The sequence below is a fragment of the Schistocerca piceifrons genome, chromosome 1 (genome assembly GCF_021461385.2).
Source record: "Schistocerca piceifrons isolate TAMUIC-IGC-003096 chromosome 1, iqSchPice1.1, whole genome shotgun sequence".
In the NCBI taxonomy this organism is placed as follows: Eukaryota; Metazoa; Arthropoda; class Insecta; order Orthoptera; family Acrididae; genus Schistocerca; species Schistocerca piceifrons.
The window spans coordinates 43,462,585-43,722,696 of record NC_060138.1 but is presented as its reverse complement, the minus strand read 5'-3'; the positions used below and the strand labels follow the sequence as shown (position 1 = coordinate 43,722,696).

At 41.0% G+C, this 260,112-nt stretch overlaps 1 protein-coding gene across 3 annotated transcripts; it reads left to right on the top strand.

Annotated features, from left to right (window-relative positions):
• Positions 1-24,350: 24,350 nt before the first annotated feature.
• LOC124793552 (sulfite oxidase, mitochondrial-like) lies at positions 24,351-193,382 on the top strand. 3 transcript variants are annotated; one of them, XM_047258030.1, is made up of 10 exons: positions 24,351-24,498; positions 24,584-24,718; positions 55,126-55,301; positions 108,051-108,179; positions 112,540-112,827; positions 147,581-147,661; positions 176,582-176,739; positions 176,834-176,926; positions 177,689-177,881; positions 193,026-193,382. In XM_047258030.1, exons 2-10 carry the CDS (start codon positions 24,684-24,686, stop codon positions 193,064-193,066), a joined length of 1,194 nt encoding a protein of 397 aa, XP_047113986.1. In that variant the 5' UTR covers positions 24,351-24,498; positions 24,584-24,683; the 3' UTR covers positions 193,067-193,382. The 3 variants fall into 3 exon arrangements, with proteins under 3 accessions (XP_047113986.1, XP_047113985.1, XP_047113987.1); XM_047258029.1 differs by lacking the exon at positions 24,351-24,498 and having other exon boundaries at positions 24,505-24,718; XM_047258031.1 differs by lacking the exons at positions 24,351-24,498; positions 108,051-108,179 and having other exon boundaries at positions 24,505-24,718; positions 193,026-193,378.
• The last annotated feature ends 66,730 nt before the right edge of the window (positions 193,383-260,112 follow it).

Below are 260,112 nucleotides of genomic sequence, written 5' to 3'. Positions count from 1 at the left end.
GACTTCTGACATGCTTTATCTTCTTATTACTCTTATTTATAAATTGAAATTTTAAGAAATTCCCTTTACCCCATATTGAGGCCATGTGAGGATTACATTTTAATTTCACTTCTTCACATATCATGTTTTGTAATATTTTCCATCCATTATTTCTTCATCTTTTCATTGTGTTGTTTCCTCTCTTCAGTCCACTTTAAACATGTATGATTTTCATTCTTGTCTTGACTTGACACCTGTCCATCTGCAACACTTTCATTCCACAATCTACATGTACAATTACATGCATACTCCGCAAGCCACTGCGCAGTGCATGGCAGATGGTACCCTGTTCCATTATTACTAATTTCCTTCTCTGTTCCACTCACAAATAACTGTCTAAGTGCCTCTGTATGAGCCCTGATCTCTCTTATCTTATTTTCATGGTCCTTACACAAAATGCATGTTGGTGGCAGTAGAATTGTTCTGAAGTCAGCCTCAAGTGCCTGTTCTCTAAATTTCCTCAATAATGCTCCTCAAAAAGAATGTCGCCTTCCCTCCAGTGATTCCAATTTGAGTTTCCAAAGCATCCCCACAATACTTGAATGTCGTTTGAACCTACTGGTAAGTAATGAAGTAGCCCACCTCCGAATTGCTTTGATGTCTTCCTTTGATCCGGCCTGATGTGGATCCCGAACACTCAAAAAGTACTCAGCAATAGGTCACACTAGTGTCCTATATGTGGTCTCCTTAACAGATGAACCACACTTTCCTAAAATACACCCAAATAAATAAAAGTTGACCATTTGCCTTTCCTACAACAATCCTTACATGCTCATTCCACTTGATATTTCTTTGCGATGTTACATCTAGATATTTAAATCAAAATGACTGTGTCAAGCAGCACACTACTAATACTATATTCGAACATTATGGGTTTTTTTTCCTACTCATCTGCATCAACTTACATTGTTTTAATGTTTAAAGCTAGCTGCCATTCATCGCACCAACCAGAAATTTTGTCTATATCCTTTTGTTTCCTCCTACATTCACTCAATGATGACACTCCCATACACCAGAACATTTATGTACATAGAAAATGACAGTGGTCTTATCACACATTTCTGGGGCACTGCTGATGATACTCTTGTTGCCAAGGAACATGTGCTATTGAGGACAACATACTGGGTTCTGTTCCTTAGAAGTCTTTGAGCCACTTGTATACCTGGGAACCTATTCTGTGAGCTTGTACCTTCATTAACAGTCGGCAGTGTGGCACCCTGTGAAAGGCTTTCGGAAATCTATGAATATGGAATCCGCCTGTTGCCATTCATCCATGTTGTTGTTGTGGTCTTCAGTCCTGAGACTGGTTTGATGCAGCTCTCCATGCTACTCTATCCTGTGCAAGCTTCTTCATATCCCAGTACCTACTGCAACCTACATCCTTCTAAATCTGCTTAGTGTATTCATCTCTTGGTCTCCCACTACGATTTTTACCCTCCACGGTGCCCTCCAATGCTAAATTTGTGATCCCTTGATACCTCAAAACATGCCCTACCAACCGATCCCTTCTTCTAGTCAAGTTGTGCCACAAACTTCTCTTCTCCCCAATCCTATTCAATACCTCCTCATTAGTTACGTGATCTACCCACCTTATCTTCAGCATTCTTCTGTAGCACCACATTTCGAAAGCTTCTACTCTCTTCTTGTCCAAACTAGTTATCGTCCATGTTTCACTTCCATACATGGCTACACTCCATACAAATACTTTCAGAAACGACTTCCTGACACTTAAATCTATACTCGATGTTAACAAATTTCTCTTCTTCAGAAACGTTTTCCTTGCCATTGCCAGTCTACATTTCATATCCTCTCTACTTCGACCATCATCAGTTATTTTACTCCCTAAATAGCAAAACTCCTTTACTACTTTAAGTGTCTCGTTTCCTAATCTAATTTCCTAAGCATCACCCGATTTAATTTGACTACATTCCATTATCCTCGTTTTGCTTTTGTTGATGTCCATCTTATATCCTCCTTTCAAGACACTGTCCATTCCGTTCAACTGCTCTTCCAAGTCCTTTGCTGTCTCTGACAGAATTACAATGTCATCAGCAAACCTCAAAGTTTTTATTACTGCTCCATGAATTTCAATACCTACTCCGAATTTTTCTTTTGTTTCCTTTACTGCTTGCTCAATATACAGATTGAATAACATCGGGGAGAGGCTACAACCCTGTCTCACTCCTATCCCAACCACTGCTTCCCTTTCATGCCCCTTGACTCTTATAACTGCCATCTGGTTTCTGTACAAATTGTAAATAGCCTTTCGCTCCCTGTATTTTACCCCTGCCACCTTCAAAATTTGAAAGAGAGTATTCCAGTCAACATTGTCAAAAGCTTTCTCTAAGTCTACAAATGCTAGAAACGTAGGTTTGCCTTTTCTTAATCTTTCTTCTAAGATACGTCGTAAGGTTAGTATTGCCTCACATGTTCCAGTATTTCTACGGAATCCAAACTGATCTTCCCCGAGGTTGGCTTCTACCAGTTTTTCCATTCGTCTGTAAAGAATTTGCGTTAGTATTTTGCAGCTGTGACTTATTAAACTGATAGTTCGGTAATTTTCACATCTGTCAACACCTGCTTTCTTGATATAGTGGGAATTAGTGAAGTTCGGTGGCAGGAGGAACAAGACTTTTGGTCAGGTGAATACAGGGTTATAAATACAAAATCAAATAGGGGTAATGCAGGAGTAGGTTTAATAATGAATAAAAAAATAGGTGTATGGGTAAGCTACCACAAACAGCATAGTGAAGGCATTATTGTGGCCAAGATAGACACAAAGCCCATGCCTACTACAGTAGTACAAGTTTATATGCCAACTAGCTCTGCAGATGATGAAGAAATTGATGAAATGTGTGATCAGATAAAAGAAATTATTCATGTAGTAAATGGAGACGAAAATTTAATAGTCATGGGTGACTGGAATTCGAGAGTAGGAAAATGGAGAGAAGGAAACATAGTAGATGAATATGGATTGGGGGGAAGAAATGAAAGAGGAAGCCGCCTTGTAGAATTTTGCACAGAGCATAACTTAATCATAGCTAACACTTGGTTCAAGAATCATAAAAGAAGGTTGTATACCTGGAAGAATCCTGGAGATACTAAAAGGTATCAGATAGATTATATAATGGTTAGACAGAGATTTAGGAACCAGGTTTTAAATTGTAAGACATTTCCAGGGGCAGATGTGGATTCTGACCACAATCTATTGGTTATGAACTGCAGATTGAAACTGAAGAAACTGCAAAAAGGTGGGAATTTAAGGAGATGGGACCTGGATAAACTGAAAGAACCAGAGGTTGTACAGAGTTTCAGGGAGAGCATAAGGGAACAATTGACAGGAATAGGGGAAAGAAATACAGTAGAAGAAGAATGGGTAGCTCTGAGGGATGAAGTAGTGAAGGCAGCAGACGATCAAGTAGGTAAAAAGACGAGGGTTAATAGAAATCCTTGGGTAACAGAAGAAATATTGAATTTAATTGATGAAAGGAGAAAATATAAAAATGCAGTGAATGAAGCAGGCAAAAAGGAATACAAACGTCTCAAAAATGAGATCGACAGGAAGTGCAAAATGGCTAAGCAGGGATGGCTAGAGGACAAATGTAAGGATGTTGAGGCTTGTCTCACTAGGGCAAGATAGATACCGCCTACAGGAAAATTAAAGAGACCTTTGGAGAGAAGAGTACCACTTGTATGAATATCAAGTGCTCAGATGGCAACCCAGTTCTAAGCAAAGAAGGGAAGGCAGAAAGGTGGAAGGAGTATATAGAGGGTTTATACAAGGGCGATGTACTTGAGGACAATATTATGGAAATGGAAGAGGGTGTAGATGAAGACGAAATGGGAGATAAGATACTGCATGAAGAGTTTGACATTCATCCATGGTGTGCAGGATCTCATGTGAGAAAGGGGCAACCTGAATTTTGGATGAGTGATGCTTTCTAAAACTGCTGATTTGTGGACAGAAGTTTGTCCCTCTCAAGGAAATTTATTATGTTTGAACTGAGAATATGTTCAAGGATTTTGCAGCAAACCTATGTTAAAGATATTGGTTTGTAATTTTGTAGGTCCATTCTTTCACCTCCTTATATACAATATTCACCTGCACTTTTTTCATCACTTGGGATTCCATTAGGGCCTTGGGACTTACTTGCTTTCAACTCTTTCAATTGTATCTCTACATCAGTGATGCTTATTATGATGTTGTCTATCAGGAGTCTGCGTGATGTTTGTACGATTATCCTGCATGGATGATTTCTTAAATGTGAAATTTAAGACTTTAGCTTTACTTTTGTTATCTCTTGCTGCCACATAAGGACGGTCTATTAATTTTTGCCTGTCATCACCAGCACATTCTCTTGTGCACCAAGAGTGAAACACCTTTCCTTCGTCAGTATTTTTTGCATTTTGTCATTAAACCATGGTAGGTTTTTTTTCTATCCTTAATTGGCTTATTCAGTAATGGTAGGTTTTTCTGTCCTTAATCAACTTACTTGGTATGTACTTCTCGAGAGTATGATCTACAATCCATTTAGACCCTGTCCAAAATTCCTCTACGTCTACGTACTGGAATTAAATGATGTCATTTCATTGTCTAAGTGTTATTCTAACAACTCGCTATCCATTTTTTCTCACAGAAATATTCTCCTACCTTTCGTGATTGATTTATTAACTTTAGTAACCAAAGTCGCTATGATGAAATCGTGGTCACAGATCCCTGTATCTATCTATACTGACACCACCAATAAGGTCAGGCCTGTTTGTAGATGCAAGGTCGAAAATATTTCCATTGTGTGTGGGCTGTCAAAATAGCTGCTCAGACAGTATTTGGAAAACATGTTCAAAAGAACTTTGCAGGACTGACTGTCTGTACCCCCTATAATGAATCTGTAGACGTCCCACTCTACACTTGGAAGGTTAAAGTTGCCTCCAACTAATACTGCATGATCTATGTATTTTCACACTACTGACCCTTCCTTATTTTGTTCCTTTGTATCCTCTTTTTGGCCCCTTAAATCTGGTTTGTAGTTAACTTCTTTTGCCAAGAGTATTTGAAGGTCTGTTTAGTTAATATTTGTCATCCTTTCTATACTAACCACCAAATAATTTTTCTCTTTCTTATAGTTTCTGTTATATTTTCTGTATTTTATTATATTTCTACATGACTTCTCAATTGCCCGGAGAGTACAGTTTTTAGTGGCCCCAGTATTTCCCTTACAATTCTTCTTTGCAGTACCTTTAGTTTTTCAAAATTATAACTCAATACTAGGCTTTGGCTTTCATATGGTCATTCCGGTTTAACCACTGTATTGTATTACTTTATTTTAAGGTTGTTAGATAAGCAGTTTTTGTTGTAAACGTTTGTCGTTATAATGTGGGCTTTTTCCATTACATGTATTCTTTCTTTTACGACTGATTTCCATTTGTTCTAAATATTCACTATTTTATCACTTTTACTATTAAAACAAAATGTTGTCTTTAGTCCAAAGAATGGTTTAATGCAGCTTACCACCACAATCTGTGCTATAAAGGACTCCTGATCTTTTTGCAACTACTGAATTTTTACCTCCCACACTTTTTTCCATGGCTCGGGTGCCATCTGGATCCTCCCCACCACCACCAGCTTTTCTGAGCTGCACAGATGGTAGCTATCGTTACAGCACATCCGTCGCTCCTGTAACCTCCCTGGTGCAAACCTAAGGTTGCTCGCTGTCCCACTACCTCACCAAATAGTGTGTGTGTGTGTGTGTGTGTGTGGTGTGTGTGTGTGTGTGTGTGTGTGTGTGTCCAGCTTGAGAAAGGAATTCCATTCCGGGAATTCCGACAGCTAGCAAAGTAAGGCTCTGTACCTTTTGTGTGTGTACCTGTTGACGACACAGTGCTTCTGCCGTTAGGTGAGTAGTCACCTTTATTCCTAAATAATTCGTTATTCTCAACCAAAACTTTTCATACATTAAGATTTTACTAATACATAGAAAGTGTATTTTTTGTGCAAGTACACACTTTTTTAAATGGAGCATTGCGTATTATCATTAACAGACTAAAATTAGGGTAAATTAGAATCTCATGTTTGTTGCAGGATTATAGTGTGAGCCGTTTATGAGATATTTTATTTTGAAAAGTTCCCACACTGATATTTGTGCCATTCAACCTGCATAGTTGCTAGGTACGATGTTATGTTTGCTTACAGTGTGCTTATGTGTTCCTCAAGTCCATTGCGAGTTGCTAGTCAGTTAGTGTGTGACACACCAAGCAGTGGGTTGTGAGTGGATGATGGGATTTACCAATGCAGAAAAATCTGGCATGCCCATGGTGTATGGAAAGTGTAGGAAGAATGCAGTTCATTCCTGTATGATGAATGTGACAGGGTGTCACAATAGATGTCAACTCTCTCGGAGGTTGTTTACTGACCTTGTCAAACAATTAAGTGAATGTGGTGACATAAGTCCTCGCCAGCGTATCAGAAGGAAACAAGTGATGGAAGAGGAGGCAGAAATTAATGTTTTGGCTGCTGTTGCATTTGATCCGCATATTAGCTCCCTTACAATTGCATAAGGAAGTGGTACGAGTTAGGCAAACATCCTATGCATTCTCGATCAATGTAGGTTCCATCCCTATCACATCTCTCCACCAAGAGCTACACGGAAATGATTATGAAAATTGTGTTAACTTCTGTACAGGGTCGTTAAGTGAGGCTACTCCAGATATGTCAGGTAGCTTGTTTAATACTGAATGCACGTTTACTAATAACGGCCAGGGAAACTGCCGAAACATGTGCTATTGGTCTGTTGACAATCCCCATTGGCTTCGTCAGATGGAACATCAGCATTTGTGGAGTGTAAACGTCTGGTGTAGGATAGTGAACCATGAGCTCATAGGCCCATTTTTCATAGACGGCACACTGAATGTGCACAAGTATCACAGCCTGCTAATGGACCATCTTACATGGATGCTAGATGATGTTACTCTGCAGACTTAGGAGGAATCTGTGGTACCAATGTGATGGCTGTCCAGCCCACAGTGCACAAAGTACTACAGCATGTGTTCATGAGTTGTTTCCAAATCACTGGATTGGTCGCAGACGACCTGTACCTTTGGTGGCCCATTCCCGGAATTTGACGCCTGTACACTGCCAAATATACGTGATTATATGCAATGATGTATTACTGCAACCTGCTCAGACATCTCTGCAGCAGTCATTCCGAACAAGACCGGAAGCGTGTATTGCCACTGCTATGGTTATTTTGAACACAACCTTTGATAGTCAGTTGTCTTCTTACTGGTCAGAATCCACATAACTAGTGCATGCACTTATCTTGTCGTTTAGTGTGTGCTACCATGGGTATTGTGTAAATTTCTGTGTGGGAACTTTTCAGAATACAATATCTCATAAACAGCTTGCACTAGCATCCTGCAACAAACACCACTGACATTCTAACTTAACACATTTTTAGTTTGTTAATGCCAACAGACATTGTTTCATTTAAAAAAGTGTGTGTTTGTACAAAAAATATTCGCTCAATAGCACTTTCCCATTTCTGCAACATCTGTGGTGCAATTTTTAGATGATTCACCGTACATATTTCAATAATAGATAGAAACAGTGGCTAATGAACAACATTTTTTAATTGTCTTTTGAAATGGTTGGAATTCCAAATTTCTTGCCTTACATTGCATGGCAGTTTATTGGATACTTTACCACCAAAGTACATACCATAAATCCATTCTGAACCCTGTACACAGAGGCAAAGTCTACATTTACTGTAACAGTTTATCATAGTTTGGTTAAAACTTATATTTATTATCAGCACCGAAAAGCCATTAAGGATTAAATGTATTGGGAAGTGGTATAAGAATTCCAAGATCCTTCAAAAGGCTTAGCTGCAAGATTTACAGTTGCCCTCTTCATACAGTATTCTTACTGCTTGCTTCTGCTGGATGAACATTGTGTTTACTTTAGGTGTACTGTCCCAGAAGATAATTCTAGATGTACTGTCCCAGAAGATAATTCTGTAAGACAACAAGAGTGAACATATTCAGAGTAAGGTAACACTCTTGTCCTTCAGCCAACTACATGAGATATGCTTTTAAAGGTTAAACACACTGAATTGGGCTTTTTGATTAGTTTATGTGTATGTTTTACTGGACCACAGCTAATGTGGCACAGTATGTTTAATGTAGTGTGTGGTCATTAATGTCTCTTGGTTCTAGCAGGTTCTTGTTGTTGTTTCAAAATTCAATAATAGGAGTTGTTACGAGATTATGACTTAATAATTTTAGCTTTGAACTGCTTCGTGTCATCAACTGTTCTCTATATTTGTCTGCTAAGCTTGAGTGTGGACCCTCCATTACATACTTGTGTCATGAGCAAACATGAGAGGTTTTCAACTGCCTTTTAAAGTCAGTGGAAAACTGTTTATCCAAATTAAAACAAGAGTGGGCCCAATACCAAATCTTATGGAACCTTATGTTTCTGTGATCTGAGGTTAGTTTCATGTTCATGACACAGTCTGTCAATGAGACCCTCTGCTTTCTGCTGTGAAAGTAAGATTCCATCAATGCAAGAGAATGTCATTACACTTGAGTTTGCCAAGTAGAATTTTGTGATCCATATAATCAAAAGTGTATGCTGAGACATCAGCACAACATATTGTAGTTTTTAATTATGTGGTATTTTATGTGTGACATGGTGGTGTTACTTGCAACTTTTTATCACAGTTTGACATGACATCACTATGTGACTTTCAGTGATGTAAAAAGCATGTACAACCTAATGTTAAAAAATCCAATGATGACAACACAGATCTGTTGAAATCAGTAAAAAAGCATGTACATCTAATAATGTTACATAATCCTATGATGGCAGAATAGATCAGCTGAAACCAGTAAGAGTAATAAAAGAATTACTAGTGATCTTGGCAAACTTGATTTTTCGAGAACAGTACATAATCAAAAGCTTTAGCCAGGTCACAAAATAACCCAACAGGACAATTTATCTTGTTTAGCTCTATTAACACTTCATTTGTGACATCTTGCATTTTATTGCTTTCTTTATAGAGAATCCTTTATGAAAGCCGGACTGAGAGGCAATTTACTATGCTCAGGTAAAAGAATCAATATTTTATCATAAGCCCCTTCCTCAAAATGGGTGGTAAGAGTGGCAGGGATGAAACAGGTCCGTAATTAGAGATGGTTTTCTTATCTCCAGTTTTATAGATGGGTGTTACTACAGCACGTTTAACTCTGCCAGAAAATATGCTGTAAATTTTTTATTTATGAGGAGTATAAAGATAGCTTAAGGGTAATCTTATCAAGTAAGCACAAGGTTTTAATTTTCTGATTGAAACACCTTGTTGTTGTTGTTGTTGTGGTCTTCAGTCCTGAGACTGGTTTGATGCAGCTCTCCATGCTACTCTATCCTGTGCAAGCTTCTTCATCTCCCAGTACCTACTGCAACCTACATCCTTCTGAATCTGCTTAGTGTATTGATCTCTTGGTCTCCCTCTACGATTTTTACCCTCCACGCTGCCCTCCAATGCTAAATTTGTGATCCCTTGATGCCTCAAAACATGTCCTACCAACCGATCCCTTCTTCTAGTTGTGCCACAAACTCCTCTTCTCCCCAATCCTATTCAGTACCTCCTCATTAGTTATGTGATCTACCCATCTTCTGTAGCACCACATTTCGAAAGCTTCTATTCTCTTCTTGTCCAAACTGGTTATCATCCATGTTTCACTTCCATACATGGCTACACTCCATACAAATACTTTCAGAACGACTTCCTGACTCTTAAATCTATACTAGATGTTAACAAATTTCTCTTCTTCAGAAACGATTTTCTTGCCATTGCCAGTCTACATTTTATATCCTCTCTACTTCGACCATCATCAGTTATTTTACTGCCACCTTCAGAATTTGAAAGAGAGTATTCCAGTTAACGTTGTCAAAAGCTTTCTCTAAGTCTACAAATGCTAGAAACGTAGGTTTGCCTTTTCTTAATCTTTCTTCTAAGATAAGTCGTAAGATTAGTATTGCCTCACGTGTTCCAACATTTCTACGGAATCCAAACTGATCTTCCCCGAGGTCGGCTTCTACCAGTTTTTCCATTCGTCTGTAAAGAATTCGCGTTAGTATTTTGCAGCTGTGACTTATTAAACTGATAGTTCGGTAATTTTCACATCTGTCAACACCTGCTTTCTTTGGGATTGGAATTATTATATTCTTCTTGAAGTCTGTGGGTATTTCGCCTGTCTCCTACATCTTGCTCACCAGATGGTAGAGTTTTGTCATGACTGGCTCTCCCAAGGCTGTCAGTAGTTCTAATGGAATGTTGTCTACTCCCGGGGGCCTTGTTTCGACTCAGGTCTTTCAGTGCTCTGTCAAACTCTTCACGCTGTATCTTATCTCCCATTTCATCTTCATCTGCATCCTCTTCCATTTCCATAATATTGTCCTCAAGTACATAGCCCTTGTATAAACCCTGTATATACTCCTTCCACCTTTCTGCCTTCCCTTCTTTGCTTAGAACTGGGTTGCCATCTGAGCTCTTGATATTCATACAAGTGGTTCTCTTCTCTCCAATGGTGGTCTCTTTAATTTTCCTGTAGGCGGTATCTATCTTACCCCTAGTGAGACAAGCCTCTACATCCTCACATTTGTCCTCTAGCCATCCCTGCTTAGCCATTTTGCACTTCCTGTCGATCTCATTTTTGAGACGTTTGTATTCCTTTTTGCCTGCTTCATTTACTGCATTTTTATATTTTCTCCTTTCATCAATTAAATTCAATATTTCTTCTGTTACCCAGGGATTTCTATTAGCCCTCGTCTTTTTACCTACTTGATCCTCTGCTGCCTTCACTACTTCATCCCTCAGAGCTACCCATTCTTCTTCTACTGTATTTCTTTCCGCCATTCCTGTCAATTGTTCCCTTCTGCTCTCCCTGAAACTCTGTACAACCTCAGGTTCTTTCAGTTTATCCAGGTCCCATCTCCTTAAATTCCCACCTTTTTGCAGTTTCTTCAGTTTCAATCTGCAGTTCATAACCAATAGATTGTGGTCAGAATCCATATCTGCCCCTGGAAATGTCTTACAATTTAAAACCTGGTTCCTAAATCTCTGTCTTACCATTATATAATCTATCTGATACCTTTTAGTATCTCCAGGATTCTTCCAGGTATACAACCTTCTTTTATGATTCTTGAACCAAGTGTTAGCTATGATTAAGTCATGCTCTGTGCAAAATTCTACAAGGCGGCTTCCTCTTTCATTTCTTCCCCCCAATCCATATTCACCTACTATGTTTCCTTCTCTCTCTTTTCCTACTGACGAATTCCAGTCACCCATGACTATTAAATTTTCGTCTCCCTTCACTACCTGAATAATTTCTTTTATCTCGTCATACATTTCATTAATTTCATCATCATCTGCAGAGCTAGTTGGCATACAAACTTGTACTACAGTAGTAGGCATGGGCTTTGTGTCTATCTTGGCCACAATAATGCCTTCACTATGCTGTTTGTAGTAGCTAACCCGCACTCCTATTTTTTTATTCATTATTAAACCTACTCCTGCATTACCCCTATTTGATTTTGTATTTATAACCCTGTATTCACCTGACCAAAAGTCTTGTTCCTCCTGCCACCGAACTTCACTAATTCCCACTATATCTAACTTTAACGTGTCCATTTCCCTTTTTAAATTTTCTAACCTGCCTGCCTGATTAAGGGATCTGACATTCCACGCTCCGATCCGTAGAATGCCAGTTTTCTTTCTCCTGATAACGACGTCTACTTGAGTAGTCCCCGCCTGGAGATCCGAATGGGGGACTATTTTACCTCCGGAATATTTTACCCAAGAGGATGCCATCATCATTTAATCATACAGTAAAGCTGCATGTCCTCGGGAAAAATGACGGCTGTAGTTTCCCCTTGCTTTCAGCTGTTCGCAGTACCAGCACAGCAAGGCCGTTTTGGTTAATGTTACAAGGCCAGATCAGTCAATCATCCAGACTGAAAAGGCTGCTGCCCCTCTTCAGGAACCACATGTTTGTCTGGCCTCTCAACAGATACCCCTCCGTTGTGCTTGCACCTACGGTACGGCCATCTGTATCTCTGAGGTACGCAAGCCTCCCCACCAACGGCAAGGTCCATGGTTCATGGGGGAAGTGAAACACCTTAGGTAGCAGAATTACTGCTCATTAGTGAGCAAATGAACTTTGTAATCTCCTTAGGGGTTGTATTTTTTAAGCTAACATCTGTTGGTGCATGCTGCATCTGCACAAGTAAATCTAACGCATCTGTATTTGCTACTCACTACAGAGAAGAAGCCAGGAATCGCAGGCAGGTACAATGAAAAGAATGCTAGATATTTTCAGCTATTGACTAAGTTCTTCATCAGGCATTCACACAACCACAATTCACACACACATGGCAGCATCTAATGTCTCCGGGCATTCTGATTCCTACACTGGGAACACTTCTTTGAATTTCTCCAAAAAAAGCCAGTTTAATACCAACATCAAGCCTCGTTTGTCCCAGTGTATAACACCATCCATCTGTGATTTCCCTGCCCATCTTCCACAACCACCCCCTTCGTTGTCTTCAATGAATTCCTTGCCTCCAATTTGGTCTCACCATCCTTTCCCAGGTGCCTTCCCAAGAAAAGAACGGCCATTGATAACCACAATACAGACCTGATTTAATCATACTACTGCAGACAAAGGCTCCTCGACTGTCAAAATTAATTGCAGTGAGTACGCAACAGAAGGGTTCTGCAAACTGTCCAACTCGTCCACCTGCAAGTACTGCCATAGTGACCCAATCCCAGTAGTCCAACATAACCTCCAGTCTGTACTCAAATCCTTAGGTCCATCCCAGAACCTTTCCCCTGAAGCCATCTCCCTTCTCACCCTAAAGACCCTGCACACACACACTTTCTGCATGCTTCCCGTACTCTGTAAACCAAACAATTGTGGAAGCCCCATTGTAACTGGTACTGTGCTTCCACTGAAAGAATCTCCACTCATGTCAACAAACAACTCCAACCAATTGCCCGTAGGCTACATTCTAATATCGGAGATACAAACCCCTCCATTCACTGACTCCCAAACATGCCCACCCCATTACCACAAGGATTCCTACTTGTCACTGTTGATGACACCTCGCTACACACCAACATCCTTTATGTCCGTGGATTTGCTTTTATCGAATACTACCTCTCCCAATTTCCTTCAGGCTCCAAACCCACTACCTCATTCCTTACACACCTCACCAATTACATCTTTCCACACAACTACTTCTTCCTTGAAGGGACAATATAAAAATAAATCTGCAGCAGAGCCGTGGGTACCTGTATGGCACCCTCCTATGCCAACCCTTTTATGGAACATCTAGAGTAAACCTTCCTAGCCTCCCAAAACTCATTCATTGTCTGATTCAGATGCATTGATGATATCTTCGTGATCTGGACTCAAGGTCATGACACCCTATCCTCATTGTCGCATAAAACTGATAGAAGCCGACCTCGGGGAAGATCAGTTTGGATTCTGTAGAAATGTTGGAACATGTGAAACAATACTGACCCTATGACTTATCTTAGAGAATAGATTAAGGAAAGGCAAACCTACATTTCTAGCATTTGTAGACTTAGAGAAAGCTTTTGACAATGTTGTTTGGAATACTGTCTTTGAAATTCTGAAGGTGGCAGGGGTAAAATACAGGGAGTGAAAGGCTATTTGTAATTTGTACAGAAACCAGACGGCAGTTATAAGAGTTGAGGGGTATGAAAGGGGAGCAGTGGTTGGGAAGGGAGTGAGACAGGTTTGTAGCCTCTTCTCGGTGCTATTCAATCTGTACATTGAGCAAGCAATAAAGGAAACAAAAGAAAAGTTCGGAGTAGGTATTAAAATCCATGGAGAAGAAATAAAAACTTTGAGGTTCACCGATGACCTTGTAAATCTGTCAGAGACAGCAAAGGACTTGGAAGAGCAGTTGAACGGAATGGACAGTGTCTTGAAACGAGAGTATAAGATGAACATCAACAAAAGCAAAACGAGGATAATGGAATGTAGTCGAATTAAGTCGGGTGATGCTGAGGGAATTAGATTAGGAAATGAGACACTTAAAGTAGTAAAGGAGTTTTGCTGTTTGGGGAGCAAAATAACTGATGATGGTCGAAGTAGAGAGGATATAAAATGTAGACTGGCAATGGCAAGGAAAGCGTTTCTGAAGAAGAGAAATTTGTTAACATCGAGTATAGATTTAAGTGTCAGGAAGTCATTTCTGAAAGTATTCGTATGGAGTGTAGCCATGTATGGAAGTGAAACATGGACGATAAATAGTTTGGACAAGAAGAGAATAGAAGCTTTCGAAATGTGGTGCTACAGAAGAATGCTGAAGATTAGATGGGTAGATCACATAACTAATGAGGAGGTATTGAATAGAATTGGGGAGAAGAGGAGCTTGTGGCACAACTTGACTAGAAGAAGAGATCAGTTGGTAGGACATGTTCTGAGGCATCAAGGGATCACCAATTTAGTATTGGAGGGCAGCGTGGATGGTAAAAATCGTAGAGGGAGACCAAGAGATGAATACACTAAGCAGATTCAGAAGGATGTAGGCTGCATTAGGTACTGGGAGATGAAGAAGCTTGCACAGGATAGAGTAGCATGAAGAGCTGCATCAAACCAGTCTCAGGACTGAAGACCACGACAACAACAACATACTTCTACAGTTTTATTTTTCCCATCTAATTTTTCCTTCTTTCACATTTTCCTCTTTCTGTCCAAGCCATTTTTGAGATCTCTGTATTTTCTTATGTTTGCTTCATTGTCTGCCTTTTTGTATTTTTTCCTTTTGTCAGTGAAATATCCAAAGATATTCACTGGGCTCTTATCTTTTTGTCTGTTTAATCCCTTGCTGCCTTCACTATTTTGTCTCTCAGAGCCACTCATATATCTTCTATTGTATTTCTTTTGCCTGTTTTGGTCACTTTTGCGTACTATTTCCTTTGAGGCTCTCAGACACTTCTGACTGTTCAACACGTTGACTGCCATGAGGTCGCCGTTGGCTACAGCAAAGCTTTATGCCCGGTAGTGGCCACAGCAGAGCCTCATGCATGATGCCACTGCACAACCTAGCCATAAAATGTCTGCATGTGACATTCAACAAACATATCCAGGTTGTGTTAAATTCCTACACGTCTGTTGTCTTCTCTGCTTTTGTCTTTATCAAATGACCAGTATTATGGTCAGAGTTCACATCTGCCTCTTGAAGATAATAATAATAATAAAAAAATAAAAAAAAGATGAGATTTCTAATTCTCTTCCTTACCAGTATACGAGATCAATCTGAGCACCACTGACAAAGTTTTGGAGATTGTTCAAGGATCTTTTCTGAGTATTTTGTGTAAGGGAGCCATCATCTGTGGCGGCTCATAGTAGAGAATCAGTGTATTGGTAATAACGATTTATTTCATTCGTTACCTGGATTACCTTCATTTCTGCTAAAATACCTCCACAGTAGTGAAAAAGCCTGTAATATGCATTCACTATACTTGGATAGGCCCAGTTTCTGATAGACATCTATGTACAGGTACATAAGCACTGTGATGTGGTTACTGTCACTGTGGGAACAGCTTAGCATAGTGTTGGGCGAGTGGTGGTGTGCCACTCTTTCATTACATTCAGTGAGTCCGCACATGATGTGCATATCAGCCAACTTATCATCAGTAAATATGCCATTACTGCTGTTTATCACTGTTAATGTACAACTAATATTTCCAGAAAAGCAAACTGAAGATGGAACTGAGCAGTACTACTGAGTGCAAGTTTGAGAATGAAGAGTAAAGTGGGCATTATTGTCCTCAGTAGCAAGTACCATAAATAAATGGAAATAGTTTGTTCCCAAACAAGACATACTGTCTACATATTCAGTGTTATGCAAATATTTTCAGTCCAGTTCAGGTACAGAGATAAATAGGGGTAATAAATTAAATGAAATGCAATTCCTCTGCAACGAGCTACTAGAGACCAGGGGACCCATAAACTGGAATACTTAATTATCCAATAACAACTTCAGAAATTTTGTTGGTTGGCTTCGGATTGACCCTGTATAATGTGTCTGACATCTTCTGGTTTACTCAGGTCTCCTCCGTGTATGCAGCCTACGTTCATGATTCTGAAACCTAGTGTTAGCAATGATTAAATTGTGTTCTGTGCAAAATTCTATTAAACAATTTCCCTTTTCAGTCCTTTCCTGCCAGTCTATGTACTGTTATTTTTCCATCCGTCATCTTCTCATTATTGAATTTCAGTCCCCCATCACATCTAAATTTTTGCCTCTTCCTACATACTAAATAATTTCTATTATCTGATCATAGATTTTGAATTTCTTCATCAGCTGTGCAGTTAGCAGGCTGCTACTGTGAAGGTAGTGACTATGTCTACTCTATTATGTTAAACCATTCACTTTCATGTTCATTGTAATTCACATGCTTTCTTATTTTCATTATTAGACAAAAATACTGCATTCCTCACATTTGGTTTTGTGTTGTACTGATCTGACCATAAATCTTGTCCTACCTTTCACCACACTTGACTATTTCCTACCATATCTAACTTCAAGCTATCCATTCCTCTTTTCAAGTTCTGTAACCCACCTTCACGATTAACGAGATCTTATATGCCATGCTGTGGTCTACAGGATGCCTGATATTTTTTTATGATAACATCCTCCAGTGTAGACGCCACACAGCGTTCTAAGTGTATGCCATTATAATCAAATCATAGAGCAGTGCTGCTTGTTTTTGGATGATACAGTGACTGTAGTTCGCATTTACCTTCAACCATGCCACAGAATGTTTATAGTGTGGCCATGGTGGATAATGTTACATGCCCAGATCAGTCAATCATCCAGCCTTTTGCTCCAGCAACAACTGAAACCATGTGTTAGTCTGGGCTATCCACAGTACTCCACCAATGAGGTTGCTTTTAAGTATGGCTCTCTGCATCATTGAGGCATGCAAACTACCCCACCGAGGAAAGCTCCATCATTCATGAGGGAAACCTGTTATTAACAAATGTACTTTCTGTAAAAAAGAAACCATACAGGGTAGCACATTGTTTAGTGCAACAGATTTGTATGTGGGAAGATGGCAGCTCAAATCCTCATCCAGCCTTTCAGATGAGTTGCCATGATTCCCCTAAATCACTCAAAGGCCTAGGTGAAATGATTCCTTAGTGAACAGCTGCTTTGTTTACATTTGTAATGGCCTCAGTGTTGTTCTGTAGCTGAGGAATATAAAAAAAAAGCTTTACACGTACCCTGTGAATACAAAAGTTTCAAGACTGGAGTAATAAGAAATAGGGAAATTTAGGACAGTGATTTAAATGCTTCAAGTGTTCCATTTAGTCTCCCCCCACTTGAGGACAATGCAAAGAAAGTTGATACAACCATGTGAAACTGTCAGAAAAGTCCTTCTTTAGGATGTTGTTCAAGTCACGCTTGGCTTGAATGTGAGTTATGTCAGCAAGGTGTCGGTCCTTCATGTGAATTTCTCCACTTTGTCGTTTTGTGGTTAGGTTCATACTGATAACACCAACTCTTATCACCGGCCATAATTTTTCAAGAAAGAAAATTGTCTGTGTTTTGCATTTCAAACAAGTCACAGCAGGTGTCCACACATTTTCTTCTTCGGAATATGCTGGAGAACTGAAGAAATGCTGCATGTCTAAAGGACATCGTATAGTACTCTAAAGACACTAAAAATACAAACACTGGCAAACATTTATTCTTGAGAATGTCCTGAACACTTGTTTTAGATATGTTGTTCCATTGCAATTTGTGATATGATGTTGTTGACACACTACAGCTGCACATAGAGAGGCTGTGACAATGGCTAATTTCGCCACCACCCTGATCATACACTTCTTGGGATTCATCTAATATACTGAAGTGAGTAAGACTGTTTATTTCATAAGGAGCAGAGACAACTCTTAGTTAGGAGACAAAAAAAATACTGTGCAGATTACAAAAGTGAGACACCCAAGCATCATGCGCCTTGTCTCTGAGGCACATATGGGTACTTGTTGCCCTGATGTTCTACGGGCCAAATATTGTTTCTGATTATTCTAATGATCTGCCCTCAGCTTAGTGCTGAGTGCAACTTACTGTGTTTGCAGACACCACCAGCATTGTAATAGGAAATGTGTTAGACATAGTTACCGACATTTTATCCATAGTGTGTTTTCTAGTTAACTCCCATTCTGCCAACCTAATCAAGGCAAGCATTCATGTAAATTACAAACTAAACTGGAACATCACATTCATGAAACAGTGGAGAGATTGAGCTCAGCAACTTTTACTTTAAGAATGCTCTCTTGTACTGGAGACCAAGTGGTCACAAAGGCAGGTTATTTTGCTTATGCACTATACCATGTCACATTGAATTATATTCTGGGGGGGGGACTTCCTTCTTGCTCAAAAACTCTTCATTGCTTGGAAAAGGAGTGATTAGGGTCATATTCAGAGTAAGTCCACAAACCTTCTGTCACAGATTATTTAACCAACTAGGAATACTTACCACTGCTTCTCAATACATTTTTTTCTCAAATGTACTTTGTCATAAAGAACCTCATCCTCTTTGTAAATAACTCAACAGTTCACATGCATAACACTAGATATAAGACTAACATCAATATCAACTAAAAATATGTCCCAGGAGCAGAGGACTGCTAAGTGTGTTGGTGAAAAAATTTTCAGCCCTCTTCCTACTTAACCTAAAAACATAGAAAATAGTGAATCCCGTCTCAAAATTAAACTATGCAAATTTCTCTTGATTCACTCATTTTATTCTGTTCAGAAATTTGTGAAAGAGGCCTTACTTAAGATAAAACATAGCTAAAAATCAAATCTCATCCTGTGCCGTCACCAACAATTTCTTCCTTCTCATTCCATCCGGAAAGACTCCCCCGACCTACGGTTCTGTGTGGCTTTTCCAAACACTCCCCTCTTCCTAAATCTCACCGTTCCTTTTCCTTCATCCATCTTCTTCTCCCTGCAACCCTTGTACCAGAAAAAGGAGCCACTGCCTCCAAAAGCTTGCACATTTCTTTAACCTTTGTACATGTTGTCTCTCTTGCCACCACTTGATGAGTAGATTTTTTAATCTATCCAATTATAAGATGTAGCTATACAGTTTCATGACTGTTAATACAAACAAGGGAAAGTCCCGGTTGAAATAATAACAGTCTTATGAAAAGGATAGATTCTACTCACCATACAGAGGAGATGCTGAGTCACAGACAGGAGCAATGAAAAGACTGCTGTATATTTAAGCTTTTGAAATAGAAAACACGCATACAATTTTTTTTTTCTTCACAGAACTCACATGCACACAGGCTGTTGTGGTATGTTCTACAAGTATTTAGTGTATATTAGATATTTAATTCAGTCATTGCATAATATGAACTTGTAGTTTTATTGTATAAGAGGTGTGAACAAAAAGTAATGGCAATTTTTTGCTTTCTTGGGCTTTATACATCCAATTTTCAATTTTTTATTCCTTGTTTGTACACATTTTTCTGATGTATGTTTGCATTTTCAGTTATTGAATATAATAGTGTACCATTGACAGTTGAAAAGGTTACATGTGTTTTTGAGTGCTAAGTGAATTTTTACTTTTGAAAAAGAGAGATCAAGAATTTGCATTAAATTTTGTGTGAAAAATGGAATTAAGTGCAGCACCACATTTGAAATGTTGGCTGTGGCTTTTGGCAAATCTGTTATGAATAAGACAAGAGTTTACGAGTGGTATAAACATTTCTAAAGGGTCAATAAGACATTTAAGTAGACAACTGCCCCTAATGCCCGAACACAGCAATTACTGACAACAGTGCCAAAGGTAAAGAAAATAGCTCTGTAAAATTGCCGAACCACTGTGAGAGAGGTTGCTGGTGATGTTGGCATATCCTTTGGCTCATGTCAAGCAATTTTTTTCAGATGTTTTGGGCACGAAACGCGCAGGAAGGAAGTTTATTTCGAAATTTTTGTATTTCAACCAAAAACATCACATAGACATGGCTCAGAAATTGCTGAATCAAGTTGACACTGACCCAGAATTCTTAAAGAAGGTTTATAAGAGGTGACAAAACATGTTTATATGGTTATGATGTGGAAACCAAGGCTACATCATCCCAAACTGCCCAAAGCACCAAGGCAGAAAAACATTCGACAAGTTCAATATGTGTGAAGGTTCTTCTCACTGTTTTCTTTGATTATGATGGGATGATGCATCATGAGTTCCTCAATAACGATTACTACCTGAAGTTCTGCGCTGTTTGCATGAAGCAGTCTGAAGAAAACGACCAGAAGTGTGGCAAAAGCACTTGTGAAAGTTGCATCCCGCACACAACTTGATGCTTATTCATGATTTTTTGGCCAAAACCAAAACTGTTACGTTGCCTTAGCCACTTTATTCACCGGGCATGGCTCCCTGGGACTTCTTTCTATTCCTGAGGCTGAAGAGAACCATGAAAGGCTGTCATTTTGCCACCACTGATTAGATAAACACAGAATTGCTGAATGTGACTTCCAGAAGTGCTTCCAAGACAGAAAAAAGTGCTGTTGCAAGTGTGTTATATCTGAGGGGAATTACTTTAAAGGGGACAAAGCTGATGATGATGACTAAATAAAGATTCTTTAAGGAAAACAAAAATTCCTATTACTTTTTCATGATACCTCACATGTTAGTATTGCTGAACTGGTTGCCCAATAGTATGACAATGACTATGGCAGCAAAAATGTTCTGAACATATCATCACTACTAAAGGGTTAATATAATAATTTGTCAAATGTTAAAATAAGTAAGATTTCTTACTTTCATTCAGGTGCTATGTAGTGTGTGTATGTAGTGTTTTGTATCACTCTGGCAGAGTTATGTGTAACCGTACATCTACCTTGCCAATGAATGATACTCCCGATTTATAAAAGATACCGTGATTTAACTGCTGTGCAGATCTGTTATAAATTTTGCATATAGCAAGTCACATCACGGAAAGATGCACGTATTTGATGTAGGACTACGATCACATTAACTTTAGTTGTGGAAGTATCTGCTGGAGCGTATGTGGTGCACAGTCTGTGGATTGTTGGCCCAGGTCGGAGAAGCGCATCAGCCCTGGAGCGAGAGCCACAGGTAAGAATGTTGATAGCAGGGCGGAGGGGCTGGGGGAGTACAAGTGAAAAATTTAAATTTATTCATTTTCTTGTTATGCATCAAACTGTCATCCTGCCATTTGTACTAATATGTCAGATCTGGGGGGGACTAGTATACATTATGTTCCTGTACTGAAAAAGTCTTGCTTAGTAAAATTTAATGTACTATTCTTGACTATACTGAAAACGGCTTTAAAGAACCTCTTCGCTCTTATTTCACAGAACTGGATTTTGAGTTAAATTATCTTGCCTCCTGTATTATTGCAGACTACAGAGCAAAAGAAATCCAATAAATTTACGAAGCCATGATCAACTATATATAGTGACCTAAATCTCGTTCAATAACTACAACTCTGTAGGAAATCAATATGTGCGGAAGATAAGCATACACAAAGTAAGGAACATTGCAATGTAGTTTTACTAATTGCATTGCTGAACCGATTGCCCAGTAGTATGACATCTATGTCTGTTAAACTGTTATTAACGTGTTGCTATTGACAAGTGAAGATTGTTTTAATTATACTACTGTTATAGCTTTTCAATAAATAAATTGCAATTTAATATAAATCTAAATATGTGTAATCATAATCTTGACACATTCTACACCCATAGCAAACTCGTCACTGTGTGGATTTTTGGGACTTGGAATAAAAAAAATAAACTGAAACTTAAGTCATGCAAAAGTAATAAAGTTTTTCGAGAAAAGACATGCACGAGTTTCATTTAGTTAATATCCAATACAGTGTTTCACCAAGAATCCATATTTGAATCCATTAAAATGACACAGATCTCCTGTCTTTCAATATCTACCTTAGTTTAAACCATATTTAAAAACAAAGATGATGTGACTTACCATACGAAAGTGCTGGCAGGTCGATAGAAACACAGACACATACATACACACAAAATTCAAGCTTTCGCAACAAACTGTTGCCTCATCAGGAAAGAGGGAAGGAGAGGGAAAGACGAAAGGACACGAGCAGACATATTTGGTCTTTAAATATGTCTGCTCGTGTCTGTATATGTGTGGATGGATATGTGTGTGTGCGAGTGTATACCCGTCCTTTTTTCCCCCTAAGGTAAGTCTTTCCGCTCCCGGGATTGGAATGACTCCTTACCCTCTCCCTTAAAACCCACTTCCTTTCGTCTTTCCCTCTCCTTCCCTCTTTCCTGATGAGGCAACAGTTTGTTGCGAAAGCTTGAATTTTGTGTGTACGTATGTGTCTGTTTGTGTTTCTATCGACCTGCCAGCGCTTTCGTATGGTAAGTCACATCATCTTTGTTTTTAAATATATTTTTCCCGCGTGGAATGTTTCCCTCTATTATATTGATATCATTAATTTAAAGTATTATTGATCTCTGGAGTCAGCTGAAATTGGTATTTATTAGTCCCATAATTGAAGAATAAACTTAAGATTCAGAAATAAAATACCTTGTTATGAGACTTCATCATAGTTAAGAAATAGGTTTTAACCCATGATTGATCTGCAAGAGAGTACTGCTGGAATGTTTTTAACTTCCCATGAAAACGCCAGTTATGAAGCAAGTTCTAGAATTTACAGCTATAATACCTTCTGCATATGCAAAAGGACCTCTGCAAGACAATTTTTATGCAGTAAACTGTCTTGTAGCTGTTTAAAAATCAGACTACCAAAAATGAAATGAGTTCATCTGAGATGAAATTGGAAGCAGCTAACTGATTTTCATTTGATTTTTTTTTTTCATCTCACCGAATACATTCTTTACACTGATGGTAATATATGGCAGGTCAATGAATACATTATCACATGTTCATTTTCATACACATAACACCTTTCCAACAACAGTGGTAATTTAATTACAATGTGTTTATTTTCTGAACTTAAAATTCCATGTTTCTTACTTACCAGTTTTATTACTTACCATTTTTCTTACTTACCTGAAGTGTGTATTTTACTTACTCAGATGAGAAATGTTTTCTGCCTCTTCTTCAACTCTTGAGTTGTAAACCATGCTACAAACTTTTATTTCATACTGGATCAGCCCCTTATCAGACTCTTGTGAGGGCTGCAGCACATGTTTGGAAATTTTGTTTGTCAGGTGTCATGCTTGTGAAAGCATGTTTGATTGACTGATAGGTGCTCCATAGAAACCATCAAGGAGGAGAACCTTCACAGATGTGGAACAGACATAGGGTGGTTCATCTGTGGGTAAGGTTAACTTATTTTATTAGTGACTGCTCATAGCAAGATACTCCTGTTTGAATGTGGTCGGCTGCCATCTCAGTGATGTAAAATATATATTTTCTTCAATATTATAGACACTTAATTTAATTACTGTAACCACCTAATCCTTCCCCATAAAAAAAGCTTAACCTTGATATGATTACTATGGAAACTATTATTATTGTTCCCATCTGCTAAGACTATGACCATTTTACAATTTGTGTAAGGCAGCTGTAATTGCATTTTTGCTTTTTCACTGAGGTACTTTGCAAAAAAAAAAAAAAAAAAAAAAAAACCAGAAAGAAGATAACCGTCTTACTTAAATCAGAAATTCTTGTGTTTCTTACACCAGAAGCAGATCAAAATACAGAATTAGAAGTAGGCTACACATCGATTAATTCTACTCTTCAGTTTGGTAAATTACACTTCATGTACTGTAATAGCGAATGCACTCATTTAACATCCCAGCTATAAAGATCACATTGATTCAGGTTAGGCCAGTGTTTATTAGACTGTTGCAAGTTTGTCTACGTCATATTACATAAATTAATCATCTGAGGTATTGTAGTTTTAGCAAAAACTACATCAGTGCATTAAGTTGTTTATTCACGACATTGCGTAATTTGTTATTGTTCTCAGTTGAAATAGGCTAAGTATTTATAACGGAGGGTGTATAATTTACACAAATAATTTGTATACCTGTACGGTATATATGTTAATCTCTCGGCCACTTAGCATAATAAAGGGGGGGCATTTACACCGCGAAAACTTATTTTACGTGCCTGGATTCTCAAAATAGTCATGTTATCTGCACTACCCTTCTTTGTTTGCATTGAGTGGATCAGCATTTTTCATGCGTAATCGGCATTTCACGTGTAATTATCGATTTCTTGCGCTATCAAGTGCACTGCCGCTGTAAATTACGAGTCGCTATCATTCGTGAACATGCATCACAATGTCAAATGATAGTATGTGTGTTTTGGTGTAGCAGTTTTAATAATCGATTTCGCTTACTGTCTCGTAACATTCAACCATTATCATGTGTGTGTATGCTCTACAGTGTTACATATTGATAGTGTGTGTTTCGAGACTTGCCGCTTAACGTGTTTGATGTAATACTCCATAGCTGTAGCGCTGTTTACGTGTTCCTTGATATCGACTCGTTTACCAGTGGGCCAGCTTATCCAGTTTTAATAAATTCATACGCCTCAAATGTGATTCACGCAATGAACCGTTTTATACTCTTCCGTCACACTCAAAGGTGAGTCTTTGACTGCTTTCAACCCAGCCGACTTCTGTACCACATCTTTTACATATAACGACCATCAGAACTAGCAAAATTCAGGCCAAGACTGTCTCGTGTGTCGGCATCGATAAATACTATACTTCGTAATTCGTATGTAGTTCTAAATTGACATGTTTATATTCTCATTCTGCAAATATGATAAAAATATATCGATTAATCATGCACTGATCGATAGTTCGATACAACACTCGTTCTAAAATTTGTGACGGTATATAATCGACGCTTTGGTACTTATTTTTCGTTGTTATACAGTACTAACATAAATAATTTATGATGAATGTAATTTATAATACCGCAGCCGGCCCCCTTCTTTAAAGTTCCTTTTTCAAGTAACGAGTACACAATCTGACATGATAAATCGCTAAGTAACTTATCACTGTGCGAAGAATTCCCGCCATTCTCAACATTAACTTCTAGTATGCTATTGAAAGTTAAAACAGAAAAAATACGATATCCAGGCAGTGTTTGGAACTATGTAGGTGATGAAACAATAGTTGGTAGCAAGTGAACTTCGTTATGTACAGCTGCTTCAAAGGCACGAAGGCTGAGAGCCGGCCACACCGGAGCCTCACACTTAAAAGAGGCCAACACACGCACAATATTTATTTCGCACCACTGAGAGTTGTGGTATAATATTGACCGTGTGGAATCGTTATTGATGGTTTGCGTAATATATACTGAAAATCCAGGAGAGCACAAAATATTGACGGTCGATCAACATACTATACTGTATAAGGTTGCACCACTATCGGTGGATTCCGTCGACGACCTTCATCGTCGGAAGGCAGCCAATCTTTTCAAATTAGTACGGCACTACGTGGGCGGTGACAATATAGCCGATCTCGTCGCCCGAACGTACAGACTTCGGACGACAATCTGTAAAATTCAAATCAGTTTGTTTTCGGCCATAATGGCCGACACGACACGAAACATGGACTGTGAGAAACTGATAGGTTTAGTCAAAGGAGTAGTATGTGGCATCCTGAGAATGAAAAATAGAATCGGGATGCAGTTTGGAATCTATAAACTGAAACTGCAGGTTTATTGGAAACCACAAGTAACAAAATCTTTATCGGAAATTGCAGGTGTAGATTATAACCTTGAAAAATAATTTAAGTGACAAGTTTGGTGTATCTTATGATTAACAAAACTCCCAAGCTCAGTCTTGAGGAATCGGCCAATATTGTCTTTAGTGATGTAATTGGTTTGTAAATAATGGGTTATCACGAAACGTTAATAAGACCTAGTTTGTACATTTCCAAGTAAGGAAAAAAGTCGGGTATCAATTAAGTATTACATTGAATGGTAGTGAGTTACTACAAGTAGAGTCAACCAAGTTTCTGGGTGTACACATTGACAACAGTCTAAAATTGTCTGAACATATGTTGCACCTCCACAAAAAACTCAGCTGAGCTACATTCGCTGTTCATATTGAGGGAGATGTTCGGGTTAGTTACACCAAACAACCCCCATTTCGCAGTAGTTCATTTAGTCACCCAAACACAAGCAAGGCTCACAAAGAACTGGACATGGCAGAAGAGGCCAAAGATAATCGTAGCTTAGTTCAAAGATGGATGCATCGGTGCCACATAGCCCCCCCCCCCCCCCGCCCCCCCTGCAGTACGGAGTACTCTTGAAAGGCCGCAGAGGGAGGGGGGGCGGTGACTATGGCGTCGGCAGGAATGGTCCGCGGGAGCCGAACACCACGGTCAGCTCGACAGCGTCGTTGGGGAGCTGTGTGGGTAGATGTCGTGAAGGAAGGTTTGGCCACTGAACCTGGAATTTGTTGAAGCGAGCCGGGCGCCGTACTGGGCGTGCTGGTCGTGCAGCGACAGGTAGGCCGGCAGTTTGCAGGTGGAACGGAGCAACGATGACAATGTCTCCGGTGGTCGTGGCGAACACACGAAGAATGTCCAGGTCGACGTCAGGCGGGAGGGAGCCACATTTTACCAGGTGGCCAGGAATGGTGGAGGTTGTGTCATGAGCACTGGATGGAGAGAAACACACAACAAACAGTGTATAATCACACAGTATTATTGAGATGTCGTGGATTATGTCCAGGGGGACAGGCAGAGATAGGTTCAAGATGGGGGGGGGGGTGTGAGAAACCTCGACAGGGCAAGGCAGGCGACGGTGGAGAGGTCGAAGGGACTGGCGAAGGACCCGGTGGCGAGAGTGTTATCGTAGGTAAGCTCGACATGGGGAGCATGTGGTCACTTCTCGACGGAGTGCGTGAGACCAGAGTAGAGGGCGAGGTCGGAGGAGAGCTCAACGATTGGAGCTGGAAGTCGCTTGACTGAGTGTGCAAGTCCGACGTGGAGGGAGTGGTTGGAGCGTCGTGAACCATGACAGTGAGTGGCGTGGTCGTACCCTGTAGAGGGGGTAGAAGAAGGCTCGACATGGGCCGGCTTAAGTCTGTTGAGAGAGACTGTAAAAGCTGAATCTTTCATCTGGATGTCATAGGTGTTGGTTGAGCGCTGGAGAACATGGTACGGGCCGGTATATGGAGGTTGGAGGGAAGCACGGACAGTGTCATCTCGGAGCATGACGTACTCGCAATTGTCCAGAGATTTCAGGATGTGAAACTTAGGGCGGGGTGGCTGGCGGGTGGAGGGATATGGAGGTTGATGAAGTGGCATCTGATGCAGTCCACGAAGGAAGGTAAGTCAGATTAAGGGAGAGAAGCGGAAGGGCTCACAAGTTCGCCAGGGAGAACGATGTTCTGGCCATATTCGAACTTGACTATTGTGCCTTTGAGGTCTTCCTTATGCATCGCACAAATGCCGAGTAGCACAAGGGGAAGGGCCACCATCCATAGAGTCGTGGCATCGAAGAGCCACCTTGAAAGTGCAGTGTCAGTGCTCAAGTAGCCCGTTACTTTGCGCGTGATATGCTGTGGTATGGATGCGCCGGATGCCACAGATGTTACAAATCTCATTGAACAGGGCCGACTCAAATTGTCTGCCCTCGTCAGTCGTGATGATAGCTGGACATCCGAAATGCGATACCCATGACTCGACGAAAGCTCAAGCAACAGTTTCTGCCATAATATTGGGGAGGGGGCAGCCTTGACCCTGCGAGTTGTTCAGAACATAACGAAAGCCATTAGAGGGGGGAGAAGGCCAACAATGTCAATATCAACAAAAGGCGCCGAGGGGGGGGGTGAAGTGTGTTTATGTACTTTGCAGCATTGGCACGTGACGCAGGAGCATGCCCATTGCTGGCAGTCCTTGTTGACATTTCTCCACACAAAGCACTCCGCTACGTGGTGGGTGGATGCACGAACACCAGGGTGGGCTAAATTATGCAATGCGTTGAAGACAGCTCAACGGAGTTTGGTTGGGATGAGAGGGCATAATTTGCCCGTATTGTCGTCACACCAGATCTCACCAGAAATGACAGGGAAGGTGGTGCGGACAAAGTGTAATGAAGAGGTAGAGTCTGAAATCAGGTTGGAGGTTAGGCAGTTCAGGGAGGCCTAACAGCAAATGGATGGCATCGACTCGTGACAGGAAATCATCAACTATATTGTCAGCACCCTTTATGTGCCTGACGTCAGTAGTGAACTGAAATATAAAGTCCATGTATCTGAAGCGGCAGCCAGGGGTTTGTGGTCCGTTAAAACATAGTAAGGCCGTCCCTCAACGACAGTCTTAAAGTGCTTGATCGCTTTGTAGACCGCGAGCAACTCCCTGTCAGACGTGGAATATTTCTGTTGTGCATTGGTGAGCTTGTGCGAGAAGAACTGCAGAGGTGAAGTTTGGCAGTTGATTGTCTGGCTAAGGACAGCACCGATGGCAGTATCACTCGTGTCTGTGGTGATGAAAAGCTGCGCATTGGGATGAGGATGCGCGATGGTGCAGGCCTCGGCAAGAAGATTTTTGAGGGCAGTGAAAGAGCCAGTCATAGCAGGGGTTCATGGAATGGGCCAAGATCCAGAAATGTTGGTGCCTGCCAAGGCGTCTGTTAGTGGAGCCTGAATATCCGCAGCCCGAGGTAGATGTTGGTGATAATTATTAACCGTTCCCAGAAAGTGCCGGAGCTCTTTGAAAGACGAAGGTCTGGGTAGGTTTAGTATTGTTTGTACTTTCTCAGGGGGCAGTGAAATGCCGTCGCAGAGACCCGAAAACCAAGAAAAGTGACAGCGGGTTGATGTAGCTGCAATTTGTCCTGGTTGGTCTCGATGCCTGCTGCCGCGAAAGTGTTCATAACAGTTTGCACATCTCGAATGTTGTCCTCGATGGAGGAGCTGAACACAAGAATGTCATCAAGATATGCAAAGCAGAATTTTAGGTCGAATAGCACTCATTGATGAAGCATTGCCAGGTCTTGGTTGCATTTTTCAGATCGAAGGGCATGAATCGAAACTGAAATAACCCGATTGGATGGTGATTGCTGACTTCTTGATGTCTTCAGGTGCCATGGGGATCTGGCGGTAGGCCCGTTTGTAATCAATGACCTACCTGTGATTGGCGTTTGGGAAGTAGCAGGGTGGTCTGCAGTTCTGTGCCACCTCACCAAACTGTGTGTGGAAGTAACGTTACGGGTAGTGCAGTTGCATTTCCTGCGGAATGTTCGTTGCCAGTGGCGGTAGCCGAGGTTCGGTGGCCGCAGCAGGCTCAGTAGCAGGACAGGGCGTGACAGTGGGCGGAGCCGATGATGTCCCAGTAGCTTGTTTACTGCTTCCCGGAGTGAGCGGAACGGTCGGCACAGTGAGGCCCCGGCCGCGCGCGTCCGGCCGCAGGATGATGAGCCTGAACCTGAGACTTGTCAGGTTGGCAGTGGCTGGCAAAATAGAGCAGTGATGCATCGTGTAGCTTGTCAGCAATTGTCATTCTTTGCTTGACGGGTTCAGGTGACTTCTGAGCCAAACCAAAGCGGATGTGAGGAGATAGTTTATCTGACCAGATGGCGAGGAGAGCTGTGTTAAGAGAGTAGATCGGCGCTGACCAGGGCATGTAGCTGTCTCCAGAGCTGGAAAGGTTTGTCATTGCCTAGTTGCTCGACGTGGAGCGCTTGCCGTATTACTGCCTCAGTTGAGTGTGCAAGCCAATGTAGAACTGTCTTTCTGGCTAGAGTGTACCGGGTAGAGGAATCTAGAGCGTGGACCAGGTCAGCAATCAAGTCCTCCTGGTCGTGCAGGTGGGTGATGAGGCACAGAAACCTGGTTGACTCGTCAAGTTTGTAATGGTTGAACACTTCGTCTGCAATTTTGAACCAGGTTGTAGCTCTGTCGGGATTAAACGGCAGCAGTGTCAGTAAGTGTTCTAGAATATTTGGAAGAACAGGTTGAGTTGAGTTCGTCGGTGCACTGCCTGAAATGAGCTGTTGTTGCTGTAGTATTCCAGGAGAGTGTGACTCCAGGGGATGTGGCAATGACGGCTGTTTGAGTGGCAGCATGAAGGTGACACGTTGTGGTTGAGCGTGATCTGTCGCGACACGGAAGGCCGACAAGGGTGAGACACCATAATGAGTCGATTGCGGTTGCGGAAGCTCAGCACATTGCGGGTGTGTTCGGATTGACGCGTTGCGGAAAGCTGGACTTATGATCAGAGCTGGGGCCACCTGTGTTGCAGGGAGGCTGCGGAGGTGGGGGCTGTCCAGAAGCACAGTGTGGGAAACGATGTCAAACGTGGGATGGAATGTGTGAATGTTCACTGTTCATAGTCACTCCACTCAAAACGGTGTGCAGATAAGGTGAATGTCTTGGCACAAAACACTGAGGTGAAGCAGTGGAACTGTTCATAGTCACTCCACTCAAAACGGTGTGCAGATAAGGTGAATGTCTTGGCACAAAACACTGAGGTGAAGCAGTGGAACGGAGCTGTTATTGTTCCTGTTGCAGGCCGAGGTATCAAAGTAGGAAGGCATGTGCTAATGCTGAACCGAGGCAGGCGTGGACGTGGTTGGATGCTGGGGAGGTTGACCTGTAAACGAAGCAGTTCCGGCCATGCGGCAGGTATCCGCGTGGGAAATCGTTGTCCTGGAGGTGGTAGGTTGTCCAACGAAGCATTTGCAGAAATCGGCATTGGTCCCGCACTTCATGGAGATCCGAAAGAGATAACTTCACAGTCGATGAGGGAGGTCACATGTGGTGGGAACAAAGGCATTTGATACACAGAGTCATGCACACTCCTAACCTCACTTATTGTTGCAGGCTTGAAAACGTCCGGCGAAATCGGCATAATCGTCGAGTGAGAGGCATCGTGTTGCAATCCTGGCGGGTGTACACCAACCACAACACGATGCATGTCGATCACAAAATCCGGCATTAGGCACTGGGCTGAAGTCATTGTTTGAATGCTGTGTCCATGTAATACACGCGAAAATAACTGACGCGGAGGTCGCGGACACAGTAAAACGGCGAAAACGGAAGATGTTACAACTCGGGGTCACCAGTGAGGGAGACATTCGGGTTAGTTACACCAAACAACCCCCATTTCGCAGTAGTTCATTTATTCACCCAAGCACAAGCAAGGCTCACAAAGAACTGGACATGGCGGAAGAGGCCAAAGATAATCTTAGCTTAGTTCAAAGGTGGATGCATCGATGTTGGTGTTGATTTCATCGGCGCCACAGTATTATTTCCACTGTATGTGACCGAGACACCACAAAAACTTCTTATTTTAGTTATTTCCATGCATTATTGCTATATGGCATAGTCCAGCCTAGACATTCTTGTAGGAACCTTTTCAAAAAATTAGGGATACTAACAACTGCATGCCAATATATCTACTCCCTGTTGTGTTTCATTGGTAAACATGGACAATCATACAAAAGCAATGATTCATACCAAACCCACAATACCAGGAGGAAGATGGACCTCCATTATGAATAAAAAAACCTTACTATTGTACAAAAAGGAGTCCATTACATGAGCTGCAAGGTGTTCAATTGTCTCCCACCATCACTGAAATTACTTATCCATGAGCTTCCCAAATTTAAACAACAGCTCAAACAGTATTTATTAGATAATTCCTTCTATTCGGTAGAAGAATATTTCAGTAGAGTTAACTACAGTTGATTTTTTTCATTTACTAATTTGATGTGCTATTGTGCATTACAATACTCACAATCACTGTTAACATTACTGTGCCTTTCATTTTAACTGTAATTGATTTTTTCATTTACTAATTTGATGTGATATTGTGCATTACGATACTCACAATCACTGTTAACATTACTGTGTCTTTCATTTGGCTATAAAGATCTACCATATTTTTAATGTAATTTTTTCTGTACCTATTAATGTGTATTTCATCTTATATCAGATATCCTCTCGCAAGAGGTACTTTTATGTATTCCTTTTGTACTATTTGTAATAATTCTGACACGTCTTACATCCATGCAAATGCCTCGCGGTATTGGATTTATGGGATATAAATAAATAAATAAATAAATAAATAAATAAATAAATAAATAAATAAATAAATAAATAAATAAATAACGTTACTGTGGTTGATATTTTTGGGTTACAGTAGATGGGCATTAGCTGTCCACAAATTATTGTTACTGCTTACTGGTGTTTCTATGCCAGTAGGCTGGTTATTCTGTTACATGAAGTGGTTTTGCAAATGTGGTGCCCTTATATGTTTCCACTTTACATTGCCTTAGGTGTTCAGAGTATCTTATTCCAGGCTTCGTGTTTGCCTTTCACACATATGCGGAATAAGAGTCATTAAAGGTTAACTGCGTATGTCTGCAGAACTTCAGATAAATTCAGCAAAACAGATTTCCAGTGCTTGTAGAGGTATCGTTTTAGCTGTATTAAAAAAAAGTCCATTACATTAAAGATGCAGTTCTGGCTCAAGTAAAACTAGGAGTGATACTTTGATATTTGACATCTGGCGACTACATCTTTCCAATAATTTGGCCTATTTCTGAAAAGCACAGTTTCAAAGTTTTTTTTTATATGTTGGATTCTATTTATGATGCCCCAAGCAAATTTTTCACTCTTGCGCCCCAAATACTATGAAGTTTCTTTTTTTATTTATTTATTTATTTATTTTTTAATTATTCCATACCGAAGTTTGGAGTTATGCTTCGTGCAAGTGCCCAAAATGACTTAATATAGTTGAGTTTCTTAATTAAAAGCTACACTGAATATGAAATAATACTACCACCACTTGTACTTGTTTGTCCTTTCTCAAATCCATTGGGCAAGTGCTCAAAAATGTAGTACTAGAATCAGACTTTTATATACCAACTGCCAGTACTACCTTAACATTCACCATTTTTAGAGTAAAGTGAGCTGCTGTGAAACCACAAATCTACCTTACATTAATTAAATAATCTACATCTACATCCATACTCCGCAAGCCACCTGACGGTGTGTGGCGGAGGGTACCCTGAGTACCTCTATTGGTTCTCCCTTCTATTCCAGTCTCGTATTGTTTGTGGAAGGAAGGATTGTCGGTATGCTTCTGTGTGGGCTTTAATCTCTCTGATTTTATCCTCATGGTCTCTTTGCGAGATATACGTAGGAGGGAGCAATATACTGCTTGACTCTTCGGTGAAGGTATGTTCTCGAAACTTAACCAAAAGCCCGTACCAAGGTACTGAGCATCTCTCCTGCAGAGTCTTCCACTGGAGTTTATCTATCATCTCCGTAACGCTTTCGCGATTACTAAATGATCCTGTAACGAAGCGCGCTGCTCTCCGTTGGATCTTCTCTATCTCTTCTATCAACCATATCTGGTACGGATCCCACATTGCTGAGCAGTATTCAAGCAGTGGGCAAACAAGCATACTGTAACCTATTTCCTTTGTTTTCGGATTTCATTTCCTTAGGATTCTTCCAATGAATCTCAGTGTGGCATCTGTTTTACCGACGATCAACTTTATATGATCATTCCATTTTAAATCACTCCTAATGCGCACTCCCAGATAATTTATGGAATTAACTGCTTCCAGTTGCTGACCTGCTATTTTGTAGCTAAATGATAAGGGATCTATCTTTCTATGTATTCGCAGCACATTACACTTGTCTACATTGAGATTCAATTGCCATTCCCTGCACCATGTGTCAATTCGCTGCAGATCCTCCTGCATTTCAGTACAGTTTTCCATTGTTACAACCTCTCGATACACCACAGCATCATCTGCAAAAAGCATCAGTGAACTTCCGATGTCATCCACCAGGTCATTGATGTATATTGTGAATAGCAACGGTGCTATGACACTCCCCTGTGGCACACCTGAAATCACTCTTACTTCGGAAGACTTCTCTCCATTGAGAATGACATGCTGCGTTCTGTTATCTAGGAACTCCTCAATCCAATCACACAATTGGTCTGATAGTCCATATGCTCTTCGTTTGTTCATTAAACGACTGTGGGGAACTGTATCGAACACCTTGCAGAAGTCAAGAAACACGGCATCTACCTGTGAACCCGTGTCTATGGCCCTCTGAGTCTCGTGGACGAATAGCGCGAGCTGGGTTTCACACGACCGTCTTTTTCGAAACCCATGCTGATTCCTACAGAGTAGATTTCTAGTCTCCAGAAAAGTCATTATACTCGAACATAATACGTGTTCCAAAATTCTACAACTGATCGACATTAGAGATATAGGTCTATAGTTCTGCACATGTGTTCAACATCCCTTCTTAAAAAACGGGGATGACCTGTGGCCTTTTCCAATCCTTTGGAATGCTACGCTCTTCTAGAGACCTAACGGTACACCGCTGCAAGAAGGGGGGCAAGTTCCTTCGTGTACTCTGTGTAAAATCGAACTGGTATCCCATCAGGTCCAGTGGCCTTTCCTCTTTTGAGTGATTTTAATTGTTTCTCTATCCCTCTGTTGTCTATTTCGATATCTACCATTTTGTCATCTGTGCGACAATCTAGAGAAGGAACTACAGTGCAGTCTTCCCCTGTGAAACAGCTTTGGAAAACGACATTTAGTATTTTGGCCTTTAGTCTGTCATCCTCTGTTTCAGTACCATTTTGGTCACAGAGTGTCTGGACATTTTGTTTTGATCCACCTACCGCTTTGACATAAGACCAAAATTTCTTAGGATTTTCTGCCAAGTCAGTACGTAGAACTTTACTTTCGAATTCATTGAATGCCTCTCACATAGCCCTCCTCACACTACATTTCGCTTCGCGTAATTTTTGTTTGTCTGCAAGGCTTTGGCTATGTTTATGTTTGCTGTGAAGTTCCTTTTGCTTCTGCAGCAGTTTTCTAACTCGGTTGTTGTACCACGGTGGCTCTTTTCCTTCTCTTACGATCTTGCTTGGCACCTACTCATCTAACGCATATTGTACGATGGTTTTGAACTTTGTCCACTGATCCTCAACACTATCTTTGCTTGAGACAAAACTTTTGTGTTGAGCCGTCAGGTACTCTGTAATCTGCTTTTTGTCACTTTTGCTAAACAGAAAAATCTTCCTACCTTTTTTAATATTTCTAATTACGGCTGGAATCATCGATGCTGTAACTGCTTTGTGATCACTGATTCCCTGTTCTGCGTTAACTGTTTCAAATAGTTCAGGTCTGTTTGTCACCAGAAGGTCTAATATGTTATCACCATGAGTCAGTTCTCTGTTTAACTGCTCAAGGTAGTTTTCAGATAAAGCACTTAAAAAAATTTCACTTGATTCTTTGTCCCTGCCACCCGTTATGAACATTTGAGTCTCCCAGTCTATATCCAGCAAAATAAAATCTCCACACAGAACAATAACATGGTGGGGAAATCTACTCGAAATGTTTTCCAAATTATCCTTCAGGTGCTCAGCCACAACAGCTGCTGAGCCAGGGGGCCTATAGAGACATCCAATTACCATGTCTGAGCCTGCTTTAACCGAGACCTTCACCCAAATCATTTCACATTTCAGATCTCCGTCAATTTCCTTCGATACTATTGCACTTCTTATCGCTATAAACACGCCTCCCACTTCACTGTCCAGCCTGTCTCTGCGGTATACATTCCAATCTGAGTTTAGGATTTCATTACTGTTTACGTCTGGTTTCAGCCAACTTTATGTCCCTAGTACTATATGGGCGTTGTGACCGTTTATTAATGAGAGCAGTTCTGGGACCTTTCTACAGATGCTCCTGCAGTTTACTATTAGCACATTAATATTGTTATTCCCTGTTGTATTTTGCCTACTCCTACCTTGCTGCGTCTCAGGAGGCGTCTTGTCGGGCCTAGGGAGGGAATTCTCTAACCTAAAAAACCCCCATGTGCACTCCACATGTACTCCGCTACCCTTGTAGCCGCTTCCGGCATGTAGTGCACGCCTGACCTATTCAGGGGGACCCTACATTTCTCCACCCGATAGTGGAGGTCGAGAAATTTGCACCCCAGATCTCTGCAGAATCGTTTGAGCCTCTGGTTTAAGCCTTCCATTAGGCTCCAAACCAGAGGACCGCGATCGGCTCTGGGAACGATACTACAAATAGGTAGCTCTGATTCCACCCCACGAGCGAGGCTTTCCGCCTTCACCAATGCCGCCAACCGCCTGTACGAACTGAGGATGACCTCTGAACCCAGACGGCAGGAGTCATTGGTGCCGACATGAGCAACAATTTGCAGTCGGGTGCACCCAGTGCTCTCTACCGCCGCCGGTAGGGCCTCCTCCACATCTCGGATGAGACCCCCCGGCAAGCAGACAGAGTGAACAATGGCCTTCTTCCCTGACCTTTCCACTATTTCCCTAAGGGGCTCCATCACCCGCCTAACGTTGGAGATCCCAATAACTAATAAATCCCTCCCCCTGTGTGCCTGCTCGGACCTTGCTGAAGGAGCAGCCACATGTCCACTCACAGGCAGAGCGGGCGATGCCACATGGCCAGCCTCCACATTTACCCTCCGCCTCGCGCACCACAAACACCGCTGAACCCGCCACTCCCCTTGGGGAGAGGGTGGCCCAACCGCGCCCGGTACCCGCGAAGATGTCTCGACAGCAGGGACAGTGGGTGAAGCATGTAACACCTGGGGTGTACCTTGCGACGCACCAGACTCCCCACTGCTGCTACACTCCGAGGCATCAGCCTGAAGACGGCTGACCGCGGCCATCAACACGTTCAGCTGTTCGCGAACAGTGGCCAGCTCCTCCTGCATCTGTGCACAGCAGTCACACATCCTATCCATCCTAAGGAATCAATTTACTGAAGAGAGTTAATCAACTTTTAACTAGACTGCTAATTCACCAAAGGCGGCTGATTATTGACTAAATTGCGATTGCTAGCCACTTCTTGTAGAAAACAATGAAAATAGCATTACCTGTCTCTGGACTGTATTGAAAACAAACACTAGCACTACTGGCACTATGGTTGACTAAAGGGACTCTCTCTGACTGTATTCAAAACAAACACGAAATCTATGGAACACTATTAATAGCACTCAACAATTAAAGCTTCCTAAAAGCAAAAACACACGGAAGAAGAAGTGACAAGTAAGAAAAATACAGTTAATACTTAAATTAAGGTAGCTCGCTGCACAGCAGACGTGAAGCAGATGGCGGTTAGGACGACACTTGCTTACACACAGGCAAATTTGATCCATTCATCGTGTACCGTAATAGAAGCATCTTCTTTCACCACGTAAATTAACCATCATGTGCTCATAACAACATTGGCATAACCTTAACACACTGATGTCGCCACTGTATCATAATACGGTAATCTGAAGTTTTGTAGAGATTACAATAACTCAAAGAGAGAGTGTAGTACAGTACGCAACACATTCTTTTTGAGACAGATATAGTTCATTTGGCGAATTTTTAAAAGCAAACGCCGCACTGCAGCACTGATCTCCAAGCACAGAGGCATCGTGGTATTCATCCCACCCTTGCAGGTTAAAATCTAACATATTTCATACATAGAATAATTTCTAACCTAACCTGCTAGACCTCGCCAGAAACTACCTAATGAGATCCTATGCACTGTGACCAAGCTGCCATTCGATGTTACTGGGCGTCTGACGACCACTGTCGGTACCACTGTGAAGAGTGGTATTGCACAATACACGACAGTTCGTGCTGAAACCAAGAGAATTTACATTCGCCCCGAAAGAATTTACACAAAGAACTGAAAATGTAAATGATAACAGATCAGGAAATGGGCTGGAAGATTTATATGGGAGCATCATGCAACACTTTTACAAATGAATTTCCTGTATGATCAGGAAACGCCACATAACTCAGTATAAATGTGACAAAGACAGATAACTCATTACGCACAATAGCAAAGGAAACTGAAGATCATGGCATCATGAAATTAAGTAGAAATGCTTATTTTCCTTATACCATTCCTCAAAATTTTATTTTTATGTATCAGTTCACACAGCACAGACGTGAGATCATGGAAGCTTTCAACCAGTTACCAGTAAATAATTGTTTACTTTCGTTTGCAACAGTTATCACATTGGAGTAATACATGGAAAACAGCACATGTATGCAATAAATAACTCAATTCACTTATTTAATTTGTAATTAGTCGTTGTGGTTCACAAATGAGATTAGTTGTTGTGGTTCACAAATGAGCCCCTGGCCCACTGAAATGTTCACTGTTAGCTTTTCATACTTGTTTTGTCAGTTCTGCGTACATAATTTCTGCTAGTGTTTTGCTAGTCGAGCTGCTCTGCCACAGTGAAAGTGAATTTTGATGAAATCTTGTCGGGCTTCCATTCAGGTAGCTGCGTCGAACATCAGCAGTATACACTGGGAAAGCCTACATTCACATATAAAGTGAATTTTACTTAGTCAAACACAAACATTTTCACTATGAATGTTGAGCCATAGCACACTCCAGCGCAATAACATTAAGCATTTCACGACTGCTTACACCATGTGCCTTGACCTGGCGATGAAACATCCGTCACTATGTGAATTGCTGTCAACATGTTAAACACACAATAACAACTCCCTGAACAACAATAAACTGCATAGAGACAACCACCAGCAAAAGCTACAGTAACCAAACAAACCGTAAAGAAGAGAAAAGCAAGACTACATTTACGTGTTGGAACATCCCTTTGCTCAGACGCAGGCTTGAATTCATCATGGCATACCATCGACAAGATCATCAAGTCAGACCTAGTCCAAATTGTCTCTATCTCCAGTGACAATTCCACATACTCTGTGAACAACCATGAATTGCCTAGCGGAGGATACGTCCCACTGTACCAGCTATTAGGACTTTTTCCTGTTCCATTTACTTAAGAAGCACAGGAAAAATGGTTGTTTAAATGCCTGTATGCGTGCTGTAATTAATCTAATCATATCCTCATGATCCCTATGGGAGCAATGTTTAGGGGACTGTAATATAATCCTAGAGTTATCATTTAAAGCCGATTCTTGAAGCTTTATTAGTAGGCTGTCTCTTACGGTCATTGTCAACGTCCACAAACAGCTTGTTTCAATTGATCCCCCACAAGTTCGATTGAGTTCATGTCCAGAAAATAGGCAGCCCACTCTATTCTGTTGATCCTAGCATGCATGTCCATGAGAACAGCATGATAAGCAACTGAGTTATCATCCATCAAGATGAAACTGTCACCAGAATGTTGACAAAATTGCCCCACTAGTGATAGCAGAACCTTGTCCCTGTACTATAAATCAGTGAGACTGCCATCAACAACCACAAGAGGTGTACGGTGGGCCAGTATAACGCTCCCCCAGGACATCACTCCACCAGCACCTTGTTGCGCATCTGAGACGCAGTGTTGGAGGCTTTCAACATTACCAGGTTGTCCCCATATATGTTATCTACATTTATCAGGCCACAAACAGAGCCAAGTTTTGTCCATAAACAACAGCTGTCACCAATTCTAGGACGTCCAGTCTGCACATTTTCTTGCTCTTCTGTAATAGAGTCCATGGTATTGTTGAGTACGATGTGGTGTTCGCCACGGTGATTGGGAATGGAGATTACACATCACGCAGTTGCCTCCAAACAATCTGATGTAATACATGACATCCTGCAGCGTCTTAGAGTGCTGAATTTAGTTCTGGAATCCTCAATACTGCTTGTCGACAGGAACTGATTCCATGTCCACACCACATCACTTTGACTCTGGTGCACACATTGATCAGCTTCCCTGGTTCACAAGGCTTCTGCATGTAACATGATGATGCTGACCTGATCGTTGGTCGTGATTGTCTTTCATGGCATGATGGATGTTCTCTCTACTGTTCCAGAGATGTCTAATGCATTCCTACTGGCGCTTTACTTTCAGCTGAAATGCTGTAATCTTTTCAGAGAGCAAAGGTCCATGATTAATATGTTCCTACCTTGCAGTTTGTTATAAATTTTTAGCACTACGTACAATGGAGTCTAAGCATAAAGCTTTAAGTGGTGTGAGGAAAGTTTCAAGTTCTCTGTATGACAAGTATCGTAGCTATGCTTAAGCTTGGAATTTTAAGGATTATATTTATTATCGTACACAAAAATAAAAATTTTAAAAATGTGCAATGATTGAAGGGTTAGTATTTTTAGTTTCTTAAGTAATGGGCAACATGACTCATTTTTATGGGCAGCACACACATTTCTAATGAATTTCTTCTGAAGAATTAAGTCTTTAACTGGTAGTAGAATTTCCTCAGAAAATTTTCCCGTATTGAATACGCAGAACATATAAAACTAAGGACCAGTCTCTTTAATGTTATGAAACAAAATTAATTAAAGTGTGGGCTGTGTTAGATTTTCCAACAGCCTTGCAGCAGTGGTAACACCAGTTCCCATCAGATCACTGAAGTTAAGCACTCTTGGCTTGGCTACCACTTGCATGGTTCACCATCTAGGTCTGCAAGTGGGGTGCATTTAGCCCTTGTAAGGCCAATTATGGAACTACTTGACAAAGTAGCAGTTCTGGTTATGAAAACAGACAGTGATGAGAAGAGTGGTGTGCTGGCCACATGCCCCTTCATATAGGCATGCAATGATGCCTATTGGCAGAGGATGACATGCCGATAGGTCAGTATCATTGGGCCCTACGAGACCTGTTCAGATGGAGTTTCTGTATTAGGTTTATTTAAAGTCTTTGGTCTGGTCAGCCACAATCTGCTGCTTAAGAAACTATATGGGTGTGGTATCTGTGAAGTTTCCTATAATTGGTTCAGTTTGTATCTTTCAGGCAGGCATATCATCTTGAACCAAGTCCAATGTTCATGGGGTGAATTATTCCTCTTCACCTATTCCTGTGAAAGTAGTTATTTTTGTCCATAACTTGGTACATGTCTGGACCTCACACTGATACATCATTCATAATCTGATAGACCCATCCCCTCTTTTCTGCCCTCTTGGCGAGCATCTAGCTATTCTTTGTAGGTTCATTCTTTTTGAAATGACCAAATAATTTCAGTCTTGCAATGCAGAATTCACCAAGAAGTCATTTCTGTTGGACAAATGGTGTATCTTGAACATTTTTATTTTTTACCTTCTTGTTTTCTGAAGCACAGCTCCTAAGTACTTCATCGTCACCACATGCACTTTGGTAATATTTCTGTTGGTTTCTAGACTGTATGTTGTAACTGTTGAAGAGGTCCTTCTGCAGTGTATTAATTTTGATATCTCAGGGAGCTCCTTTATCAAAGAAAATTTCTCTTGAGATATTAAAACTATTCTTCATTGTGAACGTCAATTCAAATTTTTGTAGAACAAATAATGTACTTATTCCAACTTTCTTTTGCGTAGAATGATGCTAGTACAGTTGCTCCATTTACTAATCAGTAGACTACTGCTTTGGAGTTGTTTGTGCAGATATCTAATTACCTGAATATAGCATTTCAGCCATTCAACTTCTGTTGCATATCAGGCTTGGTTTTTGTCCCATTTTGTAATATTGTATGGGTAAATGGGTAAGGATCAGACAACAGGCCCATAGGTCTGGAGTTCAATTTCCAATTTTTTTCTGTTACTTTATTCTTGTTGCACCTCTTTCAATTATATGTTAATTTGTTAAATGGAAAGTAGGACTGTAGCTAAGAGTCCATATTGAATTGCATCTTCTTGTAGCTGGCTGGGTATGTTAGTTTAAAGGTCAGAGAAAGGCAAGAATGCTCCATATCCAATAGGGCCTAGCAAAGCACTGTAGTTTTCAAAACAATCTCCTGGTTGAGGACAACTTTGATGATTTTGAGTACATCATCATCTTCTGTGACAAGAGCCTTAAACTCAGAGTTGCCGATTCTTCGTTATTTCATCCATTGTAGTACTTAATAATCCAACAATGGAAACTCCAGGTAGAAATATCAACAAAGCAGGAAAAGACAGATTGATACTTATCATAAAGGAGACACATCAAGTCACAGAAAGGCACAATTAAAAGACACTTACATAAAGCTTTCGGCCACAGCCCTCATCAGTAAAACAGACACACAAATCATTCACACCACACACACAAACAGCGCACACAAACCCCAGCTCCAGCATCTCTGGCCAGAATGCTACTATAATGTGGGATGCAAGCAGCAATCTGGAGAGGGCAGGGAAGGGAATGTGATAGTAGGGTAGAGGTGGGGGAGAGACGAATGTTGTCTGGTGGAGTGTGCAGGGACTAGATTGCCAACAGGTGCAGTGTCAGGATGTTGTGGGGCAGACAAAAGCACCATTTTCAAGGCACAAGTACCATTTTCTGCTCTTGATCTTTATCTTGTGCAAGAACAGAAGGAAGTCTGCTTTATCCATGTCTCCCTTCAATTCATTGTAGTTATTTACTATTGCAGGCCTAGATTTGGAGATCTTCTCTTTCTTTTTGTGGTCATACCTGTTGCATTGCCCAATTGGCTGAATACCTGTCCAGCTTGCTCCCATATGTATCAGATGATTATCTTCCTATTTGACAGTGATTAATTTTTTATCACTATCAGTGCAGTAATCGTAAGTTTGTGGCACTGCTGGACTCCAGTGCATTCCACAACTACTCATTTTCACAGTGCTCACAAACATGATGATTCCTACAAATTTCTTCATTTCTTTCCTTTCAGTGGGGTGGTTACACTTGCTGTTGAATTTCTGTGCAATGGAGAGATCAGTTTGAAATATGAAAGTTTCCAGAAAGTCATTTGTCAGCAGTGTTTGAAAGAGTTTTATTGGAGGAGTAGTCATTGTAATAGTCTGGTAGTTGGGTTTAATATTTGTCACTTCTCTAATATCAGTTATTTCTAGAATCTCTCTCTTTGGCCGATGGTATAAATATTCCTCTTGTGTATAGTTGGTTATTTCAGGCTGATCACGCCTGTTGCTTGTTACCATTGTGTAATCTGGTTCAGTTTACTGGAGCTGTATTCTAAATGTGGCCTAGGATGATCTATTGGTACTTTCTGCTTCATTATCTTCAATCCCCCCCATGAACCATGGACCTTGCCGTTGGTGGGGAGGCTTGCGTGCCTCAGCGATACAGATGGCCGTACCGTAGGTGCAACCACAACGGAGTGGTATCTGTTGAGAGACCAGACAAACATGTGGTTCCTGAAGAGGAGCAGCAGCCTTTTCAGTAGTTGCAGGGGCAAGAGTTGAGGGACATGAAAGGGAAGCAGTGGTTGGGAAGGGAGTGAGACAGGGTTGTAGCCTCTCCCGATGTTATTCAATCTGTATATTGAGCAACCAGTGAAGGAAACAAAAGCAAAATTCAGAGTAGGTATTAAAATCCATGGAGAAGAAATAAAAACTTTGAGGTTTGCCGATGACATTGTAATTCTGTCAGTGACAGCAAAGGACTTGGAAGAGCAGTTGAACAGAATGGATAGTTTCTTGAAAGGAGGATATAAGATGAACATCAACAAAAGCAAAATGAGGATAACGGAATGTAGTCGAATTAAGTCAGGTGATGCTGAGGGAATTAGATTAGGAAATGAGACACTTAAAGTAGGAAAGGAGTTTTGCTGTTTGGGGAGCAAAATAACTGATGATGGTCAAAGTAGAGAGGATATAAAATGTAGACTGGCAATGGCAAGGAAAGCGTTTCTGAAGAAGAAGAATTTGTTAACATTGAGTATGGCTTTAATTGTCAGGAAGTCGTTTCTGAAAATATTTGTATGGAGTGTAGCCATATATGGAAGTGAAACGTGGATGATAAATAGTTTAGACAAGAAGAGAGTAGAAGCTCTCGAAATGTGATGCTACAGAAGAATGCTGAAGATTAGATGGGTGGATCACATAACTAATGAGGAGGTATTAAATAGGATTGGGGAGAAGAGAAATTTGTGGCACAACTTGACTAGAAGAAGGAATCGGTTGGTAGGACATGTTCTGAGGCATCAAGGGATCACCAATTTAGTATTGGAGGGCAGCGTGGAGGGTAAAAATCGTAGAGGGAGACCAAGAGATGAATACACTAAGCAGATTCAGAAGGATGTAGGTTGCAGTAAGTACTGGGAGATGAAGAAGCTTGCACAGGATAGAGTATCATGGAGAGCTGCATCAAGCCAGTCTCAGGACTGAAGACCACAACAACAACACATCCATTTTAGGCATCGTATAAAATATTTGAAGCATTTATTTTCAGTCCTTATTGAGAACAATTAAGGATTAAAAGGTTTAAAATTCCACATTCACCTGGCTCCATTTCCATGAACTTTTTCCATTTTGAATCTATAACAATCACTAGCCTGTTGATGCGACCATCTGCAGTCACGCAGATATACCAAATATGGAGCATTCCCTGGCCAGAATAGTAAAAGAAGACTTATATCTGTTATAGACTATCCAAATCCTATGTAAAAGTATGTCTACATTCACAGACGTTAGGTAATAAAGGGTTAATAAATGAGATTCCTGTTCCCAATGTCACATATACTTAGGGATGTTATGGATCAGTGGCTCAGCTGCTTTTTAAACCAGCTGTTCTTTGTTGTGAATTTATTTTGCAAGCAATAGGTCATACAATTACCTTCATCTCTAAGAACGGAACACTGTTTTCAGTGCAATAATATAAGTTATGGAGTTTTGTAATGATCATTGCTATTTGTTATGTGGCTATCAAAAAATTTTAGTTCTTGAACTTTGATAATCATATAATGTGTAGGAGTGACAAATTAAGTGTGTTTTTAGTTTTGTTGCAAATTGGTACCTTGGGAACATGAATGGACAATTTGAATTTTGTGTTGTCTTGTTGTCACTGTAGGCTTGTACCATGGGAAGCAAGGAGAGGTTGTTGTTTGGCGGCCGGTATCCTCTTCTATAACACAAACTGCACGCATGTATTAATAGGGTTCCTTATTCATAAGAAAAATAAGTTAGCCTCACTGCTGATGAAGTGCAAAGTCCCACTATTTACACAACTCTGGCTGCTAGGTACTGACTGACTCTGAGCTAGAGGCTGAGCTAACTGCGACTGTCTGCGACTGGACCCATTGACTGGGCTGTCCAGTCTGCAGTGGCAATTTAAATACTAGCAGTCAAGAGGGCATTGGCACCGCATTGCTTGCGAGTCTCTATTTGGCCTTCCTCCTGATAGGCGCATTGGTTGTGCCCACTATCTATCTTCTTGCAACCTCTTTGCTGCCCAGTGTGCAGGCGACAGCTTAGCCAGCACATTCCTCTCCCACAAAATGCCACACCATTGTCATGCAGTGAGGCTGCAAACAACAACAGAGAGAGAAGCAGGATGCTGGATGTAGATACGAGCCAGGAGCTGTGGCTGTGAAGGACAGCATACTCTCGACCGTACCCCGCCATCTGGCCTGTGAGGCAACAGGAACATCCTCAGGAAAACTGCTGCCAGGGCACATGTCCAGGCCTGAGGTTATGTCATGGGATGATGACAGTGACGGTGATAGTGACGGTGATAGTGATGGTGGGTCCACATCCATGGGCTTGGCGAGTGGGGATGGCAGGGGCAAAGGTGACATCCGTGAATTTAGATCTGGTGGTGGTGCTGCAAACCACTGGGACCTGCAATCAAATACATAGAAGAGCCAATGTGGTCCTAGGTTATGCCTCTCTCCCAGCACTCACGGTTGCCATAAATCCTGAAGAGAACAAGATCACACAGCACAAAGCAATACTTGCAGACCATTGGCAGCGCCAGATGCTGCTGTGTGTGTAGCAGTGTTCGATGGAGGTGACCATGCAGAAGTATCACCAGTGATTGTCTGTCTCTTGGGTGGGAGTAATAGGAGGTGAGGTAGAGTTGCAGTGCCTGTTCCCATGTGTGGGTGGTGTGAAGCTTGCCCATCTGCTGCTTAAAAGTGTGTACGAAGTGTTCTGCTTCTCCATTGGACTGCAGGTGAAACAGAGCACTTAATAGGTGACGAATGCCATTTCGTTCACAAAACTGTCTGGCAAAATGTGGAGGAAAATACTTGAAACCTGCTACATGGTGTGATAGAGTTCACAGGCACCACAAATGAGAACTTGCGAAAAGAGTCTACCACTATGAGCCGACGAGTGTTCCAAAATGATCCTGCAAAGTCAATGTGCACTCGTTGCCACGGTGATTGCATCTTAGGCCAAGTTGAGAATGTCTGTGGTGGAGTGGGGTGGTTCTCTGTGCATGCATGACACTGTGGCATCATCTGTTCAATATAGGCATCTGTGCCCTGCCAACTACAGTGCTGTCGCGCTAACTGTTTAGTGCGAACAATTCCACAGTGTCCTTGGTGGAACAATCACAACACATCCTTCTGCAACACTTTGGGAATAAACACAACTGGCTGTTCACTGTCATTTTTGAACTAGAATCACACTCTGTTGAACTGAATGGTTATGCTGATGAGCAAAACACTGGCGCACAACTGAGTTCTGGATACAGTTTGATGAACGAGGCCAAACGATGCAAATGTAATGCAATATAATCTTGATATCTGGGTCTGCTTCCATGGCCTGTGCTACTTTTCTGCAGTGCATGGGAAAAGATTCCAGCAATTCAGAGTCCTGCACATAGATTTGGCAACAAGATATGGCAGATGCACCAAAATCAGAGTCTGGACCAATCAGAAGTGAGATAGGGTGTCTGTATTGCCATGTTTGCTGTATGTCTGTACACAATTTCATACTGATACTGCAAAAGCAACTGTTGTGTACATAGTTCCACGTAGTCAGTGCGTACACAACTTTCCCACTAGAGCGAGCCCCGTAAAGAACAATAGCGCAGGCGCAGCGCTCGTCCGTCTCCGCTCTACGAGATTGCGCTGTCATAGAGACGGACCAAATTCTGCTTCCGCTGATCCGTATATTAATATGTAACGCAGCCAATGAGAGTGCTGTTAACGTAGAACCTTTTCTCCTCGCAGATCACACTCGCGCAGTGATACATGAACGCGTGAGGTATTATAACGAGTGTACAGACCTCCGATTAGTCAGTCTGCATCAGTCTGCCTTAGTCTGCATTAGTCTATAGTCAAGTTTCAGTCTGTGCCTAATAAGATTATCATATCCCTGTACATAGCCATGAAGAGAAATGTATAGACACTTTGTCAAGTATCAGAGGTATGTGAGAATAAGATTAACATATGAAGGCCAAAGGAACTTCAGATTGTCAATTGTAAATAGCATCCAGAACCAAGTTAAGTTATTTCTATGCTTTTTATTATTTTAATAAATGTGTGTGAAAATTAATCTGCTACTCTAAGCGTGCAAGTGGCATTTCTATCGTCTGACCTAACGGCAGAAGATAAACACGCCACGATAAGACCATGAGACATATTGCTGACACTCGCCTACTTCGTTAGAGCAACAAGTCGAATAATCTGATGGTGTGTGTACTGAAGGTCTTACAGTACGCACTCCACAGCAACAAAGCCCGGCACTACAATTTTTGAGTGGTGCTTATAGGAACCAGCTTTGATGGATGAAACAAAGCTGCAAAGGCTTGTGATCTGTCATTAAATAGAACTTGCGGCCATACAAATAGTGATGGAATTTTGTCACACTATACACATTAGCGAGAGCTTATATTTCAATTTGTGAATTATTGCACTGAGTTTGTGTTAACAACTTTGGGGCAAAATCAATAGGTCTGTTTTATGCACCAATTGTGTGTGAAAGCACAGCACCGATTCCGTAGGAAGAAGCGTTGACTTGCAAAACTACTGGCTTGGCAGGGTCAAAATGCCCTAAACATCTGTCACAAAGCAAAGCGTGTTTGATTTTCTGAAATATGTCTTGATAGTCTTTAGACCACATAAAAGGCACATTTTTGTGAGGCAAGCGATGCAATGGACCCATGGTCGGAATCAAATGTAGTATATCATCTTTCCTAGTTCTGACTGCAGTTTAGACACATCGCAAGGAACAGGCAGGTCACAGATGGCAAGCATATGAGATTGGCGAGAGTGCACACCCTGACTGTTTATCACATGACCTAAGTTCTGTAGTTCAGTTTGAAAAAAGTCACATTTTTCAAGATGACACTTGAGCTTTGCTTCTGACAACACTCAAAAAAGAGTACATAAATTGGCAATGTGTTCCTCTGGTATGATGTGAGATGACAATATCAGCAAGGTAGTTTAAACAAAATGGCACTTTTGTAGTCAGCTGTTCCAAGTAATGTGGAAAAATGGTGGATGTGGAAGCACTGCCGAAGGGTGAATGCCAATACTTGAACAGCCCTAAGTGTATATTTACAATAAACTCTTTTTGTGATTCTTCATCCAATGGAATTTACAAGTAGGCATCATCCAAATTGATCTTAGAAAAGTGATGTCCTGCACCAAGCCTGTCCAGGAGTTCCTCAGGACGGGGCTACAGATAAGTGTCAACTAGTGTCTGTGGGTTGTCTGTAGCCTTAAAGTCAACACAAATGCAAATGTGACCAGAAGGCCTAGGCAACACAACTAGTGGACTGGCCCACTGACTAGCCTGAATGGGAGCAATTACACCATTATCTTCCAATTCTTTCAATTCACTGGCAATTTTGTCTCTTAAAATAATTGGAGTGAGGCCAACATGAAAAAACTTAGACTGTGCATTGCCTTTCAATGTAACATGTGCTATAAAGTTATTTGCTTTTCCCATTCATTCTGAAAATTCTTTACCAAGCTAGTGACACTATCTTTTGGTGCAAATGTAGAGACTGAAAGTACATTGTCGTGGATGCTAAGGCCAAACAAATCAAAAGCATCTAAATTGAATAAGTTTTCACTGTCTCTTGATTTCAATACAGTAAAATTCACTGTCCTGGTGTGAGATTGATAAGTGGCAGGCGGACTACACCATCCAAGCGCTGGAATTTCCTGTCTTTTGTAAGCAGTGAGGTGCTTGCTAGATTTAGAATGGTACGGTGAGCCTAACTGTTTATACGTGGCATAATCTAGCAAAGTTATTGAGGCCCCTGTGTCTAACTGAAAGTTCACGTGTTGGCCAGCAATGTGTAATGAGACAAATAGTTTGTTAGAATGTCATCGCACAGCGCTAGGGTGAGAATGAGGTGCAACCTTAATCATACTTTTGTCAGAACCTGTTGTAGATTTGGAAAACACAACGTTCACTGCACGTACACAAACCTTTCCTTTGCTGGGAGCGGGAAAAACTGGCGTTTTTGTGGCATTGGAAACAAACTGGTTGGACATGGCCTTTTTTTCCACATGTGTAACATGTTATGTTACATGATGGGCAATCCTGTCTTTTATGGCAAGCAAAATATCTAGGACAAGACTTCACTAATTTCATAGGACCATTTATCTGTTTATGTGGCTGTCCAGGTGGCTGTGTAGGCACTCATTGTTGTGACTGCTTGGGGTGGTCATGTGCAAGGGGCAACTCAACCTGACAAACTGAGACCTGGTCAAACTTATTGGTCGCTATGGCACCTGAATCATATTGCTCTAAGATTTGCAATACTTGAGGAAGTGATGGATCAGAGTACTTCAGGATTACTTCAGTAAGTGATGGATCAAAGTACTTAGGATCTCTTCCCATATTTTACTATCTGTGATGTTGAATGCTATTGCATCTCTTATCATTAAATCACTGTAAAAGTTGTCACAACTGCACTTAAATGTACACTTCTTAGTCATGCCCGTTAATTCTGTGCACCACTGACAATACATCTGTTCCAACTTTTTCTGCAAGCAGAAGAACTGATATCTGGCTGCAGCTACTTGGACTTGCTGGTCATAGTACTTGGTTAATGCAGTGATTTCTTCGCTAAAACTGAGTTCGTTGGGAGACGCAGTTGGGAATAGTTTTCGTATTAAGCTGAACACTGGGGACCCCACAGTCGAAAGAAAGTATTGTAGCTTTACAGTACCTTGAACTTGATGAACATCACAATGTGCTTGGAACTGTGTCAGGTATTCAAGCCATTCCTCTTCGGTGTTGTTAAATTGCCGGTATGCTGGTCTGCAGCACTTGTCATTCTGGTCTGTTTGTCTGTCGGGTGGCTGACGCAGCTTGTACAGCCAGAAGTTGTACCATCGTCATCAAGGTAGCAATTTGTTGGTTGTGAAACTGAAAAACTTGTGTTAGATCCATCACATTGGGGCAGGGGTGGAGGGGGTGGGGTAGCCATAGTATACAGAAATATGTTTTAGCAAAAAAAAAAAAGCAAACCTGCAAGCTAAAACATAAGAGAAGCAAGCAAAATCTGCACTGAATTATACTTGTCGCCAGTTTTTGTGTCATCTTGTTGTCACTGTAGACTTGTACCATGGGAAGCAAGGAGGGAGGATGTTATTTGGTGGCCAGTATCCTCTACTATAACACAAACTGCACACATGTATTAACAGGGTTCTTTATTAATAAGAACAAGATGTTACTTAAGATAGTCCAGGTGTTGTGGTACGAGCTCTCCATAATAGTCCACACTAGCCTCACTGCTGGTGAAGTACAAAGTCCCACTATGTACACTGCTCTGGTCACCAGGTACTGACTGACCCTGAGCTAACTGCAACTGCAACTGCAAGTGACTGGACTCGTTGACGCACTGGCTGACTGACTGGGCCCTCCGGTCTGCAGCAGTGATCTAAATATTAAAAGTCGAGAGTGTGTTGGCAGCGCATTGCTTGTGAGTCTCTATTTGGCCTCTCTCCTGATAGGTGCTTTGGTTGCACCTACTATCGATCTTCTCACAACCTATTTGTCGTCGGGGGTATGCTGGCATAAGCTGTCCCCAGCACACTGAAAATCACATTTTAATTACATAATATGAGGGCTATTCAAAAAGTAGGGAACGTTTCCATCTGATGCCGATAGGCGGGCGCCGATCATGTATATTTTGGTATGTGCATGCTCGGAATGCTCAGTCGGCATCCATCCGTGACAGCGGGGACGTCTCTGCACATCTGGTTTTTTTTGAAATGTGTACTGCAATTGAATATCCTTCCAGGTGTGAGGTGTGGTCTGTGATACTGTTTTTGTTGACAAAAAACCTAAAACCTATAGAAATTTATTGTGAACTGTGCAAAGTGTACAGAAACAACATAATGAGTAAATGTTTTGTCCGGAAATGGTGCATTCAGTTTAAAAATGGCCGAACCCACATTCACGATGAAGAGAAAAGTGGACATCCGATCATTGTGACTGACGATCTTGTCGCTAAAGTTGATGAAACAATTTGTCAAAACTATCACATCACAATAATGGAACTTTCACTTTCTTTTCCACAAGTTTCATGAACTTTGTTGTTTGAAATTGTCACTCAAAAGCTAGGCTACCACAAATTTTGTGCATGATGCAAAATGAGCACCATAAAGAACAGCAAATGGGGGCAACATTGACATTTCTGGAGGCTTACCACAAAGATGGTGATTCATTACTGGATCGAATCATAACTGGTGATGAGACTTGGGTGAAACACTTCAATTGCGAGAAAAAATTACAGTCCATGAAGTGGGGGCACACAAGGTCCCCCCAAAAACCAAGAAAGTGTTTGCAAATCTTGTCACCAGATCATCAGGGCATGGCAAAGGACAGGCAGTATTTAAATTTTTTTAAAATCACTGCTGAGGCAAAATTTACCTGTAGGTGTTTTCCCCTATAACCAGTGGTTTTTACCATTCTCTGAAAGAAATAAGTCAAATAACATCAAGGGATTTAAGATGATCTAATTTTGCTATTACTTGACCCCATAAAGTTCTGGTACAGGGCAGACCCAGCGAAAACAGGGGTGGGCAGACTGTTTCATCATAATATGAGCCTAAAATTTTGTTGCACAACCCAGTTGAGGAGAAAATAAAGGAGAAAATTTAGCTCAAAGATCATCTAACTGTTGATATGGAATGTGATCAAAAACCGAATGTACTTTGTCATTGATAGAGAATGCAAAAAATTTAAAAGGAGGATCCAAACCAAACAGATTTTCAGTGTAAGCATTGTCCACAACTACGAATGTTAATGAATGAACCACAGCCTTGTAAGTTACAGGTGCAGAAAACTGTTCAAGAATGGGACTGTTGTTTGTTATAACTCACCAGCCTCCATGAAACTGTAACCAGAGGGGGAGAACCTAAATCCATGTAAGTTCGACAATTCACCAACGTTGCTACTGCACTTGTGTCCTCCTGCATTCTCAGTGGTTTGTTAAACACATGCACTTCAGTGTATAACTTGTTTGGAGACATCATCACTGCTGACACACTGTTCACATCCACATTTGTTTCATACTCACTCAGGTTTGGAAGAGATTTACACACAGAAGCAAAGTGTCCTTTTTAATGGCACATATTACTCATTGCCCAGTGCATGGGGTAAACAATCTATTCATACTGAATGAAACAGTAAGAGTGTGAAGGCTGCAGAGCATGAGGCTGTTGCCATTGTGATACGGACTGTTGTTCTCGTGAACAACTATTACCTATAGGTTGCTGAGACATCTGTTGGACTGTGCTGCAATAGCTTCTCTGTTGCCTTGTGAAAGGATTGAAGGCTGGGAAGGATGAGAGGAACTGATTTCTGAAACTTTGGACCAGGCTTCTATCTGTTTACCTGCAGCCTGCGAAACTTCAAATGACTCAACTGTGTTTAATACTTCAATAAGCACAGGATTTTCACACTGTAGAGCTTGCTCTCAAGCTTCCTACCAGCACCAAGACATATGATTGCACCTTGAATCATTTGATCTGCACATTTGTCACAAAATAACAATGACTAAATCCATGTAGTTCTGCTGTCCATGCCCTATATTACTGTTTTGGCTGCTTTTGGCAATGGTAAAACTCCACGCAACCAGCAATAACGTGAGTACATTTACAAGTGAAAACGTAACTTGCACAGCTGATCAAAAGAAAGATTGGGAGGTTCCTGTAAGGAGGCAATCTGACACAACAACTGATACACATTATGTAAGATCCATGACAAAAAAAGAGCCTTGCACAAGTTTACATCTGTCACCCCAAATGCCTTGAAATGTTGTTGCAGGCATTTTTCATAAGTGTCCCAGTCTTCTGCTGTATTGTTGTACACAGGGAACAGGACTGGATACATTATTGGTAGGGCTGTATGTTATGCCAAGATAGTCATTAAACTGGAAATAGCAACTGACAGCTCCTGCTTTTGCTCAAAAAGAGAGTTAAGCATTGCCTCTATGGAAATTGAGTTCATAGGACCAATGATTGAAGTGGCACATGCGGAGTCGAACACCGTAGCCATCGCCAAAGTGTACTAACACTGGAACTTTATTAGATGAAAAAGAATGAACACTTGAGACACAAAGTACATATACAGACAACACACAAGTGACTAGTGGAGTCTTTTGCTCTAGCCTATATAATCATTAGTTCTAACACGGGGTGCAGCCAGCAGGCTGTGCATATAACTACAGTTGTACTAGTAGGCCGGGTGGCCTCTAGTAGCCGAATCAAGTGCAGACGTCACACATGAACTATGAAGTTGCGCACACACAAATTTGTTAGTTACAGCAGAAATGTTGTTATATTACACTCCTGAAAAATAAACACACAAACACCTGTCAACACTATATCGATCACAACTATTGTTGCAACTGATTTCCTTCTCTGAAGATGTGAATTGCATTTCATTTGAAACAGAGAAAACAGGAAACCAACAGCAGAAACATTCTTGTTGAAATACATACCAGCATAGATGGTATATTTGCTTGCAGATTAAAAAAATACACAAAAAGAAATGAGGGCCTGGTATTTCTGTAACTAATATTTTCACTTAGACTGTAGAAACACTACACAACAAGAAATATTTTTAACTCTGCTTTAAAAGCAGTTTCCTTCTTCAGCCTTTTTATGTATGTTGGCGGTGCATTACAAAGAATGAAACCAAAATGGTTCAAACTTTTTTGAGTACGATATACCTTAGAAATAACCAAGAAATGATTTAATTTCAATGGAAATAGTGGCTTCAGGTTTCCTGCAAAATGACTGCAAATCCTCAAGCAAATATTATATTATTTGCTGTACCTCATGCTTTATCAGGAATAATACATAATTTACAGCTCATTAAAGCACCTGTTATCATATGAGTTTAAACACCACCATGCCCAGGAAAGTTAAAAATTTTTCCAAAAACTGGCTTTTCAACAGCCATCACCAAGCGAGATGTAGCAGTGGTTAGCACACTGGACTTGCATTTGGGAGGATGACGGTTCAATCCCACATCCAGCCATCCTAATTTAGGTTTTCCATAATTTCCCTAAATCACTCCAGGCAAATGCCGGGATGGTCCCTTTGAAAGGTCAAGGCCGACTTCCTTCCCCATCCTTCCCTAATCTGATGAGACCGATGACCCCACAGTTTAGTCTCTTCCCCCATAAAACCCAACCCAACCCTTCAACGGTCATCTTTGTGAGTCCTCTACAGGTAAGGGAGTCTGATCAGTAACTGCCAGATGTCTATAAAGTTTGTGACAATCATTCATAGTTTGATGTCTCGAGCATCCTTTCTTATGAGGCCATTTTCCCAACACCTCCGTGTGTGTGTGTGTGTGTGTTTTAAATACACAGTTGAGAGTTACAGAGCAATTGGTTTGTGTGTGTGTGTGTGTGTGTGTGTGTGTGTGTGTGTTAAATATACAGTTGAGAGTTACAGAGCAATTGGTTTACTGAACATGACTGCCATAACAACACGGTAGACTTACCTTGTGTGACTGTTGTCATGAAGCATGACAGTGCTACAGAATCTCTAGTTAAAGTTATTATTTATATGCTTATGTTTACGCAGGTTATTTATTTTTTGTTCTTTACTTGTCGTATTCATTATAGGAGTACATTTTTATAAACCATACGTTCTTCACAGTTATTATTGTTGCCTACTTTCAGAGCATCACAAACCTATGGCTGTTTACTTGTATTCATTATTGAACTAGATATTGAAGTTTGCTGCTAATGCTCTGCACTTTTCTGCAGCAAAACATTTCTAACTACCTGTGGTATTGTGTGTTCCTATGCTAGGTGTTTTATCACTGAAGTGATACAGTGCCAATTTGTAAACTGAATGAAAGGAGTGTAGAAAATTTTCATTAAAATAGTCACAAAGATCAATTGTATTTTTTTTCTTTTGCAACAGCATCCATTCCTATCAACTACTGAAACAGTCGTGTGAAGCCCTTGGAACTGACAAGAAACAGTTGTTGAGATTTTTGAGTGGAGGATACAAACCAAAAGCAAATAAGTATGTTCTCAAGATAGCAGCTGCTACATTGGGAATTACAGCAACATGGGGTCTATACAGCCATTACAGAGGTATACCACCTGACTTAACTCTAGACTATTTTACATGATAGTCTTTCTTAAGTGTTCGCATTAGCTAAAGTGCTGTAGCCATGTTACATAAACCCTAGAGTCTATTTTATTTTGTTTTCATTCAGTTGCATTTGTCTGTCAGTGGTAGAATATCATGATATAGTTGACACACTAACATTTTTGATGCTGATTTAAAGCGTGAAGTAGACGTACAAACTTCCCACTTCTTTTGTACAAGGTGACTCACTTGAGATTTGCAGCTGATCTTCTTTGCTGTCTATCTGGCTGTTGGAAAACTCTCTTGACTTCTTCTCCGTAGAATGATGCTAGGAACAGGAATATTTAAGCCTTTCTCTCTACTTGTGATAAGTAGATATGCAAACTTTACTTTTTCAACCAATGGTATATTTGAACTCCATACAGAATAAACTTCTCACTTTCCTCATACATATATGACTTCCAGTAAGCCACTCGCTCCATCCAATGTCAGAAACAAATTTAATTACATTTATAAAAGCGTTGGCTTAATAACCATGACTCTACTTCACATGCATCATAAAATAGGTCCTGCCTCTAACAAGATTACTTTTTCAACTGTTCTTCTTTCACATAACAATAGTCAATGACACAATAGAAACAGAGCTGCATAAAAACTCCATGGTTCTTCCTCTAAAACATCTATGGATTGCCCTACAAGTACTTGTTGGTGCCGTTTGACCACCGCATCTATTTTCTTCTCGGGATTGACTTTAAACCTGCACGCACAAAAATGTGACACGCTGTGGGTAGGATTCTACCATCCCACAGTCATAACTAGAATATCGTGTGTTCGAGACGGTAGAAGGCTGAGACATTCTAGAATTTACGCAGACATTCTCAAATCACAATCATTATGCAACTAATGTCACACATAATAACATTTTGTATTTCAACAGTATACATTTCTTTTCTTTGAATAACTGTGAACAATCTTTCGGTTACTGTTTCTCCATTCATTCTTATTTTACTTTGACATTAAGATATGAGCATTTAATCATGGTTTTAGTCAGCTTTACTAATATTCAGGAATTGTGAGGACTTTTTCTCTTTTCTTTATTTTCTTTTTCAATTGAAAACTTAGGTGTTTATTACACATGAGTAGTCTATTTTCAATTTTTGTCTTTTTGTGCTACCTTTTTCTTAGTATGTACTATTTTCATTAGTTCTAGCTTGGGGGAACTCTGGGTGAAGCAAATGTGTTCTTTTGACTCTCATTTATTTCTTCAAAACATAATAATGCTAGTCATTCATAGAGTTTATACTTTCCAGAATAATTCCTGTAAAATTTGTGACTTAAGTCATGATACTGTCCCCTTCTCCAAGGACCAGCACCTATTCCTTGCTTGTGGGTTGACCTTATGAGAGCACTTCCTCTTTCCATTCTGGTAGGTATGCCCCTTACAAAACATCTCAATTCTTTAGGCCACAGACCATCCTATCTCCACATAGCTACGTCTTCCCTTTATAGTTAGTGAATGCCGGGTATGGTGCCCTTATCCTTTCTGAGTAGGCCTCACAGTTCATTACCATAGTATACATTTCTATGTATAATATAATTAAGTATTTTCTGGTAAAAATATAAATGTATCTTAAGCTTCACATTTATTCTTTAATACATCATTTACTCCCTAGAGTCCTCCTCCACTTATCAACTTCTATACTTTCAATAGATACTATGTCAATATCTACTATTCATGTCCCACTATCCTTCAATTCATTGGAGTATTTATTATACTGACATTTCTTATTGATCAGCTTTCATTTTCTCTCTTTGCTCATGCCTCTTTCTTAGTTTATATACACCTTTTCTTATATATATTTAATGTAGAACTGTCGTAGCTTCCTATATTTGTGTACATATTTCTAGATGTATCCACATTTTCCCCTACAACACTTGGCGGTTCTCACATCGTGACAGACTTTGTAGTCTGTAATTGAATGTTTGTGTCCAAGTGTATACTTGTGTATATGCAGATGTGTGTTTGTGTAGTCTGATTCTTCAGCCTTCTTATATAAAGATAAGATGTAGGTTATTAGAAACCACAGAAATAAGGAAGGACTTCAGCAATAGAAGTTTATGAATATGGAAAAAGGGAAAAATAGACAGGTCCTCAAATGAGAAGTAAAAAAGGAAAAAATAGATGTGGATGCTAGGATCAAAGAAGAGAAAGAAGATAGACCCAAAGATAGGAAACCCCTTTCCCTAGGATCCCTACCTCTCAGGTACTTGAGTGAGACACTGGAGGAGGTTTGGTGTTAAATTGTCTCCTACAGAATGGACTTGTCACACATCCACCATCGAGTTCCCCAAAGGAAATCCTAGCAACCCTCTGAAATGGCAAATGATGATGAATCAGGCACACTTGTTTGCGAGGGTTGTTTGAAAGGTGTGCTGTGTGTTTTGTGTTAGTCATAATTTATCTGTTCGTGTGAATCATGCTCTTATCTTCATTACCCACCCCTTTTAAAATTTATACAAACCCTCCCATCTACACTCCTGGAAATTGAAATAAGAACACCGTGAATTCATTGTCCCAGTAAGGGGAAACTTTATTGACACATTCCTGGGGTCAGATACATCACATGATCACACTGACAGAACCACAGGCACATAGACACAGGCAACAGAGCATGCACAATGTCGGCACTAGTACAGTGTATATCCACCTTTCGCAGCAATGCAGGCTGCTATTCTCCCATGGAGACGATCGTAGAGATGCTGGATGTAGTCCTGTGGAACGGCTTGCCATGCCATTTCCACCTGGTGCCTCAGTTGGACCAGCGTTCGTGCTGGACGTGCAGACCACATGAGACGACGCTTCATCCAGTCCCAAACATGCTCAATGGGGGACAGATCCGGAGATCTTGCTGGCCAGGGTAGTTGACTTACACCTTCTAGAGCACGTTGGGTGGCACGGGATACATGCGGACGTGCATTGTCCTGTTGGAACAGCAAGTTCCCTTGCCGGTCTAGGAATGGTAGAACGATGGGTTCGATGACGGTTTGGATGTACCGTGCACTATTCAGTGTCCCCTCGACGATCACCAGTAATGTACGGCCAGTGTAGGAGATCGCTCCCCACACCATGATGCCGGGTGTTGGCCCTGTGTGCCTCGGTCGTATGCAGTCCTGATTGTGGCGCTCACCTGCACGGCGCCAAACACGCATACGACCATCATTGGCACCAAGGCAGAAGCGACTCTCATCGCTGAAGACGACACGTCTCCATTCGTCCCTCCATTCACGCCTGTCGCGACACCACTGGAGGCGGGCTGCACGATGTTGGGGCGTGAGTGGAAGATGGCCTAACGGTGTGCGGGACAGTAGCCCAGCTTCATGGAGATGGTTGCGAATGGTCCTCGCCGATACCCCAGGAGCAACAGTGTCCCTAATTTGCTGGGAAGTGGCGGTGCGGTCCCCTACGGCACTGCGTAGGATCCTACGGTCTTGGCGTGCATCCGTGCGTCGCTGCGGTCCGGTCCCAGGTCGACGGGCACGTGCACCTTCCGCCGACAACTGGCGACAACATCGATGTACTGTGGAGACCTCACGCCCCACGTGTTGAGCAATTCGGCGGTACGTCCACCCGGCCTCCCGCATGCCCACTATACACCCTCGCTCAAAGTCCGTCAACTGCACATACGGTTCACGTCCACGCTGTCGCGGCATGCTACCAGTGTTAAAGACTGCGATGGAGCTCCGTATGCCACGGCAAACTGGCTGACACTGACGGCGGCGGTGCACAAATGCTGCGCAGCTACCGCCATTCGATGGCCAACACCGCGGTTCCTGGTGTGTCCGCTGTGCCGTGCGTGTGATCATTGCTTGTACAGCCCTCTCGCAGTGTCCGGAGCAAGTATGGTGGGTCTGACACACCGGTGTCAATGTGTTCTTTTTTCCATTTCCAGGAGTGTATATCACATCTCATAAAAGGGATAAAATACTCTACACAAAATATTCATTGTCTATTGTCTTATGGAATTATTTTCTTGGCAATACAAATTACGTAAATAAAGTGCTTATTCAGCATAAGTGCCCAGTAAGAATTTTGTCTAAAGCAGATAACAACATATCTTTCAGTGACCTCTTTAAGGAACTTGGAATTCTTATGCTCACTTCCCAATATAGTTACTCTTTAAGAAAATCTGCTTCTGATAATAAAAATCAGTTTGAACTGAACAGTGACTTTTGCAATCACAGTGCAAGAGATAAAAACTGTTTTCATGTTGTCTTCTCCCCCTTGTCTAAGGTTCTGAGTGGAATTATGTATTCTGGTGCAATTATCTTCATGTTGACTTCTCCCCTTTGTCTAAGGTTCTGAGTGGAGTTATGTACTCTGGTGCAAAGAAAGGTCAATGACAAGTTTCCATATAACATAAAACGAGAAAGTGGTTTAACATGAAATTTAAAACTTCAGCTTTCCTGTTATTGTCTTCTTCTGTCACACCAGGATGATCAATGAGAGACTGAATGGAAGCCTCCAGCTCACTTACCATTCTTAAGAGGAGCAGAATTTTCTCAGATTCTTGGCAAGATCTTTCACCAATGTATGATGGTGGAAGTTGTATGCATCATGCATCAATTTTTTTATACACACATGAATTTCTGCTAACTTGTACCTGTTGACATTTCTGAATCAAGAGTACAACAATCTCTGTTTCCTCAGCATTTTCCAAATTTTGTTACACTACTGGCCATTAAAATTGCTACACCAAGAAGAAATGCAGATGATAAATGGGTATTCATTGGACAAATATATGATACTAGAACTGACATGTGATTACATTTTCATGCAATTTGAGTGCATAGATCCTGAGAAATCACTACCCAGAACAACCACCTCTGGCCGTAATAACGGCCTTGATACACCTGGGTATTGAGTCAAACAGAGCTTGGATGGTGTGTACAGGTACAGCTGCCCATGCTGCTTCAACACGATACCATAGTTCATCAAGAGTAGTGACTGGCATATTGTGACAAGCCAGTTGCTCGGCCACCATTGACCAGACATTTTCAATTGATGAGAGATCTGGAGAATGTGCTGGCCAGGGCAGCAGTCGAACATTTCCTGTATGCAGAAAGGCCCGTACAGGACCTGCAACATGCAGTCATGCATTATCCTACTTAACTGTAGGGTTTTGCAGGGATCGAATGAAGGGTATAGCCACGGGTATAGCCAGGAGTGTATATCACATCTCATAAAAGGGATAAAATACTCTACACAAAATATTCATTGTCTATTGTCTTATGGAATTATTTTCTTGGCAATACAAATTACGTAAATAAAGTGCTTATTCAGCATAAGTGCCCAGTAAGAATTTTGTCTAAAGCAGATAACAACATATCTTTCAGTGACCTCTTTAAGGAACTTGGAATTCTTATGCTCACTTCCCAATATAGTTACTCTTTAAGAAAATCTGCTTCTGATAATAAAAATCAGTTTGAACTGAACAGTGACTTTTGCAATCACAGTGCAAGAGATAAAAACTGTTTTCATGTTGTCTTCTCCCCCTTGTCTAAGGTTCTGAGTGGAATTATGTATTCTGGTGCAATTATCTTCATGTTGACTTCTCCCCTTTGTCTAAGGTTCTGAGTGGAGTTATGTACTCTGGTGCAAAGAAAGGTCAATGACAAGTTTCCATATAACATAAAACGAGAAAGTGGTTTAACATGAAATTTAAAACTTCAGCTTTCCTGTTATTGTCTTCTTCTGTCACACCAGGATGATCAATGAGAGACTGAATGGAAGCCTCCAGCTCACTTACCATTCTTAAGAGGAGCAGAATTTTCTCAGATTCTTGGCAAGATCTTTCACCAATGTATGATGGTGGAAGTTGTATGCGTCATGCATCAATTTTTTTATACACACATGAATTTCTGCTAACTTGTACCTGTTGACATTTCTGAATCAAGAGTACAACAATCTCTGTTTCCTCAGCATTTTCCAAATTTTGTTACACTACTGGCCATTAAAATTGCTACACCAAGAAGAAATGCAGATGATAAATGGGTATTCATTGGACAAATATATGATACTAGAACTGACATGTGATTACATTTTCATGCAATTTGAGTGCATAGATCCTGAGAAATCACTACCCAGAACAACCACCTCTGGCCGTAATAACGGCCTTGATACACCTGGGTATTGAGTCAAACAGAGCTTGGATGGTGTGTACAGGTACAGCTGCCCATGCTGCTTCAACACGATACCATAGTTCATCAAGAGTAGTGACTGGCATATTGTGACAAGCCAGTTGCTCGGCCACCATTGACCAGACATTTTCAATTGATGAGAGATCTGGAGAATGTGCTGGCCAGGGCAGCAGTCGAACATTTCCTGTATGCAGAAAGGCCCGTACAGGACCTGCAACATGCAGTCATGCATTATCCTACTTAACTGTAGGGTTTTGCAGGGATCGAATGAAGGGTATAGCCACGGGTCGTAACACATCTGAAATGTAACGTCCACTGTTCAAAGTGCCGTCAATGCGAACAGGAGGTGACCGAGAAGTGTAACCAATGGCACCTCATACCATCACGCCGGATGATACGCCAGTATGGCGATGACGAATACATGCTTCCAATGTGCGTTCGCCACGATGTCGCCAAACACGAATGCAACCTTCATGATGCTGTAAACAGAATCTGGATCACCCGAAAAAATGACATTTTGCGATTCGTGCACCCAGGTTCATCGCTGAGTACACCATTGTAGGCGCTCCTGTCTGAGATGCAGCGTCAAGGGTAACCGCAGCCATGGTCTCCGAGCTGATAATCCATGCTGCTGCAAATGTCGTCAAACTGTTCGTCACGCAATCGTCCCCATCTGTGGACTCAGGGATTGAGACGTGGCTGCACGATCTGTTACAGTCATGTCGATAAGATGCCTGTCATCTTGACTGCTAGTGATACGAGGCCATTGGGATCCAGAATGGCGTTCCATATTACCCTCCTGACCCCACCGATTCCATATTCTGCTAACAGTCATTGGATCTCAACCAACGTGAGCAGCAATGTCGTGATACGATGAACCGCAATCAAAATAGGCTACAATCTGACTTTTATCAAAGTCGGAAACGTGATGGTACGCATTTCTCCTCCTTACACGAGGCATCACAACAACGTTTCACCAGGAAACGCTGGTCAACTGCTATTTGTGTATGAGAAATCGGTTGGAAACTTTCCTGATGTCAGCATGTTGTAGGTGTCGCCACCAGTGCCAACCTTGTGTGAATGTTCTGAAAAGCTAATCATTAGCATATCACAGCATCTTCTTCCTGTGGGTTAAATTTCGCATCTGAAGCGCGTCATCTTCGTGGTGTAGCAATTTTAATGGCCAGTAGTGTATTAAACCACAGTGGGTCTTTTCCATCCTTAATCCACTTACTTGGCACACACTTTAATAAGTTTAAATTTTGCCCATAATTCCTCTACATCCATCACATTAGAACTAAATGATGCTCATTTGTTGTCTAAAAAGGATGCTAATAACAGCTTATTTGTACTTACAGAACAAAAACTCTTCTAATTGTTGACATAATTATTAACTTAAGTATCCATTGTCACTATGATGACATCATCATCATCACAAATCTCCGTCTCTATACTGACGCTGTCAGTAACATCACGCCTGTTTGTAGCTACAAGATCTAAAATATTTCTGTTGTGTGTGGGTTCTTGAATTAGCTGTTCAAGACAGTTGTCAGACAATTTGCTCAGAACTACTTCATAAGAATGCCTTTCTGTACCACCTGCAGTGAATCCATAGATGTCCCATTCTATACTTAGTAAGTGAAAATCACCTGCAACTAATAATGCATGAACACAGTGGAGTCAGGTAGTGGATCAAAATGTCTGATGATTAACTTGGGTTCACCAAGTTTGTTTACTCGTGTCCAGTCAAACTCAATTTCAAACTTGGTAGACAGAATATTTTTGTTGATTGCAGTGAGTACTCCCCCTCCCATGACATCTAATCTGTTTTTACATACTGAGCACATTGACCTCTGTCCAGCCCTGGATGTTGTTTCCTGAGGGGCTCCATAAAGTATCTGCATTGGAGGTCCTGCAAACCTGCTTCCCCCCCATCTGCCTGCTCAGACCCTGCTGAAGGAACATCCACTTGTTCACTTATTGCCTTTGGCAACACAAATGGGTTACAACCTGCCACTCACTCTGCATGAGTGTAGTTCCCTTGTGTGGGGTACAAATGAAGGTGGCTCAGCAGCAAAGCCCATGGGAGAAACAAGCTATACTTGAGGTGCCCCATGAGACATGCCAATTTCACCACTGCTGCTAAACACAGAGGAGCAGCTTGAAAATGGCTGACCATAGCCAACAGCATCATCAGTTGTTCACAAACTGTTGCCAACTGCTCCTATATTCATGCAAATCAGGCACAGTCCAACTATTAAAACTTGAATGAGAACAGTAAACAAAATAAGTAAAATAAAAAAATTAGCCCTTTTGCCTTTGGACAAGGATTATCAGTACCAAAAACACAAACGTGAGTAACTATGCAGTGATGGTCACTGACGCTATTTCACTACAGGTTGGCAGACAAAGAAATAAGCATATGGTTGACTGCATTACTCCATTCAAAATTATGCAACTGTGGCACTGCAGGCCATGTTAAGCTACATTACAAAAACTAGAAGCTACAAATAATTAAAACAATAATGATCTTTGAGAGAACAGATTACTTTTTTCCTATTTTTGTGGTCCAGAAATGTGCCTGCAGGTTAGTTTCAAAGGCAAAACAGAAGGAAATTCCAAAAATGCCACTAGAAGGCACTATTTTGCCACAGAGCCATTGTGATAGTGTTTCGAGCATTGAATGTTAATTATTTTTTATCATGGGGGAAGTTCAAATTTAATATTACTAATCTTTGAATTTACGAGTTTTTCAAATATTCATAGCAGTAAAAATTATTATTTTTTCACACACACATGTCATACAAAAAAGTTTTTAAGAACCTTGCAGAAGATGGCAAGCATGGTAAATATAGTTTCACATTTTGACAGCACCAGCTCCGTTCGGAAGCTATTGGCACACATCAATATACATAAAGTCAGTTCTCAATGCTGCCATTATTTGCAGCATATCAATAATAGTAATCACTGCTGTAATTCAATTTTATATTCATGAAAATAAGTTCCACATCTGAATATGAGCATCCTTGTAAATAAGCTTTTACAAAACATTGTTACTTCTAAGGTGATCAATATGAATCATGCAGCAACTGCACTGCACACAATGGGTGAAACTTTTCCACTGCACCAACCTACCCCCCTCCCCCTCTATCAAACTTCATTTGAGTTTCTTCCAATGACCCCTAGGCCAGTGAGAGTAGTGCTCACTAAAACATTGTCTGCAGGTGGTATATACAGATTTCACTCTTTGTTTTAATCTACTTTCATGCTTTTGTGAAATGCTAGTTTTAGTCTGTCATATTGAAGCTTGTTCCCTGTACCGGAAAGTTGAAAAGGGAAGTGATTTCCCTATCTCACCAAAAAGAACATCAAATTGTACTTCAGGTTAGAGGTATGGTATCAATGAAAGTAATACGAAACAGTGAAGACAACAAAAATAACACGGTAACTACTATGAATGAGAAGATGTGTCTGTTTCTTATGTTCATGTTTATGTCGTTGTTGTTGTGGTCTTCAGTCCGATGACTGGTTTGATGCATCTCTCCAGTCTACTCTATCCTGTGCAAGCTTCTTCATCTCCCAGTACCTACTGCAACCTACATCCTTATGAATCTGTTTAGTGTATTCATCTCTTGGTCTTACTCTACAATTTTTACCCTCCATGCTGCCCTCCAGTACTAAATTGGTGATCCGTTGATACCTCAGAACATGTCCTACCAACCGATCCCTTCTTCCAGTCAATTTGTGCCACAAACTCCTCTTCTCCCCAATTCTGTTCAATACCTCCTCATTAGTTATGTGATCTACCCATCTAATCTTCATCATTCTTCGTAGCACCACATTTCGAAAGCTTCTATTCCCTTATTATCTAAACTATTTATCATCCACGTTTCCCTCCCATACATGGCTACACTCCATACAAATACTTTCAGAAACGACTTCCTGACACTTAAATCTGTACTCGATGTTAACAAATTTCTCTTCTTCAGAAATGCTTTCCTTGCCATTGCCAGTCTACATTTTATATCCTCTCTACTTCAGCCATCAACAGTTATTTTCTCCCCAAATAGCAAAACTCATTTACTACAAGCGTCTCATTTCCTAATCTAATTCTCTCATTGCTTTTGTTGATGTTCATCTTATATCCTCCTCTCAAGACACTGTCCATTCCGTTCAGCTGCTCATCCAGGTCCTTTGCTGTCTCTGACAGAATTACAATGTCATCGGCAAACCTCAAAGTTTTTGTTTCTTCTCCATGGATTTTAATTCCTACTCTGAATTTTTCTTTTGTTCCCTTTACTGCTTGCTCAATATAGCAAATTGAATAACATTGGGGGTAGGCTACAACCCTGTCTAACTCCTTTCCCAACCACTGCTTCCCTTTCGTGCCCTTCAACTCTTATAACTGCCATCTGGCTTCTGTATAAATTGTAAATAGCCTTTTGCTCGCTATATTTTACCCCTGCCACCTTCAGAATTTGAAAGAGAGTATTCCAGTCAACATTGTCAAAAGCTTTCTCTAAGTCTACAAATGCTAGAAACGTAGGTTTGCCTTTCCTTAATCTATTTTCTAAGATAAGTCGTAGGGTCAGTATTGCCTCATGTATTCCAATATTTCTACGGAATCCAAACGGATCTTCACTGAGATCGGCTTCTACCAGTTTTTCCATTTGTCTGTAAACAATTTGTGTTAGTATTTTGCAGCCGTGGCTTATTAAACTGATATTTCGGTAATTTTCACATCTGTCAACACCTGCTTTCAATGGTACTGGAATTATTATCTTCTTCTTGAAGTCTGAGGGTATTTTGCCTGTCGTATACATCTTGCTGACCATATGGTAGAGTTTTGTCAGGGCTGGCTCTCCCAAGGCCGTTAGTAGTTCTAATGGAATGTTGTCTACTCCCGGGGCCTTGTCTTGACTTAGGTCTTTCAGTGCTCTGTCAAACTCTTCACACGGTATCATGTCTCCCATTTCCTCTTCATTTACATCCTCTTCCATTTCCATAATATTGTCCTCAAGAACATTGCCCTTGTATAGACCCTCTATATACTCCTTCCACCTCTCTACTTTCTCTTTGCTTAGAACTGAGTTCTTGATATTCATGAAAGTGTTTCTCTTTTTTCTCCAAAGGTCTCTTTCATTTTCTTGTAGGCGGTATCTATCTTACCCCTAGTGATATATGCCTCTACATCCTTACATTTGTCCTCCAGCCATCCCAGCTCAGTCATTTTGCACTATCTGTCGGTCTCATTTTTGAGACGTTTGTATTCCTTTTTGCCTGCTTCATTTACTGCAGTTTTATATTTTCTCCTTTCATCAATTCAATCTCTCTTCTGTTACCCAAGGATTTCTATTAACCCTCGTCTTTTTACCTACTTGATCCTCTGCTGCCTTCACTATTTCATCTCTCAAAGCTACCCTTTCTTCTTCTACTGTATTTCTTTCCCCCATTCTTGTCAGTCTCCCTGAAACTCTGTACAGCCTCTGGTTCTGTCAGTTTATCCAGGTCCCATCTCTTAAATTTCCACCTTTTTGCAGTTCCCTCAGTTTTAATCTACAGTTCGTCACCAATAGATTGTGGTCAGAGTCCACATCTGCCCCTGGAAATGTCTTACAGTTTAATACCTGGTTCCTAAATCTCTGTCTTACCATTATATAATCCATCTGAAACCTTAAAGTATCTCCAGGCTTCTTCCATGTATACAACCTTCTGACATTATTCTTGGACCAAGTGTTAGCTATGCTCTGTGCAAAATTCTACCAGGGGGCTTCCTCTTTCATTGCTTACCCTCATTCCATATTCTCCTACTACGCTTCCTTCTCTTCCTTTTCCTACTATCGAATTCCAGTCACCTATGACTATTAAATTTTCATGTCCCTTCACTACCTGAATAATTTCTTTTATCTCATCATACATTTCATCAATCTCTTCATCATCTGCGGAGCTAGTTAGCATATAAACTTTTACTACTGTGGTTGGAGTGGGCTTCATATCTATCTTGGCTACAATAATGCATTCACTATGCTGTTTGTAGCAGCTTACCCGCACTCCCATTTTTTTAAATTCATTATTAAGCCTACTCCTGCATTACCCCTATTTGTTTTTGCATTTATAACCCTGTATTCACCCGACCAGAAGTCTTGTTCCTCCTGCCACCAAGCTTCACTAATTCCCACTACATCCAACTTTAATCTATCCATTTCCCTTTTTAAATTTTCTAACCTACCTGCCCGATTAAGGGATCTGACAATCCATGCTCCAATCTGTAGAACACCTGTTTTCTTTCTCCTGATAACGACATCCTCCAGAGTAGTCCCCGCCCAGAGATCCGAATGGGGGACTATTTTACCTCCAGAATATTTTATCCATGAGGACGCCATCATCATTTAACCATACATTAATGCTGATTGCCCTCGGGAAAAATTATGGCTGTAGTTTCCCCTTGCTTTCAGCAGTTCGCAGCACCAGCACAGCAAGGCAGTTTTGGTTATGTTACAAGGCCAGATCAGTCAATCGTCCAGACTGTTGCCCCTGCAATTACTGAAAAGGCTGCTGTCCCTCTTCAGGAACCACACGTTTGTCTGGCCTCTCAACAGATACCCCTCCATTGTGGTTGTACCTATGGTACGGTTATCTGTATCACTGAGACATGCAAGCCTCACCACCAATGGCAAGGTCCATCGTTCATGGTTCATGTTTATATGACAGTTATTTATATCTCTTTGTTTTGTTATCTATTGTAATTTTGTGTTCTTGTTTACCATGTTATTGGAGGTTTCTCCATACAGGTCTGTTTGGTCTACCATAAGCCTGAGTGAGCCTCACTCCCTCTTCCCCCAATGGAAAAAATGGCTCCTAGATGGTGAAAATGGCTGCTGTTCTTAGAAAGCTTTGTACTAGCCTTTCACTAACCACATCAGAAAACATGAGAAGTCCCAACTGTGTTCACGCATGCGGTCAGCAAGGCTTGACTGTGATGTCACTACCCATAACCAACCTGTGTGTAGTTCCTAATTACAGTTGCCTGTATTCTAGATGAATGAGCCCTCACTTGTCTGCTGAAAAACAATGACAGATGTAGGAGATGCTGCAGGAGAAAGATTTTACGCAATGATGACAATTCTTATAGCTCATACGGTGTTTGGAGTACTTATGCTGGAAATTATTGTGCAGACAAATTAAATTGTTTAGAATGTTAAAGAAATAATCTAATAAAATACTCTATCTAACTTCTACCAGTGAAAGTACAGATCAGTGTCTTTGATACACAGATTTGTCAAATTTCTGTCCTTTAAATCAAGCCAAAATCTGACTTTCTTTGATGAAAACACCATATTTCTTTGAAGGAAAGAAAAGCTTTGGATGACATTCATGTGATACGGAAATACCAATGAATAACTTGAACAAGAGTTGCAGTACAGTTTGTAAAAGTCTTGGCAGCCCCAAATACCCTAGTTCCATATGGGATATTTTCACAGTTATCATGAATTCTCACTACTGCCAGTGTTTGTAATGTAACAGTAATTTTAAGTATTTGCAGACTATTCCTTTGGTTCTTGGAGGAACATAGACATATTATCAACTTAAATACACAGTATTAATGTTCCACCATAATATTTATTTAATAGTTAATTATGAATTGTCTTTCAGCTTCTGCGGCCATCATCACATAACTTAGTACTAAACAGATAGTCCACACAACTTCAACAAGAATTCACTGCTGTACAAAAATATGTGACATTTTATGACTGTATCTATACAAAACACAAGAATAATATAATACTTGAATAGACTGTGAACAAATATTCCACTATATTCAAATATTAAAACTATATGAAAGTATATGAATCCACAAATGACAATATTTGAAAAGAATAGCTGCTACTTATCATATAGCAGGGATGCTGGGTCACAGATAGGCACAGCAAAAAGACAGACACACACACCTTTAGCATAAATGCGTGCGCGTGCCCACGCACAGGCGCACGCACACCCGCACCCGCGTGCCCCCCCCCCCCCCCCCCCCTCCCACACACACATGATTACATTGTCTGGCTGCCGAGACCAGACTGGGAACAGCATTGCATAATGTGAGAAGCAAACTGGTTGGTGTGTGTAAGGAGGAGGCTGTGGTGGGGAGGGGGAGGGATAACAGCTTGTGGGAGCACATAGGGATGAGGTGGGGAGGATATAGGGCAGTTAAGTGCAGTTATGAGATTTGACGGAGGGCAGTGGAGTTGGGGTGGAGGGAGGGGGGTGGGGGGGAGACAGCAGAAAATAAGTAAAAAGACTGTGTGGCATAGGTGGAATAGAGGGCTGTGTAGTGCTACAATGGAAACAGGGAAGGGGATAGGTGGATAAAGGCTAATGACTAATGAAGGTTGAGGCCATGAGGGTTACGGAAACATAAGATTTTTTACAGGGAGAGTTCCCACCTGCACGATTCAGAAAGACTGGTGTTGGTAGGAAGATCCAGATGGCACAGGCTGCGAAGCAGTCAATGAAATGAAGAATGTCATGTTGGGTGTATGGAACAGTCTTGTGTTTAGGTCTAGTATAGGGATATATACCCATGAGGCAAGGGGTTGAGAGCAGGGGTTGTGTAGGGATGAGTAAGGATATTTTGTAAGTGCAATGGGTGACAGAATACCACTTGACGTGGAAAGGATAGCAGATAGTACATTCCTCATTTTAGGGCTCTACAAGAGGTAGTCAAAACCCTGGCTGAGAATGTGATTCAGTTGCTCTAGTCCTGGGTTGTACTGAGTCATGAGGGGAAGCTTATCTTTGGCCATACAGTGGGAATTTTGAAGGTGGTTGGTGACTTGAGAGATAAGGCATGGTAGATCTGTGTTTTACAAGATTTGGAGGGTAATTATGATCTGTGAAGGCCTCAATGAGACCTTTGGTATATTTCGAGAATGACTGCTTGTCACTACAGATGCAACAGCTAGACTGTATGAAGAAGACTTCTTGGTATGGAATGAGTGGTGGCTGTCAGAGTTGAGTTATTGCTGGTGGTTGGTAGGTTTGATATGGATGGAGGTACTGAGGTAGCCATCTTTGAGGTGGAGGTCAACATCGAGGAAGATGGCTTGTTGGGTTGAGAAGGACCATGTGAAGCAAATGGGGGTGATGGCGTTGAGCTCTGGAGCAGATCCCTAAGACATCATCACTGAATCTGAACCAGGTGAGGGTTTCAGGATTCTGGGTGGCTTAAAAAAATCCTCTAGATGGCCCATGAATAAACTGGATGGAGCATGGTGCCATGTGGGTGCCCATAGCCTTACCTCAGATTTTTTGTAGGAGATGCCTTCAAAGGAGATTTGTGGGTCAGTAGGAAGGAGGTTGTATGTTTGGAATCTGTTTGGCATTGGGAAAGGTAGCGTTCAATAGCAGTAAGGTCATGGGCATGAGGGAATTAGTGCAACGGGATGTGGCATCAATAGTGATGAGCAGGGCATCATGTGGGAAAGTAACAGGAACTGTGGAGAGTCAGTGGAGGAAATGGTTGGTATCTTTTATATAGGAGGGTAGATTGCAGGTAATATGCTAGAGGTGTTGGTTTATGAGAGCAGAGATTCGCTCAGTGGGGGGAACAGTAACTGTCCACAATGAGGCATCCTGGGTGGTTGGGTTTATGGACTTAAGGAAGCATGTAGAAAGTAGGAGTGTGGGGAGTGGTAGGGTGAGGAGACAGATGGACACGAGGGAGAGATTCTGGGATGGGCCTAAGAATTTGAGGAGGGACTGGAGATCCTGCTAGAGTTCTGAAATGGAGTCACTGCGGCAGGGTTTGTACGTGAATGAATTTGACAGCTGGCAGAATCCTTCTGTCAGGTAATCCTTGCAGAGCAAAACAACAGTGGCATGTGGCCTCTGTCAGTGTCTAGAATTATAGGGCAATGAAGGCCTTTTTGGCCAAAAGCTTTCTTGTTTGACTGTCTTGTTGTTGTGCTTATCTGCAAGTAAGTATGTCCACTGTATGGTGAGTAGCAACTATCCTCTTCATAATATTGCCATTATTCCAATCTGAATTTTCCATTGTTTAATACAAGCTATAAATGTTATACAGATGAGAAACAGCACAGGCTATTACATGACAAACTGGTGAATAAGATGAAAAGATTCAAAAAGGGGGAGGGGGAGAAAGAAGGCTATGGAATGAGGATATGAAACAGTTATAACAAGCTTATTATCTAATGATGAGAGAAATAATATCTGGCTGTTGCTACTTTAATAAAGGACTAGTAATGGAACTGTGTTTGGTCATTGGGGACAAGGTCAGGATTCTTTGAATGGTGTTTATTATTGGCCAGAATTTCATGTAATGCTAGTTGTTTGCCATTGGTTCCTTTATGGAGAACATGACATTTCACATCATATGAATGACATTCATTCAGAGCATGTTCAGCAAATGTGGAATCTTCCTGTTTAGGTCTCCAACTCCTTTCATGCTCCGTCAGTATAGTAGTTATAGCTCTACCTGGTTGATCTACTTATAATTTGCCACACACACACTGCAGGAAATTCTATAAATCCTACTCTGTTCTAAAGGTGGAATCTTATCTTTACTGTTGAACAGAAGGTTGGCAACAGTATTCCTAGCACAAAAAGCTGGAGTATATTTCCTGGATTTTAGTTTTCTGGCAATAATCTGTGAAGTGTTATCTACATATAGCATGGAAGCCCACTTGTTATCAGTTTGGTTTTGTGCTTTCTGAGGTGGATAAAGGATTGCTGTTATCCTCTGTCTCTTCTTTTTGCTGAGTATGTTGTCAATTAGGGCAGAACTGTAATCATTGTTGTGTGCTATTATTTTCGATTCCTTTTGAAAATCTGGTCTGGTTTGTGGTATAGAAAGTAGGCAGTGCACCATGGAATGGAAGGCTGCATGTTTGTGTGGTATGGGATGCTGGGGGAACTGGCTGATATTACTGTGTCTGTTGAAGTTACTTTCCTGTATATGTTCAATAAATGCTGTTGCTTACTGATTTCAATTGTGAGATCTAAAAAGTTGATAGTCTCTCCTCTGAACTCCACTGTAAACTTGATTTTACTATGGTGTGAATTCAAATTTATTTAATTATCTGATGGTACCTGTCCACAAGCACAATACATTATCCACTTATCTGGTCTGATGTTGTATTTTAGAACTTAGAGGAACTTTATCTAGAAATTTTTGTTCAGAATTATCCATAAACATTTCAGCTAATAAGGGGCTCAATGGGGACCCCAATGTTAACATATGAAACTGACTGTACAGAGCCTGTTGAAATTGGAAATGATTTTGCCTTAAGCCTGTTTCCTTTGCTATCCTTATATCTTCTGTTTCCACAGGATTTGTTCAGATTTTATGTGCCAGTTCTGTTAAAATTTCCACTTTCCTCTGCAACACGAATATTGGAAAATGGCAGCTGATATCACAAGAGACTATAATTGCACTAGTTGGAATGGCTGCATTTTTTAGTTTTTTCACTGTTGCAAGTGAATTAGGCATTCCAAATCTTTTTTTGAAATTTATTTTTTGAAATTTATTTTTGAAATTTATTTTTTGAAATTTATTTTTTGTTTTAATTTATGAATCTAAGTCTTTGCTAATTTATGGCAAGGTGCTGAAACTGAAGACATTACAGGTCTTATTGGAACACTTTTGTGAAATTTAAGTAACCCAATAAACCTATATTTACAGATACAACAATACGAGAGAAGGAAAGTTGCTACTCACCATATATCGGAGATGCTGAGCCATGATAGGCACAATAAAAAGATTCACACAACCATAGCATTCAGCCATTAAGGTCTTTGTCATATATATATAAAAAAACAAAGATGAGGTGACTTACCGAACGAAAACGCTGGCAGGTCAATAGACACACAAACAAACACAAACATACACACAAAATTCAAGCTTTCGCAACAAACTGTTGCCTCATCAGGAAAGAGGGAAGGAGAGGGGAAGACGAAAGGAAGTGGGTTTTAAGGGAGAGGGTTAGGAGTCATTCCAATCCCGGGAGCGGAAAGACTTACCTTAGGGGGAAAAAAGGACGGGTATACACTCGCACACACACACATATCCATCCACACATATACAGACACAAGCAGACATATTTAAAGACAAAGAGTGTGGGCAGAGATGTCAGTCGAGGTGGAAGTGCAGAGGCAAAGATGATGTTGAATGACAGGTGACGTATGAGTGGCGGCAACTTGAAATTAGCAGAGATTGAGGCCTGGTGGGTAACGGGAAGAGAGGATATATTGAAGAGCAAGTTCCCATCTCCGGAGTTCGGATAGGTTGGTGTTGGTGGGAAGTATCCAGATAACCCGGATGGTGTAACACTGTGCCAAGATGTGCTGGCCGTGCACCAAGGCATGTTTAGCCACAGGGTGATCCTCATTACCAACAAACACTGTCTGCCTGTGTCCATTCATGCGAATGGACAGTTTGTTGCTGGTCATTCCCACATAGAATGCATCACAGTGTAGGCAGGTCAGTTGGTAAATCACGTGGGTGCTTTCACATGTGGCTCTGCCTTTGATCGTGTACACCTTCCGGGTTACAGGACTGGAGTAGGTGGTGGTGGGAGGGTGCATGGGACAGGTTTTACACCGGGGGCGGTTACAAGGACAGGAGCCAGAGGGTAGGGAAGGTGGTTTGGGGATTTCATAGGGATGAACTAACAGGTTACAAAGGTTAGGTGGACGGCGGAAAGACACTCTTGGTGGAGTGGGGAGGATTTCATGAAGGATGGATCTCATTTCAGGGCAGGATTTGAGGAAGTCGTATCCCTGCTGGAGAGCCACATTCAGAGTCTGGTCCAGTCCCGGAAAGTATCCTGTCACAAGTGGGGCACTTTTATGGTTCTTCAGTGGGGGATTCTGGGTTTGAGGGGATGAGGAAGTGGCTCTGGTTATTTGCTTCTGTACCAGGTCGGAAGGGTAGTTGCGGGATGCGAAAGCTGTTGTCAGGTTGTTGGTGTAATGGTTCAGGGATTCCGGACTGGAGCAGATTCGTTTGCCACGAAGACCTAGGCTGTAGGGAAGGGACCGTTTGATGTGGAATGGGTGGCAGCTGTCATAATGGAGGTACTGTTGCTTGTTGGTGGGTTTGATGTGGACGGACGTGTGAAGCTGGCCATTGGACAGGTGGAGGTCAACATCAAGGAAAGTGGCATGGGATTTGGAGTAGGACCAGGTGAATCTGATGGAACCAAAGGAGTTGAGGTTGGAGAGGAAATTCTGGAGTTCTTCTTCACTGTGAGTCCAGATCATGAAGATGTCATCAATAAATCTGTACCAAACTTAGGGTTGGCAGGTCTGGGTAACCAAGAAGGCTTCCTCTAAGCGACCCATCAATAGGTTGGTGTACGAGGGGGCCATCCTGGTACCCATGGCTGTTCCCTTTAGTTGTTGGTATGTCTGGCCTTCAAAAGTGAAGAAGTTGTGGGTCAGGATGAAGCCGGCTAAGGTGATAAGGAAAGAGGTTTTAGGTAGGGTGGCAGGTGATCGGCGTGAAAGGAAATGCTCCATCGCAGCGAGGCCCTGGACGTGCGGAATATTTGTGTATAAGGAAGTGGCATCAATTGTTACAAGGATGGTTTCCGGGGGTAACACATTGGGTAAGGATTCCAGGCGTTCGAGAAAGTGGTTGGTGTCTTTGATGAAGGATGGGAGACTGCATGTAATGGGTTGAAGGTGTTGATCTCCGTAGGCAGAGATACGTTCTGTGGGGGCTTGGTAACCAGCTACAATGGGGCGGCCGGGATGATTGGGTTTGTGGGTTTTAGGAAGAAGGTAGAAGGTAGGTTTGCGGGGTGTCGGTGGGGTCAGGAGGTTGATGGAGTCAGGTGAAAGGTTTTGCAGGGGGCCTAAGGTTCTGAGGATTCCTTGAAGCTCTGCCTGGACATTGGGAATGGGGTTAACTTGGCAAACTTTGTATGTGGTGTTGTCTGAAAGCTGACGCAGTCCCTGAGCCACATACTCCCGATGATCAAGTACCACAGTCGTGGAACCCTTGTCATCCGGGAGAATGATGATGGATTGGTCAGCCTTCAGATCACGGATAGCCTGGGCTTCAGCAGTGGTGATGTTGGGAGTAGGATTAAGGTTTTTTAAGAAGGATTGAGATGCAAGGCTGGAAGTCAGAAATTCCTGGATGGTTTGGAGAGGGTGATTTTGAGGAAGAGGAGGTGGGTCCCGCTGCGACGGAGGATGGAACTGTTCCAGGCAGGGTTCAATTTGGATGGTGTCTTGGGGAGTTGGATCATTAGGAGTAGGATTAGGATCATTTTTCTTCGTGGCAAAGTGATATTTCCAGCAGAGAGTACGAGTGTAGGACAGTAAATCTTTGACGAGGGCTGTTTGGTTGAATCTGGGAGTGGGGCTGAAGGTGAGGCCTTTGGATAGGACAGAGGTTTCGGATTGGGAAGAGGTTTGGAGGAAAGATTAACTACTGAATTAGGGTGTTGTGGTTCCAGATTGTATTGATTGAAATTTTGAGGTTTTGGAGGGAGTGGAGCTGGAAGTGGGAGATTGAGTAGATGGGAGAGACTGGGTTTGTGTGCAATGAGAGGAGGTTGAGGTTTGCTGGAAAGGTTGTGAAGGGTGAGTGAGTTGCCTTTCCGGAGGTGGGAAACCAGGAGATTGGATAGTTTTTTGAGGTGGAGGGTGGCATGCTGTTCTAATTTACGGTTGGCCTGTAGGAGGATGCTCTGAACAGCTGGTGTGGATGTGGGAGAGGAAAAATTAAGGACTTTTATTAAGGATAGGAGTTGACGGGTGTGTTCATTGGCTGAGTTGATGTGTAGGTGAAGGATTAGGTGGGTGAGGGCAATGGATTGTTCAGTTTGGAACTGGTATAGGGACTGATGGAAAGAAGGGTTGCAGCCAGAGATGGGAACTTTAAGTGTGAGGCCTTTGGGGGTAATGCCAAATGTCAGACAAGCCTGAGAAAATAGAATAAGGGAGCGTAATCTGGCTAGGGCGAAGGCATGTTTGCGGAGGGAATCATAGTTTGTTGGTGGCCATTCATGCGGACAGACAGCTTGTTGGTTGTCATGCCTACATAGATTGCAGCACAGTGGTTGCAGCTTAGCTTGTAGATCACATGACTGGTTTCCAGGTAGCCTTTGATGTGATAGGTAATGTTAGTGACCAGACTGGGTGGTAGGAGGATGTATGTGACAGATCTTGCATCTAGATCTATTACAGGGGTATGAGCTACGAGGTAAGGGATTAGGAGAAGAGGTTGTGTAAGGATGGACACATATATTGTGTAGGTTCGGTGGACAGCCGAATACCACGGTAGGAGGGGTGGGAAGGATAGTGGGTAGGACATTTCTCATTACAGGGCACGATGTGACGTGACCAAACCCTGGCAGAGAATGTAATTCGCTTGCTCCAGTCCTGGATGGAACTAAGTTACAAGGGGAATGCTCCTCTGTGGCCGGTGGGTGGACTATGGGACTTTGGGAGATGGTCTGAGACTGGAAAGATAAGGCACGGGAGATCTGTTTTTGTACAAGGATGGGAGGATAATTATGGTCAGTGAAGGCCACTCAACCCAACAAGCCACCTTCCTAGATGTTGACCTCTGCCTCAGAGAAGGCTCATCTGTACCTCCATCTATATCAAACCTACTAACCACCAACAATACCTCCGCTTCAACAGCTGCCACATGTTTCTTACCAAGAAGTCCCTTCTGTACAGCCTAGCCACCTGTGGTTATTGCATCTGCAGTGATTAGCAGTCCCTCTCTAAATATACCGAGGGTCTCTCTGAAGTCTTCACTGACCGTAATTATCCTCCCATCCTTGTACAAAAACAAATCTCCCGTGTCTTATCTTTCCAGTCTCCCACCACCTCCCAAAGTCCCAGAGTCTGGCCACAGAGGAGCATTCTCCTCATGACTCAGTACCATCCGGGACTGGAGCAACTGAATTACATTCTCTGCCAAGGTTTTGATTACCTCTCGTCATGCCCTGAAATGAGAAATGTCCTACCCACTATCCTTCCCACCCCTCCTACCATGGTATTCCACCATCCACGGAACCTACACAATATACTCGTCCATCCTTACACAACCTCTTCTCCCAATCTCTTACCTCACAGCTCATACACCTGTAATAGACCTAGATGCAAGACCTGTCCCATACATCTTCCTACCACCACCTACTCCAGTCTGGTCACTAACATTACCTATCACATCAAAGGCAGGGCTACCTGTGAAACCAGTCATGTGATCTACAAGCTAAGCTGCAACCACTGTGCTGCATTCTATGTAGGCATGACAACCAACAAGCTGCCTGTCCGCATGAATGGCCACCAACAAACTATGGCCAACAAACAAGTGGACCATCCTGTAACTAAACACGGTGCCAAACTTCATACCCCTCATCTCAATGACTGCTTCACAGCCTGTGCCATATAGATCCTTCCCACCAACACCAGCTTTTCTGAACTGTGCAGGTGGGAACTTTCCCTGCAATACATCCTACATTCACGTAACCCTCCTGGCCTCAACCTTCGTTAGTCACTGTCCTCACCCATCCAGCCCCCTCCCTATTCCCATTCCAGCACTATGCAGCTGTCATTTCACTGCCACACCCAGTCTTTTAATTTCTTTTATTTTTATTTTTATTTTTATTTCTCTCCATTCTGCTACTTACCCCCTCCGCACCTTCTCTCCTGCCTTCCGTCTAAACTGCAACACCTCACTGTCCGCCACTCCCACGATACTATCCCTCCCCCTCCCCACCCCAGCCTAGATGTGTGTGCAAGTTGCGCTTGCATGAGTGTGTGTGTGTGTGTGTGTGTGTGTGTGTGTGTGTGTGTGTGTGTGTGTGTGTGTGTGTGTGTGTGTGTGTGTGCATGTGTGTGTGTATCTACTGCTGACAAAGGACTTAATGGCCAAAAGCTATGATTGTGTGAATCTTTTTATTGTGCCTATCACAGCTCAGCATCTCTGCTATTTGGTGAGTAGCAACTTTCCTTCTATCATATTTTTTCATTCCATCCTTGATTTTCCATTGTTTGATTTTTGCCTGACGGCTTTTCTTCGATCCTAACCCTGTGCTGTTTTCCTTCGTAACTACTTTCTTCTGCATCACTATACTCAATGTCCATTCTTCTTTCTTTTGTTTCCTGTGTTTCTCTTGTTGCCTTACGAACCACACTGTACACACTACTTATGAGCCACACTGTATCAACGGACTCGGCTGTGCGCCAACAGATGGCCTCAAGAACATGCTGATTGTTGGTGCAGCATCTTATGTCCCACATTACTCCCACTGATATAATTAAGCCTGTACATTCAAACTGATAACGCTCCCTGTGTTAGTTCCCATATTTTTGCATGTTATCTCCTGCACTTTTCCGGTGTCACATGATCTTACATCTGTAACTACGAAATCCTCCTCACCCCCCACACCTTCTCCTTTCTATCCCCATTCGCACCCACTAAATCCACCTCATCCAGTCACATCTGCCGTCCCCTTCTCTACGCTTATCTGCCCTCAATCCTGCTACCCACAGTAATATACTTATATTTATTATTGATTAGTTATTCTCTACTTTGACCTTTGTGACTTCTCACCAATTTTAGTGAGTTTTCGCCTTCCACTATCGTCGTCCTCCTCAGATTTTATCTCTTTTTTTCCCCCCTGTGCATCCATTTCGTACTTTTCACACGTATTTGGGTGCATTTTTGCGTAATTTTTCGGACGTAATTCTACTTTCTTACGTATTTTTTCGCATTTTTGCACCACCGTGGATCTTTGCTCCTTCGATCTGCATCAATACAGAAAAGTTTCCTTATCCCTAGCCATATCCCAGTCCCGCATAATGTTCCCGCATTGTTTCTTGGCTCATGAAATCCCCCCTAGTGGCCTTACCATCAAATTACCCATCTCTGGTTGCCACCCCTCCTTCCACAATGACATCCACCTGTTCAGATTCCGCCAATCCTTAGCCCTCACCAACTTAGTCCTGCAAAACCATATCAATCAAGCCCAATCCTCCTTCCAGTACCTTCTCTCCATCTGCAAAATTCTCCTGCTGTGTAATCCCAAATTCCTGGAACCCATAACACGTATTGAAACTCTTGCCCTGCAGGAACTTGAGCAACATGCACAACACCACCTCAAAAAGCTCTCCATTCTGCTCACTTCCTACTCCTGCCTCAGAGTACCACTGTCCACCACTTCTACAACAACCTCCAACCCCCCCCCCCCCCTCCCCCCCATAGCTGACAAACCTTGTCTCGCAGACCTACTACACTTACCGCACCATCCGCAACTCCCTCCCAGCACCACATAGAACTCAAAACCTAAACAGATCCACAACACAGTCATGAACCTTTCCTCCAGAAGCCTTCTTCCCACAGAAATATCAGACCTTTCCAAAGGCCTCACCTTTTGCCCCACTCCCAAATTCAACCATGCGGGACTAGTTAAAGACCTTCTCTCCTTCTCCCTGTCCCTACAGTGGAAACACTTTTTCGCCACCAACCCAACCAATCAGACTCAATCAAAGACCAATATTGAACCTCCTAACGCAGTTCCCTCCTCCATCCAACCGTGATCCACCCCCACTGCTTCCAAGCCACCTCCTATTAACTTTCCAGAATTTCTTATCCTAGAACCTTGCCTCACCATCATTTCCCAAATCCCTCAACATGCATACTAACCTTACATCTGCAGAAAGAACCGCAGTCCATCATCTAAAAATTGATCCCGATCTTATAATCCTACCTGTAGACAAAGGCTCCACCACTGTAGTTTTGAACTGTAAGGATTACATGGCAGATGAACTCTGTCACCTGTCAGATACTTCCACCTACAAACCATGCCACAGTGATCCCATTCCAGCAATCCAGCAGGATCTCCAGTCACTACTCAAATCCTTAGGCCCATCCAAGAACCTCTCCCAGAGTCCATCTCTCTACTTACCCCTACCACTCCTCGCACTCCCACCTTCTACATGCTTCCTAAAGTCCATAAACCCCACCACCCAGGATGCCCCATTGTGGCCAGTTACTGTGCCCCCACTGAGAGAATCTCTGCTCTCGTAGTCCAACACCTTCAACCTATAACTCGGAACCTATCCTCCTATATAAAAGATACCAACCATTTCCTCGAATGACTCTCCACAGTCCCTGTCCATTCACCACACGGTTCCCTGCTCATCACTATTGATGCCACCTCTCTGTACACTAACATTCCTAATGCTCATGGCCTTACTGCTATTGAACACTACCTTTCCAGATGCCCTATGGATTCCAAACCAACAACCTCCTTCCTAGTCTCCATGCCAACTATATCCTCACCCACAATTACTTCTCCTTTGAAGGCATTACCTACAAACAAATCTGTGGTACGGCTCTGGGCACCTTCATGGCACCATGCTATGCTAACCTATTCATGGGCCATCTAGAGGAATCCTTCCTAAAAACCCAGAATCCTAACCCCCTCACCTGGTTCAGATTTATTGATGACATCATTGCTATGTGGATTGAAGGTGAGGACACCTTATTCACATTCCTCAAGAACCTCAACAACTTCACTCCCATTTGCTTCAACTGGTCCTACTCAACCCAACAAGCCAACTTCCTAGATGTTGACCTCCGCCTCAGAGATGGTTACATCAGTACCTCTGTCCATATCAAACCTACTAACCACCAGCAATACCTCCACTTCAACAGGTGCCACCCGTTTCATGCCAAGAAGTCCCTTCCGTACAGCCTAGCCACCCGTGGTCGTCACATCTGCAGTGACAAGCAGTCCCTCTCTAAATATATTGAGTGTCTCTCTGAAGCCTTCACTTACCGTAATTATCCTCCCATCCTTGTACAAAAACAAATCTCCCATGCCTTATCTTTCCAGTCTCCCACCACCTCCCAAAGTCCCACAGTCCGGCCACAAAGGAGCATTGCCCTCATAACTCAGTACCATTTGGGATTGGAGCAACTGAATTACATTCTCTGCCAGGGTTTTGATTACCTCTTGTCATGCCCTGAAATGAGTAATGTCCTACCCACTATCCTTCCCACCGCTCCTACCGTGGACCGAGTGAGGTGGCGCAGTGGTTAGTCACTGGACTCACATTCGGGAGGACGACGGTTCAATCCCGCAACCGGCCATCCTGATTAAGGTTTTCTGTGATTTCCCTAAATCGCTCCAGGCAAATGCTGGGATGGTTCCTTTCAAAGGGCACGGCCGACTTCCTTCCCCATCCTTCCCTAATCTGATGAGACCGATGACCTCACTGTCTGGTCTCCTTCCCCGAAACAACCAACCAACCAACCTCCTACCGTGGTATTCCGCCATTCACCGAACCTACACAATATACTTGGCCATCCTTACACAACCCCTGCTTCCCCTTACCTCATGGCACATACCCTTTTAATAGACCTAGATGCAAGACCTGTCCCATACATTGTCCTACCACCAGATACTCCAGTCTGGTCACTAACATTACCTATCAAATCAAAGGCAGGACTACCTGTGAAGCCAGTCGTGTGATCTACAAACTAAGCTGCAACCACTGTTCTGCATTCTATGTAGGCATGATAACCAACAAGCTGTCTGTCCACAGGAGCGACCACCGACAAACTGTGGCCAAAAAACAAGTGGACCACCGTGTAGTTGAACATGCTGCCAAACTTGATACCCCCCATCTCAATGACTGCTTCACAGCCTGTGCCATATAGATCCTTCCCGTAACCTTCCTGGCCTCAACCTTCGTTAGCCACTGTCCTCACCCATCCAGCTCCCTCTCTATTCCCATTCCAGCACTACACAGCCGTCATTTCACCGCCACACCCAGTCTTTGAATTTATTTTATTTCTCTCCTTTCCGCTACTTACCCCCTCCCCCTCTGCACCTTCTCTCCTACCCTCCGTCTAAACTGCAACACTTCACTGTCCGCCACTCCCACCATACTATCCCTCCCCCTCCACGCCCCAGCCTCCTCCTACGCGCACCCCGTCACCACTCCCATCATGCACTGGTGCTGCTGCTCGCAGTGTAGTTTCAGCTTTCTGTGACTGCAGATGTGTGTGCAAGTTACGCTTGCATGAGTGAGTGTGTGTGTGTGTGTGTGTGTGTGTGTGTATGTGTATCTACTGCTGACAAAGGACTTAATGGCCAAAAGCTATGATTGTGTGAATATTTTTATTGTGCCTATTGTGCTCAGCATCTCCGCTATATGGTGAGTAGCAAATTTCCTTCTCTCGTATTGTTACATTTCATCCTGGATTTCCATTGTTTGATTTTATATTTACAAGTATTGATTTCAAATACCTTCCAGACATGAATTCAGTAGAATGCCGATTACACAGGTTACCATGATGAAATTAAATAATTTTTTCAGCATTTCATTTCACACCATTGTAAAATCAGGTTTATAATGGAGATGGAAGAGACTCTATCAACTTTTAGACCTCACCATTGAAATTAGTAAGTAACAGTATTTATTGAAGATATACAGGAAAGTAACTTCAACAGACACAGTAACATTAGCCAGTTCCCAGCATCCAATAACACAAACACGCAGCCTTCCAATCTGTGGTGCACTGCCCACTTTTTGCACCACAAACTAGACCAGATTATGAAAAATAATTGAAAATAATAACATACAGCAACTGTAGAGTCGTACCCTAATTGACAACGTACTCAGCAAAAAGAAGTGACAGTGGATTATAGCACTCCTTTACCCATCTCAGACAGCACAAAACCACACTGATAGCAAATGGGCTTCAATGCTATATGTGGATAACACTTCACAGGTTCTTGCCAGAAAACTAAAATCCAGGAAATATACTCCAGCTTTTTATGTTCGGAATACTTTTGCCCACCTGTTCAACAGTAAAGATTCCACCTTTAGAACAGAATAGGATTTATAGATTTTCTTGCAGCATGTGTGGCAAATTATATGTAGGTCAAACCAGGTAGGACTATAACTACTGCACTGACTGAGCATGAAAGGAGTTGAGACCATAAAAGAAAGATTCCACCTTTGCTCAACATGCTCTAAATGAATGTCATTCATATGATGTGGAATGTCTTGTTCTCCATAAAGAAACCAAAGGGAAAAAACTAGCATTACATGAAATTCTGGCCAATAATATACACCATTCAAAGAATCCTGACCTTGTCTTCAATGACCAGATACAGTTCTATTACTGGTCCTTTATTAAAGTAGCAACAGCCAGTTATTATTTCTCTCATTGTTAGATAATAAGGTTGTTATAATTGTTCCACACCCTCATTCCATAGACTTCTTTCTCCCCCTCCACCCTTTTTCAATCTTTTCATCTTATTCACCAGTTCATCATGTAATGTAATAGCCTGTGCGATTTCTCATTTGTATAACATTTATAGCTTGTATTAAACAATGGCAAATTCAGATTGGAATAACGGCAATATGATGAAGAGAATAGTTGGTACTCACCATACTCCCTTTCTCCCCCTTACCCCTTTTTCAATCTATTTATCACATTGACCAGGTTGTCCATGTGGTATTGTAGCCCGTGCCATTCCTCATTTGTACAACATTTATGGCTTACATGTTCATATGGTTTTACTATCTGAATATACTGTAATATAAGATTCATTTGTTCAGAGTCTCCTTCGGTGTTACATTATTCATATGTTTTGTATCAATATAGTCTTAAAATGTCACATATCTCTGTACAACAACCACTGTACACCTATGAATTCTCACTAAGTTGTGTGGACTATCTGTTTAGTATTAAGTCATCTGATTATGGCCTAAGAAGCCGTAGCCAGTTCATAACAAACTATTAAATAAATATTGTTATGGAACCTCAATACAGCATTCAAGTAAGAGACTTTGTACTACAACCCCACATTTATCATTTCCTGGGGATTAATGAAGACACGATTAGATTAATTACTGCCCACACAGAAGTATTTTAACAATCATTCTTCCTGCACTCCACAAGTTAGTGGAATGGGAAAAAGCCGTAGTAACTGGTACAATGGGAAGCACTGCCATGCATTTCACCCTGGTTTGCAGAATATGCATGTGGATACAGATGTGGATGCCACAAGGAAACTCTTAGATTTCATAACTTGGGGTCCATCACTCAGTCTCTTCAGTTATGCTGGGAAACTCCTCAAAATGAAACCGGCAGAATAGTGCACACCTATATGTACTTTGCTTAATGAAGTGTTATTCAAGTGCAAATTGTTTCTCAATTTAGTGTTCACTGAATGAATGTTGCAGTTTCCTCTAAATGAGAAAGAGGGGTGGCAGAATAATAATTCCAAGACACAAGAATGGTGGCCTACACAAAGTTTGTGAACTGACACAGCAGATCTACCCAGCTGCCATTTTATGGGCTAAAAATAGTCTCAGTGAGCATACAGAGCTGCCCCAGGAGGCATTTCAGTGTCAGAGGCAGTGGAGATTAATCTTATAATGAAAATAACAGCATTAGGTTTCTGCACGAGAACCTGATGCAAGATTTCCAAGGAAATTTTCTTCTTCCCTCTGTCCTAAGAATTTAAAACTGTCTGCTACATTGACTGACCATATTTACGAATAAAATTTTTCATTTACAAAAGTTCCACATCAGAAATTGCATTATGTTGTAGTTAAGTGTTACTGTATTTACCTAAATGAAAGTGGTATTTAAATGCAAACTGCACCCCAGAAATGAGACTTGGGGGAAAAAAAATTACTCTCATTCAAGCTGCACTTAAAAATCAAAACAAATACCAGTATAGATCATTGTATTATGGATGAAGTGTAAAGAGGCCCCACCTATCAGGGACTTGCAGGAGTAGTACCTATATGTAGTAATTAGCATGGAATTAAATTTAGCCTATTTGGCTCTTAAAATTAATAGTAAGTCCCGTGCATCAATCTGGCAACAGGATGCATCAGAGTTGGAGCTGATCGGAAGGCAAGAAAGAGCATCAGCATTGCCCTGCTACGCCGTAGGTCTGTACACAATTTCATATTGATATTGGGATAGAAGCAAAGCCCAATGATGCAATTTTTGAGCTGTACATATAGGAACTGGCTTTAACAGATGAAACAAGGACTGCAAAGGCTTGTGATGTGTCATGAAATAGAACTTGTGAGCAAACAGTGAGTGATGGAATTATGTCACACCATACTCAATACCGAGAGCTTCTTTTTCAGTTTGTGAATAACTGCACTGAGTTTGAGTTAACAACTTTGAGGCAAAATCAATAGATCTTTCAAGAACAGCACCGATTCTGTAAGAGGAAGCATCTACTTACATAATCACTTGTTTGACAGGGTCAAAATGTACTAAACATCTATCACTAAGCAAGGCATTTTTCAGCTCCTGACACTCTTTGGTACACATGAAAGGCACATTTTTCTGATGCAAGTGACGCAATGAGGCCGCGATGTTTGAAGCGCTCGGAATGAAATGAATGTAGTATGTCAACCTGCCTAGCACTGACTGCAGTTCAGATACAGTGTGAGGAACATGCAGGTCATGGATTGCAATCAAATGAGATTGGAGACAGTGCACACCCTGACTGTTTACTTCATGACCTAAGTATCGTAGTTCTGTCTGAAAAAAGTCACACTTCTCGAGATGACACTTGAGTCCTGTATCTGACAACACTCGAAAAAGAGTATACAAATTGGCAACGTGTTCCTCCGGCATATGACCTGAGACAACAATAACATCAAAGTAGTCTGAACAGAATGGCACTTGAGGAGTCAGCTGTTCCTAGTAACGTTGAAAATATCAGGTGTGGAGGCACTGCTGAAGGGAAAATGCAAATACTAAGTGTATATTCACAATAAATACTTTCTGTGATTCTTCATCTAGTGGTATTGGGAAATAAGCATCACGCAAATCTATTTTAGAAAAGTAACAGCCTGTGCCAGGCCTGTCCATAAGTTGCTCAGGGTGAGGCAGTGGGTAAGTGTCAATTATTGTCCATGGATTGATGGTAGTTTTGAAGTCAACACAAATACGGATGTGACCAGAAGGCTTGGGGATCAAAACCAATGAACTTGCCTACTGGCTAGCTTGTATTGGAGCAATCACACCATTGTCTTGCAAATCTTTTAATTCACTGGCCATTTTGTCTCGTAAAGCAATGGGAACGGCCAATCCTGGAAAAACTTAGGCTGCGCTTTGTCTTTCAGAGTTATGTGCACTACAAAATTATTAACTTTTCCAAATCCATCATAAAATAGTTCAGGAAATTCCTTAAGTGAACTAGCTACACTGTCTTTTGGATTAAAAGCAGTCACTGTCTTGGATGTTAAAGACAAAAAAGTCAAACAAATCTAAGCAAAAAATATTTTCACTGTTTCTTGATTGCAACACAGTAAATTTCACTGTCCTAGTGTGAGATTTGTAAGTGACAGGCAAACTACACTGTCCAAGTGCTGGGATTTCCTGTCTAGATTTTGACAAGCATGGTGAGCCTAACAATTCGTACAAAGCACGATTAAGCAAAATTACAGAAGCACCTGTGTCCAATTCAAAGTCTACGCGATGGCTAGCAATTTTCAGTGTTACAAATAGTTCATTGGAATGGCGTCACACTGTAGTGGGGTGATATGAGGGTACAACCTTACTTGAATTACTGCTAGAACCTGTAGTCAGTTTTGAAAACACTACAGTCACAGAATGTGCACGAGACCTGTTGTTGAGAGAGCAGGTAGAATTGGCGTTCTTTTGCCATTGCAAGAAAACTGTCTGGACGTGGCCTTTCTTTCCACGTGAATAACATGTCACGCTGCTGCTATGGGCAATCTTGCTGCTTATGATGAGCAAAACAGTGAGGGTAAGACTTCACTAGATTTACAGGCCTGGCTACTTGTGTACTAGGCCATCTGTGCATCTGTGTGCATGCTCATTGTGGCAGCTGAGTGGGATGGTCACGGGACAGTGGCGACTCAACCCAACAATTCAGGACCTGATCAGATTTATCGGCAGCGATAGTGCTGAAATTGAATTGTTCTAATATTTGCAACACTTGATGGAGCGAAGGATCTGAGTACTTGAGCATCTGTTTTCTAATTCTGCTATCAGGGACACTGTATGTGATCGCATCATGGATCATCAGGTGACCATAAAAGTTATCAGAACTACACTTGAATTTGCACTTGCTAGTGAGACCATGTAAGTCAGTACACCACTGACAGTATGACTGTTCCAGCTTTTTCATAGGGCAAAAGAAATGAAATCTGGCTGAGGTACTGTGGCTGAGAGACTCTCATTCAGCGGCATGCATGCTGCCCAGGGGGCGTTATCGGTGTGCAGCCTGGGGGCGTGCCTTGGTCTTCTCTTTTCATAGACACACTAAGCTCAGCACCTGCTATACACTGTTTCCAAGTGCCGACCGGTGTGCTGGTGAAAGCATACACCAGCACAATTAATATAGTCTGCAAGATCATGTACATGAACAGCAAAGGTCCCCACACAATTCCATGGATTCACACCTAAAACTGCTTCTACATCTGTCGAAGACTCTTCATCTGAGATGACATGTCAAGTCCTCCCTACCAAGAAACTGTCAGTCAGTCACATATTTCATTTAATACACCATACAATTGTACTTCTGTTACTAGCAGTACATGTGGTGCTGGGTTGAATGTTTTACTCTGTCAATATTTTCATGTTTTATTAACTTTTTAGTATCTCTTGTTTATAATCTTTTACTCAGGAATCTGCAAACTGTGAACAGACTCATTCCATGATCAAGTAGCTTTGGCCCACATGGTTACATGAAATGTTATAAATAGAAAATACAATTTAAACAATGAAAGAGTAAGTATTACCCAAACTCTAACTGCGATGCACCAACGAATGAAGATAACAAGAAGAACCAAACCAAAGTAGAAAAGTTCTAAGAACAAACAAGCTGTTGAAAGTTCACAAAAACAATCTAGTAACCATGATGGGGGGGACTTCAATGCCCAACTAAGACGTGAGAAATCAGTTACTGGAAACTATCCAGCTCACAAGAGAACTAACACAAATAGCTCAAGATTGGTAGATGTTGTTCTAATCCAACAAGAGAACACCATATGGTGACTGACACAACAGACTTTATTAAGTCATAAAGTTATTATAATGGGTACATTTGCCACATAGTGGCTCAAAAGAGCAGTCTGATAACACATATGCAGATGCAAACATGTAATTAAGTTAGAGCTGGCCAGGCCCATCTCTAAAAACTTCGCCTTAGTGGTAGTAGACTGATGAGAGGCTGAAATGCACCCACAAATGTGTCCTCCATGGTTGTCGAACTTCTAGCTGCATCTGCCGACCCCTGTGGCACACCTTACAACTGTGTGTCCAGATCTCGGGTGTGGATCTATGTTGATCACCACACCCCCTCCTCACTTGGTGGGCAGAGGGTTGTGCTGATCCCCAGGGTGAGTTGTGGACGCCTGCATTGTGGAACGGTGTCCACATCTGGAGATCTTGGGATATGGGGGCAAAAGCGGGCAGCACAAGAAGAGGCTGCCCCCCCCCCCCTCTCCCCAACCTCCACCCTCCCACCAGAGCACAAAATGACAGAACTGGTGATGGGCACTCCAAGTCAGAATCGATGGAGATGTCCAGTGGTGGTGTGGAAGGTGGAGGCGACACCGCTGGAAGCTGAGGCTGCTCTTGTAACATCGAACCAGCAAGAGGTATACAATCTGGCTGGAACATCATGAGAGCTGCTGCTGGAGGCTGCAAAGCCATAGACTCTTCAGAAGGAGGTGCCGCCGCAGGTGGAAGAAAAGGCTGGAACTGTTACATGTAAGCAGTGCCCAGTGGCCGGGGTATTGGCAAAGGAGGTGTTGCAGCCAGGAAATGGGGGTGTGTGCTCAGCCAGATGCGGAGCTGATTTACATGGTGCCAGACCTCCTGGCCTCCTGTCCACAGGATGTAGACATGGTGGCTGCACTGGTGCCCAATGAGTGCTGGTATCCAATAGATACACTGACCAAAACTGCATCCCCGTGTAAAAGCTCTGCTGGGCTACAGGAACCAATAGGAGTCATGTGATTCTTGAGTTTCTCGCGGCATATTTGATAATCAAAATATCTACGGGTGTACTGCCACTCTACAGTGTCCAACGGGCACAGTATTTCGGTGATCATACATGTCGCCATCATCAGGTGAACTGACAGACTGAGCTCCTGTGAACGTGCCGGCACGGAGATTCGTACGCTATGGCTGCCCAGAGGGAAATGGATTCAGTTGCGGCGGCAGCCGATTTAAATACCCTCCGCCCGCGGCCCGCTCCCTCCGCTGTCCATGCCCCGTGCCACGGTCGCGCGTTGGAACAGATTGCGACGGCATCTGAGATGTCGTTGGAGTGATGGCTCTGTCTGCCGTGGTCATCACAGCTATACGTTTGCTCAATTTACTCTTGATTAACCCAATCACTGGTTCCCAAACCTTGGTAAGATTATAGCCACTGTCATGGTTTATGAAGAAACACCGGGTCAGAACTGTGTTTTGACCTCTGAATAAAACTCGTGCACTGGTGGGGAGCGCCAAAGATGACCTCGGTTTGAGGATGGCCGGTGTGAACCAGATTCCGTGTCAATGTGGCAAGTTGTATATTGGTCAGACAATGCGTACCATCGAGGGTCGATGCCGTGAACACCAGAGGCACACTCGACTGATGTATCCAAGCAAGTCTGCAGTTGCTGAACATTATTTGTCAGAAAATCACACTATGGAGTAAGAACACACGAAGATTCTGGTACAGATGTCAAGATACTGGGACAGCGTTGTTAGAGAGGCCATCGAAATTCGCACCAATGATGACCTCATAAATAGTGACTGTGGCTATAATCTGAGCAAGGCTTGGGAACCAGCAATTGGGTTAATCAAGAGTAAATTGAGCAAACGTATAGTTGTGACGACCACGGCGGACAGAGCCATCACTCCGACGTCATCTCAGACGCCGTCGCAATCTGTTCCACCGCGCAACCGTGGCGCAGGGCACGGACAGCGAAGGGAGCGCGCCGCGGGCGGAGGGTATTTAAATTGGCCACCGCTGCAGCCGAACCCAGTTCCTTCTGGGCAGCCATAGCGTACGGATCTCCGTGCCAGCACGTTCACAGGAGTTCAGTCCGTCAGTTCACCTGATGATGGCAACATGTATGATTGCTGAAATATTGTGCCCCTTGGACACTGTAGACTGGCAGTACACCCGTGGATATTTTAAATAGGAGTCATGCTGCAGACCTTCAGAATGAAATTTAATGCCTCTTTGGCAGGGAAGTCTTGCATATACGAGGCATGTTTTTTTAAGTAAGGTCTGTTTGAACACACACAATGAAAGGTTATTTCAAAAAAGTAAATTTATTTTCAGAAAGTACATACTTCACTCTATTTTTTGACATAGTTGCCAAGTTTGTTCAAACATGTATCATATCTCTCAACCAATTTTAAAATACCCTCTTCATAAAAACTTCCCACCTGCTATGATAACCAGGGTCTGTATATGTGTGGATGGATATGTGTGTGTGTGTGTGTGTGTGTGTGTGTGTGTGTGTGTGTGTGTGTGTGTGTGTGTGTGTGAGTGTATACCCGTCCTTTTTTCCCCCTAAGGTAAGTCTTTCCGCTCCCGGGATTGGAATGACTCCTTACCCTCTCCCTTAAAACCCACATCCTTTCGTCTTTCCCTCTCCTTCCCTCTTTCCCGATGAGGCAACAGTTTGTTGTGAAAGCTTGAATTTTGTGTGTATGTTTGTGTTTGTTTGTGTGTCTTTCGACCTGCCAGCGCTTTCGTTTGGTAAGTCACATCATCTTTGTTTTTTGATCAATGTTGATAATTGGAAGACAACAACAAACATAAGGTGTCAATGACAGTAGGGAAGTTTCCTGCAATGGGGTCAACTGCCGCTGCGCCTGATAAGAGGTGGGAGAAATACATGACAAAAACAGTGCATGACATACCTCCATAACATAAAATGGAAGGCATGAAAATGCTGCCATAGATGGTGTACATATGCCTCCTCAATCTTCCACCAACTCACTGAACAACAGGAACTGTGGGGCAAAGGGAGCCAGAGATGAATTTTTGGAGAGAAATGTTGGCAAAGCTTGTTGCATGACCATGATGATGTCCTTCTATTGCTGCACCAACATTTGAATCAGAGACTCCATGCCACGACAAATAAGTGAAAAGCAACTGCACAATGAAAGACGCATGAAGATATGACCACAGTCATCACCACTGTGTTCTAATCTCACTACAGATCACACAACAAACTTTTTTAAGTCTAGGAAATAACATATTGTAGGGGGGGGGGGGGGGCACACTAGCCAAGGAGTGGTTCACAATCACAGTCCAATAACACATATGCAGAAGTAAACACGTAAATGAGTTAGAGCTGGTTGGGCCCACCTCTGAAAGCCATTTGCCAGCTGGGAGAGTGTACAGGCTGCATGAACATCCATGAATGGTGGATTCTCATGGTTTTCGAATTTTTAGCTGCATCTGTTAACTTATGTGGCGTATCTTATGACTGCACTCCCGGATGTTGGTGGTGGATCTATGTGGGTCATTACACAAGTACTTTAATCTTAAAATGATGGCAACGTGCTTCAAAACACTACCTAGAAAGAAGAAAAAAAGACATGGACATCACCAAATCCCAACTTGATCATGTCATCATCTTCAGATGTAATTTAAAAAAAATCAAGAACATTACAGTCAAGAGAGAAATGGGAATTGATTTAGATCACTATCTAACTGAGATCCACATGACATTTACTCCAGAACATAAAATCATGAAAAAAACCAGTGCAATTGAGAAAATTAATAATGAAACATCGAAGGAAATGGAATATGATTTTCATAATATGTTGAAGAAAGTGAATATTTATACTAACAATTTTACAGAAACAATTAAAAATATTACATTTGAAGTAGCTGTAGGGAACAAATAAGGAAAGGACAAATGGTGGAATAATAAATGCAAAGGAGTACTTAGACAAAAAAGAAAGCTTGAAACAACTGTTATAGCAGGAAAACAAGTAGTAATTGTAAAATCTATCAGTTTGAAAATAAGCAAGCAGATAAAATTATTAGGGCACAAAAAAGTTGCTTGGAAAAAGAGCAACTTAAAACTACAAAAAATTTTAAAAAATATTATACAAGAGACTGTTATAAAACATTCATGAACTGTGTCTGTGACCAAGTGAGGTGGCACAGTGGGCAGCACAATGGGCTTGCATTTGGGAGGATGATGGTTCAAATGCCCATACTGCAATACTGATTTAGGTTTTCCATGATTTCTGTAAATCACTCCACACAAATGACAGGATGGTTCCTTTTAACAGGGCACAAACAATTTCCTTCCCTGTCCTTTCATAATCTGAGCTTGTGCTCCATCTTGAATAACCTCACTGAGACATTAAACTCTAATCTTCCTTCCTTCCTTCCTTTGTACATCTGGGGACATTCTGCAGTTGCTATGCTTCAGAAAAGTAAATTGAAAACTCACACTTAACAGTGAAGGTAACTGAGTTACTGTCAGCATTTTTTGAAGAGCTATTGAACTCTGAAAAACTGACCAGACAATTGGAATTCCATGATAATATCCCAAATTAAAATTCAAAACCCTTGTGCATCAATATGATTAAAAGTTAAATCAAACAGTTAAAACACAACAAAGCTCCAGCAGAAGATGGCCCTGTAGCAGAAATTCTAATAGCTATTGGGGATCCAGGTGTCACAATTATAAAAGAAAAATAAGATAAGGTTTGGGACACTGAAATATTTCCAGAAAACAGGAAGATTTCATTAATTCATCCACTTCATAAAAAAAGGGGACAAAACAGATACTGGTGTCAGTAATTACAAAGGAATTTCATTTTTGACACTTAGAATACAAAATCTTATCATATTGTAGGAAAAGATAGATTGCTATGTCCCATAAAGACAAAATGTTAAGTTGCAGATAGTCACAATTAAAAGACTTACATAAAGCTTTTGGCCATGGCCTTAATCAGCAAAAGAGGTACACATACCATTTATATACACAAACAAGCCCACCTCATCCACACATGACCACCAGCTCCAGCATCTCGGACCAAAATCCAACATCCCATGATAATAATAATAATAATAATAATAATAATAATAATAATAATAATAATAATAAAGATTTTATTGTCTTTAGGCCATTACAGCAATTGACAACGTCAAATGAAGTTACAATTTATAATACAGTGTGATAAGGTATTGACTACTGAAATATTTTAGCTTATATTACAATAAATGTACAGTGGGTCATCTGTTGGATTACTGCATTTTACAGTTGAAGAATTCATTGATATCATAGAATGGGTGGGCAATAAACCATTCATTCAGTCTTTCTTTGAATGTATGTTCAGGAAGATCCTGTATGGCATGTGGCAGCTTATTAAATAGCTTGTGCCCTGTGACTTCATAGCTATTTATTGATTTTGATAGTCTGTGGTAAGGCGTGTATATGTGTTTGATGCTTCTTGTGTTGTAACAATGTACATTTTCTCTACGTTTCACATCTTGTAGGTTCTTCTTCGTAAAGATTAAGACATTGTATATATAGAGGTTTATTACAGTCATAATTTTTTGTTTAGTAAATAAGGGTTTGCAGTGAGCCTTATGCGAAGAATTTGTAATTATTCTAATGGCTCTCTTCTGCAATAATAGGATGTCATGTATATGACTACAGTTACCCCACAAGATAATGCCATAGGATATTATACTCTGGAAAAATGCAAAATAAGATGATCTGATGTATGTTTCAGGTACACAATTTCTGAGTTGTCTTAATAAATAAATTACTCTAGATAGTTTACTACTAATATAGTTTACATGTTGGCCCCAGGATAACTTTTCGTCTAAATAAACTCCCAGGAATTTAACAGAACTCTGGTCATCAGATAGTGGCTTGTCTCTTAGAGTGAAGATTATCTGCTGAGTTTTATTTTCATTTAGCAGGAAACTATTTGCTCTGAACCAATATGCTGCATGAGTGAGTGTATTTTCAGCACAGGTTTTAAGATCATTAAGACTGTTACTGCTATGGAGAAAAGTCGTATCATCTGCATACAATACAGTGGTGGATCTAATAAACGAGGGGAGGTCATTGATCATTATCAGAAACAGGAAGGGCCCCAGTACAGATCCCTGAGGCACACCTACTTTAACATTTTCTATGTTTGACATTTCCTTACCAACACAAACTACCTGTTTACGGTTGTTGAGATAAGCTTTTAATAGTCTGAGACTGTTTTCTTTGATGCTGTAGAATTCTAGTTTCTCTAGTAGTGGCATGTGCTCAACACAGTCGAAGGCCTTGCTTAGGTCACAGAATGAGACCTGAGCAAAGCCTTTGTTCTCAAAAACTTTGAGGATGTAACTGACTACCGTGTTGATTGCATCAATGATCGACAGATTCTTCCTAAACCCGTATTGTGTAGCATTAATTATTCCTAGATTCTCAAAGTGAGATGATAATTGTTGGTACATGATGCATTCTATTACCTTGCAGAATGTGGGTACTATTGAAATAGGCCTGTAGCTAGATGGAGAGTCTTTATCTCCCTTTTTGTATACTGGGACGATCCTAGACAGTTTTAACTCATCAGGAAAATATCCCTCAAGTAAGCACTTGTTTATGCAATGGGTTACGGGGTAGAGAATGCAGTCACACACTTTTTTTAGCAGGTTGGATGATATGCCATATATATCTAAGCTATCAGATGATTTCAGTTGTTTTATGACCCCTTGTACATATCTAGGCGATACTTCAGAGAAGGTTACCATGCTTGTATTTAATGACTGTCTACCCCAATTTTGGGAGAGTAACTCTGATGGACTAATGTCTGGTTTGATAATTGCGTCTCCTATTTCTTTCACTGAATTAATAAAAAACTCATTGAGTGTTTGTGGTGGGATATTAATTTTGTCTTTTTTAGTATCTCTGGCAGCACTGTTAATTACTTTCCAAGCGGTTTTGCATTTATTGGTGGAATTATGTATGCTGTTGGCATTGTAGGTTTTTTTGGCTTGCAGGATGGCTTTTTTGTATTCATTCCTGCTTCCACATAGGCTGATTTGGCTCAGTCAGACTTCATACTATTGTATATGTTGTACAGTAACAAAACTTGTTTCTTTAGATCTGTCAGCTGGTTAGTGTACCATATATTTTGTCTGTTTTGAGATCTGGATTTGTGGCTGCTGTCCATTATTTTGATTTTCTTTATGGGAATACTATGGTTAAATATGGTCAAGAATGCATTAAAAAATCTATCAAATATTATTTTGGCTGGCAGATCATTACTTGATGTGTAATGTCCATCGACACTACAATGGCCAAACCAGTCTCTGTCAGCAAGGGAATTACGAAATGTGTTAATTTTATCCTCAGTTATGGGTCTGGTAATCACAACTGTTGGGACAGGTCTGTTTGCATTGCTCCTATTGAGGGGAATTTTACTTGCATAATTTAGAGATACGGAGTCATGGTCAGAGAATGGGAACACTACAACTTTGCATGTGTTTTCAGTGGTCTTGAAGTTTACAAAGATGTTATCTAAACATGCTTTGTTTCTTGTGGGCCTGTTATTAACATGATGTAAATTGTATTGTCTTAGCAAGTTTTCCAGATCTGCAACACTACCCTTACATTTAGTAACATCAAAATCGGCATTCAAATCACCTCCTATTGCAATATCATAATGTAGCCATTTAATATTACTTAATTCACTCAATAGAATGTCCATTTTTTCTAAAAATATGTTAATGCTTCCCTTTGGTGATCTGTACATGGATACTACTATTAGCTTATGACTGTTAATGATTATACCCGTAACTTCAAAGTGCTGTTCATCACACAGGGAATTTAGGTCTAGTTTGGTTATTGTACAATTGAGTGGCTGGTTGGAATAAATTGCCACACCACCTCTAATGTGCTTTTTCCTACAGTAGCTATTTACTATACTAAAATTGTCAAATTTGGCAACTGCAAGTTCATTCTCATGGGATGCAAGCATCAGTCTGGAGGGGGCAGGGAAGGGGAAGGGATAGTAGTGTATGAGTGGGGAGAGAGACAAATGCTGTCTGGTGGAATGTGCAGGCGCTAGGTTGGAAACAGGCACAGTGTCAGTAGGTTGTGGGACAGGGAGGTGGAAAAAAAAGGAGAGGAGCAGGGAAAGATGGGCAGATACATTGGCAGAGGGCAGCAGACAAAGAAGGTCAGAGACAAGAATGGGGAGGAGATGATAGGGCAGAGAGGGTGGAAATTGTTGAGCAGTCGGAGTGGGGACAGTATATGTAGGTTGAGGTTGGGATTCTTATAGGAGCAGAGAATATGTTGTAAGGCCAACTCCCATCTGTGCAGTTCAGAAAAGCTGGTGATGAAGGGGAGGATCCAGATGGCTTGGGTAGCGAAGCAGCCACTGAAATCAAGCATGTTATGTTCTCCTGCATGTTGTGCCACAAGTTGGTCTACTTTGCTCTTGGCCACAGTTTGGCAATGGCCATTCATCCTGACTGGGTGGTAGTTACACCAATGTGAAAAGCTGTGCAGTGGTAAATGACAAGGCTGCTTTCACAAGTGGTCTGGCCCCTGGTGGGGTGGGATAAACTAGTGACAGGACTGGAATGGAAAGTAATGGGTGGGTGGATTGGACAGGTCTTGCATTTGGGTCTTCAATAGGGATATGATCCTTGTGGTAAGGGATTAGGATTGGAAGTGGCATAGGGATGGACTAGGGTGTTGTGGAGGTTGGGAGGGCCACAGAACACCACTTTTGGATGGTGGTAAGTATCTCAGGTATGATGTCCATCATTTCAGGGCATGATGATAGATAATGAAAGCCCTGGCAAAGGACGTGGTTCAGTTGTTCCAGTCCAGGGTGGTACTGGATGACTTAGGGGACACTCCTTTGTGGTGGGTTCTTGGAGATAATGGGAGGATTGGGGGTGTGAGGGGAAATGGCACAGGAGATCTGTTTGCATGCTAGGTCTGGGGGATAGTGTAGTCTGTGAAGGCCTTGGTGAGACCCTCTGCATACTGAGCAAGGGAGCTCTTGTCACTACAAATATCCTCTCCCCGAGTTGGCAGGCTGTATGGGAGGGATATTTTGGTGTGAAAGGGTTGAAAACTATCAAAATTCAGGTATTTTTGGTGGTTGGTGGGTTTAGTGTGGACAGAGCTGCAGATGGAACTATCAGAGATACTACTAATGTGCAATTCCTACTCCATTCGTCACATCTCTGAAATTTGCTCCCTTGCCCTCCAGCACCTGGAGGAGCATTTCAGACACCAAATCCATAAGTTATCCAACCTCCTGATATCCTACTGGCACCTCGATGCACCACTATCCAGTCCCTATCCTACCCTTTGTATTCCTTCTCATCTGCCTCTCTAGCACCCTGCCTGGCTGACCTTTTCAACTTGCCACATCCCCCAAAACTCACTACCAACTCTCCACCAAATTGAGAGCCAAAACATTAATGTAACAATGTTGTTTAACCTTTCCACTAAAAACCTCAGCTCCACAGAAGTTTCAGTCCTGTTGAAAGACCTCACCTTTAACCCTACACCCAACTTGTCAAAGACCTACACTCCTGCTCATGATCCCTGCAATGGAAGAAGTTCTTTGTCACCAATCTCTCAAATCAAAACAACTCTAATTACAACAGTCAACCCTGCCTCTTCCTGTTCGCATCACCATCTAATGATGATCCTCCCCCCTCTCACCTAACCATGTGCTGATCACCTTCCAGAAATTCCTTACCTCCAACTTAATCTCACCATCCTTCCCCAGGTCCCTTCTTCAGAGCACCTATCTTTCAGTCAAAGAAAGAATAGCTGTACACAACCTCAAAACAAATCATTACCTAATCATCTTAACTGCAGACAAAGGCTCCACTACTTTCAGTCAAGGAAAGAATAGCTGTACACAACCTCAAAACAAATCCTTACCTAATCATCTTAACTGCAGACAAAGGCTCCACTACTGTTGTTATGAACTGCAGTGACTACCTGGAAGAAGGGCTCCAGCAATTGTCTGACTCCTCCACCTATTAACTCTGCCAGAGTGATCCTATCCCAGAAGCTCAACAAATCTCCAATCCCTGTTAAAAGCCTTAGGCACTTTCCAGAACCCTTCCCCTGAATCCATTTCCATCCTCACACTTATTACACCCTGCACACCCACCTTACGTGCTCCCCAAACTCACAAACCCAAAAATCCTGGATGTCCGATTGCGGGTGATTATTGTGCCCCCCTCTGAAAGAATTTTGGCCCTTGTTGACCAACACTGCCAACCAATTGCCTGTAATCTAGCCTCCCACATCAAAGACCCAAACCACACTTCCTTCATTGACTCTCCACCATGCCACTGCTTTACCTTCTGCATCCCTACTCGTCACTGTTGATGCTACCTTCCTATACACCAACATCCCTCATGTCTATTGTATTACTGCTATTGAACACTACCTTTTCCAACATCCTTCAAACTCTAAACCCACTACCTCAACATCCTTCAGACTCTAAAACCACTACCTCATTCCTCATACACCTTACTAACTTTATACTAATCCACAACTACTTCTTCTTTGAAGGGAAGGTATACAAACAAATTCGCATGGCACCATCCTATGCCATCCTGTTTATAGGCCATCTAGGAGAGATCTTCCTAGCCTCCCAAAATGTCAAACCACTAGTCTGGTTCAGGTTCATTGATGACATCTTCATGATCAGGACCCAGGGCTGAGATACCCTATCTGTATTCCTTCACAATGTCAACACCATCTCTCCCATCCATTTCACATAGTTCTCCTCAACCCAGCACGCCACTTTCCTAGATGTTGACCTCCTCCTCTCTGATGGCTCCATCCACACCTCTGTCACACATTAAATCCATCAACCACCAACAAACAATATCTGCATTTCCACAGCTGCCATCCCTTTTACACCGAAAAATCCCACCCACACAGCCTGGCGTCTCAGGGACATCAAATCTGCAGTGACAAGAACCACCTTGGTTACTATGCTGAAGTTCTCACCAAGGCCTTCATAGACCGTCATTATTCTCCAGACCTAGTCTGCCAACAGATCTCCCATGCCATTTCCCCTCACACTCCCAGTCCTCCCACCACCCCCAAGAACCAGCCACAAAGGAATGTCCCCTTCATCACCCAGTACCACCCTGGACTGGAACAACTGAACTGCATCCTTCGCGAGGGCTTTGATTACCTATCATCATGCCCTGAAATGAGGGCATCCTACCCCAGATACCTGCCACCCTCCTAAAGTGGTGTTCCATTGCCCACACAACCTCCACAACATGCTAGTCCACCCCTATGCCAGTTTCAGTCCCAACCCCTTGCCGCAGGGATTATGTCCCTGTGAAAGACCCAGGTACAAGAACTGCCCAACCCATCCACCCTGCACTTCCTATTCCAGTTTTCTACATAAGATGCTTAATTTCAATGGCTGCCTCACTACCCAAGCCATCTGGATCTTTCCCTCCACCACCAGCTTTTCCGAACTGCGCAAATGGGAGTTAGCCTTACAACATATTCTCTGCTCCTGTAATTATCCCGACCTCAACCTACGGTAACATACTGTCCCCACATCCTCTACCCAAAAGTTTCCACCCTGTCTGTCCTATCATCTCCTCCCCATTCTTGTCTTGCACCTTCTTTGTCTGCTGCCCTCTGCCAATGCACCTGCCCATCTTTTCCTGCTCTTTTTCTCCACCTCCCTGTCCCACAACCTACTTACACTGTGCCTGTTACCAACCTAGCTCCCGCACACTTTGCCAGACAGCATTTGTCTCTCTCCCCAACTATAAACAACTATCCCTTCCTCTTCCCTGCCACCTCCAGATTGCTGCTTGCATCCCACATGATAGTTGCATTCTGGCCCGAGATGCTGGTGTTGGCAGTCATGTGTGCATGTGGTGGGCTTACTCGTGTATGAACAGTGTGTGTTTATCTTTTTGATGAAGGCTGTGGCCGAAAGCTTTACATAACTCTTTCAGCCTGTCTGCAACTTAGCAAGTTTTCTTTACGGTAAGTAGCAATCTAACATTTCCTAAGTTGCTGATATTCCTACCTGGAGTTTCCATTGTTTGAAATCTTATGATGAGGTCTTCTCGACACATTAAATCCTCAATTAGATAAACAAACTGGAAAGTATAAGGCCAGATTTAGGAGTAACAGATCCTGTCCAGAGAAAATCATATACCTTAAACAAATAATTAAGTAAATGAAAATATCAAATAAAAAGTTAGTGCTGATATTTGTTGATTTTTAAAAGGCATATAATTCAGTAGACAAAATTCATTTCTCAAAACTCTGAATGAATTTGCAGAAGACAGGAAAACTGTGGAAATAACTACACAAACTCATACAAGCACAATATATAAAGTTAAATTTCTCGGAACAACTTCTCATCTGTTCCGGAATGTCTCAGGGGTCAGACAAGGAGACAATTGGTCACCATTATTATCCAACTTTGTCCTGAAAAAGGTTTTAAGAGAGTGGAAAATAAAGGAAGAAAAATGAAGGGTTGGATCAAAAGAAGCAATAAATCGTTGGCCTTTGCAGACAATCTTGTAATAATAGATGGAACCTCGAAGAATGCAAAGAAAAAACTAGAACTTCTGAAGCAGGCAGGTGAGAAGGTAGGTCAAGTCTACAATATCATTTGCAAAGACAGTACACATGACTAATGAAAATAATTCACTGAGAATTTTTAAAACCAATTGTGGCAGTATCAATAAAAAAGAGAACTTCAAATATTTGGGTGAAAATACAAATGCAAAAAGTTGAAAAGAAACAATTAAAATCAGAACTGGAAAAAAAAAAAAAAAAAATGAAAAGAGCATATGCGAAAGTGAGAAATCTATACAATAAAAAATGTTTTTCTAAAAATGTAAAACTAAGGCATTATAATACAGTTGTAAAACCAGATCTGTATGGGTCAGGAACACTACTTTTATCTGGATGCAAAAAGCCATTACAAGATTTGGAAAAGATAGAAACAAGAATCATGTGAATAGTATTGGGTCCAAACAAGAACAAATATGGCAATTGGATTTTGAGACCAAATAAGGAAATTGACTCATTCTGCCCTAAAATAGCATATGAGATCAAGAAGACATGTTATATTCTATGGACATCTAGAGAGAATGAAGGAAGATGGGTTAGCATAGAAGACTCACACATTCTTCCAGAATAAGAATACAGACAAAGAAAATGCAGATTGAACAGGAAGCCTCACTCATCAGAGACAAATTCAGACCAGAAGTCAAGAAATTCAAAAGTTTTCAGGAAGATAAAACAAACAGAAAACATACAACTGGTGTCAAATCATCAGATGAGAGGAAAAGAGGTCATTCTGAGAAAATTAGAGTGTTTTTAATTAGACTTGAGGAAAAGAGAAATGAATAGTAGCCTTGACATGGTCCATAGTTGGCCTGTAATGAAATAATAAATAAATAAACAAATCTAGAAACTTCTTACTGCTTTTCCAGTAGAAACTTCTTACTGCTTTTCCAGTAGAAACTTCTTACTGCTTTTCCAGTTACACAGTCAGGCTATTTACCTTCAAGTACTTTTCATGTATTTACACTCATGAGCAACATACAAGGGTAATCCCAAAAGTAAGGTCTCCTATTTTTTTATAAGTACATAGACCTGTTTATTTCTACAATGGTTTACATCAGTTTACAGCTTGAACATTTAGCTATTTTTCGACATACTCACCATTTCTGTCGATGCATTTTTGTAGATGCTGTGGCAGTTTTTGTATGTCCATGTCATACCAGCTCTCTGCCATACTGTTCAGAAAGTTATGAACCTCTTTTTTCACCTCGTCGTCAGAGCTGAATCGCTTTCCGGCCAAATGTTCTTTTGACCTAGGAAACAGGTGACAGTCACTGGGCGCCAAGTCAGGACTATGGGATGGGAGGTTGATTATGTTCCATTGAAACTGTTTCACAAGAGCAACGGTTAGCCAAGTGATATGTGGACGAGTGTTGTCATGGAGAATGTGTACACCCTTGCTCAACATTCCTGTTTTCCGGTTCTGAATTGCCCATTTGAGTTTTTTCGGAGTCTCACAGTACCTGTCAGCGTTAATTGTGGCCCCAGCGATTCAGCTCTGATGACGAGGTGAAAGAAGAGGTTCATAACTTTCTTAACAGCATGGCAGTGAGCTGGTATGACATGGGCATTCAGGCCAGTAGCCACTACGAGGTTATGTGACATCGCAGCTATATGAAATGACAGACTTTGCTGTGGCAGCAGAAGCAACCTGCCCAGCAACCATTCCTAATTCAATTGTTCATGAGTGAGTGTATGTAATTAATATATAGACATTTCCCAGAAGAGAAATGGATAGCTAGAAGTTAGAGGCTGGCTAAATGGTTAATGCCAAAGGCCAATAAATTATATTTAAAAGTTAGAGGTAGTGAGAATTAGTGAAGCGCAGGGACAGGAAGAACAGGATTTCTGGTCAGGTGAGTACAGGATTATCAACACAAACACAAATAGTGGCAACATAGAAGTAGATCTAATAGTGAATAAGAAACCAGGAATGTGAGTGAACTACTGTGAACTACAAAGTGAATGCATTATCATAGCCAAACAGACACAAAACCCAGGTCCATCACAATAGCACATGCATATATGTCTACTAGCTCTGCAGATAATCAAAAATTTGAAAGAATATATGATAAAATAAAGGAAATTATTTAGTCTAAGGTAGATGTGATGGAGAATTGGAATTCAATAGTAAGAAAAGAAAGATAAGGTAAGATAATAGAAGAACATGTATTGTAGGAAAGGAAGGAAAAGGGAAGGTGCCTGGTAGAATTTGCACAGAACACAAGTAAATTATTGCAAATACATAGTTTAAGAATAATGAAAAAAAAGGTTGTATGTATGGAAGAGACTTGGAGACACCAGAAGGTTTCAGGTTGTTATATAATGGTAATACAGAGATTTCAAAACCAGATTTTAAACTGTAAAAGATTTTGAAATTACACTCAACCATAATTTATTGGTAATGAATTGCAAATTAAACTGAAGAAATTGTAGAAAAGTGGCCATCAGAGCTACCATTAATCTTAGCAATTTCAAATGTTTCTTGATGGCACTGAAATTAATATTTAGATCACTCATCTTTGCAGTGATGTGGGAATGAAGCTGGGACAGTTCTTTTGTATCTCCCTTTGTAAAAGAACATTTGAAAACAGTGCTTTGCTATCATCAGTTTCAGTTCTGTGACAACCAAGAGTGTCTGAACATAAACTTCTGTGCCACTGATAGCCTTTACATGTGACTAGAATTTCTTTGAGTGTTTTAGAGAACTTTTGATAAAATTCTACAACAGTAGTCATTGGAGGCATCATGTTGCCCATTTGACAGCGAAACACATTTTATTCAGCATTTCTCAATCTATAAGCCTATGCTTTATTTTATGCCTGTTGTATGTTAGTCAATGATCCTTCAGGAGTTTCTTTACAGTGACTATAATCCAAATCAGATACCTCCCGTCATGTTAGCTTTTATTCTGAACTTGAGCCACAGTTCCTCTACCTGCTCCTGCAGAGAGAAAAATGTTTTGAGCTCCTCCTTGACCCCTTGAGATGTGACAGTACTGCCTGTTTATGTAGGTTACTGTAAATATAAACCTATCTACTTGTCTTAGTTCCCATTTTGTTCTTTAGTACAACTTTCTCACAGTCACTGACTCCAGCTTCAATGTGCACTTCTTCAAGGATTAAGGTCTATAAATTTCCATTAGATATAACATATTATATTCGTAAGTGGGTTTCAGAACAAATTGTTCAAAGTAACTTTCAGAGAAAGTATTTGTTATTGTATTGCAGGAGGTCTTCTTGTCACAAGAATAAAACTGTAACCATCCCAATTGGTTGTAATACAATTAAAGTCTGCTCCATCAGCAACAGTATTAAGGGGTATATATATGAATTAGCAAGCTGAGGGTTTTTCTGGCTTTTTCAATTACATCTAGTGGCGAGGCTGGTGGTTGCTGGAAGAATAAGTACCCTCTCACTCCTGATACTAAGTCTTGCCTAAAAATTTCACATGCAGCTTCAGTTTCTATTTAAGTTATTACAAGTTTCTTGTCTACTGTAATGAACAGATCACCTCTACTTCCTATTAGTCTTATACACATCAGTGTATCACAAAAATCTTACTGCTGTTACATATGGCAATGATTGATTATTATTTGAATGTCTCATTTGATTGCAGGCCAATATACAAATATCTGCATAAGCAGTTTCCCACAGAACTTGTTACAATGCCCCCCCCATCCCCTCCCTTTCCCCCCCCCCTCCCCCCCCCCCCCCCCCCCCCGCAATGAATTGAGTATAACACCTTCAGCAGAAATTTCTCTGAAATTAAGATGCAGTATCCCTCTCTAGATGTAGAAAGAAACAGAGGACTTTGACAGACCTGTAAGTGATGCTGGACTATATAAAGATATTTGAGTTGTGAGTGACTGTGTTTGAGAATCATGAAACTACCCACCTCTTTGGTCTAGCTGTGCACTTGTTGTGGAGTATGCTGTATAAGGGAGAAGCCACTAACTGGTGTTCGTCAGATGACGTGTAGTTGTCACACTGCACTGATAAGTTGCTCAAGGTGCTATTGTTAATGTTGTTATACTTGGGGCAGACAGATAATGTACTTGTAATCAGTTATAAAACACATTCATTGTTCTAGCTATGGAGGTATGTGCTCCAGAAGATGATGAGGTCCAAACATTCAAGGTGTAGTTTGCAATCCACAGCAGTTTTGAATCAAATGTTTAATAGGTACCTGTGAAATTAATGGACCTCAAAAATGGTAGTCAATGCCTTTTTTGTGTGTTGAAGACAGTCTTCAGAGTATATGTGATCAGTTTTTCAGAACTGTGTGACACACAGTGGGAAAAGGCTGAACTGACAGTATCATGCTTTTTCATTAAGGGAGTAATGGATTCACATTTCTGGTAGGTCAATTTTGGATAAACAGTTACTACTCAAGAGATGAGAAAACAACTCTCTGGGTCATGAAAAGGGAAATATATTCATGGTAGCATGTGTATTACCTTGAAGTTGCTGGAGATTTGCAGATATCAGTTATGTTTGTGAACAGTGACAGATGTCACCAAAACACTTCATTGATTATGTTGAAAACTGCACTGTGTTTTTCAAGTTTTCCTTGAAGTAAATGTGCATTTACTCAACAGTATCATGTAAAGTGATTTTAATTCTGCCACCAATTCACCTTGACTATGGCTGTACAATTATTGACCTAAATATCAGAATAAGAATAAATATTGCTGTCTAATGTGTACACTTGGAAGATGATAGAATAAAATACTTATTGGCTAATGTGGCTCAAGAAGCAGTGCGTGTGAGAGTGTATAGGATGGTGGCATGCACTGTCAAGCTGCAGGACACTGTTTGACGCTGACCATGTCCACATAAAATGCAGTGCAAAAGTTAACACAGAGCTGGTATATGACATGACTGATCACAGATGGCTTTGCCTCTGGTAGAGTAGGTATCACATGCAAGGCTACCTGCACACCAGTCACCATATATCAGCTCTGTGTAGCTTTTGCATAGCTTTTTATTTGGGCATGGGCTGTCAATGCAAATGAATGGCCACAGTCAAATTATGACCAAGATAAAAGTTGACCAGCACAATGTGCTCAACTTAAAGGCTGCTTCATAATCTGTGCCATCTGGATACTTTCTTCCCTTGCTCCCCCGCGCCCTCCACCTACCAGCTTCTCTGAATTATGTAGATGGGAATAATCCTTACAACACTTCCTTCAACTCTCCAATCCTCCTGGCCTCTATCTCTGCTAGCCCCCTGCCCCAGAGCCACATCCACCTTGTCACAGGACCCTTACTTCACACCATCATTTTACACTCATATTTTCTCCTCAAGCCTGCCTCTTCATATGTTCTTTCTCCATCTCTCTTGCAACACACTCCTCCAGTTATTTATATACCATGTGGAACTAGCCCTGTCAACAGTGGGACAGATGGCTCTGAGCACTATGGGACTCAACTGCTGTGGTCATCAGTCCCCTAGAACTTAGAACTACTTAAACCTAACTAACCTAAGGACATCACACACATCCATGCCCGAGGCAGGATTCGAACCTGCGACCGCAGCAGTCGCACGGTTCCGGACTGCGCGCCTAGAACCGCGAGACCACTGCGGCCGGCACAGTGGGACAAGCTCACCAATACCACACTCCCATCCTGCCTGTTGCTGCCTCTCCCTCAGTCACCAGCCATTCTTCACTCCTCATTCCCCTAGCTTCTTCCTTTCCCCTCACACCTACTGCACCCAAGACAACCTTTACACCAGTAAAAGTTGGCTTCAGAACCAAGACTGTGTGTGTGTGTGTGTATGTGTGTGTGTGTGTGTGTGTGTGTGTGTGTGTGTGTGTGTGTCACACACCTCAGCTGTTAGGTTAGTGGTTACTTTTACCCTTTCCATTATCTGTATTCCATCAAGATATAACACACACACACAAAATTTTAATTTCCTGCCACATCACAAAGACTTTCATCATGCCTTAAAAAATCTGTTTCACTGAAGGAGAAGTACCATTCACAGTCCAAAAATATGTTGTATCATTAGTAAATATTTAATTAATAAATATTTGAGTAGAGGGGACCACTCACTGAGTAACAGAGGTTTTGAGTCACATCTTTGCTAGCTTTCAGAATAGAACCTTTGACAACTAGAGTACACAAAAACAAACACACCCACACACACATGCACCCACTCACCCACCTACCCACCCACTCACCCACCCACCCACCCACCCACCCACACACACACCCACACACACACACACACACACACACACACACACACACACACACTGAAACCCACCCACCCTTTCACACCTACAACCTTCCTCAACATTTAGAAATGCTGTAAATGTATCTTCAATCTAACTTTTAATCTGTGTTGTAGAGTCAGTTGTTTAACATAAGTCTTTCAGTGCTCTGTTAAATTCTTCTCGCAGTGTCCTATCCCCACCTCAATCCAAACGAATTCAAAAGTAACAGCAGTGTACATGGCAACAACACTAGGAGAAAGGATGATCTTCACTACTCAAGGTTAAATCTAACTTTGGCTCATAAGGGGGTAAATTATGCTGCCACAAAAGTCTTTGGTCACTTACCTAATAGCATCAAAAGTCTGACAGATAGCCACATAGCATTTAAAAGGAAATTAAAAGAATTTCTTAATGGCAACTCCTTCTACTCATTAAATGAATTGTTGGATATAGTAAGTGGGTAATTTCCCAAACCCCCACAAAAAAATAAAAATATTAAGTGTCATGTAATATTTTGTGTAATGTAATATCTTGTATAGACACCTTTTATTAACCTGACACGTACCACATCATTATGAAGTGTCATATTCATGATGTATGGAACAAGTACTAATTTAATCTAATCTAATCTAATCACCTTCATTTACTCCCTCCTCTCTTTCTACAGTATTGCCTTCAAGTTTGTTGCCCTTGGAAAGACATTCTGTATACAGGCTGTCCATAATTAAAGTTCCAGTTTCAAAATACTGTAGAAAGAGACCTACTGCTCAGAATTACATCAGATGCAGAGTGGAAGGTAAGAGAAAAAATACAAAAAATTTTACTACTGCAATAGATGGCACTGTAAGCATCAGAAAATGCACACCAACAGATGCAAGGCTTATGGCTGTACATCAGTTTCTGTCCGAGATGCCCAATGCAACTGTCTCCATGAATGATTGTGCACTGCTGGCAGATCACTTTTACAAGAATGGTGACTGCAGCAGTAGCCCTGCGTAAGTTCAGGACACTCAAGGGTATGTAAAAGGCATTGTTTGGATGTCTGATAAATGTCTAGAGAAAATCATTATAAAATTTGAAAAGTTAGGTCCTTTTGAAGTGCAGTGTGGCAGAGAGAGGAAAGCAATTGATCCAGTATCTGCCAAAGATATGATCACAGCATTGCAGGAGGGGTCAAGTGGTGATGTGCAAACATGTAGTGCATGGGAAATTGCCCGGACATTGCGCATGCTTGTAAGCATGTTTCATAAAATCCTATGAAATGTTCTGTATTACTATCTATACAAAATCAAAATGTTCACTCCTGAATTTCTTGTTCATATGGAAGTGGACAATGAACAGCCTTGGAACAATCTGTGGACAGGCAAAAGCCATTTGAACCTCCAAATCTCAAAGGAGATGTCATTATGCAGAACTGCAGAATATGGGCAATGGAAAATTTGCACACGCGTAGACCAGCAACATTTCATTCTGAAAAGGTGACTGTGTAGTGCTGGTTGGTAGCATTATTTATTGTAGAGCCATATTTTATTTTGAGGAGATAGTCCTACAGCTCTGTTACCTGTACTGTTGCTCATAAATACTATGAGAGTCTTTTGCACACCACTGTCATTGCACCCCTTCAGCAGTGTGGATGTGTGGGTCAGGTCATTTCTATGCAAGATGGCACTCCTTCGCAAATTGTACAACCAGTGGAATGGCTGCTGCAGAGGCAGGTTGGAAATGCTAAAATTATCAGCCATCATTTACCTACAGCCTGGATGTCCAAATCACCTGATCTTAATATGCATGACTTTTAGCTGTGGGCTTATCTGAAAGATATTGTGTCTAGTGCTCCAATTATGAACATAGCTGAACTGAAGGCACACATTATGTAAACTTTCTGAATGTGACCCCCGACACACTCCAATCTGTTATGGAACATGCTGTTTCTTGATTTTAACTTGTGGCATCAAATAATGAAAAACATATTGAACATGGCTTGCACTAGTCTCATGACAATTGGAAACCAATTTCATTTTACTTTTTATGTGGCTTTTGGCCTCAGGACAATTAAAAACTAATGTAATTTTGTTTTTATACCATTTTTGTCCTCAGGACAATTAAAAACTGATTTTTCCCATCTGATGTGGTAGGAACTTGCCATGGTGGATGGGCTTATCTGACTAGCAATGTCACAACTGTTGACATTATGAATCATTATGGATGGTATTATGAGAAACTCAAACCATAGCTGTGATATTGTGATTCATCTGTCATTTGTAGCGAACCCCATTTACATTAAGGCATTTACAGTGTTATTTATTGGTAAAATTTTCTAAGTTTTGTTTTTCTTTTTTGTTCCATGACATTCCCCAGCCTGCCCCTCCCCCCCCCCCCCTCCCCCCCCCCTCACCCCCCCACCGCTCCCTGCATTGATATTGTGTTGTTCAAATCTGATGTCATTCTGAGCAGTGGTTCTCTTTCTACAACATTCAGAAACTGAAACTTTAGTAATGGTCATCCTGTATTCCTCTCACCTTTCAGCTTTCCCTTCATTGCTTAGTACTTGCTAGCCATCTGACTTGATATTCATACAGATGATTCTCTTTTCTCGAAAGATCTTGGCAATTTTTCCATAGATGGCATATATCATTCCCCTAGTTATGCATGATTCTACAGCTTTGCAATTGTCCTTTGGCCATTTCTGCATAGTCATTTTTCCACTTTCAGGAGTATGCCTTTTGCCTGCTTCATCTGCTGCACTTTACATTTTCAAATTTTGTAAATTAAATTCAGTATCTCATGTGGCATCCAGGGATTTCTGTTGAGCCTTGTCTGTTTACTTTATTGATGCTCTGCTGCCTTCACTATTTCATCATTGCACTTCATAACCAATAAATTATGGTTAAAGGCAACATCTGCACCTGGAAATTTTTTTCAGTTTAAAATCTGGTTCTGAAGTCTCTGGCTTACCATTATGAAATTTATTTGAACCATTCCTGTGTCTCCAGGTCACTTCCACACATACAATGTTCTGTCACGATTTTAAACCAAATATTAGTGATGATTAAATCATGTCCTGTGAAAAATTCTACCAGGCAGCTTTCTGTTCCAATCCTCTTCCCTAGCTCATGATCTCCTAATATTTTTCCTTCTCTTACTTTTGCTACTACCAACTTTCAGCCACTTCCATTACAGTTAAATTCTGTCCTCCTTTACTATATGAATAATTTCTTTTATCTCATTATACATTATTTCAATCTCTTCATCTGCAAAGCTAGTTGGCACATAAACTTGTTCTTATGCATTATTAGACTTACTTCTGCATTACCCGTATTTGATCTTATATTGCTAACCCTGTACTGACCTGATCAGAAGTTCTGTTCTTCCTGCTACCACACATCACTAATTCCCACTATGTCCACCTTGAACCTGTCCATTTCCCTTTTTATCTCTAACCTACCTAACCAATTAAAGGATCTAACATTTCACACTCCTACTTGTAGAAACCGTTTTGTTCCTCCTGTTGATGACATGCTCTGTTCTCCACCTCATAATCTGAGTGGGGGACGATTTTACCTCTGGAATATATCACCCAATAGGATTCCATTACTATTCAACCATATAGTAAAACTGCCTGCCCATTGAAAAATAGCAGCTGTAGCTTCCCCTTGCTTTCAGCCATTTGCAGTACCAACATAATAAGGCCATGTTAGCTGACATTACAAAGACAGATCAGTCATCTAGATTGTTGTCTCTGCAATTACCGAAAAGGATGTGGCCCTCTTTAGGAACCGTGTGTTAGCCTGGCCTGTTCACAGACTCCCTCCATTGTGTTTGTATCTACTGTATAGCTGTGTGCATTGTTGAGACATGCAAGCAATTCTGTGTCGGCAAGGTCAAAGAACTAGCATTCTATGAGCTGGAGTGTGGAATGTTAGATTTTTTTAATCCAGGAGATATAGTAAAAAATTTAAAAAGGAAAATGGCTAGATTTAAATTAGATATGGTGGAATTAATTATACCTCCAGAATCAGCAAAACATAAATTATTGTATACATAATAAGAATTTCAAAAACATATCCTGTGAAGTAATTTTGGTACTTACTGGGTAACTATAGTCTGAAAGTAAACTTCAAAAAAGAAAAAAAAATCTATTTACTCCAAGACTGATGCCATAGCAAGTAGAAATGCCCAATTTCTCTGTGTTTGAGACTTACACAGGTACCACTTGCAACCAATTTGAAAACTCAATAATGCTAAAAGAATTTAAGGTGTTTAGCAGTTTTCCAGAGTGTCTACTTAAAAAGATACATACTGACTGACAGTGGTGCAGTTCGACCACAGAGGCTTTGTTGTGTTCTCTCTCCTTAGATTGCACTACATGGGTAGCTTGGCTGACCAGTGCTTCCTAATGTTGTGATGAAGTGATGCTCTCTGCCTGGAGAGGTATTCTGATTTCATGTTAAGTGATAAGGAAAGGTCTATGGAGTCAATATTTTGAGACGTTTGTGCACTCATCACTAGAGTGGCTGAGGATACAAGCACACTGTCAAAGATGCAAGAAAATAAAACATAAATAATCAGAATTGACACACTGATTGGATAGAACATTTGACAAGATCAAAAGAAAGCAATTGTTTTGTCATGCAAAAGCATTTCTATGTTTTACTACTTCATTATACATTCTCAATTACCACAGGCAGTTATCAAAGTTAAAATTTATTAAAAGTTAAAAAACTTCACCTCATGCTCGCAAAAGACAGGTGCCTTAGCTCGGGTTCAGATTTAGCATTCAGTATTAGCTCATCATAAAAGTGAAAAGGCAAAGACATGGCACTTCAATTCTATATCACCCTCCAGATTCTTTCATTTATGTAAGTTACGGAATATTTCAAATATATCTCATATCATGTCAGGATACAATATATTTAATTTCTGTTTAAATGACCAAAAACTACTTACTCTGGTATCATGTAGGAATATTATCACTGAATTCTCACTATTCCGTATAATGCTTATGGTAAGTTTTCTAGATTTTCTTTGTATTAGAATTGCCCTCTACCCCATCTTTCATACTCTCTCCCTCCTTCCATTCCCCGATCTTGTTTTCTTCTCATAGTAATACAGTTATTAAAATGGAAAGTATTAATTATTTTTGGTTTTGTTTGCAGGAAAGGGATCATTTTGGGATGCTGTTGCATCAATTTCAGAAACATTCCAAAACAAGAATCAGTTGAGGCAATATTCACTCAATGATGTTGCTGCACACTCCAATAGAAATACAGGAATATGGGTAACATACAACTGTGGAGTTTATGATATCACAGATTACATTGAACATCACCCAGGTGGAGATAATGTATTGTTAGCTGCTGGAGGATCATTGGAGCCTTACTGGATGAAATACCCTGTTCATAAAAATCCATCTGTTCTATCCCAATTAGAGAAATACAAAATAGGTAGTATTAGCTATTAATTTTCAGCTATTTTCATATAACAGTGTGATTTCCTAGACTGTAATTCATGCTTTAAACTTATAATATTTCATGTTTCTCCTACAGTGATAATTTATTACAGGGAAGTCAAAGCAGTACAAAAAACAAGCTATATATGTTTGAAAAGCTCTACTTACTTGTTGCTGTAGGAGTTGGTTCAAAATCGCTATCTGCTGCTCTAAATTCATGTTAACATAATTTTTGAAAGTCAGTTAAGAAGTACATGACTGATTTCCATCCCAATATTTGCCAAATCTGGGCTGGTGCTTCATCCATAATGGTCTTATCATCCAAAGGACATTAAATGTTAATAATCCTTTCTTGGTCTCCTAATAGTTGGAATGAGGAGAGCCTGGAGCTTGATTGACAGGAATGTATTGTAAATGAGTCTGACAAATCTGTGTTGTCTGGAACATGAAATTTCTTTATAGGGAACTAGGAAAACAGTAATTAACAGTAAACATGATACAGTTTATAGGGCAAAGATGTGTCGATAAGAATTTGAAGACTTGTGGAAAGAAGAAATGTACCTTTATTTTATTTATTTATTCAGCTGTTAGATTTATTTCAATTGATACATGTTGTATCAGTGCATATAGGCCTTGACATTTTGATTATACAATGAAAATATAATGTAATGGGATGGATAAAAAAATCTGCTCACCAAATGGTGCCAGCAGAAAACACATGTAAAGGTATTCAAATTTGCAAGTTTTTGGAGCTGTTGACTCCTTCTTCTGCATAAGGGTTGAAAGGGAAGGAAGATGGGTGAAGGAAAGAGACTGACGAGGTTTACTGGGGAGAGTTCAGAAGCTCACCCAGAACCCTGGGTCAGGGGAGGCTTACTGGACAGGATGAGAAAGAAAGATTGATTGTTAGGGACTGCACCAGGAAACCCCGAGAGCTTAAAAGTGGAGGATAGAGTAGTATGCAAGAAAGAGATTAGTGACAAAACATTGTGCATGGGTTAATAAGAGTGGGTGTATCATTGTATGCGGTAGAGCAGGGGGCCAATAGACAGTTCAAAAAATAAAAAATATAGAAAACTAAAAGGGAGTAAAGAAAGGGATAGTTACTAAGAAGAAATGCTGAGACCCAAGAAATAAATTAAGGCCAGGTGGACAGCAAGAACCAAGGACATGTTGTAATGCCAGATCCCATATGCATAGTTCTTAGAAACTGGTGTCTGGGGGAAGAATCAAGATGGCAATAAACTGAAACAGGCACCAAGGTCGTGACTGTCATGTTGTAGAGTATGCTCTCCAATAAGATATTGTGTGTTACCAGTTACACCTTCTGCCTATGCCCTTTCATCCTAACTAATAACTTGGTAGTAGTCTGGCAATGTTCACAGATAGCTCTCCCTTTGATAGTTTTTTCTTTTTGCCAGTTACAGGGCTGATATAGGTGGTGGTAGGAGGGTGCATAGGTCAAGTCTTACAGTGGGGATGGTCATAGGGGTAGGAGCCATAGGGTAGGGAAAAGAGTGCAGAAGCAGCATAGAGTCTGACAAGGACAATGTGGAGATTGGGAGAGTGATGAGAAGCTGTCCTAGGTGTGGTGGGCAAAATGAAGGGCTTATTTAAATAGTGGTACAAGTCCATTACCTCCACTTTTCTGATTATAATGCTTCTGAAATTAATGATCCAAACAAACAGAAAGAAAGGTTCATCTCTAGCAAGAAGCCTTATGCATGAACACTTCTGGCATCTTAACTGCAGATTTTTCAGTGCTCATTTAACTTTAGAACTCTGTATCTCAAAATGAACAAAAATGGACTTGTACCACTATTGAAATAAGCCCTTCAAATGATCATTCCTGTCACATTCCTGACTCTTGACCATTCCTCCTCAGACACCATGCTGTTTCCAAAAGTCTTGAAGTTCTTGACTGATTTACTTCTAATTTTTACACAATACTGTAATAGACATTTGTCTACACATAGGTTATATATTTTTTAAACAACAATATGCAGATATTCTGTTAAAAGTGACTATGAGAGAGAAAGTGCAATGCTATGATAATGTGTGGTTTAGTTTTCTTCCTTGTATTTAGTTTTAACAGAAAACCTATATATTAGGAAAGTTGTATTTATGGCTCATCAACTTATGATTAGAATACTACAATGTGATTTGAACCTTCTGAAACTTTGTAAAGCTATATGTTCTCAGGTTAAACTATGTGAAATAATGTCACTGAAGTTACATCTTCACAGATCCAGTACGTGGACTGGTCTCTCTCATACCCCATATACCAATGATCCCAATCAGTTTTCCTATTCAGTTTTTAAGCAAATCATGGTTTTGTTTGATTTAATAAAAAAGAAGACTCAAAGTCAGACATTCAGATCTGTTGGAACTGATTTACAATCAGTGTGTTTTTACCATTGTCAATTGTATGAGCCCTTTTACTAACTCATACCACACAGTACAGCAGAAATTAAAACTATATACTATAAGGTCTTAGGATATATTTTTAACAATGACAGTATATACATCGATGTGTGTGTATTGGGTCAGAGAGGGGTAGTGGGGGCGGGGGGGATATCGACCTCTATGTGAAGCTCAAATGCCTCTGGTTGGCATGAGGTGGACAAAGTTTGGACAAAGTGAAAGGAAAGCCAGTGCATTCTAGACTAATGTTTGAGATGGATGTATGTATAGTTGCTCTCCTGAATCAAGTTACATTATGCTTATCACACCATGTATGATTTGAAGTAGTTTCTACTGTATTGTGTCAACTCTTTCTACACTGTGACCCCATTCCTGTTGCTTCACATAATCTGGTCTGGTGCATTGTATGACAACAGTGTGGCAGTTACACAATGCATTACCCCTCATGCTGCATCTGGATCACAGTGCCAACATGATTGCAGTGCAGGATGTGCAGTGTTGTCATGGCGCAAACACAACAGTGAAAACTGAGTGTAGTGACAATTTGTACCTTGTACTGACAGACAAAACCAGCATAATGGCCCAAATGCGGCAGCCAACAACAACTCTGCCTGTGGACTATGAGGACAATGCTACCACAGACAGTACTTTTAACCAACAAAGTTTGCAACATAATTGTAATGCTACTTTCAAGTCTTTTGAACTGCATATTGGATATGAGACCTGTTGGCAGCTACGTTGTCTACTATACTGAACAATGCTACAATTACCTCTTCAGCCTTATGTCTGAGGTTCAGCCTGCGCCTTGGACAACCACAGTTTGACCCCAATCACTTAACTTTGTAGTTCAGACAGTGGATGGGATTTTTGAAGCAATGAGAATTTTAGACAATGATTCTAAATATGTTCACCTACTCTGTCATGTTGCGGGACAGGCTGAACTAATCAATGACCTTATCCTGTCACTGCTGCCCACAAACAACTGGAGCACAGAAAAGCTTGTTCTCTTGCAGACACTTTCTCAAAACCTGAAATAACAGCTCCAAGAAGCTATATATGAATAGCATCTCAATAACAACAAGCCTTCACAACTTTGGTGTCAACTGCACACAACTATTGATTGCATTCTCATACAACCTTATGGACCCTACGGATCATCCACTTGCCGACCGAGCTGCAGCTAGTGATGAACGCACATGAGTCTGAACCTCTAGAAAAATGACTTGTGTTGACAGATCAAATGTCCTCGGTGATACGCCACTGGCGTCTATTAAACAGACAGATGGGCATGGAAATGTGCCAACAATGTCTCACGCATGCCGTCCAATCTTAGCCGAACCAGTTTTACTCAACTCGAGGATGAAGTCACCCCTCCCCCCAGCAGCCTACAGTGCACCATCAAATGCCCATCTTGCCTAGTCATGATGCACCAGATGCTATAGCTGGCCCACAGCTGTTATTCTGTTGGTTCCACAGTAAATTTGGACAGGATGCTTGCAAATGTTGTGCTCCTTGCAAATTCCCAAATTATGTCCTCCTTGTAAATTCCCAAATGATGTCAGTGGACTGAAATAGGTGCTTTGGCCTGCTCCAGTGGGCAAAGTCATGTCACCTCCATGACAACCACACAATGCCTCTTCATGCCTGGCCTTGCTAATGAATAGTATTTTATAGTGGATATGGGCTCTAACATAAACTCGTTATCACACAGCAGAACATCTAACTATGAACTGACACCTTCACTCTTCACTCTTGCTTCACTTGATGAATGACTCACAGATAGCAGTCTACAGCCCTACTACACACTTGTATAACTGTCTACAGCACTTCTACACACCTGTCAACAAACCTTTAGTGCACCTGAACTTTATATGTAACAGAAGTCTGCAAATCAGTCATTGGCATGGACTTGTTACAGTTCTTCCAGCTCTCGCCTGGTGTAGTATGAGTGGCACTGATGCACCATGCTACTGAGAACCTCATCAAGGGACTTTTTACTTGGTTTCTCACTTACTGGGCCCTGTTCACCTGAATGACTAATCACTAATGGCTCTTCTCCTGATGCACTCACTGAGTATGCTGTTTGTTAGATGGTATCCTCACTACCCACCAGTGTTACATTGACTGCAATGTACAATCACAGGCATTGCACATAAAAAACATGAGCCTTTAGGATCATGTCCAGGAGAAAGCAGAGCACTCACATCAATGTGTGAACACATAAAAAACATGGGCCTTTAGCATCATGTCCAGGAGAAAGCAGAGCACTCACATCGATGTGTGAACACTATGCTTTCAACAGTCAGCTGCAGTGCACGGGGTGTCACCTCCAACCATGCCCCCTCCACCCAGCCACATCCACATTCTGCACACAATAGTCACCTCCCCTCCTCAGTGCACACCAATAGCTGTCCACAACAAGGTCAGTACACCGCATGGAGCAGCATTTGTAAAGAGTGAAATGTATCTGCCCAGTTCTCGTGCTCAGGCTCATGCATGTGTAGCCTGAGTTGGAACTATGCACCTAATTGTGACCACTGATGGTCCTTCCATACACCACAAACCATACTGTTTGTGCTCTGAAGACCTATGGATTGCTAAAAACACAATACAGGAACTTTTGCAAGCGTATATCGTCTGACCCACCAGATAGCCTGTCAGCTTCCTGCATTAAGCTCATACCTGAGAAAGATGATTCAGTCAGACTTTGTGGAGACTGAGGAGTACTCAACTCCATAACTGTACATGATAGTTACCCTATACCTAACATACAGGACTTTACACATGTGGTCACCAGTCCAAGAATATTCAATGTTTTTGCACATACCAGTGCACTCAGATATCCTGAAAATGATCAGCACTCCATTTGGACTGTACAGATATCTCTTCTTGCTATATGACCTCAAGAATATGGTACAAACATGGAAATGTTATATTGATGGTTTACCCAATTGATTTCTGTAGTGCTACACTCATCTTGATGATATATTCATCTTCTCCAGCATCCATCTTGAACCTTTGCATCCTCTAGAACAAGTTCTGGCTGTGCTATGACAAAGTGCTGTTGTTATTAATGAAACAAAGCCACAACTTCAAAAAACAGAACTGAGATTCTTAGGCCATACACTCAATGCATCATGCATCAAACCAACTATGGAATGAATGGACATGGTGAAAAAACTTCCGCTTCCAGAATCTTTTCATGACCCGCATCAATTCCTCAGAATACTTAACTTCCATCAACAACACGTTGCCCATGCAGCTACATTGCAACCTCCTTTCATGAGTAGCTTAACTGGCAAAGATAAACAAGAAAAAGGAAAGTCAAGTAGACTGTAGAGAATTGCTCCATTGAGTGAAAAACTTTTTAGCACAAGCTGTTACTTTGACACACCCTGCCCCTAAGCACAATTTACTCTCACAACTGATGTGAGTGACACTGCTGGATGGGCAGTGCTTCAGTGGCTGGTAGACAAGGTGCCTCAACTGCTCCAGTTCTTCTCAAAGAAACTATCTTCCTCACAATCTTAATGATCAGCTTTCAATCAAGAGTTCCTTGCAATAGATGTGGTGGGCACATACTTCCATGAAGATACCAAGTGCTGCCGAGTGACCGTGTACACAATCACAAACCTCTGGTGGATTCCATGAAGAACCCATCTCATGATGCCAGTCCAAGCTGATTCAGACATCTGTACCTCATTGCACAGTACACCACTGACGTAGGTCACATCCATGGTGTAGACAGTATCACTGTGGACTACCATTCAAGAATCAGTGCATTTTCTCTCCTATATGACTATGAGCACTTGAGCAAACGAATGATCTGAGTATCACAGAGCTCCTTAATGACCAGGACACAAACCTTCGCATCAGATATCAGTTTGTTCCCACGTCTCCAACAACAGTGCTCTACAATGTTTCAAAGAGCAGCCCATGACCATTGGCATCTCTTATGATACTTTGCAAGATATTTGAGTGGTTATGTAGCCTGAGCCACCTCTGCATCAAGGCAACAGTTCACTTAGTGATGGACAGATTCATATGTGCCAACAGTCGTCATTGGACACAAATTTGTCTTGCATGCCAGCATAGCAAGACAGACTCTCGTGCACAGCTTCACCTTGAAAGCTTCCACATCCTGAAGACTTAATTCCAGCATGTCTACTTTGACACTGTTGGACCCCTGCCAGAGTCAGAAGGATTTTGTTACCTCATATTGGTTACAATGGACAGAAGCTTTACCTATGGACGACATCACAGCCAAGATAACTGCTTGTGTGTGTGTGTGTGTGTGTGTGTGTGTGTGTGTGTGTGTGTGGAGAAGTGGATCACCTGCATCAGCACACCTGATCTGGTTGCTAGTGATCAGGGCCGTCAAGTTCAGGCGGCCCTCTTCAGTGTCCTGTGTTGTATCTAAGGGATCACTCGCACAAGAATCGCTATGTGTGATCCCCAAAGTAATGACCTCATTGAGAGGTAACAAATGACCATGAAGATGGACCTGATGTGCCACTGTGGTTCCTGGACTGTGGTACTCCCATGGGTCCTGCTCGGCTGTTTGCTCAGTGTATAAGGACAACCTATGAGTGTTACTGGCAGAAGGGGTCTATGGAGAGTCACTGGTCTTGCCTACAGGTGTCTTACAGCCTAAAAACAACGCACAGGACATGGACTTACCTATGCTAGTGCATCACGTACAGCAACATATCCTGAACACACGTTCCACACCCAAAAGTATTTATACACAAGAACTTCACCTCCTGTGACTTTGTGATGTTGTGAGATGGTTCAGTACAAGCAGCTCTGCAACCCCTTTATTCAGACCCATACAGAGTGCTTAAACATGGTCCACAGACATTCTAGTTTTTGGCTAGCCTACGACTGCCTCGTCTGCTTGACTTAAACCCACTTCAGTGCTCCAAGATAACTCTGCCTCAACGCATCCAGACACCAACATGCTGGTAACCAAGAACGATGATCAACATTCATTGTCCACATCACCCCTCACAATATGCCCATGACAGACATCTCATCCACAGCTCATGGTCTAGTGGCTAGTGTTGCTGCCTCTGAATAATGGGGTCCCAGGTTTGATTCCCGGCTGGGTTGGGGATTTTCTCTGGCCAGGGACTGCATGTTTGTGTTGTCCTCCTCCTCCTCCTCCTCCTCCTCCTCCTCCTCCTCCTCATCATCATTATTTATGACAGTGGCTAAACTGGACTGAGTAAAGAAACTGGACTGTATGAAAAATTGGGACTTTGTATGGGTGCTGATGAACGCGCAGTTGAGTGCCTAACAAAACCAAACATAATCAAACAGACATCCCCCCCCTCCACAACTCATGGCACCGTACCTCTTGTACACCATCTTCACATCATATAACACCATGAGAAATGGCCTAATCAAGTTTCACACACATACCTGCCACTGCATGATCAGTCACGCAAATCTGCGCACCACTTCTCCAAGAAATGTTCTAGTTGTGTCTTACTCATATGCCTGCCACAGCCTTGCCCATCATGCACCTGCCCACAACACTGTCCGCTGACCTCCATCTCCCAAAATACTCTGTACACCCAGAGGTGAGGCTCTCCATGAGCGTATTGACCTCTATGTGAGACTTGAGCATCTGTGGCTGGTGAGTAGTGGACAAAGTATGGACAGGCTCTCCTGTCACTGTGTAAGATAGGAGGTATTTCTGACCCCCCATTCTGCTGACACACACACACACACCCACACACACCCACACACACACACACACACTCTCACTCTCTCTCTCTCTGTCTCGCTCTCTCTCTCTCTCTCTCTCTCTCATGTTCATAGGACCTTTTTGCCTCCATTTCCAGTCAAGGAGCTGTCCCTGCAGTTTGTCGGTTTTATTAATGTTCACCCTGTATAAGTTATATGTTGCCCTTCCACAAAATGGCAGTTCATAAAACCAGTTCATACTCTTACCATACAGCATCCAAAAAAAGAAAAATGTTGAATATGAGATCTGTTCAAAAAATTCTGGAACTTTGTTCACAAAATTTTTCTACCCTTACCTTTTACTTATTCTGCATATTCTCCTTTCAAATACTCTCCTCCACAATTGATACACCACTCCCAACACACCACTCCCAACACTGTTTCTACTTCCAGAAGCAGTCTTGGTATGCCTCTTGCTGGATCATGTGAAGTGCTGCCTGCGAATTTTCTTTTATCTCATGTATCATTGCAAATCTTCATCCTTTCAGTGGAGTATTCAACTTTGGAAATAAAAAAAAAACTCCACGGGGTCAGGTCTGGAAAGTATGAAGAATGATCCAGCACAGTGATTTTGTTTTTTGTGCTATAGTCTTGCATCAACAGGGATGAATATTTGGGTTTGTTGTCATGATGCAAAATTCAGGTATTGCCTTGCCACATTTCAGGCCATTTCCTTCTTACATTTTCTTGCAGGCATTGCAACACATCCCAACAGTGCCATTGATTAACAGTTTGTCTCTGTGGTATGAATTCATGATGAACTAATCCTTCAAAGTCAAAGAAAAGTATCAGCATGGTTCTGACATTTGACCTGACTTGATGAGCTGTTTTTGGTCTTGGAGAACCTTTGCTGACCGATGGTGAAGATTGAAGCTTGGTCTTAACATCATAATCGTGGACCCATGTCTCATTGCCAGTTATGATTCTCTTAAGGAACATCCCATCCTCATTTGCACAGTCCAAAAACTCTTCATAGATCGCGTGGCAAATGTCTTCCTGTCCTTGACTTATGAGCCATTTGATGAACTTGCTGGCAGCAGGCTGCATTTCAAGATGCTGTGTTAGAATTTCATGAAATGATCCAATTGAAATGTTACATTCTCCTGTAATCTCTCAGACAGTCAGTCTTTGATTAGCATGCAGAATTTTGTTGACATCTCTGCCATGAGCACAACTGGTAGACATTGAAGGGTGTCCTGAATGAGGGTTGTTGTTGTTGTGGTCTTCAGTCCTGAGACTGGTTTGATGCAGCTCTCCATGCTACTCTATCCTGTGCAAGCTTTTTCATCTCCCAGTACCTACTGCAACCTACATCCTTCTGAATCTGCTTAGTGTATTCATCTCTTGGTCTCCCTCTACGATTTTTACCCTCCACGCTGCCCTCCAATACTAAATTGGTGATCCCTTGATGCCTCAGAACATGTCCTACCAACCGATCCCTTTTTCTGGTCAAGTTGTGCCACAAACTTCTCTTCTCCCCAATCCTATTCAATACGTCCTCATTAGTTATGTGATCTACCCATCTAATCTTCAGCATTCTTCTGTAGCACCACATTTCGAAAGCTTCTATTCTCTTCTTGTCCAAACTATTTATCGTCCATGTTTCACTTCCATACATGGCTACACTCCATACGAATACTTTCAGAAATGACTTCCTGACACTTAAATCTATACTCGATGTTAACAAATTTCTCTTCTTCAGAAACGCTTTCCTTGCCATTGCCAGGCTACATTTTATATCCTCTCTACTTCGACCATCATCAGTTATTTTGCTCCCCAAATAGCAAAACTCCTTTACTACTTTAAGTGCCTCATTTCCTAATCTAATTCCCTCAGCATCACCCGACTTGATTAGACTACATTCCATTATCCTTGTTTTGCTTTTGTTGATGTTCATCTTATATCCTCCTTTCAAGACACTGTCTATTCCATTCAACTGCTCTTCCAAGTCCTTTGCTGTCTCTGACAGAATTACAATGTCATCGGCGAACCTCAAAGTTTTTATTTCTTCTCCATGAATTTTAATACCTACTCCGAATTTTTCTTTTGTTTCCTTTACTGCTTGCTCAATATACAGATTGAACAACATCGGGGAGAGGCTACAACCCTGTCTTACTCCCTTCCCAACCACTGCTTCCCTTTCATGCCCCTCGACTCTTACAACTGCCATCTGGTTTCTGTACAAATTGTAAATAGCCTTTCGCTCCCTGTATTTTACCCCTGCCACCTTTAGAATTTGAAAGAGAGTATTCCAGTCAACATTGTCAAAAGCTTTCTCTAAGTCTACAAATGCTAGAAACGTAGGTTTGCCTTTCCTTAATCTTTCTTCTAAGATAAGTCGTAAGGTCAGTATTGCCTCACGTGTTCCAGTGTTTCTATGGAATCCAAACTGATCTTCCCCGAGGTTGGCTTCTACTAGTTTTTCCATTCGTCTGTAAAGAATTCGTGTTAGTATTTTGCAGCTGTGACTTATTAAGCTGATAGTTCGGTAATTTTCACATCTGTCAACACCTGCTTTCTTTGGGATTGGAATTATTATAATCTTCTTGAAGTCTGAGGGTATTTCGCCTGTTTCATACATCTTGCTCACCAGATGGTAGAGTTTTGTCAGGACTGGCTCTCCCATGGCCGTCAGTAGTTCCAATGGAATATTGTCTACTCCGGGGGCCTTGTTTCGACTCAGGTCTTTCAGTGCTCTGTCAAACTCTTCACGCAGTATCATATCTCCCATTTCATCTTCATCTACATCCTCTTCCATTTCCATAATATTGTCCTCAAGTACATTGCCCTTGTATAGACCCTCTATATACTCCTTCCACCTTTCTGCTTTCCCTTCTTTGCTTAGAACTGGGTTTCCATCTGAGCTCTTGATATTCATACAAGTCGTTTTCTTATCTCCAAAGGTCTCTTTAATTTTCCTGTAGGCGGTATCTATCTTACCCCTAGTGAGATAGGCCTCTACATCCTTACATTTGTCCTCTAGCCATCCCTTCTTAGCCATTTTGCACTTCCTGTCGATCTCATTTTTGAGACGTTTGTATTCCTTTTTGCCTGTTTCACTTACTGCATTTTTATATTTTCTCCTTTCATCAATTAAATTCAATATTTCTTCTGTTACCCAAGGATTTCTACTAGCCCTAGTCTTTTTACCTACTTGATCCTCTGCTGCCTTCACTACTTCATCCCTCAAAGCTACCCATTCTTCTTCTACTGTATTTATTTCCCCCATTCCTGTCAATTGCTCCCTTATGCTCTCCCTGAATCTCTGTACAACCTCTGGTTCTTTTAGTTTATCCAGGTCCCATCTCCTTAAATTCCCACCTTTTTGCAGTTTCTTCAGTTTTAATCTACTGGTCATAACCAATAGATTGTGGTCAGAGTCCACATCTGCCCCTGGAAATGTCTTACAATTTAAAACCTGGTTCCTAAATCTCTGTCTTACCATTATATAATCTATCTGATACCTTTTAGTATCTCCAGGGTTCTTCCATGTATACAACCTTCTTTCATGATTCTTAAACCAAGTGTTAGTTATGATTATGTTGTGCTCTGTGCAAAATTTGACCAGGCGGCTTCCTCTTTCATTTCTGTCCCCCAATCCATATTCACCTACTACGTTTCCTTCTCTCCCTTTTCCTACACTCGAATTCCAGTCACCCATGACTATTAAATTTTCGTCTCCCTTCACAATCTGAATAATTTCTTTTATTTCATCATACATTTCTTCAATTTCTTCGTCATCTGCAGAGCTAGTTGGCATATAAACTTGTACTACTGTAGTAGGCGTGGGCTTCGTATCTATCTTGGCCACAATAATGCGTTCACTATGTTGTTTGTAGTAGCTTACCCGCATTCCTATTTTCCTATTCATTATTAAATGAGGGTATAATATAATAAAATAATGGAATAGATGATAATAAAATGTTGAAATGTGTGGTTTTTTTAAAATGTATTGAATTAATGAGATAATTTTTCGGCATGAATGACAAGCACAATAAGCTGAGCTATGCCTGGAAATAAGTTCGTATTAGTTCATATTATTTTGCAGGGCGAAGTAGTTTCTTCCTCCACTGTAGATTTGTGCTTACTGTTCTTTATAATGCTGCGTTTGGTCACCGTGTTCACCTTTGAAGTCTTGACCATGTTCCCATTAAGCTTATCAGATCTTCGTAATTTTCCAAAGTACACAGGTGGGCTTCAGTTCTTGTAATTATCGTACTATTTGAAATAACAACTCACACGACCTTTCTGTTAATAAAACAATACTGTATTTTTCTAAACGGAGCACATATGAAATATGGGGAGCAGGGGGTGGGGGGGGGGGGGGGGGGGGGGGGGGGCAGGGAGAGGAGGAAAATGGAAGGTGAGGATGAAGAGGCAGACATGGAGGGGGGAGAGTAGTGTAGAGGGATGGAAAAGGGGTAGATAGGAGGACACACACAGGGAGAGAGAGAGAGAGAGAGAGACAGAGAGAGAGAGAGAGTAATGGAAAAACGCAGATGGTGATCTGAATGGAGAAGTGGGAAAGAAGTCATGTAGACACAATTCCCACTTGTGTAATTCAGAGGCAATTGTACAGGAAGGAAGTATCCAAATGATCCACATAGTGAAGCAGATGTTGAAGTAATTTGTTTCGTGGTGCACAGCATCTTGTCATTCATATGAGTAGACAGCCTAAATAGAGTGCCTAAATAGAATGCTCTGCAGTAATTGCAGCATAGCTAATATATGACATGGCTGCTTTCACACATGGACCTGACTTTTTTCCATAGGAAATGTCTGTTACTGGACTATGATAGGAGTTGATGGGTGGGTGTGCACCTGTGTTGACCACAAGAAGATGGTAACTGAGTTGCAGGATTGCAACAATTGGTATAGGGATGGACAAGAATATTCTGTAGGTTGGATGGATGGTAAAACACTCCTTTGGGTCATGTGAATAAGATTTTATGTAGGATATCCTATCTCAGTGCACGTCAAGATATTCAGAGTCCTGGTAAAGGATGTGGTTGCACTTTTCAAGGCCAGAGTGATAGCAGATAATGAGAGGAAAGCTGGTCTGTGGCTGGTTAATAGGTTTACTGGTGTCAGAGGAGCAGATGATACAAGAGACTTGTTTATGGATGACCTACATATATTGTCTGTCAGTAAAAGGTATGGCAAGGTTTATCTGTATATTTCAACAACTCCTGATCCCACTGCAATTGCAGCTTCCATGAATGGTGAGTCTGTAATGAAGAGGCTCCTTGATGTGGGACAGGTGACAACTGTCAAAGTGGAGGTACTGTTAATGGTTTTGTGCTTGGTATGGACAGAGTTATTTATGGAGCCATCTGAAAGGTGGAGATCAACAGCTAGGAAGGTGGCTCGATGAGTTGAGAAGGACCAGGTGAAGTGGATTTGGGAGGAGCAGTTGAGGTTTTGGAGGAAAGAGGAAAGGTTGTCCATGGCATGAGTCCAGATCATGAAAATGTCATCAATGAATATGAACCAGACAAGGGGTTATAGATGTTGACTGGATAGGAGTCATCCAGATGTCCCACAATAAAAGTTGGCACAGGATGGTACCACATGAGTACCCAAAGAAGAGCCACAGATTTGTTCATATATTTGACCTTAGAAAGTGAAATAATTGTCGACCAGGATGTGGTTGGCTAGGAGGATTATGAAAGAGGTGGTGGGTTGGTATCAGGAGGACATTGGGAAAGGTATTGTTCTGTTGCCACAAGATTATGGGCAGGGGGGATGTTGGTGTACAAAGATATCGTATCCACAGTGACCAACAAGGTGGTAATGGGAGAAGAAGTATGGAAAGGCAGTGAAGGAAGTGAGCAGCATCTTTAATGTAGAATGGGAGGCATGAAAAATTGTTTGGAGGTGTTGGTCAACAAAGGCAGATGTTTATTCTGTGGAAGCATTGTATCCAGACACAAGAGGATAACCAGTAGGGAGGAGGCCTGTGGGGTTAGGTTTATAGAGTCTGGGGAGTAGCTGAAAGGTAGGTGTGTGTGTGGTGAGGGGGGCAGTGTTGATGGTGTGATGAGGGAGATGGATTCAGATGACATATTTGGGGACGAACTTGTGGAGCTGCTAGAGTTCATGTTGGACTTTTAGGATGAGATCATGGTTGTAAGGTTTGTGGTTTGTATCCAGTGGTCTTGAAAAATTGACAGAGACCCTTTGCTACATAGTGACTATGAGTAACAACCAACGTGGTAGGACTTTTGTCTCTGGGAAGGATGATAAAGTCCAGATTGGTTTTCAGGCTATGGACAGTAGAGTGTTCTAGCAGTGTGTTCCATAGGAGTGATGGTGGACTCTCTGGGAAGGGATTTAGGAAAGGAAGGTGTGACCAGGTTAGCTGTGAGGAATTCCTGAAAGAATACCAAGGTGGTGACTGGGTGCAAATGGAGAAGGACCATGATTGGAGGGAGGTGGGTACTGTTTTAAACAAGGTTCTATGTGAGGCTTTGGTTGGCTGTTGTCAGTGGGGTGTGGCAAAGAAATGTTTCCACTACGGAGAATGAGTAAAGATCTGTTCCTTTACAAGTCCATGATGGTTGAATTCGAGTTTTGGGCTAAAGGTGAAGCCCTTAGAAACTAGGGTGACTTCTGCAGGGGTGAAGCCTTGCTGACTTACTATGCTTTGCACATTCCCAAAAATTTCATCTGATGTCCATGAAATACTCTGCTCCTAAACACCCATCCTGTAACACTGTTGTCAATCTTTCTGCCAAAACTCTGACCACTCCTGATTCCAAACCCACAACCTCTTTCCTAATCCTACTAGCCAACCACATCCAGATCCACAATTATTTCATTTGTCATGATCAAATCTCTAAAAAATATCCGTGGCACTGCCGTGGGTACTGACATAGCACCATCCTATGTCAAGTTTTTTATGAGCTGTCTGGAGGAATCCTTCCTATCGAGTCAACATCTAAAATCCTTTGTCTGGTTCTGATTCATTAAAACATTTTCATGATCTGGACTCATGGCAAGGACAACCTTTGATCTTTTCTTCCAAAGCTGCATCCCCAGTCATGCTCAACTTAATGAGCCACCTTCCTTGATGTTGATCTCTGCCTCTCAGATGGTTCTGTAAGTACATCTGTTCATATCAAGCCCACCAACCATCAACATTACCCTCATTCTGATAGGTGTCACTTATTCCACATCAAAAACCCTCTTGCATGGAGCTTGCCACCAGCGGACACTGCATCTGCAGTGGAAAGCAGGAGCTGTCAAATATATTGATAATCTTAACAGAGACTAGGTATTATACTACTCAGCACATCTGTAAACAGATCTTCCATCCCATCTCTTCCCCCAACATCAGTAAAATTATTAACCAGCCATCGACCAGCACTCCTGTGAACACATGGTATCACATTGCCTTTAAAAAGCTCAACTGCCTCCTTCACACCACCTCTCCCATTCCCCCCCCCCCTCCTCTTTATCTCCACCCACCTCTTCATCCCCTCCCTTACTCCCTCCATTCTCACTTTCTCCCTCTCTCTACATCTCTTATATGCTCTACCCTCTGAACTCCTTCCATCTTGTTGTGCAACAGTTGCGTCACCTGTCAAAAGACTTACCCTGCACTATCCTGCTATGCCCTCCTTGCCTCATGCAGCCTTTTCTTTACTCCCCTCCCTAAATTTATAAGCTCAGGCAACTGCTCTCAATAACTGATAATCAACAATCAGTCTATCTGTGACTGTGTGTGTGGATGTCTGTGTGGTCGTGTATGCGTACTTTTGCTAAAACAAGAGTGTGAGCTTGAAAGCTAGTGTGAGCCTTTTTATATTATGTGTATGTATGTGCCACACATAAGTCTGCTCTAGGTGAGCGACTACTTTCCCTTATTTTACATATTGTTCCATCCAGAATTAGTTTCTGTGTTTTATCAGGATTACAAAGGATTTTGTTAGAAGGAAACTAATTCATTGTCAGTTCTAGTTCTTCCTGTGTTGCCTGATGCAGTGTGTTGTGGGAAGAAAAGTAGTGAACCAGGATTGAGCTCTGCGGCACACCAGTTTAAACTTTTTTCAGCAAAGAGTATATATTTTTAATTGAGACAGACTGTGTTCTGTTGATTAGATATGACTTAATTACATCTAAATATGGCTTGTTTAGGTCATAGAATTCCAGTTTCACAAGTGGGGCCCATATTTCACTTCCATACAAGGCTATACTCCTGACAGATACCTCCAGAAAAGGCTTCCTAATATTTAAATTTATATTAGATGCTAAGCATTACTCTGTTTGGGAAATTTTTTTATAATATAACCAGTCATATCTACTTTAGCCGTCTTTAGTTATTTTGCTGTCAGAATAGCAAAACTCATTTACAAATTTTAGTCTCTCATTTCCTACTGTAATTCCATTAGCATCCCCTGATTTAATTTGACTGCATTATTTTACCCATGTTTTGATTTTTGTTATGTTTATTTTACATACTCCTTTCAAGACACAATCCATTGCATTCATCTGCAATTCCCTGTCTCTGACAGAATTACTATCACATCAACAACTCTCAATATTAGAAAGGATAGACTGCATGCAACCGGTGGTGGAGTGTTCGTCGCTGTTAGTAGTAGTTTATCCTGGAGTGAAGTAGAAGTGGATAGTTCCTGTGAATTATTATGGGTGGAGGTTACACTCAAAAACCGAGCTAGGTTAATAATTGGCTCCTTTTACCGACTTCCCGACTCAGCAGCATTAGTGGCAGAACAACTGAGAGAAAATTTGGAATACATTTCACATAAATTTTCGCAGCATGTTATAGTCTTAGGTGGAGATTTCAATTTACCAGATATAGATTGGGACACTCAGATGTTTAGGACGGGTGGTAGGGACAGAGCATCGAGTGACATTATACTGAGTGCACTATCCGAAAATTACCTCGAGCAATTAAACAGAGGACCGACTCATGGAGATAACATCTTGGACCTACTGATAACAAACAGACCCAAACTTTTCGACTCTGTATGTGCAGAACAGGGAATCAGTGATCATAACGCCGTTGCAGCATCCCTGAATATGGAAGTTAATAGGAATATAAAAAAAGGAAGGAAGGTTTATCTGTTTAGCAAGAGTAATAGAAGGCAGATTTCAGACTACCTAACAGATCAAAACGAAAATTTCTGTTCCGACACTGACAATGTTGAGTGTTTATGGAAAAAGTTCAAGGCAATCGTAAAATGCGTTTTAGACAGGTACGTGCTGAGTAAAACTGTGAGGGACGGGAAAAACCCACCGTGGTACAACAACAAAGTTAGGAAACTACTGTGAAAGCAAAGAGAGCTTCACTCCAAGTTTAAACACAGCCAAAACCTCTCAGACAAACAGAAGCTAAACGATGTCAAAATTAGCATAAGGAGGGCTATGCGTGAAGTGTTCAGTGAATTTGAAAGTAAAATTCTATGTACCGACTTGACAGAAAATCCTCGGAAGTTCTGGTCTTACGTTAAATCAGTAAGTGGCTCGAAACAGCATATCCAGACACTCCGGGATGATGATGGCATTGAAACAGAGGATGACACGCGTAAAGCTGAAATACTAAACACCTTTTTCCAAAGCTGTTTCACAGAGGAAGACCGCACTGCAGTTCCTTCTCTAAATCCTCGCACAAACGAAAAAATGGCTGACATCGAAATAAGTGTCCAAGGAATAGAAAAGCAACTGGAATCACTCAACAGAGGAAAGTCCACTGGACCTGACGGGATACCAATCCGATTCTACACAGAGTACGCGAAAGAACTTGCCCCCCTTCTAACAGCCGTGTACCGCAAGTCTCTAGAGGAACGGAAGGTTCCAAATGATTGGAAAAGAGCACAGGTAGTCCCAGTCTTCAAGAAGGGTCGTCGAGCAGATGCGCAAAACTATAGACCTATATCTCTGACGTCGATCTGTTGTAGAATTTTAGAACATGATTTTTGCTTGAGTATCATGTCATTTTTGGAAACCCGGAATCTACTATGTAGGAATCAACATGGATTCCGGAAACAGCGATCGTGTGAGACCCAACTCGCTTTATTTATTCATGAGACCCAGAAAATATTAGATACAGGCTCCCAGGTAGATGCTATTTTTCTTGACTTCCGGAAGGCGTTCAATACAGTTCCGCACTGTCGCCTGATAAACAAAGTAAGAGCCTATGGAATATCAGACCAGCTGTGTGGTTGGATTGAAGAGTTTTTAGCAAACAGAACACAGCATGTTGTTATCAATGGAGAGACGTCTACAGACGTTAAAGTAACCTCTGGCGTGCCACAGGGGAGTGTTATGGGACCATTGCTTTTCACAATATATATAAATGACCTAGTAGATAGTGTCGGAAGTTCCATGCGGCTTTTCGCGGATGATGCTGTAGTATACAGAGAAGTTGCAGCATTAGAAAATTGTAGCGAAATGCAGGAAGATCTGCAGCGGATAGGCACTTGGTGCAGGGTGTGGCAAGTGACCCTTAACATAGACATATGTAATGTATTGCGAATACATAGAAAGAAGGATCCTTTATTGTATGATTATGTGATAGCAGAACAAACACTGGTAGCAGTTACTTCTGTAAAATATCTGGGAGTATGCGTGCGGAACGATTTGAAGTGGAATGATCATATAAAATTAATTGTTGGTAAGGCGGGTACCAGGTTGAGATTCATTGGGAGAGTCCTTAGAAAATGTAGTCCATCAACAAAGGAGGTGGCTTACAAAACACTCGTTCGACCTATACTTGAGTATTGCTCATCAGTGTGGGATCCGTACCAGATCGGGTTGACGGGGGAGATAGAGAAGATCCAAAGAAGAGCGGCGCGTTTCGTCACAGGGTTATTTGGTAACCGTGATAGCGTTACGGAGATGTTTAACAAACTCAAGTGGCAGACTCTGCAAGAGAGGTGCTCTGCTTTGCAGTGTAGCTTGCTCGCCAGGTTTCGAGAGGGTGCGTTTCTGGATGAGGTATCGAATATATTGCTTCCCCCTACTTATACCTCCCAAGGAGATCACGAATGTAAAATTAGAGAGATTAGAGCGCGCATGGAGGCTTTCAGACAGTCGTTCTTCCCGCGAACCATACGCGACTGGAACAGGAAAGGGAGGTAATGACAGTGGCACGTAAAGTGCCCTCCGCCACACACCGTTGGGTGGCTTGCGGAGTATAAATGTAGATGTAGATGTAGATGAATTTTTTTCTTCTGCTTAAACATAAATTACCTCTCCAAATTTCTCCTTGTTTTCTTTTACAGCTTGCTCAGTGTAAGGACAGAATAACTTCAGGGATAGACTACAAACTTCTCTTCTCAATCACTGCTTACTTTCTGTGTCCTTTGATTCTTCCAATTGCTGTCTGGTTTCCTTACAAGCTGTAAATATCTGTTCACTCATTGTATTTTATCCCTGCTATCTTCAGAATTTCAAAGAGTGTATTCCAGCCTACACTGTCAAAAGCTTTCTCTACATATATAAATGCTATAAATGTAGATTTACCTTTCACCATTCTGTTTTCTAATTTAAGTGGTAGGGTCAGTATTGCCTTAAGTATTGCTAAATTTCTCTGGAATCCAACCTGACCTCCTCCAAGGTCAGTTTCTACTGGTTTTTCCATTCATCTGTAAATAATTTGTGACAATATTTTGCAAGCATGAGTTATTACGCTGATAGTTCCGTAATACATACTACTGTCGCACCTATGTTTTCTGGAATTCGAATTATTACATTCTTGAAGTTTAAGGGTATTTTGTCAGTCTCATATATCATGCACACCAAGTGGAATATTTTCATCATAGCTGACTCTCCCAAGGAACTCAATAATTCAAAGGGAATATTGTCTAATGTAAAACTGAATGCAGTGCAAGAAACCTTGACAGCTTTCCTTTGTCTACAGAAAAACGGTTGACTTTTGTCACAATTAGGGTATGCAGAATGAGAAGGTACTCTTCTTTTGGGAATTGGGTACTGATGTCTGGTAGATATACTGCATCCACTTTTACTGTGTGCTGCATGATAAGAAGTGGAGAAGGAAGTGATAGGGATGAGACTAGGGACTATATTTTGTCAATGATATGGAAAATTTCACGTTTGTTATGACTGCAACAGAACCACCACCACAACAAGGATATTATATAATTTACTGTGGACACCCTGACAACAAATCCAAGGTGTGTAGTAATGCTAAAGCCACAGTATTTCCTGTTTAACTCGGAAGTGATAAAGCTGCAGTATAATAGAATCTTGGCCAATTAAGTGAGTGAGTGTGCTGAGATGAATCAAGTCTGTACCAGTGATTCCCATCCTCTTGCGTTCCCCCCCCCCCCCCCCCCCCCCTCCCCCTCCCCACCCTAATCTCCCAACTACCACCTTGTGAAAGCCTACGTGATGACCTGCCTTTTTCGGATGTGTAGTTTCCTGCAGGACAGTATGCATGAATATTGTGTCATTCAAGACTGGACTGTAATGCTTCATTGCCCCTTTTGGATAAGTTGTGAAAGGGGAAAGACATTTTAGTTGTTAATCATAAGGTCATTGTATCACTGCAGCTGCTAAGTCTTCTGGTGGGAGGGGGTAGGGGAGTTATTTGAAGAAAAAAATATATATATATCAGAGATCCAGGGTAGAATAACGACCATATTAGGAAAAGGATAGATTACTGAGAGCTGATGTTGAGTCACAAACAGGCACAATAAAAAGAATGCTACACATTGAAGCCTTTTGGCCAAAAACTCATAGGTGGGTTATTACCTCCAAGTAAGTGGGACAAGAGCAAGCCATTAATGCTTATTTTTCCTTGGGCAGGTCAGGTGTAGAAGTGTGGATACCTGAATTCAAAATGGTTAGTGTATACTGCCAGGCATACTCTACTTAGTGATGCATGCAGTTACAGTCATGCAGAAAACATCAAATTGTAAAGTTTGTGTTTGATGGAAGACTGTTCGACACAGAGGAAAAGAAACCAACACACTGATGTGTGTACATTTTAAGGCACCACATATAAAAATAATCTGCATTTATACCTGTTACACCCTTTATATAAGAGAGAGAGAGAGAGAGAGAGAGAGAGAGAGAGAGAGAGAGAGAGAGAGAGAGAGAGAGAGACAGAGAGACAGACAGACAGACAGACAGACAGAGAGGAGACGAGGAGGAGGAGGAGTCAAATGTAGAACATTGATAAGAACTCTGCCACCTTCAGTCCTGAAATAATGACAGTGTGAGAAATAAAAAGGATTGCACAATCAAGAGAAAGGAAAAGAGAAAGAGAGAGAGAAAAAGGGAGTTTGGGATCAAGATGGGATGAGGTGAAAGACTGTTTGGTGTAGCAGGCACCAAGTTCCCTTGAGTCATGCTGTAGAGGACTTTCAGAAACTGGATGCTGAATGTCCCAAAGGCAGGCAGTTCTATGCCTACTCATGCACTCAGGCAGATTAGGAGACGTCATTCCTATGACACATACATAAAAAATTCCACCAATAAGATGAAAGCCATATGGAATATTGTAAGGAAGGAAACTGCAGCAGAACAGACAGATTTCCATAATATTAACTGCCTATTGGAGAAGTCAGCTGTGATAACTGAACCTACAAAAATTCCAAATAAATTCAATTCCTACTTTACACAGACAGTTGAACATCTTATAAATCAAAATTTACAGTGTACTCACAGGAATCAATCCAGATGTGCTGTAAATAAAAACTATTTTTCTATACCCCACCAATGAAAAGGAAATACTTGCTATAATCAAGGAACTGAAGCCTAAATTCTCTGTTGGTACTGACAATATCCCACACTACATCTTGAAGAAATGTGCTCCCCTCATAGCCAGGCCACTTGTTGATGTCTGTAACTGTTCTCTACCACAGACAAATTGAAGACAGCAAAAGTAAAACCTCTGTTCAAGGAAGGGATAAAAACAAAAGTATCAAACTACAGGCCTATTTCGCTACTATCCAGTTTTTCCAAAATAATTGAAAAACTCTGTCGTTAAAGACTAATCAATTTTATAGAAAAAATAATTACTTCTCAAATACACAACACGGATTCTAGAAATTAAATCTACTGAGACTGCTATTTTTGCATTCCTAAATGAAGCCTTAAATGCAATGGACAGCAAAGCAATCTCAGCCATATTTCTAGACTCTCTAAAGCATTTGATGTCATCAATCACAACATCCTTGCTATCCAAGAAGGGAACAAGATAAAGTCCTACTGTTCAGGGAAGCGGAGCATTAAGTATGGTGAAACACAAGGCTCCATTCTAGGACCAATTTCTGTTTCTACTCTTCGTAAATGACTTGGAACCAACCAGTCCATGCTATAATTACAAAAAATTCACAGATGATACAAATGTGAAAATAAAAGGAAGGACCGGAGAAGAATCACTGCATGAGATTAAAATGTGTACCACCCACATTATAGACCGGTTTTCTGGAAACAACTTAGTGATAAACACAGAAAAAATAGTTACAATGCACTAACACACAGTGCAAAATAAATGGCCACTAACACCAGATGTAGAGTTGAAACTTCCTGGCAGATTAAAACTGTGTGCCGAACCGAGACTCGAACTCGGGACCTTTGCCTTTTGCGGGCAAGTGCTCTACCAACTGAGCTACCCAAGCACGACTCAAGCCCCATCCACACAGCTTTACTTCTGCCAGTATAGGAGTGCTAGTTCTGCAGGTTTCGCAGGAGAGCTTCTGTAAAGTTTGGAAGGTAGGAGACGAGATACTGGCAGAAGTAAAGCTGTGAGGATGGGGCGTGAGTCATGCTTGGGTAGCTCAGTTGGTCGAGCACTTGCCCGCGAAAGGCAAAGTTCCCGAATTCGAGACTCGGTCCGGCACACAATTTTAATCTGCCAGGAAGTTTCATATCAGCACACACTCCACTGCAGAGTGAAAATCTCATTCTAGATGTAGAGTTGTTTATCAGAACCCTTGAAAATGTAAGCTCTACAAAATTTGTTGAAACATGATCCAATAAGATCCAAGATGGATCCAACAAGCAAAATACGAGGGCAGTTCAATAAGTAATGCAACACATTTTTTTTCTGAAACAGGGGTCGTTTTATTCAGCATTGAAATACACCAGGTTATTCCCCAATCTTTTAGCTACACAACACTATTTTTCGACGTAATCTCCATTCAATGCTACGGCCTTACGCCACCTTGAAATGAGGGCCTGTATGCCTGCACGGTACCATTCCACAGGTCGATGTCGGAGCCAACGTCGTACTGCATCAATAACTTCTTCATCATCCGCGTAGTGCGTCCCACGGATTGCGTCCTTCATTGGGCCAAACATATGGAAATCCGACGGTGCGAGATTGGGGCTGTAGGGTGCATGAGGAAGAACAGTCCACTGAAGTTTTGTGAGCTCCTCTCGGGTGACAAGACTTGTGTGAGGTCTTGCGTTGTCATGAAGAAGGAGAAGTTCGTTCTGATTTTTGTGTCTACGAACACGCTGAAGTCGTTTCTTCAATTTCTGAAGAGTAGCACAATACACTTCAGAGTTGATCGTTTGACCATGGGGAAGGACATCGAACAGAATAACCCCTTCAGCGTCCCAGAAGACTGTAACCATGACTTTACCGGCTGAGGGTATGGCTTTAAACTTTTTCTTGGTGGGGGAGTGGGTGTGGCGCCACTCCATTGATTGCCGTTTTGTTTCAGGTTCGAAGTGATGAACCCATGTTTCATCGCCTGTAACAATCTTTGACAGGAAATTGTCACCCTCAGCCTCATGATGAGCAAGCAATTCCGCACAGATGGTTCTCCTTTGCTCTTTATGGTGTTCGGTTAGACAACGAAGGACCCAGCGGGAACAAACCTTTGAATATCCCAACTGGTGAACAATTGTGACAGCACTACCAACAGAGATGTCAAGTTGAGCACTGAGTTGTTTGATGGTGATCCGTCGATCATCTCGAACGAGTGTGTTCGCACGCTCCGCCATTGCAGGAGTCACAGCTGTGCACGGCCGTCCCGCACGCGGGAGATCAGACAGTCTTGCTTGACCTTGCGGCGATGATGACACACACCTTGCCCAACGACTCACCATGCTTTTGTCCACTGCCAGATCACCGTAGACATTCTGCAAGCGCCTATGAATATCTGAGATGCCCTGGTTTTCCGCCAAAAGAAACTCGATCACTGCCCGTTGTTTGCAACGCACATCCGTTACAGACGCCATTTTAACAGCTCCGTACAGCGCTGCCACCTGTCGGAAGTCAATGAAACTATACGAGACGAAGCGGGAATGTTTGAAAATATTCCACAAGAAATTTCCTGTTTTTTCAACCTAAATTGGCCGAGAAAAAAATGTGTTGCATTACTTATTGAACTGCCCTCGTACATTACAAAGAAATTGAATACCATTTGTTACACTGTCAAAATTCTTTCTGGTTGCACAGCAGAAGAGACACTAATGAATGTATACTTTGCCCAAGCAGAATCATTATTGTGATATGGCATAATCTTTTGGGCAGATGCATGTCAGGAAAAGTTGTTTTATTTGCCAAGAAAGAATTGTAAGAGCCATAGAAAATGCTGCCGCAGGAAGCTCATGCAAGCTCTTATTTAAGAAACTTCACATCCTCCCACTACCAGGTCTATATATCTTACAAGCAATAGTATTTGTTAGGAAAATCATAAAAAATAGCAGCAGTCTTGTATCGACTAAACAGAGTATCCTTCGGTATAACACGAGGAGAAAGCAGGATATACATGTTCAATATGCATAAACAACACAAAAACAGAATGAACCACTGCAAACAGAGAACAGACTGTACAACAAGCTACCTAATAACATTACAACAATAAAAGACACTTCAAAATATAAAACTGCTGTCCATAAATATTTATTGCAAAAGTGTTGTTATAATGTAGATGAATATCTTGAAACATAAAAATTTGTTCTGTCCATGTTCTGTACTTTGTATGTAAACCTGAACATCTTAATACAGAAGTGTGTTACCTTTACAGTTTTACTTTAGTAATGGATTTTTAAATTAATGTGGTACTTTTGAATTTCCATGTTATTTGCTTATATGTTTCTTTCCCTTAATAATGTGAACTTATTTAGAAATAGTGTGCAATTCTGAATCTTTCACAAAATATTCACCTATGCACTTTTCTGTTCCTTGGCATTACACATGTATTATATGAACACTTGTATCATTATAAGCTCACTGCCATAATCATTTTAACCATGTATCATCTCATCTCCATTTTTGACTTGTCCTATATCATCATGTGCTTTTTGCACACAATATATGATCTACAGGATTAATAAAATTATAATTACAATAAATAAAATAATATACACTTTGGTTGATAAACAACAGGTGTTATTTTGCAAGTTGTTGTTCTTTTGATGTTAGGGGATTTACTGCAGTAGCCACCAGAAAGATTGTGGGAGGCGCACATTGGCACGGCGCGTCACAGACAGTAGTTGCTGCAAGTAAAGTTCCGTCCACCAGAGGGCACACAAGAATTCGGCCACGCCCTCTGCCGGCAGAACAACAACAACTCAGGCATGGGCCGTGCCCAGTCAGTTTTACATCGGGCATGCCTAGCAGACAGTTCCCGGTCTACACTATGTGAAGTGCAACGGACAATGTGAATCGTGTTAATACACAATTGGCGATGAGTAGGGTTGTTCTTTCATGTTTTGTGTCATTGTTCTGGTTTCGCAGCTTATCCACGGCATGGAGGATTTAGTGCGGGTTTTGGTTGAGCAGCAGACAGAGCTCATGGCAACCATGAAACAAGCGCTTCTGGCGTTGCTCTCCACGCAGTCTGCTCCAGCGCTGTTCCCTCTTCCCTTTCCCCCCCTATGACGGGATGGTGGAGGATTGGGATGCATATGAACATTGCCTTCGGCAGCATTTCCAGGCATTTCATGTTGCTGATGCGGAGGTATGTCGTGCTCTTTTCTTGTCTTGGATATCTCCCTCACTGTATCAAGTTTTGCGGCAGCTAGCGCCATTGCAGAAACCCGTGTCTTTGTCTTTTGACGCATTGTGTTCATTGCTGTCTTCATATTATCGCCGCCGCACACATGTTGTGGCGCCTAGGATTGAGTTCTATCAATGCAAGAAACAGCCTCATCAGTCTTACCGGGTGTAGGCCGCTACCCTGCACGGTCTTAGTTGCAAGTGTCATTTTGTCACGGAGCAGTTGCGAGAGTCGTATGCCCACGTTATAGTGTGAGACGTCATTGTTCGTTCAGCCCCTTGAGGAAATCCTGTCCATTGCTCAATCGTATGAAGTCTCTCATGCCGCAGGTCAACAGTTGGAAGCGTGGTGCAATGTTGCGGTGGTTCAGCGCACTGCGACTGTGTCCACTGCATCCGGGGTGGACGATGTGCGAGCGGTACAATCCGGCCATTATGGCCGCTCCCACACGACGCATAAACAGAGTTCTGGTCGCCGGCCCCTGTTACCGTCCTGTGCAGCATGCTATATACATCATGATCAGTCAGAGTTCCCCCAGCATTGGGCCGTTTGTCACAAATGTAATAAAAAAGGATACGTTGCTAAAGTTTGCTGCTCAGCCTCAAAAGAACTGAAGGAGGCAGGTACAGAGGACATGGATGTTGACATTCGGGAAGTTTCATTGGGCCAGGCTCCCGACGCATCGGCACACAAACTCTTTATCGAGGTGGCGGTTCAGTCGTGCAGATTACAACTGCAAGTAGGTACAGGGGCGGCAGTTTCCTTCTTGAATGCACAAACTTACTCCGACCTTCAGTCGCCCCCATTGGTGCCAGTTTACCGGCGTCTCTGCGGTTATGGTAAACAGTTCATTCGCCTACTGGCTCAATTCACTACCAACGTTACTTACAAATCAGTCACTCGGCCTCTTACTTTTATTGTTGTCAGTGAAGCGAGCTCCGCTAACCTTTTTGGATTGGATTCCTTTCAAGCTTTCGGTTTTTCTATTGCAGACACCATACAGTTGGTCTCCAAAGACGTTCCCTATCAATCATTGGAATCTTTGACCTCTGACTTTAAGGATATCTTTGAGGAGGGCCTGGGGCGTGTTTCAGGCTTACTTGACTTACTTGACTTAATTCCTTTGGCCCCTATGGGGGCATAGGGCATCCAAGAGAACTCGCCATCCGTCTCTGTCTTTTGCCATTTGCCTCAATTCTGCCCAGGTCTTACCAACTCTTTTTGCTTCCACTTCCACTGTCCTCTTCCATGTGCCCCTTGGTCTTCCTCTCTTCCTTGTTCCCTGGGGATTCCATTCCAATGCTTTTTTCTCGATGGCTCCATCTGGTTTTCTCAAGGTGTGCCCCAACCAGCCCCACTTTCTCTCTCGTATCTGGTCTTCTATAGGTATCTGGTTTGTTTTTCGCCAGAGCTCCTTGTTACATATTTTTTCTGGCCACCAGATATTCATGATGCATCGAAGACATCTATTTATGAAGCTTTGTAACTGGGTTGTTATCTTTTTATCCATTTTCCAGCTTTCACTGGCGTACAGAAGGACAGCTTTCACATTTGTATTAAAAATACGGATTTTTGTTTTGTATGTGATATTTCTATTTTTCCATATTGGATACAATTGTATGAAGGCAGCATTTGCCTTTTTAATGCGGTTTTTCATGTCATCTCCAGCTCCACCATCTTCTGCCACTATACTACCCAGATACAGGAATGAGTTGACAGTCTCCACTCGCTGCTCACCTATTAACAGGGGCACCTCCATGTTCCCTGAATTTACTCTCATTTCCTTTGTTTTGCCTGTATTTGTCTTGAGGTCAGCAGTCTCTGCTTCTTCTTTCAGCAAATTTAATTTAGCTTGCATATCAGTCAGCCTTGGAGCTAATAAAACTATATCATCTGCAAAATCCAGATCCTCCAGACGTTCGTGGATTCCCCACTGGATTCCTCGTCTCCTGCCTGCTGTGACTCTTCTCATAACAGAGTCTAGAATGAGTAGAAAAAGTGTTGGTGACAAAATGCAACCCTGCCGGACTCCAGTTGTTACTTTTATGGGCTCTGTCATATTTCCCTTGTGGAGTACGCAGCATTCGTAGCCATCATATAGATCTTTTATGATGTTTAAGATCTTCTGTGGTATGCCATACTTCCGCAACACCTGCCAGAGCACTTTATGTTTCACGGAATCGAAGGCCTTTTGAAAATCAATGAATGCCAGGTACATGGTTGCTTGGAATTCTTTGCTTTGCTCTAAGATGATCCTAAGAGTGTTAATAAGATCAACACAGCTGCGTTGTGCCCTAAAACCGGCCTGTTCTTTACGCAGTCGCTTTTCAAGGGATTCTTTAATTCTGTTTAAAATAATTCTGGTGAGGACCTTACTGGGCACTGACAACAATGTAATACCACGCCAGTTATTGCAGTCTGACAAATTTCCCTTTTTTGGGAGCTTTACCACCAAGCCATTTTTACACTCCTTTGGAGATTTCTCTTCAAGCCAAATATGCTTCAACAAAGGATGGAGCATTTTAACAGTACTTTCAATATCGGCTTTTAAGAGCTCTGGTGCTATGTTGTCTAGGCCTGGAGCCTTTGTATTTTTTAGTGTTTTCAAGGCTATCCTAATTTCGTCCATTGTGGGGCACTGCAAATTTATATCTTGATCTTCTTCAACTTCCTCTGGAACATCTCTTACCTGTTCCTCTTGGTTGTCTTCACAATTTAACAGTTCCCTGAAGTGCTCCTCCCATCTCTGTAGCTGTGCCTGTTGAGTTGTAAGCATCACACCATTCTTGTTCTTAACTGGTCCTTCATGTCTGAAGTTCTTCATTGACAACCGTTTGGTAATGTTGTAGAGCTCTTTCATATTTCCTTGTCTTGCTGCCTCTTCTGCTAATTTTGCTTGCTCATCTATCCATTTCCTTTTATCTCGACGTAGCAATGCTTTCACTTTTTTGTTCGCCTCCATGTATTCTTTATGCGCTTCGCTCTTCTGCGCTCTTGTCTTACAAAAATTTAACTTAAGTTTTAGTTCTTTCCTGTGGCTGATTTCATTCCATGCAGCATCGGAGATCCATTCCTTCCTTTGATGTGCCTCAAATCCTAAGATTTCTTCTCCCACATCTAAATAACTGTTCTTGATTTTTTGCCAGCATGTTTCAATTCCCTCTTCCATAACGTTTTCTTCAGAGAGGACCTGGAATCTGTTTTGTAGTTCAAGGGCAAATGTTTCTTTGATCTGTTGGTCTTTTAATCTTGCCACCTCTATTTTCTTGCACCTATGATTGAGCTTGGTTCTGTTTGCCACTATCTTCAGTCTGAATTCCGCCAAAACTAGGAGGTGGTCACTTCCAACGTCTGCCCCTCTTCTATTTCTGACATCTAACAGAGAGTGTCGGAACTTGCGGCTTATGACTATGTGGTCTATTTGATTTTCGGTAACATGGTCTGGAGAAACCCATGTTATCTTATGGCAGTTACGATGTGGAAACAATGTGCCTCCAATGACTAGGTCATGTTCAGCGCATGTTTCTATCAAAAGTTCACCATTTACATTCCTGATCCCCATGCCATGCACGCCCATGATATGTTCAAGCCCTTCATTTCCTGAACCAACTTTTGCATTCAAGTCACCCATTAAAATTTTTATGTCCCTAGAATTTGTTTGTCTAAGGACTCCGTTAAGCTCTGTATAAAATGCATCTTTTAATTCTCCTTTACCTATTTCAGTAGGTGCATAGCATTGAATTACAGTGACATATCGCACATTTGTTTTAAAGCGTGCGGTTATTATCCGTTCTGAGACTGGTTTCCACTCCAGTAAGCTCTTCTTGCTTCTTTTAGATAGTAAGAGCCCTACACCATTCCTATGCATCGCGTCCTCACCTGTCTGACCCACATACAGCAATACTCCACCATTTTGTGTTTGCAATTCCCCAGATTCTGGCCACCTTACTTCACTTAGTCCCAATATATCTAGTCGATAGTTCTCCATCTCTTTTTCAACCTGTCTTAGCCTCCCTGCCTCTCTCAATGTCCTTACATTCCAAAAACCGATACGGGTTTTCCTTTTCAGGCCAAAGGTCATATCCTTAAGATCCATCCTGCTGTTTCTTCTTTTAGTTTCTGTGATATGTGTTTTTTGGTGGTGCGGGTTATCAGCCCACAGCCCCCAAGTGTCCTGGTGGGGCTGCCACCTCATGGCCTGAACACCTGCCAAGGTTTTATTTCAGGGCCTTACCCCTTAGATAGCTTGTCTTCACCACGACTACAGAACGCTATCCATCCCTTCGCAGTAAGGCCTATGTGCATCAACGTTGTCCTGGTTTTCAAGGATCTTCCGCTGTCCACATTAGGGGACTGTGTCTGCTGCCACACAATCACAAGGAGGAAAAGGAAAGGAAGGGAATGTATAGGATGGGACAGAACAGAATAGGATAGGACAGGACACTAGATGGGACGTTGTGAGACACACTTTGTCTGGATCCTCTATGGAGACCTGTCCGGCTTGGGAGGCCCTGCCGGTAGTTACACCACCGCTGGTATAGCCCTCCACGTCATTGGATCACACAAACCCCCTCGCCCACACGGACAGTGTTTTGCTAAGGCGGTGTCTCCTGAGGGGTGTTTCAGGCTTGGAACCTCACTTATTGTTGAAGGCGTTGGCTCGCCCGCATTTTCTATGCGTGAGGCAGATCCCCTTGGCTCTCCGGCCTCAGGTAAAAGCAGAGCTAGACCGGCTGACAGCCCTCGGGGTTGTTCTTCTCATTTCTTCTAGTGAGTGGGCTTCGCCCCTCGTTATTGTCAGGAAACCCTCGGGAAAATTATGTCTTTGTCGCGATTTCAAGGCCACCATTAATTCCCAATTGGTGGTGGACACCTATCCCTTGCCTCGTTCTGATGAATTGTTCTCCGACTTGGCGGGAGGCCAATATTTTTCGAAAATCGATCTTTTGGAGGCTTATCATCAGATATCACTTGATGAGGACTCCAAATGGCTGGTGGTCCTCAATACCCCATTTGGCCTTTACCAATACCAGCGGTTGGCCTTCGGAATATCCAGTGGACCTGCAATATTTCAGCGTTATCTTGAGCATGTCATGTTGACGATCCCTCATTGTATTAATTACCTGGACAACATAATTGTCACAGGCCACAGCATGAAGGAACACTTGCCAACCTTCAAACCCTCTTTCTCAAGTTCAGGTACGTGGGCCTGCGTTGCAAGCTGCTTAAGTCGAACTTCTTCCAACCGTCCATTGAGTATGTGGGCTACACCATCACTCACCATGGCGTCCAGCCGCTAGGAAGTTTGGTCCAAGGTATCATCGACCTTCTGCGGCCCGCTTCGCTGGAGGAGTTACAAGCTTTTTTAGGCAAAATTGCCTATTACCACCAGTTCATTCCCAGGACTTCCACCATAGCCCGACCCCTGTACTGCCTTCTGCGCAAGGGTGTTTGTTTTGATTGGTCGCTTGCATGCGAGCAAGCGTTCACCTCCTTGAAGGGCCTCCTCACATCAGCGCCTTGTTTGGCTACTTTTGACCCCAATAAGCCATTGGTCCTGGCTACAGATGCTTCACAGTATGGGGTGGGGGCGGTCCTGGCCCATCGCAATGCGGATGGCTCCGAGCAGCCACTGCCGTTTGCGTCTAAAACTCTTAGTCCCGTGCAGGCCCATTACTCCCAGGTAAAAAAAGAGGCTTTGGCCATTGTCTGCACTGTTACCAAGTTTCACCCTTTCTTGTATGGCATGAAGTTTCAGTTAATCACTGACCGTAAGCCATTAATATCATTATTTGGCCCCGCCTCGCTGATTCCGGATAGGGCGGCCCACAGACTGCAGCGCTGGGTCTTGTTCCTCTGTAAGTACCATTATGACATTCATTTTTGCCCTACCGGACAGCATGCCAACGCCGACGCTCTTTCCCGTCTTCCAGTGGGCCTGGATCCCAAGTTCGATCAGGAGGAGATTATGTGTTTTCATAGCGGTTGATGGCTTCCCGATCACTAGTTCTAGAGTCGCCAGGGAAACGGCAGCTGACCTGGTTCTCCGGCAAGTAGTTCACCTTGTTCAGCAGGGGTGGTCGTCTCGACCTCCAGGCCAGGCCTCAGACCTTCTTCGTAATTATTTTGTTCTACGAGACCGCCTCTCAGTCTTGGAAGGAGTTCTCCTTCTGGCTACCGATGATACAGTTCCTCCTGTGGCTGTTCAAGCAAGTTTGCAAAGGGAGGTCTTCACATTATTACATGAGGGGCACTGGGGTGTCTCCTGTACTAAAACCTTGGCTTGCAGACATGTGTACTGGCCCGGTATTGACAGGGAAATTGAGCACTTGGTGGCTGCCTGTTCCCAGTGTGCGAGCCAACAGGCATCTCCCAGGTCAGCGTTCTCTTCATGGCCGCCTGCAACCCAGGCATGGGAACATGTTCACATAGATTTTGCGGGCCCGTTTCTCAATGGCTTTTGGCTAACTGTCCTTGATGCTTATTCCTGATTCCCATATGTGGTTTGCTGCTCCTCAACCACTTCAGAAGTTGCAATCCAGGCACTCGCAAAAATCTTTTCTGTGGAAGGTCTGCCAGTTGCCTTGGTATCGGACAATGGACCTCAGTTTATTTCGCAGACCTTCCAGGATTTTTTTAGGCGCTTCGGTATTCGGCACGTTTGCTCTCTCCCCTTTCATCCACAATCGAATGGGGAAGCGGAGTGCGTGGTGCACACATTTGAGACGCAGATGAAAAAGTATGTGCACGAATTTCCTGTGGAGAAGGTGTTGACGTTTTTCCTGACGGCATACCGGACCACACCAATGGGAGAACGCAGCCCCGCAGAGCTCCTCCATGGGCGCCAACCTAGGACACTGCTGCACCTCCTCCGGCCTGGTCCTCACCAGTCTTCGCAAAACGGGGTACCCGGCTTTCCACTGGGTATTTCCGTCTGGGCACGTGGGTTTGATCGCAATCCACATTGGATACCAGTGGTGGTCCTGCACCGCATTGGCTCCCGGCTCTATACCTTGCAGGTGGGGGACCGGGAGGTACGTCATCACCAAAATCAGCTACGTCCATGTTTGGGCACCGACCCTCTGACCCCTCAGGCACCAGCTTCCCCATTGCCGGCAACCGTGTTGTTTTCTCAGGGGACGCTACCGCCCCTCCCACCTGTGACTCCGCCACACTGCGATGGTTCTCAGCCTTGGCGGCCTCCAGTAGCTCCAGCACCGGCATCACTATTGTTAGAGATGCCCCGGTGAGAGCCGGTCCCCCTCGTAGGCTTGGTTTGTCAGGAGGCTGGTTCACCTGTGGTCGTGCCTTCCCCATCGTACCTGCCACTGGGTCTTGTCCGTCCCGCGGTGGAACGGGATCCGGAGTTCGACAGCTTGTCGCCCGTTCTGTTCTGGGCTCCAGTGGTGGGATGATGGGGGCCTCTTCGTGTGGGTCACTTCCAACCATATTCGAAGGTTCTGGCTCGAGATTTGGCAGATCCCCCCGACTCCAGCATTCCAATGGATGTGGAGGTCATCACTACTGCACGATGCTCCACCTTCCAACGCAGTGGATCACAGTGGCTTCACCCCCCGAAGGAGGAGGAGTGCAGTAGCCACCAGAAAGATCGCGGGAGGTGCATATCGGCACAGTGCGTCACTGACAGTAGTTGCTGCAAATAAAGTCCCGTCCACCAGAGGACACATGAGAATTCATCCACGCCCTCTGCTGGCGGAACAACATAAACTCAGGCAGCACGGGCCGTGACCAGTCAGTTTTACATCGGGCATGCCTAGCAGACAGTTCCCGGTGTACACTATGTGACGTGCGACGGACAACGTGAATCGTGTTAATACATTTACTATTGCTGGGGTTGGAGTAAGTGGTAGTTGGAGTGTACACGGTGCAGATTTTACAGGGTGGATTATTGCAGCTGTAAGAATCTATGGTGGGGGTAATGGTTTAGCAATCTCATATGTTTAATTAGAATGTTATCGAGATTAGGAGAGTGACAGAAGGCAACAGTGGTGATAGGATGAGGAAGTCACAAAGAGAGGATGTCATTCCAGTGCTTGACTTCAGAAAGTCATACTCTTGATGGAGTAAAGTGTTGAGGCATTCAAGGCCTGGATGATACTATGTGACAAAATGGGCATCGTTCTGAGCTGTTTGGAAGTGACAGCTGTATTAGTCATTGGGTGAGAAGAGGGAACATGGTTCCTGTCAGTCTTTCTGCAGCAATTTCTGTTTTTACAGTTGCTGTAGAGATGATTTTCATCTAGCTGATAGTGTTTATTCTTTCAGAAGATAATACTGCACCAGAAGGCACTTTCTGTCCATAGTTGGAGTAAAGACTGAGTTGTCCTCCCAATGGCAAATTTTGAGAAATAATTGATCAGTTTTTACCTCTCAAAAGCATCACATCAAACATTTCCATATGTGCATGTTACTTGATTTGCTTTCATTTTTAAGGTGAATGGTGATCTCTGTTGCAGTTGTGTGCATTATGTAGTTAATTTTTGTTGTCATTTGAATGGTATAATTAAAAAACTATTCAATAGTATTTCACAACTTTGCGAGGAAAATATTCCCTATGCATGTACAGTACAGCCACTTTAAAGAATGTATTTCTTTGTCCAGGTACTTTGGAAAACTGTGAAGAAACTGGTGCAGCTTCTCAAATAAATGAAAAGCCAAAATCATCCTCCAAAAAGAATAACAGTAAGTAGAGGAAGTGCTGGGAGTATTCTCACACACAACTATTTTAGTATCTATGTATGATTAGCGTTCACTTCTTAATTTGACTGAGCATTGAAATACATGGTAATAAACTGCATTTGGTTAAACTGTGCAGAAAGCCTTGCAAAATATTTTAAAATCTGATACATTACCTTCTTTAATACTTCTTGTATATTACTTACTTACTTACTCACTGGTCATACCAGACTCGAGAGTCCATTACCGCAGCAACATATTTTCGCCACCTGTCCCTGTCTTGGGCTATTTCCTTCCATTCACCTCCAATACCTAGGCTCCTTAAATCAGACTTCACATTGTCCTCCCATCTACGCCTCGGTCTCCCCACGGGACATTTTCCCTCTAAGTGCCCTACCAGTACTCTGTGCGCTGCCCTGCCCTCATCCATTCGAGCTACGTGACCCGCCCATCGCAGCCTACGTGATTTAATAATAATGATTATGTCAGGGCTTGAATAGAGTTCGTGAAGCTCTTTGTTATGCAGTTTTCGCCACTCTCCACTAATTTCATCCCTTTTTGCTCCGAAAATTCTCCTCAAAATTTTGTTTTCAAATACTCAAAACGGCTGTTCATTTTACACAGTGAGAGACCAAGTCTCACACCCATACAGCATAACTGGTAGAATAATAGTTTTGTATATTCTAATCTTTAAATTCCTACACAATATCTGTGATGAAAGTAATCTATTCAGTGAGAAGTAGCACGCATTTCCTGCCCGTAATCTCTTCTTCAGTTCAGATTCAATCTCATTTCTCGAAGTGATGTCCATGCCTAGATACTTAAATGTGTTCACTTTTTCAAACTGCATGTCTCCAACTCTTAACATTTCCTGATCTACTGCTGTTGGCATTCTAGTAGTAACCAGGTATTTAGTTTTGTCTTCACTTATCCTTAAACCTACATCTTCAATAGCCTTGATTAACGCATTCGCTGTTACAGATTCTTTCCTATCGCTAATGATGTTTAGATCATCTGCATACCCTAATATCTTAATGTATCCATTTAACTCCATACCCTCTGAATTATCTGCTGCCATTCGTACAATATATTGTAGGACTAAATTAAAAGGTAGCAGAGACAGGGCATCTCCCTGTTTAAGTCCGTTCTTTGTTACGAATTCTTCTGACTCCAATCTCCCCATGCATACTCTACCTTTTGTGTTTTTCAAACTCGCTTCTATAAGTCTAACATACTTCTTTGTTATTCCAAGTTCCAAAAGAATTCTGTACAGTTTTGATAGCAATACTGAATCATATGCTTTTGTAAAATCTATGAAAAGATTATGAACTGGTTTATTGTATTCCCATTTCTTTTCCAAAATTTGACGCAGGGTGAATATTTGGTCTATAGTTGATCTGTTCCTCCGAAAGCCAGCTTGGTAATCCCCCACAATTTCATCTGCATATGGTGTAAGCCTGCTTAGCAGAATATTCGAGAAAATTTTGGAACATACTGGTAAAAGCGATATCTCTCTATAATTACTACAATCCATTTTGTCACCCTCCTTAAAAATTGGGATCAGTATTGACTCCTGCCACTCTTCAGGTATCATCTCTGAGTTCCATACTTTAGTTATCACTTTGTGAACTACTTCCACCAATTTCCGTCCCCCATTTTTAACTAATTCTGCAGTTATGCAATCTGATCCTGGCGCTTTATGGTTTTTCAATTTGTTGATTGCATCTCTTACTTCCTTTAACGTTGGCTCAGGTATCTGGGGTTCTGCTGTATGTATTTCATACGCCTGCTCATTTCCTGCTTCCTGGTGTACATTTAATAGATGCTCAAAATGTACCCTCCATTTACTTAATATAGCACTGGGGTCTATCAGTATTCCCCCAGCATCCCCTTGAAGTGCATTTGTCCTAGCCCTATAAAGCCCTTCCTATACCCATTTATGTCTAGGTAAAGTTCCTTAATGTTTTTTGTTTTACTGTTTGTTTCCATTTTTGTAATTTGATTGTTCAAATAATCCCTCTTCTTTGCCCGTAGCCTACGACCAACTTCCCTTCTCAAGTTCAAGAACTCCTCTCGTTTTCTGTCTCCCATTATACCCCAATCTAATTGTGCTTTTCTCCTTTCCTCTACCAATTTCTTGCATTCCTCATCAAACCACGGTTTCCTCCTGTTCTTCTTAATTGTACCTATTGTGACCTTCGCTGCCTCTTTGATATTATTCCTCACAGTGATCCACTGTTTATTTACATTCTCGTCTTGATCTTTGTGTGTCCTGAGAGCATCAAACCTATTTGAAATTTCTGTCATGTACCTTCTTCTAAAGTTTTCATCATTTAGCTTGTCAGTGTCGAACCTAACAAGTTCTGCATTGTGACACCTTGATGTTGCTGTAGATAGCCGTTGGTGAACTTTGGCAACTACAAGAAAATGATCAGAATCGCAGTCTGCTCCCCTGAAAGTCCTAACATTTTCTATACTAGTGTGCCATCTCCGATCTACAAGAACATGATCAATTTGGTTTCGGGTGTGTCCATCCGGAGAGACCCAAGTTGCTTTATGAATGTCTTTCCTTTTGAAATATGTACTCTCAACAATCATGTCTTTTGAAACAGCAGAATTAACCACCCTTGTGCCATTATCATTCGAAATGTTATGCAAACTTACTTTCCCAATTGTAGGCCGGAATGCTTCCTCCTTCCCTATCTTCGCATTAAAATCACCTATGATTAATTTTGTATCATACGAGGAGAACTCATCCCACAGTTGATCTAGTTCTTCATAAAAGCCGTCTTTAACAACCTCTTCAGTGTCCTCAGTTGGTGCATGTGCATTAATTACTACTAGTCTATTCCACCTGCCGAACAACACTATAACTGATAGTCGGTCACTAATGAACCTTATATCTCTGATTGCGTGAAGCACTTTTCTATGTACTGTGAAACCTGTTCCGAAACTGTGAGCTTCCGCACCTCCATAGAAAAATGTGTAGTTATCCCTCTTTATGCTACCCTCCCCCTGCTACTGAGTTTCTTGAATAGCTGTGATGTCTACATCGTATCTATCTAATTCGTTTAGTAATGTCTGGAATGTTCCTGGCCTGTTCAAACTTTTAATGTTCCATGTTCCCAACCTGAAAGTTCCTTTTGGCCTGAATCTCTTCGAAGTAGGTTCTGCCCGGAGATCCGAATGGGAACCTAGTTTACCTCTGGAATATTTTACTTCAGAGGGATCCATGCCCATTAATGTTGCTGATTCTTGATGAATAGATTCAATAGTAAGAGAAGAAGAAACAGGGATGGTTCATCACGCCATCGCCTTCTCCCCACTGGCTGTCCGCGACTGCTTATTTTTTTGAATCCGCAGCTACCCTTCATATCTGAAGGCCGTATTCCCTATCCACAACCTGGGGACGTGCTGTGCTGTGGTGGTAGGGGCCCACGAGACAGAATACTTCTTGTATATATGAGGCAAAAATATTCTTTTGGCTGAAGGAGTTGATTAAATTTAATGTCAGACTCCAGTGAATTACTCAAAGAAATAGAGACTGAAATTTTGTGGGAATGTGAAAATTCAGGGCCAATAGAACACATCTTATTATTTAAGTATCAAAATATATGTTAGTGATCTTGTTGACAAAAATATTATAATGAAAATTCCTTGGTGGTAACCATAAACAAAAATGGGGAAGGATAACCACTCACTTGCAGCTGACGCTTTAATTAATTAATTAACACATTGTGTTATGTAAGTCCCACCATGAAGAAGAAGCTTCAGGGATGTGGAACAAGACAAGTTATACATTAACAGGCAGAAACAGACACTAGTTGCTACTTCTGCACTGTATACAACAACAAACTATGATTAGCACTACTTTAGTCAAACTGATAATCACTTCTATATAACTTTATATAGGGTAACTGAAAAATCATGCACATCAGCCTGAAGAAATGAAATAAACTGGGTAATGATGCCTTGCTACACAACTATCCACTGTAGTTTCCAAGAAAATGGGGCTCACTATTTGAAGACACAATACAGCACACCACATTCCAATTTTCTGTCAGTTTTCATGAAAGAGAAGTGGATTTTTGGTTGATTTAATTCTTATGTTTTGAGTATTCACATACATACAAGCCAAAACCATGGCTCATCAGTGAAGAAACACATCCAGTTCTGCGATTCTGAGGATGCCAACAAATTACCAAAACAGCGTACAGTACACTAGACGCAGACACCTTCAATTCCAGCACACTACAAACATGATACACAAAAAATTTTAACTTTCACATAACACTGCCATAACAAACCTGGGATTGGACAATAATCTCTCCAAACTTTTTGAGAGCAAATGCAGCATCACATACCTCACCTGAACGACTTCAGCATTCTTCACAATGGCCAGTCTTCTTATTCTCTTCTTGTCTGTGATTGATCTGCATTCAGGGAAATTAATGACAGTATTGTTGAATTGTTTGACATATGGTATCTCAATATTTCACATGAAGCTTTCAGCCTGTAAGGCCTTCATCAAAAACAGATGACACACACACACACACGCACACACACACACACACACACACACACACACACACACACACACACACACACACGCACAAGCAGCAGTTCCGGTGCACAATGGGACTGGTGACTGGGTGGGGGTAAGGAGGAGGCTGGAGCAAGGAGGGGGAGGGATGGTAGGGTAGCAGTGGCGGACAATGCAGTGCTGTTGGGGAGCACACAGGGACGAGGTAGAGAGAGGGTAGGGCAGCTATGTGCAGTCAGGAGGTTAGATGGAGGGCAGAGGAGAGGTGGGGAGGGCGTGGCGTAGTGGAAAAGGAGAGAAGTAAAAAGTGTGGGTGTGATGGTGGGCTGAGGGTTGTATAGCGCTGGAATCAGAAGAGGGAGGCTGGAAGATGGGTGAGGACAATGACCAACGAAGATTGAGGGCAGGAGGGTTACGGGAACATAGGATATATTACAGTGAAAGTTTCCACCTGCACAGTTTAGAAAAGTTGGTGTTGGTGGGAAGGATCCATATGGCACAGGGTGTGAAGCAGTCATTGAAATGAAGGACATCTTGTTTGACAGAGTGCTCAGCAACCAGGTGGTCCACTTGTTTCTTGGTCACAGTGGCCATCCATATGGACAGACAGCTTGTTGTTTGTCATGCTCACGTACAGTGCAGCACAGTCGTTGCAGCTTAGCTTGCAGATCACATGACTGGTTTCACAGGTAGTCCTGCCTTTGATGTGATAGGTAATGTTTGTGACTGAACTAGAGTAGGTGGTGGTGGGAGGATGTATGGGACAGGTCTTGCATACAGGTCTATTACAGAGGTATGACCCATGAGGTAAGAGTCCAGGAGCAGGGGTTGCGTAGGATTGGATGAGTATATTGTCGCGGAATACCATTGTGAGAGGGGTGGGCAGGATATTTTTCATTTAAGGGCATGATGAGAGGTTGTCGAAACCCTGGTGGAGAATGTAATTCAGTTGCTCCAGTCCTGGGTGGTAATGAGTTACAAGGGGAATGTTTCTCTGAGCCTGGACAGTGGGACTTCGGGAGGTGTTGGGAGGCTGGAAAATAAGGCATGGTAAATTAGTTCTTGTACAAGATAGGGAGGATAATTATGGTCTCTGAAGGCATCGGTGAGATGCTTGCTATATTTAGAGAGGGACCACTTGTCACTGCAGATGCAAAAACCATGGGACAGAGGTACTGATGTAGTCATCTTTGAAGTAGATGTCAACATCTAGGCAGGTGGCTTGTTCGGTTAAGTAGGAACACGTGAAGCAAATTGGGGAGAAGCTGTTGAGGTTGTGGAGGAATGTGAATAGGGTGTCCTCACCCTTGATCTAGTTTGCAAAGATGTCATCAATGAATCTAAACCAGGTGAGGTGTTTAGGATTCTGGGTGTATAGGAAGGATCCTCTAGATGGCCCATAAATAAGTTGGCATGGGACGGTGCCATGCGGGTGCCCATAGCCGTACCCTGGATTTGTTTGTATGTAACGCCTTCAAAGGAGAAGTAATTGTGGGTGAGGATATAGTTGGTCATGGCGAGTGGGAAGGAGGTTGTGGGTTTGGAATCCATCGGTTGAGAAAGGTAGTGTTCAATAACAGTAAGGCCATGGGCATTAGGGATGTTAATGGAAAGGGAGATGGCCTCAGTAGTGATGCGTATGATAAAGGGAAGGGAGCTGTGGAGGGTTGGCGGAGGAAATGGTTGGTATCTTTTTATATAGGAGGGTATGTTCCAGGTAATAGGTTGAAGGTGTTGGTCTACGACAGCAGAGATTCTCTCTGTGGGAGCACAATAACTGGCCACAATGGGGCATCCTTGGTGGTTGGCTTTATGGACTTTAGGAAGCATGTAGAAGGTAGGAGTGCGGGGAGTGTTATGGGCGAGCAGAAAGATGGACTCTGGGGTGAGGCTCTGGGATGGGCCTAAGGATTTGAAGAGTGACTGGAGATCATGCTCGATATCTGGAATGGAGTAATTGTGGCAAGGTTTGTAGGTGGATGTATCTGACATCGGGGGGAGTCATTCTGCCAGGAAAACCTTGCAGTTCAAAACCACAATGGTAGAGCCTTTGTCTGCAGCTAGGATTATAAGGTCAGGATCAGTTTATAGATCGTGAATTGTGGTTCTTTCTGTGGATGTAAGGTTAGTTTGCATGTTGAGGGATTTGGGGAATGATGGTGAGGCAAGGTTGGAGGTTAAGATATTCTGGAAAGTTAACAGGGAGTGACTTGGGGGCAGTGGGGGTGGATCATGGTTGGATGGAGGAGTGAACTGAGTTAGGGCTCAACATTGGTCTTTGGTTGACGGTGATTGGTAGGGCTGGTGGCAAAAAGTGTTTCCACTGTGGGGACTGGGAGAATGAGAGAAAGTCTTCTAGTCCTATGTGATTAAATTTAGGAGTGGGGCAAAATGTGAGGTCTTTGGAAAGAACTGATATTTCTGTGGGGCTAAGACTTCTGGAGGAAAGGTTCATGATAGTGTTTCGGGTCTGTTTAGAATCTGGATTCTGTGTGGTGGTGAGAGGGAGTTTGGGAGGGTACAGTAAATGAAGTAGTTCTGTGAGACAGGGTTTGTCAACTGTGAGGGGATGAGGAGGAGTTTTGGAGGTTGTTGTAGAGCTGGTGGACAGTGGCACTCCAAGGCAGGAGTAGAAAGTGAGCAGAGTGCAGAGCTTTTTGAGGTGGCATTGTGCATATTGCTTTAGTTTGTGGAGGGTAAGAGTTTCAATATGTGTTATGGGTTCCAGGAATTTGGGATTGCATAGCAGGAGAATTTTGCAGATGGAGAGAAAGTACTGCAAGTAGGTTTGGGCTTGGTTGATATGGTTTTGCAGGACTATGTTGGTGAGTTCTAAGGATTGGTGGAATCTTAACATGTGGAGCTCATTGTGGAAGAAGGGGTCACAACCGGAGATGGGTAATTTGATGGTAAGGCCATTTAAGAGGAATCCATGAGCCAATCAACAATGCAGTAACAGTATGTGGGACTGGGTTCTGGCCAGGAATAAGGAAACTTTTCTGTATTGACATAGATGAAAGTAGCAAGGACCTGTATTGGTGGAAGAAAGGTGAAAAATTACCTAAATAACGTAAAATTATGTCCGAAAAATTTCTGAAAAATAAATCCAAATACATGGGCAAAACCATGAGAAGGATGAAACAGATGCAGCAGGGGGGAAGAAGATGAAATCTGAGGAAGTTGATGATAGCAAAAGGCAAAAACTCGCTAAAATTGGCGTGAAGTCACAATGAGATCAAAGAAAAGATATATAGATGTGGGAAATAACATGTGAAAATACAGGAGAGTGGCACAGACAGTGATGAAGTAAAAGATATAAGTTTAATGATATCAGTGGGAGTAATGTGGGACATAAGATGCTGCACTGACAACCAATGTGGTCTTGTAGCCATCCATTGCGCACGGCCGAGATGGTTGATACAGTGTGGCTCATATGTAGAACATGTAGAACGATTTGTAAGGTGACAAGAGAAACACAGGGAAGAAGAGAAAGGAGGACGGGCGTTGAGTACAGTGATGCATTAGGAAATAGTAACAAAGGAAACAGCACTGGGTCAAGATTGAAGAAAAGTCATCATGCGAAAATCAAACAATGCGAAATCCAGGATGGAATGTATCAATATTATGGAAAGGAAAGTTGCCACTTACCTCATAGTGGAGATGCTGAGTCGCAGATAGGCACAACATCTGCCTATCTGCAACTCAGCATCTCCACTATATGGTGAGTGGCAACTTTCCTTTTCATAATATTGTTGCATTCCATTTTGGACTTCCCATCATTTGATTTTCACATGAAACACATTTACAACATGTGCATATGAACTACTGGCAAAATCCCATCGAATAATGAAATGTCATTGCTCTTTGGGAAAAGTCGTATTTACTAATCAATAAACTGCGCACTACTACAGATGTTGTGTGACCTCTAACTGTTACATTGATATTTTCATTTGTTGTCAGTAATACCTGTATTGCTATCTTGCAGTGGCTGGTCTAATGAATGCAATTGTTTGTTTGTTTGTTTGTGTGTGTGTGTGTGTGTGTGTGTGTGTGTGTGTGTGTGTGTTTGCAGCCTTCTTTTAAATGTGTTTCTCCATTTGTCCTTTCCTCTATGTGAGGAGTTACAATCTGTACTAATTCATGATGCTAATACAAGTATTAGAGTTATCCAGAACTTACAGCCTTGAGTCCAAGTAGTCTGATAAATTGTAGGAGGAGTGGCTAATGAGGTACTTGTTCTACTTTAGTTTTAAATAATTAGGAATTTTCAATTTCCTGCCTGGTGTTCCCCTATGTGCCAGATTATAAAACACCGCTATGAATCCTAGAGAGAGCTGCAAAGTCTATATGGAAACCATCTCTACTTCTAGTATATGATTGTGAATTGCTGAGTTCATCCTAAATTCATTCTTGTTGGTGATCACAAATACCATTATGGAGTATATGTACTGACATATAAATGTAGACAATATTCCGCCTCACTGGACATCGATCTAGACTCCATCACTTCCACACTTTCTGCAGACAGGTTTCTCACAGTCATGGCTGCTAAAAGACACACACCTAGCCACAACTTCCATCATCTAGGTGGGACACCTCCACTGCATCGGCCCCACTGATCCCTCACCTCAGCCTCCACCACTCGCCACTCTAATTTTGGATGACCTGATCAGTTACCACCTCATGTTATGCAGCATCACATCTCTTGATTGCTACTGCTCCAACTTCTTATTGCAATGAGAAATGGTCACTCTGTGCCTCTGCATATGCAGGCAGGTATGACAGGGTGGGAATACACTTGGGTAGTGGCAGAATTCCATTCACCTTGTACTCCACACTCCTGGGGGGCTCTGTGGCCATCTAGCAGTGATCGTGTGTTCCAGTGAGAAAGTTCTTTGGACACCACTGTAGCTCTGCAGTAGCAGCAGGCTCTGACTCACTCAGCTCTAGACTTGTGTTGTGTGTGTGTGTGTGTGTGTCTTGTATGTGTCTCCAACTGTTAATAAAGCATAGATATATTGCATTTACCATCTCTAGCATTCCATTTGGATATTGATATCTATGTCTCCACTAAACACTTATTATTATTATTATTATTATTATTAGTAGTAGTAGTAGTAGTTTTACTCATCCATAAATCACTTTTATGAGAATAGTTGTGGGGAAGTAAATGCTTTTGCTGTCTCTTATAGCAACAGTGGTGAGTCAGCGGGAGAAAAGCACTTCCCTCCTGTGCCTACCCCGCTTCAAGGTCAGGCTGAGCAAGCCTTCAATATACAGGGTGATTCAAAAAGAATACCACAACTTTAGGAATTTAACTCTGCAACGACAAAAGGCAGAGCTAAGCACTATCTGTCGGCGAATTAAGGGAGCTATAAAGTTTCATTTAGTTGTACATTTGTTCGCTTGAGGCGCTGTTGACTAGGTTGAAAACCAAACTACCCGAGGCAGCCCGTGACAGAGCACTTCATCACTGGCCTCCAAGAAGCCCTGATCTTACCCCCTACGATTTTTTCTTATGGGGGTATGTTAAGGATATGGTGTTTCGGTCACCTCTCCCAGCCACCATTGATGATTTGAAACGAGAAATAACAGCAGCTATCCAAACTGTTACGCCTGATATGCTACAGAGAGTGTGGAACGAGTTGGGTATCGGGTTGATATTGCTCGTGTGTCTGGAGGGGGCCATATTGAACATCTCTGAACTTGTTTTTGAGTGAAGAAAAACCTTTTTAAATACTCTTTGTAATGATGTATAACAGAAGGTTATATTATGTTTCTTTCATTAAATACACATTTTTAAAGTTGTGGTATTCTTTTTGAATCACCCTGTATATTGTGGCAGACCAAGAGTTGCAATACTGTATAACACAAAAATTAAATATTGTTAGAATTTTATAATTTGTTCATAGAATAGTGTACAGTGATGTAGATGTAAGAAATACTAAGACTGAACAAAATTCATGTACAGTGCTTTTTTTCATAATTTCACAGTCAGTAAGGAAAAGATATACAAAGCTGTAATTTTGAGAATATATGCATTTTGATATAAAAATATGAAGTAAAGGGTTTGCTACAATTATCTTCAATACTTTTTGATATTTTTAAAGAAATATGAATTTTGAACTAAAATGCATGAAAACATAGTGGATTATCCTATACCTAGATACAAGCCAGAGCATTGAAAAAACTGCATTATATCCTATATAAGAAGTATTGATGATGTACCAAATTACAGCACATTTAATGGATTTTACAAAGATACAGCAATAACAGAAGAAACAGTTTGGAGGGTAGAGCCCACACAAGGTTCCAATGAAAAACTTGTAGGAGTTATAATTAATAAGATATGAAAGTAAACGTAAAGTGAAATGTTCTTCAAGCATATATTTACAGCAGGAAAAGTTACAGAAGTCATACAATCTCAACTGGACAAGCTATTAATAATTTAGTGCGCAGAGTGGGAGCAACCTGAGAACAGAAAGGGGCGCTCTCATTTTAGTAGGAACCATTCCAGTTTGCCGGGAGAAAATAAAATGCCTACAGCTATCCTTGTGATTTTATTTATTTTGTAGCTACCAGTTTTGGGGCTTCAGTGCGCCATTTTCAGGCTATAGTTGGTGCTGAAGAGGTTTACATGATCCCTATACATACTGCATCAATGGCCAACATAACTGATTACACAGAAAACTGGTTGGAGTGCTGATACCAAAGTTTTCAGATGGTCTGCATAATCAGTAATGTTGACCATTCATGCAGTATATATAGGGATCGTGTAAACCTATTCAGCATCAACTATAGCCTGAAGATGGTGCACTGAAGTGCCGAAACTGGTAGCGACAAAATACATAAAATCACAAGGACGGCTGTAGGCAATTCATTTTCTCATAATAGTAAACGGCTGTCATCCCCAAGTCCTCATGTAAAAAGGATGGACATACAAAAAAATTCCATTTTGTTGTCCAATCTGGATGGAAATGAAGCTATATAAGCAGTCCCAGAATTGCCTTGTGGTTCATTTGCTCAGAGTATTTTGCCAGCAGTGTGTGTCATTATTGCCAGTGCTGAGCTCCACTGCAAAGTGCATTGTGATTTAACCTGAAACTGGAAACATGGGTCATTGGACAGCTATGTATGGAATGATTTGAGTGTGTTGAGAAACTTTAAAGTTATAAAAATGTCAGGAGTAACTTCCATGTGAATTGCCTTACTTGAAATGCCTCTTTCATTTCAGTCTAACATGGTTCATGTGTTGCCCATATTCTAAATCTGCATGGCAAGTGGAATAAAAATTTACCACTTTTAGGTGAACAACAAATATTACTTTGAATTATAGAACAATTAGTTACAAAAACAGAAATATGTGAGAGATGGAATTTTTAGGAGATTTAGGCTCTTAACTGTGCCAAATGGTGATTAGAGTAGTAAAAATTAACGTGCTTTATAAAAGATTTTGTGCTTGGAAACAACTGACTTCCTTGAGTATTCTTTATTATTGAAGTAAGCAATCTTTTAATTTAGTGCTGTTATTTTCTTACTCACTTTTGAATTAGAGAGTGTGATATTATTTTTAGTTTAGCTGAGCTGACATGCAGACAAGTCCAATGTAGATCCAAAGTATCAGGTTTTAGGCTACTTTCTGGATGCTCATCAAAGTAATTTAAAAGCTCTTGTGGTGAAATAGTCACAGAAACAAAGCGGCAGAACCAAGCGACTGCCCGACATAGTGGGCATGTCATGGTATTACAATTTAAGAACAATAAAAATAATGTAATTATTATATACAAGCATTAACATATTTACAGATCTAATTTCACAAGGATGGGACAGGTAGTTAGCCATGACATCGTAGTAGAAACCATCCCGGCATTTGCCTAAAGTAATTTACAAGAACCACAGAAAACCTAAATCAGGACTACCAGATGAAGACTGGAGTCTTACTCTCTCAAATACAAGGCCATTGTGCTGAAAACAGTGCTACTTCATTTGGTCTACCAAGTATGGAGTTCCACAGAGCTCTGTCCTAGGATCCTCATTTTTACTTCTTTACATTAACGATGTACCATAAATGACTATGATGAAATGTCTAAAGAATCAGCAATAGACACTTCAGTGTCTCTAAGTACTAGCTGGTTTCAACAAAATAAGAAAATAATAAATAAAAGAAAAATCATTTTCAGAAATGTGCACTTTTACTCACTTCTACAAAAATTTGTTACAGCACTATATCTTGGCAGTACACTATTGAAATCAATTGCTGAAGCTACAGTTCAAGGAATATGACTACAAAGCAATTTAAAATGGTGCTGTGATCTGATAGCTCTTGGAAACAAAGCACTCAAAAGGTTGTTATGCTCTTTGTGTGCTAAGCCAAAGTGCAAGCAGGTCAGCATACTTTCATTCATTATTTTGGAAAGACCTAATCTTCTGGGGAAACTGATCTCCCTGCAAAAAGGTTTTGAGGATCCTGAAATAAGCTCTCAGTGCTATATGCAACTAAAATAAAACTGAAATATATAGACCATACTTCATACAGCTGGAAAAAAAAATGAGCCTGCCAACCCTTCACATAACATCTTTTGGGCTTACTTTGCTCCCCTTTTTACCGTTTTTTAAAGAAATTACATTCAAAACAGGGTCCCTCTAGTGGTTTTGTTTTTCAAAATTATTTGGATAGTTAATCCAGCTTTTTGCAAAGTAATCTGTACTTATCTCTTAAAGTAACCTTTTGTTTGACCACATGAATGATGAAAAAACAGTAATTGTAAGCACAAACAAATTTTTATACCAAAATAGATTATGATTTAAGGATTTAACACAAAATTTAGTCTACAATGTGAGCTATTAGCCCCAACATCCATCAGTCTCTTCCACAGAGAAGAAACAATGTCAGCTTATCTTTTTCTGGAAGCTGAATTATTTCATCAAAGTTTCACATAATTTCTTCTTTCAGTGTTGGGCACTTCCATGATTTCTTAGACTTCTGCACTGAACTTATTGTACACTAAAGCACCAAAGGAACTGGTGTAGGCATGCGTATTTAAATACGGAGATTTGTAAACAGGCAGAATATGGCGCTGCTGTTGGCAACGCCTGTATGAGACAACTAGTGTCTGGCGCAGTTGTTAGATCAGTTACTGCTGCTACAATGGCAGGTTATCAAGATTTATTTGAGTTTGAATGTGGTGTTATATTCAATGCATGAGCAATGGCATGCAGCATCTCTGAGGTAGTAATGAAGTGGGGATTTTCCTGTATGACCATTTCACGAGTGTACTATGAATATCAGGAATCCAGTAAGACATCAAATCTCTGACATTGCTAAGGCCAGAGAAAGATCCTGCAAGAACGGAACCAATGATGCCTGAAGAGAATCATTCAACGTGACAGAAATGTAACCCTTCCACAAATTGCTGCAGATTTCAATGTTGGGCCATCAACAAGTGTCAGCATGTGAACCATTCAACGAAACGTCATTGATATGGGCTTTCGGATCCAAAGGCTTACTTATGTACCCTTGATGACTGCACGACACAAAGCTTTACACTTGCCTGGGCCCGTCAACATTGACATTGGACCATTGATGGCTGGAACATGTTGCCTGGTTGGACAGCTCTCATTTCAAATTGTATCAAGAGGACAGATGTGTACAGGTATTGAGACAGCCTCATGAATCCATGGAATCTGCATGTCAGCAAGGAACTGTTCAAACTGGTGGAGGTTTTGTAATGGTGTGGGGCATGTGCAGTTGGAGTGATATGGGACCCCTGATAACGTCTAGATATGACTCTTACAGGTGACATGTACGTAAGCATCCTGTCTGATCACCTACATCCATTCATGTCCATTGTGAATTCAGATGGACATGGGCAATTCCAGCAGGACAATGTGACACCCTACATGTCCAGAATTGGTACAGAGTGGTTCCAGGAACACTCTTCTGAGTTTAAGCATGCTCGCAGAGGCCTATTAGGCACGTATACCAGTTTCTTTGGTTGTTCAGTGTGGACCCATCATCACTTACACTGGTAATTAATCTAGGAAAATATTCCCCTTTATATTTGAAGATCACATACTGACCCACAGTGGAACAATTTCGCCAAATTCTGGATCACTCTGGCTGCGATCCACTTCAAATGTTACAGATGACTGTGATATGATCTAAGTCTCAGAAAAACCTCATCTTCAGAAGAATCTCTGAGAGAGACAGCTTCAGAATCTTCTTATGAACTACTTTCTAGATTTTTGTGACTTCTTCTCCATTTTCTCATAACTTTTTTCTGCATCACTGTTACACTTTTACCAGCAGTCACTGCAATCCTCCTCCTTCTTCTGTTACTGGCCATAGCAGTAGTTCATTCAGATCTCTTATCTTGAAGAGCTTCAATGAAAGAGTCCTGTACTGCATCTTTGCCATAGGTTCATGAAGGAAGACAGCAAAGAACTTCATCAACATTGATTGGCTGTATGCCACACTTTCAGAAACTTGCTATTAGGTTTTAAGTTGAGTTTTTGCTTTAATACAAATGGGAAGTACTGTTTCTGTAAGATAGAGTCTTTGAAGCCTTGCCTGGAAATGTCCAAATGCTGTGTAATGTGGGTCATTTTCTCTGGCAGACATGTTAATGAAATGTCATTCTTACCACAGTGCTCTAGAACATAGGTTGTCAAATATGAGGACAAATTATCGCAGTTTACAACCGCCTTTCCCTCCAGCTTTTTCCATCTTTGTAGCATCAACTTGATGAGCCACTCAGTAAATGTTTTACTGTCAAACCATCCACTATGTCTGTGTGAGAAAAGGCAGCCACTGCCACACTTTCCACTCCTGTAGAAGAAAAATGGGCTGATTTATAAACAACACAAGCAGACAAAAATTCTCCCTCAGTATTGTCAGCAAACATTACAGATACGCTGCTCTTGGAGGAACTGAGAGTGTTTGCTGAATGTTTCAAACCTCTTTTTGTGATAACTTTCTTTTTCCTAGAATCATCAGAGAGATTGGTGTCATCAAAGTTACATATATTGTTTGTTGGCATGTCTTCCAGTTCATCATGCAAATGTTCAACATATTCTCTGTGAACACACTCATCAGCAGCTCTTCTCCTTTTAATCATGGTTGCAAAGCACGCACAAAGTCCTGGGTGCCATTTGCTGAAACTGAAGAGCCACTCAAGGCCTCGACAATTGTCTTTGAATCTAACAGCTTTACGTTCCTGTCTTTGACTTTAAATCACTTGGACTGCCACTGGAGTGACAGGTATCCCAAATTGACTTGGTTTCAAAATACTTATTACAATCTGTGCTCTTTCTTCATTAGTAAATATCTGCAGGAACCCTGAATGTGAATTAATTCATTACTTTAACTTCAATTTATTAATTAAGGTTGTTCTTGGAACATTAAAAAGTGTTTCAGCTTTCCTCTGTAATATCTCCTTCCTTCAAATGTCTTGCAGACATTTTTCCAGTATTCCCGGCCTGTAATCGCAGTATTGCCTACTTCTGACAGTTCTCTTATATTTCTGTGGTATTTTCATCAATCTGAATCATTGTTCACTGCTAGGAGCACACTACAGCAGTAAAGTCCAAAATGTTTGTAGAAATGTAATAAATGCACCTTGGGGATACTTGGCGTCACTTTTGCTGTAGCTCAAAGAGTCCCTGAACTAAGACAATTCATAACGACAAAAGTAAACCAACAATGAAAAAAACCTTCCATTAAATGAAAAACTAAGATAATTTTCAGCAGCTATACATTCTGAGTAACTAAAATAATGGTGACTGATCTCTCGTTCACAGTGGCCAGTTGTTAATCCCGAGGGGAAAAAAGCAAAGAATTTCCCCACTTAATTTTTTTACACACTTTGACACATCTTTACTTAGACACTTGCAAAAAATTTCAGATGGTCAACACTTGAACAGGCAAACAAGGCAGCCAACCTAAAACTACTAGCTTTCATAGAAAAAAATAGTTCACAGATGTGTATCTATATAGTATCTATGAACCAGGAGTTATGTCTGACCCCAAAGAGCAAGGTAACCACAAATGACTGGGTATGGACCTATTCTATTTCCTCTTTACTTACCTACAACTCGTTCATTCTTTATTCCTCAGTACCGCTACGCTTCCCTTTCCTCTATATCGTTTGCCTTCAAAACACATGCCAGCTACCTGCTATTGTACAATTTTTTGAATGCCTGCTGTTGTAACAGCACACTGAACTAAGTAGTGTCATGCTGCAACCTTCCTGTTCCTGCACCAACAATTTTTCAAATATTTAATTCCAGTGTGATTTTTAACATATTCTGCTCTATTGACTATTATTCAATTGTGAGTGTTTATTTACATTCTCATTGTATGACTGCAGGTATTTGTTTATGACTGCTTGGGTTTCTTAATGTTGCATGCATCAATTTGCAATCAAACTCATTTACATACAGATATGCCCACTACTTCCTGCTTCTGTAATACATTTTCTGAACTTCCCACATACCACTCTATAATATAAAAGCCCTCGATCATCAGTTTTCACCTTCTTGTTTTTGATGTTTTTTAACAAATTTTCAGTCACGCCTTTTGTTCCCTGGCCATCCAACGAGAAATCTCTGTTCATTCTTCTTTTTTGTAACCACACAAACTCTCTGTTGCCTGTGCAAAACCACAGTCACATACTGTCTTTCTAAAAACCTGTCTGGCACATGGTCCCCCACCTAATGGGCTTACCATCCAAGCTCAAACCATACTTGACAGCCCCTGGTCCTTTCACAAAATCCTTTTACTCTGTGACTCCAAATTCCTGAATGCTACTACTGCAATAGAAACTCTTGCCCTTCAACAGTTGGAACAGCATTCTCAACAGCATCTGAAGAAGCTGTCCCAACTACTTCTATCTTATTCCCACATAGGGCTATAGCCAAGAAAAAGACTATCATGCTGATCCAACCCCCCCCCCCCTCCCCCCCCTCCCCCCCCCCCCCCACCTACTCCCACCCCACCCTACCTCCAACTCCCTCTGTCATCCACTTATAGATTCCTGACCAGGCCTTGCTGACTTACTCTGCCTTCTGCATCCTCAAAAATGTCCTTCATCCTGTATGAAACAAACTAGTCCTGAATGCCCATTCCATAACACTGTTGTCAATCTCTGCCAAAGCTCTGACCCTACAGAAGTGTCAGTGCGAAAACTAACTTGAACTTGCAAAGAACTTTCTTTCTTTTACTCATTCTCTACAGTGGAAAAATTTCTTCACCATACACCCCACTGACACCAGACAACCAAAGCTGCATACAGAACTTTGTTTGAAACAGCTCGAACTTTCCCCCAACCATGATACTCCTTCCCTTCCACCCAGTCATCCTCAGGTAATCTTTGAGGAATTCCTCACTTCTAGCCTGACCTCGCTTTCCTTTCTTTGTTGATTCCCAGTGAGTCCATCATTACTCATATCAGACACACTGCTATCCAAACCTGAAAAACAATCCAGACCTTATCACCCTTCCTGCAGACAAAGGTCCCACCACAGTGGCCATCAATTTTAGTTACTATGTCCCTGTCAACTTTCTGAAAGCTCTGCATACAAACCTCTCAACCAAGGTCCCATTCCAGAAGTCCAACATGGCCCCCAGCAGCTCCACAAGGTCTTAGGCCCACCCTAAACCTGACACCTGAATCCAAATCCCTCCTCCCACCAGCAACTCCTCACACTCCTCCCATTTACCTACCCCTAAACTCCACAGACCCAGTCCTACAGGTATTCCTACTGGTCATTCCATTATGGATGGATAAAATGCTTTCACAGAATGAAACTCTGCTTTTGTTGCCCAACACCTCCAAACTAATGTGTGTACCCTCCCATCCTACATTCAAGACGCTGCTCACTTTCTCACTGCTGCACCACAGTTCCTGCCCCATTACCATCAAACTCCTTGCTGGTCAATGTGGATATGACACCCTTGTACACCGTCATCCCCCATGTCAATGACCTTGTGGCCATGGAACACTATCTTTTGCTATGTCCTCCTGATACCAAACCCATCAATCTTGCCTAAACCTCCTAGCCAACCATATTTTGACCTGCAATTAATATATTTTCAAAGGCTAAATCTACTCATACAAACAAATCCATGGTACTGCCATGGGTACTCATATGTCACCATCTTATGCTAACTTATTTATGGGCCATCTAGAGGAATCCTTCCTATCCAGTCAATAGCTAAAACCTCTTGTCTGATTGAAATTCAGTTATGACATTTTTATTAACTGAACTCATGGCACCTTTGCTCTTACATACATAAACCAGCATCTATTCCCAAATCCACTTTGCCTGGACCTTCTCAACACATCAATAAACCTTCCTAATTGTTGAGTTCCATGTCTCATTATTAAAAGTGCACCAACCACCAATAATACCTCCTCTTTGACAGCTGTCATCTGTTCCATGTCAAAAAGTCTCTCCCTCACAGCCTCTCCACATGTGGACACCTCATCTGTAGTGGATAACATAAGTTGTTGAAATACAACAATGATCATACCTGAGTCTTTACTGACAGACAATATCCTATGCTATCCAGCTCATCAATAAACAGATCTCCCATGTTACCTCCTCCTCTGATACCAGTAAATCTACTAACAATCCACTGACATGCACCCTCTGATCACCCAGTGTCACCCTGCCCTTGGAAGGCCTGACCACATCCTCCAGCAATGCTTCGACTAACTATTGCGTGCCCTAAGATGAGGGATATCTTACCCAATATCCTACCCACATCCTCCTGTGTAGTATTCCATCACCCACAAGACAAACAGAATATACTTGTCCATCCCTGTTCCAATTCTACGCCTGATCCTGCACTCTTGTGGTCAGCCCAGGTGAGAGACTGGTCACATGCACCCACCCACCACTTACCTCAATCCAGTCACAGACATTTGTTATCCAATAAAAGGCAAGGCCATGTGTGAAACCAGCCGTTGCAATTACAACACAGCATTCTATGTAGGCATGCCAAGTAACAAACCATGTGCATGCATGAATGTCCACCCCCAAACTTACAAAGTCTGGCAAACTGCAAACTTAACAATCCAGATGTCAATGACACTGTGCATCACAACAGAAATAACTTCAACAGTTGCTTCACTGTGCGGTCCATTTGGATACTTCCTTCCAGCTCAAATTTATCTGAATTACACAGTGCGGAATTGTCTCTCAAACATTCCCTGTGCTCTCACAGTCCTCCTGGCCTAAATCCTTGCTAACCTATTCCCATTACCTCACCTTACCTTTACCTTTCTCTCTTCTGTCTACTCACTCCTTCTCCATCCAGATTGTACACTGGCTACTCCCACCACCTTTCCTCCTCCCCCCCCCCCCCCCTCTCTCTCTCTCTCTCTCTCTCTCTCTCTCTCTCTCTCTCTCTCTCTCTCGCTCTCTCTCTCTTCCCCCCCCCCCCCCTTTCTCTCTCTCCACCTCTCCCGTCCCCTTTTCAACTCTTCTCCCTTCCCTTTATTCTTCTTCTTCACCCTCCTTTCTTTTCTCATCCTCCACTTTCCTCCTCTCCCTTTCCCCAAATATCATTTTGCTGTGCCCTCTGAACTCTTTTCATCTTGTTATGTTGCCACAGAGTCATTTGTCCAAACACCTGCCTCTTTCCCACCACCCCTTCCTTCCATGCTTCCTTATCCTCTCATCACCTCTGTGAACTCAGGCAACTGCTTTCAATAAATGAATATCAATAATCAGGCTTGCTGTAGCCATTTAAGTGGATGTTTCAGTGTCTGTGTCATTGTTTGTGTGAATGTGTGTTCTATTGCTAGAAAAAGAGCTATGCCTTGAAAATTAGTGTGAATGTCGTTTCCTGTTACATGTTCCTGTGCTCCATGCATATATCCACTAAAGGTGGGTGGTTGCCTTTCCCTTGTTTTATACACTGTTTGCAAATGAGTATCTTTTGAAAAGAACCAGGCCCTATGACTAAACAAACACGTTCGTTGCCACAAAACAAGAATCAGATGGAATATCCATGTTTCAATCTAGAACAGTCTTGTATCAGAAAAGTGTTTCACACATAGCAGTTGAAGCAGAAAATACCAGCAAATTCATTTAAACCTAAAGTCGTTTCTCACAGAACAGTGCATTTACTCAGAAAAAAGTTTATTGAATAGTAAAACACAGCTTTTGTAAATGTAGTTTGTAATTGAATTTGTAAACATTCTCTCTCTCTCTCTCTCTCTCTCTCTCTCTGTCTGCCTGTCTCCCCTTTCCCCCCCCCCCCACCCAAATTTCGCCCCTCCTCTCCCTTTCTCTCTCTTGTCCTATGTTCAATACATTTAAGTATGTAATGGGTCAGAATGGACCAACAAATGCTAATGATGATGATGATGATAATGCTTATAAGACAGCTGATATTGCTATGTGTAAGGTAAATGCTTTGTTTGAAATATTATATGAAAAAACAGCTAAGTAGTAGAAGATAAGGAGCAGTAGGATCCAGAGTAGCTGTTTTTCTACTGGAGCGGGGGGACCTGCCTTGGGGGGAGGGAGGGACAGGTGTGCGCTCGCACACACGCACGTGTCCGTCCGCACATATGCAGACACAGGCAGACATTTGATGTGTGTGTGTGTGTGTGTGTGTGTGTGTGTGTGTGTGTGTGTGTGTGTGTGTGTGTGAGTGAGTGAGTGAGTGAGTGAGAGAGAGAGAGAGAGAGAGAGAGAGAGAGAGAGAGAGAGAAGAGAGAGAGAGAGAGAGAGAGAGAGAGAGAGAGAGAGAGAGAGAGAGAGACCAATGCTTTCATTTGGTAAGTTACAGAATCTTTAAATGAAAAAACTGCAAACAACGAAACGTGTCTAGCTTGAAGGGGGAAACCAGACGATGCTATGGTTGGCCTGCTAGATGGTGCTGCCATAGGTCAAACGGATATTAACTGCATTTTTTAAAATAGGAACTCCCATTTTTTATTACATATTCATGTAGTATGTAAAGAAATATGGATGTTTTAGTTGGGCCACGTTTTTTGCTTTGTGATAGATGGCGCTGTAATAGTCACAAACGTATAAGTACGTGGCATCACGTAACATTCCACCAGTTCGGATGGTATTTGCTTCATGATACATTACCCGTCTACGTCTACATCTACATCTGCATCTATATGATTACTCTGCAATTCACATTTAAGTGCTTGGCAGAGGGTTCATCGAACCACAATCATACTATCTCTACACCATTCCACTCCCGAACAGCGCACGGGAAAAACGAACACCTAAACCTTTCTGTTCGAGCTCTGATTTCTCTTATTTTATTTTGATGATCATTCCTACGTATGTAGGTTGGGCTCAACAAAATATTTTCACATTCGGAAGAGAAAGTTGGTGACTGAAATTTCGCAAATAGATCTCGCCACGAGAGAAGATCAAAATGCCCAACGGGCATGTGCTATGTATGCTGCTCAGTATCCTGGATGACATCATCCAAGTGTCCGGACCGTTTGCCGGATAGTTACGTTATTTAAGGAAACAGGGAGTGTTCAGCCACATGTGAAACATCAACCATGACCTGCAACAAATGATGATGACCAAGTAGGTGTTTTTACTGCTATCGTGGCTAATCCTCACATCGGTAGCAGACAATTGTGTGAGAAACTGGAATCTCAAAAATGTCGGTGTTGAGAACGCTACATCAATATTGATTTCATCCATACCATATTTCTATGCACCAGGAATTTCATGGTGATGACTTTGAACTTCGTGTACAGTTCTGCCACTGGGCACAAGAGATATTACGGGATGATGACAGATTTTTTGCACGCATTCTGTTTAGTGATGAAGCGTCATTCGCCAACAGCTGTAGCGTAAACTGGCATAATATGCACTATTGGGCAATGGAAAATCCACAATGGCTGCGACAAGTGGAATATCAGCGACCTTGGCAGGTTAATGTATGGTGCGGCATTATAGGAGGAAGGATAATTGTCCCCCATTTTATCGATGGCAATCTAAATGGTGCGATGTATGCTGATTTCCTATGTAATGTTCTACTGATGTTACTACAATATGTTTTGTGGTGTCACCGCCAGACACCACACTTGCTAGGTGGTAGTTTAAATCGGCCGCGGTCCATGTAGTACATGTCGGACCCGCGTGTCGCCACTGTGATCGCAGACCTAGCGCCACCACCAAGGCAGGTCTCGTGATACGAGAGTGGACTCGACCCCAGTTGTACGAGAACCAAGCAACCGACCAGTTGTACGCGAACCTAGCTATCGCCCAGTTGTACGAAGCCTTTCTCTCTCATTAGCCGAGAGACAGAATAGCCATCAGAAGTTAATGGCTACGAACTAACAAGGAGCCATTTGTATCAGTGCCTATAGCTTCGAGTATTCAAGAGAGATGTATTCCAAGGAATCAATAAAAGTTAAGTAAAAAGCATCTACATACTTTTCTTCTTATTCATTCATAAGTTCTCATGTTCCAGACTTCACGCCCGTCTGCGTATTGCCGTTCGTGCACTATCGGCCACAGCGTTAGTTTAGCATTCCTTTTCAGCAATCAACATCACGGTGTCGGTCCAGCTACCGACACTACAATTATTGGCGACGAGGGAAAAGGACCTTTTTCTGATTGCTTACATTTATTTCTGATTGCTTACATTTATTTGTGTCATGGCTTTGCCACATTCTCCAGATGTACTGTCCGAATTTTATCGCTTGCAGAATCAGCAGACGCAGGCGTTACTGGATGCCCTTGGACAGCTCGTCCAGGGTCAACGTGCGCTGCACACCGATGCGGCCGCAGCCGCTTCACCGCTACCGCAGCCACAACCTGCCGTTGCACCGCCTTTTAGGCACTACGACCCGAACCACGAGACCTGGCAAGAGTGGTCTCGCCAGTTCGCCTTTCACCTTGCTGCCTACAGAATTCAAGGTAATGAGCGGCAGCCGTTTTTGCTTTCTTGTGTCGGTGTGTCCACATACCGTGTGATAGTGAAATTGTTTCCCCGCCGCGACGTAGCAACTTTGTCATACGAGGAAATTTTGTCTGCGTTAGATGCCTATTTCAAAGAAACAGTTAATGTGGTTGCAAAACGGTATACGTTTTTTCGTACAAAACGTACGGCCGGTCAAACTAATAGGGAGTGGGTAGCAACATTGCAAGGACTTACTAGGGACTGTGCCTTTGAATGTGACTGTGGTCTTTCTTATTCAGATACAATGGTGCGTGATGCAATTGCACAGAACGTTTCTGATGTTCGCATACGGGAGCAAATTTTGAAACTAGTTAATCCCTCCCTTCAACAAGTGATAGACATATTGGATAGACAGGACACACTGGACTGTGCTCAGGAATCTTTTGAAACTTCGCCAGCTGTGTGTAACATTAACCGGCCCGCCGGGCGCGCTCGCGCAACGCGGCCCGGTCAACTGCCCTCGCGGCCGTCCGCACAGCTGCTGCCGCGTGCTAAGCCAGGTGTGCCGCGCCAGCACACAAATGCAGTGAAATCATGCCCGCGGTGTGCTACTAGACATTCGCGTGAACATTGCCCGTCGCGCCAAGCTATTTGCTTTTTCTGCAATAAGAAAGGACATGTTCAAAGTGTTTGCCAGAAAAAGCTCAGATCAGACAATCACAATAATTCCAGGCCCTTTGCTTCGCGCCGGAATCGAACCAAGGACACTCAGGCTCGTGGACCTTCGCCTATGGACATTCATGTCGTTAATTCCACTTCGTCCAGTGACACTTTCTCTAACAGTGACTGTGATCGTCCCACAAAACCTGTGCGTCGACGTCGCCGGAAATCACGTCAATTAGCAAGTGATTCTGTACCAGTGTCTGTTCCAATTGCACAAAACAGTCGCTCTTGTCGTCAGCAGGACAATAAACTTTTTGTGGACTTAGACTTTGAAGGCAAAGTGATACCATTCCAGCTCGATACCGGAGCTGCAGTTTCGTTGCTCAATCACGACACGTACAAACAACTGGGCAAACCTCCGTTGCGTTCCGCAAATGTTAAGCTAACTACATATTCCGGACAGAAAATTCCTGTGTTAGGACAGTGCAGCCTTCTTGCAACATACAAGGGACAAACAAAACTGGTGTCATTTTACGTTCTGCATTCTTCTTCTGCAGTGAACTTGTTTGGTCTCGATTTATTTAAGTTGTTTAACATGTCTATTGTAAATCAGGTCCTATCAGTGAATCAGACTGTGCCTACAGACAGTGTTTCTCGGCTGTGTGACGAATTTGCAGACATTTTTGCACCGGGCTTAGGTTGCGCTAAAAACTATGAAGCACATTTAGAACTGAAGGTAAACGCGCAACCGAAATTTTTCAGGGCGCGCAATGTTCCCCACGCATTGCGTGATGAGGTCGCAAGAACGTTACACGATCTCGAATCACAGGGTGTAATTGAACGTGTGCAAGCTTCTCTCTGGGCCTCACCCTTAGTAATTTTGCCAAAACCTTCCGGAAAATTGAGACTTTGCGTGGACTTCAAGGCCACAGTGAATCCACAGCTAGTGACTGCTACTTTTCCTTTGCCCCGCCCGGAAGATCTTTTTGCTAAACTGTGCCCGGGAAAATATTTTTCAAAGTTGGACCTAGCCGATGCGTACTTGCAAATACCGGTGGACGACGAATCCCAGCGCGTATTGGTGGTTAACACGCATCTTGGATTGTACCGCTTCAAAAGACTGCCTTTCGGGTGTGCATCCGCCCCTGCCTTGTTTCAGCAATATTTACAAACTATTTGTGCGTCGGTCCCTACTGCAGCAAACTATCTGGACGATATAGTGATCTCCGGACAGACAGAAGAAGATCATCTTGCGAACTTACGAACATTATTTCAGGTCTTGCGGCAAAATGGTCTTCGCTTGAGGAAGGACAAATGTGTGTTTTTTGCTCGTGACTTACCATACTTGGGACATGTCATTAATGCCCAAGGCATACATCCAAGTCCAGAGCACCTCCGTGCCATACAAGATTTGCCTTCCCCTCAAAATCTGAAACAGCTACAGAGTGTGTTGGGTAAAATTAATTATTACCATAAATATGTGCGCAATGCCTCTTCCATTTCAGCTCCGCTTTATCGCTTACGCCGTAAAGGTGTTCCGTTCGTCTGGACGACGGAATGTGAACGCGCCTTTCGCCAGTTGAAATCGGCGTTGCTTTCTAATACTTGCCTTACGCCATTCGATCCCCAGAAACCCCTTTTGTTGATGGTAGATGCATCGGATTTCGGGATCGGTGCTGTGCTTGCGCACAAAGTTGGCTCACATGATCGCCCTATTGCCTTTGCGTCCAAATTGCTCTCGTCTGCGCAAAGAAATTATTCACAGATAGAGAAAGAAGCTTTGGCTCTCGTGTTTGGTGTTACTAAGTTCCATGATTTCTTGTATGGTCGTCACTTTACCATCATCACAGACCACAAACCTTTGACGTCGCTTTTTCATCCGAACAAGCCTGTACCTCCACGTACAGCGCAGAAATTCATTCGCTGGTCTATTTTCCTCTCGCAGTACCGCTACGATATCTTGTATCGGTCCACTGCTAAGCACGGAAACGCCGATGCGTTGTCCCGTTTGCCTGTTGCTGAGGATAAAGCATTCGATTCTTCCGAACTTGCTTGCATGTTCATTGATTCGGAAACCGATGCAGTGGTCGAATCGTTTCCGATTGATTTTCGTCGTGTCGCTACAGCCTCAGCTGTTGACCCTGTCCTTGCTACTGTTTTACGTTTTGTTGCTACGCAATGGCCTTTGTCAAAGTCTCGGATCGAGGATCCGTTGGTTCGCCGATTTTTTGCTCACAAGGAGAGACTTTTTGTTCGACGTGGTGTTTTGTTGTTGCGTTCTGATAATGATCAGTCCAGAGTCGTGGTCCCACGTTCGTTACAGTCCTCTGTTTTACGGCTTCTTCACCAAGGACATTGGGGTATAGTGCGAACGAAACAACTTGCTCGTCAGCACTGTACTTGGTTCGGAATCGATGCTGCGATTACGAATATGTGTTCTTCGTGCCCGGCGTGTGCCGAACAACAGTCCGCACCGCCGCGGAAAGTCTTTGCGTGGCCAAAAGCCACTTCCCCTTGGCAACGCTTGCACATTGATTTTGCTGGTCCATTCTGGAATGCTCGATGGTTGGTTCTGGTCGACGCCTTCAGTAATTTTCCTTTTGTTGTCCGGATGTCTTCCACGACGTCCTCCGCCACCATACAAGCGTTGTCTGCTATCTTTTGCATTGAAGGTCTTCCGCAGACTATTGTTTCCGACAATGGCCCACAATTCATGTCCGCAGAATTCCAGTCTTTCTGCCAGGCCAATGGTATTCAACATCTGACATCCGCGCCGTTTTCGCCTCAGTCCAACGGTGCCGCTGAACGATTGGTCCGGATTTTCAAGTCACAGATGTTGAAATTGAAAGAGTCGCATTCTCGGGAGGACGCATTGTTGCTCTTTTTGTCTTCGTATCGCTCTCAGCCCCGAGATGGTCGCTCGCCGGCTGAGTTGCTCCACGGTCATCCTCATCGCACCTTGATGTCTTTGCTGCATCCGCCGCATCAGGTTCCTGCGCAGCGGCAGACTCCTGCTTTTGCTCCAGGCGACGTTGTATTTTATCGCAACTATCGAGGTTCACGGCGTTGGCTCGCAGGGCGCATTCTTCGCTGCCTCGGCCGCGCGATGTATTTGGTTTTGGGGGCCTCTGGTGAGGTGCGTCGGCATCTCAATCAGCTGCGCCTCTGTCGTCGCTCGGGTTCTGCCGCTCCCCGTCTGCTTTCAGCGACGGTGCCGTCCGGTCAGCGCCCTGGGGACCCATCTACTGGCTCGCCTCATCCCCAGGTGTTACCGACGATGCCTTCCATTTTGCCCCATGGCGACGCGCCGCCGCCGCCGCAGCAGCAGCAGCTGCAGCAGCCGCCGCCGCCGCCGACCGCATTCGACGCTTCGTTGCAGCCGCCAAGCGCCTCCCAGGGTCACGCGCCGCCGATCGCTTCCCGTGACCAGCTGTCCTCCGCCATGGAACGCCCGCCCGCTCCGGACCACATGACGTCATCGCGCGTCGGCTACCCCGAAGCCATGGACATCGACCCTTCGGTCCCTCATGTCTTATTACGGGCGCATACACCGCATGTTGACGTGCACCCTGGACTAGTTTTGCAGGCGTTTCCTAGCTCCCCTCGGACCGGATGGCCGGGTGCGGGTGGCACAGCCTCGCCTGTTGTTAGGCTCCCCACCTCATCGCATACGTCAACATGTGGTCCTCCCCACGGCGGGCGGAAGCCTTATCTCACGACCGTTCGCCGATTTGCGGGGGAGGAATGTGGTGTCACCGCCAGACACCACACTTGCTAGGTGGTAGTTTAAATCGGCCGCGGTCCATGTAGTACATGTCGGACCCGCGTGTCGCCACTGTGATCGCAGACCTAGCGCCACCACCAAGGCAGGTCTCGTGATACGAGAGTGGACTCGACCCCAGTTGTACGAGAACCAAGCAACCGACCAGTTGTACGCGAACCTAGCTATCGCCCAGTTGTACGAAGCCTTTCTCTCTCATTAGCCGAGAGACAGAATAGCCATCAGAAGTTAATGGCTACGAACTAACAAGGAGCCATTTGTATCAGTGCCTATAGCTTCGAGTATTCAAGAGAGATGTATTCCAAGGAATCAATAAAAGTTAAGTAAAAAGCATCTACATACTTTTCTTCTTATTCATTCATAAGTTCTCATGTTCCAGACTTCACGCCCGTCTGCGTATTGCCGTTCGTGCACTATCGGCCACAGCGTTAGTTTAGCATTCCTTTTCAGCAATCAACATCACGGTGTCGGTCCAGCTACCGACACTACATGTTTCACTGCATGACAGAATGGTGATGTACTTCCAACATGATGGATGTCCAGCACGTAGCTCGTGTGCGGTTGAAGTGGTATTGAATAGCATATTTCATGACAGGTGGCTTGGTCGTCGAAGCACCATACCATGGCCCGCATGTTCACCGGATCTGGTGTCCCAGGATATCTTTCTGTGGGGAAACTTGAAGGATATTTGCTATCATGATCCACCAACAATGCCTGACAACATGCGTCAGCGCATTGTCAATGCATGTGCGAACATTATGGAAGCCGAACTACTCGCTGTTGAGATGAATGCAAAATTTTTATTTTTTAAGTATTCCTTATGCATGTTCAACCAGATAGTGAAGTAATGAAACATATTGCAAAGCCCCAATGATATAGTTGTAATTTATTAATATTTTATAGCAAATGAACACCTGATTTAATTTGAAGTTTTTTCTGTATCATGAAACAAACAGATTGTTGTAAATGTAAGTTATCCCATTATTCTTTTACTGATGTACTTATTCAGTACTGAAGAATATTTCTAATTTTCTTTTTCAGTTCCAGATGTGGATCCAGCATCTTATGCCCTTGAGATTGATGGTCTTAATGACCTATCTCTCAAAATTCGACTGAACACACTGAAAAATGATTTTCCTAGACATACAGTGACTACTGTATTGAAGTGTTCAGGAAACTGTGAAAGTGGAGTAACTGAGGTAACTCAAGCAAAGTAGCTACAGATGATGATGTCAAGACAAGAAAATAATAAAGACTTGGAAATAACAAAACAAACTTTTTTTTCCATTAAAGGTCAAAGAAAATCAGTGGTCTGGAGCAAGACTAATAGATGTTTTGAAGGCTGCAGGGTATGATCAGGGTCATACAGGAGTGCAAAACATTCAGGTGGGAAATTGGAATTGCATAACATTAAACACTTGTATTTTGTTCATTTGTTGATGATGATAAACTTTCACTTTCATTTTGAAAATACTGCCATATTAACACCACAGGTATCTAACTTTCATTTATTGTAAAGTCCTGTGAGACTGCCATAAATATTCTTGTTTTAGAGTCTTTGAGAGATCTCTCTTCCTATAGCTTAGTAACAGCTAATTGTCTAAGTATGGACTGAACATCTTTGTTTACTGCAGTAATCTATACTGATATTCAAATGCAAATAGCACTGCATAATCATCCAATGTAAGAACTGAAAAATAATTACATGTTTATGAAATTAATATCATTATACATTTTTAATAATATGAATTATGGTAGACTGCCACTCACGACACATGGCAGGTTTTTAGTGGGAAACAGGCACATTTAAAAGTAGACTGTTGGATATTGTCAGCTTTCACATGAAGTCCTTCATCAGAAGAAGAAACACTCTCACATCCATACATACACAACTCAGACACACAGATAGCCTCTGTCATCTCTGGGCCAAAGTGCCTCTTTTCCTGATGAAGTGCTTTGTTTGGAAGCTGATAATAATCAACAGTCTACCTTTAAATTTGCCTACCTATCACTCAATGCCTCTGCTATGTGATGAGTAACACTGTACCATACTTCATATTGTTATTGTTATTCCATTCCCAGTTTCCCAATGTTTAAACATTTTTAATGTATCACATATGTAGTATACATTAAGTATGTAAATTTCAGTTTGAAGGATTGGATCTTGCTGTACCAGGTATGCACTATGGTACTATAATCTCTTTTGAGAAAGCCATGGATCCGAAAAGTGACATAATCTTGGCTTATGAACTGAATGGAGAGCCTCTTACAAAGGAAAATGGATTTCCCATCAGAGTTTTGATGCCTGGTATACCTGCTGGTCGTCAAGTAAAATGGCTAGGTGATGTATCATAATCCATTATACATGATGTATGCTTCCTTTTCTTTCTTTTTATGTATTTGAAAAGAAGTTATGATAACTTATTTATTATTTATCTCATACATCAGAGGTAAATTGTAATTATGATCATATGGGATATCAAGTAAAATTTGTGAGTAGATAGAGGATTTCTTGGTAGGAAGAGAGCATATTATCGTAAAGAAAAGGGGGGGGGGTGTCATTGACAGATGTAAATGTAGCTTCATTTATGCCCCAGGGAACTGTGTTGGGACTCTTGCTCTTGATGTTGTATATTAATGATCTTGCATGCTGCTAACGGATACCTCAGATTTTTTGCAGATTGTGCAGTTCTCGATAACGAACTGATATATAAAAAAAGCTCACTAATATTCAGTCAGATCTTGATAATATTTTAAAGTGGTCCAGAGATGGGCAACGTGCTTTAAGTGTAAAATTGTGCACCTCACAAAACAAGAAAATTAATATCCGATGACTACAATATCAATGAGTCACAACTTGAATCAATCAACTCATACAAATACCTGGGTGCAATAGTTTATAGGGATTTGAAATGGAATGATCACATAGGTTTAGTTGTAGGTAAAGCAGGTGGCAGACTAGTTCATTGGCAGAATATCAGGGAACAAGGGGTACTGAATGCATACCAAGAATGTAAGCATGAACGATCACTGGTTTGTCTGAACCATGGGAGAGTGCCATACTGGAAAAACTGAACTGGCTGATGCCTGAGGATAAGATACAAACTATAATATGAAAGCCTACTTACAAAATTTTATGAACCACTTTTGAGTGAGGATTCTAGAAACACATAACAATGCCATCCACTCAGTGTATAGATTGTAGATGTGGAAGATAAGAAATAACTGTAGTTTAGGCTCAGCTCTAGCTAAAGGAATGGTGTAGTAGTTAGTACACTGGGCTTGTATTCAATTTGAGCAGAGTTTGAATCACATCCAGATTTAGATTTTCCATGCTTCAACAAATTATCTCATGTTAACGCCAAGACCTTTCTTGGAGAAGAGAAAGAAACACTACTGTGACTGAGAAAAACACTAGGTAAGTGACAAAACAAGCAAGAACTGTTATAAATTGTTAAAGTTTGTACATGTTGCTTCATTGGTTCCAATAAAAGACTTACAGATGTTTCTTTGCCGAAATATTTTGTTTAATTACAGTCTAAATCAATTCAACCAAATTTAGTTTGCGATAATATGGAGCCAATAGTAAAACAGGAAACTCGTTTTCTTCTAAGACTCTGCCTAACATATACACAGACCATCACTGATTTTCCTTAGATCATAATGCTATAACTTCCAATGATTTGGAGTTTGACATTAGATTTAATTTGCTACTTGTCACATAGAGGACTAAATTCTTCATCAGAAGCAGTAACAACTGTCATCACCAGGTGCTAAGGCCTGACTGTGACTGCACTTGAGGTGAGCAAAATCTAGTTGGAGTGGTTAATGAGGATATGGAATAGGGAGAGGATGCTGGGGATAGCAGGGTAGGGCAGGGGTGAGGGAGAATGCTAGTGCTGCCTGTGGGAGCATGCAGGAACATGGTGGGGAGAGGAGGCTGCCAGGTACAGCATCAGAAGGCTGTACTAGTATGGGGGTTGGGTGGGATGGGGAGGTGCAATGCAGAGGATGGGAGGATGAGAGGAGGGAAGTACAGAAGGAGAAGGGATTATACAGAAGCTTTGGTGGGATAGAAGGTGTGTGTAGTACTGAAGTGGGACCAAGAAAGGGGATAGGCAAATGGAGGAGAGAGACTATAGAAGGTTGACGCCATGAGGATTACAGAAATGAAGGAGATATGGCAGGGAGAGTTCTCACCAGTGCAACTTAGAAAAGCTTGTCAGTTGTCATGCCCTCACAGGATGCAGCTGTGAGCTGTGTTGTTGCAGCTAAGTTGATAGATCACAGCGTGGCTTTCACGGATCACCATGCCTTTGATGTGGCAGGTGATGCCTGTGATGGGACTGGTGTAGGTGGTAGTGGGAGGATGTAAGGAAGGGACAGTCTTGCATCTAGGTCTATTTCAGTGATATGAGCCATAAGGCATGTGGTTGGGAGCAGGGATGGAGTAGGTTGTGTGGGCAGTAGGATACCACTGTGATATGGGTAGGGAGGATACTTTTCATTTCAGGGCATGATAAAAAAGTAATCAAAACCCTGGCACAGAATGTGATTCAGTGGCTACAGCCCTAGAAGATAATGAGTCATGAGAGAATTGCTCCTTTGTGGCTGGCAGTGGATATGTGGGGGATAACAGATGGCTGGGGAGACAAACCAAGGGAGACCTGTTCCTGGACAAGACTGGGAGGGTATTTGATCAGTGTAATCCTCACTGAGACCCTTGGCAAATTCGGAGAGGGCCTGCTTGTCTACATCTACATCTACATCTACATGTATACACTGCAAATCACATTTAAGTGCCTGGCAGAGGGTTCATTGAACCACCTTCACAATTCTCCATTATTCCAAACTCGTATAGCGTGCAGAAAGAACAAACACCTATATCTTTCCGCACAAGCTCTGATTTCCCTTATTTTATTGTGGTTATCATTTCTCCCTAAGTAGGTCAGTGTCAACAAAATATTTTTACATTGAGAGGAGAAAGTTGGTGACTGGAATTTCGTGAGAAGTTTCCATCGCAATGTAAAACGCCTTTCTAAGTGTCCTGCCAATAAAATGCAGTCTTTGGTTAGCCTTCCCCACAACATTTTCTATGTGTTCCTTCCAATTTAAGTTGTTCATAATTGTAATTCCTAGGTATTTAGTTGAATTTACAGCCTTTATATTTGACTGATTTATCATGCAACCGAAGTTTAATGGATTCCTTTTAGCACTCATGTGGGTGACCTTGTACTTTTCGTTATTTAGGGTCAACTGCCAATTTTCGCACCATTCCGATATCTTTTCTAAATTGTTTTGCAGTTTGTTTTGATCTGCTGATGACTTTATTAGTTGATAAATGACAGCCTCATCTGGAAACAACCTAAGACGGCTGCTCAGATTGTCTCCCAAATCGTTTTTATAGATAAGGAACAGCAAAGGGCCTACCCTGGAGAACGCCAGAAATCACTTCTGTTTTACTCAAAGACTTTCTGTCAATTACTATGAACTGTGACCTCACTGACAGGAAGTCACCAATCCAGTCACATAACTGAGACAATATTCCATAAGCACGCAATTTCATTATAAGCCGCTTGTGTGGTACCGTGTCAAAAGCCTTCTGGAAATCCAGGAATATAGAATCTATCAGAAATCCCTTGTCAGTAGCACTCAACATTTCATGTGAATAAAGAGCTAGTTGTGTTCCTCAAGAACGATGTTTTCTTAATCCTTGTTGACAGTGTGTCAATAGACCATTTTCTTCGAGGTAATCCATAATGTTCGAACACAATATACGTTCCAGAATCCTGGTGCATATCGATGTTAATGATATGGGCCTGTAATTAAGTGGATTACCCCTACTACCTTTCTTGAATATTGGTGTAACTTGTGCAACTTTCCAATCTCTGGATACGAATCTTTTGTTGAGTGAACAGTTGTATATGATTGTCAACTGTGGAGCTAATGCATCAGCATACTCTGAAAGGAACCTAAATGATATACAATCTGAACCGGAAGACTTGGTTTTATTAAGTGATTTAAGTTGCTTCACTACTCCAAGCATTTTTTTTCTACGTTTCTCATGCTGGTGGTTGTTCTTGATTCAAATTCTGGAATATTTACTTCTTCTTCTTTTGTGAAGACGTTTCGGAAGACTGTTTAGTAAGTCTGCTTTCATAGCACTGTCTTCAATAGTATCTCCATTGTTATCATGCAGAGAAGGCATTGATTGTTTCTTGACACTAACATACTTCACATACGACAAGAATCTCTTTGGAGTTTCTTCCATGTTTCAAGACAAAGTTTTGTTGTGGAAACTGTTATAAACATCTCGCATTGAAGTCTGCACTAAATGTTGAGCTTCTGTAAAAGGTCACCAATCTTGGGGTTTTGTGCCTGTTTAAATTTGGCATGTCCGTTTTGTTGTTTCTGCAACAGTGTTCAGACCCATTTTGTGTATCAAGGAGGATCAGCTCCGTCGTTTGTTAATTTATTTGGTATAAATCTTTCAATTGCTGCCGATACTATTTCTCGGAATTCAAGCCACACCTGGTCTACATTTATATCATTAGGAGTGGAGATTGTCTCTCAGGAAGACGTCAAGTGAATTTTTATCTGCTATTTTGAATAGATATATTTTTCGTTTATCTTTGGAGGTTTTGGGGGTTACAATATTCAATCTTGCTACAACAACCCTATGTTCACTAATCCCTGTATCTGTATTGCTGCTCATTATTAACTCAGGATTATTTGTTGCTAAGAGGTCAAGTGTGTTTTCACAACCATTTACTATTCGCGTGGGCTCTTGAACTAACTGCTCGAAATAATTTTAGAGAATGCATTTAGCACAATTTCGGATGATGTTTTATGCATACTTCCAAAATTAAACATGTATTTTTGTTAACATATTGAGGGTAAATTAAAGTCACCACTAACTATAATCATATGAGTCAGGGACATGTTTGAAATCAAATTCAAGTTTTCTTTGAACCTTTCAGCAACTGTATCATCTGAAATGGGAAGTCAGTAAAAGGATTAATTATTATTTTATTCCAGTTGCCATCAATGATCTCTGCCCATACTAACTCACAGGAACTATCTACTTCAATTTTGTGACGAGATAAACTACTTCTAACAGCAACAAACACGCCACCGCCAACCGTGTTTAGCCTATCGTTTTGGAACATCGTTAACTTCATCGCAAAAATTTTGGCAGAGCTTATCTCCAGCTTTAGCCAGCTTTCAGGGCCTATAACGATTTGAGCATTAGTGCTTTCTATTAGCGCCTGGAGCTTTGTTACTTTTCCAATCCAGGTATGACAGTTTACAACAATTATACTGATAGTTCCTGTATCTATGTTCTTCCTGTGTTTGGCCTGCACCCTTTGTGGCTGAAGCCCTTATTGTGTTTCTCTGGGACCCTCTAACCTAAAAAACTGTCCAGTCCATGCCACACAGCACCTGCTACCCGTGTAGCCGCCCCCTGCGTATAGTGGACACCTGATCTATTCTGCGTATAGTGGACACCTGATCTATTCAGTGGAACCTGAAACCCAAGTGGAGCAATCTGCAACCTACACAGTTGCTGAACCATCTGAGCCTCTGATTCAGAGGCTCTGTACCAGAGGTTCGCAATTGGTCCTGTTGACTATGCTGCAAATGGTCAGCTCTGCTTTCATCTTGCAAGCAAGACTGGCAGTCTTTACCACTTCTGTTAGCCACTCGAAACCAGAGAGAATCTCTTCTGATCCAAAGTGAGCACACATCATTGGTAGCAACATGAGCAACCACCTGCAGTTGGCTGCATCCTGTGCTCTTCATGGCATCCAGGAGGACCCGTTCCACATCTGGAATGACTCCACATGGTCTGAACATGGAATGCTCATTGGTTTTCTTTCCCTTCTTGGCAGCCATGTCCCTAAGGGGCCCCATAACGTGCCCAATGTTGGAGCTCCCAACTATCAATAATCCCACCCTCTGTGATTGTCTGGATCTTGCAGGCTGAGAGGTTTCCTCTGAAACAGGACAGGCGACAGCATCTGGCTCAGCAACAGCATCAGCCACAGACAGCACCTGGAAACTGTTTGTCAGAAAAACCAGGGAGGCATTATGTGTGGCTGCCTGGGAAGTCTTTCACCACAGGTGAGGGATCAACCTCAGTGTGAGCTGTAACTGGGCTCTCCACCAGTGAGGAGCAATCAGAGGACTCGGCCGCGCTGGATGTCTGCTGGATCCCCATGGCCAGCCCACAACAGTGGTGCCCATCCACTGCAGCCTCAAGCTGTGTAACTGAAGCCATCACAGCCTGAAGCTGAAAGCAAAGTGTGTCCAACTCAGCTTGCATCCGCACACAACAATCGCAGTCCCTGTCCATACTAAAGACTGTGTAAAGCTAAACTATTCAGATAAACGGACTATCGGCACATGCTGCGCAACTCTACTGTAGACCCTGATGAAAATGCAGTAACTATGTCTTATAAATTAGATTAACATGCAGAGATTCAAAAGCCTAACTACCGAAGAACTCAGGTGAAACTAAATAATTTGCCCCTGATTAGGAACTTGTAATATATCACAAAATCGATATACTTTCTGATGCAAACAAAAATGCGGGAACTGTGGCTATTATATATTAAATAAACACAAGAAACTAAACTATTAAAGCACACAGATGATATTATAAAATTTGCTCCTGGTTAGGAATTTGTAACAGGCACAAAATCGGGTACTTCCCTGTTGCTGCTTGTGTCGTGGCCGGCTACTGCTGCCTGAGATTGCTGTGGCCGCAGATAGCTAGGCTATGTGGAAGGAACTTCTGGGTGTGGAATGGATGGCAGGTATCAAAGTGGACATATTGTTGGTGGCTGGTAGGTTTGATGTGGATGGAGGTACTGATACAGCTATCCTTGAAATGGAGGTCAACTTCAAGAAAGGTAGCTTGTTGGCCCAAGGAGGATCAAGTGAAGTGAATGGGAGAGACAGTTTTGGGGTTTGTAGTGTTCCTGATTTTAAGAAGAACAGCACTGTCCTTTCTCCTTGAGTGATTTCAGATAAGTAAAAAATATTAACTGGTTATTTATATATACTGTGTGTATAGGGGAATCTCCTGTAGATTTGCACACACATGTGAATAAGGCCTAGCCAAATAAGCACCTGCGGATCAACTGAGGTGAATAGAAAATGGTCAATGGCTTCAGTGGCAGAAGAGGACATATGTCTCAATGGCAGAGAGGGCAGAAGAACCGAATTTCAAATCAACTATGCGTCTGACTTGGATTGAGTGGCAAAGTGGTTGGCGTCTGTTTACCTAGTAGGTATGGCTGCACACCTTATGTTCCAGGAACTAGCAATCCCTGGTCCTATACTCCCTGTGGAAACACTGGACAAATTTTCGATTACAAGCAATTATGATTCGTGAGAGTAGCAACTGAATTACCCCAGGTGGTAACCAATCAACCCATCAATGGACGGGAACTAGGTCTTCATATTTTGGGGGACCTGGGCTACCACGATCACAGAGAAAGTCGGAGTTCTCTCGCAAACCACCATCAAACAGACCCACTTACATCGGGACCTTCAATAACAACACATTACGACAACCAGGTAAACTACATGTCTTAACATCAGAATTAGATCGACAAAAGGTACAGATACTAGCTCTTCAGGAAACATGCTTTATATATGAAAACTCACTAGACTACGGTAATTGCCATTCTTCAAAAGTAAAACAGATAAACGAATAGGAAGAGGTGACACCCCACTCCTGGGTATGGCATTTGTTGTTCACAAGAACATAGTTGATTCGCTTGAAGAAGTCACCCTCATAAGTAATAGACTAGTGACAATGCATGTACAATGTACAAACAAAAAATACACACTAATTAATGTACATGCACCCATGAACATTGAAAATAAGAAAGATCTGCAGAAGGTAGAGCAGTTCTGTTCTAAACTCGAGAAGATTATGGCAGTAGTCCCCAAAGAAGACACAAAGATACGAGGGCGGTTCAGAAAGTAACCTCCGATTGGTCACAGTGCGGGTTGTGGGGGGAGCAGCGACGCCATCTGTGCGTTCACGCACTCAACTGGTCAGTCGGCATCAAGCCGTGGTCAAGTGAACGTCGTACCTGCGCTAGTTTAGTTTTTGTGACAGTTTGAAATATGTGCTGCAATAGAAAACCCCACCAAATGTGAAGTGCGTGCTGTCATAAGGTTTTTTACAGCCAAAGGATATTCTGCAGCAGCTATTCATCGTGAGCTTTGTGCCGTGTACGGACCAAGAGTTATGAGTGAAGGAGTTGTCTGTGAATGGGTACGTTTATTTAAAAGTGGATGAGAAAACGTTCATGATGAAGAGAGGAGTGGTAGACCATCATTGGTGACTGACGAACTTGTTCAGACAGTTGATGCAAAAGTTCGTGAAAATCGACGTTTCTCAATGTCGGAGTTGTCTACTGGTTTTCTACAGATTTCTAAGACTCTCTTGTACGAGATAGTGACAGCAAGATTGGGTTACCGTAAGTTCTGTGCACGATGGGTGCCCAAAATTCTTATCGACCACCACAAAACTCAAAGAATGGCCTCTGCATTAGACTTTCTGTCACGTTATGAGGACGAAGGAGAACCATTGTTAAACAGAATCGTGACCGGTGACAACACCTGGATTAAGTATGTGAACCCTGAGACAAAAGAACAATCAAAGATGTGGGCACATTCAAATTCACCTACCAAACCAAGAAAAGCCTCGCAAGATTTTTCTGCCAGAAAACTGATGGCAACGGTGTTTTGGGATGCCAAAGGGGTGTTGTTGGTTGAATTCATGGAACGTGGTATGACCATTAATCAAGACGTGTACTGTGAAACAATAAAAAAGTTACGACGGGCTATACAGAACAAACGCCGTGGTATGCTGACTTCCGGTATCGTTTTTTTGCACGATAACGCCCGTCCTCACTCTGCTCGCAGAACAACGGCCCTTCTTGAGTCCTTCAAGTGGGACGTTATCAACCATCCACCTTACAGCCCAGACCTGGCACCAAGTGATTATCACCTCTTCATGCATTTGAAGAAATGGCTCGGGTCACAGCGGTTTGATGACGACGAAGAGCTCAAAGATGCGGTCACAGGGTGGCTCCAGGCACAAGCAGGTGATTTTTATGAAGAAGGAATTTCAAAGCTTGTGAAGAGAGACGATAAGTGCCTCAATCGCTATGGAGACTATGTAGAAAAATAGTGCAAAGATGTAGTTGTAAGATGTATATATTAAAATATTTTTATTTAACTTGGTGTATTTTTTTTAAATCAACCGGAGGTTACTTTCTGAATGGCCCTCGTATTACTATGTGACTTCAATGCCCAGATTGGCAGAGAAAAGGAATACCGAAAGACTGTAGGCAAATTCCCAGCCCATAAATTCGTCAACAAGAATGGCATGAGACTCATTGAACTGTGCCAACAGAACAATCTGAAAATAATGTCCACCTCCCTGAGGAAACATCCTCGAAAACAGAAGACTTGAATATCTCCTATACAGTCTCTCAGAGAATATCAGATCGACCACGTGGCCATCACACACCCTTCACAGAAGGAATTTCATGACGTGCAAGTTCAAAGAGGAAAAGGCAGGCACCTGACATCAATTCCGTAACAAGATAATCAAGAGAGCCAAAGAAGCAGTACCATTGAAGAAGAATATGAAACACCCATGGTGGGACTCCACATGTGAAGAAGCACTGGAAGAACAAAAGAGTGCTTTCCAGAAATAAAACTCTAAGAAATCACTGGAGACTCAACAACATTATTTTCAGACCAGAAAGGAAGCCTCAAAAATTATCAGACAAACAAAGGGAAGGCACATGAAGGACCAGTTGGACTTGATAGAAAAAGACTTCCAAGATCACAATACTTGAGACTTTTACAGGATGTTTGCAGGGAGGATTCGAGTGTACACCCCTCAAAACTTATGTTTCTGAAAACCAGAAGGCAAACTCACGCTGACCAACTGAGATAATTGTAGAGAACTGGAAACTGGCTCGATATTTCTCAGAACTACTCAATTGCTGGAGCCCACAACAAGATGGCCCAAAGAGACTCCTGCACAAGTAAACCCAGAATCTCCACCGCCTACCAAAGAAGAAATCCATAGACACATCTTCAGACTCAAGAATAACAGGGCATCTGGAGAAGATGGTATAGTTGCAGAACTATTGAAGAACACACACCCAAATACAATAGAGGGACTCACACAAATCATCACAGACATCTGGAAAATGGAAAAGGTACCTGAAGAATGGAAATGTGCACTCATCCATCCACTACACAAGAAAGGTGACAGAACAGATGTCAGTAACTACAGAGGGATTTCTCTCTTTGAAGTCACCTAAAAAATTCTGTCCACATGCCTTATTCAACGAACACAAGAACATGTTGAACACAAAATTGGTGACTATCAAGCTGGTTTCCAACTGGGGCGTTCTTGTGTTGAACAAATTTTCAATTTGAAGATGCTATTGAAGTATAAAGCAACCCAAAGCTCTCTGACCATCTGTATGTTCGTCGACTTCGAGAAGGCATATGATTTGGTCGATCTTTGACATCTTAAAAGAACAAGGACTTGATTGAAAGACATTAATATTCATCGAGGAAACACTCATGGGCATGAAGTCAAAAGTGAAATTCATGGGCGAATTGTCAGAGCCCTTTGAGATAAAGATGGGTGTGTGATAAGGTGATGGACTGTCACCACTGCTCTTCAGCCTCCTTCTAGACAAAGTCATCTGAGAATGGGAGAAAGAACTAAAAACCCAGGACCACTGGAAACCCATTCAACTCGGATGAATGAATGATGACATCAAGGTCAATTGTTTAGCTTTTGCAGATGACCTAGCGATACCAGCGGTCTGTGAAAATACAGCGATCAAACAGACTGAAGTCCTCAAGGAATGCGCTGTGAAAACTGGACTACAAATTTCATTCGGGAAGACCAAGATCATTTGCATTAAATTCGACATTCAGGAACTGAACACAAAATACGGGCAGATCAAACCAACAGTGTTGGAAAAGGAAGCACAGACAGTTCGGTTACAAAAGCTCAAACAAGCATATGGGAGAACGCATGAAATCTACAACAAGAAATGTATGTCCATTCATACAAAGATCAAACATTAAACAACAGAAAATCCAGGATGGAATGTAACAATACCAGAGAAGGAAAGTTGCTACTCACCATATAGCGGGGATGCTGAGTCGCGATAGGGCAGGAGAGAAGGTGTGGAGGGGGAAGGGGATAAGTAGCGGAAAGGAGAGAAATAAAAAGAAATTAAAAGTCTTGGTGTGGTGGTGAAATGATGGCTGTGTAGCGCTGGATTTGGAACAGAGAGGGGGCTGGATGGGTGAGGACAGTGACTAACGAAGGTTGAGGCCAGGAGGGTTACTGGAACATAGGATGTATTCCAGGGAAAGTTTCCATCTGTGAAATTCAGAGAAACTGGTGTTGGTAGGAAGGATCCATATGGCACAGGCTGTGAAGCAGTCATTGAGATGAGGGATATCATTTTTGGCAGCATGTTTGGAAAAAGGGTGGTCCACTTGTTTATTGGCCACAGATTGTTTGTGGCCATTCATAGAGACAAACAACTTGTTGGTTGTCATGCCTACATAGAATACAGCACAGTGGTTGCAGCTTAGCTTGTAAATCACATGACTAGTTTCACATGTAGCCTTGCCTTTGATGGGATGGGTGATGTTAGTGACCGGAGTAGGTGGTGGTAGGAGGATGTATGGGACAGGTCTTGCATCTAGATCTATTACAGGGGTATGTGCCATGAGGTAAGGGGTTGGGAGCAGGCTATGTGTAAGGATAGAAGCGTATGTTGTGTAGGTTCAGTGGATGGCGGAATACCACAGTAGGAGGGGTGGGAAGAATAGTGGGCAGGACGTTTCTCATTTCAGGGCATGACAAGAGGTGATTGAAACCCTGGCGGAGAATGTAATTCAATTGCTCCAGTCCCAGATGGTACTGAGTTACGAGGGGAATGCTCCTCTGTGGCTGAACTGTGGGACTTCGGGAGGTGGTGAGAGACTGGAAAGATACGGCACGGGAGATTTGTTTTTGTACAAAGATGAGAGGATAATCACAGTCAGTGAAGGCTTCAGTGAGACCCTGTGTATATTTAGAGAGGGACTGCTCGTCACTGCAGATGCGATGACCACGGGTGGCTAGGCTGTATGGAACAGACTTCTTGGTATGGAATGGGTGGCAGCTGTCGAAGTGGAGGTATTGCTGGTGGTTAGAATGTTTGATATAGACGGAGGTACTGATGTAGCCATCTCTGAGGTGGAGGTCACCATCTAAGAAGGTGGCTTGTTGGGTTGATACCCCTCATCTCAATGACTGCTTCACAGCCTGTGCCATATGGATCCTTCCCACCAACACCAGCTTTTCAGAATTGCATAGATGGGAACTTTCCCTGCAATACATCCTCTGTTCCCGTAACCCTCCTGGCCTCAACCTCCATTAGTCACTGTCCTCACCCATCCAGCCCCCTCCCTGTTCCCATTCCAGCACTACACAGCCATCATTTCACTTCCACATCCAGTCTTTTAATCTCTTTTTATTTCTCTCTTTTCCGCTACTTACCTCCTCCCCTTTGCACACCTTCTCTCCTGCCCTCCGTCTAAACTGCAACACTTCACTGTCCACCACTCCCACCATATTATCACTCCCCTTCCCTGCCCCAGCCTCCCCCTTACCCCCACCCAGTCGTCACTCCCATCATGCACTGGTGCTGCTGCTCGCAGTGTGGTTTCAGTTCTCTGAGACTGGAGACATGTGTACAAGTTGCGCTTGTGAGAGTGTGTGTGTGTGCATGTGTATATGTGTGTCTACTGCTGACAAAGGCCTTTATGGCTGAAAGCTATAATTGTGTGAATCTTTTTGTTGTGCCTACCGCGACTCAGCATCTCCACTATATGGTGAGTAGCAACTTTCCTTCTCAGGTGTTGTTACATTCCATCCAGGATTTTCCATTGTTTGATTTTTGGCTGATGGCTTTTCTTCGATCCTAACCCTGTGCTGTTTTCCTTGGTAACTACTTTCTTTTGCATTGCTATACACAATGTTTATCCTTCTTTCTTTTCTTTCCTGTGTTTGTCTGGTTGCCTCATGAACCGCACTGCATGCTCTAATTATGAGCCACACTGTATCAACCATCTCAGCCACGTGCAACAGATGGCCTCGAGACCACGCTGATTGTTGATGCAGCATCTGATTGTTGATGCAGCATCTTACGTCCCACATAACTTCCGCCTATATAATAAAGCATATACCTTCAAACTGATATCTCTCCCTGTGTCAGTTCCCGTATTTTTGCGTGTTATCTCCTGCACTTTTTCGGTGCCACACGTCTTACATCTCTACCTACAAACCCCTCCCCACCCACCACACTTTCCCCGTTCTACCCCTGTTCGTACCCACTAAATCCACCCCATCCAGTCACATCTGCCATTCCCCTTCTTTACGCTTATCCGCCCTCAAACCTACTACCCACAGTAATATACATATATTTATTAATGATTAGTTATTCTCTACTTTGACCCATGTGACTTCTCACCAGTTTTAGTGCGTTTTCGCCTTTCACTATCATCATCTTCCTCAGATTTAAAAGCGTTTTTTCCCCTTGTGCATCCATTTTGTTATTTTCCTATTTTTGACACGTATTTTAGTGTATTTTTGCGTAATTTTTCGGACATAATTATACTTTCTTACTTAATTTTTCGCATTTTTTGCACCACCATGGATCCTTGCTCCTCCCATCTGCATCAATACAAGAAAGTTTCCTTATCCCTAGCCAGATCCCAGTCCCAAATACTGTTCCTGTGTTGTTGCTTGGCTCATGAAATCCCCCCTAATGACCTTACCATCAAATTACCCATCTCTGGTTGCCACCCCTCCTTCCACATTGACCTCCACCTGTTCAGATCCCGCCAATCCTTAGCCCTCAACAACATAGTCCTGAAAAACCATATCAACCAAGCCCAATCCTCCTTGCAGTTTCTTCTCTATATCCACAAAATTCTCCTGCTATGTAATCCCAAATTCCTGGAACCCATAACACACATTGAAACACTTGCCCTGCAGGAACTTGAGCAACATGCGCAACACCACCTCAAAAAGCTCTCCATCCTCCTCACTTCCTATTCCCGCCTCAGAGTACCACTGTCCACCACTTCTACAACAACCTCCAAACCTCCCCCACGCCCCCTCATAGCTGACAAACCCTGTCTCGCATACCTACTACACTTACCCCAAGCTCCAAAACTCTCTCCCACCACCACACAGAACCCAGAACCTCAACAGACCTACAACAGAGTTATGAACCTTTCCTTCAGAAGCCTTAGTTCCACAGAAATATCAATCCTTTCCAATGGCCTCACCTTTTGCTCCACTCCCAAATTCAACCATGCAGGACTAGTTAAAGACCTTCTCTCCTTCTAGTGGCCCCTACAGTGGAAACACTTCTTCGCCACTAACCTGACCAATCAGACTCAACCAAAGACCAATATTGAACCTTGACTAACTCAGTTCACTCCTCTATCCAACCATGATCCACCCCCATTGCCTCCAAACCACCCCCTGTTAACTTTCCAGAATATCTTAATCTTGAATCTTGTCTTACCATCATTCCCCAAATCCCTCAACATGCAAATTAACCTTACATCTGCAGAAAGAACTGCAGTCCACCATCTAAAAACTGATCCCGACCTTATAATCCTACCTGCAGACAACCACCACCACCATTGTTTTGAACCGCAAGCATTATGTCGCAGAAGGACTCTGTTGTAAACTTTGTTTTATTTTTTCCACTTGAAGATAAGTAGTTGTAAGTGCAATATAAGCTGCACTACATGTCAGCAGTCTGTGAGTGGTTTGGTTCTGTATAATTTGTGCCTATCTGAAAGTCAGGGAAGCTTACATGGGCTCTTGCATTCTATATATGGGGCTTAACAATTTGTGAAACTTATATGGCAATGTATTGAGTGCACTTTCATTTCTTTTTATTTTACATAAACAGTAAGTCAGGGGTGAGTTTTGTTCTTCTTTGCATGTTTACAATACATTGAAACTATTTATCAAATTTTATAAATTAACCAAAATATTTAAAGATGCTTGTGATGTGTACAGTAGCAACGACATAAAAATATAATTATCAAATCAGTATGCGTACGAAATTTGTAGAAATACAATTGATAATTTATATGTGCACCTATAGTTTTGCATCTTTTGTTTTAAAAATTGTTTTTCTGTTTCATTGTTGTTTAAAAGTGTAATATCCCATTCTTTATCTATCTTCATCTTGTAAAGTGTGTGGATGTACTGCAATGCTCACAAACTTTCCTCATCTATAATATTATGTATAGCTTATGCAGAGGAAATTATTCACTAATTTCTGGTTGTTTTTCATTGCTGCAACTTCTGGACTTTCCTTTGTTTTTTGCTGTACAGGACGCATAATTCTTTTGGAAGACAAAGAAGATTCTCTGTAACATGAGCACCAAGAAGGAAGAAAGAGGAAATAAAACTGAAGAAAGAATAATGATGGAGGTAGTTGTCTTTCTTTGGAGCAGACATGCAGAATACTGGAAAACAATCTTAATTAAAGGATACATAATGAAATATCACATGCATAGAAAAGCTGAATAGAATATTTTGGGGAGTTATCTTACAACTGACCATACACTACTATAGTATAAGGCATTATCATTAAAACTAAGTAAGACTATTGTAATCATAAAAGCTAACTATGTGCAATAAATGTTCCTTGAAAAGAAAAAATATTGTATAAAGGCCCATAATATTTGTTTATATTATCATTAATAATTGGTTCTCAGACTGGCAATTTATGGAGTGTCACCTAAAGTGAAGACTGGATTCTGGATTAAATCCGTTTGGGATAGGCTACAAATGAAGCATAAACTCACCAATCAATTGATGTACTACGGAAATTTCATGTAGCATTGTTTCACTTGACCCAGGGTATCACCAAATAGGAAAATAAATTCAAACAAATAGCACTTCCACAAACCCTGATACACTCTGTTTATAATGCCTATTTATTGATATTATATCCTTAAGATTACCATAAGAATTGATGCATGCTTTGTTACATTCCAACATTTTTCTCAAAGTATTCAAAATACTATAAGAGAAAACATGTCAGATGCCATTATTATGAGAGACAAAAATTCATGATCATGTTTGTCAATCACATAAGAGCCTTCTTTAAAGGTAAATTCCACAGGGACAAATTTGTTCATTATTTCTGCAGAAGACATATATCCACATGTACAATGGAGTTAACAATTCATTTTCATACACAATATTTCAATGAATGATATAGTGTGCATGAATTCCAAACAGTGAGCCCATCTATGACCATAACACTCATCACCTGATCAGCTGTCTGAATATTGTGGAGAAGAAGTGAACTGTCCACACTGCTCTGCACCTTCATATGCATCTTGCACCAATTCCATTGGGAAAGCTTCCAAAATATTTTATCCATGATTCGTTCAAAATGTGTAGCAGTTTGGAATTTTTTCATCATTAATATTCAGAAACTGCTTCTCTTCTTTATTTTTGAGCTGGTATTTTAAAATATCAAAGGCTAAATTAGTACTTGGCATATAATTGAGATTAACAGAAGACTGATATGGATTTGTGAAACCATAAGCCACCGTATAGTAGACTGAGGTGACAACAGTCATGGGATAGGGATATGAACATATACAAATGGCAGTAGTATAGTGTACACAAGATATAAAAGAGCAGTGTGTTTATGGATACACAATGGTAATTAACAGACATTGATCTTGGAATAGTAGTTGGAGCTAGATGCATGGGACACTCCATTCTGGAATTCATTAGGTAATTTAGTATTCTGAGACCCACAGTGTCAAGAATGTGTCAGGAGTACCAAATTTCAGGCATTTCCTTTCACCATGGGCAACGCATTGGCAGACAGTCTTCACTTACCTACAGAGATCAGCAGCATTTGCATAGATTGTCAGTGCTAACAGACAAACAACACTGCGGAAATAACCACAGAAATCAACATGGGATGTACGACAAACATATCCTTTAGAGCAGTGTGGTGAAATTTGGCATTAAGGGGCTACAGCAGCAGACAGGCTGTGTTGACATAGAATGGATTGGGCCCTCTGGTGCAAATGGACCAATCATTGATGGGAAATCAATTTGGAGACCATTTGCAGACATTTGTGGACTTCATGTTCCCAAACACTGATGTCATGTCACCAGACCACAATTTGAGCAAATGATTTTGCCAACCAAATTTCCCAACATGAATTCCATTGAACATTCATGGGACATAATAGAGAGGTCACTTCATGCACAACATCCTGCACTGGTAACACTTGCACAATTATGGACAGCTATAGAGGCAGCTTGGCTCAGTATTTCTGCAGGGCACTTCCAATGACTTGTTGAATCCATACAATGTTGACCTGCCACCTACTCTGGACAAAAGGAGGTGTGACATGACATTAGGAGGTATCCCATGACATTTGTCACCTCAGTGTAAAATAAAGAATAATATCCTGGCATCCAAATCAGGGTACTACATAAACTTTAGGGTGGATGTATTACTTTGTTAATAGTTGATATCTTTACAGCAGACAACAGTTCTTCTGTTTTGATTGACATGTGTGAAACAATGACACAACTATGAGTCCAATGAACATTATCGTAGAAGAGATACACAGGCATTTATGTAAAATATTTATTTTAGGGCATCAATAAATCTCACAATTCTGCATTTTTAAACAATGAAAACTCCAGGTTGGAATATGAATAATTTTAGGAAAAGGATGGATTGCTTCTCACCACGAAGATGACACATCGAGTTGCAGACAGGTATAACGAAAAGAAAGTTACACATTTAGCTTTTGGCCAAAGCCTACTTCAGAAAAGAAAACAAAAAACACACACATTCACACAAGTAAATACACCTTAAGCACACGAGACTGCCATCTCCAGCAGCTCAGACCAGAATGCAACTGTCACACTGAACGGCACTCTGAAGAGGGGGAGGGTAGGGGAGTGGTATCAGAGCAGCTCAGGCCAGAATGCAACTGTCACCTTTAGTGGCAATCTGGAGTTGGGAAGGATAGGGGGAATGGTATCAGAGTACGGGGAAGGGGGTGGGGGGTGTGAGGAGAGTGTCTGTTGGACCGTGCAGGGACTAGGCATGAGAAGACTGCCAGGTGAAGCATTGGGAGGCTGTGGGGCAGTGAGGTGGGGGTGGGGTGAGGAGAGTGAGGATGGAAAAGGAGAAGAGCAGAAAAGAGAAAGATGGTTGGAAGCGTTGGTAGTGGGCAGCTTAAAGCAAGGGTCATGGAACATGGATAGGGAGGAGGTGATAGGACAAGGGGTGAAAACTGTTGGATGATGGGTGTGGGGACAGTAGATTACTGTAGGTTGTGGCCAGGATAATTTTAGGAGCAAAGAATGTTTTGTAATGATGACTGCCATCTCTGCAGTTCAGAAAAGCTGGTGGTGGATGGGAGGACCCAGTTGTCCTGGGTTGTGAAGCAGCCAGCCATTGAAATCGAGTATTTTTTGTTCAGCTGTGTGTTGTGCCACAATGTGGCCTACCATGTTATAGGCCACAGTTTGGCAGCAGCTGTTGCTAAGTTGCACCTCAGTTTTTATCTAAGTTTTCAGTTTATTTTTATAGCCTTCCTAGAGATCTGTGAATTATTGTAAGATGGACACCCATCTAATTATTGAACATGGGGCCAGTGTCTGACATGTGCAAAGACAGAAAGCATTGCTGTTCAGAGACAAATGACCAAATCATTTATTAATATCTCCTGCATGGGATGGCTGCAAAATACATTAAAATGATTGGCTATTCACCTCAAGGTCGCTGATTGCTATAAGCGAGTACAAATTATGACTGAATGCAACATGCTTTATGTTGTTGTGTCTCTCCACAATGATGTGCTAACTCCGCTGGATGCTGTGGTAAAAAATCATGTAAATTATTGAGTTTGGAGAAAGTAAATTTAAAATAATTACCAAGGTTTTAACAAATATGACATTTAATTACTCTAAAACCAGCAAACAAAAATAGAACTTCCAACAGAGGTCTTACACTGCAGATCGGTTTGCTAAGACAGTCTATGAAAGACAGAGAATGTAAGAATGACTGCTGCTCCTTTTCAAAAACAAGAGAACATTTTTCTTTGCTCTTTTTTTCAGCAATAAAGGCCTTTTCAGTATCAATGACCAACAATTAACCTCTACTATAGTGCCACGGAATACAATTATTATTAGTCACAGAGAATATTACAGAAAAAAATGTGTGCAGGAGACAGGCTATGTACAACATTAATGAAAATATATGGCTCCTCTGACAAGTAACACTTTATCACTTCCTCAAAGGCTTGAAGCTATTCTATTACAAGAGAGTTCTAGACTTTGACAAAAAAAGGGATGCTTCATAAATTTTAATTCTATTAGAAGGCAATTTGATGGCTATCACTCTCAGTAGTAAATGCATAGGTTATGCTCATTATACCAGTAGGTGGTTGGTTTCTATTTAACAGTGACACAAGTACAAGAAGAATAAGAGAAGTGGTGCATTCACAAGATTATCTGTACTTAAGTAAAGCATCATTATTTATTTCTTTAAAAGAGGTTCAATAGTGAAACTGCAGCAAGCAATGATTGAGGGTGTGGAGGCACCTTTCTTGGTTAATTATCTCAACATAGCTTTAAAACAAGTGTTTACTGAGTTGTTACACTTCAAGGCGAATAACTGTCAATAGGAAAGTATTTTTCATTTCAAGAAATTTCTCCATTACATTAATGACAAATTTAAATCTTGATTTTATACAACAATAAGCAGTCTTTATGTCCTTACAACTGTTGAGCTGAGAAATACTTGACTGAATACAATGCAAAGTAGACTCAATGTCTTCCTTTGTCTGAACAGTGGTAGATGAACTGATAGAATTTTGACTGATTAGACTCATTGACTTTAGATGGCACGGTGAATTTAGAAAATTTTTATTGAATAAAATGCAAAACTGACCTGTTGTCTTCATGTACACAGTAGCATCAGGATCAGCATGGGACAGGAGGCTGGGCTCCCACCCCCCCCCCCCCCCCCCTCCCAAGTGTTCACATCAGGAAAGTACCATCACATGATGAATTCACTGGCAGCAGCTTCCATAGACAGCTCCTCTAATGTCATTAAACAAAACTTCCAGTTTATTAACCTATTCACGATATGCCACTACAGGGACTTATATTATTCACTGTTTTCCTGTTGCACTAGTATTTATGTTTGCTGGCTTTGCAAACTACTTAAACTAAAAGTAAACTGATTTATTTTTGCCCCTACTGGAGTCCACAGTTAATGTTCTTTTATTTATCCTAAATACTTTGCCACATGCTCCACAAGAGTGTTCTTCCATGGCAGATGTGTATAGCCCATGCAAAAAAAAAGTAGTAACTTGTTTGTACACTCAACACAATGCGTCAACAATCAGGTTTGAAGTAGAGCCCAATATTGTCTGCTGCCATTAATCACAACCAACTCTTCATAGGAATACTACATAAAACTGTGGTGTGAGTGCTTTTTACAAGTGTCTTTGTTATTAGTGTCTTACAGATTTACAGGATTTTGTGTTTTCGACAAACTCAACCCTCATCTCCACACTGCTTACAGCTGGGCAGAGGTGACTACCCCTTCACTGTACGCATTCACATTTTTACCTGCACTTTGCTTTGACTTCTGTGGGACAGTTTCTTGTACATAGCATTATAATATGTCGATTTCATTCATCGAGTGTATCACGTTGAAGTATAGCAGTCGCACATTTATGCACTTGTATTCTTTAATAAAACTACAATTTATTTTATTCTACCCCTGGATCATGATAATCTCTACACTTTCACCTTTTATCATTTTTTTCTTTTAAAGAGTAATGATAGGATTCACACAGATTTTTAAATATGGGCACTGTTCTTTATTGACTGTGTTTCCAGTTGTGGAATTTACTGGTCAGACACTTGCATCTTGACCCAGTACTCTAAACAACAGAAATAATTACACAGAAAGGTTTAGGACACAAGGCTTTTTAGACTCATACATAATGTAGTTTAAGGTACCTAACTTATTGGACTGAGATACAAAACAGCAATTCGCAAAGAACATGAAGAACATAAAGGATCAAAGCATAAAAAAAATTTCCTAATTACTTTGCATGCCCAAACTTTTAAAAAAGGACCGCTACCTAAGTTTAACTTTTGATACCATGTCAACTCTAGCACAAATAAAATAACTGAAACAACATTACAAGTAGAAAATAAATCATTACTTAAATCTAAAGTGATTAAGTGAAAATACAACTTAGTAATTTACAATCTAAGTAATTATTTTACTTGCTTTGCTACTTAAACTAAGGAATGTCTATGTGCATATTTTTCACACTGTAATTTCAGTCTACCCACAATACCTGGCTATTGATAGGAGATTTTCAATTTGAGGCAGTTATTAGCACTAGGTCTTTGTATAACCAATGGATAATGGTTTTTTCATATTTTCTCCCATGTTCAGGCTTTGGCTGATCTAATATGTTCACTGTTAAGTAATAAAATAAACCTACGTGCCAAATCGATATTCACAGCATAAAGAAATTTACAAAAAGAGCACAAGATAGCCAACTAACTACACGTGTTTCTCTTTATACACTTAAATTAGATCATAGCTTGGACCTACAGTGGTAGTTTTGATGACTCAGTCTTACATAGTAATCAGGAAAGTTCATATTAGCATACAATGTGTTTAAAATATGGGATTAAATGGTCGTATTTTTGCGAAATTTTTCAGATGTAATTATAAATTACTTATGTAATTTTTTGCATTTTTCCACCACCATAGATCCTTGCTTCTTCCATATGCAGACCTACTACTGTTCCTGCGTTGTTGCTTGGCTCATGGAATCTGTCCCCCCCCCCCCCCCCCCCCCCCCGCCCCCCCCCCCCCCCCAAGGCCTTACCATCAAATTACCCATCTCTGGCTGCCACCACTCCTTCCACAATGACCTCCACCTGTTCAGAGTCCCCCAATCTTTAGCCCTCACCAACATAGTCCTGCAAAACCATATCAGCCAAGCCCAAACCTCCTTGCAGTACCTTCTCTCCATCCGAAAACTTCTCCTGCTATGCTTTCACAAATACCTGTAACCTGTAACACATATTGAAACGCCTGCACTGCACGAACTTGAGCAATATGCACAACGCCACCTCAAAAAGCTCTCCATCCTGCTCACTTCCTATTCCCGCCTTGGAGTACCACTGTCCACAACCTCTTCAACAACATCCAAACCTCTCCCACATCCCCTCATAGCTGACAAACCCTGTCTCGCAGACCTACTACACTTACCCCACCCTCCAAAATTTCCTCCCACCACCGCACAGAATCCAGAACTTAAACAGACCCACAACACAGTCATGTATCTTTCCCCCAGAAGCCTCAGCCCCACAGAAATATCAGTCCTTTCCAAAGGCTTCACCTTTTGCCCCACTCCCAAATTCAACCACGCAGGACTTCTTAAAGACCTTCTCGCCTTTCCCAGTCCATACAGTGGAAACATTTTTTCACCACCAACCCTACCAATCAGACTCAACCAAAGACCAATCAATATTGAACCTTGACTAACTCAGTTCACTCCTCCATCCAACTGTGATCCACTCTCACTGCCACCAAACCACCCCCTGTTTATGTTCCAGAATTTCTTAACCTCTAACCTTGCCTTACCATCATTCCCCAAATCCCTCAATGTGCAAACTATCCTTACATCCACAGGAAGAACAACAGTCCACCATCTAAAAACTTATCCTGACCTTATAATCCTACAAAGACTCCACCACTGTTGTTTTGAACCGCAAGGATTACCTGGCGGAAGGACGCCGCCAGCTGTCAGGTACTTCCACCTACAAACCATGCCACAGTGATCCCATTCCAGCAATCCAGCAGGATCTCCAGTCACTACTCAAATCCTTAGGCCCATCCAAGAGCCTCTCCCCAGAGTCCATCTCTCTGCCACCCCCTGCACTTCTACCTTCTACATGCTTCCTAAAGTTCATAAACCTAACCACCCAGGATGCTCCATTGTGGCCAGTTACTGTGCCCTCACTGAGAGAATCTCTGCTCTCATAGACCAACAACTTCAACTTATTATCCAGAATCCATCCTCCTCATATAAAAGACACCAACCATTTCCTCCACCAGCTCTCCACAGTTCCTGTCCCTTTACCACACGGTGCCCTGCTCATCATAATTGATACCACCTCCCTGTGCACTAACATTCCTAATGGCCATAGCCTTACTGCTATTGACCAGCATCTTTAATGCCAAACAGATTCCAAACCAACAGCCTCCTTCCTGGTCGTCATGACCAACTATATCTTCGCCCACAATTACTTCCCCTTTGAAGGCATTACCCACAAACAAATCTGGGATACAGCTATGTGCACCCTCATGGCATCATCCTATGCCAACCTATTCATAGGCCATCTAGAGGAATCCTTCCTAAACACCAAGAATCATAAACTCCTCACCTTTTTCAGATTCATTGATGACATCTTTGCCATCTGGATCAAAGGTGAGGACACACTATTCATAATCCTCCACAATCTCAACAACGTCTTCCCCATTTGCTTCACTTGGTCCTACCCAACCCACTAAGCCACCTTCCTAGATGTCGACCTCCATCTCAAAGATGGCTACATCAGTACCTTCATCCATATCAAACCTCCTAACCACCAGCAATACCTCCACTTTGACAGCTGCAACCCGTTCCATACCAAGAAGTCCCTTCTGTACAGCCAGCCACCCGTGGTCATCACATCTGCTGTGACACTCTCGAAATATACCGAGGAACTCACTGAAGCCTTCACTGACCATAATTATCTTCCCAACCTTGTACAAAAACAAATCTCCCATGCCTTATCTTTCAATTTCCCACCATCTCCCAAAGTCCCACCATCTGGCCACAGTGGGGCATTCCCCTCGTAACTCAGTATCAACCTGGATTGGAACAACTGAATTACATTCTCCGCCAGGGTTTTGATTACCTCTCATCCTGCCCTGAAATGATAAATGTCGTGCCCACTATACTTCCCACCCCTCCCACAGTGGTATTCCACCGTCCACTGAACCTACACAATATACTCATCCATCCTTACACAGTCCCTGTTCCCAATCACTTACCTCATGGCTCATACCCCTGTAATAGATGTAGATGCGAGACCTGTCCTATACATCCTCCCACCACCACCTACTCCAGTCTGGTCTCTAACATTACCTATCACATCAAAGGCAGGGCTACCTGTGAAACCAGTCATGTGATCTACAAGCTAAGCTGCAACCACTGTTCTGCATTCTATGTAGGCTTGACAACCAACAAGCTGTCTTTCCACATGATCGGCCACCGACAAATTGTGGTGAAGAAATAAGTTGACCACCTGGTTGCTGAACACACTGCCAAACATGATATCCTTCATTTCAATGACTGCTTTGCAGCCTGTGCCATATGGATCCTTCCCACCAACACCAGCTTTTCTGAATTGCACAGGTAGTAACTTCCCCTGCAATACATCATACGTTCCCGTAACCCACGTGGCCTCAACCTTCATTAGTCAATGTCCTAAACGATCCAGCCCCTTCCCTGTTCCCATTCTAGCACTACACAACCGTCATTCCACCACCACACCCAGTCTCTTTATTTCTCTCGTTTTCTGCTACTGCCCCCCTCCCTCTCCCCTGCCCTCAGTCTAACCTGCAGCACTTTGCTGTTTGCCACCCCCACCATACTATCCCTCCTCTTTCCCACTCCAGTCTCCTCCTTACCCCCACCCAGTCGCCACTCCCATCATGCACTGGTGCTGCTGCTCGCAGTGTGGTTTCAGTTTCCTGAGACTGTAGTTATGTGTGTGTGTGTGTGTGTGTGTGTGTGTGTGTGTGTGTGTGTGTCGTGTGTGAGAGAGAGAGAGAGAGAGAGAGAGCAGAGAGGAGAGACGAGAGAGAGAGAGAGAGAGGGGGGGGGGGGGGAGAGGGAGAGGGAGAGGGAGAGAGAGTCTATTGTTGACAAAGGCCGAAAGCTATAATTGTGAGAGTCTTTCTGTTGTGCCTGTCTGTTACTCAGCATCTCCACTGTATGGTCAGTAGCAACTTTCCTTCTCATAATATTGTTACATCTCGATCCCTGGATTCCCATGATAGTTTCATCTTACTGTTAATTCATGGACTTTCACATCAGGAAGTACTCATTCATAGATTGTTACAAAACAAAAATAATGCATCACATCACTGGATAATACACACACATATATACATTCATACACTAAAATTTACAAAACATCATCTTTAGTGTAATCCTTGTCAGTTTAGAATTTCCTTCCTGAATATATCTTTTTAAATCTCTATAATGATAGACGTCTTTAACCTTATCAGAATTGGGGTAAGGAGGAATCTTTACAATTCTGAAAGGGCCGTAGCACAGAAGTTGCACTTCTTGTTTTTGCACTTCAGGAGAGATCATGATGTATGTGTCTGTAATAAAATTAAATCTCCTACAGAAAAGCTCTGAACACAGCCTAGCTGTCTGTCATATGCATTCTTCTCACTTGAGCTCTAATGTTCAATGAAATAATTGATTGATATATTTTGTCCCCCCAGGTGACTTTGTTATTAGTTACTTGAGGAAGCAAGTTCACACATTTGTTTCTCTTCTCCTTTCTTAGCGTGAAATCATCAGGAGTGCATCCTATGGGGAGGTTCAGTAATCTGTTCATTACCTACTCAAAGAGCAAAAAAATTTGTACACACTGGGGTTCGTTGGCTCAGTGCTTACATTTGTATAAAACTGTTATATTTGCTGAAAATTCTACCAGAGGGATGTTTGATGAAAAAAATCTTAAATCAAAATTTGCTTTATCTTACATTCTGCTCGAAAGAGTCACCATATCTTACCAGTAAAGTCCGAGGGGTCATCAGATAGCATTGCTTTTGGTGTACTGAAACAAGGAAAGTAGTCTTCCTTCAGTCTTTTGACAATAGACCCTGCCGACGGACATACATAGGAATCTGCACGACACGGAACTCTACCACATCAGCTGATGGATTATCTAAGATCCGTAAGAAAAACGTTCCATTAAGACTGGTTGTTCGCACTCCAGGCTCATCGACGTATAAACTGGCAAAACTCTTGGCCTCTCTGCTACAGCCACACATGGGAAAGACTTTACACATACATTAAGATCTCAGGACATTTAATTGAGAAGCTGAAGAAACTAAAACTTGCACCAAATGATATCCTGGTCAGCTTTGTTGTTGTTTATTTGTTTACAAAAGTTCCACTCAGGGACTCTCTGGAGCACATCAGTTCCATCTTCTCACAAGGAAATCATTAACAGAGTTCTGAGCCTTGCCGGCAAGGGATGACATTCTGCTGGAAAGTAATCATATTGAAAAAGCATTTACATTATTCATTAGTGCATTGTCAGATACATTTAAAACTTGCTGCCCTAAAGTAATGAGAAAAAAATAAGGGAACTATGAGGAAACATGGTCTCACATCAGTGCATAACTGGTTCACACCTGCATTGTATTGAAGACCGAAGACTCTGAGCAGAAGATCCGGGACCTATTAGATCCGACATACTGAAAACTGAGCACAGATCCGACACAGCATATCACACGGAATATGAATTGGTTAAACAAGATGTCTTCTCTACTTCCATAGTAAATTTTATGTTGGCATGGAGACTGTTAAAGTGTCTTAGGAAGTCAATGAGCTGTTCTTCACCGTGGCGCCACACAATGAAGGTACCATTGACGTATCTATACTGCATTTTAGATTTACGAGGTGCCAAGTCCAGTGACTGTGCTTCGAAGTGTTCCATGAAAAAAATTGCCCACCACTGGACTAAGAGGACTACCCCTGGTGATGCCTTCCAGCTGTTCATAGAAGCTGCCATTCCACATGAAGGCATGCATGAAAGATCTTTGTGATGTCTTGTGATTTCCTATGACAAATCAAAAAATAGTGAAGCCGAAAAAGCAAACTACGTAAGTTTGAGGAACAAATACAAGCCAGAAATTAGGTTGAGCAAGTGCAAGACAAATGATGATTATATTAATAAGTCCCAAAATAAATGCAAAGCAGCCTGGACTGTTATCAAGACTCATCTGGGTGGAAATAAAGATGTTAACAAAAATAATTCATGTGATGCTTGTATCACACCGGATGATTTCAACACCTTCTTCATTAATGCTGCCAGCATGAATAACAGTGCTGCAAATGAACATATCCATAAATGTGACAACAACCATATCTCAAATAATAGAGATTCATTTCTACAAAATTTTGAGGATATGGTTCCTGTGTTTAAATGGAAAGAAGTAAAAGTAACAGATATTAAAACTGCAATAGCAAAATTAAGTTACTCAAAATCAGAAGACATTTATGGTGTCTCCAATTTTGTAATAAAAAAAAATAGCAGATGTAATAGCACATCCACTCTGTTCTCTTATGAACCAGATGTTTGTCAGTGGCTGTTTCCCTTCATCCTTAAAAATGGCAGTCGTTACTCCATTGCACAAGAAAGGTGACAAGTCTTGTCCTAATAATTACCGTCCAATCTCCCTTGTACCCATCGTATCAAAAGTAGTGGAATATTGCATACAGCTCCAAATCAGTCAACATCTGTCTGGGAATAATATTGTTAGTGAATCTCAGTATGGCTTCAGGTCCGGCCTGTCAACGGCAAAAGCAGTTGAAGATGTTGTTTCATATATATTGTCATTTGAATCAGGATTATCAGTTAATGCCACTCTTGTGGACCTCAGCAAGGCATTTGACTCTGTCAGTCACAGGATACTACTAGAAAAATTGCACTGCTATGGTATTAGAGGCTCAGAACTATCTCTGAGCAGATCCTACCTGAGCGACAGAAAACAAATTGTGCATTTTAACAATATAAGGTCAAATGTCTCGGATATCATGCAGAGTGTACCACAAAGCTCTGTGTTTGGACCTTTACTTTTTATAATATTTGTAAATGACTTACCCAGCACCATGTTATGTAAATTCACACTGTATGCAGATGATACAACTTTTGTTACAGCAGGGAAAGATTTAGGAAAATTAAACGAGCAGCCATCAAGTGGTTCCAACTCAATGACTTGCATATAAATCATGATAAAACTGTAAGTATTCTCTTTAGCTTGTGTGTTAAGAGTGATAAGATTGATTGTGTCTCAGCTAAACTACTTGGGATCCATCTTGACTCAAAATTAACGTGGAAGAGTCATACCGATTATATTTGTACTTAAGTTAGCATGTGTGACATATTTGTTAGGTAAACTAAGGTCATGTGTTAGTGGTATGTTATTACTCAATGCATACTATGCCTTTTTCCACACCCATTTAACATATGCCACTTTGTTGTGGGGAAACTCACCCGGAGCAAAACAAGTTTTCATTTGGCAAAAGAAGGCAGTCAGATGCATCCAAGGAGTCATAAATAACAAGTCTTGTAGACCATATTTCAAAAATCTAAAAATACTAACAGTTCCAGCCCTCTTTATACTAAGTTGTCTGATACACACAAAAGAAAACCAACACAGTCACAAACTATGACAATCTATCCATCACCATGACATACGTATAAAACAGCAAATTGACATCCCAGTTGCTAGACTAAAGAAAACCAAGATAGTTACAGGTACATGGGAGTAAAATTATTAAACATGTTGCCAATAGAGGCACATAATGTGTCACTGAATGAGTTTAAAACTGTCACAAAGAAATGGCTTAGAGAAAAAGCTTTTTATACAATAGAAGAGTTTATAATGTGCACTAAAGATGATCTTAAGTACCGGTACTAATATAGTTTCACTTAGATTAAACTTATACATGTAAATATAATGCAAATACCTTGTGCAGCATCAAAGACAAATTTTTGTATCTTATTAGACAATAATGATCTACAATATATTACACCATTTCTGTTGGTTATATAAACTGTATATGTACACAAATGACATCAATTGCATTTTTTAATGCCTAAAGATGGATAATATAAAATAAATAAATAAATAAATTAGCTTCCTCAAATAAATCACTTACATTAGCAACTGTGGATTCTGAATTATCAACAACAGAATCTGTTTTGTATATAGCCGGATTGACAATGTTGTCACCATCTCAGTATCAGGTTCATTTCCAGCATTTCTGGTTTCTGAATTTTGTGACAATTTCAATCTCACAGAACATCATAATATTTAAAAAAAGAATTATTCCAGAGTCTGAATTCTCCCATTCAATAATGATGCACAGCAACAACTACTGACTATTACAGATTGACAAGCTGGATGCTTATCTAAGTAATAGAAGACTGTCTAGCACAGCTATGCTGGCATCCATAACCTTTTCTTCACCATGATGTACCCTGTTGTACAAAATTTTCCTTGTTGAATCATGGTAAGTCTTACATTGATATAAAGCACCTTTCTATTCTTCTTTTTTCCAACCAGTTTTTTCCTCTCATGTTTGGTTAGATAAGATACATGAAACAGGAAAGAACAAACATAAAATACTAATACAATTATTTTTTATCATGCTGCACACTGGATGCCACAATGATGTATTGCACTTCAGTTTCTAGCTTAAGCTTTTACTTATTTTTATAATCTTCCTAAAGATCAACACATCACTGTAAGATGGATAACCACCTAATTATTGAACATGATATAGGCAAAGATCGACAGCATCAACGTTCAAAGATGAATGACTGAATAATTTGTAACATCTCTTGTATGGAATGGTTGCAAGGTACATTAAAATGATTGGCTGTTGATTGCAGAGTTGCTGATTGGTAGGAGCAAGTACAAATTAATGACTGAACACAATACACGTTCAGTCATTGTGTCTCTCCGTAATGATCTGCCAACTCTGCTGGATCCTATAGCAAAAAAATTATGTAAATTATCCAATTGGGAGGAGATAAATGTAAAATAATTAAAAACGTTTTAACATATATATGTTAATTACTATAAAATCAGCAAACAAAAACATAACTTCCAGCAGAGGACTAACACAGCATGTCTGTTTGCTAAGACAGACTATGAAAGACGGACAAAGTGAAAGAGACTGACTCACATTCCTTTTCAAAAACAACAGAACCTTTTTGCCTACTGCATTCTGTTTCGGCAACAGGCCATTTGAATATTGCCGATTATCAATAAACCTCTACTATGGTGTCACAGAATACAGTTATTATTATATACAGAGTCCACTACAGAAAAAAAAAACACATATATAGGAGACTGGCTCTTTATGAACATTAATTGAAATACCTGGTTCCTCCAATAAGTAACTTCACTGCTCATCCTGGTGGACAGCTGGTTGGCTGTCATACAAATATAAATCTGTGGAATGATTGGCAGCAGAGCTGGTATATCACATGGCTGCTTTCACAGTATTTCAGCCTCTGATGTGGTAGGATAAGCCTGTTATAGGACTGGAATAGGAAATGGGTTAGACATGTCTGGCACCTGGGTCGTCCATAGGGGCATGCTCCATGTGGCAAGGAATTGGAAGTGTGAGTGGCACAGATATGGACTAGAATGTTGTGGAGGTAGGGTGGGTGACATGTTCCCCAAAATCCTCAACCCAACAATGCTGAACACTCCATTGTAGCTAGTTATTGTATCCCCACTGAAAGGATTTTGGCACTGATTGACAAACACCTCCAACAAGTTGCCCAAAATATAACTTCTCACATCAAAGATACCAACCACTTTTTTCACTGTCTCTCCATCATCCCCTCCACTTTACCTCCAGAATCCCTATGCATCACCACTGATGGCAATTCCCTATACACCAACATCCCCCATGTCCATATCTTACTGCTACTGAAGAATGCATTTCCCAACGTCCTTCAGACTCCAAACCCCATACCTCATACTTCTAACTAACTCTATCCTAGCACGCAACTACTTCTCCATTGGAGGGAAGGTATACAAACAAATCCATAACACAGCCACGGGCATCTGCATGGCACCCTCCTATGCAGACTTGTTTACGGGCCATCTAGAGGAAATGTTCCTACCCCTAGCCTCCCGGAACGGTGTGACGTCATAAGCGCGTGACTGCGTGTGAGATCGCTCTCTAAGTTTTCATCTATTTTTAGGTTTCAGATATATATTTTAACTGTTTTTGTGATAATATTTACTATATAAGTGACTTATTAGTGGTTTCTTCATTCACCTCTGCATTTCTTGTGTTGTGGCCTGATATTTGTGAGTGTTTCGTATCGAGCAACTTAACCTCTTACCCGTGTTTACATTCTGCGCTGACCAGTTGCAGCTGTAGCGGCGCATCGAAATCTAAGTACTAATTAATTGTTTGTGTATAGTAGTTTATTTAGGAACTTTAGTAGTCTTCAACCGGTGTTCTTGGTGTTTTCTGGTGAAATAACTTCAGAAGAAATTTTTGCGAACTGCTTTCAGCTTCGTTACTGTCATTAGACGTTTGATTTTCTTTCTGTGTTAGTATTTTGTTATATTCTCATTTGTTGTTGATTAATACTGTCAATAATAGTAGTTACTTCCCTTGTAGAGCAAGTTTGTGATAATTGTAGTCAGTTTTTAACATCTTCTTATTGTAGTAGCGGAACTATGACCAACTGTCAGAGTCTAGTGGAGAGGAATCTCTAGTAGCTGTAGATGTAGGAACTATGCAGCACACCTCAGCAGTTACGGTGGCTAGGTCAGTTGCAAAGTCTAAGAGAAAGAAGAAGGTTCTGCTGTTAGGTAGTTCTCACGGTAGAGGTGTAGGCCAGCAGTTGCAGGAAGTTTTGGGGAGTGAGTACCAGGTCACCAGCATTATGAAGCCTAATGCAGGATTGGCTCAGGTGACTTTTAACATAGGGGGGTTATGTAGGGATTTTACTAAAGAGGATCAGGTAGTGATTGTGGGTGGGGCTGGTAATAGTATTGATAGGGATGGGGAGTATGACATAGATGGTGACCTGGAAAAGATAACCATTCAGACTGGCAACACGAATGTGCATTTCATGGAACTGTTTCAGCGTCACGATCGGCCTCATCTTAATACAGCCGTCAGGCGTAATAACATGAGACTTGGGGGTGCGCTGATGACAGAAGGCATGAGTCACATTTCAGTGGTGTCGGTGGAGTCTATCAGTAGGACAGGTTTCACTAGACATGGCCTGCACCTCAACAGGTATGGGAAGGGGAGGTTGGCAAAACTTATAGGTGACAGCATAGGTGGGGGTGGTGGGATCACTCATGGGAAAATTCCGGTAGTTGTGGGTGTTAGAGCTGTACCTTTTTTAGATTGAAGTCAGCTGATAGGTATTCCTGCTTAAGGGAAGTCTCTCTAACAAAGAAATCACTTTCTACAAAGCTTGGGTATCCGATTAATGAGGAAATTAGTATATTTCATCAAAATATACAAGGTATTAGAGATAAAGTTAGTGAACTGCTTATAGATGTTGACTCTGAAATTATTGGTATATCTGAACACTTCTTAAATAAGGAGATAATTCAGAGGCTTCCTTTACCAGGATACAGGTTGGCTGGCAGCTTTTCTAGGAGCTCTTTGCGGTGTGGGGGAGTAGTCATGTATGTGAAAAATGGTATCCCATTTGAGTCAATTGATGTTTCAAAGTACTGCACTGAAAAGGTGTTTGAATGTTGTGCAGGTGTGGTTAAATTTAGTGGAGCTAAACTTCTTACTGTTGTTATTTATAGATCCCCAGACTCCGATTTCACAACATTTTTGCTAAAGCTAGAGGAGCTTCTTGGTTCACTTTATAGGAAATACAAAAAGTTAGTTATATGTGGTGACTTCAATATTAATTGTATAAGTGATTGTGCAAGGAAAAGGATGCTGGTAGACCTCCTTAATTCATATAATCTTATGCAAACCGTATTCTTTCCAACGAGAGTGCAAGGGAACAGTAGAACAACCATAGACAATATTTTTGTTCATTCGTCATTATTAGAAGGGCATTCTGTTAGCAAAAAGGTGAATGGCCTTTCAGATCATGATGCACAAATTTTAAGTCTAAAAGATTTTTGTGCTGCAACACATGTTAAATATAGTTACCAACTTTTTAGGAAAGCTGATCCAGTTGCTGTACAGACTTTTGTAAACCTTATCAAGGAAGAAGAGTGGCAAGATGTTTATAGTGCTGATACAGTAGACGATAAATATAATGCTTTTCTCAAGACTTTTCTCGTGCTCTTTGAAAGTTGCTTTCCGTTAGAACGTTCAAAACAGGGTACTAGCACAAACAGGCAGCCTGGGTGGCTGACTAAAGGGATAAGAATATCTTGTAGAACAAAGTGGCAATTATATCAAAACGTTAGAAACAGTCAAAATCTAAATGCAGCAGCCAATTACAGACAGTATTGTAAGGTGCTTAAAAAAGTTATTAGGAAGGCAAAAAGTATGTGGTATGCAGATAGAATAGCTAAGTCTCAGGATAAAATTAAAACCATATGGTCAGTCGTAAAGGCAGTGGCTGGTCTGCAGAGACAGGTCGAGAATATAGAATCAGTGCGTATTGGGGATGTCCGTGTTACTGATAAGTCGCATATATGTACAGTACTTAATAATCACTTTCTGAATATAGCAGGTGAACTAAATAGAAACCTAGTCCCAACAGGGAATCATATAGCGCTCTTATAAGAAAGTGTTCCGAGACTGTTACCTGAAATGCTCCTCCATGATACTGACAAGAGGGAGATTGAGTTAATAATTAAATCACTAAAGACCAAGAACTCTCATAGATATGACGGGGTATCTAGCAGAATACTGAAGTATTGTTCCACGTATGTTAGCTCAGTACTTAGCCATATCTGTAACTTTTCCTTTAGGAGTGGTCGGTTTCCTGACCGATTAAAGTACTCGGTAGTGAAGCCACTTTATAAAAAGGGAGACAGGGATAATGTTGACAATTATAGACCTATTTCTATGCCATCGGTGTTTGCTAAAGTTATTGAGAGGGTTGTGTATACAAGGTTACTGCAGCATTTAAATTCACATAATTTGCTGTCAAATGTACAGTTTGGTTTTAGAAATGGCTTAACAACTGAAAATGCTATAGTCTCTTTTCTCTGTGAGGTTTTGGACGGATTAAATAAAAGGTTGCGAACGTTAGGTGTTTTCTTTGATTTAACGAAGGCTTTTGACTGTGTTGACCACAAAATATTACTGCAGAAGTTGGAACATTATGGAGTAAGGGGAGTAGCTTACAATTGGTTCGCCTCCTACTTTAAGAACAGAAAGCAGAAGGTAATCCTCCGCAATATTGAGAGTGGTAATGATGTTCAGTCCCAATGGGGCACTGTTATATGGGGCGTTCCCCAAGGGTCGGTGCTGGGGCCACTGCTGTTTCTTATTTATGTAAATGATATGCCTTCTAGTATTACAGGTGATTCAAAAATATTTCTGTTTGCTGATGACACCACCTTGGTAGTGAAGCATCTTGTGTGTAATATTGAAACATTATCAAATAATGTAGTTCATGATATAAGTTCGTGGCTTGTGGAAAATAATTTGATGCTAAATCACAGTAAGACTCAGTTTTTACAGTTTCTAACCCACAATTCAACAAGAACTGACATTTTAATCAGACAGAATGGGCATGTTATAAGCGAGACGGAACAGTTCAAGTTCCTAGGCGTATGGATAGATAGTAAGCTGTTGTGGAAAGCCCATGTTCAGGATCTTGTTCAGAAACTAAATGCCGCTTTATTTACCATTAGAACAGTATCTGAAATAAGTGACATTTCAACACGAAAAGTAGTATACTTTGCATATTTTCATACGCTTATGTCATATGGTATTATTTTTTGGGGTAATTCTTCTGATTCAAAAAGGGTATTTTTGGCTCAAAAACGGGCTGTTCGAGCTATGTATGGTGTAAGTTCGAAAACCTCTTGTCGACCCCTATTCAATAGTCTGGGAATTTTGACATTGCCCTCACAGTATGTATTTTCTTTAATGTCGTTTGTTGTTAGCAATATTAGCTTATTCCCAAGAGTTAGCAGCTTTCACTCAGTTAATACTAGGCAGAAATCAAATCTGCATGTGGAATGCACTTCCTTGACTCTTGTGCAGAAAGGAGTGCAGTATTCTGCTGCATCCATTTTCAATAAGCTACCACAAGAACTCAAAAATCTTAGCAGTAGCCCAAACACTTTTAAGTCTAAACTGAAGAGTTTCCTCATGGCTCACTCCTTCTATTCTGTCGAAGAGCTCCTGGAAGAGCTAAAAAATTAAGCAAATTCCAGTGTTACATTCTTGATTTTCTTTATTTAAACTAACGACTTGTCGCCTGAATATGTTTCTTATATTTAATTTTATCTGTTTCTACAATCGTGTTATATTTCATGTATTGACTCGTTCCATGACCATGGAGACTTCTCCTAAATGTGGTCCCACGGAACAATAAATAAATAAAATAAAATAAATAAATAAACCCCTGGTCTGGTTCAGGTTCATTGATGGTGTCTTGATGATCTGGACTCGGGGCCAAGATACCTGTTCTCATTCCTTCACAACTTCAACACCTCCCATCCACTACAATTGGTCCTCTTCAACCCAGTGTGCACCTTCCTGGATGTTGATCTCCTCTCCTCTGATGGCTCCACATTAAACCCACCAACCACCAACAGCACCTGCATTTTGACAGGTGAGATCCTTCCATGCCAAATAATCCCTCCCGTACAGCTTGGTCACCCAGGGATGGCATATCGGCACTGACAAGAGCCACCTTGCCCAGCATGCTGCAAGTGTCACCAAGGCCTCCACTGAGAGGCACTATCCCCGAGACCTAGTCTGCAAGCAGATCTCCTGCTGTTCAAATAACGTAAGGGTTTGCTGCCGGGTGACGTCTTCGTCCACCGCCGATATTTCAATAGGAGCTCACCCTGCCATTCTCAAGGCACAAATGCCAGAATGGCAGGGTGTGCTCCTGTCAAAATATCGGCAGTGGTCGACGACGTCACCTGGCAGCAAACCCGTAAGTTATTTGAACATTCAATTCGCTGGGAAAAGTTAAGGTCTAACAGATCTCCTGCTATTTCCCACCACATCATCAATTCTCCCACTACCTCAAAGAACCCACTACAAATGCATGCCCCTTCATCACCCAGTACTGCTCTGTACCTGCCCAATTTGACCACCCAGCACTTCCCATTACTGCCCTGTCACAGGCATATCCCACCTCATCACAGACTGGGCCACCTGTAAAAATAGCCACACAATATAGCAGCTCTGCCGCAATCATTGCATAGCTTTTTATATTGGTATGATGACCAACCAGCAGCCACCAAGATGAATGGCTACCGTCAAGCTGTAGCCAAGCGCATGGTAGACCACATGTGGCACAATACGTAGCTGAATATAAAATATTTCATTTCAATGGCTGCTTCACAACCTAGGCCATCTGGATCCTCCCCTCCACTGCCACAATTTTTGAGCTGCACAGATGGGAGTTATCTGTACAACATATTCTCTGCTCTCAAAATTATTCCAGCCTTGACCTAGAGTAACAAACTGCCCCCACACCCTCCCTTGAATAGTTTCCACCCAATCTGTCCTATCACCTCCTGCCTTTTCACATCCTCTCATCCTCATTGTGTGCTAGCCTCTCCCAATGCACCCACCCATCTTTCCCTTTTCCTACTCCTTTTCCACTCCCCCTTCCCTGAAAGCCCCCCCCCCCTCCATCTCCCTATCTCCCTGCCTCACAGTCTCCCAACACTTCCCCTGGCAGTCTTCTCATGCCTCCCTCCGGTCCTACCAAAAAGTACCTTCCCTCCCCCTCCCTCCCCCACTCTCCCCCTGCCACCCTCCCATCGGTGCCACCCGTATAATGTTATCTCCCCCCTTTCTGTGCCCCACTCCTGATTGTTGCTTAGCATGACAATTGCATTCAGATCCAAGCTGCCAGAGATGGTGACCATGCGTGCTTGCTTGTGTGGATGTGTGTGTTTTTTCTGAATAAGGCTTTTGCCAAAAGCTAAATGTGTAACAGTCTTTTCGTTGTGCCTGCCTGCCACTTGACATGCCATTTTTACGGTGAGCAGCAGTCTACCCTTTTCCTGCTTCATTAATTCTGCACTTTTGTGTGTTGTTCGACATGGCAGATACATACAGGATAAAATTAATACCTGGCTGTCTATGAGTTTTCATCATATTTCTGTTGATTGTTCCTCTGTTCTGTAGGAAGCAGCTCTCTAGAGGAAGAGGTTTTCTCAGCCAGATATTATGTATAGTTTTGATTTCATGCTTCAGATACTTGTTTTTAACTACCTTCATGACTGCATTTGCCTATAATGTGCCACAAATTTTAACTTTGTCATTTTTCTTTGATCGCAAGACATAGAATTAACTGGTTACATCTTGGATCAGCTACTTTAGGCAGAGTACAGAAGACAAAAGAACAGTGCACTCTGCATACTTGGTCTCCAAAACAGTTGCGTGGTCTCGCAAGATTGGAAGAACAGCCAATCTTAACAGACTGGAAAATTGCTGGGAAAACTAAATGTAATATTAGACACATGCTAGTTGAGTACATTTAGTTGATATGTATGAAATAAATGGGGAGTAATTATCATCTGAAAGATAGCTGTGACAGTGAGGCACAAGTTGCTATTGCTACTATTCAGGATAGATTTTCACAAAACATGCCTGGTTGGGATGAGTCTGATGATTCAGTAACATAGCAACTGTTCTTCCAAACAGATACCCACTATGAGATGCAAAAGGAGAAAATGTTAGATATGGGAAAGGTAAGTAAAATAACCTTCTCCGTGAGACTGTAATTTCTTAATGAAAAAACTAACATGTAAGTAAGGAATCTGATATTTGGATGTATGAGTTTGTTCTTATGGAGATTTACTGCATCAACAAGAGTGACTTCACAAAGTTAGACAGTTATTGCCAACGTAATTACTAATATGTGTAACTATGAGTCACATGTAGTTTAGACAGAAATATCTGATCATCATGGACAACTAATCAGCTTTTGCAGAAGTAATGACACAATATCCGAACCAAAACGAACAACCAAAGAAATTAGGATCGTCAGTAAACAAAATATCAACATCTTTAGAACAATGTTAAGTAAGGAAACCTGGAATGAAACCCTACAGGCATAGAGTGTAAATGAAAAATATGATGCATTTATTTCAACAATTAAATACCATTTTAATGTAGCATTTCCCAAAGTAAAGAGACAAGATCAGACACAGTGGATTACCAGTGAAATACTAGAACAGTGAAGGAAGCTGCAGGATCTGAAAACTATAAAATGTTAAAAAAGAAGTATAGAAAAACAATAAGAGAAGCAGAAGCAAGAGCAATTGACACGACCATAACAAACTCAAAAAACAAGGCAAAGGCAGCTTGGAATGCAATTAATGCTGAAAGAAAAATGGGTCAAACAAAGATGAAGGTATTAGGTCAATTAAAATAGACAACACAGTGGTCACAGATGGTATGGAAATAGCAAACATACAGCATAATAACTATATCAGTGTAGTAGAAAACTTAAAATTGGGAAGCAATAGTCAAAAACAGAAGAGCGTTAAGGTACGAAAAAGATCATGCAGTACTATGTTCTTAAGAACAGTCACAGAAGATGAACTATGGAAAACTATACAGAAACTGATGTCCAAGAAATTGGCTGGTGATGATGAAATATCAAATCATGTAATAATAGTAAGTGACCATATAATAACACCACTGCTGAACATAGCAAACTGTTCATTCAGAGATGGAATTTTTCCAGAAAAACTGAAGATAACAAAGGTGGTGCCAGTGTATAAGAAAGGGGATGACAACCCCAACTACATACCAGTTTCACTTATATCAGGTTTCTCAAAAAACATATAAATGCTTATGTATACCAGATTAGTTAATTATTTGGACAAACATAACATTCTCATACCCTCACAACATGGTTTCAATAAGGGTAAATCTACAGAATCAGTAATTGCCAGTCTAACAGAATACATTTTACAGTTCTTAGATGAAAAAAAGGTTGTCTCTGCAATGTTTCTGGATCTTTCAAAATCATTTGACACCATTGACCATGAAATGCTGATACAAAAATTAGGCAACTATGGCATTCGAGGGCAACCAGGTGAATGGATAAAATCATACCTGTGCAACCGCAAGCAGTATGTAGCATTAGGAAACTCATACCAATCAGAAACCAAACCCATCACATATGGAGTGCCGCAGGGTTCAGTAATGGGACCATTGTTATTTAATTTGTTTGTTAATGATATAGGTGTTGAGGAGGAAGGAAAGAAATTATTGTATGCTGATGACATGACAATACTAAATAGTGACCAAAATATGGACCAGCTTGAGAGAACAGCATACATATCTGGAAATGTCACAGCTCAATGGCTGTTGGAAAATGAACTGGTTATAAATCTAAAAAAGTCTGTGTATGCAGTGTTTAAAAACAAGGAGAAGGCTGTAGACATGGATTTAGAGGTTGGTGGAACCAGACTGGAAGAAGTAGAATCTGCTAGATTCTTAGGTATTCTTGTGGATAATGACCTGAAATGGAATAAAACATATTAATAATGTCTGCAAGAAACTGAGCTCTGTCATATTCTTAATGATGCAGCCATCACAGTATTCAGACAAGAACCTTCTGTGTACAGTGTATCATGGACTTTTTGAACCATACTTACAATATGGAGTGACTATGTGGGGAAACTCAAACAAACAAGAGACAAAACGAGTGTTCACATTACAAAAAATAGCAATTAGGACAATTTTAAGAAGAAAGACCTTTGAAATGTGCAGAAACTGAAGTTAGGTATCTTAACTTTTTCATCATTGTCTACATACAAAACAATAACGTACATCACAAAGGTAGCGGGGACTGGATTACAAATGCCAGTGTACACACCCACAATACAAGAAGGAAGAATGAAGTACAGAGCATACCCCACCAACTGGCAATGCTAGAAAAAGGACTCTGGTATCAGACTACTAAGAAGTCTGCCTAAAAACCTGCAAGATAGTGTACTTGACAATGACTTTCCAAAGAAACTTAAAGACTATCTCATTGAAAAAGAGTTTTGCAGTGTTGTAGAATACTTATGCCATTAAATTTGTTTATATTGTTATTCATTATCAATAATGTAAAAATGTAAGCTAAAGAGGTAGAAAAATAAGTGATAATTAGATTAGATTAGATTAGATTTACTTTCATTCCAATTGATCCGTAGTGAGGAGGTCCTCCAGGATGTGGAACATGTCAGAAAAACAACAATACATGACAAATATTTAAACTAAAACAAATAAGCTAATGTACCATTCCACAGGTCCCAAGTGGAATGATCGTCATTTTTTAATGAACACTAAGAGTCATTTTACAAATACTATTGCACTGGATTTAAAATAAAAAAGTTTTATATTTATTTATAAGGTAAGAAACATGTAATACAACTACTGTAATACTTATTTACAATGAACACATTACTGCACTGAAATGGTGCAGAAGTTAGATTATACTTACACACACACACACACACACACACACACACACAAATTTTCAGTGAACACATTACTGCACTGAAATTGTGCAGAAGTTATGTTGTACTTATATACAAATCAGTTGGTTTTCCTCAGAAATTCATCAATGGAGTAGAAGGAGTTGGCCACCAATAAATCCTTTAGGCTTCTCTTAAACTGAATTTCATTGGTTGTTAAGCTTTTTATGGCTGCTGGCAAGTTATTGAAAATGTGTGTTCCTGAATAATGCACACCTTTTTGTACAAGACTAAGTGACTTTAAATCCTTGTGAAGATTATTCTTATTTCTAGTATTGATTCCATGAATTGAGCTGTTGGTTTGAAAAAGTGATATATTTTTAATGACAAATTTCATTAAGGAATAAATATATTGGGAAGCTGTAGTTAGTATCCCTAGTTCCCTAAACAGGCTTCTGCAGGATGTTCTTGAGTTCACACCACATATAATTCTTACTGCACGTTTTTGTGCCCGGAAAACTTTAGCTTGGCTTGATGAATTACCCCAGAAAATAATCCCATATGACATTATGGAATGAAAGTAAGCATAGTATGCCAGCTTTTTCATTTTTATATCCCCTATGTCTGACAAAATTCGCATTGCAAACAGAGATTTGTTAAGACGCTTCAGCAGTTCTGTGATGTGCTCCTCCCAGTTGAATTTATTATCAAGCCGTAATCCCAAGAATTTAACACCGTCCACTTCTTCTATCTTCTTGTCATCATATGTTAGACATATACTCTTGGGACACCCCTTACAAGTTCTGAACTGCATGTAGTGTGTTTTTTCAAAGTTTAGTGACAAAGAATTGGCTAGGAATCTAAGACTACACTTGATTTGCTATTTATTGCAATGTTTGTATCATCAGCAAACAAAACAAACTTGGCATCTGGTAATGTTACTGATGAAAGGTCATTGATATACACAAGAAAAAGTAAGGGCCCCAAAATGGAACCTTGTGGGACCCCACATGTAATTAGTTCCCAGTTGGATGATGCCTGATAGCTTGATACATGTCTCTTTCCTAATAACACCCTTTGTTTCCTGCCAGAGATATAAGATTTGAACCATTTTGCAGCATTTCCTGTTACACTATAATATTCTAGTTTACTTAAAAGGATATTGTGATTTACACAGTCAAATGCCTTTGACAGATCACAAAATATACCAGTTGCCTGCAATTTTTTGTCTAATGAATTAAGTACATGTTCACTGTAAGTGTAGATAGCCTTCTCAATATCAGAACCTTTTAGAAATCCAAACTGTGACTTTGACAGTATGTTATTTGAGATAAGATGGTTATAAAGACGACTGTACATTACTTTTTCGAAAATTTTTGAGAATGCTGGCAACAGTGAAATTGGACGGAAATTTGATGCTATTTCTTTATCTCCCTTCTTAAACAGTGGCTTAACTTCAGCATATTTCAGCCATTCGGGAAATATTCCACTGATAAACGACTGGTTACACAGATAGCTTAATATGTTACTTATCTCAGAATCACATTCTTTAATTAACTTTGTTGATATTTCATCATACCCACTAGATGTTTTTGATTTTAAAGATTTTATGATGGACATTATTTCTGTTGGGGTAGTGAGGGTCAAATTCATATTATGGAAGTTACTTGAAATGTCTGGTCTAAGGTAATCCATAGCAGCATCTACCGAACCTGACAACCCCATCTTTTCAGTAACAGTTATAAAATGTTTGTTAAAAAGTTCTGCAACACTATACACATCTGTCACCAATGCATCATTTACTCTTAATGCTATTTGTTCCTCTTCATGTCTGGTTCTACCGGTCTCCTCCTTCACTATATCCCATATTGTCTTTATTTTGTTATCTGATATGACTATCTTTTCCTTGTAATATATTTGCTTTGACATCCGTATTACAGTCTTTAATATTTTGCAGTATTTCTTATAATGTGCTATAGCATCAACATTGGAAATGTTTCGGATTGACAGATACAGTTTTCTTTTTGTTTTACAAGATACCCCTATTCCTCGAGTAATCCATGTCTTCTTTGTAGACTTTGCTCTAACCTTGGTAAGTTTTGGGGGAAAGCAGTGTTCAAATAAGGTAAGCACTTTATTAGCAAAAATGTTATATTTTTCATTCATGCCATGAGCACTGTAAACATCAGTCCAGTGAATGTCTCTGAGGAGTGTCCTAAAATAATCAATTTTTGGCTTACTGATTACCCTCTTGAGCTCAGATTTAACAGATTTTATATCCTGTTCAGTATTAACATTTAACAGAAGGAACTGCATGTCATGGTCTGAGAGGCCATTGACTATTGGTTTTGTAATATAATTTTGTTCATTTGACTTTTCTATAAAGATATTATCAATGGCTGTTTGTGAGCAAGTGGTTATCCTAGTGGGGAACTTTACTGTGGGAATTAAGTTGAATGATAGTGTTACTAACTCAAATAGGTTCTTATTGGGAGAGTCTTTAAGGAAATCTACATTGAAATCACCAGCAACCACTATTTCTTTGTTTTTGGTTGTTAAATGGGCCAGTACAGCTTCAAGGTGGTTTACAAACAGATTAAAGTTACCTGCAGGTGCTCGATATACACTTAATATTATGAAAGATTTTTTGTGAAAATCTAATTCTGTTGCACATGCTTCCATATGCTGTTCTAGGCAAAATTTATGAATGTCTATGTTCTTAAATTTATGACAGTTCCTGATGAATGTGGCAACTCCTCCTTTCTCCATTTCTGATCTACAATAGTGAGATGCTAACCTAAACCCTGTAACACTTAAAAGTTCTATACCAGTGGTCACATGATGTTCAGAGAGGCAGATTATGTCAGCTGGGTTTGAAGACTCTAATTCATCTATGCAGATAGTTAATTCATTAATTTTATTTCTCAGTCCTCGAATATTTTGATGCAATAAAGATAGCTGACATTTCACATTGACTGACTTAAAATTGGATGGAGTTAAAATATCTGCTGACAGTTGAAAATTCTTAACCAATGGCTGTTTATGTTGATGTAATAAGCTGGAATTATGTTTTTTGATTTCTTTCTCAAACTGAAGGTTTGTCTCATTTCTAACCTCTCTTAAAATTTGTTTTCTTTCTGTCCTCCCTACCCTAAAAAAGGGTCTTTTCTGAATCCTATAACCACTGGTATTTTACCACTCATGACAGTGCCTCCCCCCTTTAACTTTCCTGCTATTTCCCCAGCCAATTTACCCTTCCCCTTCCTGTTGAGGTGAAGGCCATGCCTAGTATAATCCCACCTACTGACAGAATCAACATGAACCACACCAATGTGTGACCCCGCACCCGACATGAGCAGCCGTTCCAGCTCCAAATTAACTCTCTTGACAGAAGAGTTCAAATGAGGTCGGTCATGGTGCCCAAGAACAGATACAAACTCAACACTGGTATGCCTCGATGCTGATGCAATCTTCGCCAGGTCACACTCTATGCTGTACCCAGGATCTCTGTCAATACTGTTACCTGCCCCACCCACTATAACCACGGTGTCTTCCTTTGTGAAATCTTTGCAAAGTGATCCTAAATCCTCTGTCACCTGCTCCAGACCAGCACTAGGTTTAAAAAAATTGGTGACCTGGTATTCTGATCCTAGTTCATCCTGCAAGAGTTGGCCAACACCTCTTCCATGGGAACTACCTAACAACAACACTTTCTTTCTCTTTACTGATTTCCCTACATTCTTACTTTTCAATTTGCTGCTGAAAGTTTGTTGTGCCCTGTCTACACCTGTAACTGCTTGAGGCTCACCAGCTTCTAACTGAAGCAACAGGTCAAATCTATTTTCCACATTCACCATAAAGCTGTCAGACAAAGTTCTAGGCCTGTTCCTCCTGTTGCCTGTTGCCACTTCCCACCTCTCTTTACCCTTCTCCCTCCTTAACCTGTCAAGATCTCCCCTGGCCTTGTCTAACTCAGCCTGAAGGGCAGCAATTTTCCCCTCCTGTTCCAGTATCTTCCTATCTCTACTACAAATCCTACAAAACCACTGATGAGTCTCATTTACTTCCCCTATTCCCACGCCACTACAGTCACCCACATGGAAAAAACTACAGCACCCATCACACCAAAGCCCCGACCTAACAATTCTACGGCAAGTCAAGCACTTTTCACTCATGATAAACGTAATAATTTATTAAGAATAAGTCAGTTAAATTACAGATAAACACGAAAATATGGTTACACAAATTTGGCCTATACGCAACTGTGTGTAAACAAAAACAAAAGTGCAAAGTTTCTGAAACAACAAGTTAAACTTTACGCTACTTTCCGGAAATGCTAGTTAAATAATGAAGAGGTACGCTAAGTTAAATTGCTGGAGAGAGCAAGGAACAACTAAACGAAATTCTATAGATTTGCTGCAGCAGAACGTAAACAGAAAATACGACTGTACGGTCTTTTTGCGTTTTCTGCTATATTACGTAATGAGAAATGAAACCTTTAATGGTACACTTAAACGGCACACTAATACACTTATTTACCACGTAATCAGTACTAATCTATGTGTTTTATAATCTAATATAACTTATCTTTACGAGAACACCAAACCTCGCGCTAGTCGCTTGGCTGCAGGGCTGCCAACCAATAATGAATGTTACTACTTTGACATATCCTATATTACATGTACATTTACTGTACACAATGTAATCTTACAGGATCAAATAAAATTCAATTCAATTCATGTGACATATTAATCCTTTGTTGCATTTCTTTGATTTATTCATTTCTTTCATAATTTAGTTTTATTGGCTTCTAATCTCACACTGTAATTTTTGCAAAATGGGTCCTTTCACGACGTGTAATAGTTGTATGTTGTGGCAGGAAATGGATGATCAAGAGTTGACTATTAAATCTGGTAAATGGTTTATATACTGTTGCTGCACTTGCTGCCACTTATGTACCACACACCATGTCAAAAATGATGCATTTTAGAGAGGTATTTAATGTGGTGTGTCATTTAAACTGCATATTTTCATTGTACACAAGTGTAAATACGAACCCACCAAAGGTGACATGTTAGCTTCAGAAGTAACAAGTAATGCTATGCCTTCGCTTGTAATCTAGGTTGTCACAAATATTTAGCTGTTTTTTCTGTGTGTGTGGTTAGCCAGGAACTTAAGAGTACAGTTTAAATTGCACCATCTGAATATTTGGAACATGCAAGCTTATAAATTTCACTAATGTGCTCCCGCACAGCCACTCCCCCACACCCAAACAGAGCAGTGAAATTAATAATCATGCATGTCACAAATATTTGGCATTTTTTCTGAATATTTTCCATTTTTTTAGGGTATCATTAGGCTGGGACCAAAGATCACACCTTAAATTGCTGTGAGTCAAATAACATTAAATGAAATGTGCCATAAAACAGGGTAACAATGGGACACTTTTACAGGTTCTTTTGTCTCTTGTTAGTATTTACCTAGCCAGTTCACAGACATTGTCTGCGTAAAAATTGATCTTCCTCATGGATATGATTCTAATTTATGAGAAATGGAAATATACTAAATGCCCTTAATCGGTGTTCCATTCTTACCCATTCTACATCTACATCTATACTTTGCAAACAATTGTGAATGGCATGGGACAGCACTTTTTCCAATTTGAAACACTAGGAGAAATCAATTTTTCCCATTCTTACACATCAGTCATTTATTTATGAACATTGAGGCAAAAAAAAATGTTGTAATAATTTATTACAGCTATTTCTCTGAGGTTAATGCAGTAACTAAGGTCCTTCCCGCCACTTCAAAACAGGAAAACGTAATTAGTGAACCAATCCTGAAGGGCGTGATCATCAAATTAACCTGATTTGGTTTGGCTGTAACGTGCTTTGGAGAGTCCATTTGGTCCAAGTCTTCCAAATTTTCTCTGCCTCATAGTTTACATAATGTGGAGAAATATCCCTTGCTGCATTTCCACACACCATTACCAGTATTGATGTGCACCCCACAGACTGCAGCTCCTTCTCATTTCTAGAAACAGCATAGTGATCAACAGGATTTGAATGTTTCTTTGATTCTCCAGGTGCAATGTGTTGTTTGGAATTCCAAATGTTGATGCTGCTTGTTGAGTCAACCAAGTTTTGTTTTTGATAGCTTGTAAAGCATCATTTGAGCTTTATTCTGTGTAATTATTGTTAGGTTGTATTCCAAAAGCAGTATGTTATGTATTTCTGGTGATCATCGGTCAGTTAAGATACTGAAAAAAAAAAAAAAAAAAAAAAAAAAAAAATGAAAACTTCAAACAACATTTGGGGTTGACTTACCAACAGACCCAAAGTTACCCCACTCTTGGCTGACTTTTTACAATTGTGAGGTTGTGAAGTAGTTTATGCAAATCTGGTAACAAATACTTGCTCAGAAAGTAGAGTATATTACTTTTCTGTACCTGATTTCCTGCATATAATCCATCTCTAAGTGGACAATCTGCCAACAGAAGTAGAAAAACTGGAGAATTGATGGAAACAGTCTTCTGGCAGAAGAAATGAAAGGACCATATACTAATGCAGCAAAGGTCTCCAGTATGCCAATAAATGAAACTTCCTGGCAGATTAAAACTGTGTGCCCAACTGAGACTCGAACTCGGGACCTTTGCCTTTCGCGGGAAGTGCTCTACCATCTGAGCTACTGAAGCACGACTCACGCCCGGTACTCACAGCTTTACTTCTGCCAGTACCTCGTCTCCTACCTTCCAAACTTTACAGAAGCTCTCCTGCGAACCTTGCAGAACTAGCACTCCTGAAAGAAAGGATATTGCGGAGACATAGCTTAGCCACAGCCTGAGGGATGTTTCCAGAATGAGATTTTCACTCTGCAGTGGAGTGTGCGCTGATATGAAACTTCCTGGCAGATTAAAACTGTGTGCCCGACAGAGACTCGAACTCGGGACCTTTGCCTTTCGCGGGCAAGTGCTCTACCATCTGAGCTACCGAAGCACGACTCACGCCCGGTACTCATAGCTTTTACTTCTGCCAGTACCTCGTCTCCTACCTTCCAAACTTTACAGAAGCTCTTCTGCGAACCTTGCAGAACTAGCACTCCTGAAAGAAATGCGAAGGTCCCGAGTTCGAGTCTCAGTCGGGCACACAGTTTTAATCTGCCAAGAAGTTTCATATCAGCGCACATTCCGCTGCAGAGTGAAAATCTCATTCTGGAAACATCCCCCAGGCTGTGGCTAAGCCATGTCTCCGCAATATCCTTTCTTTCAGGAGTGCTAGTTCTGCAAGGTTCGCAGGAGAGCTTCTGTAAAGTTTGGAAGGTAGGAGACGAGGTACTGGTAGAAGTAAAGCTGTGAGTACCAGGCGTGAGTCGTGCTTCAGTAGCTCAGATGGTAGAGCACTTGCCTGCGAAAGGCAAAGGTCCCGAGTTCGAGTCTCGGTTGGGCACATAGTTTTAATCTGCCAGGAAGTTTCATATCAGCGCATACTCCGCTGCAGAGTGAAAATCTCATTCTATGCCAATAAATGATAGTAACCCAAGATCAACTGTCAGTTCTTGTGCTTTAACATCAACATCTTCGTGCAGCAATGGACTTCCTGCACAAAGAAGCACCCTTCTCAGTTCTTCTAAATTAGCCCCCTTGATATATTTTGGCCTTATAAGCACATTTTCTGTGGTGTCTTGGACTTCCCATCCACTGATATTGTGGTCACTCAGTGTCATTCCTGGCTTAACCTTGCAACCTTTAACATGGCAAGCCACTTCCATATTTGCAAGAATTATGTCTATATTTGACATTGCTACAACCCTCCCTTCTGAGGTTGGTGGATTGTGGGTTGTATGCAATACCTCTATACATTGTGTTCCCTGATGGCTTTTTCTAGTTGCCTTCCACAACCATCATTCAGGCAGCTATGCACAATACTGGCTTCACTTTTGCATCAATGGTGTATCCAAGAGAATTAATTCATCCTAGGTGGCTATTATCATTTAGCATTAGCAAATACTTGGCAATCTTATCATTAAGTTGAAAATACATGTAAACAAAAATGCAGCTCTCTTTTCTGGTTAACATTTGCTCACAGATTGCCTGTTTTGATCAATACTGTGATTTTTTTTACTCTACTGGTCTTATTAAACACTATTATTAACACCATAAGATATTGATCCTGGGTGACTATCTTGCCAGTTATTGGCATATTAAAGACCTTTTTGCTGCCTTAGTATATAGTCATTTGAGGCACAATACATCTAACTCCAACTCCTCTGTGACTTTATTAGCACTTCTCATACATTAAGCTGTCCTATTTGTGTCTGCATTAGGGATGATGGTATATACTGGACAATCTGTGCAACTTCACTCGGGCTTGTACACAACCTTGCATCATGAGCCGTCTGCAAAAGGGGTTCGGTTGTGCACAGTTGCATTCGCACCCTATATTGAGTAAATAGCCAACCTAAGTACAGCAGTGAATGAGTTGAAGTATTTCTCTAAATCACAATCGTTCACAAACGATTTACACCGACTACAGTTATGAATGAAAACTGTTTTTATTTTACTAAATCACATCCACAAAACAAATTGATGGCCACATGATACTGTGTCGGTGGCTCTTAGCTGCACTGACCTTACTGCACCGACAGACCATGATAAAAAGACCTCGACCTTTGTCCCTAATCCTCTCTCCTGTGTCCAGTCACATGACACTACATTAGTCAAATATATCATTTCTAAACATGGCCATCATGCATTTACAATGTTACAATATTAAAATATGTAAAACTAAATACCTTCTATTATTTTGTAGACAATCATCAGATTATTTACATATTTAAGGGCACTCCACTTTTTGGCAGTTTCACCCCTCTTCTTTTGTTTAATCATGTCTTTGCTTAAAAGGTGTGGCATACAAAATACTCATTTTGCTCTACATAGATCGAAAACTGAACAGTACCTCCACAATAAAAGACAATAACTTATTATTCAGAGGTTCTCAAATATCATTACAACTTAATTTTTATATAAAGCATGTTCTTTAATGTCCAAAATATTATCACTGCTACTATGCTTTAAATTTGAGTTTTGAACTATTTTGAAGAGCTCTTATGTTTATGGAGTACTCCTATTTCAGTGATCAGGTACCCAGAAAATCCAATGATTAGCAAGGCAAGCACACCTTACATTATTAACATTTGTACCAAGTTATGCACTGAGACATAGGCAATTATGTAACTAAGTAATTCAATGTGAAACTGTTATATGCTGCCTCCTCTTTTTATCAAGAAGGTGACTCCATAAATATATTGACTTGTGCTTGCTACACCCCAACTGTTCTTCCACAGCAAACATTACCATATCTAGCAAATTATTTATACTATTACAGTATCCCTTGTAACCTCACATCTGTTCATTCTTATCTGTAATTTCATGCATTATAACAAAGCACTTGTAGTACCATTTATCTAAACATTCTTCTGGCAGAAACCTTTATCAATAAATACTCCAGCTTTTTTTATTTATTTATTTATTTTACATCTATTGGCAGATTGGCCACTTTGATGTGGATTATATCTAGGAAATCAGGTACAGGAAAAGTAATGTACTCTAATTTTGGGTGTGTATGCCTTACCCGATGGTAGCACAGAGGCTTTTCTCTGAACTACAAGGGGCATGCACAAGCAATGACTGCAGCCCTCTCCAGTCCAATTACAAAGAAAGAGTTGCTAAATAAAATTTAGTTTTAATTTCAAATTGCACATTTGCATTGGATGAAAAATTATGAGTCTAATGATATTAGTAATGAGTTGCTCAATTATTAATTCCAGAGTTGATAAAATTAACTGAGTAATAAATGGTATTAAACCAGCTTTTCCCAACAATGTTCAAACCATTAAAGGCAAGCCTATCATCTCATGGAGGTGGAGATATTTTCCTGACCATGGATTAATTATTCCTAATAATTGGCAAGATAGCAAAATTCTGCAGGGACTTCTGAGCCATTACATTGAATTTCAAACCACAACTACCACAAGGTGCAAGGATACGAAACCTTCCCATCTTTGCAGAATTGGCACCACTTCAGTCCTGCCAACTCCAGAGCTATTACGCCAGGCTACTGACAGTTGGAACAAACTGTAACCTCGAGCCTTACGCTGGCTATGTAGTCCACTTTCTGCTGACACATTCCTACTGTGGTATGGCATCCAAACTGACAAAAGTGACGACAGATGCTCTCACCACTACAGTTGGTTGCAGTTTGCGGTCAAAGCCACCTGTGTTAGTTCTGCAATTACTCAGTAGATTGTTCATAATAATTTTGGTCATGATTTCCTACAGATGAGTTGGCGTAAGTGATTTGTGATAGTTGCAGTGGGCTGGATGCAGCAGCTCCGTGGCTCTGTCTGTACCAACAACATATCATGATTTTGTAAACATCTCTATGGCAATATGGCAATGCCTCAGCGTTGTCAAAGCTTTGCAGGGAGCTACTGTTTTTGTCTGTACCCATGAGCACTGTAGCTGGAAGCAGCAGTATGGACGGTCAAGGATCTTCCTACACCATCTCAACTACAGTGGTGCTTCCTCTAGCATCTCCATCGATAGGTATGATGAAGCTATTCATGCTTTCATGATAAATTAGTTCATGCTGACCCTGCCTGAGCTTCATTCAGACACAGATCTCTTGGCTATTAACTGTTCCAGTAAGATTGTCAGCTTGCACTCACTCTCTAAAATGGGGCTCGACAAGTTATTCATACTTTATTTCATGTAGTCAGTGATTTGTATTATTTTATCTTGACCTGCAACAACATGTTTTCATGCAAGGTTGATGCCTAAATGGGAGCATATTACCCACAAATAGAATGTTTTATGCTCAATACATCTGCATTTTTACTTGTCTGTCTTCTGGTCTTGCAATGTCACCCATGGGTAGCGGTAAATACTGCTGCTTGCAATCCAGCAAAGGGTGAGTGCACAACCTGTTAAATGGCTCATCTTCACAGGGGTTTTGTTGCACACTGATGCTTTATGCCCTTACATAAATTACTATTAAGCTGGCCTATGAGGTCAGTCAGTGAAGTACAGATATATAAGAGTAAATTGAACAATGAAATCTAGAATTTTTTTATTTATTTATTTATTTATTTATTTATTCATCCGTGGAACAATAAATATTGTATGGATGTCGTCAGATTACAAAACATGAGCACACATTTACGTTTACAATTAAACAGGTTTCTCATATTTTGTGTAGTTTTTATAACTAGTCATACACATATTTATGATTTACATAATATTTTGGTGATAATGTCATATGTTGCTAATAATCTACATCTATGTTAAATATTCTTTTACAGTATAAAAACTTTTACTTACTAAAAAGGTTTTAAGCTTTTGTCTGAAAGTGAGGGGCTCATTTATTTCTTTAATTTCTTGTGGTACTTTGTTGTATAGTTTTATCCCATTGTAAAATATACTTTTTTGTGTCTTTGCCTTGTTCTTTCTATCTAGATGGATGTGGTGACAAGCTCTTGTTTCATGGTCATGTATTAGGCTGTTTGTGTTGTACATGTTAAGATTTTTCTTAATGAACATTATGTTCTGAAAGATATACTCACAAGAAACAGTTAGAATTCCTAGCTTTCTAAATAATTCTAGACAGTGGGCCCTGTTGTTGCTATTTGTTATTATCCTTATGGCTCTTTTTTGTACTTTGAACACAGTTTGTATGTTACTGGCACTTGTTCCCCAAAACATGATCCCATAGCTGAGGACTGAGTGTAGATATCCGTAATATGTTATTTTAAGACAGGTATTATTGCATACCGGTGCAAGGATTCTAAGAGCATAGCATGCTGTGGATAATTTCTTTGCCAAAATGTTGACATGGTTTGTCCATTTCAGTTGGCTGTCTACATTCATCCCTAAGAATTTGGTACTTGTTACACATTCTAATTCATTATTATTAACTTTTATTCTAGTGGCATTGTGTTTTTTGTTCAATTGGAAGTTAATATAGTTAGTTTTCTTTACATTTAGGGTTACTTTATTTTTTAATGACCAGTTGTGGACATCATTGAGAGCCTCGTTTGCTCTTTCTGACAGTTGTGTTGGATTTTCACCTGTTATTACTATGTTGCTATCATCAGCAAAAAGTATTTTTTCGCCATGTCTGATACTTTGTGGGAAGTCGTTAATGTATATAAGAAACAATATTGGGCCTAATACACTTCCCTGTGGGACGCCTATATTCACATTTTCTGGGTCAGACAGGTGTTTTATAAGGGAATTGTTTGAAACTTGTGATATCTCAACTCGTTGAACTCTGTTTTCCAAGTATGATTTGAACCACTTCTTTGTCACACCTCTTATTCCTATTTGCCCTAATTTATGAAGTAAGATTTTGTGGTCAACTGTATCAAAGGCCTTGGACAAGTCTAAAAAGATACCACTTACATTTTCACCTTTGTCCAGTGGTTCTAAAATTGCTTTAGTGAACTGTGCTATAGCATATTGTGTGCCTGTTCCGGGCCTAAAACCAAATTGGTCATTGGAAAGAAGATTATATTTATTCAGGTAATTTAGCAGTCTCTTTTTGACTAGTATTTCTATTATTTTAGAAATGATAGACAGTATAGAGATCGGCCTGTAGTTCTCTACATTTTCCACATCTCCGTTTTTAAGGATAGGTATAACTTTTGCTTGTTTTAGGTACTCCGGAAAGTATCCAGACTCGAAAGATTCATTAATTATGTCTGTTAATGGGCCCTTTATGGAGTCTATACAATCTTTAATTACGCAGACTGGAATTTCATCAAGTCCTACTGAAGTTTTATTTTTTAGTTGGTGTACTACTAGTGCCACTTCCCTTTCTGTAGTTGGCAAGAGCACCATTGAGTTTGTTGGCTGGTTCTGAGTAGGTAAATCATACGTATCTGGAAATTTCTGCTGTAATTTTTTTGCAATACTACTGAAATATGAGTTTACAAAATCAGCTAATTTTTTAGGGTTACCTACTGGTACATCTTTGTTTTTAATATGTGGATTGAGGTCCTTTTTAGCAGAGTTAGATGTTTCCTGTTTGACGATGTTCCAGGCTGCTTTGCTCTTGTTTTCAGCTTCAAGTAATATTTTGTTGTTTGAAAGTTTTTTTGCGGCTAGCAACACCTTTCTGTAAATTTTTCTGTACTTTTTGTAGGATTGCAGAACTTCTGGGTTAGACTGATTATTTTTTATGGAGTTGAGATATCTAAGAGTTTCTGAGGATTTTTTGATACCTGTAGTCACCCACTGATTTCTCTTTGTAGTTTTAATTTGATAAAGAGTTTTGGGAAACATCTCTTCAAATCTGAGTTTAAAAATTGACATGAACTTGATAAATTTCTGATTTGCGTTGGTTTCCACATAGACTTCCCTGCAATCTTCATATTCTAGCTGGGATTTAAACTGATGCAGGGCTGATTTGGAAAACATTCTTTTGTATGTACAAAGTTTAGGAGGAGTTTCTACATGAATGTTAGTTTTTAAGATCTGGCAGAGGTGGTCTGCTAGGCCCAGGTTTTGGACAACAATATGACATTTTTTACTATCAATATCTGTAGCTACATGATCTATAGATGAGGAGGATTCTTTCGTTATTCTAGTTGGACAATTAACAAGGGAGGATATTCCGTAACAGCTTAGAATATTCACATATATGTTGCTAGCCTTATCAGGCTTCATCATATTAATGTTTAAGTCACCACAGATAATTACATTTGCTTTTGGTCCAGAAACCCTGTCTAAGCTTTGATTCAGTTTTGAGAAAAATATATCAATGTCTCCACTAGGAGAGCGGTACACACAAAATATGACTAATTTTTTTGCTATACCAGGTCCTATTATTTCAACAGCGGAAAGTTCGAAATGTTTGTCCTCACCTAGATCTAAAAGATCATATCTTACTTTAAATGACATACCTTTTTTTACATAGATACATGAACCTCCACCATTCATTGAGATTCTGCTATAGTAACATGCAAGGTCAAATGAGGCTAATGCAATGTGTTCAATTTGCTTCCCTTTGCACCAGTGTTCAGTGATACACAAAATTTGGCTATCAAATTTTTCCAATTCTACTTCTAGCTGTTGTGCTTTGTTCTTTATGGCTTGAATGTTTTGGTGAAACACTGTTAGGTATTTGTTTTCACTTATCTTGGTGGCACCTTTCCCTTTAGACCTGATGCTAAAAAATCCTTCAGATGAGCTGGTGGCATGGTTATTCTTCTGTTGATGACAGTGGAGGTGAGTCTGTTGCCGGTTTGACTTGGAAGTTGGTGTATCTGAGGGTATCTGCCTTATGTTAGTCTTGTAACTGAGGCCGGGTACCAAAAATCCTGCAGAGTTGAAAGTTTCCTGGTTCTTGTGCTTCTTCTGTTTGCTTCTGTTACTGATGATGATGGTGAAGCTGGTGAAAAGTCTTTCACTGTTGAAGACTGCGGAGCGGCCAATACTGATGAAAGGTCGTTGGCTGTTGGCACATCAGGCGTTTTTTTTCTTGTTAATGATGCAGTTGCGTAGTATGTAGCTGCTTCTGCTGAAGCTGCTTTGGAAACTTCTGTCCTAGTTGACTCATTTATCTCAGCTGTTTGTGACGAAAGTGGAGATTCTAGTGCTGGACCTGTTGTCAGTGATTCAGTTTCATTTTCTTGTTGGAAATTTTCAGTTGCTGTGTTTGGTGGTGGAAGTGGTATGGTCGTGCTATTCTTGTCCTTAACTGCCTTCACTGCATTAAGGATTTCTCGACTAATGAATGATTTTCCGAGTTTATTTCTGTGAAGCCCATGCCTTGTAAAATGACTTCTCTCTGTGGATGGTACGTCCACATATGTGGCATTTGGGAGGCTTCGGCAGATTTTCTCAAATTTCCTATTAGTAACTGTGATTTCTTTGTTGACACAGGATTCTTCTATAAGATCATGTCTTTGTGGGATACTGGCAATGAAGAAGTTAACATCTGTAATTTTCTGTAATGTACTTCTTAGAGCTCTTGTGGCGAGTTTGCCCTCGTTCCTATAAACATCATTAGCACCTCCTATTATTAGACAGTTGCTTCCAAGCTTCAAAGAATGTTCACAGTCTTTTAAAACTTCGCGCAAGGGGGCCCCAGGTTTCGTTATTCCACTAACCTTGAATATAGTTTGCATGTTACACAAAATGTCGGCTAAGCCCTTTCCATGACTGTCTGAAAGTATGAAAATATCTTCTTTTTTCTTCTTACCTGTATTGGTAGATATCTTGTTTGCACGATAAGTATGTTCCATGTATTTTATGGTATTTCCTTTCTTGTTATTACAGGACTTCGTAGGCCTACTGAAGTGATTTGTGGTCGCTGCATTTGATGAAAATACTTCCTTTCTTTGGCTCTTTTCACATATTTCATATTCATCACACGTTAAAAATTCAAACTTATTTGCTTGTGGGAGACGAAAGTTGTTTCCGTTACGATTAACACGACAAAACTTTTTAGGCCTAATAAAGTTACCGTTTTGTTCGTTTACAACCGTTTCACTACCCTTTGAATGGTCTATCACTTCTTCCAGCTTCTGTACACTATCTATCACTGATTCAAGCTTCTCTACATATAGTTTAGCTAACATAAGATCATATTTTAATGAAGAAGTCGTGCATTCTTCTTCGCATTCCGTTTGTAAACACACGATATGGCGATAGTTACAGTGCACATTTCCACAGTCACAGGTCATGTTTTTTTCCTCTAAGACATTTAAACATTGACGATGGATCCATTTCTGTGACCACGAACATAATTTAACACCATATTTCACCTTCTTACTGCATTTTACACACACAGGATTTAAAAACTCGTAATTATCCGCGGATCGGTTTATTAGTACGTCTACACGCGCCGCCATCTTTCCTGAATATTTAGCACACATTAGTTTTGTATCATTGCATTATTCATAGAAACTTGCTCAGCTATGTATGACGGTCCTACACACAATGGTACAATTGAATCTATAATAGTTTTAACACAGCAATTGTAGACAATAAACAGTTCACTACATTACAGTTACCATAATTCTACTATGTTCACAGCTCACAAACTTATAAATGCAGGACTAGCTTCTGAACAGTCCTATAGGCCTGATCCTGCCTGCACACCAAAGACCATGATCTCTGCTTTGCATCTCTGTCCTGCATTTTGTCATGTGACACACTGCTCTAGTGAAATTAATGTCCAAATACCTGACCATCATTCATCTAGAAACACATTTTGCTATATACAAATACTTAAACCAAATACATTACACAGTTCTGTACACACTTAGTCTATCACATACTATTATATTTTCTCATTACAATTATTTTTATTTTAATACATTGCCTGAACAGGAGCAGCAATCACTTGTCAAAACAAATACTTTAGTCTTTCTTGCCCATTTTGCATTATGTTATTCATACTTAATACTTAAACCAAATACATTACACAGTTCTGTAAACACTTATTCTATCACACACTATTATATTTTCTCATTACAATTATTTTTAATTTAATATATTGCACGAACTGGAACAGCAATTGCTACTTTATTCTTTCTTGCCCATTTTGCATTATGTTATTCAAATTCTTCTACAATTATTAATACATAAATTTGTTATTAAATGAACATAGAAAATGAAATATTGGTACAAATTATCCATTCAGACACTTGTAGCTTTATATATTTGTGGATGACTCCGTTTTAGGTGCACAGTTTCACCTGTTATATTACAGTATGTAACATTCCCTTGTTGCCTCATATCATTAAGATTTATTTAGCTATCAGAATAGATGAGATAGAGTCCTGTGCCATGAAGGTTGAGGCAACAGAAGACTGGCAGATGAGACTGCTTATTCCAGCTAATAGGGAATCAGTGGTACACAGTTCAGTTAATCACACCACGCATTCATAGTTGTCAGTCCACATCCATTTAATTTAGGTTATCACTTCTGAATCTACAAGATGTCTTTATGCTGTAGTAGGCATCAGATCTTCCACACTAGTGAGTTGCATGCTTTCATAAATCTGTCATGGGTCTGTTCTGGTCTGTCTTGTATTGCTTACTTCCTACTTCTGTGTAATACATGTTTTTCCTGCATAAACTGGGTCTGAGCCTCATACTGTTTTTGTTGCGGATTCATATCCTGTACTGGCACATCTTTTACTTCTGTTGGAAGCACATTATCTTCCTCATGTTGTGTGCTATCCTAGTCTACATGCAGCTGCCCACTTTCTGTCACCAAATTCTATTTGCGTATATCATATGTCACTACTAGCTCCATCCATGATTTTGCTTCTCTGTTACACCACATAGTTCTGAATTTTTGCTAAAAAGATCATTCCTGGTTTTTCATCATAGAATGAAGCTTTGTTACAGTCTGTGCTTCAGTTTACTCTTACACAACAGAGCATATTCCTGAACTATGTTCAATTTCTATACTAAAGTCAAAATTGACCTCCATTCACTATATTTATACAATCCAGCGTTTGGCTATGCCTCACAAAGATAGATGCACTAAAAAAATCCATGGCTCAGTGAGAAAATCTCCATGATATCCATTCAACTGGGTGATGCTGGAAAGACCTGGTGATGGAGAGATAAATATCCATCCATTGATGATGAAAATCATAAGCAACTCAGAATCACACATGAACAATTGTACAACACAGATCCAGTTAAGCATCCACTGGAGCAGTAGTGGTTTTCCTAGTAAAAGTAACATTTAAGTAAATAAATTAAAAAATAAACTGGCAGACTGGAAGGATCTGCAAAGAATAATGCCACAGATTGCTCTGTTTTTAATACCCACCTTTAACAGGCCTCTACAATGGGACAAGTGCATGAAAGTGTGGGCGATTTAAAATTGGTCAGGAAAATATTTATGAGACTGCTAATGAACAGGAGAGCTGCCCCTCACCGAAAATGCTGAAAAACATGATTTTGATACATCATTCGGTTGTTGTCACATACCTGCACATGTGCATCTTCCACATGCTCTATTCAGAGTGCTTTGTTGTGTCCTTATATTTGAGTGAGTGCAAACAGATGTATTTAGTGATCAGCTGAATGCAACACAAAATGGTGCTCATGATACAACTGAATTTGTCTCCTGTTGATCATTATGTGATGTACAGTTCATGGAGAACTTGTCCATAACTGTTTATGAAATAGTCTAAGATTAGATGTGTTTTGGTAAAACCTTCAACAAAGGCTGCAATGCAAAATTTAGTGGCAAAAAGGTGCAAAATGGGCTCTGTAGTGAATAAAAACTGTAACTATATGAAAAGAGTTAGAATACCAGAAAATACTGCTTGAGTAAGGAAAGCCTGAAGAAAAAAGTCCAATGAAATCTCAATGCTGTTTACCTGTGAAAGTGGGAATTAAGAGATCGTTGTGTCAAAACATTATCAAAAAGAAACTGGATCTACACAGTGCAGTCACATTATTGTGACCACTGCTTAAGTCTGATGTCAAAGTGGAATGACCACTGACAGACAGCAGGTGGCAGCACTAGCAGTGGAGGGTATGCAATGCATGTTGGGGAGACATGGAAAACAGTGCAGTCATTGTTGTAATGTGGAAAAGGAGAAATTTATCTGATGTCCAAAAGGGTATAATCGCTGACTTTTGGGCCAAGGGTGGAAGCATTTCTGAAATGGTTAAGTTTGTAAACAGTTCACATACCACAATGGTTAAAGTGTACTGTGCATGGCAAAATGGCATTATCCATAACTGGCACTAGGGCAACTGTGGTGCACCAAAGGCCACAGATGACAGGGTTAAAGGATGGCTGTAGAGAAGTGTACAGGCAAATAGATAAGCAACTGCTACCGGCTAACCTCTCAGCTGAAGCAGGGGGGTACCAATAGTGTCTCCTTGATGACCATTCAGCAAACATTGCTGGGTATGGGCCATTGCAACAGGTGCCTAGTTCAGGCACTCATGATCACTACTGTGGTGGCAAAGGCTGGAATCTGCACGCTAATACCACAACTGGACATCCACTGAGAGGAAACAGATGGCCTTTCAGATGAAAAATGGCAGTTGATGTTTACAGCATGAAACGCCTGAAGTCAAACATCCTGCAGCAATCATCAGAAGGGCCCAGGCCAGAGGAGGGAGCATGAAGGTCTGGGTAATGTACTGAGGCAATCCCTGGGTGATCCTGTCATTCTGGATGGCACAATAGATCAAGACAAGTATGTGTCTATTCTTGGGCACCACATCCACCCCTACATGTGGTTTGGTTTTCATCAGCGTGATGGCATCTATCATCAGGGCAATGCAACATGTCACACAGGTCGCAGTGTATGTGCATGGTTTGAAGAGCACCAGGATGAGTTTACTGTACTCCCCTGGCCGGCAAACTCTCCGGATTTGAACCCCATTGAGAAACTGTGGGGCCACCTCGATCAGGTTGTTTGTGTCATTCATCCTCAACTGAGAAACCTTGTGCACCTGGCCACATTTGAGTCAGCATGGCTCCACATCACTTATCAACTCTCTCTTTGCATGTCTCGCAGCAGCCCGGAAAAGGTGTTTTTCAACCTTTGGACAGGTAGTCACATTAATATGACTGGACAGTGTACATTGTTACAAATTTATTGTTGTTCATGAGTGAATGGTTCCATGCAAACTTTCACATGTACCATTCTTTCTTCAGATGAGGTCTGTTGAGCCTGTCAGGGTATGTGGACTCAATGAACATGTGCCATCATACATCAGAAAAACCTCATCATTACTCTGAAGAGCCTTTGCATAAGATAGGTGTTTGGTATGCAGTATCTGGTGTCTGCATCCTTTTCACCAAATTGTTAATGCTAACCAATCTTCTTCTTTCTCTTGTGTCTTTGTCATGCATCAGTGCAGGGTTGGTATTGTTATGAATGAATCTGGCATGGTTAGTTTAAGGAGTGGCCAGATGCCCTTCCTGTCACCACCTCATTATCACCACACCCTCCAAACCCCTGGAAAGTAATTTATGTATCCCAACTGCCTGCAGTGTTATTCATATGAAAATGAGCGAAAGATTTCTAAACGTTTGTGAGTCATGTAACTGAGGCAGGACTTGGGTACCAACTCAGTATTAATGTAGTGGAATGTGGGGAACTGCCTAAAAACCACATACAGGCTGGCTGACACACCGACCTTCCTCGTTAATCTCCCAAGCAAATTCAGTCTGGGGCTGGCACACTTCCCCAACCTGGAAGTTGTACTTTAACTCACATAGCTATCCAGGCAGGTTATTAATGCAAACCAGTATATCCAGAAAATGTTTAATCTGTATATGGATCAAGTCACAGAAGATTAACGACTGTATAAATAGTCTCTGTACATCCATCTTTATACAGTTGGTTGCGTGACTTCGGCTGTTCAGTACAGAATGTTGCAAATACATGGTCTGTTATTATGATGGACATGGCCAGTGTCTGGGCCACCATTTGGAGGACTGTGATGATTGCATCATTGTGCAAACGCCATACTGCAGTGCAAGATAGGGCATAAACAAAATAAGTTGGTTTGAATCAACACCACATTCACTACTCTAAGAGTTTATGCCCATATCTCCACGGACAACGAGATACAGTAGGTGATACTCATAGTGATGTGGGCTCTGGTTTGAATGACCACAGCACAGTAGGGAGGGAGTAGTTTGACAGCTGAAGGCAATACAAAAACGCATATCTTGTGTAACTTGTAAGCTGCAGCCAGCACTTCTGAAATGATCATAGTTGATATATCAGGTCAGTGCAGCCAATAACTCCATAAATATACATATTCAAAGTCAATAGCTTCTCAATAGAGCAGCAAAATAGCTGCACAAACAAAGTATCAAAGAAAGCAAAACAAGTCTGACTATGCGCTGCCAGAAGCAAATCGCATAAAACAAAGAAAAGGAGAAAAAATGTAGCATACCAGTAATGAATGAGACAGCTTACTAAGATAGTGACAATGTATGATACACAACATGTGTCATGTGGAAATTATGTCAGCCACCTGACAGCCTGTTTATCAGTATTTCTTAATACGTAATTTTCTTCTTTTCTCTGCATATTTCCAAACAATCGATCCCTTGGAAAGTACTTGTAGCTATGTTTTTCCCCAGTCCTTCTTTATTGTCTTTACTGAATGAATGGAATACCTTGCAGTTCCTGAAAACCTCACACGCACCCTTTTAATGAGATTTTTCCGTTCTAGGTTGCCTCTTCTTACAAAAATTTAATGAACTGCATATAATCACATGTACCTGATTATGAAGGACTGTCACTGCAACTATTGTGTGCTAAGACTGTGCTGCCATGCTGAGTTGTACACATACAACAACGAGAATGCTCAAAGTGCAGAAATTGGCAAACAACAGTCAACTGAGTTGGCTACCCCTTCAAAACAATGGGATGGGCTCACCCAGCACCCAGGAGGGGAATGCACTTTTACATTATTTTGTGCAACCTCTACCACAGCACAGTGTGCATGTGAAAGACTAAGGACAATGTATAAATTCATGTGTACACATGCTGCCAAGTCTCTTACAATTCACACAAGTATTAAATCCACAAAAACTTTACAGATGGAATGCCTACCCACATTACTGTCCCCCACAGCTTTAGATATGATACAGGCTGAATTTAAGACATACAACAGGCAGTTATTTGTGAAATATTGCAAAAAAATGACTAATTTTTTAGCTATTGTGTCTAACAATGTGGTGTACATACATAATAAAATAATATTTACTAAGAAATTGTTTTATTTCCCCTATTCATCTTGTCATTCAAATGTGAGTTAATCAGTCATTCAACTTCATGAAGCATCATCGGAAAACAGCTTCAGCCACCAGACAGAATAATAAAAAAACTGCACAGTCAAATGTAATTACTATTAAACCCCTTCATTTCACTATTATAATTTATTACCATTTACAGTTTTTTGGCAGTTTGCTTATGTTCAGTTTTATCCCAGTATTCCAAAACACCCACTTTTCAAGAATAATATTACGCAGATTTCACAGATATCTCTTGTCTAACAATTCCCACAGGGCAATATTTGAACAATTACACTCTTGCTCCCCCCCCCCCCACCCCCACCCCCACCCCCACCCCACCCCCATCAGGAGCCCACTTCTACTCTTAAGTTATGTTTACATAAGTCTAATTTATGACCCACTATCATAACATGGCTGTCAGAAACTTTTACAAAGTGTCACACACATATCCTATTTTCAACAACTGTGTCTTAACTACCACAGGGTAATATTTAAACAAATAGACTCTTTCCACACACTGTTTATGGTGTGGAGGTTTGGCCTCCATTTAGCACACTCTTGATACATGAGGTATATAGTATCAAAACCAGCCAAATCACAAAATTTATGAAAATGAGTTCAAGTTATCAATTCAAAGTAGAATTATATCACTATGAGGTGAAATGAGAATATGCTTCAAAATCTGCCATATCCTTGTGTTGCAGAGCATTGAATTCTTGCTGATGAAACAGAATGAGCCAAGTCTTGCAGCTAATGAATTCATAACTGGCCATGTCAAGGAACGAGCAATGACATTCACAGCATTTTTGTCTTGTGTTGTCAGATTATGCAACAATGTCACTGCACCTGTAGGCAAAGTAATTCATTATATTGTATTTTCTTTAGAGTCAAAATATTTCATTTGCATGTTGGCAACACAAATCTTTCAAGTTGTACTATTTCATTTGTATGTTGGCAACACCATCCTTTTGCACTAATTTCCATAATTGTGGGCTTTTTACTGTAATTGGTATGAAAGCAATACACTTTCCTGTGTGCTTGTTTTTTGTCATTATTGTGAAGTATAATGTGTATGTTTTGTCAATAGTTCATGTGAATTGCCTGATATTGTAACATAAATGAGAAGAAGTTGAAGACTTAATAATACTATTCAGTATGTCTGAACAGTGCCTATCATAATAATGATTCTATTAACATGCTTGATTATTTGTGTTCAAAATCTAAGTGAACTACACTTTTAGTGAGATATATCCTATTTTGCATTCTCCTCAGTTTTCTAATGTTCTTCTTAATTGTTATTATACAATTTATGTTGAAATGCTTTTTTTGTGCTATGAAGAGAAGTAATTATTACAATGTCACTTTATTTTCATTTAATTGCTTTTCTCACCAGTGTATAGACTTTAAAAAGAGTACAACTTTATAAAAGAAGAGTAAAATTATATAAAACTGCAACAAAAATGCCCAAGCCAAATCTTAATTAACAAAAAATTGGGTTCATTATGAATCACACTACATAAAACAGTAGTAGTTAAATATTAAACCATTACAGATGTAATTATGAAGAAGAAACATTTGTGACCACCCGTGTTTTGTTCATACATGTTTTACATCCAGACCGAAAAATATACCTTCAGTGACTTTGCTGGTTTTGATGCTAGAAACCTTACATATCAACTGTGCTTTATACAAATTACACAGACATCCCATGTGTCCACATTCAAAAAATCTCCACAACCCAGTTGTCAGAACAAATAATAAATCTGAGTAGGATATCCAAATGCCTTCATCTTCACGCTGACACATCCCTCTTCCACACTGCCACTAGAGCTACACTACGCCTTAGTGTGCTGTAGTCACGACACCACTGCTCTTCTGAGGAGGTGACACCAGCACTGCCCATGTATGACAAACACAAGCTCACATATCACTCACACACCAGCAGAAGCAGTGATCCTCTGTGGGTGGGTGTTGGAGCATTGGAGATCATTTCAAGGAAATATTAGAAACCCATGTACAATAGAAATGGCCAATGTTAAAATGGGTTATTGCAACAGCTTCATGTAGATAACTATTAACTTATGGATCTGGATATAACGCATGATTTTGATAGTGATTTTTAACAAAACTGAGATGTTGACACCTAATACTGAACAGCAACTTTTGTGTATAAGAAGAAGACAACCAGGGGAATAGTAATTTTAGTATCCCCACCAGCATACATCAAGATGGATGTGAATGAGCTGATGTGGTTATCAAAGCAGAAAAATATAGAATGCTGTCACAGAGGGCACACATGACCCATGACATGGACAGAGCCACTGACCTAGTTGTTTATCTGTGGGCGGTGACAGGCCTGGTTCAGCTCAATGATCTCACACCAGCCATGCTCTGTTTCCCATGTGCTAGTGACAGTCATTCACATTAGTCAAGTATATGTTTATTTCCCTGCTCTATCTCTATGTGGTGTTCGATCTCTCTGCTCCCCAATAGTTTAACTCGCGCATTGATTTTCGTTCCCTACTCTGGGGTTCACCTCTCTCCTTGTTATCTAGTCACTGTCAGCTTGCATAGTTTACAACTATGCTGACAGTGATGTTTCACGGCATTGTCACACCTTGTATGGATACTAAAGTAATGCTACTGTAAACAATGATATGCCTGTTTAAGATAACCAAGTCCCAATTCTAGAGTAAAGATCTCGAACAAACTTATATGTCAGATCACAAGCCCAGGGGCGAATGAAGTTACTGATAGCCATTCTATAATGTGTCCTGATATTCATCGAGTAGAAACTTTTACATCTTCTGTGGCTAAAGAATATGATTTCAACCTATGATTTCTAACTGTGGAATGGACTCTTAAAAGTTTGACCCTATGGAGGAATGTTTAAAACATTTTAAATGTTACTAACGTGCAAGTGGTATATTAAAGCAAGTGAAACATTTTTTTGCCAAAATACCACAGATACTAAGAAAAATAGCCAACATAAACTATTCCCTATAAAAGATTTTGAGTATAAAACACATATATGTAGCATCACAGCCATTTGGAATTTGTCTACTGGCCAGAGGCATAATTAGGCTGGGCAGATGAAGTAGCTCCCTGGGGTGGCAGATTTTAAGGGGGGGGGGGGCTTATAAGCTGTTATAATTTCTTTTAAATATTTTTTTCACAGCTCTTAAACATGGAATGCGAACTTAACTTATAATGAAAAGGATACGAATACATGAAATAATCAGCTCAAATTTGTTGAATAGTCTGGTCAGGCAAGAGAAAATGACAGGTTTTGTTTTAATAATGGCATTACATCATGACAATGTGATCATTATTCACTTTATTCACTGTTGTACTTTATCATTTGGTAGGAAGGCAAATTTTTTGCTTACAACAAAGTTTTGTGATGGGGGATGCCACTAACACTTTCATAGAAATAGGCAGTCTTGACACTCAGAAATGCCCATTCACACTTCAACAGCTGGCATTTGCATTTAATTAGAAACTCTAAAGAGTGCAGTTGTTTAGTGTTTATTTTATGAGTTACATTTTAATATTAATTAAAATGGGTGACAGTCAGAGAAGACTAAATGGTTCTCAGTACCTGAAACTTGAGAAAGATAAGCAATAAAGGAAGAGGAAATTGTGAGGAAGAGTGCAAAAATCAATTTACTATTTAAAAAGCAAAAAAACAACCAGCTATATCCAGGTCAAGCTTGAGGCTAAAAACATCAAAGGGTAACAACGTGCGATTTAATAATGTGGCAAACAGTATCAAAATTTGTGCAGCAAGTGGTTTACCTAAGTTAGGCATTTCGAATATTAGAAACAATAATAATGGTGTGGTAACAGTCATTTCAATTGATCCAAATGACCAATAGAAAGCAAATGATGATACTGATTCATTTTCTGATGATCCTGTGAAATGGGTAATAAATTCATTCTTCTCCATTTGTATTCCTAAACAAGCTTCCATAGCTCAGAATATGAATTGTGATTTCAATAATTCATGCAGGCAATATACTGACTTTCCAAAGTAGACTTACTTAAATAAAGGTTAGTTTTTCAGAATCTTAAGGAATTCCAAGGAACAGTGAAGACTACTTTTCATATACTCTTAAAGAAAGGATGTAATTATTTTGTGTCTCATGTACATTGTTTAAGGGAACATCACAGTTTCCAAAACCTAACGAGAGATAATGAATGGGAAAACTGCCAGTCCTGATTAAAGGCCCATGAAAAGTCATCTGAACATAGGAAGTGTGTGTTAACTTTAGAAGCTAGAGCATGAATCACAGAGAGGACAAATAAGAAACTAAAATCTCAGCTAGAGACAGAACTAAAATATTGAAGGGACATGTTACATTGAGTTGTTGCTGTGGTCAAAGAGTTTTCCGTACGAGGTCTATCACTCAGGGTTGCAAGTAAGGGTTCAGGTCAACATGTTGCGGTAATTTTGAGATGGCACTACAGTCAATAGCAAAATTTGATCCTTTTGAAGCTAAATATATAGAACTTTATGGAAACAAAGGAAAAGGGAACACATATTTTTCTTTTCAAATGTATGAAGAGTTTATATCAGTTCTAGCAGGAGGGTGGTGAAGTATAGGGTCTTTATAATTAAACTTTCAGTACTTGGGAGGACCCTGTCACTTGAGAGGGCCCCTATGAAAAAAGAGTAATGGTAGGACAATTGAACTTTGTGGAAACATTTGTAAGGACATGTGGAAGAGTAATAATGAATAAACTACTGAAAGAAACCCATTTTAATTTTCACATCAGCGGGTAACATTTGTTAACTGCATACCATGTTCACATTCTAGGTTACAAATGTTGCCTAGTGTGACAGCCATCTGCATCCACAACAGTCTTGAACCACGGAAGATATTTATCTACTGTTGCCCAAAATACCACAGGTAGGATGTTGGATACCTCCCTCACTATGCTCATCTTCAATCTCCAATGTGTGTTAGTGTCCCATTGATGAACTCTGTCCTTCATGTAACTGCACAGCCAGAAATCACATGGGTTCAAATCTGGTGAGCTTCATGGTCACATAGTTTAGAACAATCAACCAGTGATTCAGTTTTCTCCAAATGTGTTACAGAGCAACTGATTGACCTTACAAGCAATGTTAGGTGGAGCTCCACCATGCATCAAACCAATTGAGTCCAAAGCACCTCTCACCCATACAGCAGAGATCACATATAATGAAGCAGATCACAGTAATGCATGCCATTCACACTGCATGTCCTTGATCCTCGGGGTCTGAGTTCCATTGTCTTACCTGTACCAGTGCCTCACAGCAGCTCATGACACTAACACTACTAACAACACAAATGACTGTAGTGCACAGTCTGAAGATCTTTCCTATAGAGCCAGGTACCCTTAGAATAAATAGTTTTCCATGTACACAGGCTCAAGTAGCAAAAGTTAAATTATAACCTCTGTATATATTGTACAAGAAGTGAAAGAAACTAAGTACTTTTCCACCATATTAGACTCCATCCTCAAGTGTTACACATGTGGATCAGCTATCTTTCGTTATAATGTTTTTATCATAAGATGGATTCCGCTAAAAGATTTATCTGTTATGTCCCAAAGTTAGGGAGCAAAATTGAAGAATTAACTGATTACATAAATATGATTTGGACCTTCATTTATGCAAGGGTCAGTCATATGACAATGCAAGCAAGCAATATGGCTGGTACTTACTCAGTTCTCCAAACCAGAATTAAACAGATCAGTCCTCTTGCTGTGTATATCCCATCTTTAGCTCACTCCTTTAACTTAGTAGGATTGTGTATTTTGCTATGCTTCAATGAGCCACTGGAATATTTTGCAGTCAAAATTAAATAATTCAGTCTCTGTAGAACAACCTTCAGAAAAACACTGGTCAGTGTCTCACAATGCCTGCTATAGTTTCATTGTTAACTGAATAGAGAAAATATCAGCTTTGGAAGTTTTTACGACAATGAAACTCACAAAGCTTGAGTGTATATGAGGCAACAGAATGTTGAGCAGCCTGGAAACTGTGATATTGACAATGTTATTGAACAGATTTAATGCTACAAATAAAGTGCCAAGCTTGTTGTAACTTTTGAAGGAAAGAAAGATCTTTGGCTGTATAGATTCCTGGTCATTATAGAAAGATTTATATCTGAATTAGAGAAAAGAAAAATATTGTTGATGAGATTTTAGGAATTTTCAGTTCCTAAGTAAATTTCCTGGGTGAGACAACAATGAACTATTGAAACGTACTAGGAAAGTGCAAAATTGTTACAAAGATGACTTGGAAGAAATTTTGAGTAATGAGGTTCTTAATTTTAAAGCATATTTGGATACCAATGAAAAGAAGACCCTCTCCCTAAGTACACTGTATAAGTACTGCGTAAAAACCGTGTTCAAGAACTGTTTCCTAATTTGGAGATTACACTATGAATATTTTTATCAACTACTGCAACCAATTGTTATGCTGAGCTCTCTTTCTCACTCCTCAAACGACTCAAGAACTATTTGTGATCATCCATGTCACAGGATCTAGTCAACAGTCTTGCTGTCCTCTCCATGAATGCTAACATAACGCAACAAATGGTGTATGAAGATGTAATATACAAATTTGCTGCAAAGAAAGCATGCCATAAACAGCATAGTCTGACTCAAGTGTGATGGGTTCAATATGCATGTATTAATTATTATTACTTGTTATTCAGTTACGCACAGTTTTAAGTTACTTGATTTAAATCAAAATGAGGACAGAGTGCTTTTCTCTGCCAAGTGGTGGCAAATAGCTAAATGCACACAAAGATTCACCTGTGTAGAAGCACCCATTCAATACAGTTAGAACTGAGAAAAGGTTTTCTTCTGCCTCTCTATAGTTTTAATTATTAGCTTGTAAACTATGTAGGCAATTTCATTGCTTTGCTGGAGTACTGGGTATTCTACATAAACAAATTGCATTTCAGAATCAAGATGATTGAAGCCAATGGTATATATGACATACAAGGCTGCAGTTTTAATGGAACATCTGGTAATGGTGGAAGGTGGTACCACACAGCAACTCTCTTCTGAAAAAAAGGGACTGAGAGCCATATTTTAGATTGTGTATCTCTTGGTGGAAATCTACTCCCATATTGTAAGCTGTGCAGATGACATGTCAATCTTATTCTATGGAAGTGAATCTAATGAGCTAGAATCTCTTGCTATCAGTGGTGTAACAGAAGTAACAAAATACTTCAATGATCAGGGACTCAAGGTGAATGTCACCAAATCCCAACTACTGACATTTAAAACAGGCAGTTCTCAACACAACAATATGAATAGTGTGTGTAATATCTCTGCCACATAAAATGGTAACTGTAAGTTCCTGGGTGTGTATGTTGATGAAAATTTGTGGTGGACATACCACATTAATTTCGTATGCGGAAGTCAGTAGTGCCATATATCTCTTCAGCCAGCTCGCAAAGATAGTTCCTAGCCAAGCACTGAACTTAGTATATTATGGAACACTTTACCCCTTTCTCAATTATGGAATTGAACTATGGGGCTGTGCAGCTGATATACATTTAAAAAGAATACCACTACTACAGAAAAGAGCAATAAGACATATACATGGGATGGGACATAGAGATTCATGTCGTGAAGTGTTTGTGGAGCACAAATATCTGACAATATACGGTAGTCTCCATACATCCTCAAAATAGTTGTATTTTTTATAAGTCAACCAACAGAAGCTATCAAGGGCAGTGATGTACTTAATCACAACACTATAACTAAAGTGTAGCTATTTCTGTAACAGGACAATGTTAAAAATGACTGATAGAAGTCCATATATCAGTGGTTTGACTTGGTATAACAAGCTACCAAACGCTCTAAGAACGTACATGGGAAATGTTTTTAACACAAAATTAAAATCTTTTCTAATAGAGAAATGTTTATATTCTTTCAACGAATTTTAAGATAGTGATTGCAACATGAGGCATTAGCATATCAGCTGCAATGTGATAAATGTAAAAAATAGGCATAAGAAGCAACAGCTACAAGATATAGTAAATTTTATAAGAGTAAATATAACCATAGCATTAAGTCTGATGTTTGCAAAAGCCATCATTACGATGGCTCCACACAAAAAAATGTAAATAAATAAATGTTATGCTTCTGATTCATTGAGATGCTAGAGTAGAGACTATTCTTCAGGTCGTCCAGTGTGGCATCGAATGTAATAAGACCTGCACCAAGGCGGAAAGACCTGCCTTGTAAGGGACCTCCCAGCAAATGACGCCAAATGCTCATTTCATTTTTCATAACAAATTGCTGTCCAAGTCAGGGGGATAGAAGTTCAGGATATATATGACTTAGAAATAGTTTTAATGGAACATTTGGTAACAGCAGGAGGAAATGCCACACAGCAATATTCAACTAAACAGAAGGAACTGACAGATAACATAATGCAATTTGGGCAGATAGGCATAGTGTAGTTGATCTTTGTTAACGCACACTTCAACACAGATGGAATAGGTATTATGCACAAGTGCTACATGACGTCTGTTCAAAAAATCCTGGAACTTTGTCCACAAAATTTTTCTATGCATAACATTTACTTATTGTGCATGGTCTCCTTCAAAATACACCACTCCCAACACCATTTCCACTTCCAGAAGCATCATTGGTACACCTCTTACTGGACCATCCAAACTGCCATCTGATTTCGTTTTTTGTGCAATAGTCAAGTGCCAACAGCGATGAATGTGTGGGTGTGTTATCTGGATGCAAGAGCCATCAATTGTCTTGACACATTTCAGGCCGTTGCCTTATCACATTTTCTCACAGGCGCCACAACACATCCTGATAGTACCATCGATTAACAGTTTGTACCTGTGGCACAAATTCATGGTGAACTAATCTTTCAAACTCAAAGAAAACTATCAGTATGGCTTTGACATTTGACCTTACCACAAAAGCTTCTTTTGGTGGCGAACCTTTTGCAACCCATTGTGAAGATTGAACCTTGGTCTCCACATCATAACTGTAGACCCATGTCTCATCACTAGTTATGATTCTCTTAAGGAGCATCACATTCTCATTTACACAACCCAAAAGCTCTTCACAGATTGAAGGGTGAAGGTCTTCCTAGTCTTGCCTCATGAGCCATAGGACAAATTTGGCAGCAGCAAGATGCAGTCTAAGATGCTGTGTCAGGATATCATGACATGATCCAACTGAAATGTTACATTCTTCTGCAATCTATCTGACAGTGAGTCTTTAATTGGCTCACAATTTTGTTGAAATTTCTGACATGAGCATTGTCGGTAGGCGATAAAGGGCATCCTGAATGAGGGTCACCCTTAGCTATTTTTAGGCCATTTTTGAACCGTGTGAACCATTCGTAACACCAAGTATGGCTTAAATACTCATCACCGTGGGCTTTCTGTATCGTTTGGCGTGTCTCTGTAAAGGTTTTCTCAAGTTTGCTGCAAAATTTAATGCAGACACATTGCTCATCTAATTCTGCCATCTAGAAATTTGCAAACTGTGTGACACAACATTCTACTCAATACAGCACTGAACAACAACTAATAGATGTACAATAACGAAACTTCTGGCTGTTACACATTAAACATAGGTGTGTGCACAGATTCCAACTGCATTTTGCCCCAATTCACCATTGGCACAACACTATGAATGTTCCAGAATTTTTGAACAAACCTCATTTTAAAGTTGGCAAAACATATTTACCTCAATCTACGTCCATGTTAAAGTGATATGCTACACATCAAAATTCTGCATCGACATGGGTAATACTTGAAGGAAGTAATGTGTTGAGCAGACTTATACTATTCCCTGTTAAATATTTCATTCTGCAGTTTGCCTACTGGAGGAAAGGTAACAAGGAAACATGAAAGTTGACTGGCATAGGAGAGAGTCAAGACTGATGAAGGTTATAAACTACGTTCTGTCTGCCTATAGTTCTAATTCTCTACCTGCAAACTATGTGGAAATTCTTAACATGTACTCCAATGAAGATGATACAAGTATTACACAGTAGTAGTGCTATGTATTTTTCCTATTAGCAAATAGTGTTTACAATACATCCCTGCTATGTACTATCACTGTGGTGTAAAATGGCAAGCAAGCACCCATTTCTTCGCTTCAGTGCTAGAAACTCTAGTTCTATACAGAAGAGTAAAGAGAAAAAAGTGTGTTTTTTGTCCGCCTATAGTTTTAATAATTTAACGTGGAGATCAATTACATGATCTCATACAGCTGATATACCCATATAATATAATGTATTCAGGGTGTATTTATTTTGTCTCCTATGAAGGCCTTTATGGTTGAAAGCTCATTTTCTAATAGTCTTTTTGTGATGCCTATTTGTGACTCAGCTTCTCCATTATGTAGTGTGTAGCAACTATCCTTTTCATAATACTGTTTACAGTGAAATTGATACGTATCAAGAGTGTGCTAAATGAATCCCAAAGCATCCACAGTGTAAATGGTACATAGCAAAACTATATTTGTTGAAATATTATCCTGTGGTAACTGTTAAAAAAAATGAGATATTTGTGTGTAATTTGGAAATCTTCTGACAGTCATGTTAGTAGAGTGGGTCATAAATTAGACTTATGTAAACGTATGTTGAGAGCATAAGTAGGCTCCTGCTGGGGGAAGGGTGGGAGGAAGGGGAAAGGAACACGAGTATATTTATTTAAATATTGCCATGTGAGAATTGTTAAACATGAGATATCTATGTAATTTAGATACAAGGGCATGCTGAAAAATAATGCCCCTGAATTTTTTACGTGAAAAAACCATTTTATTCTATATAAAAACAAAGATGAGGTGACTTACCGAACGAAAGCGCTGGCAGGTCGATAGACACACAAGCAAACACAAACATACACACAAAATTCTAGCTTTCGCAACCAACGATTGCCTCATCAGGAAAGAGGGAAGGAGAGGGAAAGATGAAAGGATGTGGGTTTTAAGGGAGAGGGTAAGGAGTCATTCCAATCCCGGGAGCGGAAAGACTTACCTTAGTGGGAAAAAAGGACAGGTATACACTCGCACACACACACACACACACACACATATCCATCCACACATACAGACACAAGCAGACATATTTAAATATTTAAATATGTCTGCTTGTGTCTGTATGTGTGGATGGATATGTGTGTGTGTGCGAGTGTATACCTGTCCTTTTTTCCCACTAAGGTAAGTCTTTCCGCTCCCGGGATTGGAATGACTCCTTACCCTCTCCCTTAAAACACACATCCTTTCATCTTTCCCTCTTTCCTGATGAGCCAACCGTTGGTTGCGAAAGCTAGAATTTTGTGTGTATGTTTGTGTTTGCTTGTGTGTCTATCGACCTGCCAGCGCTTTCGTTCGGTAAGTCACCTCATCTTTGTTTTTATATATAATTTTTCCCAAGTGGAATGTTTCCCTCTATTATATAAACATTTTATTCTTCATGTCTACATATTTGCATACCTCTACCACTAGAGAGCTCTGAACTGTAGTGCATAATATGGTCATGTGTGGGTAACTATGTATGTGTGTGAGAAAAAGCATGCTGTAATCACGTTTGGAATTCGAAGAGCTTCTCCACACACGGAGCACTCTCTCCTTCAGCACGACAAATCCAGACCATACAGGAGCACTGGGACATCTGCAACAATCCAGTGACATGGGTTCACTGTCAGCAGTCATCCTCCATACAGTCCCTACTTGGCCCCATCCAATTATTACCTGCTTCCAAAACTCAAAGAACACCTTAAGGGCATCACTTTGATAGTGCTGAAGTGGTGCAAGCACAGGTGAGGTTGGGGCTCTGACAAGAAAGTCAAACATTCTACAGTGATGGTATCAACAAACTGGTTCTCATTTGGAGAAATGAGGTGACTCTGTTGAGAAATAAATGTGTTGACATGAAGAATAAAGCTGCAGAATGCAAATAACATTTGCTCTATTTAAAAAGCTTTGAGAGTTTTCACATATAAAGTTTGAGGGCATTACTCTTCACCACATGCCCATAATATTATTCTTGAAAAGTGCCTATTTGAAGTTCTGGGAGAACATTTGGAAAGAAATTAACCCAAAACCACAGTAACTTGTCAGAAAAATGTAAATAGCAATAAATTATAATAATGAGAGGCAGGGGTTCATAATACTTGCTTTACACTGTGCAGTTTCTTTTATTAACCTGTCTGGGGATGATAGATATTCTCTGACAATGCTTCATGACATTGGTCGACTGATTAAACCATATTTATATGACAGGTTGGGTTGGGGAAATAAAACAATTTTGTAAGAAATACTATTTTATTATATATTTATATACAATGTAAATCACAACAGCTTCAAAATACAGTCATTTGTTTTTGCAATATTTTGCAAATATTTGTTTTTTGTATGCCTTAAATTTTTGCCTGTATCTCACCCAAAGCTATGGGGACAGTAACATGCATAGGTGTGTATGACTGGTTGGTTTTGGGTATAAAGGGACCAAACTACAGGGTCATCAGTCCCTTTAGGTGTGTATGGTTCAATGGGTGATGGTGCAGCAAACAGGTGTATGTCCTGGTCTAATATATCCACTAGTGCTGCATCAGAGGGCTGCAGCACTGTTGAAAAATGAAAAAAAAGTAAATATTCAGAAAATTACACACAGCAAGAGAGAAGAGTGGACTAACCCTTACATTCATTCAGATGTATATTCTTATTACTCTGCAAGGGGACAGTAGCTGATATCTGATGTTCATCAACTGATGTACAGAGCACCACTGCCATCTCATGATGATGATGCCTACCGTTCCTGAATGAGTGGGGTACACACTGCTGCACTCATATACCCCATCCATCTGTTTACCTCTCCCACCATTTTTATGCCACACAACTGGTCTAGGAATGTGAGGATGTATGAATCTGGCAGTCATCGTTTTCCCAGCTAATAGAAAGAATTTCCTGGCAGTTTTAAGCCACAAAATTGGTGTAGTGATGAGGAGGGTGGAGTGGGTATCCTCAAAACATGCCAGTGGGATGGGTGACCTCGACATGTGCCAGTTTGAGGTGACCCCGTGTTTTCCCACCATCTGTATGCCATATAATTGGACTAGAGGCCTGCATGGTGACCTTGTCCTGTGTTGTGATAGATGACCTATATTTACCACATGCAGCAGCCTACAGTTACATCTACATAGATACTCCACAAGCCACCATACGATGTGCGGTGGATGGTACCCTGTAACACTACTAGTTGTTTCCATTCCTGTTCCACTCACAGATAGAGTAAGGGAAAAATGACTGCCTAAATGCTTTTGTATAAACCCTAATTTCTTGTATCTTATCTTCATGATCCTTAAGTGAAATGTTATGTCATCAACAGTAGGACCCTTCTGCAGTCAGCTTCAAACACATGTTCTCTAAATTTTCTCATTAGTGTTCCTCAAAAAGCACACTGCATTTCCTCCAGCAATTCCCATTTGAGTCCCAAAGTATTTACATAACATCTGCATGTTGTTCAATCTGACCTGATGTGGATCCCAAACACTCGAGTAGCAATGAAGAAAAGGTAGCACTAGCATCCTATTTGTGGTCTCCATTACAGATGAACTACGTGTTCCTAAAATTCTCCCAATAAACCAAAGTTGACAATTCGCCTTGCCTATGAGAATACTAATGTGCTCGTCCCATTTCATATTGCTTTGCAGCATTACACCCAGTTATTTAAACAATGTGACTGTGTCAAGCAGGACACTCCTAATGATGTATCTGAACATTAAGGGTTTGTTTTTCCTACTCATCAGCATTAACTTATATTTTTCTATATCTGGAACCAGCTGCCATTCACTATACAAACTAGAAATTTTGTCTACGTCATCTTGTATCATCCTTAGTCACTTACCTTCGACTTTCTGTACATCCCAGCAAACAACTGCAGATTGCTGCCCTGCCTGCCATATCATTTGTGTGTATAGAAAATAATAGCGGTCCTATCACACTTGCCTGGGGCACTCTTGATGATACTCTTGTCTCTGATAAACATTCGCCATTGAGGACAACAATTTGTGTTCTATTAATTAAGATGTCTTCATGCCACACACATATCTGGGAATCTATTCTGTCCACTCACACCTTCATGAACAGTCTGGAGCAGGCTACCACGCCAAATGCTATTCCAAAATCTAGAAATATAGAATCTGCCTGTTGCCCTTTTTCTTAATTTGCAGCATATCATGTGAGAAAAGGTCAAGCTGAGTTTCACAGGAGTGGAGCTTTCTAAAACCATGCTGATTCGTGAACATAAAATCTTTTCAGTCTCTAAGAAATTTGCCTTATTTGAACTCAGAATATGTTCAAGAATTCTGCAGCAAACCAATGTTAAGGATACTAGTCTTTAATTTTACATGTCCATTCTTCTACCCTTCTTATATACAGGAGTCACCTGTGCTTTTTTCATTACTTTGGACTGAGTGAGAGATGCGTGATAAATGCAAGCTAAGTAAGGGGACAAAGCCGTAGAGTACTCTTTGTAAAACCAAACTGGGATTCCATCCAGACCTGGAAAATTACTTGTTTTCAACTCTTTCAGTTGTTTCTCTATGCTAGGGATGCTTAATACTATGTCATTCATACGGGACCTGTGCATTACTCAAACAATAGTATGTTTGTATGATTCTCCTGTGTGAATGATTTTTTAAATGCAAAATTGAAAACTTCAGCCATGAAGGGGTAGGCGGTGAACCAGATTACAGTTTTCAGCAGGTCTAGTTTGGTGCCTCGTATTGGTACAGCTCTACTACTGACACTAGCCAACACAATTAAACACCCAGACACAAACAAACAGACATATGCTTCTTCCCATATGGATGTGAGAACATAGAAGAAACTAAATCCTTCTGTGTATATACAGAAACTGCTGCTGCTGGCACAACTACTCAACTTTGCAACTGTGGATGCACCATTAATTGTTCAGTAATTTACAGCATCAGGTTTTCGGGCACTGAAGCGAGAAAATATACACTGGTGTTCTGACTGATTGTGATGATAGTTCCTACCTAGATAAAACCTAGACAAAGGTTCTCCTCATAATTTTTTGACAGAATAGGCATTTCTAACTGGCTGCATCAACTAGTAACATGAAGCCTGTTACTGTGTTCAACAAAAGATCTTCTTGGTGTACAAAAAGAGCAGCATCAGCGAAACATATCAAATATAGTACTGAATACGATGTTATAATCTTAATTTGTAGGTCATTATCACAACTGTCAAGTGCTTTTGTTGTCCATCAGTTCTGTGTATTTCCATTTCTTATGTACATATAACCATTTACTTTACATGCGAAATATGTTCTTTTCATCCAAACACATCTGTTCTATTATTCGGCTTTCTTTATCTTATGTAAACAGTTTTCAGCAGTTGGATTTCTCTTTATTTGTGAAACATACCCAGAGGTGTTTCTATAATATTTTATAACAAACAATCAATTTTCATATGTGCAATTACTATAGGGCTATTAAAACTTTCGTTTCAGAATATGACATTTTTACAAATTACATGTCTCCTCTACTCTTCTCTTTTCATTTCTTGTGGTGACATGGGGGAAACGTCATAACTAACAGAAAGGATTGTGTTAGATATACCTGCTCTTTAATGATATCAAAATTTTTACTTAATAAATTCCTGTTTAATTGCATGGTTCTCAAAGTCTGTATAAAAGCCATTGTGGTCTCTCACAGTATCATGCACTTGACAATCTGGTTTAGTGTGATTCAGTTTGTGAATGTAACATGATTATTGCTTATATTTGTAGCTATAGGTGCTTGGTGACACCAATTCATTCTCATGCATTACCTGCTCTTACAGAGTTGGAAAAGCAATGACCCATCTTAACTGGTTGCTCTAATGAAGAGGATTTGTGCCAACAGCACAATTAATTTCATGCGCAAATGAGTCCATCCATGAGCATATTGGGTGTGTTCAGACAATAGCAGCTGTGCCTATTGGAAGTTGTGTGTTTATTCATAGTTTCATTTTTGCTCACTAAATTATTGCTTTTCTTAAATCACAATATTACCTTCGCAAAGGTTTTCAGGTTTCTGCAATAGTCAGCTTTGATTAGCCGAAACAAGCTCTTTGAGCAATCTTTTTGTCTCCACAGTGACCCATTTATGGAGTTTGGTTTTTGTCATCAGCCATTGAGAAGCCTTCATGGTTTTGGGACTACCAGGTACTCTAGTTCAAATGTACATTCACCATTCTGGTGCTGTTTTTTATCAAGTGTTACTCTGTTTGACTTAGGAGGCAGGCTGGTGTTTGTCTGAACTGGTTCAGCATTTCTACAACAATGAAGAAGTTGGGTGAAATCTTTTCAATTATTTGTATTCATGAAGATTAGATAAATTTATAGGTTGTTTTAGAAGTGTATTCAAAAGATTTGCACAGTTAACTTGCAATTATTCTGCACACAGTCTTGTGAGGAAATGCTACCATATAGTGAAATGGATCTACATAGGATGTTCACTATTTATTCAACTGAAGCTGATTATAGGAGCAAACTTTATCTTTTCAATCTACTATATTGTAGACTCAAGATTTTCATCCTCTCCTTAACTGTAAATGACTTATTATCTTGCTGGAAGCAGTATATTGTGAGCATGTCTCATACCAAGAAATGTATTTTGCATTTATCTCTTGAGAATGTGGGCTTTGTTAGTCAACTTAATTGTTTCAGGAAAATACTGTGTGATACATGAAGGTATGCAAATATTTTAATATGTTATTCTACAAGTAAAACTAAAGTAAAAAGGTCACGTAACCATAGGTGAGCAAATGCGTAGTTACGGAGTTATGGCTAATAAAAAATTTTGGCTGAAATTTAGCAACTGCGCGAATATGAAGCCATTGCAAAAGTGTACGAGGTTAAAGCAAAGAATGATTTCCATTTACTTCGTTGTTACTGGTCTGGTGAATCTAATAAAATGTGTCCCATATGTGCATTTGCAGTAGTTTTCCAGAACATCCAGAGAAGCAAAGATTATTATACAAGTAAATATGGCCATAGTGCTACACCTCTGTGGCCACCCAGATCACCCGATATAACACCAAGTCAATACACATGAAGCATTACTTGCTTGCATTATGAATGCAAAAGACGAAATTAAGAACACCCCTGTGAAATGAGCAACAAAATCTGTTCATACACATGCAGCTAAATGCACTGAACTCAGTGGAGACATTTTTGAACATTTATTGTGAATGTATTGTGAAATTGTATGTGCACTGTACAACTAACTTAACACTGAGCTTTGTGTTTTCTTGTTTAACATGAATTCACATGTGCTATGGTATTAATAAAAGCAGATTATCTGACACATTCATACGGTTTCAGTTAACATTATTACCACCATTTTTCCAAAATTAAATTCTCTAAAACTTCTGTTGAAAACTTTGTGCAATTGTCTGGAATTTAAAAAACAAATTGGGCCAAGTAGTTAACAAATAAAAAATTTTGTGAAATTACTACTTTGCTTCTCTGGATGTTCTGGAAAACTACTGCAGATACATGTCTGGAACATATTTCATTATATTCACCAGATCAATAAAAAAAGGGAAATAATGCTTTACTTTAACTTCATTCAGTTCAGTGATGAGTTCATATTAGCAAAGTTGCTAAATTTCAGGCAAAATCTTTTATTAGCTGTAACTCTGTAACTAAACATTTGTGGAGCTATGTTTATATGAACTTTTTTTCTTTGGTTTTACTTGTAGAATGACATATTAAAATATTTGCTTATCTTTAAGAATCACCCTGTATATGTACATATCCATAATCTTCACCTGCTGTTATTTGATTCCATTCAAGCCACTTGACTTGTTGCAGTAATTTAAAACACATTCATGCTGGTTCACTGCCATATTGAGCACACTTGTTGAAGCCATACGCATCATTTTAAGGTGGCACAAACAGTTAACTCAATTAATTTACATTTTCTAATTGCAGAGCACTAGCAATAAATATTATTTCTTTGCATTATATTAGATTTATGATGATGAAAGGTAGGTTGTTGGCTGCTAGACAGCTTCTTGATAAACCAGTGCTTATTATTTAATGTTTCAATAGTAGCCTCGCTAAATTCATTTCAGTTATGCTTAGATTATATTAAAAGTGTGTATGTGTGTTGCTATTCTGTTAAATATTTGTAGTTAGATAGCTCTTCCAATTGTTTTCTGCAGCATAAACATTCACATTATACCACATAGCTTAATAGTTCAGATCTTTAACTATTAGTTTGTGGTAGTAGTTCAGTTTTTTCCACACACATGCACTTCTTACATCATATGGTCTTGATTGTCCTCATGTGCAGAGTAAAAATTAATACTGCTTCAGAGAGTGTAAATCTTTGATTTAGGGCAATAACTGCAGCCAATGTAAGTGAGACGACCTGTCATAGTTCTAGCTCCTTTGGGGGTCCCCTTATCACATTGGGCACATGTAGGCAGTGGGTACAGTATGTCCACTCCCAGTATGTTGTCCAGTCTCTGAGTTGAAGAGATAGATCCCTACGGCATTCCTAAATAAAGTTTTTGGAAAAGAGGGTATTGATATATATTTAACCATGAACCATGGCAAAACCTCTATATGTCTCATTTTAAGAACTCAGATGGCAGCAAGAGAACCATCTCACACATCTATCAGATTTTATTATGATGGACACAGTTGGCCATTTCTTTTCAATTTTAGAAAACATGTAGAGTCCTTTGTAATATGGAGAAACCCAGTTACAAATTTACAGGTTTGTAATATGTTGATCCCTGCATGATTGCACGTTTAGAACTTGAATCCATGTCTGAAGTGAGTTTGCAGTTGGTCTGAAGTGAGTTTGCATTTGCGGCCACTCAGGTGGAGACACAAGCTAATCAACATAAGTACTGGTAACAGTTATCAGTTTATATGACCTTATTTTTTTATTTTATTTATTGGATGCACTGTATCATCATTACAGTTGTCAAACTTCCATTAGTAAGTGTAAAGAAGACACATTAAGTTGCAGACAGGCATACTTGCATAAAACTTTTGGCCATACCCTTCAGCAGCAAGAGAGAAACACATCATTCATACACCCATGACTACCAACTCCAGCAGCTCAGGCTCGACATGGTCATGTGTGCATCAGGTGTGCTTGTTTGTGTGTATGAATGATGTGTGTTTCTCTTTTGCTAATGAAGACTGTGTCTGAAAGCTTTATTTAAGGATCTCTTAATTGTGCATGTATGCAAATAAATGTGTCTTCTTTATGGTAATTAGCAGTCTAACTTTCCCTACATTGTTGATATTCCTACTTGGGAGTTTCCATTGTTTCATTAGTAAGTGTTACAACACAGTAAAACAGACATGAGGAATGTATTGATTTTAACATATATGTTGTTGTTGTTGTTGTTGTTGTTGTTGTGGTCTTCAGTCCTGTGACTGGTTTGATACAGCTCTCCATGCTACTCTATCCTGTGCAAGCTTCTTCATCTCCCAGTACTTACTGCAACCTACATCCTTCTGAATCTGCTTAGTGTATTCATCTCTTGGTCTCCCTCTACGATTTTTACCCTCCACATTGCCCTCCAATGCTAAATTTGTGATCCCTTGATGACTCAAAACATGTCCTACCAACCGGACCCTTCTTTTTGTCACGTTGTGCCACAAACTCCTCTTCTCCCCAATTCTATTCAATACCTTCTCATTAGTTATGTGATCTACCCATCTAATCTTCAGCATTCTTCTGTAGCACCACATTTCGAAAGCTTCTATTCTCTTCTTGTCCAAACTATTTATTGTCCATGTTTCACTTCCATACATGGCTACACTCCATACAAATACTTTCAGAAACGACTTCCTGAGACTTAAATCTATACTTGATGTTAACAAATTTCTCTTCTTCAGAAACGCTTTCCTTGCCATTGCCAGTCTACATTTTATATCCTCCCTACTTCGACCATCATCAGTTATTTTACTCCCTAAATAGCAAAACTCCTTTACTACTATAAGTGTCTCATTTGCTAATCGAATTCCCTCAGCATCACCCAATTTAATTTGACTACATTCCATTATCCTCGTTTTGCTTTTGTTGATGTTCAT

Excerpts from the sequence above, each read along its gene's own strand:
- LOC124793552 (XM_047258030.1), top strand. The coding sequence starts at position 24,684 with ATGAACCGTTTTATACTCTTCCGTCACACTCAAAG. Across the intron at positions 176,740-176,833 it reads GTGAAAGTGGAGTAACTGAG|GTCAAAGAAAATCAGTGGTC; the intron begins GTAACTCAAGCA and ends TTTCCATTAAAG. Across the intron at positions 176,927-177,688 it reads CAGGAGTGCAAAACATTCAG|TTTGAAGGATTGGATCTTGC; the intron begins GTGGGAAATTGG and ends TGTAAATTTCAG.